Source organism: Sander vitreus, chromosome 17 (genome assembly GCF_031162955.1).
Source record: "Sander vitreus isolate 19-12246 chromosome 17, sanVit1, whole genome shotgun sequence".
Classification (NCBI taxonomy): domain Eukaryota; kingdom Metazoa; phylum Chordata; class Actinopteri; order Perciformes; family Percidae; genus Sander; species Sander vitreus.
This window is the reverse complement of record NC_135871.1, coordinates 16,077,146-16,331,102: the sequence shown is the minus strand read 5'-3', so window position 1 is coordinate 16,331,102 and position 253,957 is coordinate 16,077,146. Positions and strand designations below refer to the sequence as shown.

The following is a 253,957-nucleotide window of genomic DNA, read 5'->3' as shown; positions in this document are numbered from 1 at the left end:
CAAACACATTAGCTATCTAACCGACTATACAGCATGCTTTGATTTTGACCTATGTAACCTTCTGCCAAATCTGTTCTAATAAAACTTGCTCAGCAATAGGAAAATCTATTCTCTCTCTCCGTCAGTCTGCTGGAACTAGCATGGAAGAACACACATCAGGGTTTTGGCTTCCTCTAAAAGCATTATGCCATTAAAAGCAGATATCTTTCCAATCGGTTTGGCAGCTGCACAACCTATCAGTGTTCAGTGAGATGGGACTGTGGTTGAAAAAAAAAAAAATTGTAATCCCTGCTGTCCTCTTCCTAGTATTACTTTCTTAATCCCTTCCCCTAATTGGAAGTAAGAACTGTATGCATACGTGTGAGATTAGAGACATAGAGAGAGAGTGAGTGTGTCAGAGATTTTTTTTTAAAGGGAGTAAAGGAGGTAAAAAAGAGGGAAGAAAACAATGGGAACGGGATTGAGAGAAAGAGAGAAATTGCTACAGGCAGAAAGCAGGAGTGTGTAGTCATCACTCCTCCCCTCGTACGATGTTCTATAAAACAAACGAGCCCTGGCCTCTGTAATTACAGTGGTGCGATGGACAGAAGAGAGAAAATGGCACACCATTCCCCCAAATGAACTGTCATAGCACATGCTGAGTAGGGCGGCGTAGGCAGGGCATGAGTTATCACTGGTAAACAAACAGAAGCAGCCATGCATGTACGCAGAAGACACTCTGGGGAGTTTGTGTGTGTGGGGTGTAGTGTGGATCTGCATAGACTCTACTTTGTGTGTGTGTGTGTGTGTGTGTGTGTGTGTGTGTGTGTGTGTGTGTGTGTGTGTGTGTGTGTGTGTGTAGTACCTTTCTGTCCACACAGGCCACTGAGCGCCCAGCCATACGGTTGGCAACATCTCTGTGTTCATTAATGTCATCGTTCAGCAGATCTTCAAAGCGTCCATTACGGAACTTAAACAGCTTGTCTGAATATGTCGCCCGACCTTGATTCGGAGAGAAGCAGAGTTCAGGAGAGGCAAAGATTTTGCGGCGAGAAAAGTGGCGTTATGCAATACAAGAAACGTGGGTGATTGGAAACACAAGTGGTTGTTGTGGCTGAAAGTGACTTGAATGTGAGGTGTTGTAGTTTTGGCAGTGGGCGCACTGTAGCTCTTGGATTGATTAATAGCAGCACAAAGCTTATCTGTTATCTGATTAAGACTCAGATGAGATAAGCTTAATAACTGCACACTGATTCTCCTTCTTTGTCTCTGTATCAGAGAACAGGCACAACCCCTATGGGAGTGTGTGCACAATTTGTCAATGTGTTTTTGGTAAAGTGTGTCCATGTGTGTGTGTGTGAAAGCATGTACTGTACCAGAGAAGGCATTATTGGTGTTAAGGACATAAATTTCCTCCCGGCCGTCTCCATCGATGTCACACGCTGTCACTCCGATGGCGTTACCTTGGCGGTCTCGCAGGGCGTAGAACGGGGAGCTACGGTTGTCAACAGCAATGTTGATGAGCCTTTTCTTCTGCTTGTCGTACTTTAGCACCAGGTTTGGGCCATTGTAGCTGTCAACAGGCACCAATGGCAAGCTGTTAGAGCTTCATTACATGAGACTGTCAGCAGGAATTTCGAAGCCTAAATCATGGAGTGTGAATTTTTTGTTCTACAATTCAAGAGTAGTGACTAATGATGTTACCTAAAACTCCTGAAAACAATGTCAATGTGTCTTCATTTGTAGATGAGCGTACTAAAATTTCTGGTTGTGCTGTATTTTGTAAAAGTGTTTTTTTAAAGCCCCTGAAAACTTAATTTTAAATCTTAAAGGGGAACTCTGATTTTACACATCAAAGTCTGTTTACATATCTTGGTGAATAGTACTACTGCACAAAGTTGTATAAAGCCTAGTACACTACAAGACTACAAGTTTGAAAGTGAAAAAATAAATCTGGGGGTGTGGAGTTAGAAAGAAGTCAGCTTACCAGACCTCTTTAGCTCGCTGCTCACTTCTGTTTGAGGCTAGCAGCTCGAGGCTACATTAGCCTCTACTAACATAACCGCCCCACTAAATCTTGAAACAAACTGTCAGCAGTTTAGCTGCATCACAATGTAAGTCAGTGGAGTTGCATTGTGGGGTCCAACAATGTTTTAGGAGTGCCAAATCAGTGCAGTACTCTTAAATATGTCTCTATAACTTAAATATCCATGACTAAATATGCAACAATTTCAAGCTAAATCAAAAAAAGTTGTATTTATTAAAAGTATGTTGATCTGCTACACAGGGGCGCCGTATAGGGGGGAAAAGTTAGAACAATTTCAAGGGCCCATGACTGACAGGGGCCCCAAAAAATAGGTAAAAACTAATATAAAATTATTAAACCATCATCATTCAGTATATATATTTAAAATATAATAATACAATTAATGATCTCTTTTTTTTTTTTTTACTTGTTTTTGGCAGTAAAAGTTAAATATCCCCATTGACCAAAAAGTAAACATCCATATAGACCGACCACCCCCCTGTATCTGCATGAAATGGTTTGGTCCTGCCGTAGCACACTCAGACTCAGTGACAGTGTTGCAACTAAACACTTAGTAACATCGTGGTCACTGTAGTTCTGGCGCATGATGCAGAGTGCTCAGAAGTGACCACTACAGTGACCACGATGTTACTAAGTAACGTTAAATCAAAATCTGGTTTTCAAAAAAGGAAAGAGAGAAAAGAGAGAGAGGAAAGACAAAGGAAAGGGTGTCAAACTGTAACCCAGTTTTTCACCAAGAAAGGTGGGTAGCCTATAGTCTGTGAGTGGTATTAACCCGTTGGCTTAATGTCCATAGTGAAATAAGCTAGCTAGCTACAGACTAGTGTTAGCCTACATTTAATCACCATTTAACCAGTGCAGGGAAACGTTTAGCAAGATATTCATATTAAATCATTGTCCCTGCCCCTTTTAGCAGACTTAACAACAGATGAGTCAGCAGCACCCCAGTCTCCCCCTAATTGAGCCCCTCCCTGTCCCAGTGAAGAAGGTGAGGTGAACATTGTGTTCAATGACATGCCAGTTAGCATCATTGCAGGGAGTCTGTGGGGATTTCTCTGTCTCTCTTGCTCTTTTTACCATTACAAAAAAGAAAATGAAATATTTATTAATGACAGAAATTCAAACACATTAATAACAATTATTTTCTCACATAATGATCATTATGAAATAAAATAAAAAAACAACAATTTACTGTCTGTACTGGATGCTGGACAGTTGGAAACAGTGAGTAGCTTACCTGAGCCTGCATGTAACAATATTAACTGTATTGAACTACAAGATGCAAGACAGTTGCAAGCCTTTAATTAGAGTTATGTAAAGCTTTTGATGGGACAGTTAGGTCCTCGAGATGTGGTGACAACAGCTGCGCAGAGGGGGCCCAATTTGATTTTTTGTCATGGGGCCCAAAATTCCTGGCGGCGCCCCTGCTGCTACATCAGGATGGTGTGGGTGTGGTTTGATCAGATTTGGTTGACAGTGGTCTGGCATTATGAGCAGATAACCCACCAAATCTCTTGATTACAATAAACGTGTGCATGAAGGATCTCATCATTTACAATGAGAAGTTGGCAGGGCCTTTAACATTCTGCATGTTTTACAGTCAGTATAGATTTTTAGTAATGGCATCGCTATAACCTCAATTTGACAGCTAATTCTAGATTTTCTTCAGGGTAACAATTCAATCTATCATCCTTTTATTGCACCGGGGGGGGGGGGGTTTGAATCAACAGCTTCCAGTCAAAATCAGATTTTGCCAAAATATTTACATTCTAAAAAATTACTTAAATGTCATACACATTTGGATATATATCAAAAAGCTTTTAAAACTCTGCCAAGGGGATATTTGGGACGTAATCTGTTAATAACAATAAGAGTGACACAGAAAAGAGGCCACAATCTGATCCATCAACACTTTTAACACTCATCTCTGTTCTGACTGTTAACTTGACCATACAGTCTGATTATAAGTGAAAATCAGAGTGACTTCACTAACTTGTCCCTTCAGCCATTGTATAATAATAGGAATACACTTTTACCGTGCTATACTTAAGTACTGATGGTCAGTGTAATATAAACTAAGACACTTTACCCCAAGATACTTCTAATACCCAATGAAATGACATCCTCCATGAGGTTTTGTGATGCCCTCTTGTCCAGCATACCTGCTGAATAGGGTGTCTTGGCTAAATGACATTTATTAAGCAGGGTCATTATGGTCCATCTATTTTCTGTTAAGCATTGGGAAATTCATTGCTGCTTCACTGGATAGAGGCAGGCTTGCCAAACTGTTCCCATCAATGGCGCTCTATCCAATCACATCCATTTTCATCAGCTAAGCAAGCCTCAAAGCACTATTGCCATCTCTCGTCTTTTAGTCTTTTGCCTTTGTCTTGAACCTTTAGCTTGGAAAAGGACTGCGTACTTTTAATCTAGCCTCTGATTTAGAGTTAGATATCACTCAACAGTTAATGAATTGCTCTTATTGTGCATAATTAAAAAAGAATTGTGCTTGTAACACTGTGAGAAGAGCAAAGGGGGTATTAGGGATTCACGAAGCTTGAAAAAAAACTAATTTTGAGTAACAAAAGTCTGTTTTACCCAACCTGCCTGCCCCTTTCTCACCCAGCGACAAATATCTCCAGGTCTCCGTCCCCATCCACATCAGTGATGGCCACACCATAGTTGAGCTGGGTGGGGTTGTTGTCATAGTCAGGAGGAAGGACAGTGTTGGTTATAGCCGAGAACATAGGCTCTGATCGCTGAGCCAAGGAGATGGCAGGCAGGAATAGAACCAGCCACAACATCCTCACCTAAAGGAAAAAACACACCATTTGCAACAGCTGAATTGGAGGAAGGTTACCGTCATGCTGTTTGTCTTTTTTGCTGCTTCATAAATCTCTGCCACTTTTACTCAAATGCATTTTCCAAAGAGCTAAAGTGCAGCAATATGTCTGAACTAAAAAGTAGAACATTGCTGTAAAAAAAACCCCAAAAAAAACCAAATTCACACACAACACACTTCGATTGAACTACAGCACACTTTTGTCCATGCAGTTGAGGTAAATGAGAAACAAATGTGTAGATCATACACTTGCAAACTGCAACACATGCCCTTGTCGCTAATTCTCCAAATCCATCGTGAAGCAAACATCAGCGCATCGTTGGCAGAGCTTCCTCCTATACTCAGACATAAAGATGAAGATATACCACCGCAATCAGCAGCATTCTGCAGGGTTAGATCTGAACAACCCATCACAGGCCGACGGGCTGAGGAATTGCAGGACAGAAAATCCATAAATGGAGCAGGGCATTAGCCAGAAGCCAAGTGAACATAGAGGAAACCAATATGACCTGATATAACAGACCTGAGGCGGTGTTTCCTCAGAGACACTGACCAACTCTAAATTGGAAAAGCTTTTTTTTGGATAAAAGTGCTGTGTGATGTCTAAGTGTCCTTTAGTGGTCAGTAGATAAAAGGTGAACATAGAGGAATTGATCCAATCGACTTTTGAAGTGCAGGCAGGTAGAAGTGGGCTTTCTGATGCTCAAACTCAAAGGAGAGAAGAGAAACGTGACTGAGGGGAGAGAGGAAAGAGAAAGGTCACCTCATTAAGGCTAAAATAAAATGCTCATCACCAACAGCACTGCAAAAGTTTACACACACAACACACACACACACACACACACTAAATGTCTTTTACAAGCTGACAACTTGATTTGCTCTGCCTGTGGATTTATGAACGCAGGCCGTCATTCCAACTGTAATGCCATTGAGCCGTTCCCATCTCTGCTTCTATACTGCTGCAGATTCTCCCTTTCTTCTCTGAGTGTCCAGGTGATGTATGGCTCTTTAACATCTATCTCAACAATTCAATTTAAGATAAAAACCGCATTGCTGTTTGAGTAATACTCTTAGAAGCACGTCGGCAGGGAGAGGAAGCACCTCCGCTGACACCTGCAGAAATATAGCCAGGTTTAGCGTTAGCTCTGCTGGCAGGCAGCACAATGATAACGCTGGCTGGAGAGCTGGTGCCAATGTAGACTGTGGCTGTTAGCAACAAGGGTTAATTAACAACACTGGGAGCTCAAAATGAGGCAGTTTCTCCCCATTAGTGCATGATGTTATGACAAATGGGCTGAGCAGTTCTAGACTACAGAAGACAGCTTTACGAACTTGCTCATATACTCCATCTTAGATAGGGGCAGCAAGCTATAAATAAAAAAAAGGAGGAAAAGGAAACTTTAAAAGTAAAAAGAAAATTGTGGTGGAAAAGGGTACACTCTTTTCAAGTATATTGTATGGGAAGATGCACTTGGAGAATCATTTTAAAGAAGACAATTAGAGAACAAAACAACTACTTTTAGATAATACCGTCACAGGTGGGCAGCTGAACTTTAATGGCCATACGAATTAGGATACGTTATAAGACAGGGCTTTGCTTCTATTGAAACTGCAGCATATTTCAGTTCAACAACAGTGTGAAAAAGAAAAATATTCCCAATAGTTAAGCCGTACTAAGTAAAAAGTAGATAGAAAAGGGATGTAGAAAAAAGACAGATTGAAACCTGATATGGTGGGGTACTATATTATCCATTCAAGGACAGTCACTTTGCCCCATATTCACTGCAGTAAAAACCAAGACACCCTCCTTGAGTCGTTAAGTAAAGTTGCAATGTGACTTTTCAACAATTGATGCACTCATTGGGGTTTTAGGATGTAACATCTGCAGGGTCAACAACAATCTGTCCCACTATAAGAATAGCAAGCATCAAATAACGTAATTTGTAGTAAAACAGCCATGAAATAGCCCTGGAAAAAAATCTTGTTTGAAGAAATGTTCCATTACCACAGCGTGCAACATCAGCATGTGCTTTCTGGAGCATTCAAGCCAAGCTCTGATCCTGATAACACTGCGACAAAGAGCCAGCAATATCTTCAGTTTCAAACACACACTTCCAGAGGCTCTTCTCTGTGAAGGACACTCTCACTGCAGAACACACACACACACACACACACTAAGTGTTGTACCAGGCATAGTGAATTACACTTAATAGTCACTCTGCGCAATCAACAATTGCCATTGACGTTAAGCTCCAATTCATCCATCATTTACCACCATGGATATCAGACAATAAAAAAACACCTCATCCCAGCAAATACACAGTGAAGCAACTCCGCCTCATCTGCCTCACAACTGATCATTGCGTTTAAAACATTTTATATGTCATGAACAAAAGGTCACGATGAAAACAATTTTGTTAGTTGTAGAAGTTTTTGTGAAAAGTTAAACTCGTGAATTTATCACCAATATGACGCATGATACTGAATACCTTTTGAATGTATAATAATAATAACAATAATAATAATATCTATCTATACTCTTGTTTTTTTCAAACATGAACTTATATAAAATTAACAACTCTAAATGAATATAAGTTCAAAAGCAAAAAGAAACTAATTAAAAAAAGAAACAGAAAAAAAATGTGCAACGATTTAAAAATAATTGCTGCATTAAATAGTCTCTGTACAAAAAAAACCTGAGGGCGTCTTTCCTTTTAATATCTGCTTATCGGGTTTTTTTTAGGAATCCACTTTGTGTGAAGCAGCACTTATTCCGTGGCAGTAACTGCAGGTGATGATAAAACAGAATCATGAGCTATCTGACTGAAAACTGATGAGCAAGCGTCTTAATCTGGATTTATGATTTGCTCTGAGCAGAAAGTTGCAGTCAAATCCGGACGGAGATCAACTTTCTATCGGCTCTCCGTGAGCAGATCCAGCGGAGCGCTACAGCCATCCAGCAGCTTCAGCAGCAAACAAACTCACGTAGGCTACTCACAGATGCAGAGACGCTCGGAAACTCCAACAAATCCTCCAGCGACTGACAGCCAGAAAAGAGAGAGAGAACGAGAAGGAGTTACAGTCAGCTACTTGTGCGGTGGATGCTGCGGTTATCTCAAGGGTTTTTCCTCCCCCCCCCCCGCCCACTTATTCCCTTTACACAACTTCCAAAAGATTTGCTTTATGAAATCGCTTGTGTGATATTTGAGCCAATCGCCGGAGACACCCTTCGAACTATTTAAACACATAGCCAATGACAGAGCTGTGAAGCAGTGGGTGGGCGTGTCCCCAGGTGTTCATTATGAAATGGCAGTGCTTGGGGAGCAGCTGAGATGGGGATGCAGAGCCTCCTCGGTTCAGTTCGGACTCCTGCTCCATCCACCTGCGACCATACATTCAGTTTTTTTCCTCTGTCAAAGTATTGTAATCTACATGCGGACTGTCTTCTGCAGTTTGATTAAGTAATAATTAGCTAATTTTACCATGTTTCATATTAACTTGAATGATCAAGTTATGAAGATGAAGTTAATTAATCCTGCATTTTTTCCTAAAGTTTATATTCAAGCATTAGATATTCATAATTTCTTAGTTTTTAAGGAATAATGAATGCTTGAATATAAAATCTGAGCAATAAACCTAAGTGTAAGAAATAATGTGGTAAAGTTTTGATGCATATGCAGTTGTGTGGTGTAAACCTGGTTTTAGGGGGTCACTGACATGACAATTTCAACCTGTTTATATCATCAATAATAGTCACCCACTCCATACTCTATGTGCTCATATCTGACATCAAACACTGCAGCTTGTAAACAAAGCATTAAACAGAGCAATATTTAAATAAAAATCAGTTCATCAACACAAATGCTTATGTCAAATCTTAAATTGTATAGGCTATGTGAACATACTTATTTATATAGACATAACACAACTTATTGGTTTTTAGTTTGATGTATCAACAAGCTGACTGAAGAAGTAATTAAAGTAATTAAATGCACACTTACAAATAAAACTCTTTTACGTTATCTAAGAACCAGAGAGCTGTTTCAGCTCTCTTTGAGGAGTTTAATGGGAAAAAGCAGCATCACATTTGCATAAAGCAGAGCTACAAGCACTTCTCACGTCCTCAAAAATAATAAAGAATTCTTTGTTGAGTGATGAGTGTGATGAGCAAAAAAGTTTGTGTTCTGTCTCATAACAGTCACAAGTGTGTGTGTGTGTGTGTGTGTGTGTGTGTGTGTGTGTGTGTGTGTGTGTGTGTGTGTGTGTGTGTGTGTGTGTGTGTGTGTGAGAGAGAGAGAGAGAGAGAGAGTTTGCAGGTTTACTGCTGCCAGATGTATAATTCTTATGTCATGCTCCACTGAGTCCAGCCTCCCAGAGACCCCCAATGAAATGAGGTGTGTGTGTGTGTGTGTGTGTGTGTGTGTGTGTGTGTGTGTGTGTGTGTGTGTGTGTGTGTGTGTGTGGTTGTGCACAGCCTGGTGAAATGAGATGTTCACATCTCAAGGACGTCTCCCACCATAATTTAAACTCACTGGTGCTGGAAGACTTCAAACTGAAAGCGCTGAAGTCATAAACCAGTGCACTTCTGTCTTTACTGTTATTGTCTGTGATCTACTGGTGTAAATCCACAGGCAGGTGGCTGTGACTCAAACAATGCAAATACTATGACAGCAATGTTAAGCATCTCCATGCTGTATATTACTGCATATTGGCTCCGGACTATAAAATTAAGTTAAAGACCCATAGTCAATACTGCTTTTACCTATCTTGATGGCTCTTGTGTTGCAGTTTATCGCATCAATTTCCGGTTGCAGAGTTCTCTGACACAAAATGTGAAGGGTTAGAGAAAGAGAAAAATCCTGTGGGCTTGACGTACTGCAGCGCATGATACCTTCAGCTATTTACACCCTGATATACAGTCTCTCACAGCAGGGACCAAAGTGTTTTTATTTATGAGGGGACACAGTGACATCTATCAGCACTCAGCTGGAGCCAGTGACAGTGTATAGTGTGACTTTGAGGCAGAGAGTGAATTGTATTCCTTCCCCTGGGGCACACTGGGACAAATCCCAGACAAGATGTTGAGGTTTGTGACTCTCTGGTCTACACAGACTCATCCAGTGCTTCTCACTACCTTATTTCACCCTCACCCGTCACCAAGGTTAAGCCACCCCTCCCTCCTTAAACGCAATGATCTTAAAATAGAGTCTTTTAGTGACGATGAGGATAGAAAGCTCAAGGGAAGAATGGGGAAGGGAGGGGTTTTTACTACAGCATGAAGAAATGTCCCCTTTCCTCTTTAAGGGCTGTTGAAAGATGTATAGTGCTACAGCATCATGATGAATCCCTTCCGCGGTGGATAGGAGAACACTTCTCATATCATTAAGCTTTAGTAATGGTCCCAGTGCTGCGTCCCCTCTGGCAGGGTTGCCTGGCGTTCACTCCTTTGGCTAACAGGCCTGCTGGCTACATACAGACTTACATATAGCTGAAGAAGAGTCAGCTTCCTGGAGCTGCTAGATCCAGAATGCATGAATGTCATTGATTTATTACTATATGTGAAGCTTTAATTCTCCACAAAGAAATGCAGTTTTTCAGTTTTAGTTCTTTTAAGAATATATTTCCATACTCTCAAATCGCACAAAATTAAAGCATGTTTGTTTTTTTTTGTTTTTTTTTACTATTTATAATGAGCAGCTCAAGCATTTGGTTGACAAAACACACACACACACACACACACACACACACACACACACATAGTGCGTTTCACTATCTTTGTGGGGACCCATCATTGACATAATGCATTCCCTAGCCCCTTACCCTAACCTTAACCATCACAACTAAATGCCTAACCTTAACCCTTACCCTCACCCTAACCATAACCTAATTATAACCCTAATCCTAAAACCAAGTCTTAACCTTCAAACAGATCTTAAAATTGTGCGGTCCAGCATTTTGGCCCCACAAAGCTGTTGGGACCCCACAAGTATACTGGACTCCCGGCAGAAGGGACATAACTCCTGCAAAACCTGTCTCTATTTTATTTTAGAGTCCTGTATCTGTGTGAAATGTGAAATTTGGGGAGCGCCCTTTTAAATGTAACCAAAGATCCTTATAGAAAGCACTTTTAAGAAGTAGTATTCCTTTCTCTAGCTATTTGAGGTTGGCAGATTATAAAATATTGTGGAGGAAAATAGATTGTGTGAGCTGTTTGCTGTGGGAGAAGTGGAAAGTGAATCCCATTTTCTATTATATTGAAGTCTGCTTTTTCTCAAAAGCAGCCAAGATGGACTTTTTAATGAGATTTAATGGTTACAACAATTATGATTTATTAGGAATTTAGGAGTTTTGTTGTAGACATGAATGTCTGAAAATGTGGTTAGGTAAGTTATGTAATCGATATTTTTGAATTGATGACCCTATTGTTGGACTTTATGTGACATTTTAACATGTATGTCCTGTATTCTGTATCTGGTTTATTATTGGATTTCTTTAATATTTGAATATTTATTCAGCATTTATTCATGATTCATGCATACTTGCCATTGCTGCAAGAAACTAATAAATATATCTTTAAACTGCAACTTTTTATTACATATACTTTTTTCAGAAAACTTTTTTGCAGTTGAACAGTTCATCTCTTGTTGTTTACCTAGTTTTTACTCTGTTTCATCTTATGCTAAGAATACACATTTGAAAACATTTTATTTTCTGTGTGGATGATCTTTGAACCTGTGCACCGAGACTACTCTACTATACTCACCCTCTAGGGCGTGAGCGCATGTGTTACAGGGTACGATGGTGTGACTGCACCTATGCACTTTCCATAGCGCGCGCACACACACACACACACACACACACACACACACACACACACACACACATTCTGGGATATAGGTTTAGCCAACAGGGTCCTTCATAGATCAACCTCCCCTGACAGCTCTCTTAAATGTCCTTGGCAGCCCCCCAACCCCCAGCTCTCATCCCCTCTCTGTTCCTGCACCTTTTCCTCTCTGGCCGAGCCTCTGATGGATGCTGCCATATTTCTCTGCCTCTCTTCTCTGGAATGCTCCTATAACCACTGGGCCCTGTAATGCATGACACAATCTGTATATATCCCATTAAGTGTCACTTTGTGAATGAACCTGTTTCTCTACATGCAGTTCGCCCTGCAGAATGACAGGTGGAGGATAGAGGCTTGAAGCTGACCATCTCCTTTAAAGTCAAGATAAATGTCTCTTGGACAAGTTATTCTTTTAGCTATTCTTACAGCTAATGTTTCTTTTGTGAAAATTGTCCAGTAACACTGAGTTCATATTTGAGTTTAGATGCTGATAATTATTTGCATGATCTGCTTCCGTAGCTGCAGTTTTCCCAAGTGTCAGTTTTCCCCTTTCTTAAACCAACAACTCATCTACTGAACTTGGATGTCCTCACAAGACTGTGAAGAATTACACTTGTGTTTGTCATGTTTTTTGTCTCTTCACCCTCTGCAGTCCCCAACTAATATTTGTTTTTTTACATCATGAGGTTTTGTACACACTCTCTGCGTTGCTATCAATCACATTTTTAATTTAATGTATGAATATGTGATTTATGTTGCTCAGGCAGAAGACATAAATCTATTTTCCAGATAGAGAGTGTGGGGGGGGGGGTGATGTTCCCTTATTGATTGGCTGGCTTAATAGTGTTTGTTCTTTATAGCTGATCTCAGGAAATAAAGCAAATAAATAGTTGAGAATGAGTTCAGAAACTGCGCTGCTCCCGAGGATGGGGGAGAGATGGAGTGAGGAGGAAAAGCAGGAATTGAAAGTAATAGTAAAAGAATTATACAGCGGGAAATCATCATGAAAGACAAATACTGTTGATTCATGTACATATTGTAAAATTTGAGCTGATACACAGTTAATTCAATTCATCTACATAGAAATAATTACTGTAATTACTAGAATTTATCTTTTCACTTTTGTATCCTTTGAGTCGAAATGTGAAACCAGGGCACAAGTCACATTCTGTTTTCATCACTTTTAGATTAAGCTGGTCCATTGAGCTATAATACGCTTTGCTTCCAGGTTTGGCTGTCCCTTGTGTGTTCAAAGTGCTAACATTTATTGACATCTTACCACAATATCGTAAGTGACAGAACATGATGTTTCTTTGTAAACCCAGGAGCCACATTGTTAGATGTCACATCTTTTCTGCTAATGCAGACTGTCAGGCCATTATTTGCTCTAAGACTGGTTTACAATTCTCAGAGGATTTGTCAAATTGATTTGAAAATCAAACTGTGGGGTATTGCCCAGCACCAGACTCCTTGGAGGAGTTATGAATGGAATTTGTCTTGACGTGTCAAGTTAGGGAAAAAGAGGGCACCCAGATAGCTCCGTTGGTAGAGCAGGCGCCCATATATAGAGGTTTACTCCGCGACGCAGCGGGCCAGGGTTCGATTCTGATCTGTAGCCATTTGCTGCATCTCATTCACCCTCTCTCTCCCCCCTTTAATTTCTTCAGCTGTCCTGTCAATAAAGGCCTGAAAATACTGACCGTGTTATATAAATGCATTAACGTCATATTTGGATTTAATATCAGATTTCACAGCTTATCATAGAAACTAAACTCTTTTTTAAAATCTTTTAGCTAAGATCTTGCATCAGCATTCTGTCCCCAAACCTTAATCATTACCTATGGAAGAAAACACTGAAGAGATCACAGACCAGTGACTTAAGCTTCTTCAAACTTGGTCCACACTGAGAGGAGGAGAGGACAGCATAAATCCAGCCCATTAGCCCTGAGGTCTCCTGATGACAGTTCCCGCCCCGTGGATGATGTAAACCAAACTTCCTGTTCGGAGATGAAGAAGCCTGTCAAGCAGCTGCAGCCACCTCAACCCCTGTCACCCTCCCTCTGTGATGCTCCGGCATTAATAGCAAATCGATTCTAAATGAGGGACAAGGGAAACGAGTGAAAAACAAAAGGATGCGTCCATCTCCGGTGGAGGGATGTGCAGAGGTGAAGATGCTGGAAGGCAAGAAAGCTACACAAGGTATCTGACATCCCTGTGTTCTCTCTCTCTCTCTCTCTCTAGCTCTCAGTTGCTAAGGATAAATAGCAAGTGCTGGTGTGGACAAGACAAATAGCAAAGTGAAAGTGGGCACAGTGACAGTCCTCAAAACAAAGACAGCTGCAGGTTTCATGGTGTTGCTTTCCAAAAATACTGCAAATGTCAAGCGACTTGGGGTATAAAACTCACTAGAACATGACTTCACAGAATACAGGAGGCACATCCTTACTGCACCTTTCTATTAAACCTGCTATCTTTTCTACAACAGTTTTCCTTCTATAGTTCTTATTAGCTTTCTCCTAAATATTATGTTTTTGTTTAATTATTGTGTTGTTGTGTTTTTCCTAATGGTCCCGGTCTGCAGGCTTCTCCAAATGACCGGATGAAAGGAGTAATGAGCACTTTTTCATCTCATCATGCCTAATAGTGTATTGATCTGAGCCTGGAAGAAATGACTACATCATCCACTTAGTTGGCCTGTGTCATCATGAACAACCCGGACTCGTTATATAACAGACACTTAGTTCTACATACTGCACAACATCTATCCATATGAGATATTGGATCCTACCTGTGAGATCTACGGTCATAAGGTCAACTTATCACAGTTTGAGAATTCTGAAAATTGGTGTTTGAGGGCTTGTTTAAACAAACATATATGCCATGTGTTCTGTGGTCTGTAGCTGTAAAAAAAAAAAAAACATTAAAACTGTCCTCACACTGCCATGGCTGCCAGCCACAGTCAAGCACTATCCCTCCTGTCTCCTCAGTGGGATAATCAGCCATTCTCCTGCAAGGTAATTCCTGCTCAGGAGTGCATGTGGCCGACGCTGCGGAAATTCATTTTTTGGTTTCATTTCAGGCCTATTGATCGTGGAGTGCTTTATGGCTGCATGACATCCATAATCACAACAATGGTGTGACAGCGGAGATAAATAATATGGCAAAGGCACAGAGAGAAGGAGGGGTGTAGGGATGAAAGAAAAAAAGGAAGAGCCAGGTTTCATCGCTTACTGCATTCTGTATTAATTACTAAACCCCACCCTATTACACCCTCCCAACCCCAACCCCTTCACCTGATTGATCTCCCCTCAGATGCCGTAGATTAGTTTTCTTCCCAAACTTATCTGAAATCTGTTTGTTTAAGCATCCATTCAAAGATAGAAGCCAGTGCTCTACAGTAATTACCAAGGATACTGTAATATCTATAATTATTATGATTAGTGGAGCAGAATTAAATCAAAGCCAAAGCATGATTATGAGGGTTTGCATATACTAATGCTGTAGTCGAGTGCAAGCTGGAGCGATGCGGCTGAAATGAGTACAAGTTGATTCAGGCAACAGTGGATGAATACTGAAAAGCAAAAATTATCAGACCAAACATTTAATTTGTAGGAGCATGAAATGAATGGTGGTCCTGGTGGAGCATGTTGACCAATATCTACAACATGCCACTGGCTTTTGGATTTTAAATTAGATACTTTCACATTTTTGACACTTTTACATTAAGATATTTGTGGAAATATGCACACATTTCCGGCATACTGTTGAGTCATTTTCTCCTCAGTAAGCATAAACGCCTATTTCAGAGACAGCTAGGGCCGGTGCGGTCAGTGTTTGTGTGGGCAGAAACCAGGAAGCTGGTTTAGGCCGGCAGCAGAGGCCACAACTAGGTACACATACAGCTGTGTTTATGTGTAACTTCACCACAACTTTGCTTAATTATACCTGTCCCCAGCTTAGGAACTGCTTTAAAGCTACATTATAAATATATCATATAATGAGATGTGATAAATTGAAGTAAAAAATGTGACCTTTGGTAGTGTACATGCAGTTAAATGATAATGGTGTCTAGTAAACAGTGGTGCCGGTGATGCAGCAGTGCATAAAGCATGCCTCTTCTTGTTGTTGGAGTCTGAGGGGGCTGAAGGCTCCCGCTCATAAAATGTCTCAAGTCAGAAGGGCGATAAGGATGTAGAGTTAATGCGGCTTGGCACACAGTTTTATTTGTGCAAGTCCCGCTTCTGGAAAAGGTGTAGAGCGGAGTGGATACTGTTGCAGGACGGGAAGCAGTAGGGCGATAGAGAATGCTTAGCTGAGACAGAACAAGTAGGCGGGAGAAAGAGGAACTGACCTTTTTTAACGCGGCCATATGAGAAGTACTACACAGGACTGAATCGATGTATGACTGAGAGCTGGTCATATTATATTATATTATCAGTTATTGAAGTTTTAGTTTTATGTATGATATGTTTTATCTGATGTAATGCTGAGGAATGTAGGTAATTGCAGGAAACACCAGTTTGAATATTGTATAAGATTTTGCATATACAAACAAACATTTGCCATATCATAATAAAGAAAATACTCCACCAATTTTACACATAAACACTAGTTTACCAGCCATGAGGACTGAGGAGTACTACATAATGTCGTCTTTGGCAGCTTACAAGTAAACATTCTTGTTGCTGGACGCAGTCTAAAATTTCTTCTGGATGTCGTACTCAGCAAAAATGCCCAACAAAGCCTGGACACGTCGTCTAACCACTACCAAAATGGCACTTGTAAAATGTTGCAGGAAATGTTAGTGTATTTCACCAATTAGCAAAGTTTAGCGCTGCAAGCCCCATCCAGAAAATTACCCAAACTATTGGAAAGTACTACTCCCCAAGCACAGACAATCCCCAAGGAATTAGAACTATTAGGAATGTAGACCCTGGTAAATGCAGGTAACAGTTATTGGTCCCCTGGGAAAGTTCCTGCAGTGAAAACAGGGCTTTTATTGAGTCTGAGAAAATAACCCTGATAATGTCATAGTGATGTCATCAGGGTTGTCTTGGTAGAAAAGATAAAGATACTGTCGATAAGCATTGTGGGACATGTAGCATCCAGCGTTTTTTTAAACCAACCGTATGGATGTCTTTGCTTCTGCTGCATCGACTTTGATCTTTTTTTAAAATCTGTCCATTGCAAGTCCTAAAATTTCATGTAATCCAACTCTAAATCACTGGAGTATCCATTTGATGTTGTGATAGGGATTTAAATTTTTTTTGCCCAGCCCTGGTTAAACACGGACACATTGAAGTGCTCTTATTGGTGTAATGCAGTAAAGTTTCAGAGCAAATTACTGTTCATGAGAATTGATTTTCAGCCATGTTGCATGACAACACTGTTAAAATATCACTTGGTTTCTTTATCCTGAGCTGCAGGAATTCTGTGCTGCTACACATGCATACATAATGAGACAAGGCTTGGTAACAAAACAATTTCTTGTTGGCGTTAGGGATGAGCACCACTGGGAGTGAATTGAACAACAAGGCTCCACACCACTGATCAGCTATAGCTATTTGTATGTGAGTCAACACCCAGCCTGCTGTCTTTTTGGGAAGGGCCAGTGACCCTATCATGGACACGACCTGTTAAGAGAAGCAGCTTTTTCTTATCTGCATGCCCTTGGAGTACGCGCCCATTGATATGCCACCTTGACTCTATCTTCATGCCAAGATGCTTCCAATTATGCGAGTCGCTGGAGTGAGGCAGAGCGTGGGTTTCTGTAGGATGAAAACTGGTCCAGGGGTAATGTGATCCTGCTGCGTTCCCCCTCACAGGGTTGGTTTCTGCTCATGGAGAGGTGATTGAAAGAACAGCCAATTCTCTTTTCAACACTTCCCAGTTCACCACTTTGCCCATGGTCTCATGACCTCATTAGGTAGACTGATCTATTTAGTAAATGGCTCATCACCGGGGCCTGTGCTATGCAACAACCTGCATCTATTATATCCAGCGGTTCAATACATCATATATGGGGATTTTCGATTCCTGTGTTATCAGTCTTTCTTTAGATGCTTCTTTTTAGGCATCCTGATGTTACTAGACGGCCAGGGCGGAGGTGACTGCATGGTCAGGGCAGCCCCGTGACTGACAGCAGGCTGTCACTCAGCTGAAGTGACAAGCTCAGTGTTGGACAGCCTCTGGGAAAGAGAGAGATTGATAGAGAAGAGATATAAAGACTGACTGTTTATAGGCTGTGAAAGATTTTTCACCTACCAGGATGTTTATGTCAAACATTATTCTCTTCTTCAATGTCTATTCTCTTGCCAGGCTTCCAGAAATCTTTCTTTATTTGCTATGTTGTCTCAGTAATCTCCATCTGTGGACAGTGGAAGATTTCCTGAACAGCAATTTCAATTTCAACTCTTTTAGTGAGAAAAAGCTCTTCTTGTAACTTTTATTTTCAATTTCAAGTTCTCATTCATATTCCATGTATTTGGTTTCCCTCACTTCCAGAAGAGGGCAGCACTTCTTTACCAAATGTTATTGTAAAGTCTGCCATTTACAGTATTCTGGCATTTGTAGTTCTCCTGTGTGATTTATTGAGAAGTATGCTGACAGAGGTCATCATCTTCAAAGTCGAGAAGATGCTGCTCATTCCCTGCATGCTTCTCATCCCTTTAATCTCATCTCTCCCATTTTACTCTTTTGAAAAGGAAACTGTTCAGACTAAAACGTAGTGTGTCATATACACTGTGATTTATGAAAAGTGGACAATGCAATTTACAGCAGACTTCAGTCACTTCCACTTGTATTGCCTGTCGTCCTTCTTCTCTCCCTCTCAGTCTCTCTCTCTCTCTCTCCCCTTCTCTCTCAACTCGCCTCACTTTTTCGTTTCCCCCCCTCTCCCTCTATGCTTCTGCTCCACCCTATAATCACGCCGGTTCATGGCTCTCATTTGAAGCGGTATATATAGCAGTAATTGTCAGGGTGCAGTACGGAGACTGGGCAGAGCATGTGTACTCTCTCACAGGGCTGTTTTGCAATAAATCTCATAGTGGAGAGGAGAGGATTTGGGTTGTGGGGTACGTGCACAAGCACATGCACCAACACAAAGACACATTCACTCCAATGCTCAAGCAATGTTTAAAAAAAAAAAAAAATGTAGCAGCACCTAAGAAAAGGCATTGTTCTAATTTAAAAATGTTCTTTTTGCTTCTGTGAGTCATTATATCTCACCGACTATTCATTTACTCTCTCAATGGGCCTGGCATCGAAATTGAACTTAACTCATAATGTTTGTTTTTCACTTAACAGAATGGGACAATTATGCAAAATGCATCATTATTCAGGAAAGCATCTCCTTATCAGTAATATTAACAATCACAGGTGATGAGTTAGGGCTCATACATCTGCTTATGATCCATGAGCACATTGAAACACACTCACATACTGTACACATGCAAAATAATAATCAATTATAAGTGAAAGAAAACACTAATGAGCATTCTCATCAGCTTCTTGAACAGTAGCAGCTCATCACCCCTAATATGATAAAATGCATGTCATCATTAAGGCAGCACGGAACCAGACAGATCCAACGGTTCTTATTATCAAAGCAGCCATGTGGTTTTCAGTAAAGACATTCCTGCACAATAATCTGAAGTTTGATCACAAAAATTCCTCTCCATGTCTGTCTGCCTTATAAACCATGGAACACTGCTTCCAAAAGAGATGACAACAAAGCTTGTTATGCACTTTTGTGTCTGTGTGTGTGTGTGTGTGTGTGTGTGTGTGTGTGTGTGTGTGTGTGTGTGTGTGTGTGTGTGTGTGTGTGTGTGTGTGTGTGTGTGTGTGTTCTTGTTTAACTATATTCGTGGGGTCCAAAAACCGGGAGTCCAGTATACTTGTGGGGTCCGGACAGCTTTGTGGGGCCAAAATGCTGGATCGCACAATTTTAAGATCTGTTTGAGGGTTAAGACTTGGTTTTAGGATTAGGGTTATAATTAGGTTATGGTTAGGGTTAGGGTAAGGGTTAAGGTTAGGCATTTAGTTGTGATGGTTAAGGTTAGGGTTAGGGTGTGTGTGTGTGTGTGTGTGTGTGTGTGTGTGTGTGTGTGTGTGTGTGTTTGTGTGTGCGTGTGTGCGTGCGTGCGTGCGTGCGTGAAGGGGCGGGGGACTGGGTTCCTTGTAGCTTGTATGGACAGGTCTGTCATTCAGAGAGGGCACACAGTCTCCATTGTGGAGCCGTCTGTGGTCCTCATTGGGTCAGGGTGGGGTGGCAAAGGGGGCCTCCCGAATAAAAACATGTGCAGCAAACAGGAAGTGGGCCTGTAAGGATAAAATGAGATCTGCATAGCTGAGGGGTTGTGAGTGGAGTTTGGTCATATGTCCTCAATTCTTTTCTTTTTTTTAATCTTAAATTGTTTTCTTTCTCCTATTCTGATTTGTCTTGGTCGAGTGATTCGGTTTGCTTGGATTTCACTTTGGATGTCCACGCTGTACTGGAGATATAATCAAGTTCTGACAAAATCATTTTATCTTAAAGCAAGTTCTAGACACTATAGTATCTAGTGTCTGCCAGTGTGATGATATCATTTGTGTTCTTTCCAAGGTAGTGACATGTTTCCCCAGAACAAGAGAAACTGCACAAAGAGCAAGTGGATTTATCTCTAACCTGCATTTTCTCCCATTAAAAAGTTCAACAGAATGAAAAGGTTTTAAGACCTAATATTTTAAGATAATCTGTAAAGTCCACTATACTTGCTCACAGTATGTGTTTGTAGGAATACAGAATGCTGAAAGTGCATGAAAGGATGCTGAATGTGTGAGAGTACACTCTGTGAACCCAGGTGCTCTGCTTTAAGTATTCCTTTCCTGTTTGCCCAGCAGCTGTTTCATCCCAGCAAGTGACCACTTCACAGCTCTGCTGTTTTCTTTCTGGGTGGACTTGTCAGATGTGATCAAATCAGACTTTTGTTAAGAGTACATTTTCTTTCCGGACATAGGTGATTACTCAACCCATTCCTACTAGATTTGATACCCTTGAATTTAGTTATTAATTCCTGGACACTTTTGTGTATTTTTGTGTAGGAGCAGTGTTTGCAAAGGATTAAGACACAGAAAATCTAACAGCTTTAAAGGGTTATCTTTGGGCAGCCTAGTCATTTTAGGGGAAACCTTGTAAAATAAAGTTCCAGTATTCCACCAGCCTATAAGTGTCTAAAAAACTAAGGACCCGGAGTACTTGAGTAACCAGTTTGAATAGATCAGAACTTCCAACAAAATAACACATGTATCAGAGCAGGTGGAAGGAAAATGACATATAATATAGCATCTACCTTCTTCTAGATGCAGAAAAAAACATACAAATCTAGCCACTTTCTCATCAACAAATATTCTGCAGCGTCATGTATTAGCAGCAAAGAGGAGGCAGAGGACAGCTTAGTATGTGATGAAGTTTTATTGATTCACAGTAATGATGAATAAATGGATTGTGATTTGGACTGAAATTTGCCCCTGACTCAGCCAGTGTCTATCAACAGTTATCCTAACTTATATGGGTACCGATTACTTTTTTGTAAGAGTGTATGCATCACAGCTAAAAGCAACCCAAATCACATCACATGAAAGAGTATTTTTTCTCTTTAGATGAGGTTAAAGTCCCTGAGAGCACAGCTTTCTCTAAATATGATTGTAGATAAGCACCATGTAGCTCACACTCTCAGCTTTAAAAACAAAATAAAAGCATAACTGGCCATGGAAATGTCCCAGTGCTATGCCTATAGCATGGGTACAACACAGTAATTTGATGAGAGTGGTGAATATGAACCAACTTAAGATATGGAATGGCATATCATTTTAAATAACACACAGAACAGACCATACTATGTCAATAGCAACTGTATATAAGCACAAAACAATAGCAAAGCAAATCAGCAAACACTTATTTTAGACTTTCAGGTCTATCTTCTAACATTTGTATCCCCAACAGTTTTTAGTAATAGGGCTGAATGTGTTTGACCAGATGTGCAAAAGTTATTCTAAAAAGCTATCTATTCTTTCTAAGCCTTCCAGTGAGGAAGAAGACCATGTGCTAAATAAATTAAGTCTACAGTTGTCTCTATGAGTGACTTGTCCTTTCCACAACATGTCCTGGAAACTGGCCATTAGAAAACCATCTTAACCCATTTAACCACCAAGAAATCAAGCCAAACACATCAAACACATTACTGGGGTAAAACAACATGATTAACACAAGTTCCATGCTGTAAAGAAAATTAAGTTGCATCATTGTTTGGTGTGGAGCTAAATGTTAGCAAAGAAAGTATAGAGAGAAACAGTATATTTTAGCAGCCCTGTTTTAGTAAAAATAAGGCCACTGTTTACTGAGTTGAAGCGTGAATTGAGGAATTTATTTTTTCTTCCAGACAAACATGTTGTTCTCGTCGGGGAACTGAAAATGCCAGCTTGTGGTCTCTCTATGGCTGCCTACGAAAAGACAGCTCTGGTATTAAAAACTGCATGTCTGCATAAGTCTTTCTCCAAACTTCACCCCTTTCTCTCTTTCTGTCATTCTTACTCAATCTTTCTTTCAATCACCATCTCCCTTACTAAATCTCTCAGAAACTCAGAATCTTTCTTGTACTTTGTGTCAAGGTGAAAATCCAGATTCTCGCTCTTTCCGTGATTCCATATATAACAACTTATATAAATAGTTTTTCTTTATAAAGCACATGCTATAGCCCTAACCTTAAGCATAACCTTATGTCTAACCCAAACAGATGTAATTAAAAGGTTTTTTTTATATGCTCTCAAAACCCAGCCTCCCTGCCTGCCTGCCACAATACTGTGGTTTTGTCCCTTCCATCAGAGAGGCTGGAAAAGAAAAAGCTGTACAGTTGTTTTAATAACTAAAATAAAATAAATAAGACATGATTTATCTGCATCATGGGAAAGTTCTAATACTATGTCCTGTATGAAATAATTTTTCCTCCCTGGTTAATTAACAGAAACAAAACCAAAAAGTATTCAGCATTGTTAATTAAGCGCTGGCTAAAAAAAACTCTTTACTGAGCATGCTGTGTATGTGTGAAACCATGAATAAATAAAGTTACAGCATAAATAGCATATTGCATATGAAAACTAAACACAAACCTTATATTTCACTTTCTGAAATGTAGAACAGAAAAATACTTCACACATCTATAACGTGAGACAGGTAGGTCGGAGAGGGATGAGTAGGTCAAAAGTTGCAAAGAAACTCCCGCACACTGTCTAACTTACCAAATTAAATTTAATAGCTGACGTTGCCAACTATTAAACACGTTTTGGTATTAGATCTCCCTCAGCCTGAGGAAGTTCTAGTACTGAAACGTTGCCAGCTATTTAGTAAGTTAGACAGTGTGTGGGAGTGTCTTTGCAACTTTCTGAAATGTAAAACACAATAAAGTGTTTTTTAGATAAACACCCTAAGAAGTCAATTTGGTGGCTAATAAAAAACAAGTATTGGGGCAAAACTAGAATACTGCTGTCTAAAAGATAAAGTGCTTTGTTCCATAAAAAATCATGTGACCTCTTCTTACCTATTCTAGATGAGAAGCAAAACCTTGTAGCACGACTACACTTTTATAAAACAATGATCTTGTTAAAACCAAAGCAATGTTAAAATACCTAATTAACTGTGGAAGAAAACTACCCAAAAACACTGTTCACCTGAAACATAGTAAGGTTATGTAAAGGCGCAACAGTTACAAAATTAAAGTAAAGAATTTGGGTAAAATGAATGCCAAGAGAGCAAATGTTAGTACTTATGCTACAAGTGCATTAAATTGGCCTTTTGCAACAGAAATTATACAAACTCACAATATTATTATTTTTTCTCAGATTTTCATAGCTTCTAAATTGGGAATGAGATTTCCCAACAGCACAGGCCTCCCTGTTGCCTTTGTGACAGATTAGTTATAGCGACATTAAGGTCTTTCATACGTACACATTTTGAATAACTAATTTAAGTTACTAGTCGTCCACATTCACAAAAATCTGTATAGTTTGAATATCCAATATCTTCTTACTTTCCTACAGTAAAAAACATGTTGAGCCGTTTGGCACCTGTTCCACTCTTGTTGTCAATAGAGTCTCTGCAATGGTCGCTGCTGTAATATGATGCGCTTAACAATATTTTATCCACATCTGCCAAGGAGGTGAACAGGCACCATTGTTGTTGTCTGTTATTGTGGGTCCTAAGGTCCCAAGGGCCTGGGGCCATCTACCTCAGCCCACCCTGAGTAGTCTCTGGGTCCCACTGGAAGGCCTTCGCACTGGGCCCTAGGATGGGCTACACAGAGTTGTTGGTGATTTGCCTCTGGTGCTCAAACAGGTCCTCAATCTCTGCACTGTATGCATCACCTATTATGGAAAAGAATATAACTATCAGTGACAAAGAGGAGAAATAAAGATGAAGTGAGAGAGAGGAGGGCTGTCTGTCCTCACCTGCATGACATCCATACATGTAAGCTCTGTGGCCATCATATTTGCACCGACATCTCATGACATTGTTCATAAAGTCAGACTCAGCCATGTCCATTGAGGGGTTGATTTCCACCTGCAAAACAACACAATCATACAAAACCTATGTTAACAACAATATCACCAGGTGACCTCTAGCTCACCCAGTAGAGTGTGCGCCCCATGCAGGCTGAGCCTGACCCGCGGCCAGGGTTTGAATCCGACCCGCCGCCCTTTGCTGCATGTTGTTCCCCCTCTCTCTACCCTTTCCTGTCTTCAAGCTACCCTATCAATTAAAGGCCATAAAAGCCCCCCACCCCCCCAAAAAAAATTATATATATATATAAAAACACTATTACAACGATAATTCAATGTCACAATGTTTCTGACCTTATGACTTGTAGCTGCACATTTTATCATTGCAACAAACATTTATGAAGAAACAGGGAGAATTGAATTCTCATTTTCATCTAGTACTGTATCTCCAGCTGGCCAGGCACATGATCGAACAAGGAATACGTCTCCTCTCACTACACACTGAGAAAGCCATTTGAAATAAAGAGCAGCTGGATGTAAAAAAGCTCATCGTAAAAATACTTTATAACTTGTATGAAAACATGTAACAAAGACACATCTGCCCACATAAAACATGAAGAGCTGCATAAGAGGTTCATGGAATGTGGTTGCTCCTCACACCAACATAGGTATGCAATAATGAGGACGGAAGTAGCCTGAAATTGAAGTCTGTTGCAATAGAGTAGTTATGCATAAGCATGTTTATATGTCTGAAATCGGTCTTACTCAGTGCTGCCATACACTGTACTAATAGTCTGTAATTTGCAGAGCAGCTCCATAACTGCTGATACAACCATTCTCTTAATCTGGTTGGGTGATAATACTGAGAAGTAATTTACTCTAATAGCTGCTCTGTAAACTGTTACACCCACTTTAAGTACATGTTACTAACAGCTACAGGGAGAATGAAGGCAAACTACACTAAAAAAAGGCAGAAAACTTAAAAAAAAACTTGTCAATGCAGAAAAGCTGTCTCTTAATTTTTCAGGGTAAATTACAGTGTTGGACCAGAGTGTACGAGGCTTTTGAAGAGGGCCGGTTCAGTGGCAGAATATGTTGCTCACTGAGAAAGTGGCAATACAAATAAAAACAGGGCAGGAGGAAATCTTTGGTGGCAAATTAGCCGTTTCTAGTGGAAGGGGGGGACTAGCTGTTTAACTAAAGAGATGCAATAGTTAATTTGGGTAATTGGTGTGTTTCATTAGCAGTGGGTGGTTCAAGGGTAGGCCTGCTGAATTTATCTGTAAAGCCCAGGATCAGAAAAGTCAGGCATCATCTGCAATTTAGTAGATAAATGAACGAACAGAGTCACGAGAAGGAGAGCTGCTGTAAAATATATTTGTACAGTATATTTCCAATTCTGCAGCCTTGGTGAATAACTGCTCCCTGCTTGGCTTACTTTCCTCTTTTTTCCCTCTTGTTCTTCTCAGTTAAATTTGGTTATGCACCCTTAGGGATTTTTCTTCTCAAATGACCCTTATCTTTTCACCTCAAGTAGTTCTGCCAATTTCTTTCTCCTATTTATCTCCACTTCATTCCTGTCCTCTCTCATTCATTCCTTCTTTCTGCATCCACATTGTGCTGTAGCAATGTTCCACTTTATAATTATACCTCGCTCAACATGCTTAAATTACATTCAGTCAGCACATGCGTTTATATATATATATATATATATATATATATATATATGTGTGTGTCACATCTATTACAAGTAAATTAAATAAATCCATCTTCAACAGAGAGTAGAGAAGTATAATTACAAAGATTGAGAGTGACCTATCAGACAAACTGGGTGACAGCAGTAATTATCAGACAGTTACACTATAACCAATCTGCCACAGCTTGGCAGCATGAGATCTGAGGACTGCTGCGTACATGGTGGGATCAGTAGTCTGAACTGGAAATGGAGCATAATAGGAGATGGAGTCCTTGATGTGTTTTAGGCTAGTAGCCACAATGACTCGACTGATTGACCTAACTCAAAGTAATGACAGGCAGAGGAATAGTTGAGGTGATGACTGTGATGAGGGAGGTTGAGAGGTTTTACTGAAATAGACAGAAACCCCAACCAATCATGAGGAAGTCCACCTTTAGATGCTGTGAACCTCTTTCTCATTAACTAGCATAATAAATAAAATAATCATTTGGGAAATATCTTATATATTTATTGTATATTCAATTTCAAATAAAATGAAAACCGGCAGCTGATTGGACGAACGCGTCACATGGGTCTTATTTCTCCGGAAATTCAAAGACAGACTGTCATGGCGGCTTGTTCAGAATACGATCTCATATTGTACTAAAATAGTTCACTGAAACGTGTTTCTGAAAACATTTTAAGCGAGAAATAGGCCATACAGTTGCTGAATTTGTCTTCATTTCAGATCAACAAATGTCAGTTTAAAAGATTTTTGTCAAATTTTGAGAGACTCTAGTCACGCTCATTCCGCTCCCCGTTTCCGGGTTAGCACTCTACCAATCAGATGGGTCATTTGAGTCCGACTGCCGGCAGTGCCTGCCCCACCGATTATACATGTGAAATCGGCCAAAATGAAGGCCGACGGCCCCTCGGATGGACGACGGCACGGAACACACCGAACAGATTTGAGTCACTGACCTCGTCAGACTGTCTGAAGGACGATTATCAGCTTGGTGTGTAGTCACCTTAAGTCTGCCGCAAGCAGACTACTTCGCTGGGAGGAGAGCTAAGGGCAGCTCCTCCGAAAATAGATAAGCTAATGTTAGGGCTGGCTGGTTAGCTAGCTAGCTTATCCGTCTCTGGAGCCAGCAGTACCGCTGTTCACCAGTTCGGCTCATTTTCTGTGAGACACAAATAAGACAGAAGTGCTAATAACTGCATGTTACTACAGCTTTCACTACTGTTGATGCACGCCATGTTGGATTTTTAGCTCGGGCTACTGTGGGGCTGTCCAAGATCCGAACTCGGAAATCCAAAGTCAGGGGGCATGTTTCCGACTTTGACCTTGAAAAATCTGACTTCCGGGAATACATGGAACGCACTATTAATCTGTACAAAAACACAAGTGTAAAGACGTTACATCATGGTTTTACACAGGGTTATGTGTCAGACTATTTCTTGACTTGATTTCTGGGTGCAGTTGGAGTAACCAGTGGAGACTCCAGAAGACAGGACTCAAGACTCCTTATTGCACCTACTGTAAGCTGCTAAGAAGTTGTTGGTCGTACTAAGCTGAGCTAACTGGCTTCTGGCAGTAGCTTCATATACCGTACAGACATAAGAGTGGCATAGATCTCCTCATCCAACTCTTGGCAAGACAACAAAATGAGCATATTTCCCAAAAAGTTAATGGTGTGCAAAAGGGGAGAAGTATAAAATGACTTCTGACCTGGAAGATGTAGTCTCCAGGCCGTACATCTGTCACGTCAATCCACTGACAATCGATATCGTGGCGATATGTATCCCAGCAGCCCACAGAGATACCCTGATCACCCATGTTATAGCAGGAGAACCGCTTCTGGAGTCCTAACACACACACACACACACACACACACACACACACACACACACACACACACACACACACACACACAGCATTATCAATCACAACATAGAAGCTCATTTAATGCTTGGCACTCCCTGTTATTTTTAAGAGCCTTTAGCTTCATGAATTGCATCAGACTACATGTGAACTGTTTTTCATTTGAGCTATTTCATCCATGATATAATAAGTAAATGGAGAGTGAACAAACAACAACAGCAGTGATCTAACACATTAACCACAAAGTAAAAATGTAAATAGCTGTAGCTGAAATATTGATATTAATTTCCTGTCACTAATGGGGAAGAGAATTTTACTGGGACTCATAAATAGTAGTGAACATTACCATCAGGGCAATACGTGTCCTCTAAACAGAAACTGGCCTTGTGTCCCTCTGCAACCCTCGTGCCATTCAGAGTCAGCAGGTCGTAATGTGTGAACACCTCGATACTGTGGTAGTGCCTGTGACAACAGAAAAGGAAAGTCCAGGTGAGAGTGTATATGTGTGTGTGTCTGTACATCTATGAGTGTGTGTATTTACGCTAACTGAACACTGGCTCCCTATGGCTTGTAGCCTAATGACCTCACTGCTTGAACATGAGTGTGGGTGTCACCGTAACACCTCTCACAGAAGCTTGTTTTAGCAACAGCTTGGTTGAGCTGTTTACTCATTCTGAGTGAATGGAGGGCTTTGAAACACACATCCATAGCTCTAATATGTTGTTGTAACAAACTGAAATGGACCTGACCGTGCATGGGCTACCCTGTCCTTTGTATTACACCCGACCTGTGCTGACTGGATTGGTTCAGCCCTCATTTCCACAGACACGTGCTGCAGGGCAGCTAATGAATCTGGAGAGATGACAACACTGTTTCAGGCCACCCGTAACTTACTGGGACACATGTCACACAGCCAACACTGTGAGCTTCAAATGGCTCCTTCTTCTCTCATGACGACAGGCCTGAAAGTGCCCTCGTCATCTGACAAGAAACTAACTCACTGAGGGGAGCAAAGTGAGATGTAGAGTGGAATTTGTTAAGAGCAGACCTGAGGATAATATTTTGTCTATTTACAACTAACAGACAAAATGCTGCTGAGGCCCAGTGGAGGACAAAGGCTCTTGTGTTTAATGCCCAGGTTGCATGCTACCTGCAGCCACCTTGTCAAACCATGTGTGTATTGGTACAGAGATCACACTTCAGTATGTTTTCTTTTCTGGTAGCAATTTGAATGCAATTAAATTAAATATAACTCAAATAACTTAACATGGAGGAAGCTATATCATATTGCACATAAAAGCAATTTTGTAAGAGGAACAGGTGTTTATCAAAATATTTTTGACAGCCTCTAAAAACCACACCCCACCAGTATCCAGGACACTCTAAGCCACGGTTTCCCAAAAAAAACACTTACCACAAGGGCAACCACAACATCCCACATATAGTAAGTATTTAAACAGTTATTTACATTTTAATAACCTAAACAATGTAACCCCTCAATAAACTACTCAGAGATGCTCTACCTGTGACACTGGTGCCATGTCCAGCTCTCTCTTGTTGCTTTGGGTCTGAAATCGGACCGTCCCATGTTCATGATGCGGGAGGAAAAGCGCAGCAAGCGTCGGTGGCCATAAGGCCAATTCATCCTGGCAGCAGACGAGGACAGACAGTTCTCCTCATTGGCACAGGTCAGCAGGTGGAGGGGTCGGTCTTCCAGGTAGGCTGTCTCCTGGACCAGCTGGGCATCCAGAACGAGGTCAGGTGCCGCTGAAGCAGGTCAGACGTGAGAGGTTTTGTTAGGATTCAACCAGATTTAGAACCAGTGAAGAAGAGTGAGAGCTACAGGAAGACGGCTCGACCTACTGTCTGAACAGCTGACCCCAGCTGCCTTAGTTCCACCTCCTCGAGGACAATGGACATGGTTGTTGCGGCGACATTGTTGAATTGAAAATTCTGTGCCCACACAGTGAGTTCCACTGAGAATCACATCAGCTGCATTTGGGTCACCGGGCCAGTACCAGGTCTCCTGGCAAAGGAAGGGCGTGGGGGTGGGGTCGCAGGACATAGAAAGCTTGTCAGGTTTCCTATCAATAAGCAGTATCATAGCTCATTGTCCACCACTGTGAATACAGGGTCTGTGAATATGGATTCGCCTCCATGGGTTCATTTGTTTAAACATCTGTTTGTTTGTTTGTTATTCATCAATAACTCAGACACTGCTGATAGGATTTTGAAAAATCTTGGAGGAATGATGCCTCTGAACACTGACTAATTGCTTTAGAGATGGGATTGTTACATTGTTTGTTCATTCAGGACATCATGCCCATCATTTTAGACACTGATAATCAGACTTCAACAAAACTTGCACTACAACTGCTGCCACCTCGTCAGATATGGATGTAGTGTTGGTCAGGAAGGTTGTTATGTACCTGATGAGCACTGGCAGCGAAGCCCAGGCCGAGCTGTCTGCATAACACCATGGCCTCGTTGATGCCCCAGTTCTCACTACAGACAGAGCCCCAACGCTTACGACCTCCAACCTCCATCAACACTTCCACACGGCCTTCTGATGGGACTCTACCACCAACAAGTCGTACCTGAAAATCCATTAGATTAAAGGGATTAAATGGGTGACGCTTTATCAGTGAAAGCTGATAAGTATATGTCTTGTGATGATTTTCATACCGTGTTCTCCATTCCGGTCTTTGGGACATTACAGCGTACTGAGGCATCCTGGCTGTGTTTGAATGTCCACGGTTGGACTTCCTGAAAGTAGCAGTCTAGGATGGAGCGCTCTGACCCCATACACTGGACACTGTTCATATGGATAGGTCCTGTACCTGAAAATAGGAGGAGGACATGAGGTAGATTCAAAGACTATGCTGACAAAAACAAAGCAGTGAAGTACGGTAGGCAGAAGAGCATGGACATAACTGAAGGGCAATATTTCTTGTGCCTTGTTTGGGGCCACCCAATGTAGACACAAAGGCATGAGCAGACTTTACCATGCAAACTAGCACACACACACATGCAAGGCTCTGTATTCCTTTCACATGAATGGGCTTTCTCTATTTTAGCTTTAAACCAACAATGAAAAGTTCCTATCTGTCGTGATAAAATGCTCCGGCAAGCCAAGCAGCACCAACATCTACTTTAGGGATCTGTCACACCTCATTACCACCATTCTGTTGCTTCAGGCACAACAACAATAACATTGTGTGTAGTCCACCACCCTGGGTGAGGAAACAAGGCCAAAGCTGTGACAACAAAATAAAAGACTTTCACTAGCATTCATTTGTCGTTTTTAACCAGATAATCTCTAAACAACATAGAACATGGTGGACAAAAAAATCTTAAAGATTTTGTGAAAGCAAACAGCTGCTTTCATAATGATGGCTGTATATTATGAAAACACAGAACAAACTATGGCTTCAGTGTTTTCTTAAAACAAAAGGCACAAACTGCAAACTTTGAAATGAGGCAGCAGTGAAATAAACAACCAAAACCACAGAAACCGGGGGAAAAAGAGAAAAACCAAAGGGCGAGAAAGAAGATGACTGAAATGGTAGGGACCAGATTGCAGCCTAACCCAATGTGTCTCTGTGTTGGTTTTGGTAGATTGTAGGCCTGCTTTCATACTGGTCACCATGTGTGGGTTCATATGTATAAAAAAGACACATCTAAACCACTTCCGCCTCTATCTGCATGGTAAAGGCCACAAGCTAGATCCAAACTCCCACTGTTTAAGTTATCAAGACAAACACGGGGCCCAGTCATGGGATCCTCAAAATGAACTGTGACATACTGTATTTAAACCTTAGTTTCGGAAATCCACGAAAACTCGAAATAAAATCCAAGAAACTGGCCACACACACTTTACATGCACACATACATGTACATGTACACACAGGCAGTCAGGGTGTTTTATTCCCTTATGTACATATAGTACTCTATATGTATATGTACTTCACGGGCAAAATAACACAGTAAAATAACAATGTCTTTGATTCAGTTTTTGCTTTGACTAGCGTGATTATCTTTTTTTTTATATATGAGCATGGTTGGAGGGTGCCTGAGGCCTAAACTTCTCATTGCCAATGCTTCTCTGTAATTGTTGCGCAAATGATCAGAAGAAAGAAATAAAACTTAAATGTTGGTCAAGAAAGGAAATCAAAACCTTGTCCCTGTATTTTAACTCACTAATGGTTATGATACGTAAATGTAATGATGATGGGAGTTAGAGGGTTGAACAGAGCTAAGAATATTTTCTTCACTTTCATTCTCCCTGACATCAATTTCACATTGACAGCAGATATAGCTATGAGAGAAACATTCAGGCAAAATATAAATGTGGTAGCTTAATTTTAATATTTACAATAAACAGATTTAGCTTAATTACCATATAATTAGAATTGGCAGATGCCACAGATAATTTGGACAGATTAGAAAATGGATTTAAGGGGATGGAAACAGCATAACATTGGCCACATTCTTGTTGAGAATAGCATAAATAGTTGGTTAGTGGTTGCAAGGGAAACCCTTTTCTTTTCCTCTCTGTAATTGTACTGTTTTAGGCACATTAATGTAGTGTGTGTAGTTTTTCTTTCCATGAAACGTCTCTTTCTATGCCTCTAACAAAAACTTTCTGTCACCAGTTAAATCTGTTTCTTAGCCAAGAGCTAAAATCATGTAAGTTAGATCTGCCAGCATGTGAACTTTTAGATGGTAGAAGCCAACCAGCATCAAAATAATGTTTCCTTTTCCTCTGTCAGCATAATTTCAAAGCTGGTTAACTAGTTACAATGTGACAACTTCACTTATCCCCGAGGGGGATACTCTGTGCTTGTGTGTCTGCCTGTATACCACCTGTATACCACAGGTAAGTGCTTATGTGCAAGCAAGTGTTTAACAAATCTGATAAGTGAGACCACATTTGAAGCCAGAATCTCTGACTGGCAAACTGTCGACCCCAGCTTTATCACATTGTCACATTTGATCAGCATAAATACTCCAACCCTCTCCTGGGGGAACTTGTTGCTACAGACTGCTGATTGAAAGATTGGATAGAAGAGATTTACTTCCTGACAGAAAACAAGTGTATTTGTATGTAATGCATTGTGTGATATGAAGAATGTATTGTATGTATCTATCTCAAAGTGTTAATTCTTTTTGAGATACAATTATTTTACAGAGAAATGAATTGTATCCACAACTTAATCATTTGGACAAAACTACAGTATATTTTAACAATTCACTCTTTTAGGAAGTATTTCACAGTGAGGGTTTTTTCTATCAAAGAGTCTTATTTAGGCCTTTTCCAATGAGATATAGTCATGTGTTTATGTGGCCTTCAAGCACATGAAAAATGATATGTCACAGTGAAATGTACAGTAAAAACAGGCTACATGTTATAGAAAGAAAGCTGTGAGAGGACTTTGAAGTCCAATCATCCTGTGTATGTCATACTGTGTGTGTGTGTGTGTGTGTGTGTGTGTGTGTGTGTGTGTGTGTGTGTGTGTGTGTGTGTGTGTGTGCGTGTGCGTGCGTGCACATGTGCGGGTGTCTGAGAGAAAAGAGAGTATGTACGTATATGTATGTGTGTTTATTGGCCTATTTCAATTGCGCAAGCACAACGACAAATGCAAACCAGTAGTCTTAGACGTAAAGCCTGTAGCTCCAAGCACACCTGCTATTTTGGTTCATGTATGTGCTGGGTGAGGGTGAGTATAGATCAGAGGGTCTGGTGATTATTAAATACAATCTCAGCCAGTCATACCACTGGTCTCATCGCTCTAAAACACATGATGACAATAGCTCAACAAACGCCTCTCCAGGAAACCATATTGTACAGCACTACAAATCCACCACAATCAACATATCCGTCTTGATTCCTTCATATGGCTGCAGGGATTTAATGAACTGAAAGAGAAGCTTTTCATAGAGTATAAACAGATACTGTAAAAATCACTCATAATAATGTATAGATAAATGTGTTTATAGATAAGATGGGCACCAAAATACCACAGACGGACAAAGCCAATTTCAAGTTCAAGAAAATACCAAACAGTCGGAGCACTGCCTGCTCCTTAGGGTGTGAGAGAGTGAATCACCAACTCAGGAAACATGGAATAGGAAACCTGCATTTCCAGGAGCGAGACAGGAGTAATATGAGTTAATAGTAGAGAGTAAACCTGCCATTTGTCAAATCAGATTATAATCTTAATATTATAATTACATACACACAACCATGCGAGATACACATGTCAGCATTTGCACATACACAAATGTAGCTTCATGGTTAGATCAGGGAAACCTATTTTAGGTAAAAAATGTAAAGCTTTTAGGCCACTCCTGACGATGAACCTCTGCCTCAGACTGCTGGAACTACGATGAACCTGAATTCCGGCCTAACGACTAAAAGTGGTGATTGAAACCAGACGACAAGGGGTGGGAGGCCTGGTGCAATATAAGTATCCTTAGAGGAGCCAACTAAACCAGTTTTAATTCTGTTAGACTCATCAAAAAGAAAGGTAGCATACATTATATCATCTACAGAAAACACAATTTAAGAGGTTAAAAGGTAAATGGGACTAATCCAACATATACAAAAATATATGTATGATCAACTAAACAGCTAAACCAGCAGACTTTCATCCCACATTTCATCTCGATCAGCACGATTAGAGACTAGACCCTAGCCTGTGGTATGGGGAAGTCATTCTCACATCTCGTAAGGGTGGGGACACCACTCGTGCAGCTGGATAGAGACTGAATCTGTGCATCACAAAAGCTGTAAAATAGAAAACGAAGAAAAAAGACCACAGCACAGTGAGTGAATGAAAACCGTGCTTGAAGCTAGCAAGATTATTTCTGTGGCTTTAGTTACCAAATGCCAACGTAAACCACCATGGCTTGTAGTCTTACATTTTGTGTGTGTGTGTGTGTGCGCACATGTGCACAGTGTTAGGGCAGCTGGTAGTCCTGGCATAGGACTCATTTAATCACAGCTGGAGATACTACAATCAACACCATTGCAGCTTCACAAGGTACCAGACAGAAAAACACACATGCCCATGCATTATCTGATCAGTCAGGGCAGACGGGTGCGGCGTCTAAGATAAGCAAAAGACTGCAAAAACCTCCCTACCTTCCCTGGAATACCATGACGCATGATAAACACATTCAAACATCCAAATTGCAGACTTACAACAACAACAATAAATGTAGAGTTTTCCAGAATTTCCAGTCTATGTTATGTGAAAGCCTTTGCTTTGAGCAACAGAAGTTCTCTCTCTCACCTTGACCCATAAAGGCTCCATGCAGGGCATCCTTGGCAGAACCAAAGCCCAGTTCTCTGCACACCACACTGGCTGCAGGTCTATCCCACATGTGGTCCACGATGGTCCCCCATTTTCCGTCTCGGAGCACCTCCACACGACCCTCACCAAGCCTGGGGCCAGCCTTCAGACGCACAGGCTGTGCATGGCAGCGATGGAAATATAACTCAGTTTACGCTTATGTGCAGTTCATAAACACAATGTATGATTGTGCCAGTGTAGGCGTAACTGTATTCATCTTACCACAACTGGATAGGGGGCTTGGGGTCTTCCTGAGGAGATGCGAGCAAACTGAGGTCCTGGCACACACTTGACCACTGCATGTCTCCCATTCTTACATGGAGTGGGACTACGGGGGATTGACAGCTTAGAATGGCACTCTGAAAGGCTGTTCTCAGTGCCCAGACAGTGAATTTTTTCTACCCAGAATCCCTTCTTCTTTGACATGATGCTCAATCTAGATAAAAGAGGACATGTTTTGGTCATAAATTCTTTAAGCCCCTTGGCAACTTCATTTTAAATCTTTAGTATTTCTCAATAACATTACATATGAATAAAAAGACTGATGCACAAAATGTTGTGTTCTTGTAGGACCCCATCATTCATAGTAAGAAGCTAATTGAGAAAAGGGTTTTCAGAGCCTTTTAAATGAAGTTCAACTCATTAGGTCTTCCAGTATCTCAGAGAGATCCAATGAGTGAGATCAAATAAAGCTGAGAAACATGAGGAATGGTCCTTTTATTACCTTGTAGAAGGATCTGCAACCTTGGTATCCCATATTTTCCTGTAAAAGAACCAAAGAACAGATGTTAGTTCTTTCATATCTGTATATTTGCTGAGGTTACCAACACATAGACATAACACCCTGTGAGGTGACCTAGGTCACCAATTTCTCATGCAAAGAGGAAGTGACTGTAGGATATACTGTAGCATCTGCTGTTTGTTTTATATGTAACCTGGCCACACAGGAGGGATTTCTGCCACAGCGAGTAGCAGCACAAACACGTATACACCGACGAGATTTGTACATAACTACAGAATGTAAGAACTATAAACGGATAAAAAGAAAATACAAAATATTTTGAACTATGTCGTTAACCTCCAAAGCCACATTTTGTTCAAAAAATCATGACATTCAACATCAGTGATGTACAACATTTCTGGGAAAACAGGGTTTGACCAAGCACGATATACAAACAAAAACTCTGGCAGTACGCTGCACGTCCGAGAAATGCCAGAGCCAAATAGAGATTTATGCACCAAGTAGGCTGGCTGACTCGGGAGAGCAGTGGTGAGGAAAGCCTTCTGTTCTCTTGGCAGACACGCAGAGCAGACATGCCACAGTCACAGACCATGCCAGGACAGCCTCAAACCACTGCAAAGTGCATGCACCATCACAGACATTCACATCAATTACACTAAAACACTCAGAGATATACACGCTACAGCCAAGGGCTGGGTGATATGGCCAAACGTAACGTAAAGCGTCGTCCAAATGACGTGAATATTGCAGTAACGAAGTTTAGCCGCTGATTTTTCGACATTGTGATAGCAACAATATAAAAAAATAGACATAGACATTATAAAGCACATTAATCCAAAATGCTGATCACAGAGGGTCGTTCACACATTCACGCTCACATTTAGATGGCAGCCACTCTAACTCCTGATCCATAGCTGCCATATTGTCCACAAATTATCCAGAATATGTATCCCATTTACTGGGCTAAAAAAATGTGACCACACAACTGGCATTCATCGTGGTTCATTAATGAGCTGGATAGGTGTAGTTTTCATTAAATACCTTGTACAGCAAAGCAAACACATCTTTTCAAGTTTAATCTCTGTAGAGCTGTATATCAGCATGGCATCACAAGTGTGAGAGGCTTAAATGGTTTTCCATTTTTGGTGGCTACTGACACAGTAAAAAAAAAAGTAATTAGAAAATACTCCAATGTGGGTTATAGTGGCATTCCCTTTTATAGAAACAAACATGTCTAAGAATATTTGTATAAAAGCACAGGTAGATAAATATTTTAACTTTAAACATTCCCGTAAAGGTAAAACAAAAAAACTGAGGATGTTGGACTCAAGAGAAGCATTGTCTTTGACATGATGTTATGTATGGTTGTGTGAAGTCATAGACTGCTGACTGAACACTTTCCAAAATCACATAACAACCTGTTTCCTGATGCTGTAAGGAGTCAATGGGACAGAAGAGATCTAAAAAACATTATCATATGGTTAGGGGAAAAAAGTGCGTACTTTCATTTCAGCAATCATTTAGCAAATAGAGGTGTTTGCAAATTACAGATGCTATTTTTGAACATCACTCTTCAAATGGACTTTAAGTCTTTCTCAGGCCAATTTGAAACACAAATGCAGCTCTGAGGAGCTTAAATTAGGAACATCTGTAAATGAAATATCAGCAGCTTAAATAACATTGCTTGCTACCTTTCAAAGCTATATAAAAAATTTGACTTGATGAGGCAGAAAATTCCCCTAATTTTAAATCACGTGAAGGGCTCTAAATAAAGCCGTATGTGAGGTCACGAGACCGGCTGTGAATTGCAACTGACACATTGTATAGAATTTAACACTTATTCTTTACAGTGTCTTGAATTACACTTGTAAAATATCCTAAATGTGTCTACCATGTGGCTTTGCAGTAACATGTCATCAGGGACAAACAGTGAGGAGCATACACACACTAACACACACATACATTTTCCCATGAGACAAGCATGTCTGTGACTTGTTTGTGACCTTACCACAAACCAATCAGCTAACCATTTTCCCTCTTCAGAAACCAATAGGACTACTACACACACAGGCTATAAATGATACCTTCAGCCTTCAGGTCTTTAATTTGACTGAATTACAGCACTGTTTGTTAATGTTGAACTTCATTCAAGTGAGATAAAATGCATAAACGTCACTTTTTGAATATATAAAATCAAATAATTAACAATGAGGTCTATACAAATAAATGTAATTGTAATAGGTAGTATGAGCAGCAAGACAGCATTTTACTACATGCTGTGTGCTGATGCAATGAACAGACAGACTCAGTGTTAGTTTGTTTTCCACCTCCATAGCATTCATCAGCCTTGCTTAAGAAAGCAAACAACAGAACAGAGGCTAATGATAGGGAGTCCCACCCGCCTGTTAAAAGACGAGCATTACACAACTGTTTGGGTTTTATCACCCTTACACTGCTTACTGGCTTTATTTTAGGTCTTCTGGTTGTAATATTAAAAACAAATTCAGTGTTTCTTTTTTTATGCTTGAAAAAAATCAATAATACGAAAAATAAGGTTGCTAATATAACCATGGATTACAGGATGCTGATTCCGCTCATTAGGTGGCATTAAGACGCTTGAAAATATTATTTGCAGTACACATCAAGACGTTATCCTTTTTTTTGCCCTATTTTAAATATCTAAAGGAACTTGCATGTCAAATAGTTGCTAAATACTTTCATGCAGAGTGAGGTGATAAAAATCCCTATGCTTAAACTCAGTTTTGAAAGTCGGCATCCAGTCTGTTCCAGATCACAAAAACAGCCACGACATGCATACAGAAATTAAAAGATGCTAAAATAAATTAGAGAGGAGGTCATTGAGGAAAATCACACAGACATCAGACAGGAAAGCCAGACTCGGTCACTTCAAATGTCACACAAAAGCCTGAAAATGATACCCTCATCATAAGAAAATTTCAGCTGAAACATAATTAAAAAATGAAATGCTGGTTAAGTCCCTAAATCACTACGGTGACAGAAGAAGACAGACAGCTGCTGACACAGCGGGCCCCGCTGCAAACTCCAGCTGTAATTGGACATATTTCACACGAGCATGCGAAAATCTGGCTTGTCTGACTGCTGCTCCTTTACTTTGTCTCCATCTCTTCTTTCTCGTGTTACTCTCTTCCTACTTCGCCAACTATGTCTTACTCTCTCTCACACACAGCTATAATTGGGGGTGTTTTTTTTCACTCTCAGCAGAAACCCCGGAGAGCCTTGGTTGTGATCAACCTGTAATTACAGCATCTTCAGTCTCATCCAAGAGACACAGGGAGTCGTAAGACATGGCATGGTCCGGGATTTCTAAGAATGGATTGAGAGGCTTGGAACAAGGTGGAGAAACAGGGGGAGTGTCACTGGCTAAATTTGGTCAAACCATGTAATACAATCCTAAGCTTTCTGGCAACCGTTTAGATGGAAGATGTTACATGAAAACTGAACATCATATTGTCTCCCATCCAATTATTTCTCCATGATTCTGCTCACATTTTGTGCAGTAATTATAATTACAGTGGCAATTTCAGTCAGAGGGCAATCCTTACAATTACCCATAAGTAAAGGCTGAAACAGCATTACCTGTATTTCAAGTACTGATTTTAACTGTCAGTTGTATATAAACATCCCAATACAATAACAATATGGTTTCATCCTGGAAACCAAATACTGTAAAACAACTTGAGTATATCACTATCAAAATAATGTGTCATTGGCAGTTAAGACATTGAGCCATGTGTACACATTTAACCAGTTTGAAGTCAAAAACACGTATTGAGAGGGAACCGGTACAGATTTGGAAACAAACACATCATCGTGGTTCAGACCAGTATAGCAGCTGAGGTTACAGAAAAAACACCCGGTGAAATCCAGGACAGGCCGACCTAGATGTGTCAAGTCACGACCACTTCCATGCCAGAGCCTTATAGTTTACATGCACGATAAAACAATCAACATAATGGCATACGTCTGCCCAAACTTGTCACTGTACATTTAGAAGCATATATGTTGGATAAGCAGTATTATCCACTTTGATGTGGCATAGGTCAAAGACTAAAAGAGTCAATGGAGTGCTTTTGTTTAAGTTTCTTTACCTCAGAGGGAGATTAAAAAACTACATCCTGATAGATTCCCTGCAGGCTTCAGTCCAAGCCCTTCAAGCTACAGCAGTTCTGTCCTCTGCCATATCTCTCATCTTGGTGAGCAGCCAAAAATCCTATGTTGCAGCCATACAAATATACCCATCTAATTTCTCACTCAACTATTAATTGTACTTCTCATCTCCTATTTTTTGCATGAAGTGGCAAATGTGCTGCGATAGCAAAATCGAAGAGAGACATGAAAAGCATCACACATGCAATGCGGGGAAGCTATACTCTAATACCGGTAAATGATCCTGTACAGATGGTGTACAGACTCAGCTCCTCCTGCAACAATAGAATCCAGTTGTAGCGTCACTGTGTGTTCCCAATAACAGAGTTCAGCAGAGATAGCTTAGTTCAAGGGCAATGCAGAAATACTTTCAGTGAGTGAGTGTGCTCACACATAGGGATGTTTGTAAAGTCAATAAAAGGTTGAAAAGTCTATAAAACAAATTAGTTACCCCCTCAACAGTTACAGCCTTTTAGTAGAAAGAGGAATCTAACATCTACAGTACAGAGCAGATGTTGCGGTCTGTCACCAGTTGTGTCAGAATAACCCCGGCCAAGGGAGGGAAGGAATAGCTAAACTGTGAATCACCTAGAGCCGGCAGCTCTCCAGGAACCAGATCCAACTGGGTCCCCCTTACTCTGAGGACGGCAAATGGTCAGACACTATTCATTCTTATAGTAGCAATGGAGTAATCCTCTTCAAATGTGTGGTCCATGTGGTTTAGGAGCAGAACCTTCCCAAAAACCACTGTCAATGGGTTCTTTTTTTAGCTGGAGGAGAGGAAATGTAGATCAGTGTCAAAAGGGGAAAAAGGAGACACCTAAATAAAATGCATTTAAGTACATGTCTCATTGGAACAGTGTTTGAATGAGAGTATGCACGTGTACATGCTGGGGCTGGGTATTGAATCTTAACACTTTGGAAAAGGAATAGTTTGATATTTTGGGAAATTCACTTTCTTGACGAGAGATAAGAAGAATGATACCACTCTCACATCTGTCAGTCAAAAATGTAGCTGGAAGCAGCAGCCGCCTAGCTTAGCTTAGCATAAAGACTGGAAACAAAAGGAAACATCTAGCCTGGCTCAAAGATGAAAAAACTGCCTACCAAAACCCCCTGTAAAATGTTGCTTTTTTGTTTTACTTATTAAACAAACAAAAAATGATATTACAGGTTGTGGTTGGTGGATTTTGTTACATTTGGACAGAGCCAGGCTTACTGCTTCCTCCTCTTTCCAGTCTTTATACTATGCTAAGCTAATGGCTGCTGGCTCAAGCTATACATTTACAGAGTGGTATCTTCTCATTTAACTCTTGGCATGAAAGCAAACCTTTAAGTAGTGACCAAAATGTGCCAAAAGTGCCAACTGAATGCTTGGTCATTGTCGTTAAATTATCCTTTGAGATATTTTCTGATTAAATCATATTTTTTTCTAATTTTAGAGTATGCGTTATTTAGCGAAGATCAGGAAAGGCCAAATTAAACACCAATGAATTTGAGAAGTTTTGCTTGTTTTGTTAAATACATGTTAAACACATTTCTATGTTCACTGAAGTAACGTATTGAAAGAGGTATTGTTTTGGAATTGGTACCAATGCTAAAGTATTATACTGGCACAACAGTATCAAAACAATTTCCAATGATACCCAGCCCTAGTACACACACACACACACACACACACACACACACACACACACACACACACACACACGCTGTTGAAGTGGGATGTAAAAGTGAAGCAATGCCTGGCTGACTCAAGCCTGCAGAGGCTGCCCTGCCAATAAGACAACTTACTTCACGCTTTCCAATAGCCACCTCTGTCCCACACATGGTATCGATGGGACAGTTAAAGCACATCAGCAGTGATATTACACCTCAGCATGGGAATCTAAAAGTTAAAGTGGGGCTGTTTGTCTGAGAGCTGCAGGCTGAAGATAGCATGTGTGAGAGAGAGGCAATGAGGTGAGCAGAGGTGATTTGCCTTGGGAGAGGTATAGAGAAAAGGCAGTAGAGAGGGGACAGGGATTCCTTTATCATCATCCTGAGGCTGAGGAAGGGAGGGGGAAAGGGGGACACAGGGCAGAAGTGGCTGGGGGAGGAAGATAAGCCCAACAAAAGACCTTTACTCGAAGTGGCTCTAAACAGGATGCCACCGTTGTTTTTTATTCTTCAGGATGAGTTTTTATTCACTTAATAATGGGATGAATGGCATAGCATGTTGCCTTTCTACAGTCAACAGCCCAGTGTAATGTAATCTAATAACTTGAGTTCATAAAGTTGAAATGTGTTGCTGTCAGTGCAGCTAGGAAAGATTCATACTCACTTGTATGTTTTGACATTGTGCTGAGTAGCCTCTGGAAAGCCGAGCATCCCACACACAACTAGGCTGCTGTTGAGACTCCAACCCAGGTCACAAACCTGCCTCCATCTCCCAGCATGCTTCACTTCCACCACACCCTCTGTGATCAGGCTCTTCTTCTTGGTAGCCATGAGGATGGGACGAAGACGGACTTCCTCGATTTGCACCTTACTGTGAGCCTTAGGAAAAATGCATATCACATCAACAGTTACATGTCTATCTAAGAATAACACAGAAATTAATCAGAAGTAAACTGCTGTACCTGGTGATGTCTTTGAAACCTGGGGATCTCAGCTTGATGTCCGTTTCCATAATAGCCATATCCTGGATGCCTGCGGATGGCCACAGGGCCCTGCCACTGAGGTGCGGAGCTGCCATTGGGCCTGGTGGCAGTGGTGTAGCCTCTAATTGCTGTTTGATCCAGCCTGCGCTCAGGGGTGCACACCACCCCTAAGTCTTCAGAGTGTTTACAGTCATTCACGCCCCAACCGTTGTGTTTACAGTCCTTCAAGGACTTCTCTGAGCCATCACAGCGCACATTATCCATCCATATTGGGCCTTGTGAATAGAAAGGATAAACAATTAATTACTTCATTCATTGTGTTTCATTGATTGTTCAATAGACATACTGTGCATTTCATCTACACAAGGGCCCAAATCAGTTCCTAAACACCTAACACTGATTTAGGTTTAGGGTTGAGATACACATTATTTTACAAGGCATGGCGCTGTAGATCCTGCTCCTTGAACCTCACTTAACCTTCTCTTTAATTTGGAGTTAAAAGCACCAGTAAAGAATGTCCATAAACCATAGCAAGTGTTGCACAACTCTGGCAAGCGAATGCTGTCATTATTCGAAAACAAATGCCCTTTTTGGCCTATATATTTGCTCTGCCAGCCTGCCAGGCGACCTTAATGAGATGTAGACTTCAATCCCACAACAAGTTATCTTTGTCACTTTATGATGCTAGTTGCTAGTCTTAATTGGTGGTCTTTTCATGAACCTTTACATTTAGTGTGTTGTGGGGTAAGCACACTGTAACATGGACATTTTGCAGGAGACAGGTTGCAATAAACTGGTTCAATATGGCCGCCTGCCACTAAGTTTTAGACATCTTCTAATAAGTGACAATGATAATTTAATGGGCCTTGTTCGGATCAGCCATTTTGACTTGTCATGGCAGGAAAAGCACAGGTGTAATTAATACCATTAATGATGGCTCTGTTCCAATTAAGTGTGTCAGTAAGTCTTGTCAGTGAGCCAGCATACACAGTGGCAGCTGGCTCTGAATTAGTAAAGCAAAATGGACTGCAGCCCTTATATCATTAATTGCACCTGTGGTTTCCCTGCTATGACATGTCAAAATGTCCAGGGCCAATCTTTTTTTTTTTGGCATTTTCAGGCCTTTTAGTTGATAGGACAGGTTAGACATGAAAGGGGAGAGAGAGGGGGAATGACATGCAGCAAAGGGCCACAGGTCGAAGCCGAACCCGCGGCCGCTGCGGCGAGGACTAAGCCTCTGTATACCAGGTGAGCTACCCAGGCGCCCAACGTCAAAGGCCTATCATAGCTTGTTTCATCACTCACAATCAGTCAGTATGGCTTTGGCTTTCGAGAAAATGGTCACATTTAACCTTTCTTCAGTAAAATGGCTCGCTACCAAAAGTGGCTGTAATTTGGTACAGGTAGTGCTCTCACCCGCTCCTTCTCCATACTTAGCGCTGTGTGCCCACGTTACACCGCTCTGGAAACCGAGCTCTCGGCACACCACGTTGGCCATCTTGATGTCCACTTCATCATCGCAGACTGTCCCCCAGGTGTTGTTGTGCAGCACCTCCACGCGCCCTTCGTGCGGTTCTCGCGCAAAGTTGCCCGCCAAACGCACCTTGGCAGCTGGTGCGCGAGCCAGCCTGCGCTGAGAGGACGTGGTCCGCCGAGGTTCAGCACGAGCGGGACAGGAGAGGGGCAGCAGCAGCAGCAGCAGGAGGAGGGAGCTCAAGCAGAGGGTGCCGGTCATCGTGGCTGAGAGGAGGGGGCCTGCAGGTAAAAGATGAAATACTGCATGATTACATTTCTTCTACATTAGTTTAATTAGACGATGTTGAAAGTTACTCTATTCATTTTTGGTAAATTGACCAGTGGAGTCTTAACTGGTTTGTCAATTAAGCAGTCAGTTCAAATCTATAATTCTAAAATGATTCTATAATTTTAAAACTTAATTCCCTTCAAGTCAAACAGTCAGCCAATAGGGAACCTGAGAAGCCTGGTTATTAAACGGGCCAACGGTGACCTCCTCTGGACAAAATAGTTCAGGTAGTCTCAATGGCAGAAGAAGAAATGGTGTGCTGCTGAGACAGTTACCTTATCTATTCACAGTCCGACATAGCTAGACGTGTTTTGTAGTCCCAAATTTGATTTAACTTACTGGTGCAACATCAATTTTTGTAGTGATTTAATGCAAGCCAAAACACATAAAATGAATACCGCTTACTCAAGCCAAAACATAGGCATATAATTAGAGATACACCAATGCACTTTTGTATTACAATTCACGTGAATAAACATCCCCCAAGGCTAACTAACCAGACACAAACATGAGGCAGGTTTTAACTGGAGGTTAACAAGTGTCACAGCAAAACAAGAACGCAGTGGTGGAGACAAACATTAAATCACTGCATGCCATGAAACAACACTGAGCACAAAAAACACTGACGATAAAATTATAAAGGAACAAGCCAACAGCAAACAAACAAACAGACTGCAGACTGGCCTCAGTAAATCATAGTGGGGGACAATAATAACGTATGTTGTATCAATATATATTCTACTGTATATCTTTTGTTACTACTGCTTAATTCAGTGTAAGAAAAACATTTTAAACAACAAATATTTTCTTTAAATGTTTGAACTTTTGGCAGCAGTATAACTGATATTTGAAAAGGAATCTAGTTAAAGTAAAGAATCAAGAGAGCATCTCAACCCTTAAAACACCTGTTGCACTTGCACTCAGATGCTATGTATTAAAAAGAAGTACAACAATAAATGACAATTACTGATAAATCAAGTGATAATAAAATAACATTCTTTACCAAGACAAAATGTAAAAGGAGAAGGTAAGGTGAAAGTTCACTCACCTGACAGGCAGAAAATGTTTGCAGTGGTGGACGTCACTGGCTAGGGGAGAGTGACTGAGTGAAGGAGTGTGTCTACTAAATGCTCCCCTTAGTCAATCCTCCCTTCTGCCCTCCTTCTCCCTATATCCCTCCCTGCCTCCCTCCCTCCCTCACTCCTTCTGTGCTCTCTTTCACTCTAGGTATCTTTCTCTTACATAGAAATGTTGACGGATTTCAAGTGCTAAAATGTAAAACTAGTTTATTAGATTGCAGCCTAATTATATGCATAATGCTGCAACACTTTTCCTTTCAAATCTAAAAATATCAAAGTAGTGAGGTCCCTTTACTGATGGAGGATTTGTCATTTTAACTTATTCTGTTTCTTGGCAGACATTTGTATAATTGTGGGTGAATACTTTTAAGCACTGCTGAATGAGCTCTGTGATTAAACATTCCTCACAGATAAATGAATCTGACGCCGAACCTTTTAGAAATAAGCTTCCAGCAGCCACAAGACTCATCAGTTTCACGATGGAGTGTTTAGTACCTTAGCAGAAATTGACATCATACATTATGAAACTTATTTTCATAATCAAATCAGGTGTTTTTCTCCGATCGGGCCTCTTTACACCCCTCTTTTTCTGTTAGGCTGACGATGCTTTACATAACTGCACACACAGAGCGTTACAAAACCTTAGAGTGAACGTGTGTAAATGTAACCAACAGGAAGGACTCTGGTTCCAGAATAGTTTCAAACTTAAAGCTCCAAGTGTCTTAAAGAAGCTCCCTATACCACAGGGTAGATATTTCCTTGTTGAAATGGCCGCAAACCACCAACTCTAAAATAGGCCCAGCCTCGCCGTAGCCATAGTGCACGTGACTGATGAGAATATGCCATACCACCCCTGCCCAGGAGTATGTTACTATATTCTAACCTAGTGTAGATCAGATAAAAAATGAGCGAACAGTCCTTTGTGGCTTTCTAGCCCAGGTCATTTCAAGTGCTCAGTTCTGATCCAATTTAGGTTTTCTTCCAGATGTCTAATAAGGTCTTTCTACATGTTCAAAATGTGTTTATTTATTTTTTGAATCATTTCGGGAGGATTTGGGACAAATTTAGCTACATGGAATTTATATCCTTAGGGTGTTGATAAACTGTATTCCAGTTTTCAAGTAAACCTCAGTGGGCACCTTTTCGAGGCAAAGTTTTATTCATAGACATGAAGGATTACAATCATGGGCAGGGGAGGTAGGAACCGAAACATCAACTGAGACCGTAAAAACACTTACTTGTATGAAGAGCTCTTACAGGGTGAAAAAAAATCATACGTTACATTATGTGTATTTGTGTGCACACGTGTAAACTTTGAAGCTGTAATTGAGATGTTTGTGTGTGCGATTGATGGTGCGACTGGGTGGCAGGATGGTGGTCCCTCCCTGGCTGGTAAACCCGAACAGGAAGAGCAGACCCCCCATTAGCGAGGCCAAATCAGAGGGATATCCAAGGCCGACAGGGAGAGGAAAGAGAGATATATAAAAAAAAAATCAAAAGGAAAGGAGGGTGCTAAATTTAAAAATATAACTATCATTGCTGTTTGTGACATTTTTCTATTATAACTTGTGATGCACATCAGACTAATTAAACTAGACTAGACAGGTGTTCCTGCCTGTGTGCCAATACTTAACGGGGGTGTGTGCGTGTGTGCGCTAGTGAGAGTGCATTATAGAGCTCTCGGAGGGCTCACAGGGCTAAGAGTATCTGAGCGAAGCAGCTCTCTGTGGCAGAACGTTCGTTCTCTCTCTCTCTCTCTACCTCTCTAATTACGCCGACCGAGCCGGCTCTGCCCTTACCCACAATCTGTGGAGGCATGAAATAAATACATGCTCTCCAACAATAAACAAGTGCCTTTTCAAACGACAGCACCTCCTCATGCTCACCCCCACTGCCGTCTCTCCAGGCTTTCATAATGCTTTTACTTGGAGCATGTAGGCACATACTGAAGAGGATATGCTGTACAGGTTATAGGGCAGAGAATGCAGCTGTACATAGAGGTTGATCTCATTGGATCTAGCCTCAAAGGCCATCTTTGCCATACAGTGGCACCCCAGACATATTTCATGGAGGTGGCCAGATGGGGCCACAGAATCTTGGGGTGGCACACAAAAACCAAAAGCCATAACTAGGAATTCTATTATGCTGTTGTAGTATATAGGATAGTTAAAAACTAAGTTACTGCTACCAATCTTCCTCCATAATCCCATTCAAGTTTCATACCATATTATGTTTAATATTCAATTATATTCAAATTTCTAATGCTCAAATTTAGCCTATAATTAATATTTACTATGTATCTATACACTGTATACATGGGCTTATGCATTGTCAATGCAATTATCAGCATGTGGTTGTTATTGTAACATTGTGCCCTCAGGTTGCTCGTTGTCGAGTGATATCTCATTTGGACCTTGCATAATCTGCAGATTACTACATCTTTATTTGTTATTTTTCTTTTTGTTGATGGAAATCCCCCCAAAATGTCCATACATCGCTTCTTAAATGGTCAGGTGTGGTGATGTCAGTGGGTGCAAGATGGCTTTAAGATATATAAGATTGTAATTAAGAAAACGTTCTTGTTCATCAGATGTGACAAAAGCATTTTATTCTCACCTGCATGTAGGCCAAGGCGAGAAGTGCAAGATTTGCTAACGTTAGCCAATGCATTTATAAAACAAACGGTGGTCGCTTTAAACACGTGACCGCTGTGGAAGTTTTAATCACGTGTTCCATTTAATGTAATGGTCGCAGTTTTAAACCTTTTAATTACATAGTTAACGTTGCGAAATGGAACTAGTTAAGTTTAGGCAACAAAAATACTTAGGGTTAGGAAAACAAGGTTATTTTTTTTTTTTTTTAAAAGTGACCGTTGACTTATGGTTTCACACGGGACATGAACCCCAGTGAACGTTTGAGCCATCCTCCACCCCAACCTGCCTTAGCACTCCTATACCTTGTTACCTTACTTCTGAGTTTGCCACCCCGATGAGTAGTCTGCATTTTAAAAGGGTAAGCAGAGGCCAAGATATCTTTATTTTAGTCCCTTGTATGACAATAACACTCCATAATGCAACTCAATAGCATATTTCATTACACTACCCCTGTCTCCTTTGCAAATGCCCACCTCTTTCAAACCCAACACTAGGGTTGCACGATATTGACAAAATGTGATATTGCAATATCTATTAATTTCGATATAAAAAAAATAGGTTTGTTGTATTGCCTCTTGCGCGGTTAACCACCATTCAACACGTTTTGCATAGTGCATTAGCCTGTGTAACACATGTTGGCTTAAAGCCAAAGTATTTCCAAGCTACCGAGGAGGCATTACTTTTGGCCACTAAAGTTTCCTCTTCAATCTCTTTTCCCTGAGCAACACTCATTTTCTTAGTTTTGTGTTTTTTCTTTTGCTCCACTGACTCCCTTCGCTTTTTCTTTAGGTCCTTCTTTTCTTTCGCGTCTGATTCGTTCCGTTTTGTTATCTCTATTTCTTCACTTACACTGTCACTCTGTCGAAATATGCACACGCATCACGTGATTGTTCGCTCCATAGGGTTTGTCACGTAGTGGACCTGTGCGCTGACGTGCACTAACATGTGCAAGTGGCATGAAACATGATCATTATAGCGTTTCAAGCGGGCTCTAAATCAAGCACAACTAAGTCACACAGTCAACGGACGGGACGCATCGCTCCATAAAATAAACAAAATATTGCATACTTATCACGACACTTTCGATATAATATTGTGCAACATGATATCACGATAACGATATTGAGTCGATATATCATGCACCCCTACCCAACACCTCATTCTGTTATTTGGTCATTTTAAACTTTAGACGGCATTATTCAACTGTTTTCACAGGCTGTGTAGTACTTAATTTGAGTACACTTCATGTAAAGAGCTGTGGAGTGCCCCTTTAATTTTACAGCATCTTGCACTGTAACACATGCATGAACAGGTGGCATAAGGCTTTAGTTACACTCTCTCTATATATCTGTGGGATAATGGTTGCTTTTCCCACACGTTCTCACGTCTCCATCTCCCACTGGTCTGGGTGATTACGGATTCCCTAATGCATCTTTTATGCTGGCCACACAAGTGATGACAGGGTTACCATATTCCCCTACACCAGCTTGGCCTGCTTTGATTTACTTCTTCAGGGTTTTGAGCATCAGGAATAACTTAGAGCAATGTCTTGGTTCCTGGAGATCAAAAAAAGATGAATGTGTATCTATTGCATAGGCTGGTTAATTTGGTGACATATTTCAGTGCAAACCTTACATGTACAACAGTGCCGCCTCGTGGAAGGCAGGGAAACCACACACCACTGCCAGACAATTCATGATTATGACATATTAGCAGATTACTGCATACCTCAGACATTTCTTCCCCAATTTGTGCCATTACTCGTGTAGTGTTAGAAATAGATGGTTGAAATACATTTATTAAATATAAAACACTTTTTGCAGTGCAGTAATAATACAAAATATTTGGAAGATTAACAGTTGCAGTGCTCTGGTTATCAATGTGTACATCATAATTAAAAATGCATTTTCCTGAAATAGTTTCAAACAAGGTACAAAAGACTAAAAACATACCAAATAGCTAAAATTAAACCTAGGGAAATCTTTTGTCCAATTTTGAAATATCTATAAGATGAAATCAAAATGCTATTGTAACACAACACATTTTGTTAGTCTGCAAAATTAAATGCACTGTGCAACCAGTCACAAAAGTAACAAGCAAGTTTGTTAAATCAACAGGTGTCCAATTACTTTTTCACAAGTTTTAGCCACAAGACAGAAAGTAAATATGTGAAAAGCAGAAGTGCAGCATGTGGTGTGGCTGGCACCAAATGGTTGTTAATAATGCTTGCCTCTCAAGCTAGAAAGAAACAGCCGAGGGGACTTCTAGAAATACTAAAGGGCCAATAAATGAATCTCCCAAGGTATGTGTAAAAAAGAAATAGAAATAAAACATTGGTATAAATAGGAAAATAAATACTCTTACTATGCTGTACATAGTTTACTAGTGAATGTAGTGTGGACTAAAACCAGGTGTTTTAGCTGTGATCATTCTCTAGTGGATGATACAGACACAGCCAATGGGTTTTAATGCACCGTCTAGTGTTGAAACTCATTAAAGAACGCGGCTGATTTCAGTGCAGAGCCATCAGATAAAGTATTCTTTGGTTCACCGAAATACTGAAAAGTAGGCCCTTAGGTCAAAAACACTGCTTTTTATGCAGTGCACATGACTGAACATGGATTGTTATAAAGGCACTAGCCTGTAGTATCCATGTTTCCATGTCAGTGTCCATGTTTATCCTTGACATTGCCATGCCACAGACATTAACAACCTACAAAAACAGGCTACTTCTGTCAGAGGTGGTAGTTGTATGTCTGACACAGAACTGACAATTAAAGTTGTTTCTTTTGCATATACTTAAGCACTGAGATGTTTACTATGCAAATGTTTATTCTGATATAAAAACGTACAAGGGCAACTGAGCAGTGCCTCAACTAGCTCTCTATAGTCCCCAAAACAGGGAGAAGTCTGAAGAACTTCACACATTTAATGCAATCCAATACAACAAGACCAAAAACTATGGCCTTAAATTGCCATAGAAATTGCCATGAAATAATACCTATTACGGTCTCACCAAAAACTGAACACTACAGCACTACTTCATAAAAGGTAGTAGTTACTTCTACTGGATTGCATGACATTATCAGGTGTTTCTATTACTTCTTCCAGTCCACCATAACTAGTCACGACAACTGAGCAGGCATGCAGTGTGTATTCAATATTTCAACAAAAGGGCACCTAATAGATGAAGTGAAATATACACCTAATCCATGCATTAATAGATAGAATTTGAAATCCCTCAAGTCAAATTTGTGGTTCTTATGTCCATGTTCATCTTAACTAAGGCTACATAGCACAGTATAAAAGGCACCTCTCTGAGTCTCTTTTGTGTATTAGCTCAAAGAAAACCTCATCTGCATAAGGGAGGTACTGAAATGTCAAGTACATCTGTTGGTAGGTCTTTGGTCTGGTGGACAACATGCAGATATTGGAACAGGAACAACGAGAGGGAAATGGAGCCCCAGTATAAACCGGACTGATTCATCCAAACTGTTGAAAATCAGGTTCACAAACTGCAAGTTAAAGTATTGGTCGAGTTGCTGTACTTCACAAATAGAGAGGAACACTGATTTGTGATGGAATTTCTATAGAAAAAAGCTCCCCAGGATTATCACTGAAGAACTTTGGCCTAAGAAAAAAATCTATACCGAGTCCTTTCATTACTGCTGTACAAAGTGGACCAAAGCAGTTTCACTTCCTCCTTATGTAGTATGCCTTTGAGGTGAGGTTGTACCCTTTAAAGCTGGAATATGTCATCATGTGCCATGAAGGGCTGCAAATGTGAACATTTTCATTTAAAATAAAGACTACGCCAGGTCACTGTGTTACTCCCCTCTGGTTAATGCTGTGCTATTGCGCAATACTGTTCAGTACGGTCTTTGGTTGAAATAAAAACCTTCATACTCCTAGTCCTTTATGGCACATATGTGACTATCCCTGCCTTGAGCCTGAGTGCTGGCTCTGATCCTGCGACTATTCTGGTCCATTCTGCTACAGTAAATATTTTTAGCCCAGAGAACCTGGTCCAGTAATTACCGGCTCCTTTGGCTCAGTCTGTGCATCTCAGTTTCCTGCACACTACTGAGGCAGAAAGTAAACTGAGTTCAAGGCTGCCAGGGCTTCCTGTCCTTGCCTTTCTGATCAGGAATGTGTTTGTAGCGACATTTGTCCCCAAAATGGCAGCCGGTGGTTCTCCAGAAGTAACACTCGTCTCCGTTCACTGGGCCATGTCGCCGAGGTCTGGGCAGAGAGGAAGATGACATAAATAGAGACAAAAGACAGAGAAAGCACATTAGGTATAAAAGCAAATAAAACTGCAGTCCTTTCGTATGATTTCAGTGACCAAGAGTTTCTAAAGTGAGGCTGAAGTGCTTCTCACCCAGCAGCTGCCCCTGCCTGCTGTGTAACAGGGAGACAGGGCTTAAGTGGAAAGGGAAGGACCCTCTGAGTGCGACGGTCAGGATAGCGCACCACTAAACGTGTGTTCTCAATACAATAACCCTGTGAGAGGAAGCATATACACAACTCGAAGTCCGTAAAAATGTACTTCAAAAATCAGACACAATATTGAAAGATGGGAACCAAATAAGTTCTTACATTTAGTTTCTCCATGGCCCGAGCTGCCATGTTTGCATTCTTGAAGTTGACAAAGGCACAGAATCTCTCATGCAGAACACGGATACTCTCGATCTCACCGTACCTACAATGCAAAGCAAACAGACAAATCAATAACCACCTTGGTTAAATATTAAATGTCAATGTCACACACACACACACACTTCTAATTATTGAATTATGAATAGGACGTTTCAAGTCAGGAATTAGGTTAGTATATCCTATAATATTGTACTGGGCGAGGGTCATACATTTTAAAAAGGTCCCATAGGTGTTTCTCAGTTAGCTGAGTGGTCACATTTCCCACCCACAGAGATGGACAAGGGCTTCTGAAGGAAACACAAAGAGAAAGAATGTGACTGAAAGAAATAAAATCACAGTTCAGATACATAATTTGTTGAAACCTCTCCAAAAAACACTAAAGGTGTGACAACCTATAAAGACAAATGAGTGAAAGAAATCCATTTAGCCACAAGAACCCTTCCAATCCCAAGCTTTGATTAGACAAACAAATGGTCACCTACCCAGGTTGCGCAACTAACGGATCTTGGCTCCCAGCTGCAAAACCAAAAAAAGCCTCATCAATAGAAAAATAACGCTGTAGGACTTTGCAGTTTTTTCCAATTGCTAACACACTAAAACGACACGCATAGCACAATTATTTAAACTGACACACAGAGAGCAAAACCTCTTCTCAAGTCTCCAAAAGTCTAAACACATTTTCTGCTGTACACACATTTTGCAATTCAAAATGGCACTTTTTAAATGCACTGAACACGGTTCTCTGCATAGCACACAACAATCTGACATAAAGTCACATGTTTGCCATTTCAAAACACTGCCATTCAAAATGACACTACATGAGCTAATGGCCAATATATGTGCCACCTGGCCAAACATCTCAATGATTAATTGTTACCACTTCAGTCAGGAAGTAAGCCCTATCAAAAGACTACAGATGAGCACCTTTTCTTTTTGTTTATTTTTTACGTTTCTGCACATTTATTCTGCAATTTTCTTTTTACTGTTTTTTGTGAGCATATTTTTGTTCTGTCCAATGTAAACATATCGTCTGTGCATAGGTTGCACTGACTTGTTTGGTGAAAAAAAAAAAAATGTTTCAACAGCGTGCGTGTGTGCGTGCGTGTGTGTGTATCTGCAAATATTTCTATACCATAACAATCTGAAGAATTTTCTACAATTTGAACTATTTTAGTATTATGACAAAGCATACTAAAGATGAGAGTGCTTTTCATTATGCCCAACAGCGTGTAGTTAAAAATCTGGTAATATGAATGAAGTGTGTGCCATTTGGTGCAAAAGTTTGATTTTGATAATGCTATATGTAGTTTTGGTTGCAGTGCTTCATTTTGCAGGATATATGAGGTATTTTGCAGTTTGGGTGTGTGGTTTTGTGAATTGTGTTAAATATTTTGATGAAACCAGCCTAGTTTGCAAAATTGTGTTTCAGCAATTGGAAAAAACTGTAATATATGGCCTATTACTGCTTACATTACTGCTCTCCAGTGTTACATAGAGAAAATGCAAGCTCTTTTTTATAAAATACAGTATGTACATGTGATCATACCTCTGACAGCATCAGAACAAGACGTCAGAACAGCCTGCACAGTTGAAAATCTCTCCAGCAGTAGCACACTTTGCATTTCTTCAAAACCAAACTCCTGAGGAAATAATAGATAAACATTAATATACTACATATACTACAATACATTTCAAATCAAGATGACTCATTTAAAAACAAAATGTTGCTTCTAAAAAAAGGAAAATTTCAAAAGAAGCAGCAGCTTCCTTTACAGCTGCCTGGCTTACAGGAAACACCTTTGCGACTTTGTTTGGGGTTGTATTTACCATTAACTGCAGCACTTTGCAGTTAAAGAGGTCATTGACAGCCTCCTCACAGTCTTTGTCGAGTTTCAGCACCTGCTCCATGGCCTTCTCTGCCTCACTGTACCGCTACAACACACGCAAAGACCCACAAAATTGAGTTGGTAAAGGCTAATTTTATCACACTATAGTGTAAAGCTATTCAGCAGATATTTCTTTCATTACATGTTTTTTATATATATATATATAAATAAAAATAAAAAATATACACACACATACATACATACATACACACACCCACCTTCATGCCCATGAGAGCACTGCCCTTGCGGAAGTGTCCTTTGGGCCAGTCTGGGGCCAGCTGAATGGAGCGTTCAGCATCTGCCAGGGCCTGAGGGTACTGCTCCAAGCAGTAATAGCAATAGGAACGATTCCCAAAGAACCTACAGAAATTAATTTAATGCAAAAGGAATACGTTGCATGTTTCTAAAGAGTATGTACTCCCTTTGTCATAAACCATGACCTCAGATGATGTACCTGTAATCCTTTGGATCACATTTGATGGCTTCTGTAAACATACTGACAGCTTGTGCGTACTGCCCCTCTTGCACCAGCTTAATGCCTTTTTCTGCGAGAAGGAAAAAATGCTTGTAAATAATTATCAGGTGATTCGGCAGCACTGAGGCCTCAACTGGCCTCAGTGCTGCATGCTGACATGCTTGCACGAAGGGAATGTTTACTCAATAATTTCCTTGAAGGCTTTGGCTCTTTTTATATATTGTAAGGCTGGTTATCTATCCTGCTATGCAAAAAACATGTCTTACCTGTCAGTGACGCGCTTTTCTTAGTTGTGGTGTCAGTTCCATTTGTCTGTAAGAATTTGTTTTGTTTTTTTATCAGTTCATATTCACAGCTGTGAAAATGTACTTGATCACCACGTTCTGAACATCTTCAACAGGAAGTGCTTTGATTTGCCTTTTCAAATTGGATGCACATAATATGCATAAATACTTTAAACTGCTGACAAAAGAATACATATATCGTTTTTTTAAACAGCAGAAACAATAAAACAGCTTTTAAAAACATACCTGCAAACTCAGAAGGGCTGAAAAAGGTGACACATGTCATATATATAAAGGAGCACCTTGTTCAATTCTATTTGTCTGTTCTGTATTTTCAAAAATATAAAACAATAAAGAGTTGATCTAAAAAAAAAAAAACACACAAAAACGGCAATATAACTTTGAATGCACCGCGAGGCTGAGTGTGTTTTTCAGACAGCGGCAGCTACAGTCTGGTGTTAGAATCCTCTACAGTGAAATACAGACACACTTTTGCACCGTTTAGCTGTCAGCATTTTAACCATGTTTACTAAAGCTGCTAGCAAACGGTAGGCTAACGTTACCTGTTGTCGAGTGTAGTGTTAACTAGCGTCCCATGTGGCGATGTTTCAGTTTCCGCTAACGTCCGTTTTCGGAGCATCAGAGAGAAGCGCAAAAAGCGACTAGTTTGCAGGTATGTTAAAGTGTTTTAGTTTGCATCTGACATATGTATTTTAACAACAACAAATTCATCCTACAGCTGAGAAATAGCAACACACACACACACACACACACACACACACACACACACACACACACATTCATGGTCCAGAGACCACTTTTCCACACATCAGACTTTGGAACTTACTGCTGCCACAAGAAAAATAGTGCACAGGAGTTCTTGCTATAACTTCTTATCTTACATTATCTATCAGCATTCACTCACCTCTCTCCTGGCCTCATTCTCCTTGTTTTCTTTGGACTTGCGACTTGATCCTTTGGGTTTGATATGGCTAGCAGCATTAGCAAAAAAGGCACTGCTCACGTCCCACTCTGGCTCCTGTGGGACACAGAAAGTCAGACACTGGTGTTCAGCCAGGTGCCATCCAGGCCTACAAGCATGCAGGCTTTTTATATCAAACACAAACTACCTCCAACTGATACGCTGACTTTAACTTGAGATGTGGCAAATATTGGTCATATTTTCTATGGTGGCGTTTGGCTGGAGTTAAAACCTGCATACTCTTGAGAATCAATGGCTTATAATTAAAAATGATAGTAACAGAGAATTCATACATGCATCATACTCAAGTTTATTTCCCCTACCTCTTCAGTGGATCTGGCTTGGTTTTTCAGATGTCCTTTGATTCCTGAAGGAGCGATGACGTGGTTGTGTGAGGCAGCTGAGTTTGCCTCATTTTGCTCCTCTTTTTGCACTTGTTTCTCCTCTTCAGCACCAATGTCTGCTTCTGACTCGCTCTCATCAAGTTCAGACTCTGCACCTCCATCCTCGTCTTCATCATCCTAATGTGTAGGACCATATAAATATTCAGTTATTTACAATAAAGGCACATGTAGAGTGCATTCCTAAAAGGAATAATGTGATTATTACCCGTTCAGCACTCTCATTTTGCTTAACCAGCTCTTGCTTCTTACGTTTTCGTCGCCGCTGAAACAGATGCAGTACTCAACACATCAGAAAATGCATGACTTTACCCATCATACATAGCATCATAGACTTTACTTTAAGGGGTGCAAGGATTTGTGTGCTCACCTTCCTCTTGGCTTTGCGTCGCTCTGCCCTCCGTCTGACCTTCTCCTCCTCACTCAAATCTTCCTCTCCATTTAATGCATCCTAAACGCGCACACACACACACACACACACACACACAGTTGAACGTTGCACATTTTACCTTCACACTTGCTGTGCTGACTCCTCTCCGTGTCAGTCTGACACGATTTGTTTACCTGAGACAAAATGGCATCATCACTTGGGACAGGGGTTGCGGCACCACAGTCCATCTGCTCCTCCTGCTCCTGGACAGGGGGGCCTGTTGGGAAATACACAGCACATCAGCTCCTTAGAACCTGATTACACGGTCCTCATTTTTGTCAACGTTTAGGAACCAGATAGGTTGTCAATTGAAACAGCTCTAATCAAGGAAATGGTTCGTTCTTAAAATGATACGTCATTATTTAAAGGTGCAGTAAGCGATGCTGCGCAAAGATTGTTGATATTTGAACTCAACTGCCAAACAAATACACCCCCCCTTCAGAAGCTCCGCCCCCCAGACTCATGGACAGATAAATACTGTCCGCCCGCCACATTCATATTCTGCCTCCCCCCCACCATCAACTGTTGCCGGCTGTTGTCGATTGGCTGGAATAGTGTTTTGTGGCTTGTGCACTCCTTTCTGTTTGTTTTCCATTTACAGAGCCAGGGCTGTGTATTAACACCAGATTTCTTTTCAGCGCACACAGTAAATATAGAGCTAGGAGACCGTAAGGAGATATTCGCTGAACTTGACAAAAAGTGTATTGGATTAACATCACTTACCATACCTTTAAGCACATTGTGTTCTATCAGATAGTAACGATGTAGCCATCAGCTAGACATGCCTTAATACTAACATGTTATGTGATACTTTGCAGTAATGTTGCTCTGTACAAGATGTAAGTGACTGTATATTTACACATCTACAAGCAGACAGCATAATCTTTGTAAATTCCTAACTTGACTACCAAAAGAAATATTGGTCATCTGGATGGCAAATAAACATGATCCTCCTTCCTCATTCACATTAAAGTCTAACCACATTGAGCTTTGATAACAAAATGTAAAACTCCACTTTGGTGGAAACAGGAAAGATGATGTAATGCTTTCTTATTAACAAAAAGCCAGGAAAGCTCAACATGAGACAAGAATGCGCTCAAGAGTTTTTGATTCAAATGGTTTCTTTTTGGTCCTTAAGAGAGAGATGTTTGCTCAAACTTTTTCACTGCCACAGGCCCAACAAGCAACACACAGCTGCCTCGGGCACTGCTGTTTGAGAACAGAACACGGTTTCTTTCGCGTGTGTGTGTGTGTGTGTGTGTGTGTGTCACATAGATCAAAGATCAGATCAAACCAGAACTACGGAGCTGATTTCAGCAGCAGACAAATGAAAAGACAAAAGGAAGCAAAACACTGGACCATGCAGATGTTCTGTGGTGTCAGATTTCCATTTGTTCAGCAAAGAGTTCCAGAGTAGTTACAAATTCATACTTGGTCTGTGACTCATGTTGTGACTCGGGAGGCATTGATGTGAGTGATTGCAACTCTCCTACTATTCAATACTGCTTTGCCCTTTAAGCATACTACATTTCATGTGGGGAAAAAGAAGACAAGCAGCCACTGGACTTCCTCATTCTGTATATTCTATATCGTACTTGGGATCTAGTCAACATTTTAGACAGTGATGATAAATGCAACAAAAAGTCACTGCCTTAACCATTCATCCATCCATGTACATTCCAGCACTTTTGTTTTTTGCATCTGTTTTTTACCTTGTATTTACCTGATGAAGGTCTGAGACCGAAACGTTGTATTTTTCTAAATAAATTATTGCTTGCGTAATGGTCAGTGTGCTGGACTTTTCTCTAAGTTTTTTGCATCTGTAGCACCAAGTGTCATTGGCTTTGGTAAAGAGTCTACCATTCCATCATCACAAGAAGTTAATGTCTCGAAACATACGTAGAAAGTGTAAGGAATTTTAGCTGTCCGTGTCTGGCTCACTACTCAAATGTCAAACAACCACTGCTAACGCGCAGCTCCATCCCATTAGCTGAATCTGTTTTTTTTGTTAAATCCTAACTATAATAGAATGTCCTAACAAATAAAGACCCCAAATCAGTGGACAAAAGCAACAAAAGTCTCTGTTTCTCCCCTTCAAGGAGACTGCTTAAATTAGTGTTGAGTTGAAAGGCGAGCTCTTTCAACAGGAATGTAAATAAGTGTATCATCCTCTAACCTGGAAATCAGCTTCACAGTTTTGTTTTAAGTGATTTTGTGAACTGACTCTGTGACTCATCGAATTGTTTTGGATGGAGATGAGTCTTTACAAAGTTGACATGGCATGGACAGTTTGTGACATGACAGCTCTCTTCATCAAAAAGAACCACCAAAACATTCAGTCTGCTCTCTGGTGTGACCCCTTAATGTGTTTTACGTTTAAATGTGACATGTGAATACGCAGATTTAGATTCACATTTCATAGATTATATAATCACATAATTATATCATGAACATCAAGTGATGCTGAGCCGCCTCTAATGTGGCTTGAATAACAGTAACGTTAAGTCAGTAAACTAACTTGCTCTACAGCCTGCACTACATGGAAACCAAACACATACGGAGAAGCAAGAAGAGGAACATGACATAAGTGTGGGCACATAACATATAAAGACACACAACGTGATTCTGAATCATATTCTAAATGTACCATTGCGCAAGTTCTGGACTAGATGGCATTTGCCACTTATTTGAGGCATTGTTATCATACCAATATGCACCGTGGAATGTACTTTTAATCTGTATTAGTTTAGGCCTTTTACGCACATCTCCTGGTATATAAGGCATACTTGACTGCCGTCGTGAATGTAAAAGTCTCTGAAAAGTGTTTTAGATACGTTATTACAACAACTTTATGGCACCGACTGCGCAAACTTGGAAGTGGTGCAAGCAAGGGTGTAACTAGCAAGAGGGGAGCTTTCATTGTTTAACCAAGAAGTACATTTGAACTTCACGACAAAGACAACTGCGGAATACTATCACAAATAAACGGTTTAATAAACCGCGTGTTAGATAATATCCACCGTTGCATTGTTAGACGCGCTTCGTTATCGCTTACGGAATCAATTTTTACTTGTGGTTGAGTTTAGAAAGTTTTGAAAAAGTGGGACGTTTCTTACCGCTCCCGAGTCCCAACAGCCTGCATATATCTCTGGTGAATTTCATGAGTGCAACCATCCAGCATTATCGTCTCAAATATCCCACAAAAAGTATTTAAACAATTGTTTAGGTCAGTGTGAACACGTTTGTAACATTGGGACAATCGATACCGAATCTGCGGGAATCTTTTGGTGGTTTAGTCCACTTCCTGAGCGTCAAACGCCGACGCTGGATCCACCCTGAGCGGCGTCTTAAAGAGACAGGACACCGTTATCGATTATTGAACGGTTTAGGTCCAATAAAATATTATTAAATTTATTAATTAACTCACTATATTATATAGTGAGTTAATACCATTGACTGTAAAATTAACAGCCTATGGTTAATACCAACAGAGAATTACATGTATATAGCCTTCTATCGATAATTAAGAATGATAATATTAATTAAAAAAAAATAATATCATTATTAATTAAATTGATATACAGTTTATTGTCATAATATGATATTAATAATTGTGATACCGAATGTTTATTACAAGTGTAGCCGGGTGGTGAATTTGATGGAACACCCCCATCATATTTATTTCTGGGTACCTACAGTATGTATTTTCTATTCTTGTATTTAATTCAAATGTTCTGAACATATAAAAGAAATATGTTTGTTTGTTTGCTGGAAGAAGGTTCATTTTCAGTTCAATATTTTAGCCACTAGGTGGCGGTGTCGTGCGTCATGTAGTGGTGCCGCTTGGCTGCTCTTTAGACATCAGTGTGACAAGTGTGTGAAGTTGTGCGCTCCGCCAAAGCCCGTCTACGGAAAGCCGTTCCACTCCCTATTCAGCCCCATTGTACCGAATGTGGTTGCAGTTCCACCAGAGTTCCACTGGGGGTGATCACGGTCCAGTGCAAAATGAATGACCCTCTATGGAGCTAGAGGGCTAAATTTGTCTCTTTCACCTGATTGTCGTTGAGAAATCTCAGATTTGATTGTAGTTTTTGCAAGTTCAACATGGATTATAGGTCGAAATTTCTTACAGGTTGAGTCGTTGTTGCCCATAACACGGTAGCATTCTGCTAATGAATGCTGATTGGTCAGCGAAGGACTGATTACGATCTGAGATCCCACTTGACGAAGCAGAGCCAGAATGTCAGAGTGAATATTTCGGCGTGGTCTTTTAAACATTAGCAAACCTCTTTCTAGCACGTGTATTAACAGGGAGAGGCTAACCTGTCAGCTGTGTTGTCGATGCCTCGAGAGAAAAAAGGAAGTGACTCAGAGCAGAACAATTCTGCTTCCAACCTGTAGGGGGACTGAAGTGGGAAAAGTTACCTAGTGTTGCTTTAACGTGTTTTCTAAATCAAACTGTACATTTCAGAATTAGCCTGCATTTACTATGAAGGTAGTCTATATCGACATTCCACAGTCACCTAACATTAACTTCATTCTAACATGAATTTGTGTGCTTTTTCACAGAGGGACATTTTGACATGTCGTAGTAGTAAAAGCACACATGTAAATAATGAAATGAATGATGGCTGCATTCCATTTAGCTGCTTCAGTTTCATGGTCCTGACCCTTACTGGGACATTTGAATACAACAGAGCCATTGCTAATGTTTAGTAAAATTAGTAGCCTACCACCTGTGTTTTCCTACCATGACAAGTCAAAATATTCAGCTGTGATATCTCATGTAAAACACACAAATAATCATTATGCATAGTTAAAAAGAAAAAAGAAAAACAGTAGCTTGATATAATTTGAATTTATTCATACAAAGTTGTAAAAAGTCCCATTGTGCTTCATTTCCATCATTAGATTAACAGTTAATTTCATTGAGACAAGTTGTCAGTTATTCTTAAAATGGATTTGTCTTCAACATGTAGAAGATAATCCAAAACAATAATGTTGTTGCGTTAGTATCAGTTATTTTCTACTGACTCAGTTAGATGACTTCATAACAGGAGTTACAACAACCGTTGCATTAGTGTTTAATATCAGGAGTGATTGACTAGTGGACTTTTGCCATGGACGACCTACAGTATAAAGAGCCTAAAAGCCTCTTTTATTGAGTCTCCCCTCTCGTCTTTCATCCTATGTCAGTTGTATTATTGAATCAACCTTTTTCTTTTCAGATACCCTAACAAACATAATATGGTGGAGAGACAGCTGATCAGATAGATAGTTGGAGTGAGGAATGAAGTTGGAATTATTTTCTCAAATCAGTCAAATTCACTGATTGATTACACACTGATGGCATCAGATGTTTCAGCGACGCTTCAGGTCAGCCATGACAGCGAGCGCTGCGTTCCAGCCAGGAGAACCCATCACACCACCACCTAAAAAAAACAAACGTATAAAATGGACAAGAATTAGTCAGTCTTGTTCTGTGTGGGGAAATCAGTAACAGTTTACTCAGCCACCTGACATCATCAAGCGACTTATTTAATTTATCATCAGCAGTTTTTCATCCAAAGGTTCATCAACTGTGCTCTTCTAACACCAGACAACTTAACATCAATTATTGTGCTTGCATTACAATATACACAACCTAGAGCCACATTTGCAATTCAATATTCAGCTGAGGGTTCAGCATTAAAAGCAAACCTGGATGAGAGCCACTGCCACACAGATACAGCCCTTTAATTGGTGAACGGTAGTCTGAGAGAAAGGGCAAAGGTCGTGCTAGGTAGAGCTGGTCCAGCGACATTGATCCATGGAAAATATTCTGTAAATACAAAACCAAAATGTTTACTTTTCTTTTTGTTTCTTGATATAAGATGTAATGTTATTATGATAAAAGTAGCCTTGTTCAGTGACTGCCTCATACAGTTGTAAGCAAAAAACAGTGAGCTTGTGCCACTTTATGTAGCGGATATGAACTTTGATTCTCACTCATGGGTTGTGGTAAAACCGTCTGTAACCATTAACTGCTTATACAACAGGTCTGTCCCTGAGCAGATAGTGAACAAAAAAACACTGCAGAGTATGTAAATGACTTCCTCATCCAGTTGACGGTTGTGTCAAGCAAATTAATTGTGGATCCACATTCAAACTGCTGCCCAGCTCTACAATGTCTACAGTGTATGTACCCCTCCAGTGAGCCCAAAGATCCTCTCCAGGTCAGGTGGAGCCAAGATGTCCCTGCCCACAACCGACTTTTTAAACCCTGGTGCGTATTGCTCCACCCAGTCAAATGCTGAAGAGACAAACACAGGCTTTTATCACTGAAACAGGTTAATCAGTACACATTTAAATTGTATATTTATTTTAAACACTGTTTATCAATTTTGGAATCTCAACATTTAAAAAAGACAGAGTGTAGCCTTAAAATATCAGTCTCATTTTGGGATAACCTTTTTCCTTTCTAACTCGGCCATCATATAATAAAAAATATATATATATATATATATATATATATATATATATATATATATATATATATATATATATATATATATATATATATAATCAGTTTAAGATCAGCTTTAAGCACAGCATGCTAGAACTCTTGGATCATTTTGTGTTTCAAACCAGTGTCTGCGTAGGCCTCCCTGTCCTGGTCAGTCCACTCCCTGCCCTCTATGTGGTAGGGGGTGAATTGGCTGAACAGTGACACCGTATGGCAACCAGGGGGAGCCAGAGTAGGATCCAACACAGAGGGGATAGTCATCTCCAGCATGGGTCTACAACAAAGGGGCATGATGAGACAAGATGGTGGGGGAGTGAAAGGAACACGCCACCGTTTTTTGAAATAGGGGTTATTCACCGTCTCCCCTAGTTTTAGACGTGGGCAAACAAATTTTTGTCTCAGTGCATGCATTGTCTTACTCCGGCAGTGCCGCTGCTAGTTTAGCTTAGCATTGTGAATGCAATCCTTTGTTGCCGGATAGCATGTCGTGAGTAAAAGTGAGCCAAAAAAAAAGAAAACGTATTACTTCTTGTGGACTGCGTATTCACGAGTACAAATAGCAATGCAGATTAAAGGAACACGCCGACTTATTGGCACGGTGCGAACTACGGGGGAGCTAGGGGGAGCTCGGCTACCCTTAATAAGACATGGGCTCCCCTGAAAACATGATTTGTGAAATTTTGGGGGGAGGTCTCTAAACATATTGACAGTGTGTCATTTTGACCTGCAATTTCAGTTTTGTGTAATGTGATCATCGTTGATTATTATATGTAAAATTGCAAAAAAATATCATTCATTCATGCATGACGCCGATTTAAACCTAATTCACTTTAATAAAGATAATCATACATGCTATTGTTGTGATGAGCATCAAGGCGTGGCGGCGCTGCGGTGCAAATTCAACTCATGTTTAGTACATGTTAACTCAAAGATTCATAGAAAAAATATAAACGTTGGCGGCCATTAATCGGCGCGCAAAGTCCTTGAAATCCATTCTGCAGTTAGCATCATATAGCCATGGCAAAAAGAAAACAAGGCTGTTTAATTAATTTTGGTTTTGCTAAGAAACTGTGTAGCAATGGCGTTAATAGCACGGCCGATTCACCTGCTGCAAGCCCTGTTAGCACACCTCCCACCGGGGTGACAACGCAAGAAGAAGCTGAAGAAATAATGTCCCCTCTGGTAGATGATGGTGGTAACAGCTCGTCAGAGGCCGGTCACGATCCTAACCCCCAATTTCCACCAACTGCGGAACAGCTGCGGATCCGCTCCGGAACGGCGGCGGAGTTAATAGGTTTCCATTAAAGTCTTGCTCCTCTCTCCCGTTAAATTGGAACAGCCAGTAGTGAAGAGACTGGAGGAGCCCATATACATGGCTGTTTGTTAACCCTTGTGTCGTCTTTAACCCTTGAGAGAGATTATCTATTGATTGATGGAATAGCTGACAGTATATATAGTATATAACACCTTTGCATCTTAAGCAAAGTTACACTTGGCCATTGGCTGCATCCTTTGGTGTTCTTGTTGTTTCTTTTCAGGCTATAGGCAATTCCAGGTGCAACTCCCAATACACTTTTGTTTGCAGAGTAAAGTTGAAGCTCAAACGGAACATGTCAGAGACCGTTTATCCTGCAGGGATATCACAAACTAAAATGTAAAAAGTGTTGCTCCTCCAAAAGGCCTCAGGTAATACTGTAACTACAGTCTGCACACACTGTGGACACACAGCACTTTGTTCAAATGCTAACACACTGTTGGCAAAACGAATGGAAGCTTGGGGTGCGTCGCTTAGGCCTAATTGAACGGAGGAATTATGGTAGCCTATTCTTCGGTAGCCTGAGTAACTTTTGTTCACGTGAAATCTCAAAGACAGCCTGATGCTTTGTTTATAGACTATTTGTAGGTGGCTATTTGCTGTTTGACCTATCAATTACTGGCGATAATGTATAATAGGGTAAATCCGGTATAATGCATACACTTGTAGCTGTTATGTATCTTTGTAAGTCGCAAGCACACGACCCCCTCCCTGCTAAGCTGCTACTTCTGTTACTTGGGCGGAGTGATTTGCTGGGCTTCTCGGGTGCTGCAAGCAAATCACTCCGCCCAAGTAGCAGCTGCTTCGTCTTTCTGAGAATATAGTTCCCAGTTTGTATACAGTTAGAAGATGGCTGTGTCTCATGTGACCTTGTTATTTTTACACGCTGTGACTATACAAATCACAACATGTAAATAGGAAACTACTACTTGGTCGCAGAGATATCACGCAACACCTGAAACCCCCCAACTTCCGTCAACATACCGGCGTGAATATTAGCGGGCTATTTTTCCTACAGCAGACATAGTGAATGGCGACTAACACGGCGGATTTTGTGAGAGACGAAGAGGATGACTTCTCAGACAGTCAAGATCCAGAACCATACCTCTACGAACCAGAGTTTTCAGAAGAGGAGCTGCATGCTTTGGAAATAGAACGACAGGAGGAGGAGGTTGCAATCGCTCAACAGCCTGAGGACGTGAGGATGAGAGCCAACACAAACTGGTGGTGTGAGTGTGGGGAAATATGCCAACCTATGCCGACTGAAATAGAGTGTATGTGCTGTGGCGAGTGGGACAAGGTACTGCCATCGATGACCAGGCACTCTGCGCCCAAGTAGCAGTGCTTCACCTGTACAACCCAGAGCGTTTCTTTCTCTTGTCCTGCAATGTGTGTGTGGAGGAGCCAGACCTTACTCTGCTGCGCTGTGGAGATGGGTCTGGCAACGCGAGACTATGTTGACATTCATGTATGGAGAAAATATCTACTACAAAGCACATAATATTATAGTGTCGAGATATATATATGATGAATTGTACGGTGCTGTATATGCCTGATATTTACCTCCAGTTGAATCTCTAGCATGTATGGTCAGCTAACCAGCGGGACAATTTGGTTGCTGAATGTATTGTTGAATCTTATTTGAGGAAAAAGTGTTGTGTTAAAGTGTTCACTTGGAAGTCTGAAGATGTACCTTGCTGAGGGACGTCCATTTATGGCCTCCTTGTATGCAGTCTCCAGGAGCACCACGCTTTCACAGTTGAGATGAATGGAGCACTGATGGTGGGGTCCAGGTTTATCATCTGGTGTGGGAGATGCTAGAAAGTTTGGTAGCTTGTCCACTGCCACTGTAAAAAAAATAAAACGGATCACAACAAAGAAAATTACATGGAATCAGCGTACACTCTGTCTTTTTTTTAAATCCATTTATATTTTTCTATAGTGTGTGCTTAAGTTTCATCTTACTTAAATATGTGAATTACAATTAGGGTAGTCTATATCCTTGACGTTCCACTTCCAGGATTGCTCCGTTGCTGCCGGAAAATCCGCCGGATTGTACTCATTTAGACCAGATATCCGCTGCCTTGGGCTTACTTTGTGTTGGCATTTTAAACTCTGGTCGATTTATGAGGACTATGGTTAACCTTTTCTCAGATCTCTGCAAGGTAAATCCAGACAGCTAGCTAGACTATCTGTCCAATCTGAGTTTTCTGTTGCATGACTAAAACAACTTTTAAACATACACATATTCCACCAAAACAAGTTCCTTCCGAGCCTATTTTGCAGCTGCACCGCAGCTTTTCTCCAATGCTTAGCACCGCCCAAGATGATTGTGATTGGTTTAAAGAAATGCCAATAAACCAAAGCACGTTTTCCTCCCATCCCCGAATGCTATGTGGAGTAGCCAGACTCTCCTCCAGTGCACTTTGGAGGAGGGTCTGGCAAAGCAAGACTACAATTAAGGAAACTCTCAGTGCAAGGAATATGTTGCGCCTAACACTGCTGACTATCGTTAAGTCTAAGAAGCATTGCACTGTATGCACTTTAAAAGATCAGTTGGGCGTAAAGACTTCCTGAGTAATAAAGCCCTAAAGATCAGGCTCTACTGTAATTAACAAGTAGGAGCGACAACTGGCACCACGCAAGAAGCTGAAGAACACTAAACATCTTCTTAGTTTTGTGTGCTTTATAATACCCCAAACTTTGAAACTTGTGTTTAGAGTAACAAGAGCTTAGGCGGTGACCTAATCTCACACTGTAAAAATACTGACAGTACTCAATAGTGAACGAATAAGAGCTGATCCCTCTTGATACACTACATCTGTTTGTGGCTTATTGCCAAGTCTGCCTTACAATTTCCCACTTCTTTGCAGCTTTCAAAGTGTGTACGTAGTGGTTCAACACAAACAAAAACAGACGTATGACTAAAGAATGTCGGGTTTCATTTAAACATATTAAACATGTGGCTAGAGAAACAATGTTTGCACAGAGATAAGACAATTTGCCCTGCAGCTATAGTAGCCTAAGTGATATATTTTAAATTTGGTTTCTTTTAAGGCTTAAGCGTGATATATGGTTCTGCAGAGGCTCCACGCAGAGCTTTCGCCATAGCCTATGTAAGTGGCCTTAAGTTTATACTTGTGCGTTGGTGTGTGCGTCAATCTCTTTAAGAGAATAGCAGGGTCGGCATGTGTGTGTCTCCCCTGTGCTTTCTGACCACGGTAGGAAATCTGGAGCAGGAAAAGTTAACTCTCTCCTTGATTTCATGTTGTTTATGGAGAAGGAGAACCAGGAAATGAGTAGGGGAAAATGCAACGCTACTGAGCCACGGCCGAGCGACTTGCATCGCACGTCAGACTATGACGTAGAGTCCGTGTCTCCACGTACCTACGTATGTAGACACGGTAGATTTAACGCAGAAGCATAATTCACGCTTTACTGTGAAAGTAAACATAATCATGCTCTGAGGCAGCTTTAAAGAGAAAAAGGTCTCTACTGTATCTCAGGAGTGGGAAGATTTTATATTATTTTGACAGTCAGCACCTTTTGGATACAATTGATATCTTCCTTTTATTTTAGCAGTCAAACCATACAGTCTATGGTCAAAACACAAGAGCTATCAGCTAATGAATATATATATATATATATATATATATATATATATATATATATATATATATATATATATATATATATATATATATATATATATATATATATATATTGCATATAAGATCAATTAGTATGACAGAAACAGAACGGATTTACCATTGATCTTGGTCACAGGTGAAGTGTAGTCTATTTGATCTACGGCTCTGATGAACTCTGGAGAAAGGGCAGCCTACAATGAAAACAGGAAGCCAGAATAAATAATATTGTCTGGTGCCATGATTACATATAGTGTTTATTTCTCCATATTACCTGTGGTGTGAGGTTTTTGAAGGTAACATGTGGGGTAGCATTTGATAAAACAACTTTACTGTGGATCTCTGTGCCATCCTTTAGCACCACACCCTTGGCAGCACCATCTGAACCAACCAAGACCTGTCCTACATCCTGCCAAGGATACATGTTTATGCATAAGGACCAAAATTCAAATGCTAGAATATAGTTTCCAAAAAATAAATTGCATCAAAATCAGTATATTAATCAAAACCATATTACCTTCTCAGTGAAAATGTCTACACCGTAGGATCGAGCAGAGCTGGCAATAGCCTGAGACACGCCTCCCATGCCTCCCTCCACATAACCCCATGCTCCCTTCTCCTTCTCCAACTCTCCCATTACATGGTGCAAGAGCACATACCTTCAAGGCAAAGTCAGTGTTTAATTCAATGTGGTTAAACCTGTAGTTACCGGTGCCACAGGGTATCATAAAATGTGTCTCACCCACTACCAGGATTACTTGGACTGGTCATGGCTCCTATCACAGCATCAGTAGCCAGTGTTGCTCTCAGTGGCTCCGACTCAAACCACCGATTGAGAATCTACAACCCCAAAACCGAGTTAGTCACGATGCAGTCAATAGAAAACAGAAATGAATGCCAAACTTAGTGGAAGCTGTAACAAACCTTCATTATTGGGGCAGTTATAATCTCATAAAAATCTGGAATGTTTCTGCCCAGTTTCAGACCTTTAAATTCAAAAACATAACACCATGACTCAGTTATTGCAAAACAAAATGAGAAAATATAAAAGGTAATTTCTCAAACACACAGCCACCAACGCACCACATTTGACAATAGGCATCAGTGTTTTAGCTGCAGCCAGCCTCTTCCTCAGTGATCCAGTGGTAACACCGGGAATGTCGACAGGAGAAGCATCCAAAAGAGGTTGGATAGCTCCTGCTAGCTTCTCAAGGTGTGCAACAAAATCTGGAAAGGCCTGGGTACATGTCAAAGAATGGGGTGAAGATGAGGATATTGGATATTGTATAAGAAAAAAGGCTGGAATAATTTGAATTTTATACTGGTGGAGGGACAATGAAGAACTTTTTCAGTTCTACTGTGACAAGAGCTTAAATCTGCACTAAAGTTTAAAATGCAGAAACATGCACAATACAGTCAACCATTTACTATGGCTATCATAATGCTACAATCACCTTAGCGTCCTTCTGTGAGAACTTGCCAATTTCCATTTGGTTCATGGCCATATCTGAGCCCAGGGTGAGAGATCTTGGTGGGGCACCGCTCACCCCCTCCTCCAACAAGGGGGTGAAAGCATGGGGATCCCTCAAATACACCTTTAGCCCATGTTTCTAAAAAAATATGTTAACAAAAAATGAAGACCAACTACTTTAAGCCTTCTCATAATGAGCTGAATTAATATATTTTACAACTTTGCTATGTTTACCTTGAGCTCCAAGTCTGCACATATGTGGGGTCTTAATAAGCTTAGCAAATAGGAACACCTGGAGAAGAGGAAACCTGCACACAAGAGTATTGTTACTCTAACAAGGACAAAATAATACATTCCTTTTAAGCATCACTTGATAAAACACATGTTAACACCGTGTTTTTAGTTAGAAACTTGTAAAAGTAAAAATTAATAATTACAAAACAGTGTGTAACCCCCGCTGATTATGCAACATTCATTCAACCCCTTGTAGCACATTTGCTAGCAGTCTACAAAAATGAAACCTCCTCCACAACCTAAGGGTCTGTTTACCCAAATTACAGAAATATGTGTGTGTGTGTGTGTGTGCGCGCATGTGTGTGTGTGTGTGTGTGTCCAAATAATTCACAGAACACAGTGTTACCATCTTAATGGACTACTTGTTAGTAATTCCCTGTATACAGTGTCCATTGAGATGCAACTAGGGGTGAGCAATAAAATAGTTGTTTTTTTTGTTTTGTTTTTGTAGTTAAATTTGAGTGAACCGACCCTTTATGACGTGGGTTGAGCCAGGATTGTATCCCAGCCAGAGGCCACCCTACCAGGAAAGATTTCCTCTGTAACAGCTGCTCCTCCAAGCACATGTCTACGCTCCAAGACCGCTGTCTTCAGTCCTCCCTTTTGAAGATAGGCAGCCTACACACACACACACACACACACACACACACACACACACACACACACACACACACACACACACACGCCAAATGCACATCACCTTTACCCAGTTGCTGAACCATATAATGTAGGTGTTGGGAAACATATGCATGGACTCACTGCCACCAGTCCATTGTGTCCTGCAATGAAATATGTATGTACATGTAAGAAAGTTTTCCTAAAAATACAAATATCCCATAGAAATTACTGAAAATTCAAAACTTCATTGATAGTTGTTCAAATTTAAGTTTCAATAAAATTGTTGTTGGGCACTTTGTTCAAACTGCTCTCCAGTACTTTTTACAGTCAAGTTAAATCAGTCCAAAGTTGAACAATTCAGATGAAACTTACATAACAACATAAAACAAGAGACCGTGCCAAACCACTTCTGACAAGGGTCAAATACGTTATTACTTTTGCAACCTTAGCTAAAACGTTGTATCAATGTTGCAAGGCGTGGAGCATGCTGTTATTGTTATGTAATAGCCTACTGTAGCATTGCCTCTGTATTTTCTGCACTTTTCTGCACAGTCCACAGATCTCACCTCCTCCGATGACCAGTGCGTCATACTGGGATTTTAAAGCGGTGTGACTGGATCTGGATCTAGTCACTGTCCCGACAACAGCCACAGCCCTCCGTCCTCGATCAGTCCACACCGCTGCAGCCATAGCAAGAGTTTGATCTTACTCAATCCTTCCCTTTTTCTATTGCAGCTGCCTAAGGCTAGATCTGATTTCAGCCTGCCGCGCTGTCCACTTGGTGGCGCAGTTGTTCCATTTAATCCAGATCCAAAGCCTCGTGTCAAGGTTTTCCACAAACATACAACATACAGCAACACATATATGTCTGTGTGTGTGTGTGTGTGTGTGTGTGTGTGTGTGTGTGTGTGTGTGTGGTGTAGTGTAGTGTAAAATATGACTTAAGACATGGGCAATCAGTTTATGAATACAATGTGGCCAAAATGTCTGCATATGAAAAACAAAAACATTTGCTCCACAGAGCACATGGGACTTGTTTGTGAAGGCGTTTGTTTTCGGGTTTTCACAGACAATATACACAAAATATAAATATATTGATATAAAATAATGAAAAAGTGCAGTTCAAGCTCTCTCTCAGTTGGTTTGGGGGTTGGGCTCAACCTTAAGAGTTTTAAGATGAGCTCTTAACAAATAATGGTTTCTCAGTGATGCTATTGAAGATGTCATATTGGCCTAGTGGTTCACTTATTGTGCATTAATAAGATAAGAGGCCATATATCATCTGTGGGCCTGAGCAGCAGTCCAAGGAGTAGATAGAGCCAGAGCTCAAGGAAGGAAGGGTGTTAATTGGTACAAAAACAACCAAACACAGCAGAACAGAATCGAGTTATCTTCTCATCTTGTCTATATAATGTGGATTTTAGACTATGTTTTGCTTAGACAGTGTAAAATAATTCCTGAGATTGTGCACTCTCTTGGTGGAGGGAATAAAATGAGGTGTTATGGTGATCTAGAGTTTCCCGCTAGACCTAACATGGCTCTCCCTTGGTGTATTAGAGTAGTATTAGTTTCAGGGAAGAGAAATGATCCTGATAGGCTGTCTGCTTGGTTTTCCTTTAAGGAACGTCTGCGGACAACAGCCAATCAACCTTAACTAGATCAGAAGCAGGAGATTTTGTTCTTGTAAGCAAAAATTAACACTTCATTCCCCTTTGTCAGCAGAAATTCAACACTACAGCCCTTGAAGGCTCTCCCAGGCAATAAAAGGAGAAAATGTAATTGTGTTATAACAGTGCCGCACCAAAACACAATTACCTAATTTTCTGGAGAAATAAAAAGTGCTCCATTTTCCTCCAGGGTGAGATGTTCTCTGGTGAAGATGTTAGGCCTGGAGACATTTATCTGTCAGCTTTTAGCATTCCTAATTATTAAATATAAGATAGCATATTATAAAAAGTGTTACTGTGCATTTGTGAGTATCTTGCTACACTGAGGTCATCTACTGTTCAATGACAAAAAGATAAATGATTTGAGGTGTAGTGCACTTGCAAGAATAATGTGTCCATATAATACTTATAGGTAGGCCTACTCAAAGGAGAATTAATGAAAAAAATGAATGAATGTATTTGAACGCCTGCAGTCGAGAGAGCCAATAAACACTGAGTTAAATGTCCATACTACAGTTTGGTGTGGAGAATTGTCAGTCTGTCTAATGTATGGTGAACACTGATCTAGAGTTGAAACAATTAGTCTATTAATCGATTAGCCCTATACTGAACAAACTAGAATATTATATTATGATAACATTCTAAGTGAAAACATGACATACTGTTTTTGTTCATTAGCCTACACATAAAACGTTTTTCACTTGATGTGACATTAATAATACAGTGTCTTATTATTTACCAAGTTAATGGGATCTTAATAATAATAATAATAATAACTTTAATTACATAGCGCCTTTATAAACAGAGTTTACAATGTGCTTTAACCGACAAAGCAAAGCTGGATACCCATGATGTCAATATAACAACAGAACTAACAGGCCAAACAATAGCAAGACAAAGTTTGAGTAATAGAGAGAAGACAAATAAAAAACATGACCAATACAATTATACAAATAAAAAGGATAGAAGCAATAAGATCAATAATAAAATCAATTCTAAATTGAACAGGGAGCCATATGAGAGAGGCCAGGATTGGGGTGATGAGCTGTCATCTGTTAAAACCAAGAAGCCTGCTCTGCTGCATTCTGAAGTAGTTGGAGGCGCGAGAGTGACTTTGTGTTGCTGTCAGAAAGGAGGAAGGCTATAGCAGTAGTCAAGTCTGGAGAAGATAAAAGCATGAATTACTTGAACAGAGATAACGTTAGGTCTGGCAGTGCGAGCCACATAACTGGGTTTGAAGTCTTCACCAAAATGCTATCATCATGAATGGCATGTCCATCACCCAATAGTGTCAGTACGACTTGGCCATAGTAACCAATCAGAGATCATTTCCTCTTCGCGGCCTGTGGTGGGGCTATGGTATAGGTGTGTACTTGTCTATTTGTCCGCCACGGCCTCCCTTCTTGCTTGGACCTGGCTGGGATGTAAAGAGGCGGGGAGGGTATGGTCTAGTGAGCGAGAAGCTGTGATACCATACCACCACACGGGAATGTAAAACTTCAGGTCTGCAGTCACCCACAAGACGCCGTGTCTGCGTGCCTACATACCTAACATTTAACCTGGTTTCTAATGGAAGCAGATGGATTTGTGAGGAGGCGTCGGATGACAGCGGAGACTACAGGCAATGATCCCGGGGTTGCTGGTGCATCTGCCGGGGCAGAAGTTCGATGGCTGGGGGGCAGATTCTGGGGAGTTTCGGAAAGTATCGTGGGAAGCCTGACCCCCCGGGTCGGAGGGGAAACGGAGCTACAGACTGTTGATTTTATCCGTAGTGCACAAGATGCACAAACAGAGGACACTGAACCAGACTATGAGGGTTTGCCACAGGGTGCCTCCACTAGCACCCACATGTTGGCTGGAGCCGTGGCCGGGATCATGGAGCATTGCCTCATGTTCCCAATCGACTGTGTCAAGGTAGCACAGCTCAGTGGCTAACCAGCTGACCCACAACCTTTTATGGATGTCCAGTGCTTTCACAGCCTGATCTCTGTTCTGTGCACGTTATTCTTGTAACCAACGTGTTTGTTAGCATAGTTTATTAGCTTACTCGCTAACCTTAACGCGCTGCAGTACTGACGGCTGTAAGGACAAGGTCAGTGTGTTCAGTACATCCCTACTAGCTAGCTAACTTGTTAGCATGCTATTATAAATTAAGCGCGACAAACGTTAGCTAGTGGCTAGTTATGACAGCCTTTAGCAGGGTCAAACACGAGCTAATTTGGTCTTTGCGTAAAACTACTAAACATCATCATATTAATATGCTGTCAAAGCCTCAGCATAATAGTACGTAGGCTAGTTAATGTATGTCGGAAGTTAACTAAGTACTTAACGTTAGTGTTAATAAGGGGAACGCGTTATTATTTCCAGCTGCAACAATAGTTATGGGAGACCAAAGCTGTACTCTGTTTACAAACAATGGGGGAAGGTTTAATGTTGTTTCGAGTAACTTACACACCTTCTGCAACTACTCTTACAAGACACACATAATTGAATTACACTGCAATGTTGATACCATTTGGCCCTTCCAGTCCATCTGTTGCTACATTCCTAACACAGTTTGGTAGTTTCATACAGTTTGACAGCACAGTTTCACACACAATAACTAATTGTATGCAAAGGTATTTTGATCACATGCGATCTCATGCAACTTCACTGGGACAGTTCTTCTCATCATTTGGTCTTTTTTGTTATGTATGGGTTTATTTAGTTTTTAACTAAAACATAGCTATAGAGGCATGGCCTAGCCAAGAGGTCAGCTAGATGGGACCATGCAGCAGTTATCATTGTATAACACAGGCACAGGGTCAGAGAGATGGGGCAAGTGGCAGTGAGCTTAGTAGAGTCAGCTGTCCATGTCAGACTGAAAAGCTGTACACCCATGTCTCTTCCACCTGTAGTCTCACTCTGTTGCTGCCTGTCCAGCCCTAAACCCGGACAATACTTATGTTTATAGAATGTACACAGTGTCTGCTACACTGCTATTGTATCTCAGCATCTTTCCAAGCGAGCTGCAGGAGATTAGTGATATTGTGCAAGATGGAGTCTACTGCACTTAAACAGATACACATTTATACAGAGAAATGTATATTTGCAGAAAATTGAAAAATATTTGAGATGCATTTTTTTTTATATAGATGTTTTCCCCTACACCAAATAAAGACTTTCCTCCTGTACGATAAGCCTCTCACTTAAGAGATTATTGTGTAATTATAGTTTAGAATAAGTTGTTATTCGCCCCTTAATGTATCCTTAATCCCAGTAATTGGTTGTGGATTTTAAAAAGCGTGTTGCATTTGTAAGTCTGCCAGAGTGTGTACTGCACAGTGCACATTCCTGGAATTAGTTGTATTCAATTTGTCAATGAAGAAACCAAAAAGTCTTCAGTGTTCGCTCCAAAGAGTGGTCAATGTAGTGTTTTCGTTAAGCACAAAGGTCATTGCTTTCTAGATGTGCAAACATACCATAGATAAACACTCCACACACCCATAGCTGTTAAATGCAAGACATACATCCATGCGTTGTAATGGGGAACTAATGAATTAATGAAATACAGTCTTTTTTTTTACCATTATGCAAAGAGATGTGTATAATGCATATACTCGTCGTACCACTGTTAGCTAGCTCTCTTTGGGACCTGCATTCCACAGCTGTAACATACAGTGACATGAGGCCATGTTTATGCTTTGCTAGAGCACTACATGCATTTCCACAGTGGGGTGGAAGTTTGTCCATTCAGCTGGAAGTTTGGTATTCAGAGATAATGTCACTGTTCGTTTCTCAGAGACAGACACACACACCCAGTGCGACCCCAGGCAAAGCTCTCTACATACAAATAGCAGGTTACAGAAACACCGATCCCTTGCACTTGTTTTTTAGGTCATCTTATCATTTATGTCAGTGTCCGTGTGTGTTAAGAGGAAGAGAGAAAGGTGTGCTTCAGGGTCAGTAGGAAAAAAGAGGCTGACAGGAAGTTGGCTTATGTCCTCTTGTGACCTTGGAGCTTGTAACTCCATACTTCCTTCTATTCAATTCTGCATGTCCACCACACACAATGTTGAACATCTCATTTCCCTTTTTTGACCCCTTATTCACACTGCAGTCTAATCAGGACTCTTTTCATTGCCGTGGCATTCTTTGCTATAGGCAGACATATGGCAAGACTTAAATTATTAGTTAAATTCTATTTTTATATAAAATTCTGTGAAGATATTACTAAACTTAATATCTAGCCCTGGTGGGTAAATAGGAAGGAACAACACTGTTGACTTTGAACTTTGCTACATTCACCTTTTCCTCTTTTCCAGACACGCATGCAGAGCCTCCAGCCCGACCCTGCAGCCCGCTACAAGAATGTGATGGATGCTCTTCGCCGAATTGTAGCCACAGAGGGAGTCTGGCGGCCAATGAGAGGGCTGAATGTAACGGCAATTGGGGCGGGACCTGCCCATGCCCTCTACTTTGCCAGCTATGAGAAACTCAAAAAGACTCTAAGTGATGTCATACACCCAGGGGCTAACAGCCATTTGGCTAATGGTACCATAAAACATACATTACACATTAACAGTGAGATGTACCGTAGATGTACAGATCATGTATCTTAACTTGGAGATCACTATAAGATAGGTTGATATGTAGGACTTATCCAACCCTAATGCCAAACCATCAGTGTGATCTCGGTGGAGCTGCTGACTCAGCCTAATCCGTGTATAGCACAGACATGGCCTAACTAGTTCTAAAAAAATCTGGCTGACCATCAAATTGGATAGAGCTTTTCCTAGCTACAGTTGTACACTGTTACCCCTATTTTCCACCGGGCGCATCTGCGCTGCGTTCCGGAGGTGCCGCGACCCCTACGAGCAATCGCGGCCATTCAAGTCAATGCTTGATATTCCACCACCTGCGTCACGGCGCGTCCCAGAAGCGTGTGTGAAGCTGCTCTCCGCTCCGCTAAAGAAGCGCGAGCCGGGGGGCGTTCGGACAGCCGAACAGGAAGTAAAACAGCGAAAACATCCAGTCAATTTACCGAAAGACACCCCCCAATATCGTGTACGACGAGAGATTCATCTTGGAGGTGGAAAAACATAATACGACACCACAGATCCTGCCAGAAAAGAGAGAGAAGGCATGGAGTTTAATTGCAGGAGTGCTTGGAGTGGAAAGTAGATACTAGCTTAATAAACTTGATTGCTTTCAAGTACTCTGTAGAAACAATAAAATCTGTGAGTCGGGCAGGCAAGATGCTCCGCTTCTGAGACGCTCCCGGTGCGGTGTGGCGGAGGCCGAAACAAAACTGCAGCGCAGCCATAACGCAACACAGACGCACCTGGTGGAATATCCGGGTTAGGAAATGTTCGGCCTGTCACTGGCTTTTAGAAAAGGTAAACGGTTTGTCTTATGTGGGTCAGGTTCAGAAAAGTCACCTTGGCTACAAAATAGAAAGTTCCAACCAAAGATTCAATTTGAAAACCTTGCTCTGAATATCAACCATTTTCTTATTCCTTGTTCTCCATACTCTCTCTCTCTTCCTTTTTTTCCAGTTTAGTGGGAGGCTGGGTAAGTCCTCTTTCTCCCATCTCATCTGCTCTCTCCTCTGTTGGTCCTGTCTTTTTAAGCTTTTGGTTTAAACCTCTCAAAAGCGCAATGAACTGCCTCGTCCACCAGGTGTCTCTCTTTGCTCAGGTTGGGCCACCTGAATTCAGTCAGGCGTGATCTCTAGTTTACGCTTGTGCAATTTGCTGAATATGCACAATTCTGCTATGATGATATATTGTTTTCAGCATGACATCTGCAGCTTTAAGCAATTAGGCTGGGACACGATCAAAGGGATTCATTATGTTGCAAGTGAAAATTATGTTATTTAGCATATTATCTATGCCCTTTTACTGTATTCTCTATTTTCTTTCTGTATTCTTCATGGTTATCTTAATTTTTGTAGTGATTATGAGGTGTATTTGTTTCAGGAACAGCTGGGTGTGCGGCCACACTACTTCACGATGCAGTCATGAACCCAGCGGAAGGTAAGGACATTTTACAGTACAATGCCATTTGTCTTTCACCACAGAATTAGGATGGGTATTAAGACATTTTCTCTCTCAAAACAAAAGTTTGCCATACAGGAATTTCAGTGAAGAAACTTACAGGTGCCACGCCTGGGCCAACCATCTTCACATGTTGGCCTTAACCCTGCAGTCGCACATATTGACTTTCACAGCTGCCTCTTGTCCACCTGCCCAAACATGTTAAGTAGAAGGACACTGGTCAGGGTCCTCGTGTGCAGCTGTTAGATGGGGTGCAGCTGTCTGAGCAAACGCTATCAAAGTGACACACTACATCTTTGTGTTTTATTGAAACTTCATGTGCTTTAAGGACATATTTACAGTATGCAATCTTCTTTTCTTTTTCTATCTTTGCCACCTTCATACTGCTAACCCTGGACACATCTGGGCTTCTCCTTCATCAATACATCTACCCATGTGTATCTAGTTGTGAAGCAGCGCATGCAGATGTATAATTCACCCTACGGTGGCGTGATGGACTGTATACGTGCTGTGTGGCAGAAAGAGGGCCCTGCTGCGTTCTACCGCAGCTACACCACCCAGCTCACCATGAACGTGCCCTTCCAGGCGCTCCACTTCATGACCTATGAGTACCTCCAGGAGCTGCTCAACCCCCACAGACAGTACAATCCCTCATCCCACATGTTGTCCGGAGCTTTGGCTGGAGCCATCGCAGCTGCGGCAACCACACCTCTGGATGTCTGCAAGACCCTGCTCAACACCCAGGAGTCTCTGACCCTGGGCCAGGGCCAAGGAGCCCACAGACACATCTCAGGCCTGGCCCATGCCTTCCGGACGGTTTACAGGCTGGGCGGCCTGCAGGGCTTCTTCAAGGGAGTCCAGGCGAGGATCATCTACCAGATGCCCTCCACAGCCATCAGCTGGTCGGTCTATGAGTTCTTCAAGTATGGACTCACCAAGCACCAGCACAATAAGAGGAGAGCGCAACACGTGGAGGCTGAGATTTAGAGATCTGAGCTCTCCTTTGTTTATTCTCCTCTAATATTGTTCTGTCCTCCCTGTGAGGAGAAGATCAAGTCAATACGCACATAGAATCTGACTAAAATTCACCTCAGTTGTCCCATCCTTTTCAGACACAGCAGATAAGAAAGACCACTTCAAAGACAGTTTGAGTTGTTTTATTTCTGCTACACTATTTCAAGACTAGGTATGGTTTGGGTTATGTTTATTCTCTCCTGTAGAAGAAAACATTTACACAGTAATATAGGAATAGTTAATCTTGAGTTTTTTTTAAAGCCATTCCAGTCACCACTACATTTGTCCAAATGGAGGATAAGTGTCAAGAACGCACAAGTTTTGAGTTGGAAAGGTAGTCAGCAGAGGGCACTAGTGTCACTTTGTTAGCTCTCTCTCTCTCTCGTTTTATGCTTTGCTCTCCTAGAACCAGATTCCCATTTTCACCCATCCAAGCCTTCAGTTTGCAAATGAAAATTATAACGGACTCCTGATACAGACCCCTTTCTGGATTTATGAATACAACCATTTTGCTTTTTTAATATCATAACAGAATATTCTCACAGTAATCCAAGACAAGTTCACTTTCTAGTTTGGGCTACACAGGCATTCAGTCAAAATATCTTTTATTTGATCCAATTTAAAATAATTTCAACCATTAAGAATCAAAAGCAAATTGACCCAATATAGTAGCTGACAACACTTTGTTGTTACACACATTTATTTCCTGGCATGGATCAGTACCCAGATACCTTTGTAGAATTGTAATGGAACCCTGCCAACATGGCAACTCAAAAGGTTGAGAGCAAGAGTTAGGACCATCTGTGTGGATCTTGATAAATTGAACTGTGTAATTTTAAATGTAGTCCAATAGTATTTGATGGTTTCAGATTAACAAAAACACCATAGACCAGATGTGGGCTTCCATTTTTGCTTTTGGCAGTTAAAGGAATAATGATTCAAATTATTTTCCTTTTTTGTTTGTTGCTTGTTCCCTATGATATAATTGGACAGAAAATACAAATATTCCATAGCTCTGGGGTATCTGAAGAGTGTTTAATTTATTATTAATAATGTTGGTTCCCTATATGTTATTTTATTTTAATTCCCCCCCCCCCCTTTATGTTCTTAATCAACCCGTGGATTATCCAAATACTCACCATTAATGCCTTGTGTACGTGTTTGGCAGAGCAGACCAGGGCAGAATTAAGACGGCCATTTCTCTGCATTAACTGTAGCTGTCAGCCTGTTTTCAGCTTGTGAACTACTGAGTTTCAATATCTGTGCTTGACCGCAACGGTTGTGTACATTGCACTGTGCCCAACAGGAGTTCAGTATCCCACACGATAACGTATCTGTACCCCCATTGAGTAGACATCAATAGAAGCTGTCATTCTTATTGATTGATGTCTGATTGTTTCGGACACTGAATTGCACTCGTTGAATAAAGGCTGAGCAGCGGGGCTTTACTCACTGCTCATAAATGATGCAAGCCCTCTTTTGATTTCTTTAAATTTTTCTGACTACTTTGCTATGTGAAGATGAGTTAGACTGTTCTTGCCTATTCACCTGTCATACAACAAGACAAGTCCATATTTTCTATATAATCTGGGTGTGTATAAAATAACCTTAATTTCTCTAAATAACTTTCCTGGTGAATAGAAACCAAAGAATGGGATGGATGAACAAGAGGCAATGCACTAAGCCACATCTGTACTGCCAAAAACACAAAGTGAGTTTGTCTTGTGTTTTCAGGTATTATTTATTTTTAGTTTGAGGCGGGTACAGTTGTTTAGTCTTGAACACAGGTGCAGATTTCAACTTTGACCTGTAAGACTGAAAAGAAACATGAACTTGTGGACACATTGGCTGCGTACAAACAGCCAGGAGAGTGAAGCTTTGGAATTCAGCAAATGATGCATGGTAAAGTAAAAGTTGATAACCTTAAAAAGCAAAAAAGGACTGAAAAGTAGATTGGATATTGAAAAACTATATTGCCTATAGTGCCTAAAACGGTAATTCAAACAAACACCTGTCCTATTATGCCATGACGTCTAGAGCTAGCAGGCCTTTATACCTTTAGGACTAATGATCATGTTGGTGGACAAAATTGCAGGAGAACCTCTTTCTCCAGTGGAAAAAGGAGTGTTGAGGCATAAGAGATATGTGGGATAAGAGAATCATCAGGGGCAATAATTTTGTTGGAATAAAGAGTTTGAGTCAAATACATTTTCCTTACAAAAACTGTCAACAAACTGAGTCAACAACACCATTTTAATTTAGAATCTATTAGAATCATTAAACCTGTTGGTGTGAGTCAATCACGTTTGAAAGTATCATCCTTAGGATATAATAAAGTATGAGAAGAATAAAATCCCCTAGTGCTAGTCTAGACTTTTATCTTACTTGTGGCCAAAACATGTGTGTCAAATGTTTTTGTTATGATTTTCATCTGTGTACAAAATTACATTACATAACAGGACTCCTGTAATGATGTCTGCATATGACAGGGTTTGGTGAGGTTGTGAATTGATTAGTCTTGCTTGCCAGACCTATCTCCACAGCACTGCAAAGTAAGGTCTGGCCTCTCCACACATACATAGGAGAAAAGAACAGCCTGGGTTGTTTGCATTTCTTTAAACCAATCGCAATCATCTTGGGCGGCACTAAGCTCCGGTCGCAGCAATGGTGTATCTGCAAATTGGTCTCGGGAAGGAATTTGTTTTGGTGGAACATTTGCACCTGCAAAAGAAAACACCACATAAAATATTAAATAAAGTTTACTGTTCACACAATACAGTAACGCAAGCTATTTAAATTAGCTGGATACATGGTTAAAGGTAATTTGCTCTTACCAGTGTATCGCTGTGTGTATTTTGTCCGTAGGAAATCCCCACCAATTGGTGCCAAAACGTTCCAGTTAGATAGTAACTGCTGTAAACATATTCTTTGTAATATCTTTACAATCATTCCCCGAAAGAATTGTCGATTATCCGGTAAATGAATTGTCGTCGATCCAGACTATGAAACAATTAACTGATGATTGTTTTATGTATGGAAAATGTATTTTCAAATCAACAGAAGGTCAAACAAAAGGTCTTTTTATAGGACATGTTCACTCACATCATTGCACTACCTGGGGATTTTTTTAATTTTTTTATCATGACTTTATGTTGATGAGGCCGCCACCCTTACTGCACATATTATGTACACTAGTATGATGACTGTTATGATATGTTGTACAACAGGCAGTGTGCAATTTTGTTGGCTGGTGGCAGTCTGTGCATAAACTATGAGTATGTCCATGTGGAGTGATACTGTTTGTATGTATGCACTATGTTGTGTTGAATAGCAGCTACGGTTTGTGTATGTGTCTAAGACAAATTTCCTTTGGGACAATACAACTCTATCTTCTCCATCTTATCTTAAATATGAAACAGCCTACACAAACACCAAAATCCTTTAGTTAGAATCTGTGGACACATCGGTTTCAAAGCAGCAAGTTTAATGCTTTGACAAATCGTAGTGAGGAGTGACAGCTCCACCACCTCAGCCTCTACATACACACACAGAATCAGACACAGACACACACACACACACACACACACACACACACACACACACACACACACACACACACCTATGCCTGTCAGGCAGACGCCTGTTCAAACAGGGAGTGTTAATGAGCCGCCTCTGTCGCTCTCTCTCTCCCACTATTTATGCATGTACAGTATGTGTGGCCTGTCATAGTCATAACCTGTTAGAATGGTGTATTTGTTTCTGTCTCTCTTTCATGTGCTAATGCTCTGCCAGCTAGAGATTGCCCACTGTGTCTCCAGTAATGAAACTCATGAGAGACTGATTTTTACAAGAGAAGAAAAGGTATGGGTTGAAATTGCACACGTGTGTAGAAATACTGTGATACAGATACAGAGGTACAACCAGTAGAAACTGGATGTCACATGTCTTTCAAAAGTTTGTCTGCTTTTTATTTCTCTGTCTGTCTTTCTGTCCGCCTTACTGTCTGTCTGTCTGTATGGGAGACTGGGACTGAGCCTGTCTGTTCCAAATCTCCACCACAGACACAGGCCTACCCAATCACATAAGGATTTTCTTTGCAGTGCTGCAAGAAGTACTTGATCATTTAAAGTAGTAATACCACAGTTTAAAATACTCTTTTACAAGTAAAAGTCCTGCATTTAAAATCTTACTTAACTAAAAGTATTGTATTAGTATAAGTATTGGCATCAAGTATACTTAAAGTACCAAAAGTAAAAGTAGTAATTGGCCCATTTCAGAATACTGGATTATGAATATTGCATTAATGTGTAGCTAACTGATGTTGCAGCTTGTAAAGGTGGAGATAATACTTTAAACAGGCCTACAGCTGTGTACCGTAATCCATAATATATCATAATTTATTAGTTGATTCATATTTTGTATTCATTTTCTGAATCAGCAAAAAACTCATGTTATCAAATAAATGTAGTGTAAGTAAAAATGTTGCCTTCCAAATTGTAGAAGTAGGCTATAAAGTAGCAAGTAATTAAAAGAGTGGGCAGGGTTTACCTTTAACCTTTGACAAGACGTGTGTATGGAAATGTTTGTGTGGTGTGTTTCGAACTCGCAGTGAAATAAAAAAGCAGCAGCTACTAGGCTAAGTTATAATTAACGTTAATGTTGAAGCAAATATCCATAGCAAGATTTTTATAGAAACCACGGATGGAAGAGGAAGAAGTAGCCTACTCAAAACAAGCGAGGACTTGGCTACTAGCTAGCATAAATTAAGCTAGCTACTACTGTCTATGGCTAAAACAGCAGGAGCGGCTGAAACACAAAATAAAATCGGGAAATGCTTTTGCATTATGGATGTAACATTAACGTTACTTTGCCCCCAAGATTTTTAATATAAATCCACTGCTAAGGGTCATTGGCAAACTTCCTACGACATCTTGCCGTGTAAAGAGACTGTTTTCTACAACGAACAGGATTAAAACAATAACAACTTGGCTTTACTGTCACTGGAATTTGGGCTGACAGATTCATTGGATTAAATATTTAAATCAAGAAATATATATATATATATATATATATATATGTATATATATATATATATAAATATGTATATAATCAAGTTATTTTGCTATCACTTTTGTAGATTTGGGATAGCAGGATAGGCCTATCCATTTTTTTTACAGCCCTGCCCAAATTGGGTGCACACTTTAGTGAAGAGATAAGAGAAAGAGAGAGTGGGAGAGCATGCCTATACAGTATCCATTATTCCAGCTAAATTCAAAGGCAAGCAGTGTCAGTAGTCTGAAGTATTTTATATTGACCTTCTCTTCTATTCTCTGTATGAAAATAAAACCAGCTTCTTGTCACTAGACATTCACAAATCTGTCTCTTTCATGTGTCGAATCAACAACATTGGCAGTTCTGTCATTACTTTGGGGTTCCAAAGGTCCACTAGTAGCTTTTTGTGTGTGTGTGTGTGTGACTTCCGGTGGTTGTGTGGGGGGATCATAACCCCCGTCTGTTGGTTTCTTTGGTGTCAGATGTGGTTGCCTTGTTCTTCCTCGCTCACCCACTCTTGGTTGATGACTTTGACCTGTTCTCGATCGATGATGTGACCTATGATGTTCACAGACAGCTTTGGTGTCAAGACACAACTCTTACATTTTGTTGTACGTGTGTGTATGGCTGTTGCTCCTTTCTGCCACTCAGACAAAACTGCTTCCTCTTGGCTTTAGTTTCTGCAGATGCCAACACATTTGTTTGTTGCTGCAGTCGTTAGTTCTGTGAGTCCCATGATGTTTTAACATGTCGTAGCAGGATGTAATTAATTATATTTTAATAATGGCTGCTCCTCATTTAAGTGTGCCAATTCCAGAGCCCTGATATAAGTTGGCAGTGATACAGGTGCTTTACCTGCTATTACAGGTCAAAATGTCTCTTGTATTTTGTTTTAATACTATTTTAATTCACAAGGGTTGTAGTGCATAGACAAATCATTAAACACAAATACAGAGACATACTCAAACCTACACAAATACCACCAATAATATATATGGTTTACGTGCAGTTCAGTGTCCCAAATATATATATATATATATATATATATATATATATATATATATATATATATATATATATATATATATATATATATATATATATATGGCTTGTTTGTATTCCTTTAAACCAATCACAACCATTCTTAGTGGCGCTAAGCCCTGATATGCGCTGGATGTCAGGCTTTGTCCCAGCAATGTACATCTGTTGAGCCAGACTACTGTTAACAACACTTATTACTTATTACTTCTCTTCTCTTCTCTTCTCTTCTCTTCTCTTCTCTTCTCTTCTCTTCTCTTCTCTTCTCTTCTCTTCTCTCACCTCTCTGTAAAGTAATTTAACAGATAGATTTGCCTGTGAAGAGCTACTGTATACACAGTAAATACTTGTTTGATGATTCATTTTAACCACGTCAACCCTCACATATCCTAATAGAGGTCTGCCAATATAACATTGTCTACCATTACGATAATGAGTCGTGATCTTTAATTACACCCTTTAAACAAAGCAATAGGCCATTTTAGTTAGATACACAGACATGAAAGAGAAGACAGTAATTGCTCTCAGAGTGCCACATTTTACACTCTCTTTTTTTGGTGGAAAAGACTTACAAGTTGATGAAGGGCTGGCAGAAACGCATGCATACACTCCCTTGTGTATTGGTGTAAGCCCATGTTTTGGAAACTCAAGCCTCCGGTCAAAGCCCCTTACAGCAAGCACCTGTGGAAGGGTGTATTTTACACACACATGCACACACACACACACACACACACACACACACACACACACACACACACACACACACACACACACACACACACACACACACACACACACACAGACACGGTCACAAACACACACTCTAAGGGTACTTAGGAATGTGAATGCCTGAAGGACTCGGATCCTCTACAACAACTCTCCCTCAGTCGCTCGCCTTCTCTTACTCTCTCCATATTTATGTCTCTTTTGTTGCGTCTCTTGTCTGATCCCTCTTTATATATATTAAACCAAATCACGACTGAACCACTCAGCATGAATTACAGAGTGATACAGGATTATGCCATAATGTCCACTTTATTCCATCCTTGCCAGCAGCTAATGGATGAGGTGTGATTACAGGCTCTTCGTCTAACTCACTGGGATACACACAGACACATACAGGTTGTGATCTCACGCTCCTTGGTGGTGCTGCTGGATAAAGGAGCTGCTGTTGTAATGTCTTTGGCTGCTGCAGTCTCTCCCACTCTGGGCAGATACAGCAGATGTGAGGGGAGGAGAGGGAAGAAGCCAAGAGAAGAGAAGAGAAGAGACCAGAAACTAAAGCAGAAAGGTTGCAGTGAGAGTAAAGCATACATTTGGTGCATACATTTAGCAAATAAAAGAACACGATACACATTTATGGCTGGTGTAATTTGTTTAGATTTTGTTCTTTAGTGGCATTCTTTAAAACTTGATCCTGTACAACTATCTGTGGACAATATAACAATGACTTGAGATATTATCTCTGATTTTCATCATGTTTCTTTTCCATTAGCAAAGTGCTATTTGGGTTTATGCAATCTGATATGAATTGTATTTCGGAGAAATGTGGGCTTTCCCCCCTCACTCAGGGCCGGATTAACCCGCTAGGGTGCTTCAGGGTAAAAGTGGGCTCGGGGCCCCTAACAACCCCTTAGTTTGGTATAATTTGAATAAACACAAATGTATTTATGAATATGCACTCTTGACACTTTTAATTGGTTTATTTAAGAGCAAAAAAAGAATTCTGATACTCCACAAGACGGGCTCAAGATAAAGGTTAAAATGCACTTTTAGTAGTTACTAGGGTTGGGCAATTGCTTCTATTTTCATATCTTCTAATCGTGGTTACTTGAGATCACCGATAGGCAATCCGATCACCAGTCTGTCAGGCAGACTAGATTGAACACCTAATTGAACATAACATATGTGGATCGTTTGCAAAGCAGCTTCTGCAACACTACATTTCCCCTTTAATCAATGAACCTACACATGGCTTGACTGTCTTGCCTCCTGCTTGGCTGCTGTGATGACGTACAGTGGTAAACGTATTGCGTCATTTGCGGTTGACAAAGCTCTGTGTTGCTAATTACGTTGTGCTTCGGTAACTCAAACCCGTTTATTTTAAATACCCGTTAAATTATGTCCTTATGGCTTCTTCCGCTCCCCCCCACTCTGTAGCTATTCCTCTGCCACCTTTAGTGATAATTGTAAATGTAGTTTATTTGCTGTGTTGGAGGCAAGGCTTGGTGAATTGGAATCGCGGCTTTGTACCAGGAAAACTGAACGGTTAATGTTAGCTACTGTAATTTAGCCCCCATTATCAGTGTGAGACCTAGCCCATCAGGTCTCAGATCCATGGAGAAGAGGCAGCAAACTGGTTTATAATAATAACTTAAAATAATTTGGCACAAGCTTACATGTTACTGAACAAATTGTCAAAATTATATTACGACAAACTAATTGCAGTTGACTTGGGAATTTTTGGGCCCTTGAGGATCTAAATTTAGCACAAAAAGTAAGGAAATGTGTGTTTGGTAGATTATTTCTCTCTGGTAACAATGCTTTTTGGCAATAAATCTTATACCGTTGGAAAGCCTGTTTAGTTCCCTTACAAATGGTGCCCCATTTGTAAGGAACATGCATTTGTGGGATGAGCAGCAGCGCTGAGTATGTGGGTTGCGCCCATGAAAAATTTGCCAAATCTTCTCTGCCAATGCCAAACAGCTTATTCTGCCATTGACTTGTTTGGTGTTTGGTGGATTGGATGATTGAAGTTTGAAGAAACAAGACATATTGGCAATTTATTCATTTCACAAACAGGAGCCTCAGTAGCGTGTGGAAGAACCATACACAGCCACAACAGCCTGGCACCTCCTCCTCATGCTGGTCACCAGCCTGGTCACACACTGTTGTGGGATGGCATCCCATTCTTCAACCAGCATTTGTCGCAAATCAACCAACGTGGTTGTGTTGGTCACTCTGACACGAACAGCACACCCAAGCTGATCCCACAAGTATTCAGTGGGGTTGAGATCAGGACTGCTGGCAGGCCATTCCATCCTCTCCACTCCCACATTCTGGAGGTGGTTTCTGATAAACCCCGCCCTGTGGGGGCGAGCGTTGTTATCTTGGAGGATAGAGTTCGGTCCAGACTGTGGAGATATGGGATTGCCACTGGTTGCAGAATCTCATCTCTATATCTCTCTGCATTGAGATTGCCTCCAATGGTGACAAGCCTCGTTTTTCCAGTGAGGGAGATGCCGCCCCACACCATCACACTGTGATGCCATTGACTTGTTTGGTGTATTGGTGCAGCATTGCATAGCATTCTGCCTACGCCACAGTTGGATCCCTAGGGATCCAAAAGTGTGGGCAGAAAACACTGCTAATCTGCTGACACCGATAGAGTAACACCTTTTGGTGGAGGCAGTGTGATGGTGTGGGGCGGCATCTCCCTCACTGGAAAAACGAGGCTTGTCACCATTGGAGGTAATCCCACAAATGCATGTTCCTTACAAATGGGGCACCATTTGAAAGGGAACTAAACAGGCTTTCCAACGGTATAAGATTTATTGCCAAAAAGCATTGTTACCACAGAGAAATAATCTACCAAACACAAATGTCCTTACTTTTTGTGCTAAATTTAGATTAGGTTGTTGCAGCTATTTGTAAATCTATTACTACATTTGTTTAAGTTCTTAGTAACCACTGGCTAGTGTCAAACTAGTGATTTACTACTCGAGTTGCACCATTAAAACTTTGGAAATGTCTTAGCTAGTAAAGCCTTTAGTTATGTGTTAATTGGTTGCTAGGAAACATCTCTACAGCCGTCAACAAAACCAATACATTATGTAAACAGGAAGTTTCTCAAACTGCTACAAATAACAGTTTTAGATGGCCAAGTGAAATATTAAACCTAACTGCCAGTCTTTTGTAAATGTAGGTGTTACTTTGTTTTATGCATTCATACATTTCCAGAATACATGCAGTTTAAAATCATCGAAAATACCTGATCATGCTAACCTAACCGGGACTATTTAATGATTTAGTCTGACGTTATTAGCATCATGTTTTGTAATTTGAGTTATATTGTGAATTGTGATTGAAAATCCTCCCAGTTCACATTGTTATTTGACATTATTTTGAAGTTTGAAGTTTCAGGTCAGATATGTCAACTGCATATTTCATTCTCTCTTCACTCTGAACAGATTATATGTTAGCGAGCTAACATTAGCTTTGTCAATAAAATCTACACTTTGCTGAGTGCAGATTTACAAACGGAATTTACAACGATCTGGTGCAACCGGGTCCTGAGGCAGTTGCCCGCTTTGCTCAGTAATCCAATGTTGCCCTCACTGTTTATGCATGCCCACTTAGTAGATTTTCTTAAAGAGGTCTGGTCATACTGCAATCAAATTCAAAGACAGGTGAAAAATGGTTCCTGGCTAGATTTTATGATCTGTTTATTCATCGGACATCAGACTGAATTATGAAGCACAGCAAAATGTGAATTCTGGATAAGGGGCAATGTACAAAATAACAAAAAAGACGACTGTACCAGTTGTGGCTTGAATGTCTCTCATAGTGCCGTGCTGTGAAGAATTAGGATGCGGGGGAGATACAACTCCTGTCAACACTTAAGAGAACAAGTTGGGGAGGAAAAATTCTTCCCACCACCACCGAGGATACAAGATGATCACTAACACAAATGTACACACACACACACACACACACACACACACACACACACACACACACACACACACACATACGCGCACACAGCAATTCCTCTGTGGGAGAAAGCTGCAACAGAAGAGAAAGAAACAGCTGTTTTGATTAGGAGCATTTATATGTGATGTGAAGCCTGTAGAGAACGCAGGACAACATGAAGATGTTTTGTGTGGCTATGGCATGAGTGTGAGTTTGAAACAGGATCCTTCTCACTTTTCGTGCAATAAAAGAATAACATGCAAGACTAGCATTGAATAGAAAGCTCAGTGTATACTGTTTATAGTAAAATGCCATTGCTAATGGGCCAGAATATGGACAAGGGGAGAAAGGGGGTATAAGGCTCATACGGCAGGGAAAGTGATATTTTCATTGGAGCAGACAAAGCCAAAGTATGACGATGAAAAAAGACATAAAATTAATAGTAGCTAAACAGAGCTAGAAAAGCTTAGTGCAAAATTTGGACCGTGTGTGAAGAGGGAAAACTTTCCGTTGTTGCCTAAGGAGGGATCCCCAGTCTTCTGCCACGCTACTTTCATGATCAAAGCAAAAGGCACATACACATATGCACACAAATGCACACACTTATTATCCCTTGGGCCTTTGGGAGTGAAGCCCTGGCAGGGTCTGATGAACTGTAGCATTGTTACAGATGACTGCAGGTGTCCAGCACTTTCTCTCCTCTGCCCTTCCCTCCGTCTCAAATGTTGTGACAAATTCCTTTTAAAAGGTAAGCGAGGTCATAAAATCTTCTTACAAGCACTTCAGAGAGCTGCAACCGTAACTTAACACACACACACACACACACACACACACACACACACACACACTCTCAGTGCACACCCAGCATGTGTGTCAGTGCAAAGACACACTCGCAGATCACACACACGGCCTAGGACCAAAACTAAAGTTGTCTGTCAATGGTGTGGAAGCGGTGTGGATAAGATTCCTTGTGTGTGTGTGTGTGTGTGTGTGTGTGTGTGTGTGTGTGTGTGTGTGTGTGTGTGTGTGTGTGTGTGTGTGTGTGTGCGTGCCAAAGCAACACAGGTGCTGTCAGGGACACTGAGGAAGAAACAGGCCTCCTGCCCTTTGAACTTGATCTTGAAAAGAAAGCTGTCTTCCCTTCCTGTCAAATAAGCTTAACTGCTATGCCTTCAAGCTCCAGTCAGCACAAACTGGTCTGGTGAAAACCACGAGCCATTAATTTATTCGCTGAAAGCATTCACACCAATTCAAAAGTGTTCATTACACACTTATCTGAAATAACTTGAGTGACAGGCATTATCAGCAGTGATCTATACTAAAGCCATTCTTTTTTTTTAAGTTCAAGTTTTTACTTAATTTCATTTTAATCCATTTCATTTTTGTTCTGCAAAGTCACTGACAGTCCAGGTGAAGATTGTAAATTTGTTATCAACACATGTCCAAAAATGTTTTTCTCTGGCAGCTTCAGGGGAGGATCTGTCCAATTGACATTGTATCCCTCAGTGTGTAACAGGTGGACTTGGGGCTTGTGTGTGTGTGTGTGTGTGTGTGTGTGTGTGTGTGTGTGTGTGTGTGTGTGTGTGTGTGTGTGTGTGTGTGTGTGTGTGTGTGTGTGTGTCTCCAGACCTCCGGAGATAGAGCATTGGTTCAAGGTTAGGACATATTTTTTGCTCTGAGTTTCCGTCCTAACCCTGTAGCATTAATTAATATATTCTCCTCTTGCTGTTTGGTTAATGATGTGGTCTAAAGAGCAGAACCTGGGGCCTGAAAGAATAAAATCATGGCACAGATGAGTAAAACTACTGTACAGATGCAAAAGAGGAAACAAAAAGGCTGCAAGCAGGTGAGAGGAGGGTAGCTTAAATTGGCATTCTGATGAGAAGTCAACAAGCTTGCCTCACAAAGGTTTAGGAGACCTTGGATACTCTCTGTTTCACACAGCAAGAATGAGAGTCCCCCTCTTTGGAGGTGTGGAGAGAGACCAGGGAGAGGAGAGGGAGGAGGAAGCTTGAGAGGCCGTAAGTGGGCCTGAGTAGTATCTTTATCAGCCCACTGATAGGAGTCGGTCTCTCTGTGTGTCAGAGCTGCTCAATGCTCTCCTTGTCTCTGCTTATCACCGCTAATTAAAACATTTGGATTCCTCCAGCCGGCTCTGGAGGAGTGTGCGTCTGTCTGAGCATGTGTGTGGGAGACATGAGAGCGGAGAGGAGTCAGAGGAAGGTAAAGTGGCAGCTTGGAAGACTTCCTGTCCATCTATGGACAGAGGAACTCAACACATACTCACCCTCAACCAATGATAGACACACTGTTTCTGCTGATGCATATACAGACACATTACACTTCATTTACGTTTCTTGTCTATATATATATATATATATATATATATATATATATATATATATATATATATATATATATATGTATATATATATATATATTTGTTATAGTTTAAATTCATTTTTCATCATATGTTGTAGCAATAGTAGCATGGGGATGTTTGGTAGTATAGTGTCTTTCCACTCCCTCGTGAGCTTTAACTTTGGGCTGTTTCTTAATCTGCCTCCACTCAGACTCTCAGCCTTGAATATCCTGTATCTGCTCCTAATGGGCACACACAAACACACACACACACACACACACACACACACACACACACACACACATAAACACCCACGGCATGTGGACTAGACCTGTGCTACTTCCTTCAGATGAGCCTGTTTTTTAAAGTTCTGGGTGGGCTCATCTTTCTATTCTTTCTAATCCCCCCCATGACTCCTCCTCCTGCTGCTCTGACAAACACAGAGTTGGGATCACTGCATTTCTTTACAGGCACAATACTATGACCACTGGGCTACAACAACTGATGGGTTCTTTACTCCACTCAGCCTAAAACCTCAAAACAAGATTTGTCAAATGATGTAAACCAGTTTTCATCAAACAATTCCACTTTGGTTTGTTTAAGAAATGAATAGTAACTTTGTACACTTCTGCATCTTCACACAGTAAAGTCACCGACTTCACAAATAGAACAATGTACGCTGATACAGAATTGGTTCAAATTGTGCACAAAGGTGTGTTATCTAATTCCTTTTAAAACCAGGGGGCTTGTGAGTGCTGATGCGGTTGGCGTGATGGATGTGTCTTCCCCAGGGGGAGATGATGTCTTATAGCTTTACTGTAAATGTTTACATTCCTACATGCACTGATGCTATCTGCTAATAGTTTCTGGAACAAGCCTGAAGAGTCCTCTGGGTGGGATTATTTGGTGTGTGTGTGTGTGTGTGTGTGTGTGTGTGTGTGTGTGTGTGTGTGTGTGTGTGTGTGTGTGTGTGTGTGTGTGTGTGTGTGTGTGTGTGTGTGTGTGTGTGTGTGTGTGTGTGTGTGTGTGTGTGAGAGAGAGAGACCAGGTTAAAGGGGAGCAAATCTGTCTTTAAACAGAGGTATTAACCATGACCCCTCTCCTTCCTGATTCCTGCAACTGTGTCTGACGAGGGCTAACACATTAGGAGAAGCAAAACACACACTACTGCTCCATCTTTTTCCCAAAGCAAAATATTTAGCATTTGTCAAAATTGTTTCTAACTGTTCAATCAACAACTGGCAGGATCTGAATCAAAAGAGGGAAGCCTCTCCCAGTCTCGTGTGAGCTCTTAATCCGTTCATATTACCCGTCACAGTCTCAGTGCCAGCAACAGTTGTGTTGTGAAGATGATATTGTTTAAATCAACAAGGCCCTTGAGAAATGATTTCCTGTTACAATAGGTGCATCGGAAATGCATGTGTAATTGCTGCTCAGGAGCCCTGGGAGAATTCACCATCAATAGATCTAGATCTTAAAAGCAAGCCAAGCATGGATTAGGTGAGGACTGTCATTCCTGCATTGTTCACTTTAACTCGGCCCAACCCTCAATGCATTCGTCCCAGCGGAGCTGAGAAACCTGCAACAAATGTTGTTTATACCTACATACTTATATTGTTTAATATTCCATTTAGAGAATGTGTGACGTGCACCAACAACAAAACAAATTCCTTGTATGTGTTAAAAAACGTACTTGGCAATAAAACCCATTCTGAGTCTGATTCTGAAAAAGACAACAGGAAATTACCTGTTTCCACTGGCATTAACAAGTCCTAATTAATTCTGCCCTTTAATGCTTTGTTAAGCTGTGGAAGCCAGTGCTGAGGATTGTGCGAAGAGGCAAACAAACTTGTTCTTCTGCACTACTGTGTGGCTGCTTGCTAGGGCTGCACAATACATCGTTTTTTTTATCGTCATCGCGATATCAACATGTTTTCCTCATACCATGCAGCCCTACTCCTTTCATTTTCTCTCTATGCTCATGAGGAAGAACACTAATAAAGCACGACTCAAAGTGTTTACATACTTGAGCCTTACATATTTAAACTGTACATGCATGCAGTAATGCTGGAAGGCTCAGTGGACTACTGCCTGCAACAACACACACTTGCCGAGAGACGTGTGACGGGGGAAGAAACAGAAGACAATTATACAGGTTTTAAACAAATCCCAAGGTTGACCACATGTATTTGAAGAGAAAACAAAGGCAAAAAGGTACAATTATTACTCAAACTGTCTGTTGCAAACATCCTTGTTAAACTTTGAACAACCACACTTGCCAAGGGAATAAATATATATATATATATCACATTTAGTTTTACCATTTTAAATAAAGTTATAATATTTAGATGATATGGCTAAAATGCTGGCTTGATTTCTAATCTCTTGTGTGTCTCTTGTCCCATTAGATTAGATTATTAATCAGCTATTAACTGGGTGAGTGAGTATAATTTTACCATAACTGCTCAAATAAAGAATAGCTAAAACACATGTAAATAAGTTGTAAGAAATTTAGAAATATCCTTAAAGTAAAGATTATTATCAATGAGCTCTAGAGTCATCAAAGTCATCTCTGAGGTTGTGGCTTTTTCCAGTGCCTTACTTGTTCTTATGGAAATGTACATCAGTGTGACATCACTGGGTGCAGGAAAAGAAAAAGAAAATCTTATCTAGTCAGTCACGGTTGCAGGCAATGACTAAAGCAACTATTCACCAGCACAATGCGACTAATCAGAGCACATAGAAAGTGGCATACCTCGGAGCCACGATGCAATACCCTGACCTTTTTTGTTGCATAGTTTTATTTAGTCGTCTTGAATAGCCAATACACCCTGTGTAAATGAAAATAATTAGACTTAATGGTGCCCTGGTGATTAACAGTTGGACAGTAAAAAGGAGTGCTGTGTGTATTATTCCTCCCTCCCAGAAACCTGTTGTGTCAACCACTTAGAATAGCTTGAAGTGGTGTTTTGATATAAGAGATAAATGAGGTCTGGGCTGGTGCCAGTGTAGATGTTTAATGTTGTAATATTGTAATAATAATTTTTGCCATAAGCTTATATAGACATGATACTACCTTGCTGTAAGCAAATATGTACATGAGCACACAATGTACCTTGTAGTGTCAACGTGATCACAAACATGTCTTCTTTTTCTTTCTTTTTTCTGGCAACATAGAAAACTTATATCTATTTATCTGAAGTACATCAACAGATTGTGTGTTTTGCCCTCCCCAGCAACCTGCTGGCTCCATTAATGCCACACAATTTTGGCAGTAAGTACCAGCAGTTAAGAACTAAGCCACAGCACTAGTCAGTCCATTTTGGAATCCCGTTTTTATTTTCCTGTCAATTGTGGCCATTGTATACATATCCCTGTGATGAGTGTGTAGTCTTTTAAGACATGATTAATGTGTGCTGTGTTCCGATCCCGGCTAGATGGTGCAACATCTTCACTGTCTATTGACCCTCTCTGACTCATGCAGCACACGGTGGAGAGTAGGCCTACGCAGGAATCTAAACACACATACAAAACCCACCTTTTTAAATGGAACAGTAAATATTCACCTTCTAAAAATTATCTGATTGAGTTAGCGAAATGTGGCAGTTTTGTGTAATATTAAAATCAGTGAACTAACTTAGCTGTTGGCTACATTGTTTTTGTTAACACACACTATAAATGGTTACTAAAGGTCCACAGACCTTATATAAAAAATGTGTTCTCGCAGGTGTTATGTTGAGTTTCATGATCAATAAAGATGTCCCATAAATTAAATAAATACCTACTAAAAATGTCAGAGTCTTGGCCATGCTTCTCACACGTCGCGATAAGCTACTTTCTCTCGTTGGGTTTGTATAAATTCAGGATTCCTTTCTGCTCTGTCTGGTCACTTAAGGACTGTTGCTGGCAGTCATCAAGGAGGAAAAAAGCAACCTATAGATCATATGGGCCAGTCAGGAGCCATTGCTGTGGACTGTGACTGAGTCACTACACTGATATATTTTGTTAATAATTTGGAATTGGTTTGACGTGCAGCTACATCAGACTCACTGGAGTGATTTCAAGTATTTTTTTTAATAAATTGAACCATTTAAAAGCATACATGTTTATTAAGTGTGCTTAATTGTAGGATATCGTTAAGATTACCCAATAAATGCAACTTTTAACATTTTTTTCTCAGTATTGAGATATTCAGAGTTTGTATGAAAATGACTGGGGTGTGGAGGGGTATTCAATCTTAAATTTAAGTTTTTTTTTTTATTTATTTTTTTTTTTAATTAAAACACATTTTCCAGCATTGTTAATATTTAATTGCTAACTTGCCCTTGATTTAGAAAAAAACTACAATATCCTCCTTCTATATCTCCAAATGTAGCACTGTGTTAGTAAAACTCATTCCACCAGTAAAATAAAATGAAAAGCATAAATCATTTAAGATGGTGTAATCAAACTATAACAATAATTTACCACCTTTTTTTAATCAACCCTGCATGGGAATGCTGAAATATGAAATGAAAAAAATGTCAGCCCACCCTCCCCTCAGTAAGAAAAAATAAGACATAACTCTCTTTTCTGACCCCCTTCAGAATGGGCGTACAGCCCCGTAGCAATTTAGTCTTAAAAAAGATATGAAAGGAAATAGAAGAGGAGATAGAAAACAGGATTCTGACAAAACTACAGACCAGATCAGGAAGAAAGTTTGAACAAGTCGTATGTAGCCTTTTTTTGTAAATCATTACAAAATAATAACCATACACAGACTTTGTCTTAAATTTTAACAAAGAAAGTCTTCACACAGTATTAATCTAATTAGCCTAATTGACAGCCTATAGATTTGTGATGCATGCCCACACTAATCTTCACTGTAGGCTCACACTTGTATTAATATTATTTTAATTTCCTTGATTTTAACAACTTATAGAATATCTCCATGTTTAGTCATTGTGAGATACATTTTATGAAGCATATAGCTAAACTGGCTTCTAGTTATAAGACAAGAAGGAACCCTAATAGAAAACAAACGGCAAACAAAAGAACCTGTACAGTCTCAGTCCGTTTGAGAGGAGAGGGTGATCTATTGACTGTACAGAAAGCTGCCAACACCTTGAGTTGGGAGAGACACTTGTCCCAGTCATGTATTCTCTGAAGTTGAGAGAGGGCTTCAGAGCATCCCTCCACAGGACATGCTGTCCACGCTCCAGGGCTGGCAGTAGTAGTGCAGGTAGGGGTGGTACTGGTAGGTCTGGTGGTACAGGGGCACAGTCATCGGGATGTGTACTCCATTCGCTTGATGGTACTGCTTTTGATTGTCCCTCACCAGCACTTGTACCGCTACTTTCTTTGGTGAGCTGCACGCCGCCAGCTCGGCCGCCATCTGGCGCCGTTTGGTTTTATATCTCCGGTTCTGGAACCAGATTTTCACCTGGGTCTCTGTGAGTTTTAGAGTTTCTGCCAGATCGGCCCGTTCAGGACCTGACAGATAGCGCTGCGTGTTAAACCGGCGCTCAAGCTCGTAGACCTGTGCATGAGAGAAGGCCGCCCTGGAGCGCTTCTTCGTTCCCGGCCTGCACTGCTGCTTATCGGACGACCAGCTGACCGTCTCCCCGCCGTGGTGACATCCCTCCTCCTCTGCCTCAGCCTCCTCCTCATCTTTCTGCCGTTTATCCTGCTCCACGCCGTGTGGCTGCTGGTCTGCAAAGACAATAGAAATGTGTGATGACAATAAGTGTGTTTTCTCTGTCAAACTGGTAACGCTAGAGCTGCTGGCTGAGAGGTTACTTCAACGAGGTGCTGATGTTGGCCAATACGAGGTTTTCCTCTCTCTTCTATCCCTTTCACACAGTCAGAAAGTCTGGGGATATAATGGAATAAATACGGGTTTTAGAAGACGAACAAAACTCAGATTTTTCAACACCACCTTTCCAGTAGTGTCCCACAGCCTGCTGCCTTTCCCAGACAACCGAGTCTGACTGGGCAAAAAACGAAATGATTATAAATCTATTAAATGGTATTTTCCTAACAAACTATAGGCTACTTATATAGTATTGCTGGCCCTCAATCTTATTGATACAAATCCCTATGAGCCAAATATGACTTTTTAGAGATCTTTGGACTAGCTCTTTTAAACAGGGAAAATAATAAATGTAGGCTAATCACTGTAAATACTGCAGAACATATCCCATCATATAAGTAGTCTGTTGTGAATCAAACCCATATTTCATCTCGAAAAGATGACACGAACATGCCATTGAGGTGAGACTAATTCGCCCTGTTTCCAAAGCAAGTTTGTATTCTTTCCCCTTAAATTGTCTTTTCTTTATCTGTCTTATTTCAAGATGCGCAAATATGATCTAAATGCCGGGAACAAGCGACGTTGTCAATTGATTGTCATATTTTGTTATAGTTTAAAACCACAGAGTCTTAACTATCGAATAGAATAAAACTGCTCACCTTCTCTGAGCTCAGTCTCCACTCCTGTGGCCTCCTCGTTGTAGGTATCAGATCGGACATTTCCAACAGACAGCCTGAGATCAGCAGGAAGTCTCTGCCGGTGAATGCGGTTCTCATCCACGTCTTGGTGAGACAGATCGGGGACTCTCGTACCATGCCCGGTGCAGATGTTGCGCTTTTGTTCGTAGAGCTCCTCTGTACTCCTGGTACAGGGCTTCCCCCGGACACCACGTCCGGTGAGGATGTCTTGGATGGTGAAGGACGAAAAACGTAATGTCATGATTAAAATAAGAGCACGGATATGTCCTCACGCTCGCATGCGATTTATTTAGAGGCATCAGCCACTCGAAAGCAAAATTTCCTTACTGATTCGATCTTACCGATTCCCGCTCTCTGGAATTGCTTTAATTTAATTGTGGTTATCTATGTCCGGTCTGCTAATGAACAGTCTACACCAGGAGCTGTCAAGTCTTTTACAATATTCTCAGCTCCAGTTAACCTCTGATAGGCTGGTTTTTCTGCCTGGTCCCTCCTCCGCACCGCCCAGCTCCATGCTGGTCTCCGCGCCCTGTTGAGGACGACGGATACTGATTTTCCAGACGAGGTATTTTTGGTATGTTGTGATTTTTATTAGCTTGCATTACGAACGCAGTTAATTATTTAAAAAAGCTTAATAGCGCCCTAATTATTCAGAGCCTGAGACGAGGAGAGCAATTAGATAATGTTGGGAATTCCAATACAGTTATTTAATTGAATTTTGGACATGAGTTGGAGACTCGAAGTGGATGCTGTGAAGTATTCTTGCTAAGTGAAGCCGTTTCAGCCACTGTGTGTTTACCGAGTATTAAACTGGAATAAGAAAATCGGATGCGTAAAGTTCGCTAAGCGTGCGTAAAACGCTGCTCAGTGCAGACTTTCACATGTGACAATGTGGTTTTAAATTCTTCCACCATACTGCAGCCCGCCCTTACATATGAAGTAGGCCTACAACTGTTATTATACAACATTGATTTAAGCTTTCACTTCATTCTACATTACTCGGACAGGACCCTTCTAATTTAAAATGGCTCCAGTCCATTATTTCATCTTAACAGAATTTAAGATGCAATTCTTCATGCTAGTGAATGTTAGCAATTTTGTTCTCTTTTGTGCACAGAATTGCAGACATGTATGATCATTTTAAAGTTTTAATCTTACAGTTGTGTAGGTTTAAATGTAGGCTATAGCCTGAGCTTTTGGATACCATGACGTCATTAGACCACAATGTATGTTAACAAACCCCCTTAATGAAATTTCACTGAATAACTGAGATTGGTCATAGATAGTCTCTTAAAGTGTAAAGAGAAGACTTCCAGCCTTGTTGCTCAAACAGGTGAGTAGCGCCGCCGTGTGGTCATGATGCATGGTTCCCAAAGTGAAAAAGAAAAGAAAATAGCAACTCGTATACACTTCTCTCTCTCTCTCTCTCTCTCTCTCTCTCTCTCTCTCTCTCTCTCTCTCTCTCTCTCTCTCTCTCTCTCTCTCTCTCTCTCACACACACACACTCACTCACTCACTCACTCACACACACACACACACACACACACACACTCACACACACACACACACACACACACACACACACACACACACACACACACACAGAGAGAGAGAGAGAGAGAGAGGCCTACCCTTAAATGAGAAGACGCGATGACAGATGCAGGGATCTGCCTCCTCCGTGTTGTTTTGTTTTACTTCCTCTGACTAAACAGAGAAATCTCTCTATTTGCCACAGAGCCAAAGCAGCTCCACGGTGTCACAACATGTCCGGATGGGAAATATGGAAGTACTGGCACACTTACATGTGTTCAAACCACGAGATGTCATTACCACAACTACAACATTTTAAATCGCAAAACCGTGTGGGGATTCAGATACTACTTATAACATGCTTGCTAGACTATGTTACAGTTGAGTATGCTATCTGAATGAAGCAGCCATTTGTTTACTGACTCCCTCATAAGTAACACGCGTCCAAATACATCATAGTTTCAACCAACGTTGAAAGACATATTTTTTGTGCATCCACTAAATATCTACAGCAATTAAAATGTGCTGGAAAAAATAATGACCTTTCCGTTAGCACAAAAGAAAAGTTATGATTAAATCACATTTTGTCTCAGAGGTTTTTACAATCTGTACAACATGCACACCCTCTATCCTTAGAGCATTCCAAGTTCATTTAGCATTTTCCTAAAAGCCTGATTAAAATGGCATTTTAAATTCTAATCTATCTAAGGTAAATTTAAGATAATGGCTAATATAGTCTGGGAAAATGTCCATCTGATGCCATGTTGGCGTTTGGGACACTTGAAAGGTCCACCTAATGGGAGCGTCTTTACTCCAGGCTTCTCGACGCACTTTTCCTTCTCTATATTTGGGCACTTGTTCATTTGTGAGCTCCTTGAGTGGTTGCCATTGGAGACTTTGTTTTGGGAAACTCCACGCCTAGCGCGGCGATGATCCGAGCTGCTATCTTGGGAAGCGCAAGATAGCGATCGCAGCGCCTGTCAGAGCAGCCGTGGCCAGGCCGCGTCCTCAGGCATCGCCGTCCTGTCGCCAGCTCTATTTACACTAGTGACTCTGCAGCACTTAGAGCCGACTCCAGGTATGTCCTACCGGCAGTGCAGTAGCCAGGGGAAGTGGCCAGTGAGACTATCAGAGGAGACAAACACTCTGTTTACGTTGCCATTCATCTCCATTAATAGTGTCTGCGTATCGACCATGCCTAGGAGGTGAAGGTGTTTTCTTAAGTCTATCTCCAATTAACGGCGTGTGTGTGTGTGTGTGTGTGTGTGTGTGTGTGTGTGTGTGTGTGTGTGTGTGTGTGTGTGTGTGTGTGTGTGTGTGTGTGTGTGTGTGCGTGCGTGCGTTCCCTTGAGTAAACTGGGTAATTGTTTTGATTATGTTGATTATGATTTAATTTAATCATACAATTACTGGCAGGCTACTTAAACCATATTGTTATTATTTGGAGTAGCCTAGAATTTAAAGTATTTTTATTTATTTAGGCTATTTATTATATTTCGGTGGTATACATCAAATAAGAGAAAAAACTCCAACCATATTTATTATTAAAGCTCTGTGAGTTTCTTCTCTCTGTGGGTCCCGAGGATGCTGGCTGTCTGGTTAATGTCCATCTCTGAATCCTGACCGGACATCAGCTCGCCTCTAAATTCTCTCTGTTTCTGGTTCTTGTCTCAGGCCAAAGTCTACTACAAGCTTTCTCGCAGAAAAAAAAATGCTTGCTTGGCTTGAGAAACGGTTTGAGAAGATGAGAAACTGTGTATTTGCTTATAGAATCAACTCAACTCAAAATGACTGTATTTAAGTTTCCCATCCAAATTCATTTGAATGTTGAAATACAATAACACGTGCTTCCGTACAAGACCCTATTGGGTATAGTAACGTTTTTTTTTAATGCAGCCTATTTGTTTAGGTTCTGTACGCACACACACACACACACACACACACACACACACACACACACACACACACACACACACACACACACACAGTACAGAACAATGCAGTCACGTTTGGCGTTATGCTTGTATCATTTAATTTTATCATCGGTGATAATGTTCGTCATAACTTGAGCGTAAAAACAGCCCTAACGTAAAAGCGTATCTTAATCATCACGCATGGCTATGTTTCAATCTTATTCACTTTTAGAGTAAAAAAAAACAACCAAAGTCTGATGGTCAAAAACAAATCACACTGTAAACACAAAACAAAACAAAAACAATGCGAATGCATTAGCAATTGTGGTCTATATTGTTATTTTCTTGCAGATTTGTATTAGGCCAGATTCATTATGGGCTATACCTTATGCTTAGAAATGTGTTTCCCTTTATTTTTTGTCGCACATCATTACATCCATTTTGAACCACAATATGCCGCATTACGCACAGTCTTTGCTAATCGGCGACATTCAACCCGACAATCAAATATCCAACAGCAGGTTTAATACGTTTTCTAAACATTGTGGCTCAGAGAAAAATGCGCAAACTGGTTTGTATCTCAGTCAACGGGTTAGGGTTTCCACACAGGCCTGCCTTGAGTTACAGCCAACTGGCCAACACTTTCTGTTACAGAGTTTCAAGAGTGTGCTTTCGTTGCATTAGTTGATCAGGTTTACATGCTTGAGTCCATTCAACCATCCCAGATAAGTCTCTCCTAGCTGTGATTGGGCGTAAAGTCTGCGCTACCATGCCCTGATGCCCTGCAGAGTTCCCTGGCAGGGTGTGACGACTGGTCCTTGGGACGCCTGGCTTTGCGTCTGTGCACCGAGGTTTCCCAAATTCATGTTCATAAAAGCATTTGCAGTGGTGTTGCTGGGCGGCAGAGCAGGCAAACTAGAATAAGTACAGGAGTACGTGTTAGTATACACCGAGTTGTTGTAGCTGTAGGCTGGATAGCCATTGTAGCTGTACGGGTTTGGCGCTCCGACTGTGTAAGAAGTGTTATAGTTCTGGGATCCAGTCAGACAAGGCCTCCCGTCCCGTACCAGCACCGGCACAGCCACCCTCCTGGGCGGCGGTGGGTGGTGGTGGTGCTGACCTGCCATCTCTAGAGTCTTGTCCTGCCGCTGTCTCTTGCATTTGTACCTCCTGTTCTGGAACCAGATCTTGACCTGGGTGGAGGTAAGTTTCAGGGAGCTGGCCAGGTGCTCTCTCTCCGGGGCGGACAGGTAGCGCTGATGCTTGAATCGCCGCTCCAGCTCAAACACCTGAGCCTGGGAGAAGAGGACGCGGGGTTTCCTCCTGCTCCTCTGCTGCTTGGTGGCAGGCTTCTCCGAGTCTGGATCCTCAGAATCACCCCGCAACGCACCGCAGCTCTCTGCGTGGAAAATAAACGTTTAAATGCACATCAAAGCTAAAAAAGAGACGTATTAATTATGCAGTATTTAGACATATTTATCCAACACACACTGATACACATGAATCCATTCATTTTTAAATCTTAACAGATTTGTTGTGGATTTAAAAATGTATTAACTATATTTTGCATTATTTCCGCAAAATATTCACCTTTATTACAAATATTAATGAAATGTGTATTTTTCAAAAACAAAATACTAATAAAGTCTCTAGGTCTACTGGATTGGAAATTACTTTATGAGCCTTTTGCAAGTATACTAGGAAATAAATCAACAGTTAGTTTCAAACAGATCTTAATGAAAGAGTGAGAAATATTTGTCAATTCATCCGTGAATTTGAACTAATATTTAGATCTGGGAAATTAAAGTTGAAGGTAAATATTTTATTATATTGCTACTAATTTCTGTGACGATTAATGCACATAAGGCAACATATAAGAAAGTTTTGTTTATGGTTTGTCATATGAATTTATTTATAAGAATTGTTAAAAATACAAATGTAAACACTTAATTGCAGCTTAGTCGCTGTGTATAAAACTTGCAGCGAACAATGGGCGTTCATCGTGAAAGGTGGCACTTACTATGTTTAGTAGGCTATATCTATAATATAAAAAAATAAATAAGCAATTCAATTCAATGCCTACATGTTTTTGAATGTAATATTAGTAAAACTCACACCAGTGCAGCATTGATTACCTATTCCCTCTGTGTCATTGATACATGAATCAACAAATAACTTGTCTGTTCCCAGTAGTTATTTCTCCAGCAAAATCTAAAGTCAGTTTAGAAAATTAGATGCAACCTAATGGTTGTTTTTCAGAATAGGCAAATATTTAACTTTGATGAACTTTTGATTCTGATTGACTCCTCTGTCTGTCATCTCTGCCCATGCTATTATTTATACAGTTACCAATAACAACGACAGCCATCATCATCATCGTCATCATCATCCTCACTCAGTTTTGGATGAACATATTTATTATTAGAATGTGTACTCACTGCTATCTTGGTCCTCTTGCTCGGTCTCCCGCCGGAGGTCTGCAGCGTGGTTCTGCGCCGGGTTGCCGAACATCTCCCCTGACATCCCGGACTCCGCCAGCCGGTCCTGTACAGTCAGCGTGTTGAGGTACGACATCCTCTCCTCGCCCTCCGAGAGGCCGGAGCTTACGGGACTCGGACTGTCCCTACCGGCCAACATGCAGGAGGGCGGCGAATGAGAGCGGAACGGTTTATTTGGGAAAGCTCCCGGCTGTGACAGCGCGCCGGAGAGACCGAAGCAGGAGATAAACTGGAGCTGGTGCTGCTGAGATTGTTGCTGCAACTCTAACTTCAGAATGTCTTTCACAGAGAAAGGCGTGGTGGAAGAAGTTATGAGCGGGCTGGGGAGCATTATTACCACCAACAGAGAGATGACAGAAAGCAAATAGTCAACAGGCCCAAAATTGGACCAATTTGTCTCCGGACGACGCGTAAAAGTAAAACCGTGCGTAAGCGTGAATAATGGACGCAAACTGCTTGTTTTTCATGCAGCTGGAAGAGGACTGGTTTTCTTTCAGCCGTGACATCCCTCTCCCTTGGCTGTGTGTCTATGGCTGGAGGGCTGACAGAGAAAGAGAGAGGACGATCCTGTTTGGTTGGCTGAATTCAGTTATCTAGAGAAAGAGCTGGGTCAGCCAAGATGCTGTCTTCTCCCTTTCAGTGACGTCCTGAAGCGGGGGAGGGACTGATAGAGTCAGCCTCTCTCTCCCTCTCTCTCTCTCTCTCTCTCTCTCTCTCTCTCTCTCTCTCTCTCTCTCTCTCTCTCTCTCTCTCTCTCTCTCTCTCTCTCTCTCTCTCTCTCTCTCCCGCTGTCGTTGTGTGTCAGGAAGACTAATTTTTGAAATAATATTAACACTATCGACTCCCCTCAGACTGTTAAAGGTAATAAAGGTAAGGAAGCGTTTAGTACAGTTTTTTTTTGTTTTCCCAAAAGAAAACAGTCAAACCGAAAAGGCAGCACAATTAAACGCCTTTTAATTTTGTATCATCAAAACAGTTTAAACAGCTAAATCCGTCATTTGGTTGGTAATTGGTTGAGTTTAAATACTGTAACTCGAATAGCATTATTATCTTCTTGTCTCTGAATGGTCCCACGACATCACAGTTCTTCCCATCATCACTACGGTGCTTTTAAGATTAGACCTATCTTCGTTTCCTGTCTCGGCAATCCGTGGATAAGATACTATGCCGCAACTGTGGGAAATGGGATGAAATTGGCAACCCAAGGAGATATGAAGAATATAAATGTAGTGCTTTATTTATGTCTCATAATTTGAGAAAGTTGTAGGATTCTTTTCCAACAACATTTGGCCACGACGATGCATTCCCTTGACATTAGGTCAGTATTTCTGGAAAAAAGCCCTGGGTAAAATGTTAAGACAGTTTTCTCAGTTGATATAATTCGTTTCATGTGCAGCAAGCAAGGAGATACACATAAAGACACGCTTTAATGTCGCTAATAATAATAAAAATAATTTTAATTCAATAGATTTTTTTTATTATGTCTTTAAATAAGAATAGCCAAATCATATTAATAATATTAACATCAATAATGCTTCCTGCTTAAAAAAACGTTATACATTTAGTTTAGGCATAAACTGTTCTTTACTTTGGGCGTGTGAGTATAGTCACAGATTCATGTTAGCAGACTCCCATTATTCCCAACAAGTTTTGTCTTATTTATATTGTGTGTTTTTAAATATGTTAAATATAGGCTATCTTAAATTGTAGGCCTTCCTGTGTGCGAAAGGGCAAACACGTTGTAACGGGACACCTCCCCCTAGTCGCCTATTGCCAAGTGCAGGCGCCAGGGTCTGAAGGCCCATTGCTTCCAAACCGTGTGGAAAGAAAAGGAGGGCATGTCGACATAATCTCATCCGCTCACCATCAACAAGACTGTTTAGATTAGGGCAGCGTCTTCCCCTCTTCTGGAGATCTATGTCTTTAAAATGTTCCGTTTAAGTGGAGAATCAGGGTAGGGAATTAGCTCTGCGGAGAAAATAGGCATTAGTGTATACAAGACTTTAGCTATTCCAAATGTGCTCCCGCAGGGGAAAAAAAAGTAAAGGAACTTTTGAATGGTCAGTTTGCGCCTCGGGAAACTGCTGAAACAGCTCATATAGTCTTTCTCAAGATTTATTTAAGGATAAATAAAATATATGCTAGTTGTCACAATGTCAAAAGGGGATTTTGCGCGAGATACTAGGAATTTATGAGGACTTAAGTGGAATGTATTGGCTCGTAACATACTCAAAAAGGCTGTAAATCTGGCAGGATTGTTATAATAAGTCCTGTTGAGTGCAGTAAGAGACGACGGACCAAACAGAAATCAATATCCGTTGCATACAGACGACAACATAATACGTTTTTTAAGTGTTAAGGTGCACATTATTAGCTAAATAAGCCTGAGGTGGTTAAATAAACGAGAAAAGCTTGCAGTAGCCTATCTTAATGTCTCACACAGAAAGGTCAGTGCTATAGGCCGCTGCAGCCTTTTTCATGTAAATTCAGAGCGTCACGGGTCAGAGACGCGGGACCGCGCTAATGGCGCAATTAGCTTTTCAACACACACACACACACACACACACACACACACACACACACGCGCGCGCACAGCCTCGCGAGTCCTCAACTGACCATCATCAGTGGTCTTCGCGTGCCACCGGCAGCCCAAAGAAGCGTGTTTACGGAGCGGAAGAGTCTGTTTCCTGCCTGTAACAAAACCCAGACTCCCAGAGAGTGTCAAGGATCTGCTCGGGTGCAACAATACATCATCTTCATTTCAGAATCATCGTGATAAGCTGGGTAAGGTCAGGCCCACAGCAGAGGTCGGCACGGTTAGACTGCAGAGCTCTGGACATCATTTGTTGGACAGTCTACTTTTCACTTTTGCAGCAGTCAAATTTCAATCATGAATTCCTCACAATTCACTTTCTGGTGAGTTCTTTAAAGGCGGTGCTGAACATGTTTCTTCTTGTCCCCCCTCCTCCTCTCCATATCAACTGGCTAGGCTTGAAGAAGTGTCTTCTCTGCAGAGTGGCAGGTGTATAGTCAGATCCGTGGTTGCAGGCCCACAACACCGATCCACTTGGAGATGTACGGTTGAATGTTCTCTAAAGACAGCAGATCCCTGCTTGCAGAATGAAAGTTTGATGACTTGCTAATGACTGCAATTATCTTTCTTGGTCTCTTCTTCATCTGATGGTTTTACCGCAGTGGTAAACTCTGCATAAAGAAAGCATCAGCACCTCCAGCATCTGTGGGTGCACTGTACAGGCCTTGTGTAGTGTGTGTGTGTGTGTGTGTGTGTGTGTGTGTGTGTGTATTGAAAGAAGATGTGTGTTATTATGACTTGACAGAGCTTTGTAGAAGAGCACTTAACATCTTTCTACAAAGGAGCTGGTAGTTTACAGGTGTTACTATAACAGCCTGAATCTGTTTGAAGAGGAACTGAAGTATGACTAGCCACTCGTCAATACAACAATAGATTGTTACATTAGGAAAATAGATTAGCTCAAGTGTGTCTGCACAATCTGTTTTCCATGTTGTGTGTGAGTGGGTTACCTAATAGGGTGTGATAGCTTTTCCCTAGCATCTTGCATTAGGAGAGCGTGTTGCAATACGGAAGTCAGGATGCCATAAAGATTAAAGGACCTTGAAAATAAGAAGACAAGCACAATTACATGCAGAGTGTGCTTGCCTCATGCAGCTCATAATGTACTTTCCTTTTATTTCATGGTCATCTGTAGGACCAAACCTTTGTGTGTCAGTAATGGCTCAGTTCTCCTGGGTCCCGGAAGGTGAGTCTTATCAGCAGCCCACGTGATGGTGTCAGTAGCCAGGACCCAGACTGTGCTATTGTGCCCCTGCCTGGGCCCGAGTGACGGATGACAGGGCTTCTCACTGGAGGAAATGAGGAGGCCAGAGGCGAGCCCGAGGCCAGATTTTTAGCAAAACCCTGTTCTCACCCACTTACCTTCAGCTCCGAAAGTGCCAAATATTACACAATGGCGGGCCTGAGGTGCTTGCTAACTTGCATGTTGCAACAGTCCCTGAGGGCTCATTGTGTTAACCAGGTTAGGAAAAAATTAGATTGTTTGTTTGAAAGACTGTAAGAGGTTGATGTGTTTGAGAACCAAAGCACTGTTCTGTGTATCAAGGGTCCAACTTGGAGACCATGAAATGAGGAAGTGAGGTCAGGCCAGTCTGGGTCTCCTGCCCTTTGCCCTCCCCTGGGTCTCATAAATTAGCCTGCTGTAATTCTCTCCCAGACGGCCTTGCCCAAGCAGGTGTGTGTTTGTATATATGAGCGCTAACAGGGGGATGTAAGGGCTGTAATGTCTGTGATCTACGGTGTTGGGAATGTAGTTCGGGAGGAAACATGCAACCTAAATATGCTTATCCTCTCTGCTGCCACACAGGCTATGTAGATAAAGAAGCTGCAGCGAGGCGGGTTTAACTGAATAGGATGTGTAGGCCTTGAATGATTCCTCTATACTGCTTGTATGTTCTGTCCTATTTGGCATTGGAAAAAATATCAAAAATATCAAAAGGTTGAATCAAGTTCAGCTTGCTACTGGAGGGATTTTCTCGAACTAGCTCATGCAGTAATGGCTCTCTTGGGAAAGACAATGTTGCTGTAATATAAAAGCAGACATGCATCCTGACTTCAAGCGGTAAACATCCTTGAAAGAAAATTGTACTGTCTCTGCAGCAACTATGGTGGTATCTTTATCAAAGTGACAGTTTGTTTTGGCAAAACTCATGAATGAATAAAGTACATTTTTTGTAAATAATTACTGTATGAAACACCAAACTATGCAGTTTCCGTCTGTAAATGGGAGAATCAAATTTCCCATTAATAAAATATTAAGGCTCATGATATACAGTCAGGTTTTTTTGTCACCTATCATTTTGTTGGCTTTATGCAGACAGAAAATAAGCAGTCAGGGTAAAAAAAAAAATTAGACATGAGTCTTCCACTTCCTGTCTTTGTTTCTTTGCATGCATATTTGTATAAAGCTGAGGCCTGGAGAGCCTGAGTTGCCAAAAGACAACATCAATCAATTAGAATAGCACACTGTAGACCTTGTGTTGGAGGTCCCACCCAGCCTTATAGGGTAAAGGCCATATCAGTGAAAAGCAGTGAGTGACAAGCATATTAGCAGACCTTTATATTATCATGCTTGTCAAAAACAATGATCAAAGTTCAAACAGTTTGTTTGAACTTTGTTTAAGAAAAGTGTTACATAAATTAAGTGTATTATTATTATTATTTAGGATAAGGAATTAAAGGTGCCGTAGGTAGGATTGTGAAGATCCAGGACTAAGCCCAAAAATTTGAACATCGACAACTTCTCAGTCCCTCCCCCCTTTCCGCTAAAGCTAAGATTGTGGACTTTTGCAAATCGCACTACAGGCTGTAGGTGGTGCCAGAGGAGCTGGATTTTTACATTACCTGCTTCATGTAGTTCTACTGGAACATAGGGTCAGTTTCAGCAAATATGACAGAAAGTTAGTTTTATAAGGCTTACCTACTGCACCTTTAAGGAATTGTTCGACATTTTGGGAAATATGCTTATTCATTACTACTCCTTGTACAGACCAGTAGCTGCTTAGCTTAGCTTAGCACAAAGACTGAAGACAAGGGGGAAAACAGCTAGCCGCCTAGCAGCATCTCTACAGCTCACTGATTAACATGTTATCCTCTAGTAAAACCATAACTTGTTTTAACACTTTGGTTTTTGTCTAGATTAAACAAAATAAGGTGCTGGTAGCTGGATTTTGTTACCTCCAGACAGAGGCAGACTAGCTGTTTCACCATTTTCAGTCTTTATGCTAAGCTAAGCTGACAGGCTGCTGGCTGTATGTCTGTTGTACAGATATGAGAGTAGTATTGATCTTCTCATCCAACTAAAGGCAAGAAAGTGAATAAACATATTTCTGTTGAACTATTAATTTATTCTGTGGTTTCATTATGTGGCACATGTATTGACATTGACAGGATTTTCTCTCATAAAACAGGTTTATGGCCTGTCTCAGGGAGTCTAAACAAAAAGGAAAGAGCTTTACTTTTCCCTTCATGTTTTTTTCACCTGTGGAAACAATGTGGTTGTGACTGTGACATTCATGTTTTGTACTTGTTAAAATTAAATAGCCAAATGTGTTTTACTGATGGGATGTCTGAGAATTTGCATTTTACAAAGCAATTATTTTAATATCTGGGAAATTAGAATTTCATTTGAATACACAATCCAATGTATACTTCTGTTCCTCAGGTGTACATACGAGAGCCAAGTGTAAATGTTTGCTTGAACATGGAAAAAAAGACAGATTTCATGTCATTATATCAAATGGAGACATGTACGCACACACAAAACTTACACACAAATACACTAGTCGGAATGTAGCCAGACACACAGAGCACTGGTGTCTGTTATTGCATGCATGCTCCATCAGTCATTGGACTACACAGGGAGCAACAGGGAGGTCCTGTGCTCTTTGTTGTTGGTGTGTCTAGTCCCTTGTTAGAGAATTGATGACACTGTCTTTAGAAAACAAACATGGCGGGAAGCTAAAAAGGTGGTCACTCACCACAGCTCTCTGACCCAGAGACAGAGGCCATCGCAACATGTATGCAACGCTGCAACGTCCCCCTTGGAATGTGCTGCAGTGTGTGTGCACACGCTCCTGTTTGTGTTTTAGTGTTGCCGCAGCTGGAATGGGACTGTCTTGTGCCTGAATGTGTGCCTTTGTGTGTTTTAGTGTCAGCGTTGTGCGTGCAAAATGAATAACCGTAATAAAAGAAACCTTGTTGGCAGTGGCACCACTCCTTTTTTTTTTTGTCATACTTACATTATGTTGCTAGATGCCAAAATAAATGTTCCACATATCAATGTCAAGGAAATGCAGAGAAGGTGCCTGTGAATGTTTGGCTGACTAACTCATTGATCTGGATGTGACACACTCCCCCCGTGGGCACTGTCTTGCCAGAGGCTGCTCCTGTCACTCCTTGCTCTGACTCACACTTCACATCACAGCCCCGACCGTGGTCCCGGGGCCTCCCCGGTACGTACACACCAAACCCTGCCCTGGGCCCCCGAGCCTTGTTCTGGAAGCTCAAATCCCATAATTGCAGGGCTGACAGTGATAGCTAACATACGAGACACCCTCACCTGGTCGGAAAGAATGAAAACATCTACTGTCAAAGTGAAGCGAGGAGATGAATGGGGGTGGTACCAGGTATGGAGAAAGTGAGTAACATCTGGGACAAAACAGGAGGGGGAAATAGTAACTCAGTGTTCTGTGATAACCTGTTAGGATTAATTGTGCCACTAAAGTTTACTAATTATAGTTAATAACGCTTTATTAATGGTTAATAAATAATGTATTCATGGTTTATTAATCAGAAATCATTTGACCCATTGTTAGTATAGTAATATTGATTTGTGCTGCTTTAACGACACAAACTTGGTTGGCCCCACTACAGCCAAAAAGCTTTCCAACAGAGTCACGATCCTGGTAGGGGAGAGCAGGCTGGAGTGGCCCTCGTTTATCAACCACTTGAGCTCCTGCAGACAGCTGTGGGGAGAGCACAGAGGAGCCGGCGTGTTTACACCACAGCTCAGCCGAGGCCCTCAAGACAGAACAGATGAAGATGCTTGCACGTATACTCATTCACACATCCCTACATGATGAACTTACTCAAACAGTGTCGAGCCCAAGCATAATAGCTGTTTGTTCAGTTAAGGTTTAAATTGATATTTATGAAACAGAGCTGGCACTGAATGGCAGATATGTTGTCTGTTAGTCGTTTGATCTGAATACCTGTATGTGTTATTTTACTTATAAAATGGAAGACATTGCTGTGCAGAAAAAAAAACTCATGCCAGAAGTTGTGGCCAGTGCCTTCTCCTATCTACAGTATGAGTGCCTACAGGGTAGCTCCTGATGCAATGTTTAACGAGGCTGTGGCACCACCTTGTGGCGAGTTATTGTATTGCAGTAAAACCATTAACGCTAGACGGTGTGGTAATTTGTCAGCAACAACGTTGCAACAGCCACTGAGTTTGGGCTTTCTTGAACTTTGACCTGACCGGGATCAGTGCTGGGATTGGCTCGACAAATACATCTGGATTTCAATTGGTCAATCCACTCACACCCACTTTACGTCCACCAAATCCAAGTCGAAAGTCCTCCTTCATCCCGTTAGCTGTACCGGTAACCGCTTGTCGCCACGGTCTCCAGTTAATAGCAACCATGTCGGTGTTTTGTGAGGTCCCCCAAGCAGCCCCTGTAGCTGTCTTCAAGCTATCACAGGATTTCAATAACGATCAATTTCCTAAGAAGGTGAACCTCGGAGTGGGAGGTAAGTGAGTTGTCCATAAGTAGTCATGGTAACCGTATCCTTTAGCAACCAACCAGTCTGAGTTGGTTATTAGTTGAAGCCGGAGCTAAAACGAATTCGTATCTTTCTTATGTAATGGTATATTAGTACTGTGAAATCATCTCTGTCCCTGTCCTCTCTGGTTTCCTCTATTTCTCCCTCTTCTGTGTACCAAGGAGTCGATTGGATTACTGTTCCCTCATGCTACAAGAACAAGCTACTTGCAGAAGTTTAAATATGTATGGCGGCTTAACGTTAGTCCTGCTTCTCTCCTAAAGCAAACAAATGGCACACTTCAGTTCTCAGTGCAACTGCTGTCAGTGTTAATCTTATTAAAAGTAATAATTAAAAGTAGAAATCCTCGCTGCTTAGGCTACATTGCAAAGGAACAGTGTGTGAAACATTGCTTAGCTCTGTGTTAATGGCACTGCACGACAGGACGAGGCTGCCATGATTAGTCCCATGATTAGTACAGGAGGCTGATGCCTTATAATCCCTTTCTCTCTGCAACACAGGCTGCAGATTGTCACCAGCTACTGAGCAGCTGGGAAATGTAGGCCACACAATGTTTAGTACATTAAAAGTCATACCTAGACCTGAAACAAGTAGTGCATTTATCGATACAGTAAGACGATTGATAGAAAGTAAATTTGGCATTTATAGACCAAATGATTGTGCCTTCCATGCCAGTTGATGAAAAAAAAACGAACTGTCTATTATATTTAGCCTGAAACTTATTAGTGAGTTGCAAGCACGTTGATGCTCTCTGTTATGAAGATAAAAAGGATTGTATTATTTAGTTCTTATCAGGTGACCTGGAGTTCAGCTGACTAAAACACTCAGCAGAGAGATGAAAGTGCACGTCTGTTACAATATCTAAGAGCTTTCCATAGTTAGTGTGACATTATTTTATTTGACCCAGAGAGCGTGTCCCACTTAAAACTCATTCTTGATTGCTATCTAAAATCATTAGGGCAATACATCAAGATTTCACTCTTTCCTCTGCTTTTTTCTATAATATTGGTTTCCTTAAATTATTCTTTGCAGCCTACAGGACAGATGAGGGTCAGCCATGGGTTTTACCAGTGGTGAAAAAGGTGGAAAAGATCATTGTGCATGATGACCGGTTAAACCATGAGTACCTGCCCATCCTGGGCCTGCCTGAATTCAGATCCTCGGCCTCTAAGATTGCACTGGGAGATGACAGTCCTGCCATCCAGGAGAACAGGGTTTGTGTACTAAAAGTCCACACTATGTTTCGGTAATCTATTTACATTTAAACCAACTGTCTGTTTCTGTCACTGCCAGGTGGGGGCTGTCCAGTGTCTGGGTGGTACAGGTGCTTTGAAGATGGGTGCAGAATTTCTCAGGCGTTTCTACAATGGAAACAACAACACCAAAACCCCTGTCTATGTGTCCGCACCTACCTGGGGTACACACGCACACATACACTCAAACAAACAGTGGAGTAGCCCAGAGTGGAAATGAACATAGAAAGTAGCTCCTCATTCAAGGACTTTGATTTCTGAAGAGACTTCTATATACTCAAATAGAACCTAGACTCAGGATATAGCGTACATTGTTCTATTAATAAACAATTGCATCATATTATCAGTGATCTTGATTTGTTATCAGTTCCTATGTGATAAGCGTTCATAAAACAACATTTACCTTTGTATTAAGAGGAAACAATAAAGTGAGAACACTGGTATCAGAGTTTTCCTTACTGTTTGTTTCAGAAAATCACAATGCTGTATTCGCCAATGCCGGTTTTGAGGATATCCGTTCATACAAGTACTGGGACGCAGAGAAGAGGGGCCTCGATTTTGCTGGTTTCCTTGGAGACCTGGAGGTAAGCAGTGTGTGATAGGGACTTTGGTACTACTTAATTTTGGTCATTAGTCATTTTCATAGGAGTTTACCGTACTTCTTCTTCTTTCTGTTTCCCACAGAGTTGTCCAGAGCACTCTATCTTTGTCCTGCATGCCTGTGCCCATAATCCAACTGGCACAGACCCCACACACGAGCAATGGAAGCAGATTGCAGAAATCATGATGGTATTGTACACATACATGCACACAACTAGCATACATACGTGTCAGTTTAAACAGGATAGGGTTTTGCTTGCTTAATGTTTATCACAGTATGATGATTGTTGGATCTTTTATTCTGTTCTTTTCCAGAAAAGGAATCTGTTTGTGTTCTTCGACTCGGCTTATCAGGGATTCGCCTCAGGAAGTCTGGATAAAGATGCCTGGGCGGTCCGCTACTTTGTCTCAATGGACTTTGAAATGTTGTGCGCCCAGTCGTTCTCCAAGAACTTTGGCCTCTACAGTGAGTGAACCCTGGGTGCATTGATATGTACATCACTTGCTTTCAAAATAGTGATAAAGAGTGACATTATTTGTACTGTTCTTAATCACAATGACAGTCCCAAGTGCTTTACATGACCACATTTCAATAGTAGAATAAAGGATAAGTCCCCAACTTGGATTGTTGTAATCTTACTCCTCACCAGTCTTATTTTCAAACATGACAAACTACTGTATATGATCAACATTAACGTTAATACATAAAAAAGGACAATAGATGTAAATATGTCAATGTCCCGTACAGGTAAAAAAAAAAAAGTAATCGCTACAATATTGTTTTTATATATCTGACATGTGTTTGTTCCATCAGATGAGCGTGTGGGCAACCTGACCGTTGTGGCTCGTGATGCAGACAACCTGAAGCGAATTCTGTCCCAGATGGAGATGATTGTCAGGACCACTTGGTCCAACCCACCGTCTCAGGGAGCTCGCATTGTTGCCATCACTCTTAACTCACCTGAGCTCTTTACTGACTGGTCAGCACAAAATATCACTTTGCAAAAAGAACACTCAAAGCACTGTATGAGGTTTAATGGTCATAAAAATAGTGTATTTTACGGTGTATGATTTCTTTGACTCCAGGAAGGACAATGTGAAGACCATGGCTGACAGGGTCTTGTTGATGAGGGCTCAGCTGAAAGCTAAGCTCCAAGCTCTGGGGACACCGGGCACCTGGGACCACATCACAGAGCAGATTGGCATGTTCAGCTTCACAGGCCTTAACCGTGAGTACAAAGACAATATACAGGGAGCAAATGTTTTTTTTCACACACATACACAGCTCAGCACAATCAACACGGTCAATGAATAATTAAATCTGGTTCTGCTGTATCACCTGCAGCCAAACAAGTGGAATATATGGTGAAGGAGAGACACGTCTATCTAATGGCCAGTGGTCGCATCAACATGTGCGGTTTGACCACCAAGAACATAGACTACGTGGCTGAGTCCATCCATGAGGCCGTCACCAAGGTCTAGTAGAAGACTACACTACCTGCACTTGTCAGTTCTTCCTCCTGCCCGGCCCTGAGCCACCTGATTCCAGTGAAAGTGTTTGTATCCAGCAGATTTCCTGGCGTAAACATAAACTCTCATTTGCACAAATATAAAGACAGCCCTCAGCTCACTGGCCCGGCTTCCTCTTCTTTTCAGTGTTTGAGCTTAGCTAGGCTGGACCTAAGTCTATCCGAATGCACACATAGGAATTATTCCTTTTAGTAATCGTGTTTATAATTTGTCCCTGTTTTCTTCGTGTTGGTCTCCCACTTATAGTTGTGTGACGTCGCAGATTTTGTACATGTAGTGTACTATTAGTGTGTGTCATTATAACCAGGACCTTTAAGAGGGTTAGTACATGTGTGTGTTACAATTACCTCAGCAGTCCTGACTCAACTGTCTAAAAATGTTTAATGTCATACTGTTATGAATCATCCATTCCAGGTGTTAATAACACATTTCCAATTTTATATAACCTGCACTAATTAGCATGAATGATTACAGGTTGTTAAGAGCACTGACCAAACTGACTCAATGTAGCTTTAATTAGAGGTAGCAATTATAATAAATGTAATAAGTATTTAATTCCTCTCTCAGTGAAGTAGCAGTAGTACATTTACTGCTGGGTGCAATTTGAACAAGAATTCTCAGGAAGATATTTTTTTAACTTGAACTACGTAAGTTATTAGTGATACTTTCTTCTGCCCAAAGGGGTTATACCATTAACTCACTTTTAATCTGTATTTATGGAGTTTTATTTCTAGTTTATGTTCAGTGAGCACAAATTGCAAACTATCCTAACTAATCTCTGTTCTTGGCTCACAGCTGAACGTTGTACTGTTTCTGGTTCTGTCAGGCACCTGCCAAGTGAACGTTGAGTTTGCACAGTGAATGTCTGTTGGTAGCACTAGTGCACTACTATATGTAAGATCCTCATGTCAGTGGCACAAACGCACTAATGATCAACCAGCTTGTCTCTCCTTACCAGACCTTCTAATGAAATGAACTATTCTAATAAACTATAAATAGTATGTGTTGTTGTAACATATGTTGAAATTAATTTAATCAAAAAGTACACAAGAATAATAGTTTAGTCAATTTATTAATAACGTAAGTATCCCTTGTGTGGAACATGTGGTCTGTCTCTTGATATCTTTGGGTAACTTATATAATCATCTGAATTTTACATTATAAAATGTAACCTTTTCTTTTTTATCACGGACAAACATTATATCAATCCTCAGAAATATAAATCTGTGTTAACCAACTGAAAATCTGTCAAAGCATTGAGCTGAGAGATATTCTGATTCACACAAATCCTCTTGCTCCGAGTCAGTTGTCAAATCAAAAGACTTCCCGTTGCGTGTTCTGTGTACATGGAGGGGTCAATGCGAATAGCTTGGCAGTGCAGTATCCTTTGTATTTTCATAGCCTTACCAGGCAGAATGAATTATGTCACTGAGTGTCCCAAAAACCACTTGTGTGCGTGTGTGTATATGTGTATATGTGTGTCAGGAGGTGGTGGCTTGACGTCAGCATGCGTCATATTGCTTTCCTCTTTCATGTATTTATCTCTCGCAGTGTACCTGCCAAGATTTCACAACGCAGAGCAGCTCAGTCCAACCTGAGCTGCAGCTACCACTCAATACAAATAATGATTTCATTATTGCAGTAATCGATTAATTATGGAACAATGGCTTAATTCTTTCCTTCTATAAGCAGCGTTGTATGGCCTCAACCGGTCTCTTCAGTAGACACAGTGACCTTTGACTCTTTCTGAAGTCCCTTTGTGTCGTAATAGCAACAGTTAAAACATGAAAACTGCAGCCCTGTTGCAGTATTTATTGCACCTATCGCTTTTTCTCAACTTTAGCAGTTAAAACTTCAGGTTCATTTTAAAATCTACACTCGCTTAAGATTTCAGTAAGTCACACACTGCACCCTGTGGGTAGACGGTACTGCAGACTGTTATCCTATTCATGCATCCCTTTACTTAAGCATGCATATGGAAAAAGAGGACTTTCTACAGGGGATAATACTACAGTAAAAGCAGCAGAAACAAACATGCAAGTAGCAACTACTCTTTTCTCAAGAATACTCATATCCATCTGGATCCCGAGACCCTAAACCCCTAGCTTATTTTATATGGTGTATGCAGCGTTAGTAAAACGAACTGTAGAAAATTGGCTAATATGGTAGCTAATGGTATGAAGTTGATCGCCCCTATGCGTTCTACTGAATGCAATCAAACAAAGACTAATGTTTTTTTAAAGGTGGTAACATCAAGGGAAAATGTGAATAAGTGAGGGTGTTTGCTTTATAGAAACACTAAAATTGTGTCATATACAGTTACATATGCAATGACAAGGGAATGATTTAATGGGAAGACATACCAGACAGACTATATGTAGGACACATGCATTAGGATGCATTTACTGAATATATAGTATGTATGTGTGTGTGTGGTAGACTATTACAGTTGGTAAAATGACTTAAATTGCTATGTTCAAATTCCTTTTGGTAGTTCTAAAACTTCTATGTAAAAAGTAGGTAAGAAATTGTGTTATTTAAAGCATTTGTATTTTCAAAATTGCGCATACCCCTCTAAACTTGCCAAGAGGTCAGTGTATACAATAAACTGAGAATTAATTTATGGCTTTTTCAAAATTGTGTTCATTTAATCTGGCGTAAAAATTGTGCTCTTGTCTCGTGGCTTCTTCTTTTTTTTTTTAGCTGATGGCTAGTATGTCTGGTACTGTTGGCAGTAGGTGGCCCCCATATAGCAACACAGTGAATGTCTGTTGGTAGCACTAGTGCACTACTATATATAAGATCCTCATGTCAGTGGCACAAACACACTAATGATCAACCAGCTTGTCTCTCCTTACCAGACCTTCTAATGAAATGAACTATTCTAATAAACTATAAATAGTATGTGTTGTTGTAACATATGTTGAATATAATTTAATAATGTTTGTATTCATGCAACATCCTTTATAAGCCCTTGTGCAAATAATTTAAAGTGAGTGATTATAGAAAAACATAATGCAGTGTACACACTTTAACGCAGTTTAAATTGGACAAATACAAATGGGGGAGAAACAAAAAGTACACAAGAATAATAGTTTAGTCAATTTATTAATAACGTAAGTATCCCTTGTGTGGAACATGTGGTCTGTCTCTTGATATCTTTGGGTAACTTATATAATCATCTGAATTTTACATTATAAAATGTAACCTTTTCTTTTTTATCACGGACAAATATTATATCAATCCTCAGAAATATAAATCTGTGTTAACCAACTGAAAATCTGTCAAAGCATTGAGCTGAGAGATATTCTGATTCACACAAATCCTCTTGCTCCGAGTCAGTTGTCAAATCAAAAGACTTCCCGTTGCGTGTTCTGTGTACATGGAGGGGTCAATGCGAATAGCTTGGCAGTGCAGTATCCTTTGTATTTTCATAGCCTTACCAGGCAGAATGAATTATGTCACTGAGTGTCCCAAAACCACTTGTGTGCGTGTGTGTATATGTGTATATGTGTGTCAGGAGGTGGTGGCTTGACGTCAGCATGCGTCATATTGCTTTCCTCTTTCATGTATTTATCTCTCGCAGTGTACCTGCCAAGATTTCACAACGCAGAGCAGCTCGGTCCAACCTGAGCTGCAGCTACCACTCAATACAAATAATGATTTCATTATTGCAGTAATCGCTTATTTATGGAACAATGGCTTAATTCTTTCCTTCTATAAGCAGCGTTGTATGGCCTCAACCGGTCTCTTCAGTAGACACAGTGACCTTTGACTCTTTCTGAAGTCCCTTTGTGTCGTAATAGCAACAGTTAAAACATGAAAACTGCAGCCTTGTTGCAGTATTTATTGCACCTATCGCTTTTTCTCAACTTTAGCAGTTAAAACTTCAGGTTCATTTTAAAATCTACACTCGCTTAAGATTTCAGTAAGTCACACACTGCACCCTGTGGGTAGACGGTACTGCAGACTGTTATCCTATTCATGCATCCCTTTACTTAAGCATGCATATGGAAAAAGAGGACTTTCTACAGGGGATAATACTACAGTAAAAGCAGCAGAAACAAACATGCAAGTAGCAACTACTCTTTTCTCAAGAATACTCATATCCATCTGGATCCCGAGACCCTAAACCCCTAGCTTATTTTATATGGTGTATGCAGCGTTAATAAAACGAACTGTAGAAAATTGGCTAATATGGTAGCTAATGGTATGAAGTTGATCGCCCCTATGCGTTCTACTGAATGCAATCAAACAAAGACTAATGTTTTTTTAAAGGTGGTAACATCAAGGGAAAATGTGAATAAGTGAGGGTGTTTGCTTTATAGAAACACTAAAATTGTGTCATATACAGCTACATATGCAATGACAAGGGAATGATTTAATGGGAAGACATACCAGACAGACTACATGTAGGACACATGCATTAGGATGCATTTACTGAATATATAGTATGTATGTGTGTGTGTGGTAGACTATTACAGTTGGTAAAATGATACCCCTCTAAACTTGCCAAGAGGTCAGTGTATACAATAAACTGAGAATTAATTTATGGCTTTTTCAAAACTGTGTTCATTTAATCTGGCGTAAAAATTGTGCTCTTGTCTCGTGGCTTCTTTTTTTTTTAGCCGATGGCTAGTGTGTCTGGTACTGTTGGCAGTAGGTGGCCCCCATATGGCAACATTAGGACAGTTCCCTGTGCAAACAACATCTTCAGTATATGGGAACTGCCTCATAATAATAACAAATAAATAATTAAAAATGTTGTATTGATTGTTTGATCAAGTAAAATGTCAAAGCTGGCTCAAATATGACCTAATACCTTGTTGGGCTCCAGATTGAGAGATCTTGTAGAGTCCAGATGGCTTAAATGAGATTAGTGTTAAAGTTATGGATAAAGCTACCATCAAAAGGTTACCTGACAAGATTTTCTCCATTTACTATAAAACGTGATGAAAACCTCCATTCAGTGTAAGGCTGGATAAATCCAATATGTTGTAGTCAGCAATCACTTTAAGAGTGTGAAGTCAGGAAGAGGTGGGACAGATTGTGCCAGTTGGGACCTGAGTGTAACTGGTGGCTACATCACATGAGATGGCTCAGTCTCCTGTGAGAGTTGTGTCAGAGCATGGAGGGAGTCTATGAGGGGATTGGTGGTTTAGTAAAGAAAACCAGTGAATGATTCCTCAGTGTCACTGCGCTAGCTCGTCACTGTTGGTTGCTCTGAACCTTCCTCCAAACTCTTTTCTCCATCCCGAGACTTTTTCCTCCTCTTGTTACCTAGAAACAGAGGTGAAATTCAGGTCATTACGGGCTAAAAACACCTGCCTTGAACTGTAGCTGTAGCTGTCATTGTTTTTAAATTACCTCACACTTGCCATTAAGTGAAATAACGTCAGCAGCACTAAGCAACCCAGCTACTGCATCAAATGCGTAAATTAAAGTAAATGAGTCATATCATAGCTGAGCCAACAGTTGCATCTGGAGAATCTGCTCTGCTGAAAAGGAGTAGGTTGCAGTGAGGGACACAACCTGTTGCTAAGATACAACCGATACTGCTATGTCTGACAAAGAAGTTTGGGCATGTCTGACAGTTTGTGTGTTGGTGTGTGCTGTCGCATCACGTTTGAGACAAATGGTTCACTCACTCAATTTACGCAATAGCTTCTTCCCAATGTTCTCCTCCGAGCTTGACAGAGACAGAGAGCTGATGAGGAGAGAGGTGGAGGGGTGAGACTCTGTAGGCACGTCTGAAAGAGAACATTTAAGAGACGAGAGAGTAGAGACAGCAGAAATGACAGGCAGATGGAGTAAATGGAGCAAAATAACCCCCAGACCTAGTCATATGTTCTGTATACAGCCTACAAGATAAAATCAGTTACTTTAAAAGCATCATTAGGAATAGTGAGTGAGTAGAATGGGATTGCAAGAAGGAAACCAAAACCATATCCCCTGGTGAGGACCGTTGTGTTTTGTAATGAAACCAAACGAAATATGACATGCTAAAATTAAGTGTGACAGTAGAAAAAGTAGAGAAGAGTCATAAACTCAGCAATGTGACTCAGTAACGTGTTACACAGCAAAATCTATTGATATTATATTATAATAAAGCTAACATTAGCCACCAAACTGTTCATTTGTAGGAGGAAGAATGTTATTTTTTGATTGATGTAATTTAATTGCACAGCCTGACACCTTTCAAAGAAAAGCACTGGCATGCTTGTTCATCCTTATTTACCACCATATTTTCTTTATATATTTTGCAACTTTTTTTAAACCATCTAAGTCAATGTAGTACCTTAAGTACTTATGAAACAAACAAACACAAAAAAAGGAAAAAGATAAAAGTTGCTGGACATTGTTTGCAGAGAAACCAACTGAAGGTCATTGTTGAGTTTTAACTGAGACAATAATCTAGGATCCATAAACCTGTTTTCTACAGATGAATGTAGCAACGCTCACCATTGTCTTCATAATTTTCCGGCCGGTCTTCGTGGATGTAGGGAATATCATCCATGCGGAGGAACACGGTATCATTTGGACTCCTCTGCCCGTCAGATTTACTGCCTGTGAAGAGAGAATTAGAACAATCAGACTAACTACAAGTAGCCACAAAACAGCAGCTGGTTGTAGCTCAGCCTGTAGAGGGAGGTAGAGAACTAATTCATTTTTTTTTAGGGTCCAGTAAGAAGTTAAATACGACGTTCAGTTAAAAGTCTGAGGTTTTAATTCCAGGTAAAGACGAGCCACAAGAGGAGGAGAAGATTTAACTGGTGAAATCTTCAGTGTTGTGATTTAACATAAAACCTGGTGGTATATAACTGGATTATTCATTTTTATTGACAACCAACAGAACCATCTGTCTAGTGAGTTTTATTAATGACACACAAACTGGGTGGCATGTTGCACACAACGTAAGACAGATGGTATGTGGGAAATCCTTTAAGCCTTGAAACCAGTACAGATTGGTTAATGCCACATTTGTACCAGTTTTTCATAGGATTCATTATTTACTGATATTATAGACAAAAAAAATTAAACTTGCTCATTGCACCCGCCTGTTATCAGATCATCAATTTTCAGGTTGACTGCCCTGACCAGTCAGAGTATCAGATAGTTAGATTAATCATGTATTGCTCATGTCAGGCAGTGTCTGCCCCCTAGCCCACAAAGCACTACAAACAGTGTGTTTGATCCTTTGAACCTCCTCTTTCTTCCTTTTCAAAAGAACTCTCTACCACTCTTATAAATCATGAAATTCATAGTGAGCCTCATGGAGCTAGATCATCATTTACATTTCAGAGCTTTGGTGTTACTCTTATCTGTAGAGACTACCAGTGTGCAAAAGTAGAATCCTGCCAGTGAGCAAAGGAAATTAGGAGTTAAAAATAAACAGATGTATTTGAGAGGGAATGGAGGAGAGATGGTGATGTCAGGTACCAAAATATTTTCATCCCACATGTTGACATCTAAAGGACATGGAAGGTCCAAATTAACAAACTTACGAACAATGCGGTTTCTTTCATTGAGCTGGGAGGTGTTGCGAAGGCCACCGTGGGGATGGAGATGTGCAAGGCGTGCCAGCCCCAGTCGAGTGTGTGTGTGTGTGAGGGGGAGGGCGATGCTGTGTGAGCGGGCCTCTGGGACCGCAGGCCGCCCTATAGCATCAGGGTGCACCGGGTCTGGTGTCTGGGGGGAGCTGTCCATCCTGGTGGCCATTAGAGCGTTCTGGTAGTGGTTCCTGGTGATCTGTTGGAACACAGAAAGCAAGTATTAGATCTGTTTGTGCATGTATGGCTGACTTTATACCTATATAAGTCAGTGCACGTGGAGAGGAGGAAACATGGACTGTATTGAAGAAAGGGGAAGGAGAGGTGAAGCGAGAGGGCACATCCATCATAAAAGGCTCAAATATTCATGGTTGAAATAGACCTCAATTATCCCCAGTGATTAAAGGAAAGAGTGTGTATGGAGAGGAGAGTGAGAGACAGGATGTCTGTTTTCAGTCAGAATCAGGGATTAGGACATATCAAAGGCAAACGCTGCAGCAGAGGAAGAGTTAGCATTTTCGTTTTAAAGTGCAGTTGCTTGCTTGTGCTCCCAATTTATTTTAGCTTCACTGTGCAGGAAATTATACATTTAATTGAGCCGTCATTATGTTTTTTTCATAGTTTCTGCGTTGTGTATTTAGTGTTTCATGTTTGTAACCTTGATGATCTGCAGGTCTATAAGCTGTCGGACTGAGTAGTCTGGCAAGTAGACCCCTCCTCCTGTAGTGAGCTGACCCACACTGCCTCCACTCAGTAATGAATCTGATTGGTTCAGACCACTGCCCCGAGAACTATACCTCGGGCCTGAACAGAACAAAAGAGGGAAAAACATTTCATACACACATCATTGCTATTGGGTTAAAAACTCAGATAGGACAAAAACAGTTAACACCCCCAAATCTATCAAAATACTTTATACTCAATACTCAAAATACTTTAATTATATTTTTGCAGTTTTCATGTTCACCACACGTTTTTACTAATGCTAATTCATTTGTACTTGCTGGACTTTGACTATAGTTGCATGCACTTTGCTTGTGTGTGTGTGTGTGTGTGTGTGTGTGTGTGTGTGTGTGTGTGTGTGCGTGTTCTCAGAATAAGAAATTATTTTTTTAATTCATAAAATGAGCATAAACATGTTTCCAAAACCATTAAAGGTCCTATGACATGCTGCTTTTTGGATGCTTTTATATAGGCCTTAGTGGTCCCCTAATACTGTATCTGAAGTCTCTTTCCCGAAATTCAGCCTTGGTGCAGACTTTCAGCCACTAGAGCCAGTCCCACAATGAGCTTTCCTTAGTATGTGCTATTTCTGTGTCTGTAGCTATTGAGGAGGAGAGAGGGGGGGCAAGGTGGAGGGTGGGGGTGTGGCCTTGACCAACTGCCACTTTGCTCGTTTGAAAGCCATGATGTCTCTCTCTCTCATGGTTAGGCCAAATTCTCTGGGCGGGCAAAGCAGAGAAAGGGGAGGTAACCTTGCTCCTTATGACCTCATAAGGAGCAGATTCCAGATCGGCCCATCTGAGATTTCATTTTCTCAAAAGCAGAGCAGGATACCCAGGGCTCGGTTTACACCTATCGCCATTTCTAGCCACTGGGGGACCATAGGCAGGCTGGGGGAACTCATATTAATGTTAAAAAACCTCATAAAGTGACATTTTCATGCCATGGGACCTTTAAAAAGAGAAATGTTTTGTTGTTACATAGTCCAGTGTGCCACCACTTCTGACCACCCTAGGCAGTTGAAGTCGCTCCTTTTATTTTGAAAAGAGAGTCCTATTTTATTTTATTTTATTTTACAGATATTCTGTATAGTGCCAGATGTCTTTATGGTTAACTTACTTTTAATTAAAGCTATTAGAGAGCAGGGGAAATTTTGGCAGCAACTATATATCTCCAATGAGCATACTTTTAAAAGATGATTGATGGTGTTAGATATAGAGTTATAAATTCTGGATTCTGTAATGTCCTATGAAGGGATTTTCAAATCAAGTCTTCCAAATGCTTTAAGCTCACATTGAACATCACACATGCAAAACATGCAAACAACCACCGCAAGAAACAGAGAGTGAGAGAGAGAGTAAGATGGGTTTTCTGCTTGCTCTGCAGTCTTAGCTGGATTTCATATAGGCCTAATCCTTTGCAGGTCATGTCCTTCCACTGGGAAATTCTCTGAAATCACTTCTTTTAATTACTTACTTCCCACGGCTGCTGCTGCTCTTGCAGGCTGACGCTATACAGCACTGCATTAGTTTTATGATTAATATTGCTGAACTGTCCCTGTTGTCGTCATCATCACCCTCATTGTGATTTTGATCTATATTGCTTCATTTGTGCACTTACTTACCAGTAGGCAGGGGAGGGATGAGTGCTGGCATGCCATAATAGGAAAACGCTCCATTTTCAAAGCGGAGAGCCTCCTTTCCTATCTCTACCTCCACCCGTCCCTGCAATGTCAACACAGACATTTACATGCATTAGCTCTGAGCTCATGGTGTGACATATACACTGAATTGATCACTCATCTAATAGAGCCTCCCACAAAGGACATATGTAGAAAAACACTGAAATTATAACAACATCAAGCACAGAAGTGATTATGGCTTGCTTTCATAATTCATCTGCAACTTCTGTCATTAGTTTTAATATTGTTGTTATCTGGCTTAAAACGCTGCAGTGGAGTTTGTGATTTACCTGCAGAATGAGGACAAAGTAGTCCACAGGTTTGTTTCTCTGGAAGAGGTAGTGTTGAGGAGCGTGTTTGTTCTTGGGGTTGAACTTGAGTTCCTGCACAACGCTGGGATGTTTGATGAGACGCAGCAAGATCTTCTCTGACAGGTGACACGGCCTAAAAGGCTCCACCTCTACAAGATAGATGTACACAAACACACACACAAAAACACCAAAACAGGAGTCAAAGAAAAAACACAGTGTTGCCTCTCACTGTGTACACCTACAAATACTAATGCATACAATACATACACACATGCATGAACACACATACGATGCTACCTGTTGCCAAGAAGCGGTGTGTTGCGAGCAGCAACTGGGGCGAGATCTTCACCTTCAGCTCATTTTCTGCCAGTTTAAAGATGGAAAAATCCTGCTGTTTCCTGTCGTGGTGGGATACTCGCCTTTTGGTCCGGTTATCAGCTACAAAGACATACAGATTGCAAATTGTATAAGGTGCAAGGTATGCAGTCGGATTTTACATTTCATATATGCTCTGAAAATAGCTGAGGGAAGGAAAGGTGTTACTCTTTCAATGATTTGGTTTGCCTCACTAGATAGCCACATAAATACAGTATTCTTGTTGGCACTAAAAGGAATTAGAAGCTACTTTAAGGAGCCACTGATACTGCATGCTAACAAACACTATACATTTATTAATAAGTTTATCTACAGCTGCAGATAGCTTGAGATTATCCACCTCTGATTGATAAATTGACTTATTCTCTGCAGTTGTGAGGAGCATTAAACATATTATATCCCATTACATAAACCGTAGCTGCAGCAGGAACAGCTGGTGCTATAAATGCCGGAAGTGCAAAGTCTGGAGAGATTAGCTCCCCTGTGCTGTATATGCACACACATAATTATGCACATGCGGACACGCACAAAACACAAGTTTATGAACTCACCCGCAAGTGCGCCAATGACTGCTTCACACACTCTGCATGTACTTAAATTTGTAGCACACTTCAAAATGTAATGTTCATGGCTTATGGGAATTTTATTTTGTGGATGTTATTTTCCCAATTGTGGCTTCGTAAATAGTAAAATTCAGTGAGTGAAATGAAAGCACAGACCAGATTAGATATTAAATGAAGGGAGTTTGGCATTTGACTTCTTCTCTGTGGAGAGCCTTTCCAGCCAATAAAAGATGAGTGGATTAGGGTATTATCTGTGAGACTGGGCCATTTATTCACATTATATATGCATCAGCGAGGAGCTGGGAGCAACAGGGGAGATAACGTGGGATCAATAGTTTAATGAGAAAGCAGGAGAGGAGATGATGGAAAGGAAATTCCAATGTACTTTTAATGCTAAAATGCTAATGTAAATATTACTTTGTACTGCATTCATGTTGAATTGAGCATTTCCCGGTGATGTTGTGGACCACAGAGCTGAACAAACTCTGTTAGTTGCTGCGACAAACTGAGGGAAAATCTATTCAGAGTGCGAGCTGGAAATAAAATTAAATTGATTCACAGCTAATGCAACAGTGACTTTGAAAACTCTGAGCTTTATAATCAGAGTGTTTATGCATCATACATACTATACAGGTCTGTCTCATCCACAATCTCAGACTTGATGATCTCTTCTATGACATCCTCCAGGGTGATGATGCCCATCACTTCATAGAAGGGGTCTCCCTCGCCTTCGCTGTTCACCCTCTGCACCACAGCCAGATGGGACTTACCTGTGTTCATCAGAAAATAAAAAGGGTGAGAAAAAAATGTATTCACAAAACGAATTTATGCTAAAAAACTGCCTATGCAATGGGTTGAGAGGCAACGTCTCTGGATAAATTTAAATAACACGAGTCAACAGCCTTCAACTGGATCTGTGCAGTCAAGATGAAAATCAGCATTAACACACCAGATGGAGCAGCTAGGCATTAAACACAGGAGATTCTATCTATCTTAGAGTTTGAATGTAAAATTATTCCAATGTCAGGACTCCCCTAGTGTGTGTGTGTGTGTGTGTGTGTGTGTGTGTGTGTGTGTGTGTGTGTGTGTGTGTGAGACTCGGATGGACAGAAAGTGGGGGGATTAGTTTTAAGACACTTTCGACAGTTTGGAAGACTTGGGCCCTTACGTAAACACTGAGATTACGCAAGCAGTTTGGGGATGCCTGCATGAGCTGCCTAAACTGCCCATGCTGCTGCCACCTCTGTTAAAAACACACACATGCACACTTTACACATCCATGAGCACACCCAGCGCTCCCTCTCAGTAAGCGTTAGGCTGAACATGACAAGCCTGCCTGATATAATGAAACAGCTCGCCAACAGCGTCTCCGGAATGGGCCAATGAAGCAAATGTGACAAAGTTAAAGTTGCCACCACACTGGACCATCACCAGCAGAGAAGAACAAATGACCATGAACACATTAACAAACCAATGATATTAGTTATACATGTAGACGTTTCTAATTTTTCAACTCACCAAAAATACAGATTTTAAAAAATTAATATGCTTAATGTATTCAATATAAATTTGTGCTTTGTCGTCATAACCGTCACTGTCACGGTTCTTCTTACGCCAAATAAGTTATCTAATCAAATTTATTACGATGTCACTGGAATACAGAATTCAACAGTCTCTGACCTAACTTCGAGCAAAATCAGTGGCTTAAATGGGATGGGCCGATTTAGGGGATCACTGCCAGGGGATCAAATGCTTTAATCTACTGCAACAAGACCAAAACTAAATCCTGATTGACTGATGGGCAGCCGTCTCCAAACATGAAACTCTGGCTGTGTGAGATTGGCTGATGTGACAAGTTTGTACTCAGGTCAGCTTGTCTGAAGAGCTCAGGTGAGTCAGAGGTGGATTTGCCATCAGCTGCTGATGTGCCCTGGCACTGAATTACATCATTCATATGTTACATAATACCCGTGCAAAATGACACACACACACACACACACACACACACACACACACACACACACACACACACACACACACACACACACACACACACACACACACCAGACTCACACAGGCAGACACACATGCCTGGGGTGAAACTGTGTCTACCATGGATGCCCCTTTTGCGTTTCTGCTCCGCCAGTTTCCCAGGCTCCTCTAGTCTGTGTTGTTTTAGATTGTAATGCGTAATATGTTTGCATATGATTGTGCATGATTGGATATTTGCTGAAAGAATAATGCTTTGTTTATATTTCTGCAGCTATTTCTTTCTCCCTGTTTTACACACATACACACTCAACAACTTACATTGGCTGCCTTCTATGATTTTGCTTGTGTCAAGTCAAGTCAAGTCAAGTTTATTTATATACAGTCAGGTCCATAAATATTGGGACATCGACACAATTCTAATCTTTTTGGCCCTATACACCACCACAATGGAGTTGAAATGAAACGAACAAGATGTGCTTTAACTGCAGACTTTCAGCTTTAATTTGAGGGTATTTACATCCAAATCAGGTGAATGGTGTAGGAATTACAACAGTTTGTATATGTGCCTCCCACTTTTTAAGGGACCAAAAGTAATGGGACAATTGGCTACTCAGCTGTTCCATGGCCAGGTGTGTGTTATTCCCTCATTATCCCATTTACAAGGAGCAGATAAAAGGTCCAGAGTTCATTTCAAGTGTGCTATTTGCATTTGGAATCTGTTGCTGTCAACTCTCAATATGAGAGCCAAAGAGCTGTCACTATCAGTGAAGCAAGCCATCATTAGGCTGAAAAATCTAAACAAACCCATCAGAGAGATAGCAAAAAACATTAGGTGTGGCCAAATCAACTGTTTGGAACATTCTTAAAAAGAAAGAACGCACCGGTGAGCTCAGCAACACCAAAAAGACCCGGAAGACCACGGAAAACAACTGTGGTGGATGACCGAAGAATACTTTCCCTGGTGAAGAAAACACCCTTCACAACAGTTGGCCAGATCAAGAACACTCTCCAGGAGGTAGGTGTATGTGTGTCAAAGTCAACAATCAGAGAAGACTTCAACAGAGTGAATACAGAGGGTTCACTACAAGATGTAAACCATTGGTGAGCCTCAAAAACAGGAAGGCCAGATTAGAGTTTGCCAAACAACATCTAAAAAAAGCCTTCACATTTCTGGAACAACATCCTATGGACAGATGAGACAAAGATCAACTTGTACCAGAGTGATGGGAAGAGAAGAGTATGGAGAAGGAAAGGAACTGCTCATGATCCAAAGCATACCACCTCATCAGTGAAGTATGGTGGTGGTAGTGTCATGGCGTGAGCATGTATGGCTGCCAATGGAACTGGTTCTCTTGTATTTATTGATGTGACTGCTGACAAAAAGCAGCAGGATGAATTCTGAAGTGTTTCGGGCAATATTATCTGCTCATATTCAGCCAAATGCTTCAGAACTCATTGGACGACGCTTCACAGTGCAGATGCACAATGACCCGAAGCATACTGCGAAAGCAACCAAAGAGTTTGTTAAGGGAAAGAAGTGGAATGTTATGCAATGGCCAAGTCAATCACCTGACCTGAATCCGATTGAGCATGCATTTCACTTGCTGAAGACAAAACTGAAGGGAAAATGCCCCAAGAACAAGCAGGAACTGAAGACAGTTGCAGTAGAGGCCTGGCAGAGCATCACCAGGGATGAAACCCAGCGTCTGGTGATGTCTATGCGTTCCAGACTTCAGGCTGTAATTGAATGCAAAGGATTTGCAACCAAGTATTAAAAAGTGAAAGTTTGATTTATGATTGTTAATCTGTCCCATTACTTTTGGTCCTTTAAAAAGCACATATACAAATTGTTGTAATTCCTACACCGTTCACCTGATTTGGATGTAAATACCCTCAAATTAAAGCTGAAAGTCTGCAGTTAAAGCACATCTTGTTCATTTCATTTCAACTCCATTGTGGTGGTGTATAGAGCCAAAAAGATTAGAATTGTGTCGATGTCCCAATATTTATGGACCTGACTGTAGCACAATTCACACCCGTGGCGATACAATGTGCTTCACACAAAACAAAAGCAACGGTCAGTACATGATCATAAAAACAGTATGATTAAAAGCAAGAGAACATTAATGCATAAAAAACAGTAAAAGATAAAAGGATAAAATAAATTAAAGAATATTAAAAATCATCGGTCTACCACAATACGTAATAATGCTTCAGTGAAGCATTAGCAGAAGGCATCTGTAAAGAATTTTGTCTTAAGTCTGGATTTAAAACTGTGAGTAGTTGGGGCGTTTTTTGATGCCTTCTGGAAGTTGGTTCCAGAGGTGAGCCGCATAATGGCTGAGTGCTGCTACACCCTGTTTGGTGCGGACAGTGGGTTTTTCTAAAAGATGTTTCTGCTCTGATCTGAGAGACTTGAGTGGTACATACTGCAGAAACATGTCCAATAGATACTTTGGCCCTATTCCATTAAGTGACTTGAAAACAAGCAGCAATGCTTTAAAATCAACCCTGTAACTTACTGGGACCCAGTGCACGGATTTCAAAACAGGGGTTATGTGCTCAGTTCTTTTTGTTTTTGTAAGAACTCTGGTTCTGCGTTTTGTATCATTTGAAGCTGTTTAAGGGTCTTTTTTGGAAGGCCTGTGACCAGCCCATTGCAATAATCAACCCTACTGGAAATAAAAGCATGAATCAGTTTCTCTAAGTCATCTTTTGACATAAAACGCCTAAGTTTGGTAATGTTTTTGAGATGGTAAAATGCTGATTTAGTAATTGCTTTCTTGTGGCTGTTACAATTTAGATCGCTGTCTATGAGGACGGCAAGATTTCTAACAGTATCCTTTGTTTTAAGTTCTTTTTTGTTGAGAATGGTGGCAATCCTATCTCTTTCCTCCTTTTTTTACCAAAAATGATTGCTTCAGTTTTGTCTTTGTTTAGCTGTAGGAAGTTCTGAGACATCCAGTGATTAATTTACTCAATACAATGACAAAGAGAATCAAGAGGGCCATAATCATTAGGTGTCAATGCTAGGTATATTTGGGTGTCGTCAGCATAGCTCTGATAGGAGATAAGATTATTCTTTAAAAGTTGTCCACAAAAGTTGTATTGTGTTCAAAGTTTGGATTTATTTTGTGTATTGTTTAGTGTATTACATGGTTTCTTTAGTAGATGTGTATGCAGGGGTGGAAAGTCACTAAATATTTACTTAAATACTGCACTTGAGTTACTTATATTTCTACTCCTCTACATTTCAGTTTCAGTTATGCAGAACGGCCCCTGACAGTACCATAATAATACTGACAGGGGCCATTCTGCATAACTTTAATATAGGGATGCACAATACCACTTTTTTTAAGTACAAGTAATTACATGGACTTGCCGATATAGTACCATTATGAATACTTAATAATACCATTACAGTTCTAACAATTACTTTGAAAACATGCATCAGTTTATGCAGTAGTTATTACAGTTCTGTTGTTTCTCCATCTATCCGACTCTGCCAGTGGTCATGGTGTCTGGAAAAGTGAATCTGCAGGCTACCGGTAAGCTACGCTGCGTTTTTAGCAACCGACTGTTGCATGTCCCGGACCGGCACTCCCGGTGTTTGAAACCTTTCGAGTGAAATACAACCACACTTTAGACTGTTGAGCTTTACGATTTTTAACCATGTTTAAGCAAGCTATTAGCCAAAGGTAGGTTGACGTTACCTGCTGCCAAGTGTAGCGCTACCTAGCATCACAAGCAGTGATGCATGAAGTGGTATCGGTGCATGAGTAGTACATGAGCACAGTATCGTACCCAATACTGGTATCGATATCTTTGCATCCCTACTTTAATACTTCAAATACACTTTGTTGATAATACTTACAATGTAATACTTAGAATTTAAAATGCAGTACTTTTACTTGTAATGTGGTGTGGCTACTTTAAATTAAGAAATATGCTTCAATACTTTTCCAAGCACTGATGGAATATATTACCCCAATGAATTGAAAGAATTACAGCAGATGTTGTGTTGCTCATAAACCTTTCCTGCCATGAAAGCATACATGCATAAAGTCAAGAGCCTTGCTTCCTGTATGAAAGGTAAAAAAAGATTTTTTTTAATGTATTTCCACCTGTACAGCGTGTTTACATTTCTTTCTTCACTGTTGACATTTCGATAATTTCCTCTAATAACATAGACCTCAGGCCAGGTCCCAGCCCATCACCCTTCTCAGTGAGACGTACCCACAGCTCCCAACCAGGCTTCCTGAACAACAGGAGCCAATAATCCATGAGCACAACGAAGGACGGAGGGGAAAGGTTGGAGCTGAATTATTAATGGTTGCTCTGCAGGTTTGTATGGCGATGACCTACAGAGTGAACGAAGCTTCAAAGTCACAGCAGGCTGACAATTAAGGCGCACACAAACAATCTAAAAGTCAAGCCTGATTTCACCTTTTTGCCTAACCTTATCTATAAATAACACAATGTACACACAGGGTCAGACAGGGGCCCATCATTTGTGTCAGACCAAAGCTATCCTTTTTAATCCTGAACAAAATAAAACTGTAGTAGACCTCCTGACCTGTAAATGACAATGTAATGTATGACCCTGCCAAAGTCACCACAGTGTCCCCTTTCACATTCTGATCAAACAACTGCGGCCTCTGACTGACATCTACTGAGCTGTCTTTGTAAATGAAACAGATTTACATCTTAATCCACCCCCCCAACATAAGCCAATGCCAATGGAATCCTTACATAATAGCCATTCCAGTAGCCTCTCATATGTCTCAATTTTACCTTGTGACACCATCGGTGGAGAAGTTTGAGCTGTTCACTGCAGGGCATCAATTCAGAGTCATATTCAATGTTATCATCGCGACTGAATGGGGTCCCTGGGGAGAGGCAACACACTTATGCTCAGTAGTGAACGGATGCATGTGTATGAGGGAGTGCTGTAATACTGTGAATGCATTTATCAGCAAAGATGCTTATCAGACAAAAGTTGTGTGAGTCAGAGAGATAGCGATGATATATCCATTGCTTCTACTGCCATTCCAGTGAGGGTGAATGCTAAATTCCTTTTTGACATTACAGTAAAGTGTGGATCTGATAACCGATACACATGGCATACTATAAAACAAGCAGGGGTGGTGGGGTCATATAAAGTTCAGTGTTGTTGTCCTGGGAAAATGACTTACCACATACTTTCTTAAGATAACCCCATTCTGGTCCTTGGCCTCTAACTTCTGGCTGAACCAGACTCACTGTGTGACACTGTATCAGATTTCACATATGGCTCTCACTGCTTTGGGGATCAAAGGGCTTTAATGGCAAGCCCACTGTGAGCCAATGGACCTCTGCATACATTTGACTTCTGCACTGAAAACTTGGTTTTTGAGTGCAGTCACTTCAAAAGACATTAGCTCCTATGTGGCAGGCGGTAGCCTTGATACTTTCCCAGAACATAGCCTACATATGGCGCATCACACGTTCAACACAGACTTCTTACTCAGTTATAAGTTATGAAGGCAACAAAGGACACAGAGTACTTCTGAGACCTGACCTCTGATATGATTTAAAGTGGAGTTACCTCTCTTAAATTCCTCCAGCATCACATCCAGCTTGGTGTCACTGAACACGCAGTGCATGGGGTGGTTGTAAAACTGAGTAATGGTTTTCAGAGGAGTGCAATCGTCAGGATCCACGAAGGCCAAGTCTTTGACAAACAGGATGTCCACGATGTTGGACCTCTCGTTCTCGTAGACCGGGATCCGGGTGAAACCGCTCTGCATCACGTCCGACATGGTGCAGAAGTCCAGCACGGCGTCCGAGGACAGCATGTAGCAGTCTGACAGCGGGGTTAGCACGTCCTCTACGGTCTTGGTCCTCATCTCCAGGGCTCCCTGGATGATGTTGAGCTCCTCTTTGACCAGGTCGTGGTACGGATCTGTGACGCGCAACATGGCCACCAACTTCTCCCTGGTATAAAAGTTGCTGATCTCTTGGTGCAGCATGATGTCCAGAATCTTGGAAACTGGGTAGGCGATGGGAAAAAACACCAGCATCAGCAAGCGGGTCGCGCAGAGGGTCTTGGAGGCGATGGCGAGACTGTGCCTGGACGCCAGGGAGTGAGGCAAAATCTCGCCGATGAAGAATATACCCAAAGTGCACGAGGCAGTTGAGAGAGCAGTCATTCCTAAAATCTGGCACATCCACACCACAAAGCATGTATTTGTAAGCACGTTGCCCAGCACCACGGTGCAAAGGATGTAGTTCCCATGTTTACGCACTGACTCTATTTTCCGTGCGTATTTCTGCTCTTTCTCTGTACCACTGTCCTGCAGGACCCGAAGCTCCACAGGGTCCAGAGCCAGCATGCTGATGTTCAGACCGCTGCAGAGCGCAGACAGACCCAACAAGAGTACCGAGACACCCGCCTGGAGCCAAACATCTGCCTCTGGAGGTCTCTCCACTACCGCCAACCAGAAGTCTTTGGTGCTGAAATGCTCCCATTTCAGTCCATCAAACGCACACATAGAGTAGTATTTGATAGCATCGCCTCTGCGCAGGTCTTTAGCGAGCAGCTCCACCAAAACTGAGTTGAGACTTGAGGTGGATCTGAAAGAGCCCAGCAGCTCGATGTCTGAACTCCGGGCATTCTCCTCTTCACACGGATTCCCTGTTGACCGGAGCCGCCTCTCCGTGTCCCCACCGTCCCCACCTGGTTCCTCTATAAACGCGATCCACGGAGCGGCAGGAGCGGCGTCAGGTCTGCCGCTGACGTTCAGGCTGTTTGGAAGTTCCGCAGCTGGAGATGCGGGGTAGTAAACCCTCAGCATGAAGCGAGTCCCCTCGATCGCCCTCAGCATCCCATCCTGCACGGACAGCTCTCCGCTCTGGGTGTCTTCCGGTCGGACGCCGAGCAGCGCTGCTGCCGGGGCCGGCAGAGAGGAGAGGGTGACGGTGAGAAAGAGGAGAGAGAGCCGGCGCGGATGCAGGATGCTGCAGAGAGCATCCGCAGCATCCGCAGCCATCATGCTGAATGAACTACTGAAGGACACGCAGAACTGTCACGTGTTCTGCGGATGGGATGGATAGAGCAGCAGCTGGGTGGCCATATCAGAAGAGGATGGGTACGTTACACAGAGAGAGAGAGAGAGAGAGAGAGAGAGAGAGAGAGGGGGAGGGGGAGGGGGCACCAGAGTTCTTAAATATACATGACAATCCATGACGTAGGCCTGTCTTATTTGCTTTCTGCCACTTTCTAAAAATAGAAGGCAGGAAATGCCCAGCCATTAATAAATAATGTGATACACACGCGATCAAGCACAAATCACACTTACAACCATAGAAACCCCTTAATAGACTAAATATCCTATTACAGATATCCCACTAAAAGATACCAAAGCAAACATTGAACGTGTGTGACGTATTGTGATGAGGAAAAACACATATAGGCCTACATTATTTAGAGGCTCACCACAAACATAATTTAGACCATATAGCCTATCGCCGAGTTTTTTTAATTTATGCGGCAATATTAGTTTGGGAGTCGCAAATATTAGACAGCTTAAATGATGTTGTTGCTGTTTTGATGTATCCACTAGATGGCAGTATAATCACTTGATTCAGTAGTAGTAGGCTATCATACAGTACTGTACATGAAGCCTAGTAGACCTCAGACTTAATACACGGCATGACGTGTGTGGATTTATTTCTTTGTCATCAAATAACAGTTTTGTTTTCAGAATTCGCGTCCCTTAACAAATAGAATAATTGTTGTAATCTCTCAACACATTTTTAGAAGAATACATTTTGACCCTGCACCTTTAAAATCACACCAAAAACCTGTAGAAATGTTAATATTAAGAAGATTAAATTATGAATTCAGATTCAGGAAAATAGGTTAACATTATCACAGTCTAAGTTGTCGCACATTGATCAGCTGCTCTTGAAGTGAAGCACTCATACAGCAGAGTTCAATGACACTATAGCCTGTCGCATTTAGTAGGAGGTAGGAAGGTGAGTCCTGTCAAGTCTTAAACACTTACACGCTCTTTCTGCTCTGCATCAGTCACACATCCACCATAACATTTGGAGAAAAAGACTTTGCACACAAGAAGATAACAATCTTTAATTTCGTCTTGCCTGCATCGGACATAGCCTAACCTACAATCATCCAATTTTAACATTTCACATAACTTCGGACAAAAATATGTTTTAGTAAATTTGTTTGCCACTGATTTTTTTTTTTTAAATCTAACTTAAACAAAATGGCGGAGAATGTAGCCTATTCTAAAAAAAAATTAAAGCTGCACTTTCCCTCGTATAACGTAATTTATGTCGATGGTAATGATAATAACAGAACACGCAGGCCAAATAAACTTTAAAGAAAGAGAATAGATGAGTAGAAGAAAATAACTCCTAACGCTCTACAGAACATTTCTGTGTGTTTGGCTAAACACATTACCTTCTTTTAATGGCAGTTGGTCGGTATGTGTGAGTTAATCCATTTCACCATACAATTCCACAGTGATAGCCTGCTATTCTTCCTGATACTATTACAGTGTCACAAATCCATAATAATTAGCCTACTAAAAATAAGCGTGGGTATCCCTAACGTAAAATCAAAGTCCAATCAAATTCCACAATAAACACTACATTTAATCAACACTGATAACAAAATATGTTTTGCTTGTCCGAAGAACAACGCAACTGAATATTCCCACTGAACATGTGTCACATTAATAAGAAGGTTTTCGTTCAATCAAAGAATTATATTCAAAACAGGCTGCTGGAATAAATTGGAACATTGCCTGAACCTACGTTTAAAACTACGGATCTTATCTTTATATCGTCTCTTTTTTTTCATGTAATTCCTTAAAACATTCTGGCCAGCTAAGTGTGTGCAGTCATGGTGCTGCTTTTATTTATTTTAAATCTGAGCCTCAGATCTGTCCAGAAAAAAATTAAAAACTTTCATTTCAACAGTTCCTCAAACCTTCGATCACTAAAAGAGGTCATCCTAATAAACTGGTGCAACATACACAGAATATAGTAGTCGATAGAACATACTCACACAGACACATGTAATTTCCTTTTGAAATATTATACAATTATATTAATGTTTCGTTAGGGTAAAGTTTATTTTTCTTTTCTTTTTTAGAAACTATCGGTGACATGCCAGATGTGTCATAGCACAGTTTAATATTTAAGAGCCAATTCAAGAACTCTAGCCCGTAGCCTATAAATATATAAAAGTTAAATACCTTTCTATTGAAAACAAAAACGTGTGTTATATTAAAACCAGATGTTTACTATGACGTTTAGCTGAGCCGAAATGACAACATGAAGCAACAGACTCTTCTGTTGATTTCTTTTTAGGACGGATAAACAAGAAAAGATGCTGCAGGATTACTGTTCATGCTGGTTTCATCTTTGTATCACAAATGTTTCTAAAGTGTATCTGCACTCAGGAGTGACTCTAAATTGCACCATTTGCCTTTCCGCGTTTAGTTGAAGAATTACCAGAATAGTTTGTACAGATGCGTCATTCCAAAACACAGCATGCTGGATGCTTTTAATGCGTTTAATGGGAACGTTCGTGCGTACAACTTGAAAAGTTAACAACACCTTAGATCATTTTGAGGTTTATTGTAGCCTATTGGTGAGTAGGTGTTATAGGCTGACATGAAAAGATTAAATCGGGCTTTACTCGGTACATTTACTTATTACGTAGTTTGCTGCTCATCTGTTAGACAGCAGTGACCTTAAACGACCACTTCTCGCTACACTGACCGAAGGGGGGGAATTCATCGGATAAAGTGTTTCTTGCTCACCAGTGCCCCAAAAACATCTTGATCAGTCATATAAAGAGTTTATAAGTGAGTTTTATCTGTAGAAACTTCAATCCCAAATTGGTTTTGAATGTTTTTGAAAATGGGCCAAACTGTTCATGTTGCCATTTCCAAATGTCATTGATCTTTTATTTTTATTTTTTAAATGCAGTTGTTTGTCAAACAATGTAAGCACCTACAGTACTGAGGAACATGAGATATCCTGTTGACAAGATAGTATATTTTCTCTTTTTGAAGAATGTCTCTCTTGGACTGTGTAGCCTGAAGAGTCTAGGCCTAACATCACTTTTCTGTAGGCATTTTGAATTTACAATGTGCACAACATGGCTTACACATTTTTCAAGCTAGAAAGCCTTTTCATTATCATCATCATCATCATCATCATCATCAACAACATCATCATATCAACCTAATAACATGTAACTATGCGCAGCTATTTGTTGCTTCTGAGCACTCTGAGTTTCAATTTATTGCTGCATTTAAATTTGGTTTTCTCCAAAATATATTTCGATTGTTGTACTAATTAACACATGATTTAAGAAAAGGATTGATGATCATTTCATCAGAAAACACTCCTTTATCGTCAATATTTAGAAGAAAATGTGTCCTCACCTCTTAAGAACTACTTTTGAGCAGTTTGTACTCGTACCTCAGAGAACCTTAGAGGGGCGGTGCTGCCTCCTGTCCTCCTCCCAACTTCTGGCTCTCGCAAACGGGAAGGCTGGCTCGGGGCGTGCGCTCTTGTGAGCAGCTCCCAAAAATACTCAGAGGGGCGGGGGGCAGAAGGGGTGAGACAGCTAGACAGGAAGACAGATCCAGATCGATGAGACCGAGGTAAAGAACCACCATTGAACTTCGCGGCAGCAAATTTTGTTTAGTTGTTATTCTGTTATTCTTCGTCTCACCTTTAAGCCTCATTGCGCGCTCTGATCCTCCTGCTCCCCAAGCCAAGAAGATGCCCAAATCCTCACCGTGCGTATTCCCATGGTCCTCCCTGTGGCTGGCATCTTTGGCTACTTTGGTCGTGCAGTCGGTGCTCTCTTCCTCCTACTCTTCTTCTTCCTCCTCTACATATCAGAGAGCTGCAGCCGGTGGGAAGCGACCGGGCTTCATGGAGAGGACGCTGGTTCTCCTGGATGTCAACACCCGCAGTCCGATCAGAGTCCTCAACGACAACTTCCTTTCTTTGCAGCTGGACCCGTCGATCATCAAAGACGGTTGGCTAGACTTTCTGAGGTACCAAAGAGCTTTTCCTGTTCACCAACAACATCGATCATTGGTGTCCACCTCTAAAATGTTCGTGGCTCTTTTATTCATTACGCACGCAGCCACGTTGTCTGAATTACCATAGAATGAGCCAGCACGTCCACATTACTGAATGATTATTTAACGACTGGCAAAGTCCAAACTGATCACATAATTGAACAAGAGTGAACGATTAGTTCAAATGCTATCCATTTCGGGTTTAATGCTGTTAGAGTGCACATTATATCTCTACACAGATAGGCTGACGTGTAGATTAACATTAGACACAATTGTGTGCCCCTTACCCGTCTAGTCTACAATGCAAAATGTCATTTTCACAAGTCATTACATCTAGTTACGAGGTTTTATTATTTTCCCTTAAAACAACTAAAATCCAATTTCACTTGGGCCCAAGGCCACTCGAGTTGTTTTAATGTTCCTTTAGAACGCATGGTGAAATTGTGTGACTTTTCACCTCAGTGCATTTCTCAGAACAGTCCAAATGTCACTAAGACGCACATTATGAGACTCTAACCTGCGCCACTGGCACATGTTTCGACCATGAATTATGAATCATGACATTTAAAAATTCCAAACTCGGCAAAATAACTCATCAATAATGTTTACACTAAACTTTGGACTGACAAGACTACTGACTCATCATGTGCTTGATTTGATTTTAGAAAATGTTATTTAGTCTCATTGTTTATTTCAGCTTCTAAATCACATTGTTATGATCGGTATCATATTTATCATATGATCTACAGAAGATGATCTAAAGGGCAAAACATTACATCATTTTGTAAAGTGCATTTCATAAACTGGAAACCATTTTCTTTCAACTAAAAGTGAGGAGATCACTACTCTGTGCCCAAGTCTTCCCCTCAAATAAAATAAAACAGTTTAATTATTTTACAATAAAGTCATGGGGACATTTTTAATTTTCAATTCCACAACATCACACGCCACTCTCTCTGTCACACAACCTCCTTTGTTCTGGGTTAGTTGTTTATTGCTCAATCCTTTTATAATAAATATATTAGGCCTATATATATTTACCTTTATCAACTCCAATTTGAGTAATGTTTGATTAGGCTGAAACAACCTAAACAACAGTCTGTAGGCCTTTCGGCCGTAACTTTATGCATCTTCCGTCATTTTATTGTGTGGAGTTCAAGCCGACTGCCACGTAGGCTATAATGGAGAAAATCAGTGATTTACAACAAAATAAAAGTCCTCCGTGTACGTTTATAGGTTTTTTAAACATTAAAACTTCATATGCACTAGAAGATATTGACCGTGTGTTGACAAATTGCCATTTTTTACGCTGCATTCATTGTTTAAGGTTCGAGATATATCTATTAGTTAAGTATTATATATAGCCTACTATATTTGTTATCAATTAATAAATTATATATATATATAAAAAATATATATATATGTGTATGTATATGTGTGTGTGTGTGTGTATATGTTTGTGTGTGTGTGTGTGTGTATGTATATATATATATATATGTATATATGTGTGTGTGTGTGTGTGTGTGTTTCACTTGCAGAAAGCACACAAAAAATAAGTGAAGATTGTAGAGTAAAACCTCCGAACATTACGTATGTGTTTTAATCCGTCGTTCCTCAGGTTACACTGTAGGCCTACCTGCTGCATCTGCTTCCTAATGTTTTTTTCCTCAGGATGACAGATGATGAAGTTGCCTGTTTCTTGGGCCTGCTGATGTTAAAGAGAAAAACTGGGCGGACGTTTTGTGATAGCCCTGTACGTGGTGCTTTAACAGCCACGACAAAAATACTTCATTTGTATCCATCTGTGTTAGGCTCTCTTTTTTCATATGTGGAAATAGTAATATGAAATTTAGTAAATTGAGTGGCATTAATATTCGCTTCATCGCTTTTCTGCTCCCCCTATGACCGTGATTATAAATTATAGCCACACATAGGCCTACATAGCATTTTAATAACGCACAGACTCCGTAGCCTACGTCATATTAAATGTGAGTGTCATTCTGTCTTGTGTGTCTGCAGCTCCAAGCGGCTCGTGACCCTAGCGCGCGGCCTGTCGCCTGCCTTTCTGCGTTTTGGCGGAAAGCGGACCGACTTCCTGCAGTTCAACAACCAGAAGAACCTCGCCAAGTTCAGAGGACCGGGGCCAGACTACTATCTGAAGAACTACGAAGACGGTGATTAGACACGACATTTCTCTTCGTCTACTTGTCTTGTGTATTTTTGACGGACTTTTACAGGATGCGTAGGTGTCTGTTCCCGTGTGTTTCCTCTCTGTCAGACGCACCGAGTTCATTTTAGTGCAGAATTATTATTTCCTCCAAATGCCACGTTTATTTATTTTACATAGCGTCCATTTCCTTGTAAAATAGGTAGGCCTACAGTATGTTGCCAGTATATTAGGGTCACCTATCTTAATCCTACCTTCACGAGGGTTGGTATGTTCAGTGTTTGATACAACTTTTTAGTGAGATGCTTTGTAAAATGTACCCTCACTAAATGGGTTGGACAAAATATCAGAAACACCGATCACAATTGGCTACAGTCTAATTGCACGTCAAAATACCGCCTCCAAAATGTAGCTCTATATAGGGCACTAAGGATGCTGTTTTTGAAACATTGACTTGATATAACACACATTTGTATTATTTTTCAACAGCATATATTTAAAAACATCTGTTACAAATACCATTCTGTTCTGTTTTCATAAAGTGACAAATGTGTTTAAAATGACACAACCTTTTAGGTTTCAACAGGTGGTCGTAGTTTTACTTGCATATAAAAACATGAAGGAACTTGTGATACATAATATGTTTGGATGAAAATAGCAACATAATTTTAACATTGTTCAAATTCATGACAATAAAGTAGTATTCATTTCTTTCATCTATGCCGACTTGCAGATATAGTGCGCAGTGACATTGCATTGGACAAACAGAAGGGCTGCAAACTAGCCAACCATCCTGACATAATGCTGGAGCTGCAGAGGGAGAAGGCTGCCACAACACAGCTTGTCCTGCTGAAAGAGCAACTGTCCAACATCTACAGCAACATTACAATAACAGGTAGGAGAACACACACACACACACACACACACACACACACACACACACACACACACACACACACACACACAGATTTTGGCTTTGTGGGTCATGCACGTTCATGCAGATGCCTATGTGCACTCACACATGGTTCAAAGCATGCCAATGTAAACCATCAGCTTTCAAAATGACAAATGTAATTTGTAAAAGAGGAATGTGGGGATGGATAGAGGAGTGCAGCAGTAGAGGCTAGTAAACAGAGTACTGACATTTTCACTGGTTACAGTTAACTCAATCTGACCGCAGAAGGAACTCTGGAGTCCTGTTTTTGGGTGGGCTACATTTCTTATCTGTTACAGTGATTGACTCGGGTGGAAAGGAGGAACTGCAGGAGAAGAGAGTAAATGAGGGATTTGCCTGTTAAAATGACTGTAGCTTTTGGATATATTGTAGTGAGTGAGTGCATAAAAAGATGGAGTCGGTGTCAGAAATTATTGGTAAACACTGAGTGTTTTTTAGGAGCTGAGAAGTAAAAGTAAATTGGTTGGTTATTAAGGTTATAGAGCATACTTTGAACTTAGAAGACCAAACTAAAGATGGAATAAAATAAAGGAAGTAATAGTAAAATACAAAATGTTTAACTCTAATCCCTGAGCAATACAAATGGAACTGCATCATTAGAAGAATAAACCTAATGCTATTCCAAGTCTTTACTCCTCTGTTGCCTCTTCATACTTCCTATCTTCTTTAACATCTTGAAAAGTAGTAGGTGGGGGGAGTGTCTCTTGGGTGGGCAGCACTTTTTTTCCTAAAAAAGAGAACCATCCAGAAAGTAAGTCCCTACAGTCACATTAGCTACAAAAGAGAGCGACACACACTCACTTGTGGGCGCTCCTGGGCGTGCCTAGCCTACTCCTGGTTGCTTGTGCTACCTTCAAGCATGTCTTAAAAGTCACTTCAGAGGTATTGTCAAGTCACAAGAACGATGTTTTTGGATTTAAAAGCATTTATTTCTCGATAGAAGTAACAAAATATATGAGATAAAATGCCAAACATATCAGATATATACAGAAATATGATGTCCTGAAGCGTTTCCGCCATCTTGAATGATTTTCTTCGACTCGAGCAAGCAACGTACATACGTCACGCTGCCCTCACGCTGCCTTAACTCCGATTGGCAGTCGCTTTGTCGCATCGCTCAGCATTTGCATAAAATAGACTTCTTGTCTATTTCGGCCCCACCTTGCTTGTGGCAGCGGCAAGCTCTTCGCTTGTTGCTGGCAAACGGCCACTCCCATTGAAAATGAATGGCAGCCTGTCGCTTTGTCTCTGTCTGAAAAATAATTCCAACCAAAGAGAATACATTAATTTGTTGTGCTATCTGACTGGGAGTTAAGGTCAGACTTGGAAAGCATTTAAATGGTTAAAAGTTTATATTAATGTACACAATCCGGTGTTCACTGTAAATCCAGAGAAATATGAAATATTTGGCCATGCATTTTCAAAAGACTGATGAATTGCGTAAAACAAAGAATCCAAATCTACCTCAAGTGAACCCAGTTGGATCTGTCACTAATATATTTGGTTATTATACACACAGAACCAGTGGCTTCGCATGAGTGGGTTTGCAATGTGTTCTCCATGTTTTCAGAAGGGCTCGCTTCCCTGGAGTGACTGCACTGTGTTTTGCCGTATGAGTGATTTATGTGAAACAACATCTATTGGCTGCGTATCTTCAGATACTCTCAAGTGCAACAGTCAAAACATGGCTTTGTTGCATTTATCAAAGTAGGAAAATACATAGAAGACGTATTTGGACCACACGTTCAGTTCAGGATTCATGTATAATTTTGTTCTAAAAGGCACTATGACCCTTACGTTCTTTAATTTTGTAGCCACAGGAACGTCAGGATGTTCCATGTAGGCCCAGCATTTTCAAATGTTCACATACGACTTTCTAAAAAATCTAACATATTTTTGATCAAGCATGCTGATAGTGATTATGTGATAATATTTTTGGGTTGTTTTTAGATGGTGTTTACATAAACAACATTTTTTAGAAACAGCACAGGCAGAAACATTAATGTGGATATGATAGCCAGGCAGGTAGAGACATGCATGGTTTATTTCAATCAGCAGTCATATAAGTACAGAAAATTATATTGCGTGACTATCATACTGCCTTTAAAACAGGCAAAAGACAGTATTGAAACTACCTTACAAAACTACAATAACCCAGACAATATCTAGTCCTACATTAGTTATCATTATTATCTAAATTGTTGTATATTGGTAAAAATAAATTTAAACTAATAAAACCATGGTAGATACAACTAGCCTCTGTTTTACAGATGTGGTATCGCTATATGTTTCTCAAAATGTAGACCACGTTTCCCATAAACCCTGCTGCTTCCTAACCTGACATGCCAGATGGTTTGTTACACAGAACCATCTGAGAAACTGTCATTGGAAACTGTTTGGAAAAGGGTCGGCACTTAACAAATACTTGGCGGGTAATTGGATGAAGCATCTGTCAGTCTATCATTAGCTAACTTCAACGAATCAGATCAACGAACCACTTGAGTGAGATCTTTTTCATCAAAGAAAGCCTTTGGTGCCTTTCTTTGCTCTTCTTTCAATGAAGAATTATTTAGGGATTATTGTTGTATGAGTCTATACATTGTTTTTTGGGAAAACCCTGCATAGTTTACCTTTTAAGCTCATTCTACTCCTGTGCAGACTCAAATTACTTTGGTAAAATTCCTAAAATTGAAATGTAAATATTTAAACTGACTTCACAGGTGGCAATATGATGAAATATAAGTTGAAAATATTAATGCAATAAAACTTATGGTGATAATGAATCACAACTGAATGTTATTTTGCCCCACACTAGATATTTTTGCATCATTTTACTGATTGATTAGGACCCTATGGACATTTTGTCTTTTTAAATGTGAACTCCTGGTGTGATGGTTCCTATTAAGGGGTAGAAGTAGAGTTGAGAGACGGACGCCTTGCTGTTTTTGAGCAGGTGCCATAGTTATTATCAGACTGGTTGGCTGGGAATGGGGGACGAAGCCAAGCAGAAGGACTTTATTTACCCAAAGCTGATTTACTGTCAAGTGTTCTCACAGAGACGCTCATTCTTTCCAGCAAAGACACAAACTGCAGGTTTGCCCCCCGGGGAAATGCTGTTCAAAAGTCTGAAGGATATTTTTCCAAGATTATTTGTGAAGGTGGAGAAGCTGTTTTCTTTGTACGGTACAAACCGTTATCCATGGTGGAATCTAACATACATTGACTGTTTAAATAACTCACCTGGATAAGCACTGATGATGCTAAAAAAGGAGAGTGTGAACATGTTTGCACCATGGTCTTATTAGTACACTCACTAGCATGTTGTGTAAACTAGAGTCTATGCAAAGACCTTACATCTCTGTGGTTGAGAGTAACGGGTACAGAGGCACTAAGGATGTGTGTTTAAATATGGTCTGGCAACAATCAGCCGTGTGTGTGTGTGTGTGTGTGTGTGTGTGTGTGTGCGCGTGTGTGTGTGTGCGCGTGTGTGTGTGCGTGTTTTACAATATTCGTGGGGTCCAAAAACCAGGAGTCCAGTATACTTGTGGGGTCCCAACAGCTTTGTGGGGCCCAAAATGCTGGACCCCACAAGGTTAAAGGTCTGTTTGAGGGTTAAGACTTGGTTTTAGGATTAGGGTTAGAATGAGGTTCTGGTTAGGGTAAGGGTTAAGGTTAGGCATTTAGTTGGGATGGTTAAGGTTAGGGTAAGGGGCTAGGGAATGCATTATGTCAATGACGGGTCCCCACAAAGATAGTGAAACAAACGTGTGTGTGTGTGTGTGTGTCAGTAGGTGTTTAAAGGACCTTTAACAGTCTCGCTCCAACCCTTTCCACTCACCACTGTCTGACTTTTGACCTAGGCTTGTTAGAGCTATCAATAATGGTGTGCCACTCCAAGCTCACACACACACTTTCACTTGAGAAAATACTCCAAGCAAGCAGGGTCAGGATCATCTCATGTCTCTCTGCAGGAGTATATCCCTCTATCAGGCATCACTTCTTCACTTCTCTCTTCTTTTCCTCTGCCTCCATCACTTCCGTCTTCTCCACAACTTAACACCTCTCCCTCATTTTCTCTCTCATGTTTACTGTTAGTTTAGCTGTGTATATTGTGACTTCATGTGAAAGTCCTATGTTTATTTGACATTTGGCGAATGAGGCAGTTAATCCGTTCAACTTGTGACCTCAAAGGCCTCGTCCGTGTGTTTAAGGTTTCAAAGGATAAACACAACTCAATTTAGGAATTCCTATACTGTGTTATTCTTGTAGTCTAAGGCCAGCCGATCAATATTTGAGAACACGGACAAGAAGAAAATCCTCCCAAAGCAGAGAAATTGGAGACGCAAGAGTCAAACATAGGATGTTTTCAGTTATAAGGTCTGCAGCTGCTCGTGAGACAGTGAATAAGAAACGTGTTTTGCTATTTCTGTTGGAAGTATCAAGGAATTCTCTTTAAATGTTTTCTTAGATTTTTTTAAGAGATAGGAAACATTGTGCACACCTGAAAAATGATACGTTATTTAATCAATTGGAGCAAAAGACTCTGTTTATGTATCTAGCTTTAAATTGCTGCACTAACAGAAAAAGCTGCATCATCGTGCCTACACAATGTTATATGGTAGATAAAAGCCTTAAAGGACAATTCCGGCGCAAAACGAACCTAGGGGTTATTAACAGATGTGTACCTACTCTGTCGCTCTCTGGGACATGTTTTCATGCTAATCGAATGTGTTTGTAGCTTGAAAGACGCTAGAGCGGACCGCTGATTAGCTTACAACGCTAGTATTCGGGGCACAGGGAAAGTAAAAACCAATCGCTATTTATACCACTAAAAAGGCTCAAAATATCACCAAACTTCAACGGTAGCATAATGATAGCCCCTAAATGTTAACCGAAGCATTGAGAACTTCGTAAGTGTACAGACAGTTTATTGAAAAGATACATTATATAAGTAGGCCATCTTCCCCGGGAAGGAGCTGCAGTAACCTACATTGGAGGCAGGATTTTAGAGTGGAACAGAGCCAGGTTAATGGACAGAAAAACACCCATTTTGTAAAACAGAAATGTAAATAAATCTATCATCCTGCAACAATCTAAACTTCAAAATAGCTGGTTGTTATGGGTCATCTTGATATTTCTGGTTATCTGCTATGTGGAAGTTAAAGTAGTAGTACTTTAAATCAATGGATTCCCCTGCAGAAACTACAGCAGAGCACAGAATAGCCAGTGTGGCTGTGTGTTGCTATGGGATTTATCAATAGATTTATAATAGATGGTAGTGACACTAAGCTAACAAAGTGTGCAGGAGGCTGGTTTGACACCACATGATCCACAAGGTCATACTTTTATTGATATCCTAAGTTTTGGTTAAAGGGTATCACATAAATGAGAAATCTTTTAATGTTACATGATTCAGATGTTAGCTTCATGATCAGGCACATGGTATGCAGCCTGACATAATTTACTTTCCTCTTTCTCTCTTTCTTGTCTGATCTCACGTGTGTAGAATCAAGGGCAGGCCCTTAAAAAAATAATCGGTATGTTGGGTGAAGCATCTGTCTATCACCGTCCATGATGGGCTAACTTCAACCAATGAAATCAACGAACCACTCCAGTGAGTGAAAACACCTTTTCGATCGAGAGAAGCCTTCAGTGCCGTTCATTGCTCTCCTTTCAATTAAGAAATACTCTCCAGTTCTGATATAACTGATGCTATTGCAGCATCTATGCTAACATTTTGTAGCCAAAATTGTTGTTTTGAACAAATAGTCGCCTCTCTGTCTCGTTACACCAAATCGTAAATGCCAGTAGCTCCTCACAGGACGCTAATTAGTCCAAACCACGGTGTTTGGGACCCAAACACATTATTTGAAGCCTGACAAGATGGATTTTTCATGCTTCATGATCAGGCAGATGGTATGCAGGCTAACATCATGATTTAGACTCTCCTCTTTCTCTCCTTCTTAGTCTGATCTCACGTGTATAGTATCAAGTGACAGAAATGTTTACTGTGTCTAATCAGTTGTTAGGTTTAAGTAAACATTGCTGAGAGTACATCAGACACTAATACCTGAGCTCCTCTCTTTGAACTGACACAGAGCCTCTTACTGAGAGCTGCAGGACTCCATTGAAAGGAAACTTGAGAAGAATGACAAAATAGAAAAGTGTGAAGCAATACTAATGTAACCCTGCTTTCACAACAAACGTGCAAGTGCAACAGAGCAAAGCCGTTATTTTTAACTGCGGTAATGGCTATGAGCTCCTCAGCCACAGCACAAGCCGAGAGTGCAGAGTGGCACACTGTCCTGATTTTCTACCAGGTTATATGTCCAAAGTTGATCTAAATTCTAGTGATGGGCGTCAGTAATCAATCCTTCCTTGAGTACTTGCCGTTATAAGGGAACTCGAGGGGTTAATGAGGAAACTCGAGCTCTTGGCTTTTTTTTGTCGTTAGAATTTGAACGCCAACATTATGAATAAAGCTTTGAATTATTCAGTACAGCCCTAATGGTAACTGTGACTGTTTTGATTGAAAATAAGCATTATGTTTCACATATATTGTGCATTGTTATTGCTGCTGCCATGCTCTTTCAGATGTGTTCTAAAAATAGATTTCCCTCCACGTGGAATCGATAAGCCCCTCAAGTAATTCATGCGATCGCTTGACCTGGGAAAACATTACGAGTGCCCATCGCTATTTTCATTGAATTTTTGAGCCCACGTGTGCTGACCTCCAGGATGTGGGTTCTGGCATTGACAGGAGGTGAATCTGCAGCTCACGATGGATACAATAATGAAGAAGGCTTAATGGAAATTCATATCCTTTGACAAAAGCTATTATGAGTCACTAAACATGACATTGAGAGCGGCAGAAGGTTAAACATCTGGAAAGACAAATATTAGAAGCAGGCACAGAAATGGGATTTTGCTTAACATATGTGAATGGCTTGAATGTTTTCATCAAAACAAACAGGCACAGCTGTCTAAAGTCAGAGAGCCTCTAGTTATAACTTTCTGTTTTACTCATTTGAATCCAAACATATTTTCTTGCAACAGTGGGTAACATGCTTCATCCTTCCTATTAGTTTTGCTATATCACTCCTCCCAGCCTTTATCCTCTTTCTTTAATATCATGTTCAAATATATTCTGTAAGGAAGAAGTAGAATTATTTCTTCAACATATCCCTTATCTCCTTTGTTTAAAATTCCCTCAGTGAATATGCCCACACACTCACTTGCAAGGTGTGAATTGTGATGGATTCAGTTTTTGGTGTTGCAGCTGCCTCAGTACCCCGTTCATCTCCAGCTCACTGCTGAATGCAGATTTATGAGAATTTCTCCTGCCAAGTTTCACACTGTAACACTGCAGTACAGCCAGTTGCCATCACGGCAGATAATGGATATAATCTGCTTTGATTTGTTGATATCCATAATGATAATATTGGATATGAGCAGTCATTGTGGATCTTGGAAAGTAAAGTGGTAAAATAAAGAACATTAAAGATTGTGTGTGTGTTTTTACATATTACGGATTGCCCCGACTGTTTGCTTTACTGTACTTTTTAAAGGAAAGAACCTGGAAACCTGCTGTGCTGTACTGCCAACAACTGAGTGAATCAAAACTCATAAATCTGCCTTAAACAGAATGCCCATGGTTTCTATACAAATACATAACACGTTGGAACATCATCAAATACATACAGTGATTGGAAACAGTGGTTCCAAACAATGAGTTATTCAACAGAGATTTTCTTGTCTCTGACATGTCCACACAGTTACGTGAAGTAAAATGAATATTTACCAAGGTTTTGTATTAATCTCACAAATTAGTAATTCAATATTAATGTAATGTCCTTCTTTCTATTTTAGCATTTTTTATTATCTTTGCTTCCATAATTTAGTCAATTTTAACTAAACAATTGTGTATATATTAAGTCAATGTTTAATTTATTTGAGATGCAAGAGTCATTCTAAAATTTCCCTTGGGATGAATAAAGTATCTGTCTATCTATCTATCTATCTAGTTTTTATCACATTCTTTCCTGTTTAAATAATTGACAAAGAGAAAAGGAACAGGAGGAGATATGCAATGGGTCTTTGGTCAGACGTGAAAAGAGATTGCTGATACAAACGGCAAACTGAAGTAAAACTAAGACAAGCCTAGGAATCCATGAAAATACCAAGTTGACCTTTAAACGAGCTAGGCTTGCCATTGCAAATTGGCTTCGGTCTCTGCTCAGTTTGGTTTTAGGGTTTCATAGCAAATTATTTTTCGGCATTAGGCCTAGATTAAATGATGACAACAATCAAAACACTGATGACCATAGACTGCCGTGAAAAATTTCCAAACAGGCGGGTGGCACAAACCAAGCACAACAAATTGAAATCTGGTGGAGGAACACCAAAGACAATGGCTACCTAAGTCTGACCGTCGGCGCCATCTGGCAGCTACTGAACAAAACAAACGCTTACGTACAAAACAATGAAATTCTTATAACCCCAACATAGTACATTTGAACATGAAATCATGAAAACTTCATCATTTGCACAGTTGAGCTAAGTCTGCGCTATATCAATCTATTGCTTAAATTGTATCTCATCTGCAGATATTCATCTGTGTGAAACAAGACATGCTCATTTGTTTTTGTGTATTAATTCAAAACCATCTTTGCAACTAAACTTCCCTGCAGTAAAGTGCATTTGTGGTTTTCAAAGATTCAGTTTGCTTTATTTGTCCTCTCGGCCACCATGTGCATCTGTTTAGCACAGTTATGTTTAAAGTCCTGTTCGCTTTTAAGTGCATCTCTAATAAGAATCATTCCTTAAATAACTTGTATGATTAGATTACTCATGTTCAAGTACTCAGAGAAAAGGTTTGGACCCAGAATTAATCTCTGCGGTGCACTACAGTTTCACACTTGGGGGCTTTTTACAATGTAACACAAAGTAGTAGTAGTAGTAGTATCTAAGTAGTATTTTCAGACAAGAGCTCTGTCAGAACATGAATACGATAAATCACATGACCTTATATCCTGCCTGTGTTTGGCTGAATTTATTACATGCATTTATTTTGTCTTACCTGTCAGTTTACAATTATCAGCAGTGATATAAGCTCAGTGTGACAAACTCTTGATTGCCATATTGCCTGCTGTTTTCCCTTACTCTTTTCACATGGCCTGCACAGATCCAGAAGTGTCTGTTTTTCCTTCATCGAAAGAATACCTAGAGTGTTTAAATCATGGATGGACATAACGTGTAATTCCATGTGTTTGCAATATGCCTCGAGACAAGTGCCAGCAACCTGCAAACGAATGTCATTTTAATAGCCTGATGCATGGGAAATGTTTGAAAGCAGTCCTTCCTCTTCTATGATTGTTTGGCATGACATCCAACCTCCACATTTTTCCTCAGAACTCTAGAAAACATACGTTTTGTGTCAAATTTCAAGTCATGGCACAGTGTTCTTGACTGCTCTGAACCAGTTCGTACCAATGGGATGGACCTGTAGCAGGAATGCTGGTACCTCGTGTGTGTGTGTGTGTGTGTGTGTTTCAGTTTTGTATGGGTCCAGATGAAGCTGTTATCCTGAGGGGAAACATGCCGCCTTAATTACCAGCGAGACACATTTTATTTCCTTAATTTGACTCTCAGGCTGTCATCCGTTATTTATGAGATTGCTGCCCTGTGTGTGTGTGTGTGTGTGTGTGTGTGTGTTTGTGTGTGTGTGTGTGTGTGTGTGTGTGTGCCTGTCCATATGTATTCATTGTGTGTAAAGTTTGTAATGAATGTAGGGGCTAGGAAGCTGTAACCACTGTTTAGGGATGTGATTTGACCTAGTGTTTAAGAATGTTACGCTAATGTTTCTTCTTTCAACTACTTACACTGGAATTTAACACACTCATTAGCGTCACATAAATGTTTGCAGCATTTCTGCATGCGTGTGGTGTGGGTGGGTGTTCAAGGAGTCTCCTTTTCCTTGTAGTGAGAGAATACAGTGTAGTAGTCATCATCATCAGTAATTATCAGAAGAGTTCAGTACATTTAGCATGAATAGAATAATAAAAATATTTTTATATTATATATCTCTGCATATAGAACTTTTTCTCTGACTAAGATTCACTTAGGGATGTTTTCTCTGCACTCCTAACGCTTTCCTTGTAACCCCGTCTCTTAGAAATTAAGGGTATATAATACTAATTTGCAACAGCAAATTTGTTCAGTAAGAAACGTAATGTCACATAAATTCTTTTTTTTTTTTATCAAATGTGCATTTGTAATGCATGTATATGCAAAGTCGCAAAATGTATCTGAGCTTAACATTATCGGGATATGTACTTTGCGTCCTTCCTCTTTCTTCACCATAATCTGTTCCTCATCTAGTTTATATCCAGCATGGTAGCTTCGCTTACGTTTTTTGTCATAGTTTGAACAATTTGTTTTCATCAAATACATTGTTTCTTTCTTCTCCTTTAAATCATTTCCCTGAATGTGTGAGTTTGCCTACTTAATGAGGAAATGCAGTGTTCAGCACCAGGGACATTAATCTCACTGGTAAAGCCCCCCTCCCCTCATATATTACTGTAAACTCCAGAAAATGTTGCTTGCATAAGACTTTGGCATGTTTCTATTCTGGCCACTTGTGAATCCTCTTTAATTCTTCTCTTTTTTCCACTTGGAGCATATGGCTTGTGGGATTGTGTTGGACCTTGTCAGGGGCCATCTATCACTCCATGGTGTCCTGCTGAGTTGGAGATTCAAAGTGTGGCTCTCAGCCCTCAAAATTGGAAAAACAAGAGCGAGAGGGAACAAAGTTAGAGAGAGAGGGAAGGGAAAGGGGGATTGAAGGAGTGAGAAGTTAAATAACAGCAACATACATGGGGGGGGGGAACGGAGGTGTAAAAAGAGCAAAGAAAGAACAAAATATGAAGATGAGTAAAACATTTTTCCTCATATAAGACCAACAAAGACTGTTTTCAGTTTTTTTTCTGAACCGATATTTTTACCTTCCCAGCCAGCTCTGGCAGTTCAGACCCATCGACCTAGTCGACACCTGAGGTGTAAAACTGTGCCTTCAAGGTTGAGCAAAGCTATAAGTGCTCAGGGTTCAGTAGCTTCACACTAAGTAGACTCGCCAACAGCCTCAGAGCACAAATAACATCTTCAGAGCTCTCTTAAGAAAACATCTTAAAAAAAAAAGGGCGTTTCCAAAAAACTTTCACAAGCCACTAACTTTGAAATTTGCGTCAATTTCTGGTAAACTCAAACAGATGGAACACAGAACAGTGCATGTTTCAAATATAAAAAGTGCATATTTCTAAATGTGACTGACTACTTTTATTGTTTTTGGTGTATTTATATTTCAATAGATACAAAATATTCTCGGTTGCATTTATATCAAATCTGATTTTCTCTTTTTTTTTTATTTTTTTTTTTTATTGACAAAACCAACAACATACAAAACTCTCATAGGGGAAAGAAAATATCCATGAGTAGATCCAATACAAATATTGTCAATGTACAAGTAAGAATTACCTAAGCAAAAAAAGACAAAATCAAAACAAAAAAGGGAATTACTTAAAAATTCATAAGTGGAGAAAATAAAATCAACATTTAGGAGCGGCATACAAGAGAATAAATCTGATTTTCTCTAACACTGTATTAAACAGCTTTTACATTGTTCTCTATGTAAAATCAACAAAGAAAGAAACCCTCAATAATTGACAAAACATGTCCTTCCTTGTTGAAGGGATGTGAAAAAAACTAAAGCTCTACCTGCTCCAGAGGCATCGCTTCTGGCTGTGACTGACCTCTGACCCCACACATAAAACGATAACATGTATGTGCCTCAGAGGGATTTCTGAAGAAGCTACTCCATCATTATTCTGTGTGTGAGATGGTGTCTGAAGAGCTCTGAAAACAGCTGTATGTTACAACTGAAAGAGGTGTTTTTGTCCTCTAGTATCTGCTGTGTCACCATAGGGTCTTGGGTCTTGAAGATGGTAAGATAGCTAGAGATTCAGACAGAATATTAATGAGGTGAGGATTGATGACAGATGGAAAAGAGTGGCCTTAATAATGCCGCAGTAACCTGTATGTTCTTCACCAAAGCTGCATTTAAGCTCAAATGAAGGACAAGAACATTTTTCCTCCACTAACTAAAATCGGTGCCTCACGAGTCATGTTTTTTGTCGAGCGAATTTTAAACAAACTTTTAAAATGTCGCAAATAAGAAAAAAGAAAAGAAAACGTGAGTTAGAAGCGTTTCCATCAACTGGTTTAGAGCAAATAAACTAGACTACGCAAAGCGTAGTTTCGTCACAAGTTGACGTTACGCATTGTTGTAGATTGCAGACCGGTTTGCTAAATCAAAGAGTTTAGAAACTACGTTTTTTGGCTAAATGGAGAGAGGTAGCATTGTACAAGTTGGCCACTGTGCAGAATACAGGGTTGTGGCAGAGACATTTGGTGTCAGTAAGACAACCGTACACCGCTGTGTGCAGGGCCATGCGATTCAAGCGGTTGAACCAATTCTTCAATTTACCCGACGAGCACCATCTCCTGACACATCTGCACGGCTTCTTTGTTGGCACTGGGTGATCTGTTACAGAACCATATTGGTTCAGTGTTTTGCACATAATTGCACATAAGTTCTACATTTAGTGAATGCTGCTGCTCATAATGAAGTGCTTCTGATTCAAAAAGATCATGATCAATATGCATTATTCAGTCTGGCAAAACGACTATTTGGCAGTTTGCAAATCGAACAAATTAACACATTTATTCTCTCAAATTCCTGTCATGCAACATGCAAGATCATACACAGGAAGCACATAGCTAACTAGTGAGAAAAGCTGCATACATTATCTCAAATAATGCACACGGGGGAGATACTGAGTCTAATTACCTGTAAGCTTCATCAGCAGGTATTAAGCTCATGAATTGTATTCTTGCTCACCCCCAACAATAAACTTGTAATGCATCTGTATAGAAAACTAGGCAAGGACCTCATATCTCCTTTACGAAATGTAAACCCTACAGGTGCCCAGCTACCTTCCAAAACAATGATTCACTGCAGACTTTGTCAAACAAGCATCCAAATAACAAACAACCCTGGTATCCAAATAACATAATCCACAGTTCCAGGAAAAATCTGAAATGTAAAGTCTTAAAGTGAAACTGACCTTGTGGCAGACATGTCTCCTTTTTTTGTTTTGCTTTTCTGTTTGCTTTAAAAGATACTGATTATAGGTAGTAACTGATTACAGTGCGGCTTTTTATTTACACTTGTTTGTGTCAGATGAAAACAATCTTGTAAACTGAAGGGAGATACGCATGATGTGCTCTGTGTTTTTTGTTTGGTCAGACAGTGTTGAATAGGTCTTTAAGTCAGAACCCACACCTCTGTCAGAGCCTGGGTATTTGTTTGTAAATCTTAAAAAGTAAGAAGAAACTGAACACATATGGAAGCCAGTTTAGGCTTGGCTGTTAGGATGGTAACCCACTTTTACTGAGATAAACAACAGATAGCGGTTTGGCTACATCTGAAGATCAGTCACCTCCGAAATGTTTATTAGCTCATTAGAGGGTAATGGAAGCTTAATGTTAGATGTGTGACCAAATTGTTTTCTTTCTCATTTGCCAAAGTTTCTCTTTGTTTCTCTTTGTTTCTGTTTTTGTTAATTGGTTTAAGTATCCAGTAATTGGTGCCTTGGGTTTTTATTTGGAGATTTTATTAGATGCCGGCTGATGTATGGTTACAAGATGACAGAGAAAATATGTAAACTATTTTATGGGCTTTCATCACTTAAGCAGTGCAACACATATAAAACATATTACATATGTGTCTTAACTGTAATATACAGCTGTTTATGTGTTGTAAAGACATAAAGAAGATAGGAAGAAAGGATGGAAGAAGGAAAGAAATAACTGGACAAGACTCATGACTGGTACTCATGCACTGAGGGACCTCTTAATAGCTGGTTGCCCTCCAAGTGCTTTTGTTCTGAAACTCTGTTGTGTGCGACACAGCGCTATGTTATTGAAGGAATTTTATGAGTGCGTAAGTGTGTAATGAAATTTTCCTTGGTCAGAGGAGTGAAGCACGGAAAGGAAAAGTGGAATTGAATTTTCTATGGTATTTTCCTCAGACCTGCATTCCCTAAGGGAATGTACAGGACTGCTTGCAGTGGCCCAGGCAAGAGGAGGCCAAGTGAAACCTTTCCCTGAGATTTTGAACCTCTGCTTTGAATGGCAGGAGCTGACACCTCTAACCAGGAGCAGATGTTTGGCTTGGCTTGACTTGGCTTGGCTTGCCCTGGTCCTTCCCGGGGTCTGATGAAGCCAGTATGCCCCACTCGCAATGCTAATAGCCTGGCTCTCCATCACTTGTTCTCTCCTTGGTGAACTCCACTGCCTTCAAAACAGAAGAGAGCCAAGCCAAGGAGAACTCCTGCACATTCACACCAACATCAGCATCTCAACACTAAAGTGATAATGTTGTAGTGTTGGACAACTAATGGATTTATCATAATTTTCTTCTAAGTCTATTGTGAGCTACTGTTGTGTAGCGTTCAGGTGTAATTCAACCAGGAGTTTCAAAATAAGAGATGTTTTGCAGCAGGCACACTCTGGCAAAGTACATCACATTTTGCAAGTTACATTTCGGAAAATAAGAGTGAATCAAAATGAAAAACAAGTAAAATGTTTTTGTAATAGCATAAAAACGTATTTGCTTTCAGACTTACATTTGTCAAGGGTGACCTAAGTAGCAAATGAGTGCTCTCTAATCCAAGGTCTTCATACACATTTATTTATAAATGATAATGAAACTCAGAGAGCACCATTATATAAAAATGTTGACTAATCCACAGGGTTAAGGTGATTCAGATGTTTTGTTTATTTGTTGTAAACAAATTGAATACAGTTCTCTCCTGTGTTAAACGGTGTCCGATAGTAGACATTGAAGATATTACAGGACACTTTGCCTTTTCATCTTCTAAAACGTCTGAGGTTCTTATCCTCCCAACATGAAACATTTTTTAAATCCTCCAAATGTAACCTAAACATCTTACTCTTACCAGATGTGAACCAGTTCATCTGCACTGATTTAAAACCCTTTAAAAATGGTATCTCAGTCTGTATAAACAGGCTCATACATACATATTCCTGGTGTCACCTACAATTCTTTTGTTTACTCCTTTTACAAACTTGCCAAATGTCCATGTTACACTTGTAGTCTGTGCTTTAGTCAGATAGCTAATTATTGTGCTTCATTTTCAGCATTGCCAAGTGATATTTTGTATCTTATCACCACAAACATAAGGAGATACATTATTATACAGTAACTTCCCACCCTCAGTGCAGATTGATCCAAACTACTGTGGAATGTTAACAAATACAGAACCACCATAATCATACCATTAATCTTGGATTTTTTTTCTATATAACTTTTTGAAAAAAACGTGTAATCTAACAAAAAAGCACTACATTGGTATTATTGGTTCAACATTTTTAAGAGGGGGGGGGTTCATGGGAACATTATTGTCTAAATTGTGCAAAAACAAATCAATGAAACAAATACTGTGTTTATTCAGATATATGAACTTGCAGTAACGATTTGACAGATCAGTTTATTTTTGTATGTTTCCCACAGTGGGTGTAAATGGATTGGTATTTGTTTGTTTATTTTTTTGCTTTCAAACCTTTTAGCATACAGTATGGTTTTTGCATCAATTGAAAGCATCACCACAAAGCACTGAAGCACAATGTGATTTTTCCAAACATCTAAGCACACTAATTGACCAAAACACAATAATTAAAACAAATCAAAATCTCACTTGCGTGCAAACCTCTGCCAACATGTTTTAGTGAAGATGGAAAGCACAAATGGTGAAACAAAAATGTTTCAAATGTGGAAATGGACTCAGATTCTTATAATGCAGCTTTATGTGCTCGACAGACACGATCAGGAAAACTCAGCAGGCGCACAAGACTGACGAAGACAGTTTTGAGACTTTGGGAGATATTTGTTAAGGTGAATGGTCCCATTCTCTGTCTCCATAAACATATGGCAGGAATATCCATCACGGTGCTGGGACGAATCGCAGCTTTGTCTTAACGTATTCCTGCAGAAACTCAAATGGGACTTAAAAGTTAAGAGTTATTGGAAGAGAAACTGTCGGACTGGCTGAGGCATGTGCCCCCTGTAGTGTGGCCTATACTGGCCAGCATTTTGGAGAGGATTGATGTGATTTATTTTTCTTTTTCTTTTTGCATGAGCTGCATTGCTGTAGCACCAAATCATTATTTTACCACCGTGATGATAAAGTAATAGGGTCACTTAAAATGAAAGTTCACTAATTTAAAGCCTTCAAAACTTTTCTTTTGATTGCAAAATTAGCGGCTTTGCATTGATAGTTCAAGCTTTTACAAGGATTTATTGCATTGCAGATGCATCAGAAAAATGAGAATTTCAAATGAGTTATAAATTAAGTATAGTTAAATATAAAAATCTGGCTATTTTACATGTCAAGGGACCGTGCATATACATTTTTTCCTTGGCTTAAACCCATTGGGAAACGTTTGGTCACGTTTGGTTTAACATGTATTATCAGAGAATAACTATGAAATTATTACATACATTTATAAAATAGCATTCCATCATTCATTCAATTTAATTTAATTAGGTAATTATAAGTCATTATATTTAAATTACAAAATAACAAATAGCTTAAGTAGTCAGTGTGGTCAATGCACTACATAGTAGCATTCCTATAAACATTGTGTAACTTTTCCCATCATCTGATATTATAAATGTATAATTATATATACAACTGTTGTAATGCTAACTGGTGATTCTGTAACTGTTTAATCTGGCTCTGCTTGGTTAGCTGAAGAAAGAACCTTCAGTTTAACTGAAGCATAAGTAATGTGTGTAGATATGGTATGAGAGTGGAAGATGATTGCTGTGATTATGGTGATTATTCTAGTAGTGAAAGGGAGTCTGGGATACCATGTGTTTGCTTTGCTGCCCTGCTTGAGATCTGATCTTTATAACCCTCATCCATCACATGGCCTGGGATCAAAGATACCCTACTTGAGCTGGGAATGTAGCAGATGTCCTAAATACCCTATAAACAAATTGTTTGCCAGTCTTACGATTTTTGAACATGATGAATTTCAAGGTGTTAAAAGAGCCATTTGTTAAGAACCTAAACATGTTTTTTCCTGTGGATCATTAATCAGTGATCTGCACTGCGTTTTGCAGCCTAAGCAGGTGTTTCGTGGGAAGGCCTGCAGATATTGTTTTAAATCCAAACTCTTTGATGGTTCAGGGGCAGTGAAGCCCTGGGCTACTCGCCCTCTTGTTTCACTCTGTTTGCCCACAGGAGTCTTGTTTCTCTGCAATTACGGAGCAATCAGAGCTCAATTACAGCATCGGCAGAGGTGTGTGATGAGATGGCTAAACGGATTAGAGGTGGAAGCTTTACAACTGCCATCTTTGAAGGCGACTGTCACTAATCTCTGGTAGTAAAAATGTTAGGTGTGGCTCTCGCTTCCCTATCTTTAATGGCTCTACCTTAAACAAAGCAACATTGTCTGACAAACAAATCACATTTTATGTGTTCAAAGAGATGCTGCGAATACAGAACTACTAAGAGGACTTCAGGCTGTTCTTTTACATGTATATGGCCTACAATATATTTTTCTTATTAAGAGTTTGAGAGCCTTCTCTTTACATCAAGTTTAGCCTGTAACGTTGTTGAAAAGCTTAAAAGCTTGCTTAAAAATGACGCTGATGAGATTGTTGAGAGTGAACCAAAGGACTAAAGTCCAAAGCAAAACAATGAGCTGAAAGATGCTATATAGCTCTGTAAAGCTGAGAGGAACTGCAGAGTTGGTGATAATTATTTGTGGGTTCGTCCTTATGACCATGACATTATGTCCTGTCATTTAATCCATTGTTGACATCATATATAAATAGGTGCAGCTTTAAAAACAAATTCAGTTTAAATGGTAAATGGTGTAGTCCTTATTCTTCAGCACCACTGCTAACAAAATACTGTCTCATCTCCATTGTGCTGGCTGGTGCATAGGACAGCAACAAAGTCCAGAAATGAAGAGAAGTCTCAAACGGGTGCAATAATGTTTATTGCCGCTCTTCCAGCACCGTGAAACTAAAAGGATATGATACAAATAAGAGCAAGTAAATAAACTACAAATAAAGTGCATGGGGTTATGCAAAATATTAACTGGATGTCCATCCATCCATCCATCCATCTTCATCCGCTTATCCGGGGTCGGGTTAACTGGATGTTCAAATGATAAATACAATGGGCTACAATAAAGCTAATGTTCACATTAAATTCACAAGTTGCTGACCCGTATTAACAAACTCATAACCCAAGAAACATTGCAAATATCATTTAACACTTTGCATTACAAGTTCACTTGAATAACTGATGACCTTTTTTTGTTAACTTCCTTTCAATAATTACATGATATGACTGTAACTTTCAAAATCGCTTCGACAGAGATTTGTTTGCCTTAGATAGACATGAACCTTTAGTTGGATTCACAAGTTACTAAACAGCCTGTCAGTTTATAATAACAGGATGATTCATAAACGGGCTCCTTCTCCTTTGGATGTGTTTGGTTGTGGTTTGTAGGTAGCTGCATAATGCAAACAAAGTGAAGATACAACATGGTGATGTTTCTCTCCTGGGAAACTTCCACTCACCTTGTTTCTTTACAAGCCAAACACAGTGAGGTCATTAGAATCTAAAAAGCGTACTTTTCTCATTAGGGAGTGATAGACGGTGAGCATTGCCAAACAGATGTGAAAACCACTCACACCCCATACGCATTTCCCTCACACCCTGTTCCCCTAACAAGTGGTTTGCGTTACATGGCTCAAAGCCAAAGAAAGGCAGTTGATGTTATTTTGTCCACTTCTCTGTCTTTGATTTGTTGTCTACTGCAGTCTGTTGCCTAGTCTGAAGCACACACACACACACACACACACACACATACTTATAATGCTTGCCTAGCTGCTAGCATGGCACGCCCTCATACTCTGCTTCTGACTGAGTAGTAGTCCTTACCTAGGTACTGCGCATGTGCGACTCCCAACAAATATTGAACAGAAGTGTGATGTCTCACTCTGTAGCTAAAACGGAGAGCTCAACACACAGGGTGAAAAGAGGAGCTACAGCAATGTGCAGTAAATCAAAAATTGTGTTTTTTGAATATTAAACGATGTAAACCTATTCTGATATAACCTCTAAATACAATTATGAACCTGAAAATGAGCATAATATGAGCACTTTAACATACCACTCATCTTACTCACCAGCTCTGTCGACTTGCTCTGCATCTCCTTACACTGGGTACACAGAAGAGGGCCACACGCAAGTCTAGTCACAGCAAATTCAGAGATTGAGGTAATCTCTCTCTCACACTCTTGTTTCCACACGCGCGCGCGCACACACACACACACACACACACACACACACACACACACACGGGTCCCCCTTTACTAACAGAATTGAAAACAGGTGCCCATCACATATCTAGCGTTCTTCCAAAATACAAAAGTGGTTTGACCTGAATGGTTTCGCTGGAGTGGAGCCATCCTGTATGAAAGAAGAGTCCATGTGGAGATGTATGTGTGTAAACATGGAGGCGTTGGGTTCTGTGCAACACGCTGGTGGAGCAGCACAGACTCACAATATATTGAAACCACATTTCTCCCTCTGCGCAACCCTAACATGCAGTGTCAAGTTAACATCAGGATAAGTCGCAGATACACCATGTGAACATACCAAACCACCGCATTGAATTGCTTTTGATATAGTGTCTGTAACAGTATACTGGTCTGGCTTTGACCGATATGGATGAGTGATCAAACTGCATTGATAGCAGTTCTTAAACTTTTGACGATCTTTTTAAAAAATTGCAAATTGGAAATGTCAATCTTGAGATGACCTTCAGTCACAGTGTCTTTTTGTGCAGCCACAGAGGATCTGGTTAGTGTAAAAAGGAACTGGGCCAATGAGAAACAGAAGGCAGAAAGTTGCTAGACGAATCAATGGAGCTGCTGGAGGAAAGGGATTGAAGCCATGATGGAGGAGCTGATGATAAATGTGCCACACAGTTAAATTCCAAGTGTTTCATGACAGGTTAAGCTGTTTGTCTGCAACCGCATGTTCACGTGGTGTGTGTTAAGTATAAATGTAAAATTACTCTTCAAATCATCTGGTAAAACCTTACATAATGTCATCAACAATTGTTCCAAGCATGTTGAGAACAATTTGATTGATGGACAGTCTGAGATTATCCGTTTACGCCATGCTTTCCCCACCTAGGTCACAATGCACATTTAATGTCTGCGCGTGTTTTACTGCCCGCTTCAAGATGACATAATGTGAGTTGTTACAGCTGACAGAGAAAATCACAAGCATATATGCTCTTAAATATGGGAACAGTGAAATGGTGTTGTGTCATGGACATGTCTTTTTATGTCAATCACAATTTTAATCAACAATGAATGACATTTAAGGTAATTATCGCAAAAGTCCGTATTTTGAGTTATGTTTTGAGCAGTGTGTGAGTGACTGTGGACACATGCATTGTAAGAGCTCTGGAAGCTTGACTGCAACATGTGCATCTTCAGATATGGAAAAACACATTGTATCCATAAACAGGAGAAAAAAAAGGCTCAGAATTAATTTCTCTAAACAGCCTTCTCCCCTGTCTGCACATGTCTCTTGAGGATTCGGTTTTGATTTGGCTTTAAAAGCAAGCCAGAACTGTGTGTGTGTGTGTGTGTGTGTGTGTGTGTGTGGATCGTTCCTGACTTAGGCTACCTTCAGGGACATATTTTAGACTAAAGACCAGTTAATTGGGGACAAAAGATGCGTCCCCAATTGGGGAAGAAGCTGATTTTTGAGTCAGTGGTTAAGGTTAGGGTAAGGGTTAGTCTCCAGGAAATAAATTTAAGTTTATGTAATGTCCCCAAAAGTAACCTAAGTAAACGTGTGTGTGTGTTCGCGTACGTGTGTGTTTGTGCATGTGTGTGTACTTGTATGTTCCAGACTGACTTTGATGGGACTAAACATGCAGTAAGCTGCATCTGGCAGCAAGTCATTATATTTCTATATTTGAATGAAACCAGAGACAGAAAACTAAGTTTTTGCTTTGCTGCCTATTTTCTTTGCTAAGTCAAAACTGATGGGGAGTGTAGGAATATATCCACATTTCTAAACTTAGATTTTAAAGTCCAAGACTAGAATTGTTTTCACAAATCATCTGAATTAGAATTTGAGGGGGGAAGTGTAAGAAGATGCTGTTTGTTCCCTCTGCATAGCTGTAGGTTGCGTTCACTTTCCTCTCAGTGCACAGGGATATTTCACTAAAGCAAGCTTGGATGGATGCCAGTTGAATTATTAATGTAATTTGCGCTTACAGCTAAACCTGGCCGAGAGCAGGTTTAAGATGACTAAGCCCGACTTATTCCCTCTCATTAATTAAGAACTGTACGCTATTTCTGTTGACTGATCAAATAGAATATGTATTTTATAAATGTAGACTTAAATATATTTTTCTTTAATTCAAGAAATCCCTTTTATGTAAATACTTTTATATAAATACTTTTATTTCTGTTGTAAATAGAAAATCTTAAATTCAAGCCCCTTACATTTTAGTTTAAGCATTTAAGCAATCTTTACAAATGAGGTACATTCCATGCCACAGTAGATTAAGAAGAAGCCATTAAGAACTGACTTTATAGCAAGGTAAAAAACTAATCCCTGACAAAAAAAGATCTTTCTTCAAATATTTAATTTTTAAATGTTTGGCCTGCCTCCCTTTTTTCTGGCAACATTGTGAAATTAAATATAAATGTGTGAAATCTAAGTGGACCGATGCAGTTGATTTACAACACAGCATTAGGGCACAGGGTTTTACTGTGGTTTACTGTCTGTAACAATTTTAAAATGTGTTGACCTCTTCTCAACCTGCTTTTCATAACTTAGTTAAGTGAAGCCTTTTTTCAATCTGAAGACTTTCCAAAGATCCCCAAAGCAGGTCTGTCTCATAATAAAAAACAGCACGCAATTGAGGTTATACAGTATGATATAATTAAATAATTCTTGCAGCTTAAAAAAATCTGATCATAATTTAAAACTGCACCAGAAGAAACTGTCATGTAAAAATACACCTGTCTTGTCCGATGACAGACTAAATGTGCAGCTACAGAGAAAAGACTTATTTCATTGGAAACTTCAGATGGGTGTCTGGTTCATGTGGCTGGTATACAAACCAGCAAACACTGTTTGTGTGAGTGCATACAGGCCCAGTGTACATAGACCTATGTGTACCTCAGTGTTTGAGGGAATATGCAGAACTGCAGAAATGAGGCATAGCACTGACTGATGCTGCCGGCCTCTCTGCTTCACAGAACTGGCTTTTCTATCAGATAGACAGCTTGACAATATCCAGACCCCACTCTTTCCGCTGCACACAAACACACAATGGCACGCCAACACACAGGCACATACACACACATGCATGCACACACTGTTTTTCTGGGTTTGTTCTGCTTGTTTCTGGTGGGACTGTTTGTAAGATAAAAGGGAAGTTTGTAGCTGAGTGAGTACAGTAAAGTCTGACCTCTTAGACAGGCTTTCATTGTGTTATGTGTAATTGTGAATGTTGAGACCAGTTTTAAAACATATCACAACATAAGAAACTCATTCTTAAAAAAAACAGCAAACTGAATAATGATGTTCAAAAAAGAAGAAAGGTCTAATGCACTCTTCGGGCAAAAAGTTTAAAAGCCTTTATTTAGATTGCTATTTCACCATGAAATTACTTGTACATGTTGTAAAATAGAGGTTAGTAACAACCCACGCGTAGCGACACAAACAGCCTTCTTCAGGGTGAAAAATGATGTTGACTCAGAGATTAGTCAATGTTATTGGGATGAGCACCATTTATTACTGGCTTGATACTTCAAACAGACGTAAAGGCAATTTTATGTTGGATTAATTGTCTGTCTGTGTTTGTGAAACACTAGATCATTTGGGAGTTATTGTCCAATAACATTAAGTGCTGTTATTTCACTCTAAATTCACCATTTGCCACAATATTTAATTGAATCATGCTACATTTCTCCTTTTCTGCATTACACAGATGTGATAATAATAGCTCACATACACAAAGACACACACGGTATGTGTGCATGTGCATACACACACAGATTCAGAGTGTCTTGGTAATGTCATTACTTTCGTCTGACTGAGATCACAGATTTGTAGCTTCAGGGCTTTCTAGTGTCTGCATAGGAGCTCTTTCATGTTTGGCCTCAGTGATCTGCAGATTTCCTGACACCAGGGTGAATCAATCTACCCAGCATCCTTTACTCTTTGGAATAAAGCATATGATGCCCTGCTCTTGTCAGGCGATAAACGAGAGCTCGGCTACGTAGGCCAGTAAAACTATACTTCCTCTTCGGGCTAGTAGCTGTTGTTGTAAGTGCATTAAAATAATAGACTGTTCCCAGGGAATTTTACTACTGTTTGTCCTGTTTCCCTAGAGTTAGACAATTTCTTGACTAGCTGTAGCTTAGCTTAAGTATGTACCAGCTCCTCTGAGTAATAGGAAGAGCTAAAAGTGATGTCTTCAAATGTCTTGTTTTGTCCAAACAAATGCCCAAATTCCAAAGATATTCAATTTACTGCTGCCATTTGAGAAGCTTCCACCAGAGGATGTGAACCTTTTTTTTCACTAGTTTCGTTTTAATAATGACTTAAACAATTAATTATCAAAATAGTTGCTGATTAGCTTTCTGTTGCGCGACTAACTGATTAATTATCTCATCATTTCAGCTCCATCTACTACATATAACAATTGGTGTATAGCCTAGCCAACAAAAAAATGAAATCATTTAACTTCTGATCCACTTTCTGCTTACAAGCACTACCTTTGACCTCATCATTCAACATACCTTGAAGTTGCAAAGACAGAACAAAGCTCGCTATGAGTTTGTCTGCCGCTGGTTATCAATAGTAACATTCTCCAGAAACCAAACACATAAACATGTAGTACATATACGTATTTACTTACATACCGCTTTTAAAAACACCTTCTAGCAGAGAAACAATATTTTAAGCTACTTGGGGCATCTCATGATGCCTTTATGATGTGTGTGCAGGGCTGCTAGCTGTGTCTTGGAGCGAGGCTGGTCGCTTTCTGCTCAGATCTCAGGTGAGGAAAGGCCTGGAATCACTCATCCTGACAGCCACATCTGGCGTTACTTTTTCTGTCCTGCTGCCCTCAACTCTGCTCCTGCAAACAGACACCACTCTAATTTAACCACAGAGGAAAGGAGTTATGATAATAGCAGTTATGATAATAACGTTTTTGGTGGTTGTTAATGAGATGGAGAACAGACAGTTTACACAAGAGACATGCACTCCCAAAGAGTGCTGTGTGTAATACAACCATTGTTACTGCTGGCATTTTCTTTTGTTTTCAGGCTTTGTCCTGCCATTGCTGGAAAGCGAATGAATGCCAGGTGCAACAAGCAATCTTTCTGTTCTCTCTATTTGCTCCGTGGATTATACATAACCGCTCTATTGGAAATAAAGGCTTACAGTAAATGCTGAATAAAAAACCACATTTGCACTGAAGCTTGACTGAATAAGCATTGTTCAGTGTTCCAATGTATTCTGACTCTGACTTAAAGCCAGACATTTGTATCTCTCACATCCATTTATTAAATATAATATTAGAGAAACTTGCACCTTTCACATGACTGTAACAGCTCGACATGTATCCAGATGAATAACCTCACATGCACCCTGGTCTGCTCTGCTTTTGTCTTCATTCCACGTTGTCAAGCTCAGCTGGTGCCAAACAAGACAGCGGAGGGCAAATTCTAGCCTGAACCAGACCGGCCCCCAGTTTTCATCTGTTTCCTGTTGTATCTAGGAAGTAAGGGTCAAATGTCAGGGTAATATTTACGTTAATGGAACGACTCTAAACTGATTAAATTTCAAAACAAGAGCCTGAGGTATCCAGGAGCGGCCTGCAGTCTTACATTAAAATATAAACAAACACTTTTGGTACTCATGTCACCATATGCCAGCATCTGTGGTAGGGCCCTCCTCCGATACTGCCTAGTGAGAAAAATGTGCTTTGATGGAGACAGCAGACATAAACGTGAGTGAGTAGTCAGCCGCAGAGAGACAGAACGTTCCTGTGATCGCAGCTTTGAGGAGTGAATCACCGCAGGAGTCCATGATGGGAAAGTCAGTCTTTCTGGATTCTCACTGAATGTTGCTAAAGAAGAGACTCTGCTGTCTTGTGTATAAAATGGACACACATGCACAAACACAAAGTTCAGTACCTGGCACACGACAACTAATTGCAGAATAAATCCCAGCTGTAGTTCAAAGTTTATCCAAAATGCAGTATGCAAAATTCCCATTCACAATACCGCTGAGAAATGTAATCTTATTGTATACGTTACAATTTACTGAGGTTGAACATTTTAAAAGAAGCCACCCTTTTTTTAAGAGTCGCATGAGAAAGAGCTTGTTTGTTTAAATAGACAAATCCAATGTTTTTCCAAAGCCTTTTTTCATTTGGTGATCTACAACTGTTTTACTTTTTCTCAGCATTGAGAACCTGTAGTGTTTTATAACATATTGTTTATCAGTTTTTAGCCAGACATGTTGCGTGAGCAAATTGTTCATGTGACAATAACAATATTTCTGTTTTAGATATTGTGCACAGTACCACAATCACAATAAAACCAGGACTTTTAGTTTGTACTCAAAATTGAAAACCCTAGTATTTGTCTGTTTGTATTATCTTTAGTTCCACTACAAAAAAACAGACATAGCTGCAAATATAGGTGGTTATGGTACCAAGTACATCAATCGAGTTTCAGGTACGGTTGTTGCGCGATGGAAGGGGATTCCTATAGTACATGGACATGCAAATCTGTAGATCAATGAGTTCCACATGGTCTCCATTGTGTTCATGTGATTCCAGTTGCGTTAAAAGAATCAAAGTTACAACTGCTTTGTGGGTTTCTCCCAGCCAGGTCTTTAGACAAACTGTACAACTTTGCCGACTGTGCTGGTCTGCACCTGATCCTGGGGCTCAATGCGCTGCACAGAAACCCAGACAACTCCTGGAACACCTCCTCCACCCTGAGCCTCCTCAAGTACGGCGCTGGCAAGAAGTACAACATCTCTTGGGAGCTGGGCAACGGTCAGTACAGCTACACACCACATGATGCCTTTTAGGCCAGGGCAATATATCGATTTTATGTCGACATCGTTATATGAGACTAGATATCGACGTACATTTTGGATATTGTGATATGACACAAGTGTTGTCTTTTCATGGTTTGATGGGTCGGCATTACAGTAAAGTGATGTAATCACTGAATTCTGAATTTACCAGACTGTTCTAGCTGTTCTGTTATTTGCCTTTACACACTTAGTCATTGTATCCACATTATTGATGAATAATGATCTAAAATGTCATTGTGTGCATTTTTTGTGAAAGCACCAAAAGTCAACCTACAATATCGCAGCAATATCGTCATCGTTGAATTTGGTCAAAAATATCGTGATATTTGATTTTCTTCATATCACCCAGCTCTACTGCCTACTAAATAACATAATAGGCTACAGTATTAAATAAAAAGAAAGTTCTGTCTTCAGCTGTTTTTTTTTCTACAACATGTGAGGTGTTCCTGTAGCTTACAGGAAACCCTTACACTCAGAAACATTGAATAAATACTTCAACAACTTGTACATGTCATCTCTAATACATAGGTAACATTATTTCAATGAAGGACTTTCACTTTTAATAAAGGATTAGTCTAAAAAAGTAAATTTTTAAAGTCCAGAATACAAGTTGTTTTTTCCACTTAAACTGCTATGTGAACGCTGTTTCACATTTTGTTCATTTAACATCTACTGGTTATAACAGCTTCGATAAAGACATTATTTAGATAGTGAGTTGTTGTAGTGAGAGTCTAGCAGTTTAAGGGTTAAAGCGAGGGTTCATTTAGGGATGAAAGGAACTGCTAGTCCGCATGTCATCCTAACCATCTGTGTTCCTGTAGAGCTCCAGTGCACACAGAGCCCTGTGTTTCCCTGCTGCACATCACTCCATATTTTCATTTCATCTGCAATAAATCTTACAATAGAAACTTTTATTTTTGCCTAAGCCTAAAAGCACCATAGAAAATCCATTAATTTAACCATGTGAAAATTTTAGTGAGGACTTAAACCATAGAAAAAGTAATCTACTTGAACACATTGTTCGAGTAAATCATCCAGGAGGTTGAATGAAAAGGTGAGCCTTTGAAATGTGCTAATATATTCTCCTTATAGTTTTAAGGAATACAGCACAGACACAGCTATACACACACAAAACCGACATATTGAAATATTTTGTTTTACAGCTCAAACACAACCTGGTACAGATCACAATGATCTTCATTAGAGTGGTAAAAGAGCAGTAGGCCTGTAAAAGTTTAGTTTTCCTCCGTTTGAGGAAACTAGCTCCCTCACTCTGAGTCACTGATTCTGCAAGGCCACCCTGTGTGCTTGGACCATTCGCCTGATACTGAGTCCATCTGTCTGTATTACTGCGAATTGCCCAATTATCCCTTTTTCTACTGGCTGTTGGAGCAAGATCAGACTACTACAACAACAACAACAACAACAATATTCTCCTTCTCCTCCCCACTGTTGCTTTGTAAACTCTATGTCTCTAGCTCAGTGTACTGCATCTCCTCTTCGCAGAGCCTAATGCCTACCGCAGCATGGTAGGTCGTGCGGTCAACAGCACCCAGTTGGCTCAAGACTACACCAAGCTGCGGACCCTGCTGCAGTCTGTGCGCTACTACCACCGAGCTCACCTCTACGGCCCCAATGCAGGACGACCCAGGAAGAATGCAATCCTGCTGCTGGATGGGTGAGTCAGCAAGTAAAACATTGATTGTGCAGGATTCCTGTCCTTGTTAGGCTATCCTGCTGGGAAAGGTTTAAGGTAGTGGAAAATATGCTGCAGTGGTTTGGGACTTTTACAGAGCTTTACTGTGTTTAATGCTCACACACATACACACACATTTAGGTAGTGTTCAGTGTTTATGGATTTCCACTCTGCAGGTTTCAGTGTCTCAGCTCCAGTTATACTATGTCAACCTAAATAAAGTGTCATCTGATTAATAACGTGACGGCGCAATGTCCCACCTGCTGGTTTTACCCAGAAGCTCTACCAGCTTCGGTCTGACTCTGATGGCTTATCTAACTGCCCTCTCTCAACTGCAACCTGTCCCCTTGTAATATCATACTTTATAGTCATACCTTTACTGCAGAAAAAGGCCATATAGGCAGCTTTGTATTCTGCTTAAGTCAAGTCAGTAATTCTTTACTGTTTAGTTTTTTAGATTAACTTCTTATCTTCTGGGCTGATTTCATTCACGTCAGGCAAACCAACTTGAGACATTAAACTTGCTGTACTGATAACCTTGCTTTGACAAAGTTATATTATTTCCAGTTGATAAGGTAGTTTCTTGTTCATGCTTTCAAGGCATTCGAGAGGTTAGTCTCCTGCCAACAAACATCGCGTTCACGTCATGTTGTGTTTTTTGGAAAATAAAACACAGAAGGCAAACAATACACATTACCAACATAAAAATCATTTATTGAAATTTTTTTTAATTTGGACAGTCCAATATTGATGGGCAATCAACTATAGAGTGAACCAAAATTGTCTGCATGTAACACAAGCCCCTAATTCTACCCTGATCATATTAAATCTAACCACAACCCTCAGATTAACTGTTTACCAGACAGTGAATGTAGGTATGCAGGCTACTTTTGGATGTTACTTAGTCACTGCCTTAGTTTGTTAAACTCCTTTCAGGCAAAAATGCTTTCTCAGTTCTGTTGACCTCTGTTGAGGGCATCTCTCAAACATATTCATCACTTCCAAAAAAGTTAAGCCTTTCTGAGCTTTTTTGTCTTTTGAAATGGAAACAAACTTGACTAAAATGGATGCATCAGTGGCCCTGTATAACAAACACACATTGAAAATCATTAATAAACATTTACAAAATGTCCTTATATCGACTTACATTATAATGTGTTGTAAACAATGTATGACATGTTTATACATTGTTTTTAAATGCTATAGAGGGCATAACCAAATAAGTAAATTTAAAGATTAAGTACCTCATTCAGATGTTCAGTGTGTAATATACCTAAGTTAAAGTTTCATATACATGACAATGTTGATAAAATTGCATATGGATTTGCTCTTAGCCATTGTTGAATAAATACAGATGAAACACTGCTATACATTTTACGATTTTTGGGTAAACAGGTGAGTTGGCAACCATCAACATTAAACTTTCTGTTCTGGGTGGCTATAATTAATGCTCTACACAGGTATCAAGACAAGTAGAAGTGAAAGAGGTGGAATATACAGCTCTGGCTTTAACTGTCATTGTTAAATACATGGGGAACAGCATTCCTTTGAACCAAAATAGAGTCCATAAAGTTAAAATAATGCGTGCTAAAATTGTGTGTGCGTGTTTGCAAGTGCGTGTGCAAATACGTACGCAGGAACAGTTTAATGTCTCAGTATATTTCAGCCTGAATCTGTCTGCAGCTCCTCTCTGCAACCACACACATTTTGACAGGTAGTTGGAAGACAGAGGAGAAAGGGGGAAAAAAAATGATATGGGTCTCCCTCCTCTATGTGCTTGAGCTACTTACATCAGTGAAACCATTAGGTACTGCTGTTTATCTCATCGAGTACTGACAGATCAAATTTATTCAGGAAAAAAAGTGGCGTGCTTGTGTGTGTCGATGTGTGTATGTGTACTGTACAGTTCAGACTGATTGATGAGCAGTGGACTCAAAGGAAAGGGAGGATGCAGGAGATGAGTGGTGAGAAGAGGAGGAGGAGTGAGCGGATGAAGAGGAGAGAGCTGGAGTATCCGCAGGTCACGGGTGACACATTTAATGACGGGGTGATTCTTGTGTGTTTGACACTGTTACGAGGGGGTGGCTCTTGTGTTTGACAGCCCAACTACTCTGCTGCTCTCAGGAAATAAGATGAATTAGACACTGAGCTGCTCAACAATCCAAATATCAGAGCTGGACAGACTAAACAAGCCAGAGCTGTGAAAGTTTAGAGACACACATTTGGGCATGTCTGACAAGCTGTTACCCCCAAATATGGAGAGATATGGGTCAGGTAGGCGAGGAAAAAAAAAACACACACACACACACACACACACACCCATCATTGACATAATGCATTCCCTAGCCCCTTACCTTAACCATCACAACTAAATGCCTAACCTTAACCCTTACCCTCACCCTAACCATAACCTAATTCTATCCCTAATCCTACAACCAAGTCTTAACCCTCAAACAGCCCTTTAAACTTGTGGGGTCCAGCATTTTGGCCCCACAAAGCTGTCGGGACCCCACAAGTATACTGGACTCCCGGTTTTTGGACCCCACGAATATTGTTAAACAAGCCCACACACACACACACACACACACAGATGCAAATGCTCAAGGAGAGGAAGGCAGACAGCAGGAGGGACTGTGTATATGTTGAGTTTGTGTTTGTGTTCAGGAGTTTGTATTTAACTAACTAAAAGCAAACTGCAGGTTTAGTACTGTTTACTGTTTTATAAAACTAGTAGAGATTTAAACTGATTTACCATCTTACCTAAATCACTTAAAGTGAACTTAATAGAATTAACACTACAAATTAGTCCTGTAACTATACTGTTCATATCAAGAGTTATTTTGCTCGATATAAACTAAATAAATATTCACTTCCTGGTTCAACATGAAGCTACCATACTAGTTGTTTTAGACAGTTGAAATGACATTTTACATTTCTGGTGAATTTACCTTTGCTTGCACTTTCCAAATCATTTTGGGGCATACTAGCTTGAACCCTGTCTGCCTGCCTGTATTAGCAAGGTTCTTGCAATGCCACATCCCCAGGTATTAGCAGTTAAGTTGGTGGGTAAAATATTATAAAATTAATGGCCATAACTGTCAAAATAAATTTATAAAAAAAATACATTATGTTTGAAGAAAAGTTGGCACTCAGGTAAAGATAACTATTTTTCTGTGTTCCAGGTTCATGAAGAATGCTGGCTCTGTTGTAGATGCAGTTACGTGGCAACAGTAGGTATTTTACCCTTTTTTTCTATTTTATTATTTTGTTCGTAGAAAACCCCACAATCCTCTTAAACAGTAGACTACTCACTTAACTAACCATAAATTGAACAGCAGGTTGTGTTTTTGTACCTTTATCACCACAGTGTGTGTGCAGCAGCCAGTATTAACCATTAATAACACTGTTACTGAGAGAGACTGTTGCATAATGTGAAGAGTTTATCCTGTAAATGGAAAAACGGGAACAAGTCTCTGTGTGTGTGTGTGTGTGTGTGTGTGTGTGTGTGTGTGTTAATTTGTAACACCTGTCACATTTGTCTATTGCACATCCTGTAGGAATGCTTACAGCTATATCAATGGTTTGATCTTTTCCCTCATGTTTTAGCAGAATCTCTTTACAAACGTGTTAAACTTGCACAAAAAGACATCCACTGTAAGCTCAGACAAACCCTGCGTGACTGAGTGAGTGGTCATTAAGGTGAAGGTCAGGTCTAATTAGGAGAAATTAGAAGAAACGGAAGGAGGCAGGGCTGTCAGTAAGGCTTAGAAAAACACCACCCACACTGTTAAAATCAAACCATATGCTCTGGCGCATTTGCCCTATCAATTAGCCCGTTTTACACTAGAGATCCAGATTCCAGTCTAACCAGCCTGTGTGACAGCAACTCTGACCTCTACAAAAGAAGCCAAACGTATAAAAGTGGAGACCACTCATTAACACGTCTACGACACAGGTTTTACTCCACTGCAGCTGGCTCAAGTTGTTTTGAATCAAGCGTAGTAGGTTGGAAACGCAGTGTTCACTACCAACTAGAGAATCATATGGATTTGTTAGTGAGTGTGTGTCTGCCTGTGGCTGAAGGTCAGATGTGTTCTGTTGGGCTGATGAAACACGGTGGTTATGTAGTGAAATAGTTCTGTACCCCCAGATCATTAAACATTATGTGGTTTTGCTTATGTTATGACGTTTTTTTCACAACATTGTACTGTAGTTTGACATTTTGCAGTATCTTGTCTCAGTTACTGCTTTTTTGCATTTTTGGATTCACAAAACATGATCAGTATATGTACTGTAGTCATTCTCTTTCTGTCTCTTTTTCCATCTTTCTGCTATATTAGGTTTTCTTTCACTTCATAGAAAGAATGTGCCCATTTTTTCCAAAGATGTTTGCATGGTTGTCTGGATGCACACATTCTTTTTTGTTTTCTTTTCAGAACACTTTAACCCTAACCCAGGTATTTTTTACGTAAATTAAAGGGTTAATTTACCCAAATTATGGAAAAACAGTTTCTCACTTCAGGCCTACCTCAAGTGGTATGTATCTATGCAGTGCAGACTGTTTTGATTTAATTTGCTCAGGATTTGAGATATCAACTCTGTGATTTCTTCCTTTCATTTGTGGTGCACTCACCACATACTCTGGATAATTCATAGACCTCACTGTGAACCGTTGGCTCTGTGTCATGTGGATTATCCAGGCTAACTAGGACATTGTGTCTGGAAAGACATGTTCCTGTTGAATTTTTTTCAAATGTCAATTCTTTAACTATTTGGCAATATTGGTCGGTCTACCTTTTTGGTCCAGATTGACATATCTCAACAACTATTTTTTAACTTTTTACAGACATTTATTGGCCCCAGGGGGATGAATCTTTGGTGATCCTCTGAGTTTTTCTTTAGCTGCTCAATGAGGTTGACATTTGTGGTTTTATATGTCTTCACAGCTATAGGGTGGATTTACCTGTACAATTTAGCACAGACATCCATGTCCACCTCAAGATACATTGTAATAACTTTTGTGATCCCTGCTGTAATTTCTAGCACCGTCAGGTCAAAATGAAATGTTGCCCAATACTTCAGTTTATGACCAAATATCTGCAAAACTAATGCCATTCCCATCAGCCTCATCTGTGCTTTCTGTTTTGTGCTAATAATCTAATGTTAGCATGCTAAACTAAGATGGTGAACAAGATTAACGTTAAGTGCAAAACATTGTGTGTGGGCTGTAACTTTTTGTCAGAGCTGTAAGCACCATAAACACAAATCCATTGTATTGGGGTGTTGGCAAAAATCTCAGGTATGAACATCTCCAACCAGTGCAAGTAAAACCACAACTCTGCATGATTGGATACCATTAGACGCAAGTGATAAAATATGCGTAAGGTCGTTGACAGATTCTTTAATCAAACACCCAACTATAACACTCACATCCTCTAACCTTAACTTATTGAACATATTATGCCTTACCTAATGGGCTGCTGCATGGTGAGAATGGTGAATTAAGCCAGTCAAAAGTGTGTGACCAGACAGCTGCCAGTTCTAGCTGTGAAAATATGAGCAAGAAAAGTGAACGAGACAAATGTACGATTAGCTGTTTAGATGTCCCTGAGCAACACCATTAATGTGAGCCCTAATTGTTCCAGCACGGGGGTATTAGTGGTGTGAACATCTGAATGTGAAACAAGCAAGCAAAAACGCCCTGCTAAACTCGTTAATAATGAAGTGATGAAAGGTACGATTTAATGACCCTTGCTTTAGAAAATGAACACTTTTTGTATTAAGCACTGGGGCCTGAAAGTAAGTCAGAAGTATTTATATATAACCATCAGCTACACGGTCACATTTCAAACGGGCCAGTATGACACATTATACCCACATATGTCTTGGTACTGCCCAGACATCATGGTGCATTGGTTATTTACAGCTGAGGGGAGAAAAAAGATATGTTAACGATTTGTGATCTTTCCAGTCTGAAAATCACAGTGGGACTGTAAATTCACTGATGGCATTCCTGAGGGAAGCTACGTATCCTTAAACTGTTATGTCATGATTGATTTCATGATAACCTGCTGGTCCACATCAAGGAACACATTATCTTCTCATCTTCTTACTTTGCGACCCCTCCACTCACCCCAAATCTCTTGCTACACCAGATGGCCATTCCTTGACACGTCATGTTATTACAAGTAAACTGTTATAGAGTATTACTCATGCTTTACTTAGATATTCCCATTTAACTCCACTACAGCTCTACAGTAGTTACTAGTTGTTTTTGTTCTATATACAGAAAAGGGGTAGAGGAATCCATGCAGAGGATGTTAACATTACTAACCAGGAAACAAACACTTTGACACTAAAATACGCAGCATGACATGACAAGGCACTTGGTTTGGAGAAGACATGCGACTGCCACCAAACAGTTAATACCAAGTCCTCTGTGATCATTAATTCACGCAACATTAGTGTGAATGGAACCATTATTCTTCAGTACTTTTAAAACTTTAGTAGATTTCACTGTAAATATACTCTAGGAAAATATAAAATGTAGGTCTTTAAGTTTCAGTTGAGTATCTTTCCATTATTGGTATTTATACTTTTGCATCTCTGTTGTCTTGCGTCCCTGTTTGACATTTGATCATATCTATTTCTTCTGTAGTGTATAGTTCTGTACTATTTTTTGTGTTACTAGGGTGCTAGATAGTTTTGTTAGTGAGCTGTCTTTGATGCGGTGCTGGCACAGTGAGAGCTGTGTAAAACAAGCTGACCAAGTGGATCTTTGTCTGAAAACAATTGGACGCAGTTTTGCATTTTATTGAATTCTGGTCAGGCTGGCAGCTAACATATCATGCCAAATTTTGGATGAACAAAGGAAAGGTTCTTGGTTCTGTTTTGGGAGCTTGGACGTGGGCAATTTTATGAATACCAAGCTATGATCCCCTCAATCCTAGTCAACATACTTAAACTGTTTTCTTTAATTTCCTTATGGGGTTTCTGCTCTAATGAACCACCAAACTTAAGTAAAGAAAGCAAATCTGGCTTGTAACCTTATGGCTTTATAGAACGTAGCAAAAATTCCAATTTGTAACGCAAAATAGATCTACAATAACTTGTTGTTATTCTGTTTCCATATATGAACTGGAATTTCTTTGTCCGGGATCTGGACTGAAGAATCATTGTGAGCTATCTGGAAAGATGACAGGATAACCAAATAATTTGTGTAAAGCCATGACTTAATCCATGCGTTGTTTACAGTTTGAGGCCAGGAGCTTGGGACTTTTCCAACACGCTGACGAAATTGTCAACGAGGTTAAGCTCAGATTGCAACACTGCTTCACCCCACATGAATAAAATTCAGCTCTGTTCTCAGCAGTTTTGTTGACAGATTGGACATTTTAAAACAGATTTACGTAATATAGGTTTGACCTTTGTTTTGGAATCTTTTGATGCTGTAGTTATGCATATATGGTCTCCTTGTCTACTATCCTTATTCACAATATAGCTGAACTTTTTTGTAAATTGCCTATCATAGTTTTCTTTTAGTGTTCTGGGTTTAGGAAAAAAATAAAAAACTAAATTGGAATAAAACATGTGCAGCCTTAAGCAGGACTCAGCTGAGCTGATCTGGCACTTATTTGATTAATAACATGTGTTGCTTCAGAAGAATATGAAGGGAAATCTGCACTTTTCACATATTTTCTAACTCTTATTAAGGTGTTGAGTCTGTTTCTGTTATTTTATTTTGCCATGGTGCTGTAAAAATAATACCAATGAATGCAAGAGGATTGAAAGATTTGAGCAATTACTTGTTCTCATGTGAACACATTTGGTTGAGTTTTGTGCAAGATAATGCCTCTACATGAGTCATTGTACTCTCATGCATGTATTTGTTTTCTGTTTTCACAGTAAAAGCAGCGAATGATTTGGAAATGATACGGTCTAGTAGGCCAGTGTGGTTACCCCTATATGACATCACTGGGTTTAAAATTTGCAAACATAATTTGAGGATCATCCTACAGGGCTGGATATTCACAGGGAGGATGCCCATTAGATTCTTAGCATTCAGTATTTATACCAATGAAGTTAGCAGGAATCTTGCTGCTGTCCACAAAAAAGTCAATAGTATTCTAGACTAATATAGATTGGTTCAGCAAAATGGCACAGCCACTATTGAGAGAAGATTAAAAAAGACTGTTGCAATATTTTAAGATCTGGACTTACCTGATCATGAGGTTCAGCAGAAACTTAAAATCAGATTGCTTTATCAATGCACTTGTTTTGTTCTAGTGACTGATAGCGCTCTCAAACTGCTGAAGTTTATTAATTCAACACAGGAAGTTTTTGTTCATTTGGGAGACTGTTTGCCACACAACTAAACCAAGGAATGTATCTTTAACTGTTAACAATTTTAACAGTGCTGTGTGTTCTTAGTAATGTTGCTGACATTTTTCCCAGTGTTAATGCATTGTTATGTTTGTACGTATCATAAAAAACGTATCATAAATAACTTCACCTAAGAGAGGCAACTACATAATGTACTCGCAGTTTTAAGACTCAACAGTTTTCTTCTTTCTTCTGCATTGCAAATAAGATGTAAGATGTGTTTTATGGTACCTGAAACAGGAGTGTGTTGTTGGTGCTCTCTTGTTTTCCTCTCTTGGGCTCTTACAGGGGATCTTGGAGAGGCTTTTTCTCTGCCCAGAGGATATGTTCCTATCCCAATAAATTCTTCTCTTATCATGCTCTCTTAACATCATCTCTCATTACCGTCTTGATTTGTCTTTATCTCTCACACACACAAGGATGTCTGCATTGTTTAGTCTGAAATCTCAGTGCTTCCAATTCCCACATAGAATTGGATTGTCAGTATGCTAAAGTATAATGGAATATGTCAGTACATGTTCAACATAGCTGTTGAAGTGAAATGATGTGTACTAGGTATGAGACCAATGGAAATCATACTTATGATACTCACTAATTAAAAAATAAATAAATGCATTCCATAATGAGTTACTTTATTGTTGTTTTACAGTTAACGGGCCATTGACCTGCCTGGTAGTGTGATATGTTATTATATAATAAAATATTATTTACCAAAGTGATAATGGTAGATGGCGACAGGATTGCCAACTGTCAACATTTTTTAATGACATAGAATATAGAGATCATTTATATATATCATTTTTAATTTAAGGTTTTACAAAATCAAACTGAGCTGGGTTTTGGATGGAGAATCAAAATGAAGCTTGTACATTTCAGTTTATTTTTCACCATCTGTGCTGTAATAATGTGACGATAATGATGTTTGTTGCTCACATTGTAAAGAGTGCACAGTACAGAGTGTTTCTCTCACAGCAGTTTCCTTCCATTTCCATTACAGTTATTACATGGATGGCAGGGTGAACAAAGTGGAGGACTTCCTAAAAACTCGTCTGTTGGACACACTGACAGAGCAGATCACTAAAGTCACCAAGGTACCTTAGTTTCCTAGCCTGACAAGCCAGAGCCACATCAAGATGTTGGGTCTGGGAACTCACCATTGGCAGGGCTCAATTCGAGGGGTGGGATAAACGGTTGTCTTTCAAATTCCCTCTGCACGCAATAGGATAGTGTTACAACCAACCAGAGCAACGCTAGTTGATAGATTAAATGTATCCAGTTGGCAAAACTCCGAACACATCTTCCTTTTTTAAGAATGACTTCAGTGCCGTTCTTTGTTCTTTTCTCAAAGAAAAGCTTAACTCCAAGTCTCCAGAGTCGCGGCCAAAGCCGATTCGAAAGACCGCTGTTCGCCAGCAGCAGCAGCCATCGTCTTTGTTTTCAAGTAGCAGGGAATTCGCGCGGAACCGTCGTAACTCTGCCGTCATTATGTTAAGCCCGCCCACCGACTCTGTACACAATGTGATTGGCCCGGCTTGAGTTTGGCTTTTCCAGCACGCAAGCCAACAGAGAGTTGCTAGACCCCCTGGCTGCAAATTACATTTGCTTCAGATAGGGTGCGTCTAGATTTCTAGGGTATTAGTTTCCCTTAAAGTCCTGGAATTTGACTTCTACTATGAATAATCTCAGTTGAATTATGTAAATAACACTATATATATTCACATCAACTACTTCTGATGCGGCTGCTTGATGCATACCATGGGTCAGTTTTAGAGCTGATACAAAATTTGATTAATGTCTGGTGTATATTTCAGAGGTCCTATTTCAGGTCATTCACACCACCTCGAGGGAGGATGTGAAGAAACAACTCATTTTAATCATGAGTTATATTTGCATTTTATTTGAGTTTGCCAAGTCATGCATCTAGCTTTTGTGATGATAAAGCCACATGTGCTAACCACAAGAGTGAACCCTCAGGGTATAATGGTTGTGTCCACCATGACGTAATATTATCAACACTAGCTGCTGTGGCCGACTTGCTGAGTTGTAAGAGATGAACAGTGCCAAAGTGCCTCAGGGAAAAAGAAGCAATCATTCCTAAGAACAAAACTTAAAACATTCAATGAAATGTAATTGAGTGGGATTATTCGGTGCTGTACCACTCAGCCGAAGTCAGTGAGATCAGGTTTTTGTGTTTGTTTCCTGAACATTATTATTCTGTGTGCATCTTTATGTTTCTGTCTATTTGCATATGTGGAAAGTGGTTTGTTGCCAGCTCTAATGAGTTTTCATCAGCTTGCGGAGTCACTAAAATTCAGTCAGTAACAGGAAAAGGATTTAGTACAACACAGAATCGTTCCTCAGAACCGTGACAATTTACTTGGTTTACTCGTATACAAAATGTATGATCCTATTGTAATGGTCTTTAGGCGCCGGGTTTTATTTTTAAAAATACTAGATTTTGAGACCTAAATTTCAGAAGGCTCTGGCTTGAAAGTGGTTTGAGATAGAGACAAAGTTTAAATGAGACAAATATTGAGAATGACCTAAAGTTTATCTAGCGAGTAAATTGTCCCATCTAATTTGCATATTATGACGTCATATGGTGGCGGCCATATTGGATTGTGTAATTTCCATGAAATACCTGATATTTTGAAAGAGAATTGAATTTATTTCATCAGATTTACCCTCCATAACAAAAATGGACCCTCCATCCATTTGTTATGTTGTCCACATATCAAATAAACATGGAAAAAGTAAATTGTAAGCCAACAGTTGTAAACTAGAACTATTACTACACCACAAAACTCATGTAAACAGTAGGCGGTTTTTATGATTTTTATTTTCTTCTCCTCTTTATTATTATTATTATTATTATTATTATTATAATAATACATACATAATATACATTTTAATGAAAATGATACATTGATTCAAAAGACACAAAAGTGAATTCCAATTGGAGCTTTCACAAAGTTCATTCCCGTGTGGATTTTGATGATTTCACTCTCAATACAGGTTGTGAACACACATACTCCTGGTAAGAAGGTGTGGCTAGGTGGACTTGCACCGGCGTGGGCAGGAGGCATCAGTAATCTCTCTGACACATACGCTGCCGGCTTTCTGTAAGTACTGTTATCATGATGTAGCTGCTTAAGAAACCACTATGGTGTGTTCTGTAGATAATGATACCTTTTGATAATAATGAACGGAAACCAGCTGCACAAGTTAAGAAAAAAGTATTTATTCCCAATGCATTATTACAATCAAAGGCATCTGCTGTTGCATTCCTAATATTTATTTTCTGTGTGTGTTTGTGCATTCATTTTTATTCCAGGTGGGTGAATGCGCTGGGTATGGCTGCTGTGCAGGGGATTGATGTTGTCTTGCGTCACTCATTCTTTGACTACGGATACACGCACCTTGTGGACCAGAACTTTAACCCTTTACCTGTAAGTCTCTCAATTTCAGTTCAGCAATGATTAGAATGGCTATTGGTTCTAATTGTCAGGCCCTCAATTCACCCTTCACCCTTCATCATCATAATAACGAGAGTCTGACCTGAACAGTCCTGTTACGCTCTAGACCTTTTCTGTACCAGACCCAGTGCCTCGATGGCACGTCTCGCTCTTTCCCGTGGGAGCTATTAGGTGAGATGAAAGGCATTTAGTGGTGATGAGTGCTTAGACGCGGGGGCGAAATGCCATGTAACCTTAGCCCTTTGTCAGTAGCTCAGGACAGTGTCACTGCTTCCCTCTACCCCCATCACAACTGTGTGCTTCTCTGTGCGGGACAGTCGGCCGGTGAGAGATCTGCAACCTGAGATGCTGATACACAGACATGTTAGTAAAATAGCCTGCAACACTGTGTGAAATAGAACTGCCCCATCCCAAGTTCCTCCGTGGTATGGTTGGAATCATGCAGGGGCAGAATGGGGATTTTTTTTTTAACAAGACAGATGTGTTGGAGGCCTTCTTTTGAGATTGTAATGTTTCTTATTGTACTCAAAGCTGAATGTGAGACGTTCCTTGGTAAATCTAAAGGGACGTTTAAGTCTCGTCTTAGTGTTAAACTGATCTCATTTTCCTGAGGGAAAATAAATTAGTAGTGTGAAGGAGTGATAAAATACTACCATCTGCCAAGTTCATAAAAAAAGATGTATTAAGTTTGTAAAAAAGGGTTTATATTAAGCTGAGACAGAGCAGGGGGGAGAGCCTTACATTAAAGGGATGAACACTAAATCATTGTTTCTACAATAAAAAAGAAAGATGATTGAATCAAACATTTGTTATTATTCAAGATTGTTTTATTCTTGCTTAATGAGTATTGGCAATCCCATGCAATCCCAAGTACCATTTTAACCGCTATTGTTATTGGGCTCATGAGCTAATCACTTCTATAAAATCTGTCAAACATTTTTCACTAAATCCCTCATTAGTTCCCTCTAGCCGGCATGTACTTTCTTCTGCCTCACTTCAACTATAAGATATTAAACTATCGAGATGGCCTTCATTTTTCTTCCCTCTTCGTTTCCATTATTTTTCTGGGAATGAGGGTTTCCCGCTAGGATCACAATGCTTTTAACATGGCTGGATGTCTAAAGGCTGCACCAGCCTACCTGCTGAGAGGGCAGGGCCAACCTGTCCTCTGCTTGGGAAATTTATAACCTGGCCCTTTTCCCCTGTTGGATGAGTCCCCCATTGGTACAATCCAGTTAAACCCCCCCTGCCCACTGAATGACTCAACCACTTCACCTTTTTCCACAGTTATCCCTTCCCTTTTACTTAATTGCTCCTCTATTCCAGTCATCCTTTCTTTTTTCTCTGTTTTGTTTTGTTTACGCTCTGCACAACCTGTTGTCTCCTTGGTTGTAAACTCCTAAAGTGAAGTGAGATTCATTCTTTGAGAAACGGAAATGTTAGTATTTAGTGTCTGCTAGTAGGCGAAGGCATATTGATTCTGTCTGGAAAGATTGTCCTTCAAATGCTCAGAAGAGAGAAAATATTTCTGGTGAATACAGTTGTCTAGCCCTCACATAAATCTCAGATACTGTACAAAGCAGGGAGATGAGGCAGTAGGCTTACAATTTAGTCTTTATCTAACAGCCCCTTCTCCCTATGTTGAACCCTCCGACTTGCAAACCTCCATGACTCTGCATAATGTGGGTATATAGCCTACTTGTACCTATTACTACCTTTTCCTGGATATGTTTTTATCTTAATTTTTAACGGCTGTTAACCCCAATTAAATCTTGCTAAAGATGATTAACTTTCCACTAGATGCACTGTAATAGTATGACCTCATACTTTGATCTCAGAAATTAAAATGGTCTCAACCAGTCCGATTCTCATTTGCCCTATTTAGCTAAACACTAAAGCTTGATTTTTATTCTCCTGGTTATCGTCCTCTTATTCCCTTAACTGTGCTGCCGAGGTTTGATTGGTCTCTGGTGTATGCTTTTACATTTCTTGAGTCCTTGATATGTTACTAGTTAGCTTGTGCCTGCCTGTCTTTCTCTCTGGTTCCTGGTCTACATATACGGTATTTTGATTGGATCTCAAAGTGATGGTTGTTTATGCTAAAACAGTTGTTTTAAAATGTTGTTTTACAAGTTGCAAATACTTATGAGACTGTTTTAGCACCGTAGTTGTTCCCCCCCTAATTGATGTCTGTCTGTCTGGAGAGTTGGGGGCAAAAAAGACAGGGCGAGACAGACAGGCAATTAGAAAGGAAAACAGGACCCCCCCCAAAAAGAATCAGTTTTATGTCCTGCCAATTACTGTTCTTGTCAGGGATTTTAACACAGCCATAGTGTCAAATATATCATTTATTGGTGGTTGCTTTTACTTGAGTTTTGAAATTTAAACACAAAGCAAGTGTATAGCATCACTGTGGCCATCTTGCACAAATAAAACTCCAGACTCATAACTGTTCTTTGTTTTATATACACTATGTAATAAGCATAGATCACAGTTCTGGCCATACATTCATCCTTCCATCACTCTGTTTTGGCCAACACTATACAGTTCCATACTGTGCTCTGCTTCTTCGATGCCTTGGCAGCAAATTAAGTTAAAGCCTGCATGGAAAAAAGAAGCCCTTAAATGTTGCCATATGCAGGATTGCATGGGAACTTCCTGAGGAACACATGTTGTTCAGGGTCTCTTGGAGAGGTGTTGAGTCTGCTTAGTCTATATAGTGAGACACAGTATGGTGGACCACTCAACAATGATCATAAAAAAACAGCAATTCATGATGGAGCATAATATTTTGTAAAATGTCATATTTAAGACCTGTCAATTCTAAACAGGTCAGTGGTTGTTAGATACAACGTGACATGTTACATGGGGAAATCAGCTACAACTAAGTGTCAAGTATAAAGCGATGACATCTTTTGTTTCACCATGTCAAAGCCTAGCTGCTTTGCCTGCACATTCTCAATTCTACCAGTTTGCAAAACTTATTCTACAGTCGCCAGGGCATTTGAAGAAACAAAATGGAGATTTTAGCAATATTTTCTTTCATGGGAATCCAGAATCCAACATTGCTGTGATAATGATCTCTTTCAATAAAAATCATCACGTTAGATTTACCCTCGCATTAAACTACAGTGGAGTCAGCAATGCTTTTACAGTAAACTGTTTCCCTAATGTCGGTCAGATCAGGTCTTTAAAACTTCCTTTTCATATATGCCTGCTTTTGAATTGTATCTTAAAACAGCAACCATGTGAATCCTGTCCTGAGCATTATGATGCTAAAATGAACCCTGTGTGTGTGTGTGTGTGTGTGTGTGTGTGTGTGTGTGTGTGTGTGTGCGCGATGGTGTTGCCCTTACAGGATTACTGGTTCTCTCTGGTCTTCAAGCGTCTGGTTGGTCCAAGGGTTTTAGCTGTGCGGGTTGCTGGACTGCAGAGGAAGCCGCAACCAGGACGAGTCATACGAGACAAACTACGTATCTACGCCCACTGTACCAGCTACTACAAGTACGTGCTACAGCTTAACCACCTTGGATTAGTTTGTAACCTGCACTTAAACACAGCAAGAATGTACATTATATACTGTGAGTTATTTATATACTTCTTTTTTGTCATTTGAAGCTGACAGATGACAAAGCACACACCCTGTCAGCCTTTCAGTGATGTGTAGTAATACTTGAATGTCCTTGAAGATTTAGATGGAAAACAGACTGCTGCGGTTTTTCTACTCCATGTGTCCTCCTGCAAACACCTGAGGCTCAGTGTCTGGTGGGGAAGAACCAAATCCCCAGCCAGCCCATTCAGCTTCCCATAAATAAGCAGACCGCAGACACCCGCTCATTCACAGCTCAGAGCCTTTAAAACGTAACGGGTATCACTTATCAGGTGTGTGGGTTCTGTCTCCCTGCCGTCAAAGAGCCGCTGAAAGGTGTGCTAGGCCTTTATCCCATCTCGGATTGGCTGGAGGGGGGTATTCCAGGGGGAGGGACAATAAGGCGTTCTGTGCCGGGAGGAGATAAAGAGTGCCACCATGGCCTGTTCAAGGTTATCATTTAACCCAGGCCAGTGGCTGTCAGCACCAGGCTAAACTTACGGTCTTACTCTAGACAGGGCTCATTTACAGGTGGAGCATCTCTTAGAAAAACAGTGGAGCGTTAGATAGATGGTTGATAACTAGGCAGGAGTTGCATAACCAACACACAAATGAAGCCTGATGACATGCATGCAAATATTTGAAATACTTTTCAAAAAGTATACTCACTCAGCCACCTGGTATGTATGGTGAATTTGGTAGTAAAGAGATGCCCATGGCAAGCGGTACCACTCAGCGCCACTCAACACACCGATCAGCCATGGACTCATATGATCAGACAGTGAAGCACTAAAGCAGTCCCTCCTAAATCCAAAAGTTTCAGCTGCCATTATTTCTGCCACTTTGTGGTTTTACAGAGTCAGCCCTTAAGTGGATGAACTGTTGTAGTCTTAGTGGTTTGACTGCACTGTGTAAGACAGCAAAGACTGTAAATGTGCTCAGGCAGTCAGGGGTTTGAAAAGTCTTTGCAGATTAGATATTTGACTTTCACTGTCCTTTTAACCCTTTTAGTGGTTTGCATGTCATTTTTTTCACTTTCCAGCGATGCTTCAACATCAAACAGGATCAACACATGTTTATGTTCCCGGGTTTGGATCACTAGGAACCTCATCATTTGAAAGGCCTGAGAGGTCATTATCTCTCCCTCCATCTAACCATCTGATCCATCACTCAGAGCCATGGTCCACGTTTCTCAGAAACGAGGCTGCAAGAATTTAACACAGAGCCCGACACACAGTGTTCCCATCAACCTTACGCTACTTTATTTCTCTATGTAAATATACTGAATATTGGCAGTCTTGGAGGGCTGATGAAATGAATGGCTCACTCTGAGCTCAAAAGAACAAAGATAAAATCCAACCAAAAACCAAGATGTCTTTAAAGATAGGAAATTTTGATGGTGGTAACCAGAAGAGATGTCTACTAGACCTGACGCTAAATACCAGGGCCGACATGTGGTATTCACTACAGCTGTGTTGTCTTTCTCCTCATATCTGGGCCCTTATTAGATTTTCTCATGTTTGTCTTATCTGTCTCACTTAGTTATTTAACTCTGGCCAGTATCCCTATCAAGTTGTGTCCCAAGTGCTTTGCTCTCAGGAGAGGGACTCGAACACTGTTGTCCGTGTAACTCAAGAAGTGTTGCCTGTTGTAGTCACACCCTACATATGACCCTGGGCTATACAGCGACAGGTTTTAATATTGGACACTGTACAAGAGCAGCATATTTTTTGCATCAGATGGCCTTTTTAGGGATCATTTAAAGGCTTTTAAAATGAAATGTGGTTTATTATGGTCCATACTAAATATAGATTATAACTTGCTGCCTAATAGAATTCTATTCTTGAGCATGCTTCATCTAACTTTATTATTTTTCAGTGAGCCTTTTGATCCAGATTAGATCAAGGAGTTGTGGTCTGACTATCTTACTATATGTGATACAAATATCAAAGGCTTTCCTCTCTTTGTAGTCATCTTTAATTATAGAGAATTTCATTTAACATGGCTATGTAATATGTAATGCTTCCCTATTAACAGATGTGGAGAGGAGCATTTTTTTCTTCCTGATTGTCTTATCTTACAGTAAGATAAAGGAAAATAATGTGATGTTCATCATTTTCTTCACGGCATCAGTCATAACTATGTGAGAGGGTCCATAACAATCTACATCATCAACCTGCATCGGTCGCGAAAGAAAATCAAGTTGGCGGGGACATTACGGAACAATACCGTCCATCAGTACCTTCTGCAACCCTACGGCACTGACGGACTCAGAGCCAAGTTAGTATCTCTCTCTGTCTCATACACATACACACATACAGTATGCACATATACACGCACACCGGCATTGAAGAATTGTTCCGTTCCATTCATTTGCGCTGATCAAACAAGACAAATGCACTTGTGAGAGACCCAGGTTATCAAAACAGCCGTACAAGTCCTTTTATTTTTCTGTTTTATTTATCCTTTATTTAACCAGAAAGGTCACTTTGAGATACAATATCTCTTCTGCCAGGGAGTCATGGTCAGGATGGGCAGCAAAATAAAGTCTTCCAGTCCTGTCATTGCTTGTGTATATATTTAAAAAAAAAAAAAACTTTATTAATTATTAAGTTATTATTTTTGCAAAGGTGTGAAAGGTGTTAAAATGAGGGATAGGAATAATTAGAATTTTATGAAAAACTTTATAGGTCTTCAATTAGATTTTTTCACCCTTAATAGGGTCTGAAACACTGGCCCGTTAAACCCTGCCGTGAATACATTCTAAGACAAAAGTGTTTGTTGAGCTGCAAAATTCACGCTGAGTCGGCATGTTGTGTGAATACACACCACAAAACGTGCAAAAATGCGCTCACGTGCAATAACCTCTTCCTGTCTATAGATAGTTTAAGGCAACATAAAGAATAATACACAAATAAAAAATAAACCTTTCTTAAATTTTTTAATGAAGAACATTGAGGCTAACTATTAATTCTTACTGGCATGATATTGCACTGCTTTCCTGCAAGTGAAATTTGCCAACTTAGTTTAAAAAGAAAACCGAGCCCAGAGTCCTTCACAGAGTTCCAATGTGTTTACACTCTTTTGTTTCAATGTCTTTTTATAGCCTGTGACAGATGTTTTATAAATAGATTTTTTTATTGCCTTTCGTTATTATGCAATTTCAACTCTTAATTTAGTTCACAATTTTTACTATGATATATTGCACTTCATATATCATGGTAATATTAGTCCTATTGCCTTAAAATAAAAATGATGGTTATGCTTTCAGTCTCTTCCTCTCTCCTTTCAGGCTATGGCCTTAAAGGAGGATAATAAAGTTATTGTGACTCAGATTTAAGCCTCAAATACTGGAATAACAGTCTAATGACGGGAACTGTGTGTGTGTGTGTGTGTGTGTGTGTGTGTGTGTGTGTGTGTGTGTGTGTGTGTGTGTGTGTGTTATACGATGCGACATGCGGCCTTAATGGAGGCTCAGGCATGATCCTTCAATAACAGCATAATGATGGAGGATGTTTTAGGTGTTAAAACAGGATTGCAAGGCAATTAATAGGAGAGAAAGCTCACGATGGGCCTTTTTCAGGCTTTAAGTGCTTTCCTTTACCACAGGCAGTGCAGGGAGATTTTTATGAAGAATTTAGCAATGCCAGATGTCTATAAAGTTGTCTGAGTAGAGGGACTTTTTAACGCTGGCCAAGTATTCAGGTCCATGCATGTTCAAGGAAAGCTTTGAGCAACTCAGTGTGATTCATAAATTCTCTCTTTTATTGAATTTGAGGTTCATGTAAAAATATCCAGACCATTGGCCGTAATCCTTACATTATCGTGAACTTTGCAGTATAATACTAGCAGCACTTTAGAGTTGTGTGTTAAAGGTGATAATACAGTATAAGGAGATAATTTCTTTTCAGAACATGATTTATTATGTTACATATTACATTGTTACAATTGTTACATTATTACAATTTAAAAAACAAAATAGGAGAGTCCTACTCAAGCTGACTGCAGGAAGTTTCTTTATATTTTCCTGCTGGATTTTTGAAGTTTGATCCTCAGGTTAATGTACAATCTTTTTGTGATAATTACTATTGCATTCAACCCATAATCCATCGTTTAATAGCTACTCTTCAACAATATTTCATATTCTAAATGTTTTCTTATAGTAAAACTATTACTGAATGTTTTTGATGCCATGCCAGGAATTAATAGAAAGAAAAAGGAGTCAATGGTAATAGCCTCTACAATAAACAGTTATGATGATGCAACTCATTCTGTTTCCTGTGCAAAGAATGTTAATTCCTCCCCCCTCTCATCTTTAGTTTTGCAATAACCCAATTTACTTTACTTTAACACTCTGAAATGTCATTGTTGTACCGTATTATAGCAACCTGTGTCTCACGCAATGGTAATTTTAAGGAACATGACAAATTAAATTATATAAAAATAATATTTTGAACAATTTGTCTTTGAAAACTGTATTTCAAATATTTTATAAGAATACAATAGTAACTAGAATAGTTTTTGTAGCTCTATAATTTAAAGAGTAGTAGTAGTAGTAGTAGTAGTAGTGATTGTTGCTGAAGAAGAATATTTCCATTGCTTTAAGTCTTTAAAATGTGCTATTTCAGTGCAGTTGCCTCCAAACTTTTTTACTCTGCAAAAAGTCAGATTGTACTACTGTGCAGTTGTAAAATTGCAATTTTGTAACAACAGCACCCCCAAGTGTACAACTTGCATTTTGCGGTCTTTTGTTGATGAGGTGAAAAACTGCATTTTCATCTTTATTTCACAATTTTCTACAACAACCAGATTTATGTGTCAGAAGGCAGGTGAAGTAAACTGTGTCTCGCTGAGCTAATGCGGTCTGTATTTCCTGTATCTTCCCTCTGCAGATATGTCCAGCTGAATGGGGAGAAGCTGTTAATGGACAATGAGACATTACCAGAGTTGAAGCCTAAGACATTGAGGGCTGGAAGAACAATAGCCATGCCACCCATGACCATAGGCTTTTATGTCATCAAAAACATTAACGCTTACGCCTGTCGAAGATAACGCTGAACCGCCATCCCTGAACTATTGGAGTGAAGCTCAGATCTCTACAAACCCTCTGCCAGTCTGACCCAAAGCTTAACAAACTGTGGCTCTTCACTGGGATGTCAGAATACCACTTTGTTAGGATTTGTGTATCTTGCTTAAGACACAAAACAAGACACTTGGCTTGAATACAGTGCAATCCTCCGGTTTAACATCAGCCTCTTAAACCTTTATTTTAATGGTGATATTTAAATTACAATTAAAACCTGGCCCTATTCTTATTGTCTTCTCTAGTCCAACAAAGACTTGCCCAAGACACATAAAAAGGGCTGCACTGATCACTTTTCAATTATTTTCACCAGCAACTCCTCATAAGACTTTTATTGACCGTGATTGTCTTGTGGTTTTGTTTTAAGTCATACAATATCATAAGAGTCCACATTCTTTGACTTGATTAAGCTATATGTTCTTCTCTTGGATTGTAAAACCTAAGAGTTTGTTATCTCGGTGTCTGCCAAGAGTTTTCCTTTTATTTTTTTAATCTTTCACTTACCAACTGAGAGAAAACTCTGAACAGGCAGTGTTTCTGAAGCATACACAAGTCAACTTCACTTTGACTTGATCCATTCCACAAAGAGAAAATGCCGTGGTGTGTGTAAGGTCATGCCTGGACTAGCCAAGTGGTGTGTGTGTGTGTGTGTGTGTGCGCGTGCGTGCGTACGTACGTACGTGTGTGTTTTATTGATAAAGCTACTGATGTGTCTGTCCAGTCTGTTTTGCTTCTGAAAGTATATGTTTCTTCCCTTGCCATATTAAGTGGCTTAAAGGGGAAATCTGTTACTTTTAAAGGCTGTTTTTGTATGTTGTGTGTATCGTTGCTTTCCTGCTGCAGGTTTCAATCAATTTACCTGCAGAATACGATAACCAGGATGTGTCTCTAGTGTTGTGTTGCAGCGATGCATAGCTGAAGATCAATGTGAACCCATCCATTACATCTGTCCTCACATGCAACCTGCATCCATACAAAATCTGGGGTTTGTTTTCTATTCAAAAATACCATTTTTTCAGGTGTAGTTTAACCTATCCCACTATCTTCAGTGTGATCTCACATTTTATAATCTTATGCTGCTAGAGTTTTTTGTACTAAATATACATATATTTTCCATAATTTTGTACAGATTTACTGTCATATATAATTAGATAATGTATTGTACATAAAAAAGAGTGATGAAAATAAGTGATTTAAACTTGATATGTTTACTTACATACAGTATACATCTAATTTATATGATTAAATACTTTGCTTTGTCTTTATATTTCTATTATAAAAGACTCTGTTATGTGAGTGGTACTAATGCCCCAACTCTAAAGAGAAATCTAAAATCATTTGTACTGAAAAACAGGGTGACTGTTAAGATGCATATGTCACAGGTGCAGAAGATGGTTTATAGTTCATAACCCATGTTTCGCATTTATTTGATTTTTTATTTTATAATATTTTAACCATCTTATTAAACCACATGAATAAGAACATTGATAACATTTTTACACTCTTACATGGTGGAAGATAAGCAGGAGCAGGTTCATTGGCTGAACATGTTAAATATAAATATTTGTCCTCTGAATGTGTTCATAGTTAATGTAGAGATGTTCATATTTCTTTTGGAGAGCATTATTTTAATATGTAAAGTGTGCCTATATATTATTTTTTCCTAAAAAAAAAAGTTTACATAATAAACACCTACAAATACCTAAGACATTGTATTTGTTTGTATAGGCTTGAGTCAAAATGACAAATTCCTCATGCCACAATCTGCACTAAAGCAAGGAATGCTTTCCTATTTAGTTTGTCAACTCATCAGACAACATTAAACGTTGCTTGTAAACTCACTATGTTGCATGCAAGAGAGGATACTTCTGTATAAATGGCTAAGTCCCATCAAGTGAATTAACATTGAGCATTCCAGCCAGACTCCCCAGCAGTTCTCAGGCTATAAAAGGGATCTGCAGAAGCACATGGTCTCAAGGAGAAGAAAAAGAAACAAAGAGATGAGAGGATATGATATACACCCACACAGGAGCACAAAGAAAAGCAGATTTACCCTCCTATAGAAACCTATAAATAAAAACTGCCAGATTCTAGCAGCATCCTAAGGTACCGCAGTATTAAAGTCACCGTCGTTCGCGCACTCACTCACTCTGACGTACACAAACTGTTACACTCTGTGGCCCCAGATGTGGAAGCAGCTGGAGCAAGTCTTTGTAGTGATAAGAGTGCTGTCTTGTCACTGCGTGAGACAGCTGCTGATGGGAAACATGAATCCAGGATGGGGTTAAACCTCCAGGCCTCAGTTTTTGCGCCCAGACAGACTGAACCTGGGCCAGACCTGGCTCAGTGTCTGCTGATGCATAGACAACTGGGATCTGCTTGGTAAAATCATGTAGAAGGGAGATGAAGGATCTTGTCTGCCTTTTGACTAAACACTTGTTCACTTTCTCCCAGAAAAGCATTATATGTGAAAACTGCATTGATTTCTGTAGAAAGTAAGGCGAGGCTTGAACTGAAGTTTCATGACAGTGAGTCATTAACGATGGTAGCCCTTCAAGAGCTGTGATCCAAAGCATGTACCTTTAATTATATTTTGTTTTCATTTCCATTCATGGGAAATGGGCTTTTTGCTTTAATGTAAGTAGCAGAAATGTTTGGTCTCAGAAATTAACCTCAGGAACAGTCTTATTTCACATGTGGTTCATTTCAAACATGCCTACATTGTTGACACGTCAAGAACCAAACCAGACTTGTTAACACCTGGTCCGTTTAATCTGGGGTCTTGCGAAGAGAAAAATATTATTCATATACGCACATTTAGATCAATGTGCATGCATGCTTTGTTTTTAAAGCATATACAAACCTGGAAAAACCAAGAGCGAGAGAGCAGGCATGCTAATGTACAGAAAGAACATGAATTGGGCTGCACTTTCTCAAGATAATTGTTTGAAATCAGTTGTCAATGTTAGTTTAAAATGTTCTTAGATCAGCTACGTGTTTGATACATACATGAAAAATGTAATTTGTGCCAGGGCAAAAAATAATTACATACTTAGCTTGAAACTATAGCTACTAAAATCCAAAGTATGTTTGTTGAGTAAATTGAGTTTCTGACCTGTAAGTAATAACTGACGATATCGATCAATGAGGCCTTAGTGAACTTTCTGACATTTAGACCAGGATCTTATCAAACCAATCCATAGAAATGGTTTTGTTTGGCAAACTTTGGTTCATATAAACCTGTACCTAGTGATAACAACTGCTGAGCGTCACTTCCTCCGACAAAATCTAATTGTGTTGTGATTTAGGTGGACTGCGCCGTGTCTGGCCACTTCTGCGTGACAGTGCCTCCTTAGTGGAGGTAACTGTTAACCAGGCCTGCCTAACACTGTTTACACTCGTGATCCATTTTGAGACATGCAAGGCCCCCTTGCCCTGTTAGCATTCACTGAGGATTTCATGATGTTTACTCAGTATATACAGGAGTCAGCTTAAATAAGACTTCCATGAATGCTGGATCCCCAGAAAACTGATGGATTAGATTAGACTTTGGCCCACAACGTAGAACTCTCTTGGCATTTTGGACCATTTTGACCCAAGCAAGGTTAATAAAACATAAATATTGATGTTACTTTGCTCCGCTCAAAAGCAAAGTATACAATCTGTGCTGAATATTGTGATACAACACAGATTTGTTGTATAGCCATCAAACATTCTCTGAGAAACAGCCTGGTGTTTGGTGAGTGTGTATTTGTGTACATGCAGAATATATGTAATGTATGTCTGCTACAAGTTGCTCCCTTAATAATAATTTATTTGAAAAAGGGACAATGCACATTAATCAACATTCAAACAAATGTAAATGTCCCCAAGTTAGCTGAAAGGCTAGTTTTGAATCATTTTGCCCGATGTTGTTAGGCATCCGAGAATAATAAAAAATAATACAATGTACGATAGTTAAAAAATTTTACATTGTGGTAAAAAGCATATCATTAAACAACATGAGCGGACACAATCCAGATGATACAGGTACAGTAGGAGTACAGTCATGTTAAAGGTAGATAATAGCATCAGTGTTGACATTGTTGGTTCTCAATAAGCCATTTCTTAACATTACACTTAAATGAATAATATGATGGGGACTCTAATTAATTGTGGTACTGAATTCCATTAATGTGATGGTTTTTTCTAAGTGGGATTGTACCTACGAGTTTATAGGGTATAAAGTTATTATCTCTAAATAATAATCATAATAATAATAATACTATGGGATTACCTTAAAACCACCATAAATGTATACATTTGTGAGCTGAGTGCTGGGACTTTTTAATGTATTCAGGTCCATGTATGTTGTAGGAAAGATTTAAGCAATTAAATAGAATTATTTGATTTGATATTTCATTAAATACGATGTTTGAGTGAACAATATCCAGCCCACAGGCCTCTATTTGTATTGTTGTGATGTTCATATTGTTCCACTGTATCTATAGTAATAAATGTAAATGTTTTTTTCAGTAGAGGTGTTTCCAGATTTTGCTGTATTTTGTGTTCCAACTAATTTATCAAAGGATTTCTTATGCCAATCCCACCCATTAAACTGCATTCCACAAATACCAAACTCGACGCCAAAGCCTCTCAGTCACGTGCCCCACTTCAGGCACCAGCACGTGATTGTTTCCTGCTTCGCTGATCGCCAGGCTCCTCGAGGAGGGCAACTCATTGAGAAGAAGTTCCACATTTACTACAAACTCGAAACAGTCTTACAAGGGCAGCTCCACGGTAGCTTGATATCTCTGTTTTCAGATCAGCGCAAACTTCCTGCTGGTGATGTCACATATGACTCAGCAGCGGTGTTGTAGAAGGAAGCAGGCTCAGGGCTGAGACAGCAGCCGCGAGCTGAGGAGAGCGGAAGTTTTGGACAACAGAGACACTGGACTGAGATGCTGGGATCATCCGTCGCAGGAAACACAGAGTGAGTTGTGACATGAACTATAATAACAATAATAATACTAATAACTATAATGTGCATTTGTTCTCTACATGGACAGTCCGCGTGCATCAGTTAAGTTAAGAGTTTCGTAAGGGGAAGTAACTTCAGGCTGTAGGTAACCCACAGGATGTAACTTACGGACCGGGAGCTTCAGATGATAAACAATGAATATTCAATTGTTGAGCTTCAGCTGAAACAAACTCTGTGACCTACATACAGGCTCATATAGTCAGTGCTAGTCATTGTCAGACCTGTCTGTCTCCACAGTTAAGTCAGTGGTGCAGGGATTATTCAAATTCTTTACTTCTTTATTCTTTACCTAAAGTAAAAGTAGGCTATAGGCTACCACACTGTTAAAGTACTCTCTTGCTTGCATCGAAAGTCCTGCATTGAAAGTGTCACTTAAAGGGGTGGTTCCGAATTTTGGACATAGGACCTCATTTCCAAGTTAGCCAGTGTGTTATTTATCAGTGGAGACCGTTTTCAACACTTTTCATCCAGTGCTTCCTGTTGCAGATTTCGCTGGTGCTAGGCTAGCGCAAGTCAACAGTATCTTCTAGCTTGCCATTAAAAGCAGTCTTACCCACTCCACAGTACACCCGAGGCCAATAAATTAGAAACGCCAGACTATCGATGTAAATGTCTGTTGATAAAATAATGTTAGAAATAAAACTACCCTTGCATCGCATTGCAATAGTTATACTTTGTTCCCTGTAGTTGGTAGCATAGGTTACAGCAGCGGCGGAGTGATATTACCTAGGCTACAGAGAAAGCCAGTTTACATGACAATCACGCAAGTTTATTTACCTGCCGCTGTGAACTAATTCCACTCCGCCAGGCTATAACTCGCATAACGTTACCAGTACATGAAAGCACACAGGCTAGCAATTTGCATGTAAACTGTCCGAGCTTACATGACGTTTCTGTCAGCAATTACCTAAAGTTAGCGCTGTATATATCTTTAATCATCATGCATTAATGTAAAAACAGGATACAGTTGGTTGAGGAGGAGCTCATTTTGAACTATTGTATCAGACTGCTGCTAATGATTATTTACATTGTGGGTTAATTTGCTGACTATTTTCTCCATTAAAGCTATAGTGCATAGTTTCTGTCACCCCCATGAGGAATTCTAAGTAATGACAACAAAACTGATACAAGATCCACATGATACAAGTCTTACGTGACCGCACCGCCCCCACGCCCCCTTCACACAGTTGCTTGTAACCAAGGAGGATGCGGAGGATAAAAAAAAATGGACTCTTCAGAAGAGGTAATTACAGTCCCTCCAGAAAAACGTTATTATGCGATTGCATAATTCAATGCATAATCAGCCAAAGTTCGCATATTTATGCGGGTGGAGAATTTTTTCAAATACAAACACTTTCACCGCATAAATTGCCGATTTCCGCGCAAAATATGCGGGGCTTGCATGATTTCATAATCCCCGCATTTTCATTGCAAAAAAGTCACATATATCTTAGCAGAAAGTTGCGTTTACTTCACACAAGAGCAGACATTTTCCCCTGTTGCCATGGGAACGTTATGAAGTGACGTAATTACGCGACGTGAACATCACCGAAAAGCTGCAAACCCCGCGATGAAGCCATGATGAAACTGCTGTTTTTTCAAGTTCCCGCAATTTCATCGCATAAATATCCCGCATATTCCATCGCATTTTTTAAGAAAATGTGATGCATAATCAAGGATTTTTACCCGCAACAATCACAAAAAAACTCCGCATTTTTCTGGAAGGACTGTAATTATCTTAACTCGAGCTTATGTGCAGGAAAGTCACCGGACGCCACAATCTTCTGAACATAGCCATACTGAGAAATACAGAGAGAGTTGAAGTGTGGGGAAAAAGTTTTCCCCTTGCTTTCAGTTCCACCAGTAACTAATATATTCATAACTAGGCCTGTGTGAAAATAATGTTCCAGACTGTATTTTATATTTTTTGCTTCAATACATTTGACCTTTTTCATTGTAGCATGATGCATATGGAGTGGTTAGAGTAAATAGGACACCACAGCAAAGTAGGATTGGGGGAAAGAATCGATACAGCATAGTATCGCGATATTTTCCGTGGCAATACTGTATCCATACACAGACGCCAAGTATCGATCTATTATTATATATGTGTTGGTCACGGTTTGTCTGCTTGACAATCCCATTTTGCAGCAATAAAATTGAAGTGAGATGAACAAACGGAGAGATTTATCTTTTTAGATAAAAACGGAGGTTGACAAAGTTTCCTTTTAGGGACATGAATAGAAATTTGAAATAAATTGCATCATATCGCAGAATATGGCAATATGTTTAAAATCGCAATAATATCGTATCATGACATAAGTGATCATGATGATATCGTATCGTGAGGCCTCTGGTGATTCCCACCCCTACAGCGTAGAAGGACAGGAGTGGTTCTGTGGTCCAGATGAAGTGTTTGCTGATAGCCAGTGAGAGCGCTGAGGTCCTCTTCCAGTGGACTGACCCAGAATTTCAGCAGAATGTCCAGGAACAGTATGGGGCGTCCCAAGAGGAGGGCCATGGGGTAAGGAGGAAGATGATCAACAAATACTGTGCGTACACTTTAACTGGCTTCCTGTAGCTGTTAAAATAACTTTTACTTTTTCCTTTCTCTGTTGTGATGGTCAGCTTCCAGCCTTCGAGGACAGCATCAGCACTCTGTTTGCTCCCATCATTATCTCCTGCAGCACCATGGTGGACAGGCTGTGTGACAGCTACACCTCCTTCACCACAGAAAACAACCATATCTACGTCCTACACCAGGTAGCGCCTGCCTTCCAAAATAAAAGCCTGTTTTAAACCCTGCACCAATCCCCACATTAGTTTATCCACCCATGTCCATTAAAAATAAAAAGGATGTGCTTTTGTTCTTATACAGTGCCTATTTTGATGCTATTTTGAAATCCCTTCATGTGTAAAGCAGATTCCTGCATTCTTGAACTTTGCCAACAGTAACAGCACTGTGCCTCTCTTACAGCCAAGAGTCATGTGAGTCTTGTTAAGGAATCAAAACGGCTTTGTCCTCCTGCAGCACATGATATACGTGACATGTTTCAGGTCCATTCGGTGTCAGCAGCCTTTTAGGTCTTTCTTCTGCAAATATTTATTCCAGAGAGAACGGTTTAATACAACCATCTTTAGTTAATTTAACTTTTTATTCATGGGGCTGTGCAAGCTAATTAGGTCATTTTGTATCCTCCTCAGTTCGATGAGTGTCTTTACATTGCTGTGAATGGAGACGGGGAGGAGGGAGAGGGTGATCTGAGGAGGAAGATCTATGTGATGAAAAAGATGATTGAGGTCATGTTTGGCATGGTCACCCTCAGCAGTAACCTCCTCAGGAGAGAGTAAGACATTTTGTTGTGTTTCCTCTTGATACTGGACAGATTTAACACAGCATCTAGTTGATATATGAGCTGTGTTTGTCACCAGACTGCGTCCTCAGGACACGGAGCAAAGGGCGAGGCTGTGGAAGCATCTCCAGAGCCTACTGGAGACCTACAGCCAGCTCCGAGAGAACGACCAGAGCTTCTTAGTGGAGGTGCAGTGCATTGCTCCTTTTATGCAATCCGTTTTAAAATATAGATTTATTCTGCAAATGTTTCCCTCACCAGATTGTTGATATATGGGGACAAGCCACAGTTTTACAGCAAAGTGTAGATTTCTGCTACCTTGATACAGATTCAAGCTCATATCTTTGTCCCCTCAGGATTCCTGTATGCAATAAAGCAAAGCCAGAGACACTATTGAGCTGTCAGTGTTATGATAATGCACATATTATTATGTGTTATGATGTGTCTGTGGTATATTTAGTTATTGTTCATGTTTGCCGTGTTAGTGTCTTTTCCTTTCTTGCTCAACAATATATTTGTGTCTTTGTCTCCATCATCCTCACAGTTTTGGGCTATTGTTAAACAGCCATTTTAATGATCTTATTTGTTTTGTTTTTTTAGTAACATTATTTATTAGTGAAGCCCTGACTATTTTTGGTGCATTGCTCCATCAGATTTACTAGGATGTAAAAACTTTAACCACTAGATGGCAGAAACAGCTAGAAAGTCCCTTTTTAATTGGGTGTTAATATTATTGTGTCTGTCAAAATATTAGATACTGGGTAGGAATGACAAACTCATGGTTTACGCCATGTCTGTACAGTTTACTGTTAAGTCTACTTAGCTGTACAGTGAGCCAGTTACAACTTAAGGTTGTTATCCCAAAAATTTAGACATGGTCGTATTTTTTATTTATTGATTTTTCTTTTATTCTAATCAGAAAACAACGGCAGTGACAAGATGAATTTAGGTTGAATTCCCCTTTTAAGGCTTTCATTTCAGAAGTACTGTGTCTAGTCTAAGTAATCTTTAGGTTAGATTATTGAATTATACCCCTAAAAAAAGGAACTTGACAAGCCAGCTATCCTTCAGTCCTTTTTCTCATTAGAGACACATGTCATTAACATGTGTAAGGGCAAATATGTCTCCTTTCAGTGCTTCAGCTAGGATGGAAGCAATGGTTAACATTGTTCTTATCTCTCTCTCAGGCAGTGGAGAGGCTGATCCACCCCACGCTGTGTGAGCAGTGCATCGAGTTCCTAGAGCGCCGTTTAGTTCAGCAGCTCAATGGCAGTGTAGAGAGAGCAGGAGAGGAGGTGCTGCACTCCTTCATCCTGATTCACACCAAACTGCTTGCCTTCTACTCCAGGTACCGATGTGTCCATAAACCTTTCACATCTACTTGTACTATTTCTTATTTATAGCTTCTAAGTCAGTGAAGAGGCTTGAAGATTTCATTATACAGTTTGTCGTCTCTTTGGTCCTTCTAGCCGCAATGCAAGCTCGCTCTCCACCTCAGACCTCCTGACTCTCATCATCATGGCACAGAATATGTATCCTAGCAACATAGACCTGGATGATCCACATCCTGAGGTATAAAATGTTGACATTTTGACACACAGCACCACCACAAGATGTTGCTCACCTTGTTTCTGATTGCTTATTGTCTGTTTTTGTGCATGTTGCGTGTTTGTCTGAAGGATGTTGAGAGTACATCCGGTTCTGGTCCTGACAGTTTTTACACGCCAGAGCCCTCCCCTACAGACAGGGACTCAAGCAGTTCAGGTGGGTTGTGCAGTAGAGTCTGTTGTTTCCCCAAATACAGTATAACAACAACAGTATGTTGTCTTTTTACAGTACATTACATGTCATTTAGCTGATGCTTTTATCCAAAGCAACTTACTGTACATGACTTATATGTCAGAGGTTGCACACCTCTGGAGCAACTAGGGGTTAAGTGTCTTGCTCAGGGACACATTGCAGTGGGAATTTAACCTGGGTCTCCCACACCAAAGGCATGTGTCATATCCACTGCGCCATCCCCACCCACGTCTTCATTTGTGTGTGTCAGCAGCAGACAAGCCAGTGAGAGGAAGTACTCCTGTGTTTGAGTTTGTGGATCCAGATGTCCAGGTGAGAGCATATCTCAGTGTGTATTCCTAATTCTGATTTCTAATATTCAATGCAAAATAAACCGATTTGTTTGGTTTGAACGAGACCTCAAAACAGATATTATAATAATGTCTTCAGATGGCAGAGGACAGCTTGCAGGCTCTGGAAGTTGCCCCACCTGCCCCTTCAACCCCTCGCAGAGTCTTCTTAGAGGTCTCACTCAAAGATGGGCTGTATCCCATGATGCCTCACTCCATGTACTGTCTGCCACTGTGGCCGGGCATTAGCCTTGTGATGCTAACTAAGGTTTGTAGACACCAACACAGTCAGTCTTTACATGTTGTAGTTTTGTGACCAGTAGGGGGCACAATGGTGACACACTTATCTGGACTTAATTATTACTAACTACAGTTTTATGCAGTGTTCACAGTATCTAGAACATCTTTGCTCCAATGTTGAACCACTTAAGCATCTATTTTTGTCTCTGTCAGATTCCCACCAGTGCAGTGGCCATGTCAGTGTATATGTTTTTGGAAGCCTTTGCCAAGCTGGAAAAGCGTTTAAGTGAAGGCCAAGAAGGTTCTGCTGCTACTAGAGGCCAGCCAACTATACATGACGTACGGAGCAAACTGGATAAATTCATTAAAGCCCTGGGGCCTAGTGAGATACAGGTAAATGTTTTTATGTGTGTTGAATACCAACATTTTGTGTATCCAACAACTGTCTGCTTTTAAATTAAGATGTAAAATAACATCCTAAAATCATTTCAAGTGGAAATCCTTTGTAGCACACAACAACTATGAATAATTTACTTTAAATTCTAGTTAAAAATAATCTATCCCAGCCTGTAATTATACTGAACTGTCAACCTTTGTTTTTACAGTATCATTCACAAACAATGAAACCGTTTTTATAGTATAATACTACCAAATTTAGTTCCTTTATGTGCTGTAAAAAAACTACACTTAACATTGTCCAAACTGTGCCTCTTTTCTCTTGGCACATGCTGAGTACCTTCCTAAATTATAAAACAAAATTATCGTTTGTTGAAAGATTTGTTTTGTTACCAATATCTAAATTTGAATGAATCAACTGAAGATCCAGTAAAAGCACCGAATAGAAAAAAGTTACCTTTGCTAAAATGGTCAGTTCCTTGCATATAATAAAAAGAACTGTGATTTAATCATATGAACAATATTTTCAGTTTTTGCACCTGGACAAATACAATCTGCTTTTGTTCTCTTATTATCTATCCAGTCTGCACAGTTACAAAACGTCTGGACAGAGTTCAAGAACCGAGCCTTTTCCAGAGGAGGGCCTGGGTTCAACAGAGAGTAAGCTGCTGCAGCCCTCTGCTGGCCAAAATGCATCATAGCAGATCTATTGGACGATTCTTTGAATAATTACATTGATGTGTTTTTTTTTTTTCAGTCTTATCCCATGGTGTAAGAATATGAAGACCCAGCTGTGTGGAATATACCGACAATGTTTTCTCATTGAATCTGGAAAAGCCGACATTCCACAATGTCTCTCTCCCAGTCTGCAGGAACGAGCCCAGACCATGATGCAGTATGTATCAGTCAGCCGAACATCTCTTTGCACTATTATTATTGTTTGATCTTCAAATCTTGAATCTGAATCAGTTTTTAATTTAAAGTGCTCATATTATACTCATTTTCAGGTTCATAATTGTATTTAGAGGTTGTACCAGAATAGGTTTACATGGTTTAATTTTCAAAAAACACCATATTTTTGTTGTACTGCACATTGCTGCAGCTCCTCTTTTTACCCTGTGTGTTGAGCTCTCTGTTTTAGCTACAGAGTGAGACATCTCACTTCTGTTCAATCTCAATGGGAGTGTGGGAGTCGCACATGCGCAGTAGCTAGGTAAGCACTGCTAGCTAACCAGAAGCAGAGTATGAGGTCGTGCCATGCTAGCAGCTAGGCGAGCATTATAACGCGTTACAAAGTGACGCACGTTCGTCACGGAAGTAAAGGCTAGACTACGATACAGCTGTTTGGAGCTGTTTGTGAACAGTGTTTTCTCTGGAAGATGGTAAGTCCCTTTGGGGTGGACTTTGGGCTTTTTCACTTTGTAAGCCTATAACATGCACAGAAAGCGATATATTACACAATAAAGGAAAGGGGAAAAGCCAAAAAGCATAATATGAGCACTTTAAGTTTTTAGAACACACATGACCGCATCCTACATTGTTCATGTCAATCTTCTTTCTCTCCCTCTAATTCTTTGTCACTGTCTTTCTGTTCTACTCTTTTTACCCTCTCTGTCTCTCCCAGAGAGAAACTGATGGACTGGAAGGACTTCCTGTTGGTGAAGAGCAAGAGGAATATCACCATGGTGTCATATCCTGTCCGCAAAATAATCCTGCTCCCTGTGATGTCATGCTGTGTGTGAATTTGTAATGTTTCTGGAAGTGCATGCATATTTTAACAACATGTACACACTTAGAAAACTCTTTGAAATATAACTCACTGTTGTCCTAAGTGTATTGATCTTGACCCAGTTAATCTCACTTACCTGGAGGATTTCCCAGGCCTCATCCATTTTATCTGCGTGGATCGATCCACCGGCCAAATGATTGCGCCGTCGCTCAACATCACTGAACGCAACACGTCTGAGCTGGGGAAGGGACCAGTGGCTCAGTTCATCAAAAGCAAGGTCAAGCATACTACAAGTGCACTTCTTAAAACTAATTAGTGTGGCAATAAATTGTTGATTGATAGATAAAGAGCACACCAGAAACTGTTCATCTTATCAAGTCATTTAAGTCTCATTTTAGTCTATTGCTGCTTTCAGGGCAAAGACCAGTAATATTTAATTATTGAATCAAAGCTATAGTGCGTAGTTTCTGTAAGTCTGCTGTAAGTAATGACAACAAAACTGTGGGCACGGAGGATTAAAAAAACATGATGGACTCTTCAGAAGAGGTAATTATCTTCACTCGAATTTCTGCGCGGGAAAGTCACTGGACGACACAATCTTCTGAACATAGCCATACTGAGAAATACAGAGAGTTGTATGGCACTGATAGTCTTAATTAGCTTTATAGCAACACATTTGGCAATGGCTTGAATGTAACGGACGTTCATAAATATCAAAAAGATATGCTTTAAATAATTGAATACTCCAGATGTGATTGGTTAGGTTACAACATAACCCCTTTTATCTGTAGAATTCTTAAAATATATCACAGAAAATGTATGGAATATAACCAAATACAAGACTAAATGTGTTGTATAATTTTCCAATGTTTTGAAGTATTCCTTAGGATGCTCACTACATTGATAGTTATGCTCATCTTTGACTTAAATTCATTTTTCTCTTTACTCATCCATCCTGAAGGTGTGGAGCCTGGTCAGCACAACACGGCGCTATCTCCAGAAAGGTTACTCCACTGTCACATTGCGCGACGGAGACTTCTACTTCTGCTACTTCCTCTGGTTTGAAAATGAAACAGTAAGTTGGCATATCATATTTTAGTAACCAGTAATAACACGAAAATCAATTTATCACCCTGGAATACTGTAAAAGTAAAATAAAACAGCATCATATAAATTGTATATCTGATCAATCAGGGCTACAAGTTAGAGGCAGGGGACATACCCATCCTACCTGATGACTCTGCCCCCATTGGGATGCTTGCCTGGGACTACTACAGGTAAACAGCGCATGACAGAAAGGAATTTGATTATTCCAAAAGGGAGTGCTGTTGAGTATAAAAAGTAATGTGTCCTGCAGGAAGCTGCTGCGGTACTACAGCAAGAATCACCAGGGTGAGGTGGTGAAGTGTTACGAGCTGCTTACAGTTCACCTGGGGGTCATCCCCACTGAGATCATCCTCCAGCACTGCAGACAGCTCGCAAGCAAACTGTGGGAGCCGTCGCGCAACCCACTGCTGTAGACACACCCACACACTTGAACTGAGTCACAGTAGCCAAGGTACTTGTTTGTTCTATTGCCAAGAACTGAAAAAAAAACCCAACTATATATGTAGATGTATTCTGTGACCAGTGCCTGCGTTTCATGTTTTCATCATTTTCATTGTGTATTATGTTTATGATTGGCACAATAGTACACCATTGTGCACTAATGCACTTATGTGTCTTGTATGAAGCATATTGACAATATCACTCATATATTTTTGAATACCCATTTATGATCTGTTTCCTATTTATTAGTAATACTGTATTGTTTTCACTTTGTAATATTTGCAGCTGATACATTTTTTTTATAAATGCAGATACTGCCCATTGTTGCCTTTACTACTGCTAGTGTCATAACTTGTATGAATGAAACATGCAATTACTGTATGTCTCCCTTTTAATATACATTATATTTTGGAGACAATAAATATCAGTAGTCTCACTTTCACTTGTTTATTGAGTCATTGTAAGCAGAATTGAAATGGCACTATTTGAACCATTGACCATTACATTTTACAAAACCCAGTCATTAGCTGAATGTGTTCCCATGTAGAATGGCACAAGTATTCATTCATACCAGTAATAGCTGGTGATGTAATAAGTTCATTGAATTTAAACAACTTCTGCTAAGGTTAGTCTCACCAATCATAAGCTTGTCTAACCTTTACTTTGTTCACTCATCAGTCAACCCTGGGGATTGTGAGCATTTTAAAAGTAAGTCTTGGCTGTGTAGGATTCTTCCAGCAGGGCACAGTGACGGAGGACTCCACACAGGCTGATAGTAAATAGGAGTGCATTACATAGGAGTTCAGTACATTATCAGCCTCTGCACTGCTGACTCAGAGCTCCTGTGAGGTCAGTCACAGCTCCTGCAGCCACCAGGTCCCTCAGGAAGAGTTTCTCAGCACTTACGTCATGCACCACCTGGATGATGATGATAATAAAAAATGAGCCATACATGTTAAAACTAAAAAAAAAGGAGGCTTATGAGCCTTAAAAATGTGTATCACTGTTTGGTAATCTAAACTTACTTGAGCCTTCATTGCGTCCATGCGTATGGTCTCATAGTAGTGAAGTCTGGCACCTGGGTGCTGCATGTCGTATCCAAACCCTGCCAGGCTCACATGGTCACACAGCTGCAAAGCCATCACCACTGCACTTGCACCTAGTGTTGGCACCATCTACTTGAGGAGAGAAAATGCTCTTTGATCTATTTTTTTCAACCAGTATGAGCACCAACTACTCAGCATTATTTTGCTCTATGAGAAGTACCCATTATAAAGGACAGTGGGTAATAGAATGAGCCTGATAGCCTCTTGAACTGAAGGTTGTGTTTGCTCATGTTTTACTCCCTTAATTCCTAGGCTCATAGCAAAGTCAATACACTTCTGAGCCAGGCATCCATATGCTATTTAGGACAGGTTAGACCACCCAGTTGTGCGATTGTTCTTGGATTCCTGTTTGCGTGCAGTCTTGTATGAAAGCATACAACAGTGCAGGAGCAAAGCATGTTAGAACTCACGTTTCCCTGTTTCAGAGCATATTTCTGTAGAACTTGTCCTGTCTTGTGAATAATCTCCGGATGGAGGATCCTGAAGCTCTCTGGTGTCAGAGGAATATAATCCACCACCTCCCTCCAGAACCACATTTTGGACCAGAAGCTCTATTAAAAAAAAAAAAAAACACAGAATATGTTGAGCATGTGAGGCATGATGGTGTGATATCGATGTTGCTGCATGACTTGCTGCGACACTCATGGCTTATGTTTCTGTGTGCAATGGTTCCTGTGATGTAAGCTTACCAGAGGCTGTTTGGTGATGACAGAAGTGAGCCAGTCCAGGTCCAGGCTCTTAAAGACCACCAAAGCAACCATGGTGGTCTTTTTATATTCGTTTGCGGTGTGAGGTGCTGCCTCTGGATAAATCAGGCGGATGGTTGTGCGGGAACCAGCATCTTTTTCAAAGCCAGGCACTGGAGCATTATTTAGCCTGGTAACACAGATGAAAATGTATGTATGAAATATATTGTGTTTTCTTCAAGCCTTATTCCTTAACCTCATTCAAATTGTAGCTGCTGTGGAAAAAGTCCATCAGCACAGGTTAAAAATAGCCACTACCGTCTACCACACTAGAAAGATATCCTTCTACTTGTGTCAGTCTGACAATGGTGCACATACCTGATAATGATGTCATACCGATCTATATCTGATCCGAGATGGCTCCCATGAAGAACCCCTCCATTGCCCACCACCACACATCGCCTGCAGCTGCCTTCACTCCTCAGTGATGGAGGCAAGCCAGGCTGAGGCAGAGATGCAAGAGCCAGGGCCAGATGCTCTTCGCTGCCCTGGAGCCCCTGAGGAGGGGACAGATCCCAGGACACAGGCCTGTCCTTCTGCACAAACACAGGTATGTCTAGGAGGCCTGCTGAACAAGAAAGGGGCTTGAGGTGGTCCAGACACCAGCGAGGCTGACAGGGGCCTGACAGCAGGGAGGCTGACCGATTTAGTAAGACCTGAAGAAAGGGGCAAACATAGAGACAGGTTTGGTAAGAGTGAATCAAATTACCCAAAATGATCACTAAGATGTGTGTCCGTACCAGATCTTTGGGAAGTTGGTTGTCATCACTGAGAGTTGCCACTTTATCCAAGGGGAAATATGCAGGAATCAGAATAGCAGAGTAGCATCCGATCAGCAGCACCAGACTGAAGGCAAGGTTCTCACTCCTAAACAGCAGAGAAAAAAAGACAATACCATTAAATAACAGGTCCAATAAATAAATAAATACAGTACCTGCAGAAATGTACCTGGTGAGGAAAAATTCCCTCAAGTCAGTCTTTGTGATCACTCGCTGTCTGTGAAGGACAGGCGTTGGTGTTGCAGCCTCCACAGCCTGAGGCAGCAGTGGAGAACCATCGTCTGGGTCCTCAACACTCAAGTGAGTCAGCGTCACCATGGCACCTGTGCTTCCACCTGAAACACATTTTTAAACCCACAGTAGTGATTATAAACTCAATCATTTTATAACAAAAATGCCATGAACTAACATTGCTTCTCTCTATAGTAAAGACAAACTTTATTAAATCATCAAGAGGAACATCAATGAGCAATATAACTCACAGCCAAATTGTTGAGTTGATGATGATGGTTAGCTGTCAGCTCGTCTGTGCTCCATGCTTGAGGGGAAAACAGTGTCCTATGCAGCTAAAATGGCTGCTGCTGCCTACTCCACTGAACTCTGCCACTTCCCTCAAAAACACTGGTTAACCATTAACATGTCACTCAGCACACATTGGCAGGTTGTGAATGAGCGAAAAAATACTAAAGCTGGGGCTGGACAGTGATTGATTGTTGGTGTGCTATCAAACTGGTATTTACAAGGTATCACTTGGCAGTAATGGAACCTTTATAAAGAAAATAATCCCCCAAAACTGTGTGTTTATGAGGGCTCTAGTCCTGTGAAGAGAGGTACGCAGTGCTGCAGCAACAGGAGTGAGTAAAACCAGGAGCTTGTGGAATTAATGTACCCTCATCTTTAACCCAGGCCTGACATGCCTGAAGGGTTGGATGTACGTGTGTGTGTGTGTGTGTGTGTGTGTGTGTGTGTGTGTGTGTGTGTGTGTGTGTGTGTGTGTGTGTGTGTTCTTGTTTAACTATATTCGTGGGGTCCAAAAATCGGGAGTCCAGTATACTTGTGGGGCCAAAATGCTGGACCCCACAACTTTAAAGGGCTGTTTGAGGGTTAATACTTGGTTTTAGGATTAGTGTTAGAATTAGGTTATGGTTAGGGTTAGGGTAAGGGTTAAGGTTAAGCATTTAGTTGTGATGGTTAAGGTTAGGGTAAGGGGCTAGGGAATGCATTATGTCAATGACAGGTCCCCACAAAGATAGTGCCATGCACTGTGTGTGTGTGTGTGTGTGTGTGTGTGTGTGTGTGAGTGAGAGAGAGAGAGAGAGACAGAGACAGAGAGAGGGAGAGTGAGATTGTAATGCTGGCAAGTACACACAAACATACAGGCATACACACACCAAAGTGCACACACACCTGTTTGATGGCGTGACACAATGTCCCACCATGAACCCGGGATTCCAGCCAGGAAGCCACTGGGCTTGCAGTGCTTCTGTATAAAGTGACACACAGTCCGCCAGATTTTACTCCAGATTATTAGTTCAAGTTCAAACCTGTTCAAAATTACTTTATTGACTATTTTATCTTTTTTGTATCTTTGTATCAAACAGAGATGGAAGAGGTTGTGCAGTGGGCAGCCAATGTGATGGACCATAAAACAGGAATTGAAAAGAAAGATCAGGTAGGTAAGAGAAATACTAATGTTTACAAAGTGGCATTTGTAAAGATTTTACATTATTATCACAGTGTTTTACATTATGTATGGCTCCTAGAATGATAATCATTAGGCACTCACCAATAGGGAGATTTATTTTCCCAGCACAGCAGATTGTATATAATACTTAATGTTACTGATACCACAACATCACAATTTGAAGATCCCTAAATCGTGAATAAACTATTTTACGTGACAACGTGAATTAATGAGCTGTTAAATCCCCAAAAAACATGCTAGCATTAAAGTTAAGCTCAGAACATGAGGATGAAATGTCTGTCAGCCTACTTCAACATCCATCTGCGGATACATTGAAAAACACATACACACAATCAAGGACCACTATGTTAAATTGCTTGCAGTTAGATACGTTGCTTTTCTAGAGTTTCAAAAAATCTTTTTAAAAACTCTGTAGTGTCTCTAAAAAAGCGCTATAAATAAAATTTATTATTATTATTATTAGTGTTATTGTTAGTTCATACCATTCAAATACATGACTTGAGTGGAGGAGAGAATATCACAGAGCTGTGCAAAAGGAAAAAGAAGCTCAATAAAACATACTCGCCCAGGGTGTCTGTGGAAATCCCAGTGGTGAGCTACAACTTTCAGAAACCTTATCTTCATGTGCACAACAGAGATATAAAAATGTAATGTGTCTCTATCCTGTCCCTTTGTGTTTCTTTGTGTGTGTGTGTGTGTGTGTGTGTGTGTGTGTGTGTGTGTGTGTGTGTGTGTGTGTGTGTGTGTGTGTTACAGATAGGGCCTATGGATACTGCAGAATTCATGAATGCAGCCAGTCAAGGCAAACTGACTATAATAAAGTATCTGGCTGATGGTGGGAACCCTAATGTCCATGATGAGGTATGCTCTCCCTGCTGTGGAAGTAAACCAGATACATTTACAACATACTACAAGTCATTTCTACTTATAAAATATCTAAACATTCCAGTTGAAGAGGACAGCGTTACACCGTGCCTCTCTAGAAGGACACACTGTAGTTGTCCAAATGCTTTTAGAAAAAGGAGCCAATATCAACTTTGAAGACCAAGTAAGACGTGCAGTCGCATGGCTTGTTTGTAAAGATGATGATGAGATTGGTTGAGATTATCTTCACTGACTAAAGCTCCAGCCTCTAGTGGCCTGAAGTGAGCACTATTAATAGAATGTGGCCATCCTACTGTTTCAGCTGGGCTCCAGGGCCATTCACTGGGCCTGCAGAGGGGGAAGCCTGAATGTTGTCAAAGCCCTTAAGAGCCATAGGGCTGACCTGAATGTTAGAGATAAGGTGAATGGGTATTTTATTTGTGTCTGAATTCATACCTGGGACTTATACTTGTGTATTTCCATACATACTTTAGGTGTTATACTGATATACAGGTAGTCCTGTATGTGTTTCTCACAGTCACAGTGTATGTCAATGTCCACATTGCAGTTGTACAGCACTCCTCTGCATGTGGCCACAAGAACAGGCCACACGGCCATTGTGGAGTACCTGTGTTCCTGTGGTGCCAAAATCAACTCCAGGGACAGGGTAGGCAGCAGCTCAACCGTGTGTTTCATCATCTCTATAATACTTTCTGCCGTTAATACATTTTTTTTTCTCTCTCTCCTGGGCTGGTACTCCCAGGAAGGGGACACAGCCCTGCATGATGCTGTGCGTCTCAACAGATACAAGATAGTGAAGCTGCTCATAGTTGCAGGGGCTGACACAAAAATTAAAAATAATGTGAGTTTTTCTACCTGTTGTGCATGTCTGTTTTACTCGAAGATGATTTTAAAGAAATAGTTTGACATATTGGGGAATACGCTTACATAAATTACCTTTTTTCCCAGAGAGTTTTTCAATGTCATGCTCATATCTGTACGTTAAATATGATGCTGCAGCACGTTAGGTTAGCTTAGCACAAAGACTGGACACAGGGGTAAATAGATAAAGCTCAGTAATTAACATGTTATATGTAATTTTCTAATTTCTCCAAATAAGAACCAAAGTATAAAAACATCAATTCGCTGTTTTACGAGGGGATGTGTGCCGGACTATTTATTGGTCCTGCACATCCTCGAGACTCTGCTAGTTGGTGGCAGCTGGTCCATTTTAAAACTTGAGTTCATTGACAGATTAAATAAATATGAGATAAAGTTTTTTTTGCAAGCTTTTGAGGTGCTGGTAGGTAGATTGTGTTACCTTTGAACCCTGTGTTTTCAGTCTTTATGCTAAGCTAACCCAAGAAATGTTAATAATTTAAGAAAAAAGATAAGCTGCTGCCTGTAGCCTCACATTTAACGTAGACTAAAACATGAGAGTGGTATCGATCATCTCATCCAACCCTCCACAAGAAAGCAAATAAACGTTATTTCCCAAAATGTCAAACTATTTATTTTAAAGATTACTTTTTGATTGCATATAACATGCTGTGGCTCATATCTCAACACTGTACATACAATATGACCCCTCGCTAACAAACTGACAGTATGAACTATGTTACAGGAGGGAGTGACTGCAGTGCAGCAGGTAAAACAATGGCAGTTGGACATCATAGAGACCCTGCGGAGGGAGGTGGGACCCGAAAACACCTTGAGAGAGGAGTAAATAGTTCGGTTAAACCTCTGAGATTACTCTGAACTCTTGACACTATATGTCATCTTGGATGTGACAGATTCAAAATGATCTGCTTATCTTAGCTGCGTTTGAATATACATCAAGAGGTCCTTGTTTTATTGACAGTAGCACTGTTTGAGACGTCAGCTGATGATAGCAGAAATGGCCAGTATGCCCCTGCTAAAGTCAGGGATTCAAGGGGAGCTCAGGGGACATTTTTTCCTTCTATCATCAGTGGCTCATATGTTCCTGGGGGAGGTTGGTCATTCACGCTGGGGGATACCAACAGCTTGCTCCACTGCTTGCATTGTAGTTGTTTATGTACAGTTAGTCATTACACATACAGCCATTCAATTTATGAGCACATTTTGTTCAACAAATATTCTGCTACTACGGCATTATTCATAATGTAAATGTAAATGCTGTTTTGAAAAGCATGCAGTTACTGTCTTCTGTTAAAATTCAATGTGTTTATTGTAGACAACATATCAGATACATTATCAGCCATACCCAGTATTTCCTGTTAGAAGCAAGGCTGTGTAACTGTCAGGGACGTTAGTGGAGACACGTACCATGTACAATACAAGGTTATACAAACTATGTGACAGACAGTGTCGCCATTTATGTTGTCAACCTGACCCTAACAGAAATATTACGGCATATTGTCAATGTTATATGGTTCATTGATCAGAATGATTAAATCTCTTGGACTCATATACGTTTTACAGCTTTAGTTCTGTTTTCAATTCCATGTGAGCTACAACCAGTATCCTGCTGTGCTGTTGCTGAGGGCTGGAGTGGTGTAGAATGAGAAGGGGGATGGGAAAACTGGAAGCTTCTGCTTAGTGCTGTGTAGCAAGCCAAAAACCAGAGGAACCTGTTTATCTATGAAATGGTTAAACGTCTTCCCTACTGATGCAAATGTGGCACATCTAAAGCCTTTGTGTTACAACATCAGAAATACTCGTCTAAAAATGAACTTCTTTGTCATGATACTGTGTCCAAGCGCAATGAAAAGCATGTTTTTTCTCAACACAAGGCTTTATTAAACAGATTACCACCTAGGCGATACATACTCAGACCTATTCTAGGATAATGAGGGGACACTGTGCAGTAGTTTTATCTAAGAGCACTTAAAGCAACATTATATTGTTACTAAAAAAATTTAACAATAGCAATGATATTTTCCAGGATGGGTGAAAGTCTGGACAGGCACATTTTCTTTTAAAGCACCATTTGTTTCCAGTTGGAAATATACAGTATGTGGAATTTGTGTGAATTCAAATCCACTCAGGCAGGAATGTGCAGGTGAAGGTTTGAGCAGGCGCCGTCTCCGAAATAGCAGAAAGGAAAAATAGAATTACATGATCTGAAATACAGGTCACATACAGCCAACATTAAAGTGTCATTGTGTGCTTGGAGATAGTGGCACTGATGCATGCACTGGTCTGCTTTTCTAATGTTACCTTCAATCTTTCTGATTGTACTTTGCTGTACACTGTTGTACCAAAGGGGATATTCAAAGGAAGCAACAGTATAGGTTCATGTTATTGAGTATTGATTTTTTTTCTCCCTCATAGAATATAACAATGATTAAATAACTGCAATAATCCAGGCTAGAGACTCCAGGAATATTTACAACAGAATCACATATCAGATTTCTGCTTAATCTTCGGTGCTTTTGTTTTTCTTGTGCACTGAAGCCCCAGGTGGATTTGTCCTTATTGATCTGTCTTTATTGTCCAGCTGTAAGAAATGACACATGTAACTTCTGTTAAATGTTCCAGGCTTTCTTACCTGTAATATCATTTGATTGTATTTGGTTGAATTTCTACATTATCCACCCTAGACAAGCCACATATACAAATGCTCTGTAAGGCCTATTAACTGTTCAAGTGCACTGCATTAATTTGTAGTCACAGAATATGATTGGCTATAATGGTTAATAAATTCCTCAAAATACTTAACTACACAGTCACATAACTCAGTAACACCATTTTCTTTTCTTTTTTTGAAAGGTCAGAACAAACACAAGCAATGACAATAAATATGTATACACCTCACAGAAAAACATAATTACATATTCTTAAATATATATCTTTTGTAATAAATCTCTTCATTCAGCTGCCTCAATTACGATATATGTCCCTAATCCAATGCATCTAATTAGGATTATTTAACAACTTTAAGGATGTCCACACTGGTGACTCATTTAAGTCTTTCAGGATGTTTAGGGGAAAACATGAGAGAATTATCCAGCGGAGTTAAATCTCCTCTCCCATGATTTCCACTGGGAGAGGGAGGTTTATTAGAGGGAGCAGAGCCGCTGGACTTGAGAGTGATGAGAGCTCAGACTCAGCACCAGCTTAGCTACGTGTCCCTTAGAGTGAAGGCGATCTTCAAATAGCCCTCAAATTTATTAGGATGATAGACAGACACCTTATGGCATATGATGCAGAGGAGAAGGGAAGGAGAGGGAACTACACTCTTTTACCAAAATGTCTTTAAGGCAAAGTGACGTGAATACTGATCTTCTCAAAGGAGAAATACCAGTGACAACATGCATGCAAAGATAAAGTTTGCAGCAGCACTGTTAACTGAGACAACATTTGAAAGGTCCCTGTAGAGTGTTTTTGTAAACAAACAAAATTGCATTGTGTATCTTTAAGGGCTGACTAACATGTTTGCAATGCATTTCTTTCCTCATAAAACATGTACATTTTTTTTTTTTAATTGTGCATTGTTTAGATCCACGTTTCCGAGCTTGCAGTACCAGAGGTCAAAAACTCCATAGGGTACCACTTAGGGTTGTAATGGATTGCTGCATTTATTTTAAGGTGAATTGATCTAATTAGTGGCTAAAGTCTTCAACATAGAGACTAAAGGCCATTTTATGCTTCTGCATCGAATCGACGGTGTACCCCTGCAGACCCCTCTGCGTCTACGCCCGGACCCTACGCCGTAGCCTGATGTGCACCTCTCGAAAAATTTAACTACACGTCACAGCGACGCACGTCGCTTGGCCGTGGCTTTGTAGCATTGCATTTCCCCTGACTCATTTCCTGGTTCTCCTCCATAAACAACATGAAATCAAGGAGAGGGTTAACTTTTCCTGCTACAGATGTCCCATCTTGGTCAGAAAGCACAGGGGAGACACTTTGTTTCTCTCACTATGACTCTAGAGTCGGTACTCGCTCCGAAGCTAATCGCCGTCACTCTCTCACTTCTCCCTCTCTCTAACACACTCCCCACACACACACGCACACATGCCAGCTCGACGCACACACCAGCGCAGAAGTATAAACATCAGGCCACTTACGTAGGCTACGGCGAAAGCTCTGCGTGGAGCCTCCGCAGAACCATAAAACGGCCTTAACTTCACACCTACTCCTAATGCAGGAGAAAAAAAGCGCTTTAAAGTACCAGATGTGCAATAACATGGTAAGAAGAGGTCTCCCATATTCCGTTGTTTGATATATGAAAGCTAACCTTTCTAAAAAAAACACTAAGACACTGTTTATGGGTACAAGAATTAGAACAAGGGGAAACCAGCAGCATTTGATGTTTACAAGACTTGTGAAGTTAAAGGTGTGCTTCATGGTGTTGTGCATTTCAAGTCAGTGATACAGAAGGCCATTGTTTGGCCAAATTGCATGTGCATTCCAAGCCACTGTGAAGGCTAAGCAAGGAAGATGCAGAAAAAGAAATAAAGAGAGTAATGGTGGAAAAAGAGAAAAAAGACAGAGAGAAGCGCTGGAGAGGAGTATATGAGAACACATCCCTGAGGCCCTCCTGAAAGGTGCTAGACCGTGTCCCCTCCAGGGTCCATGACAGTCAAAGTGCCAGACTGCGAGCGTTGGAGGCTGAAGCCTGTGCACGCTGCACCACTCCTGGACACTTCTCTCTCTTCTGCAGCTTGTGGCTTTGAAACAAACCCTCGTTTCGTGGGACACCATGAGCTCCATCTGGGAATGTCAATAGCCCTGAAGGCACAGACACAGGACATTATAAACAACCACAGAGAGATAATACTGACATCCTGATGGACAAACTGTTCCAGTGGTGTAACAACAGACTTACCATATCCCTCAACACGTCCATCTTTGAATTCTCCTTCAAACTTCATGCCATCGTATCGACTGAAGACTCCCACGCCTTGAAACTTTCCATGTGCAAATTCTCCTTCGTACCTGATACGGTGAAAAGAGAGCAGGGTGTCATTTCAACTTTGGATTGACGATAAAACTTTCTTTCTTTTTGGCTCACACACCTGGATCCATCTGTAAAGAGCAGTACACCGGAGCCATGGAAGAGTCCATTCTCAAACTGACCAGAGTAGCAGGTTCCATCCTGAAACTTGAGCTGGCCAACCCCATGCCTCTGACCTGGAAAGTCGCACATCAGAGTAATGGCTCAAACTTCAAACAGATGATGGAAGCACAAGAAATCCTGTCAAGGCAAATGACCTTGATACCATTTGTCGATTCACATTTTATCTATATGGGTGTCACCATGCCTCATCTAACCACTTAGCATCTTATGGATTACTCTTTCATAATAGTGCATAAACATGCTGTAAGAGATGACCAACTGACATGCATGACATTTGAACTTGCAATGCGGCTCAGGGTTTTATATTCACTTGGTATTGGAGAGCCACTACATATGTCAAGAGTCAGTATGTGCTGGGATTTAGGTATCCTCCCCCCTCTCTGTCAGCTAAAGGTTTACTACTGAATTAGGAGTCCCATCTGCCTCCTGTGTGGTGGGAATTACAGCACTCTAATCCAACAGATTTTTTAGCAGGGATTTCCACTTTAGGATCCAGTCTGTGAAAACAGTCAAGGAATGTACTTGCATTCCCCTCCTGGTAGCCTATGATCCACTACTGAAGCTTATAATCATGTCAGAGGGCACACACCCACACGTTTCTGGACAACTGCTATAACTAGCTTACACCCGCATTTGCCAAACTGGAAACGTAGGCCTAGTTGTCTTTGAAGGGTGAAGGAATACATCAGTTAAATGGTGTGGACAGTGTTTGCAGTGTTATGCCAAGACAGAATAAAAAACCCTAGATGTTCTTCCTAGTATTGCAATTGATTTGTTTTTTTTTTCAGCAGCAGCTGACATAGGACTCTAAGATTTCCCAAACAGGTCCAAAGTCTAATCCAGAAGATTTGACAAAACCAGAGCTGTTAAATCTGGCTCTGTTCGTCATGGGTTGCCAATTCTAGCTAATTGGGATTTGATTAAACAGCTTGTGCTTGCATGTCACTAACATCACTGTACGTGTGTGCAAGAGAGAGAGTTAAAGCAGTGCAAGCATCCTCGTAATCTTTTCCACAGGTGAAAATTTGATAGAAAGATTCAACATTTTAGTATACTATGCACACATCCATGCAGATTCATGAACAGAAAACCTAATATATTGACTGGTACTTGTATTTGTTTCTGCTAGCTTCCATAATATAACACATTACATACTGATGAATTAATGAGCATCAAGCCCATGCTGAGGCACAGTGTACTACTATTACCTTATCTAATGGCAAAAGATGTCCCACAAGGCTATTCAACAATACTATTTTATGACATTTGTATTTGTCATTCTCCTCAGTAATAATAGCTTTATTAAATATGGTCACAATTTACTTGCATGTCTGCATGAGAGAGAGACATTATGATGACTAGATGCACAGTACAGATGGTGCAAGTAAAAGCTTGTCTCATCTCTGTAGTTAAGTTGGTGAAGCTTGCATACAAACTTTATTTAAAACAGAGAAGCAGGACTGTCTTGCCTTCTTTCCACTCGCCGTGGTACTCTTCCCCACTGGCATATGTGAAAGATCCTCTGGTCAGAGTCATGTCACCCCTGTTTTCAACACACAAACACACTTATTGGCGACAGAGCTAAAGAACACATCTATATTGGTGACCAGCTATTTACATTTAAAGGAAAAAAAGGTTTTCAGAGTGAGGGGGGCATCACATCTGTCTTCCATCTGTGAGTGGCGTTTCTTTAGCTGATCATGACCACTGACCTTACTGTGGAGGGAAGCAAGCGAAAAGAACATTTTCCCAAATGGGATAAACAGCCCCTCTGTCCATGAAGCAGAGGGAATAGCTATCTCTTTAGCACATATTGTTACAGTTGTTGATCTTTTGCTTATGTAATTTTCAAGTCCAGCTGGGTGTCCATGGTAACGAAAGCAGCAATTGCAAGCTTCCCAAACATAGGCCTACTATAATTTGGCATTACCTACTTAAATGAGGGAAGAAATGGAAAACAGTGTATTAGGCTCAGTAACCATACAGCCTTGTGTGGCTGGTGTTGCTTATGTCTTTAGTTACAGGCAAACACCATGAATAAATTAGTTTGAGGATTATTTATCTGTCTTCAGCATTTTAAATAGGATGGAAATTATTGTCAGAATTGTTGTGAGGAAAAGCCTTGGTTTAAGTGCATGTTACCATAGTTCCAATTGTGGGTCAGATCAAAGGATAACAACAAGTTACAACAGATCCTAGTCTACCTGTAAGACTACCTGTCAACCTAAGAAGTCTGTGTAATGTCCAGTGTTATGTTGGTGGTGGTGATGATGCTGGTTTGAGCCCAGTTTAAAAGCACACATGGGAGCGAAACGCCTTCTGTATAGGAATAGTCTGAAAACGTGACTAATAGCTAATAAATAAATAAAAGCTTATGGCATGGTAACCATTTCAAACTATTGTTTTAAACAAATGACACTGTGTTAGATAATGGCAGCCAGGTGTCATTTTACCCATGAGGTCGTCATTGAATAAATAATTCATCAGCTCACACCAGGACTGAAACACTCCAACGTTATTGTAAATATTCAATTTGGGCTCCCAAAATTGTTTCAATCAGTGCAGCCTTACATGTTGCTAAATAGGCTATCGCGTGTGATGACAAGCCTATGCAAATCGACTGTAACCTATGGGAACACAACTATTAACGAAAAGCGACAACACCTATTAACGCTATCATTTACCTGTACGCTACGTTTGTCGTCTCTGAAGCATGGAAACCACCATACAAGAGCGGAGGGGCGTAAATAATATGAAAACAGCGGCTGAGAAACGTATGCCGCATTCAGGTGCTCCTCGTAAGCTCCTACATCCAAGATCAGGTGTCTTAAATGACATTCACATACAGTAGGCTAGGCTATGCTTCAAGTGCGCAAGCTTATTCGCAAAATAAGAAAATCTGCAGTAAAAGCATCTTAGTAGAGGTTGTTTTATTTTAGAAATTGAAAGGAGCGGTTATAGCTTGTTAAAGCAGCTAACGTTAGGTTGTAGGTTCCCTACATGGGAATTGCCAAATGTCTTCCTATGGCCTATAATAAAATTAAAACATCACATAGTATGCTATGTGATGTTTTAATTTGACTTGCTTGCACTTAGATAAAGCCTCAACGAGGCAACTTTTATAGGAAACGATTCTCTCTTTACAAGCCGTGTTTACTTTGTTGTGTTCGTGCTGACGATTATCGCGGCTCAGCTCAGGATTCCAATAATTCCGACAGCACTTCAAAGCAGCATTATAACAGCGTCATTGCAGCCTTTACCGCCGAGCTTCATTGCATAAATGTTGTCGGCTTTCATTGAAAACTTTCTCTGATTGGTCTAGTATGCTACAGCTTAGAGACTGTGGCAGACATATTTTTAAAAGGCTGTTTTTTAAAAGGCTGAAGCTTCTTGAAGCACTCAGCACTGTAGTTGAATTGGCTGTAGTCATAGACTGCATTTAAAGTAGGTTACAGAGTGAACTATAAATAAAGATTGTCGTAGGCCTACTACTACTATTACTAATAACAACAATAATAATACAAATGATAACAAATTATATTATTTACTTTTATTATGAGCCTAATCCAGAAAACACCATTATTCAATCTGTGGTGAAGGGATTCAGCTAATGTTTCTTATGGGGTAACTAACTACATAGGCCTTATCCCTTTCAAACACAATTGCATTTTTAGCTTAAGTGAAAACATGTCTTAAATAGGATACTTGCCAGGAGAGCATTTATTCTACTGTTTAAATACTGATCTGTGAAAAGCTACTATATAGATTGTTCCTGTTCCTGAAAATCCAATTAAAGCACCACCTAGATCTCAAATTAGGAATTAAGCATAGCCTACTTCAAGTAAACTAGCGCCATCATTTTTTCATGCAGGTAAAGCCAGGCCAGATTAACCTGCTATATAGGGACTTTAATATAAGACTTAAGAGTAAAGAGCAGTAGCCTATAGTGTTTATTTTCACCATCTTAGTTAAGCGCGTTATCCTGCATTTTAGTTGAACTGGGAAGTCGGAATTTCCAAGTACCCAGATGGAGATGTTAACTCGAACGCGCCCTGAATTTGGATTTCCCATCTGGAAAGTCGGGAGAACTTCACCAACCCCAACCCCACAATCCAACATGGCTGCTCCAAGCATCAACAGTAATGAAAGCTGTTTGAATATACTGTTTTTAGCACTTCTGTCTTTGCGTCTCATTAAATCAGTACCCAGTAGCCTACTATCCATCTTCTATCTGTGGACATGTTGCTACCATAAATGTATGTACTAAATGTTGTGCCACTGCCAACCCACCCTCTAGAAGTTGAGATATTTCACAGGATAAGTGACAACTTTAATCTGCTGGTGCATTTGGAAAAGACAGCAAATCACCAAAACTGTTATTATCCTGTGGGAACAACGCAAAGCAGTTGTTGATATATTTCAGTCTGGACCAAAGTTGTGGGCCTACCAACTCTCGAGCTATGCAGAAAGCAGTGGTTTAAGGCTGCCTTGATGCTTTACTATTTCAGTTTATTTTAGTCAATTAATCAAATTACCACACTCTATTTTCCACCTAGTAAACCCGGAGCCTTGGAGCCCCCAAGAGTCTAGGGCCCCAGGGCAGTAGCCTGCTTTAACCTAACCCCTACATTAATATTCCTTTTTAAGGGGAAGTAACACTGTTGTTTTCTTTGTGGGCTAAATGCATTATATTTTTTATTTATTTGGATATATTTACTTTGTTATTTTGTTAATTACACTATTTGGGTTACTCTGTGTGACTGAAGTCTCCCTCTGGACTGATTTCCAAGGCGCGCGCGTTCACATAGCAGAGCGCTTCCTCTTCCCGTGCTCGTGCCCGCTAGACAAGAACGATAGAAAATGGCGAGTCAGTGTAAAAGGCAGCAATGCTCTATCGACAGGCGCGGCTTTCGGCAGGAACTTGACTCTTGGCGACACAAACTCATTCGCTGTGTAGGTAAGGATAATGCCAGTTACACAGCGTACAATTTTACTGGTTGAATTTCTCCTCTGTTTGTCCGTTACCGATGTAAATAACCATCTATTACCGGACTCATCTCCGAGCGACTTTTTGTCCTCAACTGTTTCCTTCTCACGGTAACCAGCCCGTGCAGTTACTTAACATTTTGCAGTTTATGGCAATGTTGCACTACTCCTTGGTTTTCCTTGCTGTTTTTATTGTTTTTTTTATATATAAAATATATATTTATATCCGAACTGTAGACTTTAGTTATCTAGCTAACGTTTCTGGTTTCTAGTTTGTTTAAAGGGCACCGTGCTTGTTTTAAAGGGAGTGTCTCTATGCGTTGCGTCGGCTAAAAGACTCCGTTTGGTAAATGCGCGTTCCCGTGTGTGATGGTGATACTGTATTCTGGATGGGGGAGGGCTACAACTGTTGTGGATGTTTGCTTTTCTCAAATCACCTCCTGCTGGCGCACATTACTGCATTGAGGAAGTAGCTGAGACCCCACTGCTGGGAAGTTACACTAATAAACTTCTATAATGTTAGTTGGTTTCAGGCCACTTTACACAAATAATTAAAACGGCATTGTTAGTTTAAAGCTCTTTTTATTTTGTTAAATAATAGTTAGTTAGTTAGTTAGAGGGTGGAAGTTGAAGCTATAAGTTGAACTATAATGTTGTAGTAGTATATCTAAAGCAATATCCTTAGTAGGAACTAGCACAACAGGACATAACCTTAAATAAGGGCTTGGGCAGGAAGACTTTTTGGTCTGTCTCTCAGTTGGTCCCAGGCCCCCAGGAAGCGTGCTGGGCTTTGAAGCATATTAAATATAGTGGCAAAACAGTGGAATTACAACTCCCGACCCATCACGTTATGCCCTTAGACTTGCATGGCGAGAGAGACTTCTGTAAAGCAGTTGATAAATTTTTTGGAGCGAAATGACTCGTTTTACTGTGATCCATTCGATCCGATAACATTTGGACAGTTTAGACAAGCTGCACTGTAAAATTATTCAAGTTAGCGTTGTGGAAGTAGCTAAACTGGAAGTAGCTGGCTTGTCCAGTGAAGGTCTCTAGTGCTCTATGGGCCGCACAATGCGGTAGCAGCGCCTATCATCCGGGTAATTTTTTGGCTCAATGATGGCTTCATGTAGCCTGACAAGCCAGTCCCACAACAAGATGTTGGGTCTGGGAACTCACCATTGACAGGGCTCAATCCGAGGGGCGGCTTTCAAATTCTCTCTGCACGCAATAAGATAGCGCTACAACCAAGCAGAGCAACGAAGAAGGTAGCAGAGCTAGTTGATAGATTAAACTTTTGCGGTATCCGGTCGGCAAAACTCCGAACACATCTTCCTTTTTTAAGAATGACTTCAGTGCCGTTCTTTGTTCTTTTCTCAAAGAAAAGCTTAACTCCAAGTCTTCCAGAGTCGCGGCCAAAGCTGATTCGAAAGACCGCTGTTCCCAGCAGCCATAAGCCCGCCCGCCGACTCTATACACAATGTGATTGGCATGACCAGAGTTTGGTTTTTCCAGCTCGCAAGCCAACGGAGAGGCGCAATCCCCTGACTCTACAAAGTAATGGTTTCACTCTCTTGTTTACCAATAATTGGTCTGCATGTATGGTCGGCTTAAGTATTGAATGTGTAGGTTTAAATTATTTGGTTTTTAACTGCTGTTGCTCTGCTTCAGGCAAAGTAAAACCATTTGACATTGCTGCTGGGATAGTAGACATTTCAGTTGTTGACTATGTTTTTTTTTCTTTTCTGAAACACTTGATTAATAAAACATATTCGTCCATGAACAATATGAAGTTCTTTGTGATACGTTTACAATCCACCATCTAATTATTCTGTTCCACACATATTGACAGATGGCTTACCTTAATAGTAGTTTTACACCATTTGACAGAAGGCGGAGAGGCCATTTTTAAATCCATGCCTTGCCAACCTCCTCCTTTTGACTCGGTAACATAGCAACAGCCATAGTGGACACTCCGCACTATCAAACACAGATTGACTACACAAATGAGTAGCAGAGTTGCTTAGTGACCCTAATGTTGAAATCAAATCAGCTCCTATGTTTTTTTATTTTTTTATTTTTTTTATTGGATTAATCATAATTCATACACTTTTATCAGTCTTATAGGGAAATGTGTACAATTTATTTCCTGTAATGACTCATTAAGGAAAATGGCACAGCATGCTTCATTAAGGGACCATTTCCATGTTACACAGGACTGCCTGGTTTTGGATGGATATGAAACAAACTTGAATCATGAGGACAACAATGTATAAATCGATCCATGATTTTAGTGAGGCTCTCTGTGATATTTCATGCAATATATTTTACAAATTGTATGTTGTGGCTTTCCTTGTGAAAACGTTAAGGCATTTAAACCGCAGGATTCAAAAAATAATTTTAAACACCCAAAATGCTACTTCTGACACTGCTGATCTCAAAATGTCACATTAAATCCATCTCACTTAAAGTGGCCGCTATGTGTTGGTCTTATTGAAATGTGTACAAGGCTTACTGTGTGCACACATTTTTTGACATGAATTAAGGTAGTAGATATGTGACGTTTTGGGAAGCAGTAACACTAAATCTGACAGTAATGTCTTGTAAGAGTTTTGTGGTGTGTTAGGCCTACATGTTAAACATGTTTGACTCTTGATTTATTTGTTCCAATGTAGATTCTGACTTTATAATCAGAACAAGTGCAGTATAACAATTTGCACTGACCACCTAAAACTGTCTTGCGATTGTCAGTCATAGACCAGTCTAACCAAAGTTTAGGTCCAGAATTATTTATGATGTTATAGGTATTATATTTGAATGCACATCACTTTTTCATTATTTGTTGTAATAGTAGGGCTATTTAACTGCACAGTTGGTTGTTGGAAGTTGGCAGGTATTTTACATAGTATTCTTAGTGCTCCCCATCACTTTTAATAATGACTAGGCTAGGGATATGTGTGGACTGTGTGGATCCAGTACAAACATATTCCAGCGAAGAGGCTACAATACTAGGTGGGCTGTGTGCTCCTCATTGAAATGAAAATGGAGAGAGAGAATAATAGCTTTCTGACTAGTCACTAGCTCCAGACCCAGGACTGCTCAGTTAGCCAGTTCCCCTTTATGATTGACAAATGTCCTTTGTGTTTGGGCTATAATTGTAAAGCTGCTGAGTACATGACAACAGCATCAGTCTGCTTGCTGCAGAATGGCATATTCTGTCCATGACAACAAGGGCATACTTTTGTTTGGCTTTTTGGTGGAGAGGGTTGCACGCCACCACCACCCTGCTGATGCTGAAATGGACATTTTGTCTTTGTGTATTTAATGTGAGCAGTAAAACTGCAGGGCAGAGACAAGGACAATTGTCCTATAGAACAGCAGCAACAATTGTCTGTATGTTTGCCCATACATGTGTTCATGGTCCATCAGCCCCCAGATGAAAACTGTGTGGCTGAAAATGTGTGTTCTGTCTGTATTTGGGAAAATTTGGACTAGAACAGCACCAGCTGATATTTGAAAATGCCAGGAATGCCAGTTATTCATGCTTGCGTTGGACATGTGGGATTAAAGATGTGCGCAAACAAATAACAGGCAAATATTGACATCAGGCAGATTGTCTTGTTTATTATTTAAACTTTAGCATGGCCCATTTTCTGTTCCAGCATGTCCTCTCTGATGAGCTTTTGGCCTACATTTTCCATATTTGCAAAAAGAGCTGGCTAAGGTTTGTTGACATTTTGTAAAACATGACCACCAGCTTTAATGGTCTTATATGGAATGCATCATTAAGTGTGTGTGTGTGTTTGTCTGTGTGTGAGCATGCATCCTTTTTCATATTTGCCTAAAATCATGGTGGTCTCATTTGTTATACAAAGTTATGTTTTGTGCAGCATTACACCATTTAACTGTCAGCTTGCATCATGTCTTGTTAAGTATTCAAGCCATGTTTTTCCCCCTCTCTAGATGTTGCTCAAAGCTGCCACATCATTGCCCACTCTATAGCCTGATCCAACTACTGTATATTGCTTGAAATGAACACAATGTGTAGCCAAATGACATTTCAAGCACTTCTTTGCTCATGCCCATGTAATGTCTTAACTTGTCTGTTGACCTACAGTTTTTGTGGACAGCATAGTATGCAATAGTAAATGCTTTTTAGATGGTTAGGCATTAGGCTTGGTCTCTATGAGGGGCTGACTTGGGATGAAAATAGTCCTGTACTGTAGCTCGACTAATTTGTGCAATTTTGTCATCTCTGCACTCATCCGCAGCCCCATCTTACATCTTTATAGAGCATTGCTCAGGGATATCGATGACCCTCCTCATGCAAAATTACACTCTGAGCATCACATGAACATTGATAAGATTTTAAAAATGTAATGCATTTTTTTTAAAGATACAATCATTTATGAATGATCAGTCCGTCTAGTATTTTTCAAAGGCTGTAGCAAAAGATGGTAGCTTTAGCTAGGTTTATTTTGGATGCACACTGATTTGAGCTTAGGGAAGCTCCTGTTCTGTGAGCTCGTGGTCACTCCTGAGATAGTATGTGTACAGTAGTTACAGTGGGGGATGGGCTGAGTGGGGGTTGATGCAGCACTGTACACCCTTAGCACTAGAGCGCCAGAGGGAAGGGTGGGTCATCCACTGAAAAGAGCACTGCAGTACCATGATGAGGCTAATTGTTAGTATTTTATTGACATTTATCAGTAAATCATAGCATTAGTAAGTTCAGAATTTAAATTTGAGTAGTTGGTTTTTTTGAATAATAGACATAGAAGGAACTCATGATGAAGTCCCTAATACTTACACACATTGTCTTCCTACTAGGGATACAGGCTATCCATTGCCAGAAGAGAGATTTTTTTTTGTGGTTTGTCAAGTGAACACGTTTGACCTGATTTATGAATGTAACTTGTAAGTGGACATGTGGGGAGCTACCCAACTAGGGTAGCAGAACCCATTACTTCTGGTGTCCATTTATTTTGTCCATAGACAATGTTGCATAGCTTGTTTAAGATTTTTTAACACTTAGCAGGACATGGCATTTTCCTAGTTGAATCCCTTTTGTTTTGGATTAATTTGGATAAACTCTGCAACTATGATGTAGGCCTAGTGTTTTGCTCCTGAGAAAGCACTCTGAATATGATAAAACTCTGGAGATTTTGGGACTCTGACATCTTAGTTATAGCAACTGCTGATGGGGTTCATGCATACTGCAGTATTGGGTCATTTACGGCTGAAAATACAAGATTTCTCAGAAATTAGTTGAACAATCTAGATAAAAGTCCACATGACCACCCTATAGCATTTCTACATTATTTGGAGGAATCCTCTCTGTGTAAAAGTTATGAGCAATAAGGTTATTTTTTGACCGCACCAACTGTCCACACTACAAGCGTGCCGACTGGGCATGTCCTACTGGCAGGAAAGTAAAATGGACGCTTGTTTCGTGCACTGCACTGTATTCCCCATCAGGGGCGTAGCACAAAATTCTGGGCCCTGTAGAAAGGTATTTTCTATGGGCCCCTCCCCACATCCACAGCTATTCATTCTAGCATCTTTTTGGGCCCTCCTCACATGAGGGCCCTGGGTACTCGGTCCCCTTTTCCCCCCCAGTCCGACGCCCCTGTTCCCCATCCATTGTCCTATTCTTGTTAAGTGGTCGCTATTTTTTTGAGTTTTTGACTTAATCATGTTGTTCAGTCAAACGTCATCATTTTTTCTAGTATGTGTGTGTGAGGAACGTGTCTGTGTACGCATACCCCAATTGTAGTATGTATAAAAGCATGCTTGCGCCTGCTCTCTGCATTCGTCCTGGAGCACAATCAAGGCTTGAGGCCTGAGTTGTTGCCATAGACAGTATATAAGAATGGACCAACAGATCCCGTTGCTCTGGACAGAGACCAGTGAAGGCCTTTAGAAGCACTTTTCCGGTGAGCGCTGAGTGTTACTGCGCAGCCTCCAACTGAGAAAGACGACGTAAATGTGACGTGAGCAACGTGTCTGAAAGTTGTAAGTCTTCTGGTAGCTGTGCCAAGAGAAATCTCAATCATTCCCAATCTTGCAGAGACGGAGAGCGTAGGTATATGTAAGGAGATAACATGGACACAGGCTAATTATTGCTAACTAAAATGCTAGTTGACATTAGTAATTAAACTTAAACAGCTAATGTAAGTCGAAACTTCCTGCGAGCTTCTCCTGTACTGTAATGCCTGTACTACGCGTGGTTATGACACAATCGTTAGCCTATTTTTACAAAAACGTCTACTATGGAGCCATATCGTGAGGTACAAGGTAATGGAGCCTTTTATACATTGTCGTGGTTCTTTAGAAATAAACAATGGACAAATAAAGTCTTTAAACGCTTCAGATGTAAAGTTATTCGCTGTCAAAGTGACGTCAAAATGAATGGCAGTCAATGGAATGCTAACGTCGGGTGATCGCTTTGTAGCATCAAAATGGCGCCATAGGAGGTTCGAGCTCTGAAGCGAAGCTTACCCCCTTGGTTGTTGCTCACTGTAAGCCTACATAAGCTCCATGAAAAGACCTCCTAGAAAATTTCATGGTTAAGGTTTGGCTGATGCTTAACTTAAGTCGTTTATGAAGTCAAGATGCCAAACATAGCTGCACACAGTTTCATCAAAATTGCTTGTTGTTCTCCTCTTTATGTATATGGGTTTTGATGTTGGTCTTACTAAGTAGTTTTAAGGCTCCACTATGTTATTGACAAAACAATAACTCAAAAATGTATATGTGAGATGTATATTAATTGGTACTAAAAATTATTGTGCATTGCAGCCCTATTGGACACTATTATTAACCAAATAAACTTTTAGCGATGTCCACTTCATTTCTTCTTCTTATTCCCTATTTTATGGTTAGAAGTGGAAATGTATTTAGAGTAATAATTTGTAGTTTGTAGCTAAAAAGTTGCTGCCCTCATCCCCAGAACAAAGTTGATTAATTTTTCATTTCAGCAAAGACTTTAGTTATGTCATTTCATTTTTCATTTCAGCATACCTCTGTGACAATTAAGCTGTGCCTTCACTCAGCTATAAATTGCACGGAGGCAAGCCACAGTTTATTTGGAGTAAATTAAAAAAAACAAGCCAACAAGGGTTGGAACTAGCAAAATGGTCTTGAATCATCATTCTCCTCACATCAAGATGATTGACATGAATGGGTAACTCTCTCCTACTGTTTAAAATAAAATAATATTATGCACTAACAATTCTGGATAACAGACTACATTTTAGGCATACCCCCCCCAATTTTTGCAATGGATGAAGTTTGCTAACCTCATTAACCTGATATCTCTGCCCTGACTGTCATTTTTATTAGTCCTTGATACGTTTTAATATAATTTAGGTGTTAAGCCTGGTGGCAAATAATACAGGGCTTCTTTTTTCTTTTTCTCATTATCACTTTGTACCTCTATACCCTGTGCTTGTTATTGTATCTGGGGGCTGACACACCAAACCAGATATGTGTCGTACCAGCTCAATGGTGGCCTAGCCTAATTCCCTCTTCAGTGAATTAATTGGTGAATGTTCCTTTAAACAGGAAATACACCTGAAAGCTGAACACTACTGTGTTATTTCTGCATCCCAAATTGCATAACATATGGCAACTGTTAAGTGTAAGGCACTCAATACAGTGAGGGGTTGATGTGCATTTTAACTGCTGGTTTTGTTTTGTGTAAAGAGGTTCTTTTTTATTAGTCACTTACACCACACTAAACATTGCCAGTAGGTTGGAATGTGTTAATATTGCCTCAGACTCATGGTTTAAACTATGACACATTTTTTTAAATGCCCTAAACTGAATTCCTGAAGAGTAGTTTGATGTCATGGTGCTGCTCTGTCAAACGAAAGTGGATGACCTACTTCTCTCCCCCTGCCTCTAAAATATTTCAGAAATAGGATTAGATACTTACAGCTGAAGTCCTGTGCACTAACCCAGAAACAGACTCACGTTGCAGCTATGATCAAGGCTGTGTTTCACCACTTTGCCGCCCCCCTCTTTATGTTTGGCTGTTGAAAAGTGGGTGGGAATTTGTAGGGAAGCAGAGTGAGGGCATTTTAACAGATGACAGCTTTTATTGAATTCACTGTTAGTTTAGGAAGAGAGTGGACGGTAAGGGCTGATCATTTCCTGTAAAGACATAGTGTAATTAGGCCTTTATTATTATGTTTTAGATGACTTGAACTTGTGATGTTCATTTTAATATTACTATTCAATGCTATAAATACTTGTTTTATGTAGATTTTAAACAACCATCTGTTATGTTTTTGTGTGCAGTAAACAGATGTTACCCCTGACCTCTTTAGCGCTTAATTTAATGCATGTAGTGGTTTTGGATTGGTTCCACTAACCCTGCAGCAGACATTGCATATTGTGTTAATGCACTGTTAAGCAAAGTCCTATGCATCTTTCAAACAGCTGGGACTGTAGGATACCACCATCTCATCAGTAATGCATATAAGATGTTTCCTTAGCCTGTATATGTGATATAGGATGTTTTGGAAGCGCTTTGTAAGTTGCTTAACTGTAAACTCATTACTGGACTGCGAAGATTTCGCTTTGGTCGGATTCCCAGTCCGCAACATTGCTATGTGATGGTGTCAAAGTATCCTATACAGTCTTGTTTCTGACTGTTTCTTTTTAATGTTACAGCATGTAGTCACTCCCAACTCTGTAGGTGCTTTAGTTGCTTGGCAACAGGAAAATAGAGTGCATGTATTTACTGTTAAAGTAAAAACCTTGGGTGAAAACTGAAATGTATGTGTTTTAATAGAAGCAGAGGGTTGCTTACAGGGATTGTCATGATGAAATAGAAAGGCAAAGACAAGCAGGGCGATGTACAGTAGACCAGGCTATTACTGTTTTTTTTACACACAACAAATTAATTTGGGCCCTTGGGCAGATAAGGTTGTCTTAAACAGTGATTCATTTTAAGTCACTGTTCTGCTGCTGTTGGTTTCTGCACAAAGCCTTGATTAGGAGTAAATCTTAACAAATGCTATGTCAAAATGTATATGCTCAGTTTTATTGAATTTCTTGTCTTTCCTCAGGTTTTGAGAGCATTCTCGAAGGTCTGTTTGGTCCAGAGCTGGTAGAAGACCTAAAATTATTTAAGGGTAAGAATCTCAGACCATTTTAATTATCATAATTGTGGCCATGATCTTACAAGTGTATGAATGACATGAATGAGAAATTTGTTTCAAGCATAATCTGTTGTCTGCGCATTATGACAATGCTGCTGCATTGTACCGTCTGGTACCCCTCTACATTCACTCTACAAGACAGCCTCTCTGGCTGCAGAAGAGAAGATGCCTTGTGTTCCTACAAACTTGTTGTTTTAGATGGCGTGGGGCCAGTGTAAAAGTCTACAGTGTTCTACAGACATGTATTTACAATGCATGATGTTAGTGAGACAATAGTGGCCATTATTTAGGTTTTCATCACATTTGCAGTGAGAGGACTGTGAAAGTCTTGTAGACTTTCTACAATAGCAGTTGTGGACGAAGGCTAACTTAAAAATTAAGTTTAACTGACTCAATCTGCTCCTGATTTGGGCAGTCTCATTCAAACTAATCAAAACACTTTGATTAGGCCTATGGCCCACTTATTCATTTCATTCATACATTTTTGTCGCTGAGTCTCGTCATTGAGTTGTTCTCTGAAGAATATTCCATACTGAATATAGGACACTGTAGGTTTAAAAAAGAACCGTTTACAATCCTCATAGAGCTGTTTGTTTACATGTGTGTAGGTATGTGCATATATGTATATGTTTATATTCACTTTTTTATTTACAAACTTATGTCTGTACATAGTAGTCAAATGTTTGTTTACCTTGTTCAGCTTTGTTATCCTTGTTTTTGGCTGTATGTGTACAGTCATGTGAACAAATTAGGACACCCATGCTAAAGTTGACTAAAAAGAGGAATAAAAAAAATCATCTTTAGGAAATTGATCTTAATGCCTGAATTAAAGAAATGAGGAAAAATCCAATTCTTTGTGAATGAATAATGTATCATAAATAAATGTTCTTCCTTAAAATACAGGGGGCATAATTAAGTACACCCCTATGTTAAATTCCCATAGAGGCAGGCAGATTTTTATTTTTAATGGCCAGTTATTTCATGGATCCAGGATACTATGCATCCTGATAAAGTTCCTTTGGCCTTTGGAATTAAAATAGCCCCACATCATCACATACCCTTCACCATACCTAGAGATTGGCATGGTTTTATTTCAGTTAGCCTAATAGCTGGTTTGATTTGCATTGAGAGATGATTTTATGGAAAGTACCCCATGCCAATCTCTAGGTATGGTGAAGGGTATGTGATGATGTGGGGCTATTTTAATTCCAAAGGCCAAGGGAACTTTATCAGGATGCATAGTATCCTGGATCCATGAAATAACTGGCCTTTAAAAATAAAAATCTGCCTGCCTCTGGGAATTTAACATAGGGGTGTACTTACTTATGCCCCCTGTATTTTAAGGAAGAACATTTATTTATTTACGATACATTATTCATTCACAAAGAAAATTGGCATCCTTAAAGATTGGATTTTTCCTTTTTTTTAATTTTTTTTTTATTAAGACATTAAGATCAATTTCCAAAAGATGATTTTTTTATTCCTCTTTTTAGTCAACTTTAGCATGACTGTATGTCTGTGTATGTACTTTGGGAGCAACAAAAAGCAGTCAAATTTTGATGGACAATTCGATTTTGATGCTCTATGTCAAATCGATTTTTTCACACAATTGTATTTCATTGTCTGTCACCTGTTTTTTGTCCATAGACTTCAAGCCTACAGCAGTGTCTGACTGGTCATTTGATGAAAATTGTCTATTCTGCTGTTTGAGGCGAGACAAAGTAAAGGTAAGAGTTATTGTTTTTTTTTCTATTTCTTTCTTTACATTTTGATGCTGTCTTTCATAATTTCATTTAGATGTAGGAGGAAAAGCTAAAAGTGGACAATGGATGGATGAATGTTAGGAGTGCATTAAATGTGCCTATGCTCTATAATCTGTCAGGGCACCCTTCAGTATAAATGTATCCTGTTTAAGTCTAAAGACCAATTACTTAACAGTTTTGTCATTTGACAGGAACACTTAATTGGCTTAAGCAACGAAGGGCTTGAAGATACACCTAAATCTCTCCTGGTTAAAGATCAGACCACAATCAGCAAACTAGAGAAACAAGCCGAGGAATTTCTCAATGCAGTCCTCTGCAGAAAAGGTGAGTCTTTATGTCTCAGTATTTTTCATTATGTCACTAATGTGCAAAAGTAGTACAAAAGAACCAGCCTGCAGACAAGATGGCGTACGCCGTTGCTTGGTAAGCTTTAATTGTTAATTATAAATACGCATGAAATAAAATTGCTACAACTACAGCTTCTATGGTCTACGGAAAATGACTTAAGCATGTATTTTCTTTTGGAGTTGTTTTGCAGGCCGGGTACCAAGCCTGCTTTTATTCTTAAAATATTCGTACAATGTGGTTGTGAATGTTTACCAACGACCACTTATAGCTCAGTAAAGGAATGCACACTTAACAGTTTTTACCGCCATATTTAATTCCTTTCAGATGCACCAAATTTCTCGGACCCACACATTCCAGTAGTGGCCCGAGAGATCCTTCAGAGAATGATCCGGCAGTTTGCTGCCGAATATACCTCAAAAACCAGCTCCCCTCAGGACAGTGGCTCTGATTCCCAGCCTTGCTCTGACCAAAGCCTACCGACTCCACCATTGCTCTTAGGGGCTCCTCCTTCTACCAGCCCTGCTCCCCCCCTGGCTGGGCCTGCACACAACCAGAACCCAGTCCTCAGCAAGCTCCTCATGGCTGACCAGGATGCTCCACTTGACCTCACTATCAAGAGGCCCCTGGCTGTGCCTAGTGAACAAGGTAGTGTGAACTTAAACACATCTGTAACGGGGAGGCTTATTCATGACTCAGCTAGTGCATTGGTGATAGGCCAGTCTAAACTTTTTTCCTGCCTTTTTTTGTAACAGATGGAGTTCTTGACTTATCTATTAAAAAGAACAGCTATAGTAGCAGCAGCCTGCCTGTCCGTAGTCCCTGCCTTTCTCCAGCCACATCCACGCTTAAAGGGTAAGATAACTTTCTTTGTCTCTTTAGTCTCCAGTTCTTAAGCAGTAATGTTTTGATGATATGTTTCATTGTAGTTTAGGATGACTCATAACATGAATTTGGAATGTACGCTTATGTGTAGTGGCATCAGCATGGGCATTAGCTGAGGCCTGAAATTTGAGTCTTGAAATTGAACATCTCTCAGATAGTTGGTGGCTTAATGAAAATGAACAGTAACAAACAGGGTTGTGCTAACAGAAGGGTTTTTTGCCACAAAGAAACATGGGAAAGGGGGTTACCACCTGCAACGGAGCGAAATGTGGTTCTGCTGCTGGATTCTGCTTTTAAACCTCACTCCAGTGCATCCTTATGGATGCAGTTTGTTTTATGCTGCCATTCAAAATAAATGACCTTGCAGACTCCAAGTTAATGCAGCTGCCTGGTCCTCAATTTTTGTCTAACCGGTCACTGGTATCACCAGCTAGGGACTGAAAGGGCAGCGTCTTTTTTTAGTTTATGGTTTAAAAGGATTCTGTTAGCTCAGCCTTGTTCATGTTCATCATAGGTCCTTTTCACAGCAGCCATTTTGACATGTCATACAGGGGAAACGCTTGTGAAATTGATCAAAGTAATTGTGGCCCCGTTATATTTTGTTTGTCACAGCCCACCTAAATGGAACAGGGCCATAACTGATTGAATAATTATTACACCTGTGGTTGCAGTGCAGTGACATGTCAGAATGACTGCTGTGAAAAGAGCCTTTTGTCTGGCACCGGCTGGCCTGATGATAATTTACTGGCCTGATGATGATTTACTATATTGATTCTCAACGATGTAGTACTAGTAGAGGTGTTTAAATAATTTCATACACATTTGCACATTTGCACGCCATGTTTCTCTCCCAAGGAAAGATTGTATTCAGTTGTTTTAATCTTCAAAATAAGCATTGCCTGTACATCTATAACTGTGCTGGTAACACAAGTAGTTTTCATATCGCATGCTTCAGATAAACACGATGCCAACTTTTTCAGCAGATTATAGTCCCTGATATAAAGTATTAAAAAATAAACATTTTCTCATGTCATTCATCTAAATCAGAGGGCTGTATTTCAAATTGAAATTGCATTCTTTGCAGACAAATTGTGATTTTATTTCATTCTTAATTTAATCAAACATTTGAGACTATCTAAATAGGATTGTATTGTAATGTAAGTTTGTTCTGTTTTTCTTGAGAGCAAATCCTCTTGATACTGTTATAGCTATCTGGACTTGAATGTGCCTATAATTACATTTTTATATGGATTAATTAAGTACTAGTGGCATCGCATGCTCCCCTTCTGCTGCTTTGAGAGCTGATATGATATAAAAGAGATCATCCTTGCAGATCATTCCTAGCATCATAAAGCTGGCTCTGATTTTCATCTGATTTTATGAATATGATATACAACATGCACACTGTCCTTGGTTAATTCAATTTAGCGTTTGGAGGACAAAGTAAATATAATAATTTTTTGATCTAATTACCAGATAAGTTTTCTTTTTCTTCATATGATCACACTTCAGTTAGTCAGGTTTTGACTTTGATACACACAACCCTCTGCTGGCTTACTCTTTTATTTCTGTGCTTGTTCAGTGGTAACGTCACACACAAAATGTCAAGAGCTTTATTTGCATTAGTCATTTTGTATGACATAGTTAGCGTGCCCTGCTTAATGGCTATGTGCCAAGCTGCCTTACTGCAATGATAAATAATGCCTCCTTCTGGCTATGCTTTTTTGAGCCAAGACCTTTAATGTACTCCAATAAATGCCCTTTTCTTTGCTTTTGTTTTTATTGTTCATTTGCCCTTTCTTTTCTTTTTGTTTCTTATTTTGTTGCACATTTTGTTAACAATCATCACAGCAAGCAAATAAAAAAATTGTCAAACTTGAGCCTTTTTTGTTCTTAAAAGTCACACACACAACCACACAGTCAGTTATTTTAGAAGATAGTGATGTTACCAAAGCAAGGTCATATAATAAAGGAGTGGCCATCATCCTCCCCTCCCCAACCCATCCTCCTTTAGAAAAGAGAAAAAAGGCACTGTGCAAGCTCTGCTTACACCCAATTTCCTTCCATCCAATCAGGCGATCCTTGAGAGCGGACGGGCAAGTCGGGCTGTTTATGAGGAGCCTACAGGATGGAAGGATGAGGGAGAATATTGGCCACTCCACCCGTTATAAGCCGTCCTCATCTCTTGCATACTCGCTGCACATCAAAGAGGAGCCCGATCTTGAGAGCGACCCAGAGTCACCTCTCAGCCACAGCTCGGGACCTACTGACCTTTTCAAAAATGGATCTGCTACCTGGAATTTTAAAAGTCATTTTGGGGCCCTCCTCAAACTCAAAACCAACAGTGAGGCTAGTGAGCACCTTAAAGACATACCCAAGTTGTTGGAAGCTGCTGGACTTTGGACAAAGCCACTTGCCTATGAGAAAGTAAACCTTCACGAGGCCTGCAGGGACCACAGCCTCTCCCCTTCTCAGTCATCATCTTTCGATCTCAAGATTCCCCAGGTGCGAGTTTTAGCAACAGCAACGGACCCGTCTTGGGATTCCCTGTCCAACGTGTATTCGGGATTAGCTTGTGAGAACGGTCTGGGGAAGGCACTTTGTTCCATTCTCCCGAGGCAGATCCAGAAAAAGAGCAGTGGAGGTTTTAGTAGCTCAGGTTCAGAGAAGGAATACTGGCCTTACGACACTGACCACAAAGCCTTGCGGAGAAGTTATCCTCTGGATTCAGAGTCAGACCCTGGCAACAAGCAGCCAAGGAAGAAACGTGGGCGATATCGACAGTACAACACTGACCTGCTTGAAGAGGCTATTGAGGTGGTGATGGGTGGGAAAATGAGTGTGTCTAAAGCCCAAACGATCTATGGCATTCCACACAGCACCCTGGAATACAAAGTTAAGGAGCGACTGGGAACCTTGAAACATCCCCCAAAAAAGAAGCTGAAGCTGATGAAGGTAGAGGAACAGGGTGTTTCACGGTCCCCAGAGAGGAAAAAACTCCAAAACTCCCAGCACATTGTTTCTGAGAAAAGAGAGAGTGCATCTGAAGAGAATGGAAATGATTTCCATGATGGAAGCCTCTCATCAAATGAGTGATATAACTGTAAAGTATCAATAGTGATGTACTCTTTAACCAGACAGATGCATTTGCTAGACAGTGGTAGTAGCTGACTTGTTTTTCCATAAAACCTTAATAGCTGTGTGAAACACTTAAATCAAAATACCCATATTTATTATTAACTTATGTAATTTTACCCCTCGCTTTGGTCAGTAATGCATACAAATGTTATGGCCATCTATCTAAAACATTTAGAAGTGTCTGTCTTGCCTTACATATTGTGCCTGGAAGGCATACTTTCAATTTAAGAATTCTAATATACTACAGTTTATTGTTAATTAATTTCAGTTTATTTTTTAGGTTATGTTTTGAAAATAATCATTCCTAGCTCTATACATGTGTTCTTTACAATTTAATCATGTCTAAGGAAGTGGCGCCCCTCGGTGTCTTCCCTCAGTACTGTTCAGAGTACTTGGTCATATGTTCAAAGTGAATATGTAGTCCCTTCTACTGTGTTTGTAGGCCCTTAAGGATGACAGGGAAGGTCTCTGTCACTGTTTTGCAAATGCACGTCTATGACTGAAATGGACACCTCATTGTGCATTATCACTAATACCTCAGGACATTCCAGAATATGGGATCATGGCCCATTATTCGTTCATCAGGTTGATGCACAGCTCTAGCAAATCTTGGTTATTATTTTTTTTGCAAATTGCAGGATTTTAGATGTACACAATGTTGACGATTGTGGATTTTTTGATAAAAGAAATTATTCATTCACTACAAGCATTTAACATAGATAATATATTTGCAGGCATATATTACATACAATTGCCTAGATTGTAAACATTTTCAAGTGAGAGTTGGTTCAGCTGTAACATAGTTCAGGGAGACACTTGTATGTTAATAGCACTGTAACAATAGTACAACTTTGTTAGATGGTAAACTTACTAACTAACTTGTTGGGCTTCTGTTCTTAGTTTTCTTTGTATTCCTTTGCAACTTGCTCTAAATGCAGGTATTCTTTTATATGCAGTTTGCATTTCCTCTCACTTAACCTACTAAACCAACTAATTATCCACTCTAAATTGCATGTCATTTGTATACATATTCACAAAATGTATGAATAACTTTGTCTCGGTTGAAAAAACAAAGCAAAGCCGTGGCTTCAAGTATACATTTATGATTGATACGATTAAGTGAAATCTAGTCACTGCTTCACATTCATTCAATTATTCTTGCATTGACAATCATCCAGCATCACTCAAAAACCACACTTTATTCACTTATTTAGAGTATTAAATGCATTTGAATTTACATATTAGACGTACAAGCGCTTTGGGTTTATTGACAGGCAAGACATTTCTTTGCGCTCCTCATTGTCTATTGTAGCAAATCTAATGGTCGACTACCTCATCTGGAAAACCCATATCACAGTCTACTGTTATCGTAGCTGTTTTATGTAGCAATTTTTCATGTACACAACACAGTTTATTGTAAAGTTCTTTGAGTGAAGGTGAATAGTTTACACAAAGAGCTGTCATACTAACTGTCAAGTTAGTTAACAGTAGAAAATCTATCAAAGTTCAATCGTATGTAAATATTTGAGTGTATCCTTATAGTTCATTGCACCCTGATAATCTATTTAATATTTTCTTTCTCTCAATATTTATTTATTTTATTTTTTATTTTTTTTTGGGGTGGGGATGTTGTTCGGACAGTTGTGACAAAAGCATTTTTGATGATCTCCTGCTTCGGAGAAACCTTTGTTTTCCCAAGTGGAGGAAATGTTTACATCCCCTTACATACCTACTCAAATGGAGTTTTTTTGTTAAAGTGTCCATATTATGCTCATTTTCAGGTTCATAATTGTATTTTAAGGTTGTACCAGAATAGGTTTACATGGTTTAATTTTCAAAAAACACTATATTTTTGTTGTACTGCACAGCTCTCTCTCACTGCTGCAGATCCTCTTTTCACCTGGTCTCTGTTTTAGCTACAGAGTGAGACCTCTTTTCTTCTTCTTCTTCTTCTGTACTATCTTTGATTGCACTCGCACATGTGCAGTAGCTCAGATGTAGATCATGTCAGCTAGCTAGCTCCATAGACAGTAAAAGAGGCTGTTTCTCCACCTTCAGTCAGTTACAAGGCAGGATTAGCTGGGAGACTTCTAAATGAAGGCACACATGTAAGTAGTTCTTTTGTATATTATGGTGAACTTGTGTGTGTTGTAGCAGTGCTTTGCTATTGAGAACGAGGTAGCATGCTAGCGTTAGCATTAGCATGCTAACGCTAACGCTACGAGCTAATGGTTGCGGTTAGCCAGCTCGTTTCGGCTTGTGACGTCACAAGCCGTGCCGATTTTGAACAGCTCACCCGGAGACTGAAGGCAGGACACATTCAGAAACTGTATCTCACTCAGAACAGCATGGATGGATGGATTTTTTTCAAAGTTGGTATGCGTGTGGAAGCACCAGAGACACAAAAGAACTCCCCAAATCCCAGAAAAAGTGTTTTTTTTCATAATATGGGCACTTTAATGCAGTATTTATTAATCAATATTTATTAATTATTTTATTATCACTTAAGTAACCATGAATGGCTTTAATCAAACAAAAAGTTATTCACATACTATTTATAGACGTAAGTAGATAATGCTTAAAAGGTACATTTAACTGTCTTGCATAATATATGTGAAGGGATAACATTTAAGATTATCCCAACTTATTCTGACACAAGTTGGGTGTCTTTTGCTTGTTAAATATAATGTATGAGAAAAAAAGTCTAAAACGACTAAAAGAGTATTGCTGTCATAACAAATTCCGTACAGATGTTGGATGTTTAATCTAACGTCAACAATGTATTCAGGAATGACACTAGTTATATTTTGCATGATTGGACTAAATCATATATGTCAAGTTAGTTGTATATGGTGAAGTTTATCTTTGAGGATGTTTTATTGAAAATACTGGAGTGTTGGTGTGTTTATCGTCAAGTCAACAATGTATCAAATAGATTAACTGAACTTGAAATATCCTTAAACCATTTCACCAAAATCTGGTTAATGGTTCACTGAAGATGTATGATAAAATAGTCGTTTGTGATTGCCAGATTATTTTAATCCCTAATGTGCAGTATATGATCATTGTGGATGAGTGAACTCATCCATGTTTGTGTGCTTGTGAAATATTGTGGAAATGAGTTTGGTTTGCTTTTGCTTGTTAGATTGGTTATTTTATTCATCTGGAAGAAAATGGCATGCACTTTGTTTCAGTTCTTTACTGCAAAGCTAAGTGAAACAGATAGCGAAACCCTCAGGGATAAAACGCTTACCACTCGTTATTCAGGTCCTACACTTTACTCTTTAGAACTTGCAAGCAGGGATGTTAAGTTAGTCAATGAGCCTAGCAGAAAATTGGTCGGGTTCCAGCAAATGTTATTTTTTTAATCTCTTAAATTTATTATCTAATCTCTAAAGGTTCCATTTGAGATATTTTGGCATGCTATACAAATCATTTTGTGTTTGAAGCCAAAACAAACATCTTTACACAGTTTAATTATTTTTATACTTTTTACAAAATGAATGTCAATATAACCTCAGTGCAGGTAAGATGTTGACCATGGGTAATTAACATGTTTCTTTACAGTTCAGTGCCTCAAGCGGCACATATTTAATTAAAAAACCTACTTAGTGTAACATCCTAAAACTGCATTTCTGAAGATTTCAGAAATTGTCTGTTTGACAATTCATCAAAAATAATAGTAAAAATCTAAATTTCACTTTGTCACTTTTCTATATAGCAGGAAACTAGCACTGAGCAGAGGCTACATAGCAAGCTTAGAACTAGATATCCCGACATCTTCGATATAGCTCAAAGGTGACAAAATGTGAAATGTTAACGATTTCAGCTTTACTTAGTCAAAATAAAAACGGTAGCATGGTATTTGGCAAATCAGCATTTATAGTCATACAAATGTTAGTTTGTAACTATCTGTTTTAAACAAATATTAGACAATGCTCAACATAGCATTTTCTGACTACATACTATGTTCACCTTGCAGTTGCCAACACCTCTTGCTCAGCTGCACACGCTGTGGGCAAAGCTGTTTATCTTTTTCACTACTCAGCATAGCCTTGTGACATGTTACCTCAGGAATCCAGATGTGGTTTCATTGTCTGTTCATTTTCTTGTTAAAAGACCACAGTGTAGCTTGGGAAGGGCTTATTTGGGGGTTTTTTGTTTTAGAAAGAAAATAACCTTTTCAGAGTTCTAACCTATACTGTGTGTGTGTATGTATGTATGTGTGTGTGTGTGTATGTGTGTATATGTATATATATATATATATATATATATATATATATATATATATATATATATATATATATATATATATATATATATATAAATAAATATATTAGGGCTGTCAAAATAACGCGTTAAAAACATTTACGCAGATTAATCCATTCCATATTGACGTTTGCATACAGACGAAAATCTGGTGCCACTGATATGTCTGCGCTTCTCTCTGCTGCTCTGAAACAGACGTTACAGGAAACACAAACCCCGCTGCATGTGACGCTAGTTAACACTATACTCGACAGCAGCTAACGTTAGCCTACCGCTAGCTAGTAGCTGGATTAAACACGGTTAAAATGCTGACAGCTAACGCTAAACGGTGTAAAGTTTGACTGTTTTACTGGCGAGGATTCAACACCGGGATGTAACAATCTGCAGCTGCCGTCGGAGAAACGACACAGCCGGTGCGTTCAATGAAACTGGTAAACTACAGCCTCGTGGTGCATTTGAAGTTATTGTAAATGTCCTTTTCTTATCTGGTTGTTGTTTTTGTCGTTCAACAGCAATTTACTAGTGAAATAAGTTATTGTTATACATTATTATTAAATCATTTAATTTTGACCATATGGCCTTAGCAATAAACAAGCCGCTCTTTAATGTCACCAACTGTTGTTTAGTACCCTTTTTTTTCTTTTTCTTTTTTTACTTTCTTAAAAAGTATCGGTTCAGGCATCGTTAATTATCTATGCGATTAATTTCGATTAATTAATCACAGAGTATGTAATTAATTGGATTACATTTTTTTAATCGATTGACAGCCCATATATATATATATATATATATATATATATACACACACACATACAGTCAGGTCCATAAATATTGGGACATCGACACAATTCTAATCTTTTTGGCTCTATACACCACCACAATGGAGTTGAAATGAAACGAACAATTTTTAATTTGAGGGTATTTACATCCAAATCAGGTGAACGGTGTAGGAATTACAACAGTTTGTATATGTGCCTCCCACTTTTTAAAGGACCAAAAGTAATGGGACAGATTAACAATCATAAATCAAACTTTCACTTTTTAATACTTGGTTGCAAATCCTTTGCATTCAATTACAGCCTGAAGTCTGGAACGCATAGACATCACCAGACGCTGGGTTTCATCCCTGGTGATGCTCTGCCAGGCCTCTACTGCAACTGTCTTCAGTTCCTGCTTGTTCTTGGGGCATTTTCCCTTCAGTTTTGTCTTCAGCAAGTGAAATGCATGCTCAATCGGATTCAGATCAGGTGATTGACTTGGCCATTGCATAACATTCCACTTCTTTTCCTTAAAAAACTCTTTGGTTGCTTTCGCAGTATGCTTCGGGCCATTGTCCATCTGCACTGTGAAGCGCCGTCCAATGAGTTCTGGAAGCATTTGGCTGAATATGAGCAGATAATATTGCCCGAAACACTTCAGAATTCATCCTGCTGCTTTTTGTCAGCAGTCACATCATCAATAAATACAAGAGAACCAGTTCCATTGGCAGCCATACATGCCCACGCTCATGACACTACCACCACCATACTTCACTGATGAGGTGGTATGCTTTGGATCATGAGCAGTTCCTTTCCTTCTCCATACTCTTCTCTTCCCATCACTCTGGTACAAGTTGATCTTTGTCTCATCTGTCCATAGGATGTTGTTCCAGAAATGTGAAGGCTTTTTTTAGATGTTTGGCAAACTCTAATCTGGCCTTCCTGTTTTTGAGGCTCACCAATGGTTCACATCTTGTAGTGAACCCTCTGTATTCACTCTGTTGAAGTCTTCTTGATTGTTGACTTTGACACACATACACCTACCTCCTGGAGAGTGTTCTTGATCTGGCCAACTGTTGTGAAGGGTGTTTTCTTCACCAGGGAAAGTATTCTTCGGTCATCCACCACAGTTGTTTTCCCGTGGTCTTCCGGGTCTTTTTGGTGTTGCTGAGCTCACCGGGTGCGTTTCTTTCTTTTTAAGAATGTTTTCTAAATTTGTTTTCTTGATTTGGCCACACCTAATGTTTTTTTGCTATCTCTCTGATGGGTTTGTTTAGATTTTTTCAGCCTAATGATGGCTTGCTTCACTGATAGTGACAGCTCTTTGGATCTCATATTGAGAGTTGACAGCAACAGATTCCAAATGCAAATAGCACACTTGAAATGAACTCTGGACATTTTATCTGCTCCTTGTAAATGGGATAATGAGGGAATAACACACACCTGGCCATGGAACAGCTGAGCAGCCAGTTGTCCCATTACTTTTGGTCCCTTAAAAAGTGGGAGGCACATATACAAACTGTTGTAATTCCTACACCGTTCACCTGATTTGGATGTAAATACCCTCAAATTAAAGCTGAAAGTCTGCAGTTAAAGCACATCTTGTTCGTTTCATTTCAACTCCATTGTGGTGGTGTATAGAGCCAAAAAGATTAGAATTGTGTCGATGTCCCAATATTTATGGACCTGACTGTGTGTGTGTGTGTGTGTGTGTGTATATATATATGGGGATGTATGTAGTGTAGATATATATATATATATATATATATATATATATATATATATATATATATATATATATATATATATATATATATATATATATACATACATACATACATACATACATACATACATACATACATACATACATACATACGCGTATGTATATGTGATGGTATAAATGCTCCAAAGGTCTCGGAGGATTTGTAATAGACCTACCTCACCGAAAGAAACTTTGCATATGTTCAGTCACGCTTGCTTTTTTTTTTTTACTAGTCAATTTTGTTGAGCACTTGTATCTAAATGTCACCCTTTGCACTAGTTATTAAATAAATGAAAGCTTGACAAAAATGATGTACTCTATATTTCCCCCTAATACATTTGCTCTTTCAAGTTAAAAACATGTTTGACTTGTTTTAATTAAGTGAGCCACCATTACTAAATGTCTTGTGCATGTGTAGGATTTTCTTGATGTAAACTGTAACAAAAGGCACACCTGTGCAAAGAAGAAAAATGTAATAGCATTAACAATGTAATTGGTCAAGTTCACTGGATGAAGGTTTCACTTTTAAAATCACCTATTCTTCTAATAAATATGCAATAATAAACATCGTTATACAATTGTGAATTATTTCACTCAAACATTTAGCTAGAGATGAAGGGACAATTTATTTTGCATAAGTGATTGTCACATACCAATCAATAATATGAACCAGTGTTGCTTCTTCTTGATGTGCAATTACATCTATTTGTTCTTTTTTCTCCTCAGTGAGTCTACAGAGTTGCCTATTGCAAAGGCAAGAGACCTACAGTCCACCTCCACGCTGGAACAGTTCATAGCCAAACTCTGTCCCCACCATCAGAGACAGATTGTAGATGCCATAGGTTTTCTACAGACGGAGGTCAAAGCACTGGCATCTTCCAATACACAGCAAGCCTGTAACTCTGGGATCCAAAGACCTGCTTGCTCCACTGCAAAATCCAGCCCAGTCACACCTGTGAAGTCGTGCTCTGAGCTAAGGTTTCCCAGGGAATCCACTCCCAAGTCAGAAGTCCAGGATGTGTCCCATTCTTTCCTAAGCAGCTGTGCAATGAAAAACGTTCCAGAGAATGCGGTGTCACTGAAAACATCTGCAGGCCCTGCTTTGGATCTTTGCAGCCCTGGGTCAGAGAGTAACCAAGCTTTGGTCACTCCCACCCCTAATCCAGTGGATGCAGAGAACAACCGTCATGGTGATCATGCCCCTCTTAAGATGAAAATCATGACCAGCAACGTTGCTGCCGGTAAGAAGTTGTCATGTGTGCTCAACGCCTCTCTTTCATCTCACTCTGACACTTTGGAGGAAAGACAGGGTAACTCAAATTCATCCAACAGAACAGAGAGTCATAGTGCTAGACTCAGCTCCTTTATGAAAAGACACAATCCGACTAGTCACACACATCAAGCTAGGCAGAGAGAGACTCTCGGGCATGCCAAAGATAAACCAGCAAACCTGTTTTCAGTTCACATGACCATTCCTTCAGACTCTCCGCGGACCGCCAGGAAGACTATCAGGTCATCCTCTGATCATCGGATTAGGGACTCTGCTTGTAGGGAAATGGCTGACCCTGATCTCGGTCACTGTGACATTGTTTTTATTGACAAACCAATTACAGAGTGTTTTAAGGAGCAGCAGTGCAGCATGCTCCCACGTCGCAATGCCAGAAAAAGCACCAGAGGACATACGTATTCAGATGAAATATGGGAGTTAAAAACGGTCCGTACATTGGCTGGGAGGGGCAACTGTCCGAATCCAATTCCAGAGCTGATCACATTGGTCACCCCAAAACAAATACTTTCAAAGCCTGAAGGTGTACCACCTGTGGATATGCTGTTTGCTGAAGCATGCAGGGAGACAATGAATCAACAAATGTCCACACAAGAGTCAGATGAGAGTGTGATACCAGGAACAGGAGATATGGTGGAGGTAGCAGCCAGTGAAATAGATGTTGAAACAAGTCAGACAGATCAGTATCCGAGCAAGGGGCAGTCTGCTCCTTCATCTCCGATAAGGTCCCCAACAGAAAACAAAGAAACCGATATTAACACAGCAGTAGAACAGAACACAACTGCAGATTTAGGCACAACAGGAAGTGAAGAAATTGTTACACAGGCTCCATTTGAAGAAGAAAAAGATAATGAGCCTGAGCCTCAAGGAAACGTGCAGGAAAGTACTGAGCAGATAGTCCCAGAAACAGTAGTAGAACCATTAGAGGATACAACCATAGAAGATGAGCCCCAGCTTTCATCAGATAAACTGCACAACAGTGAGCCTGTTCTTCAGCAAAATAGTGCCCCGTCACCGGTGGATCAAATTGAGGAAGAAATAGAGGAAAATAAAAGGGAGGAAGTACAAGATGAGCAACATCGGGAACTTCAACCAGAGACACAGATGCACTATGACAACTTTGAAATGACAGAAAAGTCCAACACCACTGGTTCAGCAGAGGAGCCAATTATAAAAGGGGCAGAAATTAAAAAACCTGAAGCAGTTGACGGTGTTATGCCTTTAGAGACTGAAGGTGATAATGACGATGACGTGTCCTCAAAGTCACTTGATGCGCTCTTGAAGGAATTACCCCCTTGGCGTAGAAAAAGAGGTTCTGTAGTTTCGCTGCCAAAGCGGTTAAGAAAAACCGAAGGGGTGGTAGTGGGTTTTGTTAATGGTAGACCGATATCGGCCTCTGACAGAAGTCTGCGTCGTAGATCAAGGAACAGTACCACATCACCTAATAAAACCCCAGTGAAATCTAATCAGAATGTCCCCAACAAGACTTCTGTTGATTCAACTATTGATTCTGTTGAAAACAAGAATTTGGAGAAACGTCTACCTGAAACAGACATAGCTGTAAAATCGATTGAGACTACTGCTGTAATTCAGCAGGTGAAAGAACCATCCTCTGCCACACCATCAAGCCCAACATCTAAATTTTCTTTAAGGACCAAACAAATTCGGAAACAAAAAAAAGGTCAGAGAGATCAGGATAGTTTGCCTGTCCTCACCGATCAGCGGCAACTTAGATCAGCCAGCCAGAGGCCAGCTGGAACTCCAGTATCACCACCCAAATCAAATGCTGTCCCTTACATTTCATCTCCAAAATCTACTGCATCCCATGCTCTTTTGTCTACAGAGCACCTCCCCCTTCCCCCTTCACTTCCTCCTACTACTTCTCCAATCAGGTCATCTTCCTCTGAAGCCTCTGAACAGTCCAAACAGAACACAGTACCAGAGACAACTGTAGAATTAAACATGGAAAACACTCAGCAATTAGGGACAACCTCTGAAGAAATACAAAAAAACGAAGTAGAAAATAGATTGCAGGCCAACCAGAAACTACGGTCCACAAAGGCTGTAGTAGACGATAGTAAGAATGAGAAACAGCAATTTAGCGGCGAGGTATCAAGTCCATTAGAAAATGAAAGTCCTGTAAAGACTGAAATGCAAGCACAGATTATGCCATACAGAAGTAAGCGGATTCTCCGAAAGGAGGCAGAAGCAAGTGATGTTTCTTTTCTGCAAAAGCCAAATGTAGCATCTTTAGAAGACACGTCTGCAAGTGGAGATGATAGCTGTTCTTCCATATCAGGCAAACCCACAAGAATGCCATTAAGGAGTGAGAGCAGTAAGACTGAAATGTCCCACCAGTCTGTTACTCATTCATCACCAGTGGACAACAAGAAATTGACTTTGAGGTCACAAAGATTGGCTGTACCCTCTACAAGTGCTCTTACTGGAGCTGGAAGACAGAGTGACATAGTTTCCCCAATCAGAATAATGCCAGAAAAAGTAACCAAAACTCAGGTGAAGCCCCTTCCAGTGTCTGTGTTGCCCCACAGCTCAGCCATCCCTGTCATAACACCAAGACCTGAACCCCCAAAACAAACTAACAAATTCTTTGAGACTCTGACTGGAGAAGAAAACCAACACCTAATTACAAACCTGAACATTAAGTATGATAAAATGCAAAAAGGCTGGGTGCAAATGGACAAAGAGGGTCAGCCAGCAACAAAATACAAAAACAAAGCAGACAGGCAGGCAGCTATATGGAAAAGTAAACGCAGGGCAAGAAAATCTAAGTCTTCAGAGCACCAGAAATACTCACCAGTCCAAATGCTCTTCATGAAAGGTTTTAATCTCACCAGTATTTGTCGCTGGTTCCTTGAAACAACAGAAACAAAGTCCCTTGTCATTGTCAAGAAGGTGAATACACGTCTTCCATCAGAAACTCAGCTGTGCTTTCACAGCTCATCTAGTGCTTCAGGGACCTCTCAGGGGGTATTTCCAAGCTTACAGGCAGAGCGCTTAAAGAAACATTTGAAAAAGTTTGCCATTGCCTCTCCTGTAAAGAGCAACTCAAAGAGTCAGAAACTGATTGCTAAAGCACTGGAGCAGGAGGCAAATGCAGTCAAAGGGAAAGAGAAAAGAGACCTTCCCAGTACTACTCAGACTTTGACTAAGTCACACTCCTCTGCCAAAGCCCGTGGAGAGATAAATGAATCCCAGAAATCCTGTGGTAAATCAAAGAATCCAGCTAGTGCAAGGATCTTGAGGAAATACTCTAATATCCGAGAGAAGATGCAGGTTCAGCAAACCAATGTTCTCAAGGCCTCAAAAACCTTAAAAACCAACATGAATAGACTAGCCACCAAAAAATCCGCTGCCAAGTCCATTATGAAACCATCTCTGAAGGCACAGAAATCCCCCTTACCTGTCAGTAAACAAATGAAAGCATTTGCAGCAAAAATAGAAAGAAGGAAAACATTGGCTGGTAAAAAAACTACAAAGTATCCAGTTCAGCAGAGGGCAGTCAAGGCTCAGAGCAGTAGTAGAGCTTCAAGAGATGCAACTAAAAAAGATTTGCCCAAGAGATGTTCTCAACGACTAGGGTCTCCTAAAATATCTGAACATAACCCTGTCGATGCATCTAAAAGCAAGGTCGACAATAAAAAACTAATTGAAGCAGAGAAAATAGAGGTAGAAAAACCCACTGTGTATAAAGTGAATGCTGCAAATATCCAAACAAAGGAATCGTCACAGAGTACTTTTGCTGAAATTAAAGCTACAGAGTTCGCTGTTGACACCCCGCAGCAGAGCATGGATGTCAAGGCTCCGACTTCACCTGACCAGGTGCTAACTAGATCCCAGAGAAAAATGGAGGCGGCAGTCCCTTCCAGTGGGAGCCCTAGTCATGCCTCAAAGAAGGCAACAAAGTCCATTAAAACACAAAATGCATCTCCTAAACCAGTCAGAAAAGCTGAGGGACCCACGATGACAAGAAGAGGGGCTTTAAGGTCCCCTACAAAGAGAAGGCAGACGGCATTGTTGCCACGAAGTGGGACAAAATCTGCAACTAAGAGAGCTCAGGAGCTTTTAGAGACCCCAGCAAAGCGCACCAGGACATCACTCTCGAAATGAAATGCACCTGCACAGGAAGATCATCTTTATTAAGATGATTTTGTCATTTTCTTTTATCTGGAATATATTCAGAAGGACCAGAAGTATCTATTTTCTACTTTAACCAAACTCTTCAGGGGACACCTTTTTCAGTAGGAACATAGTGAAGAAGGAACACATTTTGAAAGTCATTTATGCTTTTGTAAAGCTTCAGTGTGAAAATACAAATGTGATGGTGAGCATTTGCTCCGTGTTTAGGGACTACAGACAAGTCCTACATGATGTCTTGCAGATGTAATTGCTGTTTGGCTTTCTGTTTCAGCGCTCTACGAGACGGCTGGAGATAACAATATCCTATCAAACCTCATTTTAAAAGTTGGGATAACAAACATCAAACTTTGATGCAGTCATCAAAGTAAATCATTAAATTCACTCACTATCCTGTTTTGCTTCTTTTTTTTTTGTTGCCATTTTGTATCTAAGTTGTTTTAGATGATAGCATGTGCTGCATTTAGTGTTCAGAGAGCTTGCTGTGAGAAGGGAAATCAGCTTTTGAATAAGATTGTTACCTTCAGTAAGTAGGCAGTTTGTATCTCCAGCCTGTCTTCCAATCACAACATTGTGAATATGTGACTGTTGTGACCCAGTGCCTTATTTATGAAGTGTAAAGTAATACAATGTGTTGCTAAATGTGAAAACTCCTGTACTTTAGTTATACCAACTTTCAATCCCTGGAGAGGCAGTCAACATTTATTGCTTCAGAGTGTGTGCAAATAGTTTCCGTTCCACACAGTTTGTGCCTCGTGCATTCAGACATTCTGATTTACTCTAACCTGATTTTTATATTCCCATTTTCCCAGATCATTAACTTAATATTGTTCTTACTATGGCTGTATTAGATGTTAAAATATATACAAATTTGAATTGTTAAAACAGGCAGGTGTGCTCTGTATGTGTCATGACAAATGTTTGTATTTTTTTGTTTTGGGTCAGTTTCCATCACTGTGTACCTCTGCAGTCACTTCTGACCATTGCACCCATTGTTATCTGCTCATAGTAGGGACTTCCCTTTGAGTATTTTACCTGGTTCTGCATGTGTTAAGTCTTGTTAATGTGGAGACAGTTTTAGCAACTGGTGCATTACAGCTGCTGCCTTACTAGAACTGAAACCCAGAACAATATTTATGCCCCTGAGCTTTGAAAATCAAGACTTTGTATGCACAGCAAACCCATCTGAGATGACGTTGGGATACTGGTTTGTGTATCACTTTGCTAACAATATTTCCTAATTACAAAGACCTAAAAAGTATGTATATTTTGTTGGTTAACATGAATTAAGTTTATGGGCTCTTTAGCATTAATGGCACATTGCAGGGTGATGAATTCCTTCCGTGATTACATGCAAGTTGGATATGACATTTTTGGGGTAGTCTAGTCACACTTCTGAGTTGTGTATCCAAGTATGTTGCAGTTTTATGTTGTGTTTTTTTTATTATTATTGTCAGGCAGATGTTCTCATAATGTGAAGTTTCTTAACTTCCACAGTAGTAACTTACATTAGTGTATTGTCAATTGTCATTTTTAGCACAGTGTTATTTTTTTATTATGTTCATTACTCTTTAGAGGGTATATCATCTGTAAATGCAAAACATGTCAGTCATGTTTTTTATTGTTATTTAAGAACTCCATGTAGGCTAATGCATTTAGCTAAAACAGCCCACCAAATATCAGACTTGAACATGTTTATTCTTTACAGTTGCTATTTAAAGATTTTGATTTTGTATATTAGAAAGAAATAACTGCTTTATTTGTGGTAATCCAAGAATGATGCATCTTTATGTTAAGAACTTTGTATTTTTGCTGGAGTTGATATAAAGTTGTTGGAATTTTATCTTTGTTTCTTGACTCATTTATACCGGTGTTTTTAATGTTATTTAACCAGACAAAGCTGAAGGAAGTTAACAAAGTGGCAAGGGCTCTGTATGCTTAAAATGAACTAGGTTGTACATTTAAGTGCAAAAGTGCTTATACCCGTTCTGAATGGCCACAATCGTAGGCGGAGCGAAACACTTAAGTTCAAACCCTGCCAACTGTCTCACCTTCACACACCTGGCCATCACTGCATGAAAGAGGTACTGCTTGTTGAATTGTCTGTTTCAGGTGTTGTTCTACACCTAATTTGAAGCATTCCCTGCCATGCAAATATTTACCACTGTTCATGAGAACTAGGCAGTTGAGGCACCTGTGCTCCCTGTGGACTATGCCCTCATGGCAAGGCAGTTTTTCAGCTTTGTGAAATGCCTTGATTGTAGCCAGGGCATTTCACATGGTGGGGACCCACCATAACCTGCCATATGGCTCATGGGCGAGAGTCCTGAGCACCACAGGAAGCGCCCACTGTGGGACAGATTGGTAAGCAGTTCGCCTCCGTCACCTCAGGCCTTGTAGAAAACAGAGGGTGAATGTACGTACGACTTCTCACCAAAACCAACATGACATTAAGAAATGAGTGATACAAAAATACTCT

General features: G+C 40.2%; 15 protein-coding genes across 19 annotated transcripts in view; 6 read left to right on the top strand and 9 right to left on the bottom strand.

Annotated features, from left to right (window-relative positions):
• The window catches only part of crtac1b (cartilage acidic protein 1b), an 18,810-nt gene extending 13,980 nt beyond the window's left edge, over positions 1-4,830 (bottom strand). The window contains exons 1-3 of the mRNA XM_078273284.1: positions 4,649-4,830; positions 1,356-1,552; positions 845-981 (exon numbers count right to left, since the gene is read on the bottom strand). Coding sequence (XP_078129410.1) covers positions 845-981; positions 1,356-1,552; positions 4,649-4,830 — 516 coding nt within the window. The remainder of the gene's footprint in view (positions 1-844; positions 982-1,355; positions 1,553-4,648) is intronic.
• Positions 4,831-21,148: 16,318 nt separating this feature from the next.
• Positions 21,149-45,674, bottom strand: loxl4 (lysyl oxidase-like 4). Its single transcript, XM_078272821.1, has 15 exons — positions 45,586-45,674; positions 44,150-44,488; positions 42,713-43,008; positions 42,415-42,629; positions 35,886-35,924; positions 35,384-35,597; positions 35,102-35,279; positions 30,489-30,643; positions 30,233-30,400; positions 29,667-29,829; positions 29,327-29,570; positions 28,150-28,265; positions 27,651-27,787; positions 24,193-24,304; positions 21,149-24,108 (listed from the first exon to the last, which is right to left on the bottom strand). Exons 2-15 carry the CDS (start codon positions 44,466-44,468, stop codon positions 24,038-24,040), a joined length of 2,427 nt encoding a protein of 808 aa, XP_078128947.1. The 5' UTR covers positions 44,469-44,488; positions 45,586-45,674; the 3' UTR covers positions 21,149-24,037.
• A 4,374-nt stretch (positions 45,675-50,048) lies between these two features.
• Positions 50,049-60,692, bottom strand: LOC144532396 (uncharacterized). The gene is made up of 16 exons (XM_078273114.1): positions 60,504-60,692; positions 57,522-57,604; positions 57,328-57,408; positions 57,166-57,222; positions 56,880-57,077; positions 56,500-56,613; positions 55,557-55,602; positions 55,270-55,360; positions 55,034-55,175; positions 54,757-54,861; positions 54,476-54,569; positions 53,412-53,445; positions 53,139-53,216; positions 52,870-52,972; positions 52,652-52,773; positions 50,049-52,512 (listed from the first exon to the last, which is right to left on the bottom strand). The coding sequence occupies exons 1-16, from the start codon at positions 60,559-60,561 to the stop codon at positions 52,377-52,379; spliced, it is 1,542 nt and encodes a 513-aa protein (XP_078129240.1). The 5' UTR covers positions 60,562-60,692; the 3' UTR covers positions 50,049-52,376.
• A 1,534-nt stretch (positions 60,693-62,226) lies between these two features.
• On the bottom strand, positions 62,227-71,966 carry pyroxd2 (pyridine nucleotide-disulphide oxidoreductase domain 2). The gene is made up of 16 exons (XM_078273782.1): positions 71,804-71,966; positions 71,379-71,398; positions 71,144-71,237; positions 70,560-70,633; positions 70,309-70,464; positions 69,938-70,091; positions 69,779-69,840; positions 69,597-69,694; positions 69,372-69,513; positions 69,129-69,263; positions 68,976-69,048; positions 66,901-67,054; positions 64,015-64,166; positions 63,573-63,679; positions 63,088-63,208; positions 62,227-62,819 (listed from the first exon to the last, which is right to left on the bottom strand). The coding sequence occupies exons 1-16, from the start codon at positions 71,925-71,927 to the stop codon at positions 62,749-62,751; spliced, it is 1,737 nt and encodes a 578-aa protein (XP_078129908.1). The 5' UTR covers positions 71,928-71,966; the 3' UTR covers positions 62,227-62,748.
• A 2,287-nt stretch (positions 71,967-74,253) lies between these two features.
• slc25a28 (solute carrier family 25 member 28) lies at positions 74,254-81,423 on the top strand. Of its 2 annotated transcripts, none has more exons than XM_078272929.1 (4): positions 74,254-74,818; positions 77,209-77,437; positions 78,865-78,921; positions 79,388-81,423. In XM_078272929.1, the coding sequence occupies exons 1-4, from the start codon at positions 74,474-74,476 to the stop codon at positions 79,927-79,929; spliced, it is 1,173 nt and encodes a 390-aa protein (XP_078129055.1). In that variant the 5' UTR covers positions 74,254-74,473; the 3' UTR covers positions 79,930-81,423. The 2 variants fall into 2 exon arrangements, with proteins under 2 accessions (XP_078129055.1, XP_078129056.1); XM_078272930.1 differs by lacking the exon at positions 74,254-74,818 and adding an exon at positions 74,825-74,996.
• Positions 81,424-96,103: 14,680 nt separating this feature from the next.
• On the bottom strand, positions 96,104-100,025 carry nkx3.3 (NK3 homeobox 3). Its single transcript, XM_078273433.1, has 2 exons — positions 99,551-100,025; positions 96,104-98,791 (listed from the first exon to the last, which is right to left on the bottom strand). Exons 1-2 carry the CDS (start codon positions 99,828-99,830, stop codon positions 98,262-98,264), a joined length of 810 nt encoding a protein of 269 aa, XP_078129559.1. The 5' UTR covers positions 99,831-100,025; the 3' UTR covers positions 96,104-98,261.
• A 3,592-nt stretch (positions 100,026-103,617) lies between these two features.
• nkx2.3 (NK2 homeobox 3) lies at positions 103,618-105,861 on the bottom strand. Its single transcript, XM_078273406.1, has 2 exons — positions 105,471-105,861; positions 103,618-104,431 (listed from the first exon to the last, which is right to left on the bottom strand). Exons 1-2 carry the CDS (start codon positions 105,859-105,861, stop codon positions 103,797-103,799), a joined length of 1,026 nt encoding a protein of 341 aa, XP_078129532.1. The 3' UTR covers positions 103,618-103,796.
• A 7,823-nt stretch (positions 105,862-113,684) lies between these two features.
• got1 (glutamic-oxaloacetic transaminase 1, soluble) lies at positions 113,685-118,276 on the top strand. The gene is made up of 9 exons (XM_078273016.1): positions 113,685-113,877; positions 114,943-115,124; positions 115,204-115,327; positions 115,635-115,747; positions 115,848-115,952; positions 116,079-116,229; positions 116,578-116,743; positions 116,850-116,992; positions 117,109-118,276. Exons 1-9 carry the CDS (start codon positions 113,769-113,771, stop codon positions 117,243-117,245), a joined length of 1,230 nt encoding a protein of 409 aa, XP_078129142.1. The 5' UTR covers positions 113,685-113,768; the 3' UTR covers positions 117,246-118,276.
• Positions 118,277-122,437: 4,161 nt separating this feature from the next.
• cnnm1 (cyclin and CBS domain divalent metal cation transport mediator 1) lies at positions 122,438-137,522 on the bottom strand. Its single transcript, XM_078273115.1, has 10 exons — positions 136,076-137,522; positions 129,123-129,266; positions 127,856-127,996; positions 127,538-127,707; positions 127,191-127,290; positions 125,502-125,647; positions 124,799-125,042; positions 123,756-123,860; positions 122,942-123,043; positions 122,438-122,573 (listed from the first exon to the last, which is right to left on the bottom strand). Exons 1-10 carry the CDS (start codon positions 137,520-137,522, stop codon positions 122,494-122,496), a joined length of 2,679 nt encoding a protein of 892 aa, XP_078129241.1. The 3' UTR covers positions 122,438-122,493.
• A 3,755-nt stretch (positions 137,523-141,277) lies between these two features.
• Positions 141,278-194,892, top strand: hpse2 (heparanase 2). Its single transcript, XM_078273256.1, has 12 exons — positions 141,278-141,578; positions 143,625-143,779; positions 144,506-144,667; positions 170,837-171,010; positions 172,561-172,732; positions 175,933-175,980; positions 182,130-182,223; positions 184,148-184,254; positions 184,467-184,581; positions 187,967-188,112; positions 190,331-190,477; positions 193,090-194,892. The coding sequence occupies exons 1-12, from the start codon at positions 141,298-141,300 to the stop codon at positions 193,247-193,249; spliced, it is 1,761 nt and encodes a 586-aa protein (XP_078129382.1). The 5' UTR covers positions 141,278-141,297; the 3' UTR covers positions 193,250-194,892.
• A 3,051-nt stretch (positions 194,893-197,943) lies between these two features.
• Positions 197,944-208,137, top strand: hps1 (HPS1 biogenesis of lysosomal organelles complex 3 subunit 1). 2 transcript variants are annotated; one of them, XM_078272750.1, is made up of 18 exons: positions 197,944-198,252; positions 200,681-200,824; positions 200,929-201,063; positions 201,505-201,647; positions 201,733-201,841; positions 202,841-203,001; positions 203,123-203,225; positions 203,333-203,417; positions 203,707-203,765; positions 203,883-204,050; positions 204,236-204,415; positions 205,002-205,078; positions 205,176-205,313; positions 206,043-206,108; positions 206,280-206,424; positions 207,109-207,222; positions 207,342-207,424; positions 207,505-208,137. In XM_078272750.1, the coding sequence occupies exons 2-18, from the start codon at positions 200,708-200,710 to the stop codon at positions 207,665-207,667; spliced, it is 2,046 nt and encodes a 681-aa protein (XP_078128876.1). In that variant the 5' UTR covers positions 197,944-198,252; positions 200,681-200,707; the 3' UTR covers positions 207,668-208,137. The 2 variants fall into 2 exon arrangements, with proteins under 2 accessions (XP_078128876.1, XP_078128875.1); XM_078272749.1 differs by having other exon boundaries at positions 197,945-198,252; positions 200,676-200,824.
• Positions 208,138-208,508: 371 nt separating this feature from the next.
• Positions 208,509-210,655, bottom strand: st3gal7 (ST3 beta-galactoside alpha-2,3-sialyltransferase 7). The gene is made up of 7 exons (XM_078272752.1): positions 210,496-210,655; positions 210,270-210,414; positions 209,866-210,203; positions 209,491-209,677; positions 209,212-209,352; positions 208,721-208,870; positions 208,509-208,613 (listed from the first exon to the last, which is right to left on the bottom strand). Exons 1-7 carry the CDS (start codon positions 210,642-210,644, stop codon positions 208,509-208,511), a joined length of 1,215 nt encoding a protein of 404 aa, XP_078128878.1. The 5' UTR covers positions 210,645-210,655.
• Positions 210,006-215,344, top strand: ankrd2 (ankyrin repeat domain 2 (stretch responsive muscle)). Its single transcript, XM_078272753.1, has 8 exons — positions 210,006-210,097; positions 211,928-211,998; positions 212,788-212,892; positions 212,981-213,079; positions 213,218-213,316; positions 213,464-213,562; positions 213,659-213,757; positions 214,520-215,344. The coding sequence occupies exons 2-8, from the start codon at positions 211,930-211,932 to the stop codon at positions 214,619-214,621; spliced, it is 672 nt and encodes a 223-aa protein (XP_078128879.1). The 5' UTR covers positions 210,006-210,097; positions 211,928-211,929; the 3' UTR covers positions 214,622-215,344.
• A 308-nt stretch (positions 215,345-215,652) lies between these two features.
• Positions 215,653-221,731, bottom strand: morn4 (MORN repeat containing 4). Its single transcript, XM_078272751.1, has 5 exons — positions 221,647-221,731; positions 220,432-220,505; positions 218,901-219,015; positions 218,711-218,820; positions 215,653-218,613 (listed from the first exon to the last, which is right to left on the bottom strand). The coding sequence occupies exons 2-5, from the start codon at positions 220,496-220,498 to the stop codon at positions 218,465-218,467; spliced, it is 441 nt and encodes a 146-aa protein (XP_078128877.1). The 5' UTR covers positions 220,499-220,505; positions 221,647-221,731; the 3' UTR covers positions 215,653-218,464.
• A 2,081-nt stretch (positions 221,732-223,812) lies between these two features.
• On the top strand, positions 223,813-253,321 carry LOC144532905 (ligand-dependent corepressor). 3 transcript variants are annotated; one of them, XM_078273873.1, is made up of 7 exons: positions 223,813-223,919; positions 233,023-233,088; positions 234,763-234,842; positions 235,070-235,202; positions 235,551-235,871; positions 235,979-236,078; positions 246,765-253,321. In XM_078273873.1, the coding sequence occupies exons 1-7, from the start codon at positions 223,823-223,825 to the stop codon at positions 251,449-251,451; spliced, it is 5,484 nt and encodes a 1,827-aa protein (XP_078129999.1). In that variant the 5' UTR covers positions 223,813-223,822; the 3' UTR covers positions 251,452-253,321. The 3 variants fall into 3 exon arrangements, with proteins under 3 accessions (XP_078129999.1, XP_078130001.1, XP_078130000.1); XM_078273875.1 differs by lacking the exon at positions 246,765-253,321 and adding an exon at positions 238,184-243,464; XM_078273874.1 differs by lacking the exon at positions 233,023-233,088.
• Positions 253,322-253,957: the final 636 nt, after the last annotated feature.

Coding starts and splice junctions, on each gene's coding strand:
- loxl4 (XM_078272821.1), bottom strand. CDS start 44,468: ATGACCGGCACCCTCTGCTTGAGCTCCCTCCTCCTGCTGCTGCTGCTG. Junction 43,009..44,149: donor TAAGTATGGAGAAGGAGCGG/GTGAGAGCACTA, acceptor TCTATTCACAAG/GCCCAATATGGATGGATAAT. Junction 30,401..30,488: donor AGACCGGAATGGAGAACACG/GTATGAAAATCA, acceptor ATGGATTTTCAG/GTACGACTTGTTGGTGGTAG.
- LOC144532396 (XM_078273114.1), bottom strand. CDS start 60,561: ATGGTTGCACTCATGAAATTCACCAGAGATATATGCAGGCTGTTGGGA. Junction 55,361..55,556: donor GAAAAGCGCGTCACTGACAG/GTAAGACATGTT, acceptor TCCTTCTCGCAG/AAAAAGGCATTAAGCTGGTG. Junction 52,774..52,869: donor GGGCCATGGAGAAACTAAAT/GTAAGAACTTAT, acceptor TTCCTCTCACAG/GGTTATTGTATTGAGAACAC.
- pyroxd2 (XM_078273782.1), bottom strand. CDS start 71,927: ATGGCTGCAGCGGTGTGGACTGATCGAGGACGGAGGGCTGTGGCTGTT. Junction 69,695..69,778: donor TAACTGCCCCAATAATGAAG/GTTTGTTACAGC, acceptor TTGGGGTTGTAG/ATTCTCAATCGGTGGTTTGA. Junction 64,167..66,900: donor AATGGACGTCCCTCAGCAAG/GTACATCTTCAG, acceptor CCTTTGTTGTAG/ACCCATGCTGGAGATGACTA.
- slc25a28 (XM_078272929.1), top strand. CDS start 74,474: ATGGAAGCAGATGGATTTGTGAGGAGGCGTCGGATGACAGCGGAGACT. Junction 74,819..77,208: donor TCCCAATCGACTGTGTCAAG/GTAGCACAGCTC, acceptor CCTCTTTTCCAG/ACACGCATGCAGAGCCTCCA. Junction 77,438..78,864: donor TAACAGCCATTTGGCTAATG/GTACCATAAAAC, acceptor TATTTGTTTCAG/GAACAGCTGGGTGTGCGGCC.
- nkx3.3 (XM_078273433.1), bottom strand. CDS start 99,830: ATGACATTACGTTTTTCGTCCTTCACCATCCAAGACATCCTCACCGGA. Junction 98,792..99,550: donor GGAGACTGAGCTCAGAGAAG/GTGAGCAGTTTT, acceptor TTGTCTTTGCAG/ACCAGCAGCCACACGGCGTG.
- nkx2.3 (XM_078273406.1), bottom strand. CDS start 105,861: ATGCTCCCCAGCCCGCTCATAACTTCTTCCACCACGCCTTTCTCTGTG. Junction 104,432..105,470: donor GCAAGAGGACCAAGATAGCA/GTGAGTACACAT, acceptor TTTTCCACGCAG/AGAGCTGCGGTGCGTTGCGG.
- got1 (XM_078273016.1), top strand. CDS start 113,769: ATGTCGGTGTTTTGTGAGGTCCCCCAAGCAGCCCCTGTAGCTGTCTTC. Junction 115,125..115,203: donor CTGCCATCCAGGAGAACAGG/GTTTGTGTACTA, acceptor TGTCACTGCCAG/GTGGGGGCTGTCCAGTGTCT. Junction 116,993..117,108: donor CAGCTTCACAGGCCTTAACC/GTGAGTACAAAG, acceptor TATCACCTGCAG/CCAAACAAGTGGAATATATG.
- cnnm1 (XM_078273115.1), bottom strand. CDS start 137,522: ATGATGGCTGCGGATGCTGCGGATGCTCTCTGCAGCATCCTGCATCCG. Junction 127,997..129,122: donor GGATGAGACAGACCTGTATA/GTATGTATGATG, acceptor ATGTCTTTGTAG/CTGATAACCGGACCAAAAGG. Junction 125,648..127,190: donor CATCCCTCCCCTGCCTACTG/GTAAGTAAGTGC, acceptor TGTTCTGTTCAG/GCCCGAGGTATAGTTCTCGG.
- hpse2 (XM_078273256.1), top strand. CDS start 141,298: ATGCCCAAATCCTCACCGTGCGTATTCCCATGGTCCTCCCTGTGGCTG. Junction 143,780..144,505: donor TCTGAAGAACTACGAAGACG/GTGATTAGACAC, acceptor GCCGACTTGCAG/ATATAGTGCGCAGTGACATT. Junction 184,255..184,466: donor ACATACGCTGCCGGCTTTCT/GTAAGTACTGTT, acceptor TTTTTATTCCAG/GTGGGTGAATGCGCTGGGTA.
- hps1 (XM_078272750.1), top strand. CDS start 200,708: ATGAAGTGTTTGCTGATAGCCAGTGAGAGCGCTGAGGTCCTCTTCCAG. Junction 204,416..205,001: donor TGGGGCCTAGTGAGATACAG/GTAAATGTTTTT, acceptor TTATCTATCCAG/TCTGCACAGTTACAAAACGT. Junction 205,314..206,042: donor CGAGCCCAGACCATGATGCA/GTATGTATCAGT, acceptor TGTCTCTCCCAG/AGAGAAACTGATGGACTGGA.
- st3gal7 (XM_078272752.1), bottom strand. CDS start 210,644: ATGGTGACGCTGACTCACTTGAGTGTTGAGGACCCAGACGATGGTTCT. Junction 209,353..209,490: donor TCATCACCAAACAGCCTCTG/GTAAGCTTACAT, acceptor TTTTTTTAATAG/AGCTTCTGGTCCAAAATGTG. Junction 208,614..208,720: donor TGGACGCAATGAAGGCTCAA/GTAAGTTTAGAT, acceptor ATCATCATCCAG/GTGGTGCATGACGTAAGTGC.
- ankrd2 (XM_078272753.1), top strand. CDS start 211,930: ATGGAAGAGGTTGTGCAGTGGGCAGCCAATGTGATGGACCATAAAACA. Junction 213,317..213,463: donor ACCTGAATGTTAGAGATAAG/GTGAATGGGTAT, acceptor TCCACATTGCAG/TTGTACAGCACTCCTCTGCA. Junction 213,758..214,519: donor ACACAAAAATTAAAAATAAT/GTGAGTTTTTCT, acceptor ACTATGTTACAG/GAGGGAGTGACTGCAGTGCA.
- morn4 (XM_078272751.1), bottom strand. CDS start 220,498: ATGACTCTGACCAGAGGATCTTTCACATATGCCAGTGGGGAAGAGTAC. Junction 219,016..220,431: donor CCACGGCGAGTGGAAAGAAG/GCAAGACAGTCC, acceptor GCGACTTTCCAG/GTCAGAGGCATGGGGTTGGC. Junction 218,614..218,710: donor TGGACGTGTTGAGGGATATG/GTAAGTCTGTTG, acceptor CTGTGCCTTCAG/GGCTATTGACATTCCCAGAT.
- LOC144532905 (XM_078273873.1), top strand. CDS start 223,823: ATGGCGAGTCAGTGTAAAAGGCAGCAATGCTCTATCGACAGGCGCGGC. Junction 235,872..235,978: donor GGCTGTGCCTAGTGAACAAG/GTAGTGTGAACT, acceptor TTTTTGTAACAG/ATGGAGTTCTTGACTTATCT. Junction 236,079..246,764: donor GCCACATCCACGCTTAAAGG/GTAAGATAACTT, acceptor TTTTCTCCTCAG/TGAGTCTACAGAGTTGCCTA.